Source organism: Phytophthora cinnamomi (assembly GCF_018691715.1).
Source record: "Phytophthora cinnamomi strain GKB4 chromosome Unknown Contig117, whole genome shotgun sequence".
Taxonomy (NCBI): domain Eukaryota; phylum Oomycota; class Peronosporomycetes; order Peronosporales; family Peronosporaceae; genus Phytophthora; species Phytophthora cinnamomi.
The window spans coordinates 590476-860309 of NW_027151050.1; the positions used below are offsets into that span (position 1 = coordinate 590476).

General features: G+C 55.0%; 75 protein-coding genes across 79 annotated transcripts; 43 read left to right on the forward strand and 32 right to left on the reverse strand.

The window, feature by feature from the left end:
• Positions 1-25680: 25680 nt before the first annotated feature.
• Positions 25681-26403, reverse strand: IUM83_10450 (uncharacterized protein; the record flags this gene model as incomplete). Its single annotated transcript, XM_067934958.1, has 1 exon — positions 25681-26403. The coding sequence occupies one exon, from the start codon at positions 26401-26403 to the stop codon at positions 25681-25683; it is 723 nt and encodes a 240-aa protein (XP_067781416.1).
• Positions 26404-28027: 1624 nt separating this feature from the next.
• On the forward strand, positions 28028-29146 carry IUM83_10451 (Membrane trafficking and cell signaling protein HRS; the record flags this gene model as incomplete). The annotated part of the gene is made up of 1 exon (XM_067934959.1): positions 28028-29146. The coding sequence occupies one exon, from the start codon at positions 28028-28030 to the stop codon at positions 29144-29146; it is 1119 nt and encodes a 372-aa protein (XP_067781447.1).
• A 442-nt stretch (positions 29147-29588) lies between these two features.
• Positions 29589-31951, forward strand: IUM83_10452 (SEC1 family transporter SLY1; the record flags this gene model as incomplete). The annotated part of the gene is made up of 7 exons (XM_067934960.1): positions 29589-29634; positions 29714-29786; positions 29856-30174; positions 30263-30526; positions 30602-30646; positions 30717-31673; positions 31745-31951. 7 exons carry the CDS (start codon positions 29589-29591, stop codon positions 31949-31951), a joined length of 1911 nt encoding a protein of 636 aa, XP_067781417.1.
• A 235-nt stretch (positions 31952-32186) lies between these two features.
• On the reverse strand, positions 32187-34200 carry IUM83_10453 (Phosphatidylinositol transfer protein SEC14; the record flags this gene model as incomplete). Its single annotated transcript, XM_067934961.1, has 2 exons — positions 32187-33352; positions 33447-34200. 2 exons carry the CDS (start codon positions 34198-34200, stop codon positions 32187-32189), a joined length of 1920 nt encoding a protein of 639 aa, XP_067781516.1.
• Positions 34201-34381: 181 nt separating this feature from the next.
• On the forward strand, positions 34382-37219 carry IUM83_10454 (PWWP domain; the record flags this gene model as incomplete). Of its 2 annotated transcripts, none has more annotated exons than XM_067934963.1 (9): positions 34382-34421; positions 34587-34909; positions 35038-35756; positions 35851-35962; positions 36057-36106; positions 36178-36308; positions 36394-36663; positions 36726-36830; positions 36900-37219. In XM_067934963.1, the coding sequence occupies 9 exons, from the start codon at positions 34382-34384 to the stop codon at positions 37217-37219; spliced, it is 2070 nt and encodes a 689-aa protein (XP_067781421.1). The 2 variants fall into 2 exon arrangements, with proteins under 2 accessions (XP_067781421.1, XP_067781420.1); XM_067934962.1 differs by having other exon boundaries at positions 34587-34902; positions 34977-35756.
• A 194-nt stretch (positions 37220-37413) lies between these two features.
• On the forward strand, positions 37414-38453 carry IUM83_10455 (uncharacterized protein; the record flags this gene model as incomplete). Its single annotated transcript, XM_067934964.1, has 3 exons — positions 37414-37655; positions 37766-38395; positions 38447-38453. The coding sequence occupies 3 exons, from the start codon at positions 37414-37416 to the stop codon at positions 38451-38453; spliced, it is 879 nt and encodes a 292-aa protein (XP_067781422.1).
• A 1089-nt stretch (positions 38454-39542) lies between these two features.
• IUM83_10456 (uncharacterized protein) lies at positions 39543-39938 on the reverse strand (the record flags this gene model as incomplete). The annotated part of the gene is made up of 1 exon (XM_067934965.1): positions 39543-39938. One exon carries the CDS (start codon positions 39936-39938, stop codon positions 39543-39545), a length of 396 nt encoding a protein of 131 aa, XP_067781423.1.
• Positions 39939-41160: 1222 nt separating this feature from the next.
• On the forward strand, positions 41161-42915 carry IUM83_10457 (uncharacterized protein; the record flags this gene model as incomplete). Its single annotated transcript, XM_067934966.1, has 1 exon — positions 41161-42915. One exon carries the CDS (start codon positions 41161-41163, stop codon positions 42913-42915), a length of 1755 nt encoding a protein of 584 aa, XP_067781448.1.
• A 3580-nt stretch (positions 42916-46495) lies between these two features.
• IUM83_10458 (papain-like cysteine protease C1) lies at positions 46496-49944 on the reverse strand (the record flags this gene model as incomplete). The annotated part of the gene is made up of 3 exons (XM_067934967.1): positions 46496-46700; positions 46763-47375; positions 48927-49944. 3 exons carry the CDS (start codon positions 49942-49944, stop codon positions 46496-46498), a joined length of 1836 nt encoding a protein of 611 aa, XP_067781419.1.
• A 2354-nt stretch (positions 49945-52298) lies between these two features.
• On the forward strand, positions 52299-53296 carry IUM83_10459 (Papain-like cysteine protease C1; the record flags this gene model as incomplete). The annotated part of the gene is made up of 2 exons (XM_067934968.1): positions 52299-53131; positions 53215-53296. The coding sequence occupies 2 exons, from the start codon at positions 52299-52301 to the stop codon at positions 53294-53296; spliced, it is 915 nt and encodes a 304-aa protein (XP_067781446.1).
• A 1367-nt stretch (positions 53297-54663) lies between these two features.
• IUM83_10460 (5-carboxymethyl-2-hydroxymuconate isomerase) lies at positions 54664-55690 on the forward strand (the record flags this gene model as incomplete). Its single annotated transcript, XM_067934969.1, has 2 exons — positions 54664-55485; positions 55574-55690. 2 exons carry the CDS (start codon positions 54664-54666, stop codon positions 55688-55690), a joined length of 939 nt encoding a protein of 312 aa, XP_067781497.1.
• A 1861-nt stretch (positions 55691-57551) lies between these two features.
• Positions 57552-61332, forward strand: IUM83_10461 (myotubularin-like protein; the record flags this gene model as incomplete). The annotated part of the gene is made up of 4 exons (XM_067934970.1): positions 57552-59673; positions 59744-59839; positions 59916-59975; positions 60047-61332. The coding sequence occupies 4 exons, from the start codon at positions 57552-57554 to the stop codon at positions 61330-61332; spliced, it is 3564 nt and encodes a 1187-aa protein (XP_067781463.1).
• Positions 61333-61803: 471 nt separating this feature from the next.
• On the forward strand, positions 61804-63259 carry IUM83_10462 (FtsJ-like RNA methyltransferase; the record flags this gene model as incomplete). Its single annotated transcript, XM_067934971.1, has 4 exons — positions 61804-62520; positions 62591-62761; positions 62823-63100; positions 63163-63259. 4 exons carry the CDS (start codon positions 61804-61806, stop codon positions 63257-63259), a joined length of 1263 nt encoding a protein of 420 aa, XP_067781464.1.
• Positions 63260-63290: 31 nt separating this feature from the next.
• IUM83_10463 (V-type proton ATPase subunit H) lies at positions 63291-64636 on the reverse strand (the record flags this gene model as incomplete). The annotated part of the gene is made up of 4 exons (XM_067934972.1): positions 63291-63411; positions 63480-63694; positions 63762-63827; positions 63896-64636. The coding sequence occupies 4 exons, from the start codon at positions 64634-64636 to the stop codon at positions 63291-63293; spliced, it is 1143 nt and encodes a 380-aa protein (XP_067781522.1).
• A 5834-nt stretch (positions 64637-70470) lies between these two features.
• On the reverse strand, positions 70471-73146 carry IUM83_10464 (uncharacterized protein; the record flags this gene model as incomplete). Its single annotated transcript, XM_067934973.1, has 7 exons — positions 70471-70878; positions 70955-71476; positions 71550-71706; positions 71768-72255; positions 72329-72670; positions 72777-72952; positions 73038-73146. 7 exons carry the CDS (start codon positions 73144-73146, stop codon positions 70471-70473), a joined length of 2202 nt encoding a protein of 733 aa, XP_067781519.1.
• A 1765-nt stretch (positions 73147-74911) lies between these two features.
• Positions 74912-76546, forward strand: IUM83_10465 (putative HSF-type DNA-binding; the record flags this gene model as incomplete). Its single annotated transcript, XM_067934974.1, has 1 exon — positions 74912-76546. One exon carries the CDS (start codon positions 74912-74914, stop codon positions 76544-76546), a length of 1635 nt encoding a protein of 544 aa, XP_067781518.1.
• Positions 76547-76605: 59 nt separating this feature from the next.
• Positions 76606-78264, reverse strand: IUM83_10466 (cell division control protein cdc6; the record flags this gene model as incomplete). The annotated part of the gene is made up of 1 exon (XM_067934975.1): positions 76606-78264. The coding sequence occupies one exon, from the start codon at positions 78262-78264 to the stop codon at positions 76606-76608; it is 1659 nt and encodes a 552-aa protein (XP_067781521.1).
• Positions 78265-78678: 414 nt separating this feature from the next.
• On the forward strand, positions 78679-78990 carry IUM83_10467 (histone H4; the record flags this gene model as incomplete). The annotated part of the gene is made up of 1 exon (XM_067934976.1): positions 78679-78990. One exon carries the CDS (start codon positions 78679-78681, stop codon positions 78988-78990), a length of 312 nt encoding a protein of 103 aa, XP_067781520.1.
• A 427-nt stretch (positions 78991-79417) lies between these two features.
• On the reverse strand, positions 79418-80320 carry IUM83_10468 (putative metalloprotease family M48X; the record flags this gene model as incomplete). Its single annotated transcript, XM_067934977.1, has 1 exon — positions 79418-80320. The coding sequence occupies one exon, from the start codon at positions 80318-80320 to the stop codon at positions 79418-79420; it is 903 nt and encodes a 300-aa protein (XP_067781496.1).
• A 505-nt stretch (positions 80321-80825) lies between these two features.
• On the reverse strand, positions 80826-81793 carry IUM83_10469 (Uncharacterized protein family UPF0176; the record flags this gene model as incomplete). Its single annotated transcript, XM_067934978.1, has 2 exons — positions 80826-81267; positions 81351-81793. 2 exons carry the CDS (start codon positions 81791-81793, stop codon positions 80826-80828), a joined length of 885 nt encoding a protein of 294 aa, XP_067781495.1.
• A 2260-nt stretch (positions 81794-84053) lies between these two features.
• On the forward strand, positions 84054-85226 carry IUM83_10470 (Alanine racemase; the record flags this gene model as incomplete). Its single annotated transcript, XM_067934979.1, has 1 exon — positions 84054-85226. One exon carries the CDS (start codon positions 84054-84056, stop codon positions 85224-85226), a length of 1173 nt encoding a protein of 390 aa, XP_067781404.1.
• A 55-nt stretch (positions 85227-85281) lies between these two features.
• Positions 85282-86433, reverse strand: IUM83_10471 (uncharacterized protein; the record flags this gene model as incomplete). The annotated part of the gene is made up of 1 exon (XM_067934980.1): positions 85282-86433. The coding sequence occupies one exon, from the start codon at positions 86431-86433 to the stop codon at positions 85282-85284; it is 1152 nt and encodes a 383-aa protein (XP_067781426.1).
• A 107-nt stretch (positions 86434-86540) lies between these two features.
• IUM83_10472 (Replication factor A, C-terminal) lies at positions 86541-87323 on the forward strand (the record flags this gene model as incomplete). Its single annotated transcript, XM_067934981.1, has 4 exons — positions 86541-86599; positions 86692-86839; positions 86920-87138; positions 87204-87323. The coding sequence occupies 4 exons, from the start codon at positions 86541-86543 to the stop codon at positions 87321-87323; spliced, it is 546 nt and encodes a 181-aa protein (XP_067781424.1).
• Positions 87324-87882: 559 nt separating this feature from the next.
• Positions 87883-91315, forward strand: IUM83_10473 (ras guanine nucleotide exchange factor; the record flags this gene model as incomplete). Its single annotated transcript, XM_067934982.1, has 4 exons — positions 87883-88692; positions 89080-89446; positions 90410-91136; positions 91213-91315. The coding sequence occupies 4 exons, from the start codon at positions 87883-87885 to the stop codon at positions 91313-91315; spliced, it is 2007 nt and encodes a 668-aa protein (XP_067781425.1).
• A 31-nt stretch (positions 91316-91346) lies between these two features.
• Positions 91347-92820, reverse strand: IUM83_10474 (leu phe-trna protein transferase; the record flags this gene model as incomplete). The annotated part of the gene is made up of 4 exons (XM_067934983.1): positions 91347-91365; positions 91445-91523; positions 91588-91600; positions 91741-92820. The coding sequence occupies 4 exons, from the start codon at positions 92818-92820 to the stop codon at positions 91347-91349; spliced, it is 1191 nt and encodes a 396-aa protein (XP_067781405.1).
• Positions 92821-93885: 1065 nt separating this feature from the next.
• IUM83_10475 (uncharacterized protein) lies at positions 93886-95538 on the forward strand (the record flags this gene model as incomplete). The annotated part of the gene is made up of 1 exon (XM_067934984.1): positions 93886-95538. The coding sequence occupies one exon, from the start codon at positions 93886-93888 to the stop codon at positions 95536-95538; it is 1653 nt and encodes a 550-aa protein (XP_067781429.1).
• A 971-nt stretch (positions 95539-96509) lies between these two features.
• Positions 96510-97068, reverse strand: IUM83_10476 (uncharacterized protein; the record flags this gene model as incomplete). The annotated part of the gene is made up of 3 exons (XM_067934985.1): positions 96510-96724; positions 96799-96922; positions 97000-97068. The coding sequence occupies 3 exons, from the start codon at positions 97066-97068 to the stop codon at positions 96510-96512; spliced, it is 408 nt and encodes a 135-aa protein (XP_067781427.1).
• A 525-nt stretch (positions 97069-97593) lies between these two features.
• Positions 97594-99197, forward strand: IUM83_10477 (WD repeat-containing protein 24; the record flags this gene model as incomplete). The annotated part of the gene is made up of 6 exons (XM_067934986.1): positions 97594-97708; positions 97782-97892; positions 97965-98051; positions 98127-98233; positions 98318-98895; positions 99086-99197. 6 exons carry the CDS (start codon positions 97594-97596, stop codon positions 99195-99197), a joined length of 1110 nt encoding a protein of 369 aa, XP_067781428.1.
• Positions 99198-103985: 4788 nt separating this feature from the next.
• On the reverse strand, positions 103986-104874 carry IUM83_10478 (Extracellular protein SEL-1; the record flags this gene model as incomplete). The annotated part of the gene is made up of 2 exons (XM_067934987.1): positions 103986-104009; positions 104077-104874. The coding sequence occupies 2 exons, from the start codon at positions 104872-104874 to the stop codon at positions 103986-103988; spliced, it is 822 nt and encodes a 273-aa protein (XP_067781484.1).
• A 115-nt stretch (positions 104875-104989) lies between these two features.
• IUM83_10479 (Trimethylguanosine synthase) lies at positions 104990-106300 on the forward strand (the record flags this gene model as incomplete). The annotated part of the gene is made up of 5 exons (XM_067934988.1): positions 104990-105046; positions 105136-105634; positions 105700-105794; positions 105861-106190; positions 106259-106300. 5 exons carry the CDS (start codon positions 104990-104992, stop codon positions 106298-106300), a joined length of 1023 nt encoding a protein of 340 aa, XP_067781430.1.
• Positions 106301-106476: 176 nt separating this feature from the next.
• On the reverse strand, positions 106477-108581 carry IUM83_10480 (uncharacterized protein; the record flags this gene model as incomplete). Its single annotated transcript, XM_067934989.1, has 6 exons — positions 106477-107454; positions 107523-107654; positions 107730-107841; positions 107911-107972; positions 108045-108399; positions 108535-108581. 6 exons carry the CDS (start codon positions 108579-108581, stop codon positions 106477-106479), a joined length of 1686 nt encoding a protein of 561 aa, XP_067781469.1.
• Positions 108582-109743: 1162 nt separating this feature from the next.
• On the forward strand, positions 109744-110154 carry IUM83_10481 (histone H3; the record flags this gene model as incomplete). The annotated part of the gene is made up of 1 exon (XM_067934990.1): positions 109744-110154. The coding sequence occupies one exon, from the start codon at positions 109744-109746 to the stop codon at positions 110152-110154; it is 411 nt and encodes a 136-aa protein (XP_067781345.1).
• Positions 110155-110660: 506 nt separating this feature from the next.
• Positions 110661-111290, reverse strand: IUM83_10482 (Intraflagellar Transport Protein 20; the record flags this gene model as incomplete). 2 transcript variants are annotated; one of them, XM_067934991.1, is made up of 4 exons in its annotated part: positions 110661-110745; positions 110817-110908; positions 110967-111082; positions 111164-111290. In XM_067934991.1, the coding sequence occupies 4 exons, from the start codon at positions 111288-111290 to the stop codon at positions 110661-110663; spliced, it is 420 nt and encodes a 139-aa protein (XP_067781333.1). The 2 variants fall into 2 exon arrangements, with proteins under 2 accessions (XP_067781333.1, XP_067781332.1); XM_067934992.1 differs by having other exon boundaries at positions 110967-111290.
• Positions 111291-111453: 163 nt separating this feature from the next.
• Positions 111454-112174, forward strand: IUM83_10483 (putative ubiquitin-conjugating enzyme E2; the record flags this gene model as incomplete). Its single annotated transcript, XM_067934993.1, has 4 exons — positions 111454-111702; positions 111800-111859; positions 111943-112012; positions 112074-112174. The coding sequence occupies 4 exons, from the start codon at positions 111454-111456 to the stop codon at positions 112172-112174; spliced, it is 480 nt and encodes a 159-aa protein (XP_067781331.1).
• A 1747-nt stretch (positions 112175-113921) lies between these two features.
• IUM83_10484 (Methionine synthase reductase) lies at positions 113922-116321 on the reverse strand (the record flags this gene model as incomplete). The annotated part of the gene is made up of 6 exons (XM_067934994.1): positions 113922-114728; positions 114795-115618; positions 115688-115752; positions 115838-116025; positions 116104-116172; positions 116256-116321. The coding sequence occupies 6 exons, from the start codon at positions 116319-116321 to the stop codon at positions 113922-113924; spliced, it is 2019 nt and encodes a 672-aa protein (XP_067781344.1).
• A 2393-nt stretch (positions 116322-118714) lies between these two features.
• On the reverse strand, positions 118715-119194 carry IUM83_10485 (scaffolding protein; the record flags this gene model as incomplete). The annotated part of the gene is made up of 1 exon (XM_067934995.1): positions 118715-119194. One exon carries the CDS (start codon positions 119192-119194, stop codon positions 118715-118717), a length of 480 nt encoding a protein of 159 aa, XP_067781343.1.
• Positions 119195-121748: 2554 nt separating this feature from the next.
• Positions 121749-125179, forward strand: IUM83_10486 (Cell 12A endoglucanase; the record flags this gene model as incomplete). Its single annotated transcript, XM_067934996.1, has 3 exons — positions 121749-122484; positions 125043-125098; positions 125174-125179. The coding sequence occupies 3 exons, from the start codon at positions 121749-121751 to the stop codon at positions 125177-125179; spliced, it is 798 nt and encodes a 265-aa protein (XP_067781342.1).
• Positions 125180-125205: 26 nt separating this feature from the next.
• Positions 125206-126447, forward strand: IUM83_10487 (cell 12A endoglucanase; the record flags this gene model as incomplete). The annotated part of the gene is made up of 1 exon (XM_067934997.1): positions 125206-126447. The coding sequence occupies one exon, from the start codon at positions 125206-125208 to the stop codon at positions 126445-126447; it is 1242 nt and encodes a 413-aa protein (XP_067781341.1).
• Positions 126448-128220: 1773 nt separating this feature from the next.
• IUM83_10488 (cyclin-Y-like protein) lies at positions 128221-130773 on the forward strand (the record flags this gene model as incomplete). The annotated part of the gene is made up of 1 exon (XM_067934998.1): positions 128221-130773. One exon carries the CDS (start codon positions 128221-128223, stop codon positions 130771-130773), a length of 2553 nt encoding a protein of 850 aa, XP_067781340.1.
• Positions 130774-131131: 358 nt separating this feature from the next.
• Positions 131132-133630, reverse strand: IUM83_10489 (NEK protein kinase; the record flags this gene model as incomplete). Its single annotated transcript, XM_067934999.1, has 3 exons — positions 131132-132067; positions 132128-132240; positions 132907-133630. The coding sequence occupies 3 exons, from the start codon at positions 133628-133630 to the stop codon at positions 131132-131134; spliced, it is 1773 nt and encodes a 590-aa protein (XP_067781339.1).
• Positions 133631-133874: 244 nt separating this feature from the next.
• On the forward strand, positions 133875-138716 carry IUM83_10490 (Leucine-rich repeat protein; the record flags this gene model as incomplete). Its single annotated transcript, XM_067935000.1, has 4 exons — positions 133875-135338; positions 135401-135561; positions 135641-138119; positions 138180-138716. 4 exons carry the CDS (start codon positions 133875-133877, stop codon positions 138714-138716), a joined length of 4641 nt encoding a protein of 1546 aa, XP_067781366.1.
• Positions 138717-138884: 168 nt separating this feature from the next.
• IUM83_10491 (RNA exonuclease 4) lies at positions 138885-140584 on the reverse strand (the record flags this gene model as incomplete). Its single annotated transcript, XM_067935001.1, has 5 exons — positions 138885-139164; positions 139322-139612; positions 139697-139819; positions 139891-139937; positions 140015-140584. The coding sequence occupies 5 exons, from the start codon at positions 140582-140584 to the stop codon at positions 138885-138887; spliced, it is 1311 nt and encodes a 436-aa protein (XP_067781367.1).
• A 1582-nt stretch (positions 140585-142166) lies between these two features.
• On the reverse strand, positions 142167-143542 carry IUM83_10492 (CCT domain; the record flags this gene model as incomplete). The annotated part of the gene is made up of 2 exons (XM_067935002.1): positions 142167-142999; positions 143143-143542. The coding sequence occupies 2 exons, from the start codon at positions 143540-143542 to the stop codon at positions 142167-142169; spliced, it is 1233 nt and encodes a 410-aa protein (XP_067781455.1).
• A 3495-nt stretch (positions 143543-147037) lies between these two features.
• Positions 147038-148025, forward strand: IUM83_10493 (Phosphatidylinositol-4-phosphate 5-kinase; the record flags this gene model as incomplete). 2 transcript variants are annotated; one of them, XM_067935004.1, is made up of 2 exons in its annotated part: positions 147038-147758; positions 147994-148025. In XM_067935004.1, 2 exons carry the CDS (start codon positions 147038-147040, stop codon positions 148023-148025), a joined length of 753 nt encoding a protein of 250 aa, XP_067781457.1. The 2 variants fall into 2 exon arrangements, with proteins under 2 accessions (XP_067781457.1, XP_067781456.1); XM_067935003.1 differs by lacking the exon at positions 147994-148025 and adding an exon at positions 147798-147843 and having other exon boundaries at positions 147038-147711.
• A 1440-nt stretch (positions 148026-149465) lies between these two features.
• Positions 149466-150660, reverse strand: IUM83_10494 (non ribosomal peptide synthase; the record flags this gene model as incomplete). The annotated part of the gene is made up of 6 exons (XM_067935005.1): positions 149466-149581; positions 149672-149762; positions 149847-150071; positions 150145-150200; positions 150297-150515; positions 150588-150660. The coding sequence occupies 6 exons, from the start codon at positions 150658-150660 to the stop codon at positions 149466-149468; spliced, it is 780 nt and encodes a 259-aa protein (XP_067781451.1).
• A 207-nt stretch (positions 150661-150867) lies between these two features.
• Positions 150868-151983, reverse strand: IUM83_10495 (putative oxidoreductase; the record flags this gene model as incomplete). The annotated part of the gene is made up of 6 exons (XM_067935006.1): positions 150868-150983; positions 151043-151133; positions 151218-151442; positions 151505-151560; positions 151621-151839; positions 151914-151983. 6 exons carry the CDS (start codon positions 151981-151983, stop codon positions 150868-150870), a joined length of 777 nt encoding a protein of 258 aa, XP_067781452.1.
• A 50-nt stretch (positions 151984-152033) lies between these two features.
• IUM83_10496 (uncharacterized protein) lies at positions 152034-153412 on the forward strand (the record flags this gene model as incomplete). Its single annotated transcript, XM_067935007.1, has 5 exons — positions 152034-152301; positions 152370-152688; positions 152754-152911; positions 152992-153117; positions 153189-153412. The coding sequence occupies 5 exons, from the start codon at positions 152034-152036 to the stop codon at positions 153410-153412; spliced, it is 1095 nt and encodes a 364-aa protein (XP_067781453.1).
• Positions 153413-162866: 9454 nt separating this feature from the next.
• IUM83_10497 (Pogo transposable element with KRAB) lies at positions 162867-163942 on the reverse strand (the record flags this gene model as incomplete). The annotated part of the gene is made up of 3 exons (XM_067935008.1): positions 162867-163024; positions 163103-163438; positions 163564-163942. 3 exons carry the CDS (start codon positions 163940-163942, stop codon positions 162867-162869), a joined length of 873 nt encoding a protein of 290 aa, XP_067781454.1.
• Positions 163943-164547: 605 nt separating this feature from the next.
• On the forward strand, positions 164548-165641 carry IUM83_10498 (Phospholipase D A; the record flags this gene model as incomplete). Its single annotated transcript, XM_067935009.1, has 4 exons — positions 164548-165074; positions 165130-165287; positions 165363-165488; positions 165571-165641. The coding sequence occupies 4 exons, from the start codon at positions 164548-164550 to the stop codon at positions 165639-165641; spliced, it is 882 nt and encodes a 293-aa protein (XP_067781449.1).
• Positions 165642-168015: 2374 nt separating this feature from the next.
• Positions 168016-168645, forward strand: IUM83_10499 (CCT domain; the record flags this gene model as incomplete). Its single annotated transcript, XM_067935010.1, has 1 exon — positions 168016-168645. One exon carries the CDS (start codon positions 168016-168018, stop codon positions 168643-168645), a length of 630 nt encoding a protein of 209 aa, XP_067781450.1.
• An 867-nt stretch (positions 168646-169512) lies between these two features.
• IUM83_10500 (uncharacterized protein) lies at positions 169513-170176 on the forward strand (the record flags this gene model as incomplete). Its single annotated transcript, XM_067935011.1, has 4 exons — positions 169513-169634; positions 169706-169810; positions 169897-169957; positions 170036-170176. 4 exons carry the CDS (start codon positions 169513-169515, stop codon positions 170174-170176), a joined length of 429 nt encoding a protein of 142 aa, XP_067781467.1.
• Positions 170177-170635: 459 nt separating this feature from the next.
• On the forward strand, positions 170636-171679 carry IUM83_10501 (voltage-gated potassium channel subunit beta; the record flags this gene model as incomplete). Its single annotated transcript, XM_067935012.1, has 1 exon — positions 170636-171679. One exon carries the CDS (start codon positions 170636-170638, stop codon positions 171677-171679), a length of 1044 nt encoding a protein of 347 aa, XP_067781361.1.
• Positions 171680-182275: 10596 nt separating this feature from the next.
• IUM83_10502 (Dihydrolipoyl dehydrogenase) lies at positions 182276-183052 on the forward strand (the record flags this gene model as incomplete). Its single annotated transcript, XM_067935013.1, has 1 exon — positions 182276-183052. The coding sequence occupies one exon, from the start codon at positions 182276-182278 to the stop codon at positions 183050-183052; it is 777 nt and encodes a 258-aa protein (XP_067781406.1).
• A 16467-nt stretch (positions 183053-199519) lies between these two features.
• On the forward strand, positions 199520-199909 carry IUM83_10503 (Transcription initiation factor IID, 18kDa subunit; the record flags this gene model as incomplete). The annotated part of the gene is made up of 2 exons (XM_067935014.1): positions 199520-199549; positions 199622-199909. 2 exons carry the CDS (start codon positions 199520-199522, stop codon positions 199907-199909), a joined length of 318 nt encoding a protein of 105 aa, XP_067781395.1.
• Positions 199910-227305: 27396 nt separating this feature from the next.
• Positions 227306-228352, forward strand: IUM83_10504 (voltage-gated potassium channel subunit beta; the record flags this gene model as incomplete). Its single annotated transcript, XM_067935015.1, has 1 exon — positions 227306-228352. One exon carries the CDS (start codon positions 227306-227308, stop codon positions 228350-228352), a length of 1047 nt encoding a protein of 348 aa, XP_067781360.1.
• Positions 228353-229688: 1336 nt separating this feature from the next.
• On the forward strand, positions 229689-230732 carry IUM83_10505 (voltage-gated potassium channel subunit beta; the record flags this gene model as incomplete). Its single annotated transcript, XM_067935016.1, has 1 exon — positions 229689-230732. One exon carries the CDS (start codon positions 229689-229691, stop codon positions 230730-230732), a length of 1044 nt encoding a protein of 347 aa, XP_067781351.1.
• Positions 230733-232033: 1301 nt separating this feature from the next.
• IUM83_10506 (putative GPI anchor protein) lies at positions 232034-233317 on the forward strand (the record flags this gene model as incomplete). Its single annotated transcript, XM_067935017.1, has 1 exon — positions 232034-233317. The coding sequence occupies one exon, from the start codon at positions 232034-232036 to the stop codon at positions 233315-233317; it is 1284 nt and encodes a 427-aa protein (XP_067781465.1).
• Positions 233318-233457: 140 nt separating this feature from the next.
• On the reverse strand, positions 233458-234909 carry IUM83_10507 (Deoxycytidylate deaminase; the record flags this gene model as incomplete). The annotated part of the gene is made up of 7 exons (XM_067935018.1): positions 233458-233566; positions 233640-233686; positions 233760-233810; positions 233896-233961; positions 234035-234161; positions 234257-234281; positions 234366-234909. The coding sequence occupies 7 exons, from the start codon at positions 234907-234909 to the stop codon at positions 233458-233460; spliced, it is 969 nt and encodes a 322-aa protein (XP_067781466.1).
• A 1904-nt stretch (positions 234910-236813) lies between these two features.
• IUM83_10508 (putative metalloprotease family M20D) lies at positions 236814-237310 on the reverse strand (the record flags this gene model as incomplete). The annotated part of the gene is made up of 2 exons (XM_067935019.1): positions 236814-236853; positions 236907-237310. The coding sequence occupies 2 exons, from the start codon at positions 237308-237310 to the stop codon at positions 236814-236816; spliced, it is 444 nt and encodes a 147-aa protein (XP_067781393.1).
• A 708-nt stretch (positions 237311-238018) lies between these two features.
• IUM83_10509 (aspartate carbamoyltransferase) lies at positions 238019-239188 on the forward strand (the record flags this gene model as incomplete). The annotated part of the gene is made up of 4 exons (XM_067935020.1): positions 238019-238113; positions 238174-238249; positions 238321-238887; positions 238958-239188. 4 exons carry the CDS (start codon positions 238019-238021, stop codon positions 239186-239188), a joined length of 969 nt encoding a protein of 322 aa, XP_067781394.1.
• A 146-nt stretch (positions 239189-239334) lies between these two features.
• IUM83_10510 (e3 ubiquitin-protein ligase topors-like) lies at positions 239335-240213 on the reverse strand (the record flags this gene model as incomplete). The annotated part of the gene is made up of 1 exon (XM_067935021.1): positions 239335-240213. The coding sequence occupies one exon, from the start codon at positions 240211-240213 to the stop codon at positions 239335-239337; it is 879 nt and encodes a 292-aa protein (XP_067781363.1).
• Positions 240214-240429: 216 nt separating this feature from the next.
• IUM83_10511 (putative DEAD/DEAH box RNA helicase) lies at positions 240430-243090 on the forward strand (the record flags this gene model as incomplete). The annotated part of the gene is made up of 1 exon (XM_067935022.1): positions 240430-243090. The coding sequence occupies one exon, from the start codon at positions 240430-240432 to the stop codon at positions 243088-243090; it is 2661 nt and encodes an 886-aa protein (XP_067781362.1).
• Positions 243091-243201: 111 nt separating this feature from the next.
• On the reverse strand, positions 243202-244509 carry IUM83_10512 (Short chain dehydrogenase; the record flags this gene model as incomplete). Its single annotated transcript, XM_067935023.1, has 1 exon — positions 243202-244509. The coding sequence occupies one exon, from the start codon at positions 244507-244509 to the stop codon at positions 243202-243204; it is 1308 nt and encodes a 435-aa protein (XP_067781364.1).
• Positions 244510-244682: 173 nt separating this feature from the next.
• On the forward strand, positions 244683-249201 carry IUM83_10513 (camk protein kinase; the record flags this gene model as incomplete). The annotated part of the gene is made up of 5 exons (XM_067935024.1): positions 244683-245719; positions 246791-248586; positions 248646-248761; positions 248819-249060; positions 249123-249201. 5 exons carry the CDS (start codon positions 244683-244685, stop codon positions 249199-249201), a joined length of 3270 nt encoding a protein of 1089 aa, XP_067781461.1.
• A 166-nt stretch (positions 249202-249367) lies between these two features.
• On the reverse strand, positions 249368-250066 carry IUM83_10514 (Short chain dehydrogenase; the record flags this gene model as incomplete). The annotated part of the gene is made up of 1 exon (XM_067935025.1): positions 249368-250066. The coding sequence occupies one exon, from the start codon at positions 250064-250066 to the stop codon at positions 249368-249370; it is 699 nt and encodes a 232-aa protein (XP_067781462.1).
• On the forward strand, positions 249642-249998 carry IUM83_10515 (uncharacterized protein; the record flags this gene model as incomplete). The annotated part of the gene is made up of 1 exon (XM_067935026.1): positions 249642-249998. The coding sequence occupies one exon, from the start codon at positions 249642-249644 to the stop codon at positions 249996-249998; it is 357 nt and encodes a 118-aa protein (XP_067781365.1).
• Positions 250067-250254: 188 nt separating the features above from the next.
• Positions 250255-251248, forward strand: IUM83_10516 (Stromal cell-derived factor 2 precursor; the record flags this gene model as incomplete). The annotated part of the gene is made up of 2 exons (XM_067935027.1): positions 250255-250546; positions 250635-251248. The coding sequence occupies 2 exons, from the start codon at positions 250255-250257 to the stop codon at positions 251246-251248; spliced, it is 906 nt and encodes a 301-aa protein (XP_067781517.1).
• A 180-nt stretch (positions 251249-251428) lies between these two features.
• On the reverse strand, positions 251429-254374 carry IUM83_10517 (Ubiquitin-associated/translation elongation factor EF1B, N-terminal, eukaryote; the record flags this gene model as incomplete). 2 transcript variants are annotated; one of them, XM_067935029.1, is made up of 7 exons in its annotated part: positions 251429-251578; positions 251714-251866; positions 251943-252322; positions 252402-252490; positions 253869-253915; positions 253990-254075; positions 254197-254374. In XM_067935029.1, the coding sequence occupies 7 exons, from the start codon at positions 254372-254374 to the stop codon at positions 251429-251431; spliced, it is 1083 nt and encodes a 360-aa protein (XP_067781377.1). The 2 variants fall into 2 exon arrangements, with proteins under 2 accessions (XP_067781377.1, XP_067781378.1); XM_067935028.1 differs by having other exon boundaries at positions 251429-251866.
• Positions 254375-254645: 271 nt separating this feature from the next.
• IUM83_10518 (putative 5'-3' exoribonuclease) lies at positions 254646-257693 on the forward strand (the record flags this gene model as incomplete). Its single annotated transcript, XM_067935030.1, has 1 exon — positions 254646-257693. The coding sequence occupies one exon, from the start codon at positions 254646-254648 to the stop codon at positions 257691-257693; it is 3048 nt and encodes a 1015-aa protein (XP_067781460.1).
• Positions 257694-258029: 336 nt separating this feature from the next.
• Positions 258030-258986, forward strand: IUM83_10519 (uncharacterized protein; the record flags this gene model as incomplete). The annotated part of the gene is made up of 1 exon (XM_067935031.1): positions 258030-258986. One exon carries the CDS (start codon positions 258030-258032, stop codon positions 258984-258986), a length of 957 nt encoding a protein of 318 aa, XP_067781376.1.
• A 74-nt stretch (positions 258987-259060) lies between these two features.
• Positions 259061-260205, reverse strand: IUM83_10520 (putative transmembrane protein; the record flags this gene model as incomplete). Its single annotated transcript, XM_067935032.1, has 5 exons — positions 259061-259327; positions 259396-259578; positions 259651-259743; positions 259808-259919; positions 259997-260205. 5 exons carry the CDS (start codon positions 260203-260205, stop codon positions 259061-259063), a joined length of 864 nt encoding a protein of 287 aa, XP_067781347.1.
• Positions 260206-260379: 174 nt separating this feature from the next.
• On the reverse strand, positions 260380-261465 carry IUM83_10521 (acyltransferase family; the record flags this gene model as incomplete). Its single annotated transcript, XM_067935033.1, has 1 exon — positions 260380-261465. One exon carries the CDS (start codon positions 261463-261465, stop codon positions 260380-260382), a length of 1086 nt encoding a protein of 361 aa, XP_067781348.1.
• Positions 261466-262158: 693 nt separating this feature from the next.
• Positions 262159-262902, reverse strand: IUM83_10522 (putative FHA domain-interacting nucleolar phosphoprotein; the record flags this gene model as incomplete). Its single annotated transcript, XM_067935034.1, has 1 exon — positions 262159-262902. One exon carries the CDS (start codon positions 262900-262902, stop codon positions 262159-262161), a length of 744 nt encoding a protein of 247 aa, XP_067781356.1.
• Positions 262903-263264: 362 nt separating this feature from the next.
• IUM83_10523 (Glucosidase 2 subunit beta) lies at positions 263265-264143 on the forward strand (the record flags this gene model as incomplete). The annotated part of the gene is made up of 4 exons (XM_067935035.1): positions 263265-263512; positions 263577-263702; positions 263766-263865; positions 263928-264143. 4 exons carry the CDS (start codon positions 263265-263267, stop codon positions 264141-264143), a joined length of 690 nt encoding a protein of 229 aa, XP_067781357.1.
• A 118-nt stretch (positions 264144-264261) lies between these two features.
• On the forward strand, positions 264262-266504 carry IUM83_10524 (Glucosidase 2 subunit beta; the record flags this gene model as incomplete). Its single annotated transcript, XM_067935036.1, has 7 exons — positions 264262-264543; positions 264630-265255; positions 265329-265441; positions 265517-265766; positions 265839-266028; positions 266096-266268; positions 266339-266504. 7 exons carry the CDS (start codon positions 264262-264264, stop codon positions 266502-266504), a joined length of 1800 nt encoding a protein of 599 aa, XP_067781353.1.
• Between the last annotated feature and the right edge of the window lie 3330 nt (positions 266505-269834).

The following is a 269834-nucleotide window of genomic DNA, read 5'->3' on the forward strand; positions in this document are numbered from 1 at the left end:
CTGATGACAGGAGATGAGGTCGAGCGCATCGACATCCGCATGTCTCTCCATCCCAAAGAAAAACTATGGCATTTGTATCAAGGTGTTGGCCCGGACGCTCCTTTTGTTCACATGTTGGTGGTCGAACTGGAATTGCTTTCTTCTTCTACGGGAACAGATTACACGTGGCCGAAGCCAATTCAACTTTCGGACACCACCGGGGAAGTGGAGTTGTGGTGCCTGTTCTTGGGTCTTGGGTACGGCTACTTTTCGGTGCAGATGAGCACAACAGACTCGCGGGAGTAGCTGAACAAGGAGATCGCCGCTACATGGCCAATAACTAACCCGAGAATGCCTTGAATCAGAAACTCTTCCTCGGCAAGAAGGAGGGTAGGTGGATATCCGACCGCGATCCTGAAGAGCAGGACCTGAAAATACTGCTGCCGGATGTGGACAAGGTGAAGGAAGTGTACGAACAACTGCTAGACCCAACACAGACAATCGGAAGCGTGTTGCGCGGAATCGATCCACGGGGGGTCCACATATTGGTGGTGGAGCCGGACTTGGTGGGGGCGCTTAGATTGCATCAAACGCATCAGATGTGGGGGCTTGAATTGCTCGTGGGCGAGGATAGTGTGGATTACAAGCACACGGTTCCATATCGTGAACTTGCCGACACGCTGAAACTTCCGACAACGTGAATCAACTGGTTGATGCAATTCATCGAGTAGAAGCCGTGGGCTACGGAAGCCCGTTCATCTCCCTGGAAGGATCGAGAGGAACAGGCAAGACTCAACTGGCGTTCAATTTGATGGCACGCGATTACTTGGACGTTGTCGCGTTTACCCGGGGCTTGATTCCAAAGAGGAAAGTTTATTAATGATTGAAATGCAAACAGGCAAACTGAGCCGAGCTAACTTCTCCTGTGTCTTCATCCAGGCCCAGCAGTCATGCAATCCTGGGCGTGTGCCAACGTCCACTTGGCGTCCGTGCAGTGTGCCCCTGATCCAATCCAGCGCCATGGCGGAAACCTCTCCTTCGCTGATAGGGATGGAGGCGCGTGCTTCGCCATCCCCAGCACCTGCATTGGTCGTGGGCTTAGACTCACCGTGTGCTGACGCGACTAAAGCTTGAAGCGGAGCCGTACGCTCGCCGACATAGCCTCCCAAAGCTTGGACGTGGAAGCCGAGTTGAGCTAGTCGCCTTGGTCACGAAGCTCGTCATCGGGGTCCGTGGTGGCGACAGACTCGTTAACCTTTGTCGGAGCGTCTTGAAATAGCGTAGCAAACTGTCCCCAGGAATCTCCAATCGCTTGGAGACCAACCCAGGAGACCAGTAGTTCCCAACGGCCTAGAGCTTGGTTGTAGCGGTGATCGCGAATCGCTTCAGCTCCTAGCATGATGCTCTGGCTGGAGACAAGCTCTAACAGTTCAGCGGATTGGTTGAGATTCTCATCGCAGTAGAACCGCAGTCTGGAAGCATGTACGTCATACTCTCGTCCAGTGATGAGGTGCTTGATCAGGAAGGAGTGTTGCTTCGCTTCAACCACCTTGAAGGGGCCGACCCACTGGCCCAGTAGCTTGTTGGTGGGGAGTCTTTGGTCAACACGAGACCACAAGACAAAATCACTGACATCAAAATTCGCAGGAGTGGCCTTGTGAGCGGCCATGTCCTGCAGTCGGCGACGTTCCTTGGACTCGACCACTTCCTTGTGCATCTCTTGGAGAGACCGACGCAGGGACTCCAGCTGTTCACCCACGCTATTCAAATCAACGACCACAAAATGATCAGCGTCATCGCGGCGTCCGACGATCGCATCCAGTGTTGACGCGGCTGGGAGTCCCATGAACAGCTCAACAGGCGAATGCTGTCCGAGCGTCTGTACCGGGTGTGATTTAAATTTGACTGCAGTACCGGAAGTAGATAGGGCCATTCATGCAGGTCCAGGTTGTACTCCAGAAGAAGCGCTCTCACCACTTGAAGGACGTCCTTGTCCAGCCGCTCCACGGTGCCATTCAGCCATGGGGAATACACTGGGGAAATTTCTTGTTGGATCTTCATCCTCGCACACAAATGCTTGATTGTTTCGTTGCGGAAGTGATTCCCTTGATCAGATACCAGCATTTCTGGCACTCTGTAGCGCGCGCACCAGAACGCTAGCGCTTCGGCAGCTACGAACGCGGTGGGCGTGGCACACGGGAACAACTCACAGAATTGAGTCAGTTGACCCTTCATGACCAGGAGATAAGACATGTCCCCGAAGCCACTTCCCACGTACAAAAAGACGTAGTGGAGAGCTTCATTCCGCTTGTTCACCATCAGTGCCGGCCGAGCAATGGTCCGAGGTCCCTTGATATGCTTGCAAAGCAAGCATTAGCGAATAAACTTTTCAGTTTTCTCTCCGACACGATCAATCCAAAAGCGTTCTTGCAGGATGGCCCGCATCGGTTCTTGGCCTCGGTTGCCATGAGATCCAGCATGTGCAACCACAAATAAGCGTACGAGGAGCTCCTTCGCTTCGTTAGGGATCCACGGGCGTGACCACTCCATCCACCTCCTCCAAAGCGACTCGTAGGTTAGACTGTTCCCAGCCGGCGCTCTGTTGCACTTGTCGAATGTCATCGAGAGTGGGGAACTGAAACGCATCGTCCGCAAGCGGGCTCAACTGCGAAATTTCCGTCATTGGCGGCGTGCGGCGGCTGCGAGTTTGCACCGCAGCGAGTTTGACCACTGCACGAGCGTGCCAGCGAGAAACAATATCTGCCCAGACATTGTTTTCGCCCGATATGTGCTCGATGACATAATGCAGCCCACACAGCCGCATCGCCCAGCGTTGAAGGCGATCGCGAACGTGCTTCTTCAGTTCGTCATGGGGCGCAAATATGTAGATTAAGTTGGCGTGGTCGCAGTAAAGGCGGAATCCATTGGGACGAAGCAGCAAGTACTCCAGTACGTGGCAGGCTTTGACAATCGGGTATGCCTCCGTTTCCACGATAATCCAGTTTAGCTCGTTGTGATTGAAAATACCGCCCTTGCAGATAATCAATTGATGCTGCTGCTGTGCAATCGGGACATTCGGCTTCCATTCAGATACTTGAGTCACAATAATCGAGTATCCCGTGAGGCTGGCGTCGGTGAAAACCAGGAGCTCTGCCTCGGGGTCCGGGGTAGCCATCAGGGCGGGGTCACGGACCAGGGCTAACATCGACTGGTACGCTGCTTCCTCAGACGCAGACCACGCGGTGGCCACATTGAGTACGTTCCGGCTGCGGCCACCAACGCATTTCTTCTGGGCAAGGAGTTTTTCTTGGAGAAACTCCATGCGCGATCATGCGGGAGTAGTCAGGCAGCGAGTCTTGTATCCACGTAGTAGCTCATACGAAATACAACAAGTCGGCAACTGTAGCCGGCAGGGGGAGCGTGGACAGCGCTTTCACGCGGTTGGGGTCATGCCGACTGCCTACTCCACTAATGAGTTGTCCACACCATAGCACCTCCAGAGAAAAAAGTGAGCATTTGCTCATGTTCAGCTTCAGATTGGCGGCAGCCACTAGCGAAAAAAAAAATCTTTGAGCACGCCAACAAATTCCTGTACCGTATGCGCGTACAGGATGACATCATCGACCCACACGAGCGCAGAGTGAGGGATGAGCGGCGCTAGTACTCGTTGCATCTCGCCTTGAAATTGGAGGGCGGAGTCCATGACTCCTTGAGGGACACGGTTCGGAGTGAAGTCGCCATCTTCGGTGATAAACGAGAAAATCTCACGACTTTCCTTGGCAAGAGGAAGTTGCCAGAACCCGTGCGTGAAATCCATGTTCCCAAACACCTTCTTGCCCTCCAATGCTTCGGCCATTGTCGCTGCTGATGGCATGGCCCCAGCAATTGGGAGGGTGACACGATTAACTGGTCGGTAATCTATCGTGATGCGAAACTTGTCTTGTGAGCCTGGCTTGTGCACTGGCACAACCGCGCAGGCCCATCGCGAGGTGTTATTTTTCTCTACCAGGTTGTTGTCCACGAGTGATTTAACATACTCACAAATAAATTGTGCCTGTAGCGGCGCGTATTTCCTCGGCGACGTGCGATGTGGGACCGCTCCGCTTTTCAGCGTCACTTGGAGGGGCTCCACACGGGCTGGCGGGTCCGAACTGACGGCATCACGCTAGATATCTGGGAACTGGGACAGCATGTCATTCACGACAGCACCGTGCTCATGAGGGATACCATTAGAGACGGCACGTTTAATTATTGGTCCAGTGTCATGATTGGCTCCTCCACTGCTTGGTCCGTCTCCAGTCCATCGCCTACCGGAAATTCATCATCTTCAACAGAGGGAGTTAGCGGGTTGGCAAGTTGTGCTAATTGGCGCTCAACATCAATACCGAGCTCTTTCAAAGCATCCCGCCCGAGCAGCAATTCATCGCCTCCACCTGCCAGTATTAGCCACGGCACAGATCGCATAGAGACGGATCCTGCAATGGTAGATAGCTCGAGATCCTGCAGCACTTCATGGACACACACCAAGCGGCGTCCGTCAGCCATTTCCAATTCCACATGGGGTTCAGCGGGGTCACTTGTAGCGTTGGCTGTACAGCGACGAGTGAGTCCACAATGCCTCGTTTAACCACACTTTTATCAGCGCCAGTATCAGGCAGGTATTTAGCCTCCAGCAGTCCATGCCTCGTTTAACCACACTTTTATCAGCTCCAGTATCAGGCAGGTATTTAATCTCCAGCAGTCCATTGACACGAACAGACCCAGCAGGGGCCTGGTACCGGGTAGCCTTAGAATTCGAGGTACTGGCGCGGTGCACCTTGTCTTCACGGAACTTCTTCAACGCTTCAGCCCGCTGCGCTTCCGTTGCCGTTGGGCAAATGCGATCCCTTGCGCACTAGACAACCATTACGAGGGGGAGCGCGGGGAGACCGCGTGGTCGACGCAACGGCCCCTGGAGCTCGTGGTGCCGGAGTTGCAGGGATAGGCACTGGCTTGGAGCCCGTGGTTCGAGGCGGCTTGCGGTCGGTCCTGGCCGCCTTGGCGTCAGTCTTTCCAGCGTGGCCCTGCGACATCCGATGGAAGCGCTGCTGGACTTTCGCATGTTCCAGTATCAAATCAAAGAGGGCAACATCATCTGACTTACAGTCACGCCTCTCTAACTCAATAAGTCGGTCGATCTGGGCCTTGAGGGTAGTAGGCTGCAAGTTTTCGACCAGAATGCGGCAGCGAGCCTTCATCCTGTTCTTGTAGTTGGCGTCTTCCTTGTCGTCTGCTCCCATCAGCCCTTGTAGACCGTTGTCCTCTACGATCCAATTGAAGTCCTCATAGCAGCGGAAAATCCGCGCGTCACAGTCATCGATCGTCAGGTCCATCCTTAAGTTCGCACGTAACAAGGACGAGACGTCGGGAACAAACTCATTCTTGAGGGTACGGCAGCGTGCCTCCACGACTTCCATGATGTCGGCATCGGTGACAGAGGCAACAGGCTTCTTGAGCACATACATGACCAGGTTCTTCAGCGACTGGCATCTCACTGAGCCTTTCACAGTGGCTACAACGTTTTCATAAGTCTCACCAGTTGTAGTGCAGCGGTGGCGCATCTTTTCAACGTAGCGTTCCCACTCACGGTGCCACTCAACCAGAGCGGCATGCTCCCAGCTGGTCAGCTCGGGTGCCTTGATGACCTCGAAGATCGGTTGGGGTATCGACATCTCCACATCTCCATCAGAGTCCACGGTGTAGCGTGTCCCCGACGTGTTGAAGTTATCCGAACTTAACACTTCAACCGCACTTAGGTCGTATTTAGTCAAAGCGCACTAAGTCGACGCGGGTCGTACTTAGGCGGGCTTCGACGTGATCCTTCAGTCGCGGCGCGCACCGAAGAAGAACAGCAGTCCGGACAGTCGGCGACGTCCGGGATCAACAATGTCAGCCTTAGCTGTAGGTCGTCAGTTTCGAAGTGAGGGGGACTGCAGTGGCGGCGCCACGCGTCCTCCTCCTCCTACATCCCTCGGCAGCTTGTTTGTAGTGCACACAAGTAGGTGACCTGTAATTTTCCTATTGGCTAATTTAATAATATATTTAGACCCAATTAGAGTGCATCATATATTCCCATCATAACGACATCATAACACGCCCACTAAAAGTTCTGGCACATCCGATCTCAGATCGCATCTTGTGTTCACCACACGGATTTCCATCCATTCTTAAGACGGCTGTTAGCCGATCCTTTGTTTACCTAAGATTACTTTATTTAATTGATTTCTTAGGTCACATGGCATTACAGCGTCCGCTTTTACACTTTTATTTACAGATTTCCCGAATTTATTAAGACGGCTGGGATCTGCATCGTAACTTACCCATTAGAAATAAATTTCCAATACTTTTCTCACAGAGCCAGAAAAACATACTTTCGGCTCATATGATCGTTCACTATATGACAATATTTCGGCATATCACAAGATGTGATTACAGCCAAAACATACTTCTATTCTGAAAATTATAATTCTGAAACCCCACTTTTCATATGACTTCCTGGATTTCTTATGACTTCTGCCTATTACTTAATTGCTTCTGGGGCTCGCATTGGCCTCCTTGTAGGCCTTTCAAGCCCTCCACTCTCCTCACTTTCAACTTTGCTTTAAAGTTTCGGTTCGACTTTGCGCCTATGGCCGCAATTAAACCTTCGGGGGGCTAGGTGCCTGTTTGAGTCCATAAATGCTCTTCTTTAGCTTACACACTGTTGAAGCGTTCCCATGCCGAAATCCGTGAGGTTGTTGCATATAAATATCCTCAAATAAGGTTCCATTGAGGAATACAGTGGACACATCCATTTGATGGACATACAAGTCCTGTATAGTTGCTATGGTTACGAACAATCTCAACGACTCATACCGAGCCACTGGAGAGAAGATCTCATCATAGTCAATCCCATATATTTATGTATTACCTCTGACGACAAGTCGTGCCTTAAAACGATCAATTGTACCGTCAGGGTTGTATTTTACATCAAAAACGCAATGACAGCCGAGTACCTTTTGGTCTTTAGGTAGCGGGACGAGCTCCCAAGTTCCATTTTTAACTAGTGCCCGGTACTCAACTAATAATGCCTCCTCCCACTGTTTGGCATGAGGTCCCTGCCTTGCCTCTTTGAGTGATCTCGGAATTGGTATTAGCTTAATGCTCTGCGTGACCGTGTTAATTGCCACCACGTAGTCTTTTAGCCGAGAATTAGCCGTCTGTTTTCGACGGGGCCGTGAAATTGGGGGTACGCCTTCATTAGCCCCCACATCTCCCACTGTCTCCGTACGCATTGAGGGCAATGGTGACTCCTCTGTTCGTATGTGCTTTGCAGGAGCGTGTGCAACCGCATCCCGTATCCTCCACACACCTCGTTTATTGTTTCTTGACTGACCTCAACGGTTCCCGATGGAAACGACCTGGCGATTAGGCCTTCAGTAGACGTGACGTCGAACCTGACGTCTCGGGCTATGAGGTATTTATTCTCTTTCACATCAAGAAGTCGGTATCCTTTGTAGTTGTCAGAGAGCCCGAGTAGTTTACACTTTACTGCTCTATCGCTAAGCTTTTGGTTAGCTCGTTTAGATTTTGGAATATGAGCGTAGCAGGTACTACCCCATATTCTCAAGCTTAACCCACTAGGCTTTTTCCCATATAGCGCTTCATACGGTGTTTTACCCTTTAATCTGGCTGTTGGTACTCGATTGACTACGGAGGTCATATACATCAACGCCTCTGGCCACCACTTTGCAGCCATACCAGATCCTACCAAGGCACACCTAACGTTACCCATAACGGTCTGATGTGCTCGCTCGGCTGAGACATTCTATTCTTGGGATTCAACATTTGACTGTTGGAATATCAGTCCCTTCTTAGTGCAGTACTTTTTCTCAACTGTATTGAGAAATTCTGCACCACCATCCGTCCTTATCCTTTTGACGGTATAAGAAAGTTGCTTTTCTAGTTGTGTGATGAGAGTTGCTAATTTTGCTCCCACCTCCTTTAATGATGTCATCACAAAATACAGTTAATAGGTAGTGGCGTCGTCCACAACGGCCAGGGCATACTTAAAACCTGCTGTGCCATATAAACCAAGGGGTCTAATCTTTCCTAATGAGTCCATATGAAGTGTATGCAGTGGTTCAGTTGCTTTTGCCGCTATCATGTTTCGGTATGACATCCGACGAGATTTAGCCAGTGCATATGTGCGACAAAAGAAGGCTATCTTTGCCATGTCCTTTCGTTCGAGACAGGGCGCACCGTCAATTACCGCACTGGACAAGATGCTCATCATCCGATCCTTTCCAACATGACCTAGGCGCAAGTGCCATTCTTTCATTGCGTTATGAATGAACTTGGGATTAATACTTTAGCCGATAGTACTTTAGTACTATCTCCCACTCTTTTACTGGGGAGGTAGTACACCTCGTCAATTGCTACTGCAGCAAATACGAACTGATTATTCTTATTCAGAAAATATAGGTACTCCCCGCTCTTATCCTGAATGTGCCAATATCCCTGCGTTGCAAGGTAATATGCACTTAACAAATTGCTACTACACTCCTTATCAAAGGCAACATTCTTTATTGAGATATCACTGTAATACCCTTTTGGTTTGAGTATACTAAATCTCACCGTGCCTTGCAGCATACTCAATGAGGTACCCCGGTTTCCGTACTCAAATGTGTGAGGTTGGCCTCGTCCAAGACTACTGAACCAGTGTCGGCTTGGGCTTACGGCGTGTCCTGTGCCAATATCGACAACCCACAGATCATCAGTTACCTCTAATTCCTTTAACATAGATAAGTACCTTCCATAATGCTTCCTTACCTCAGCATCGATGTCCATTGGGTTGAACACCTTGTCCTCGGTTTCTTCGCCTTCACTCACCGGAACATTCTCTTCAAACGCAAATTCGTCGGCGTCCTCAATCGCCTTTGCCAGTTGTTGGTCGTAGGCGTGGGCTTCCGCCATCGTCATCTCCGAGCCCTTTTCGCTGGCTGTGTTCTTCTTCGGAGTGGGACCCCTCTTCACCGCCATCAAACGTTTCTTCTTCGCACTCGGAGCAGCCCGGATGTTCGAGCGGAACAACGCTCCACCCGGTCTCTTCGGATCGCGATCTTTCGCCATAGTCAGGCAGTCCTTCTTGCGATGACCGTCCTCAAAGCAGTAGAAGCGGCTGCCAGGATCAGCACTCGTCGCTTCAACTTGGTTGCGCTTCTTCCCCGTGAATTTCTTCGCCACACTGACCATGACGGGACGCCTCTTTTCCGTGATCATGTTGATTTACTTTTTGGAGCGATCACCAAAGACGCGTCGCAAGCTTATTTCGACATTTTCGATGGAAAACCATTCCGCCGTCATGCTGATGGAGCTTCCCCAAAACTCGCTGGGCAGCTGAGCCAGCACCTCCATGCACAGCCAGTGTTCCGTCACAATCTCCTTGCCGACCAATCCTGTCATCTTCCGGTTCATGTCGCTGCGGAGCTGCTTCAACTGGGCGAATAGGGTCCCCAAGTCACTCCAGTTCGAGGCGATAATCCGATCCCACTTTCGGCGTAGCTCGATTACTCCTCCAGCGTCCCCAACCCCATACGTCTTCTCCAGCAGCTTCCAGATGTCGCAGGGCCTCATGCTGGACACCAGGTTTGGTAGTCCCGAGAGGAACAGGTTGGTCACCGATTGGTTGAGTAGGTTCAGCATGGCCGAGTTAGCCCTAGTCCAATGCTGGCGGCGCCAACGCAACTCCTTTGCCTCTTCCCTTGTGGTGGCTTCACCGACCGTAATGATCGGTTCTTCCGGATGTCCGTCCAGGAAGTCGATCATCAACACAGAGGCGGGGCTTTCGTCCTTTTCCAAAAGCCCGCGCTCGTAGATTTGGTCCTGTCCCTTAATGTAGGTAAGTAACTTGTCCTTCCACATGGTGTACTCTCCTTCCTTGTTGTTCCCCATGAACTCCTCCAGCCCAAGAGTTGGAGCGCCCCCATTGCGACCAGAGCTCATAGTGCGTGGAGATCTTGAGTACGTATCTGAAATGTCAGCCTTAGCTGTAGGCCGTCAGTTTCGAAGTGAGGGGGACTCCAGTGGCGGCGCCACGCGTCCTCCTACTCCTCTTACATCCCTCGGCAGGTTGTGTGTAGTGCACACAAGTAGATGACCTGTACATTTCCTATTGGCTAATTTAATAATATATTTAGACCCAATTAGAGTGCATCATATCTTACTATCGTAACGACATCATAACAAACAAATTCAAACTTCAAAGAGCGCAAAGCTAGCTTTGTCGCGTTTACCCGGGGCTTGATTCCAAAGAGGAAAGTTTATTAATGATTGAAATGCAAACAGGCAAACTGAGCCGAGCTAACCTCTCCTGTGTCTTCATGCAGGCCCAGCAGTCATGCAATCCTGGGCGTGTGTTAACGCCCACTTGGCGTCCGTGCAGTGTGCCGCTGACCCAATCCAGCGCCATGGCCTAAACCTCACCTTCGCTGATAGGGATGGAGGCGCGTGCTTCGCCATCCCCAGCGCCTGCATTGGTCGTGGGCTTAGACTCATCGTGTGCTGACGTGACCAAAGCTTGAAGCAGAGCCGTACGCTTGCCGACAGACGTGTTTTACCTCGTCTACGAGAAAACGGTCGAGTGGCATCAACCCGTGCATCGCGCCTTTATTGCTCGGTCTGCGGCATTTCGTTTGTGCGTGGAGGAAGATCTGTTATACGGGCAGAGGGTTGGAATTACCGATATCGCTACGACAAAACCCCTCGCCACCTATGGTTTCTTGTATTCGCTTGTGATCGGGAATAATGTGACGCGCGGACTTCGAACGCGTTACGATGTCTACTATGCAATCGCGGCGCGCCAGCAGAAATATAGACGTCCGTGGGTATTTTTCTGGATAAGGCCCCGTTCTTGGATGACGCCAAGACTGACCCATCGACGCCGTATATTATATTTATGCGGAATGTCCTCCATTCCTTCAACTTCACAGTCATTATGAGTTCTACACCTTTTCAACTTCAAAGTGGCAAACTCCAAGTTTAAAACGTCAAAATGTAAGTTCAAAACGGCACAAAATAAAAAAGAGCCGACGCCACACTTTATATTGCGTTACCTATTGGGCTACAGGCTCATGTCCTTCAGCTGTATAGCATATGGTTGGAACTTGATGGTATGCAGCGCGCACCTGTGGCAAAGACCCGGGGTAATAGCTTCTTCCAATAGCAGGTCCGCCGCCAGCAGCAAATACTGCTCCCGGTGCTCCTTGATGGTGCGATGCGGAGGGACTTCGAGGATAGCTTGGCGGTGGCGGGTCAAAAATCGCTTGACCATCGCCTTGAAGGTCGAGAAGCAATTCTCGATCGAGTTTAACATGGGCGAGTATGGCCCTAGGCGCAGCAGCTTGGCCTCCGAGAACGCCTCCTCCTTGAAGACGTCTTCGACGTTGGTGTGGCAGGGGGCGTTATCCGCAACAATAACGACGTCATTAAGCGGGGTCGTGAGGGAGATGTGACGAAGAAGGCGCCGCATGAACTCACTGCATTTATCGGAGGTGAATGAGCCAAAGCGCTTCTCTGAGTACGCGAGGCCGTTCTCAGAGATGCACCCAATCACATTAATGTTGGAGCCCTTATTTGCAGTGTTCTTGTCGACCGCACGCTTGCCTTTTAGGCTCCGGCCGCGGCGACGAGAACACCACCGGTTGAAGTTAGTCTCATCAACATAGAAAATAGTCTTACCTGCAGCCTTGTAGGCCAGGACGTTGACGACGTAGTCGCGCCGAAGGAGCTTGTTGCGCTCGAGGTTCCGGTAATTGTTGTCACGGTGGGTCTGCTTCACGGTGTACGTTCTGCCGTCGATGTGATGCTTAACCGTCTGGTGCGACACCTTCAACGAAAACCGCGCTTCAAGCGCGTCTGCCATCTCGTCGAGGGTCAGGTAGCAGTTCTCATCTAGGAGAGAGATCAAATAGTCGACGTGCGCGTCGTCGATCTTGGCGTTGCGCCTGCTACCGCGTGTCTTTCTTGGAGACGCGGCTCACTCATCGCTTTCCTGCGCAGCAGCGATCCAGCGGTACGCAGTGCGTCGGTTCACGTCGTTGTTGGCAGCAACGCCGAGCCAGTCTTGTCCGGCTCTGGCGGCGCGCAGCACGCGCTTGATGGCATGATCGTCGTACAGCATTGAGCTTGGAGACGGAGAGGCTTGAAGTGGTGAGGATATCGTGGTGAAAAATGGGAAATGAGCTGGAGGGACGCGAAGAAAGCGTTGGTGTTGCTGCTGTCCAGTAGTTTTGGCGGAAGTTCTTGCCGCTAAGAAAAACCTTATTAAATCATACCCCTTCATAATTGCTCACACAATATTATCAGCTTTATCTGTGTGTGTCGTTTTGAACTTACATTTTGACGTATTGAACTTTTAATTTGTCACTTTGAAGTTGAAAAGGTGTAGGCATGGGACGGTGAGAAATGTAGCTTCGAGACAAGTGGAGTCGCCGGAATGTGACGTGCCACTCAGGTACATCGTGTTTCCGCTGTTCCAACAATTCCAAGACCCATCCATCGACGTCCTGCCTCACCCGCTGAAAGTGTTGGTAAAGCACAGCAGACCCCTGTTTGCGAAGCAGCTGCTCGATTACTACCACGGCCGCCACTGGTCTAGCCGTACTAACCTTGTTCATTACATGGACTATATGGTGCTACGTTGGCGCGTGAATTTCCTGACCGGTTCGATCCTTGGTCTTTCAACATCGACCAGCTATGCCTCTTTCTCCCAGCGAAATATATCGAGGACGATAGAAGCTTTCTTGTCAACAATCATTTTGCGTGTTTGTGGGAAGAACCGCCGTTCGCTCTGCATTATGTGCGCCTCGAGACGCATAGTTCCAATTGCGATCCGAGTATCCGCGCCAAGGGCCCAAAATCGACCGATCAATTTCCCGTTGGACTGGTAAAAGATGATGCAGTGGTTTGGATTGGCGGCTCGGTATTCCCGAGGGTTGATAAGGACGTGCTTATCTATCTCTGTTTGATGGGGAGCAAGCTAGTTCATCCGTTTGGGGATATCTCGCGCCGACCGGTATCATTTCGTCAGTCCTTTCGACGTGGGATCAAGTACAGGAAGTCGGTATTCAGCTCTACGTTACATTCCAGCAGCGATAAGCAATTGGAGGCCACTGTTATTGGAGCGATCGTCTTGGTCAGTCACAGAAATGGATTCGCGGGGATTTCAGTTGAAGACTTTTTGCTGAGTTTGCTCTTTGAGCTTGGTGTTCTGGAGTCGCACACACCTCGCATCTACGAGCCATTTCCGCGTCCGAAGCTGCTAATCCCTTATCTCTCAATGATAGGCAGGGACTGGCCAGACTTTCTGCTTGAAATGCCACTAAACTTTGGTAATGTGGTAACGGACAGCCGTGATATGATGATGCTCAGCTCCAACGTATCATTTGAACTCAACAAGACGAACTCGCATTGAAAAGAATCGAACAGATTGTGAAAGGGATTCCTGCAAAAAGCTTCGTGCACCTGGTGATTTCGCGCTCCAGTTTGGGTCCTACCAAGGCTACAACGCGGAAAGCAATTAATCTGGCGTTGAAGTACCAGGTGCACTATTTTGCCATTGGGAAGGACCAGAGTAGGGGTTTGGTGGTGAATGAGCACCCGTATGCGCTAGCGAGTGAAAAAGGAGATAAGCGTGTGGAAAGGATGGCCGTCTTCCTGCAGGTGTAAGTAGCTACATTGTCGACAGAGCTCAAGCGCAAGAAAACACTGGCGACGAGGCACAGTTTATTTTCGAGAAGCACACTATGAAATGGTAGCATTAATCATAGGTGGGGTATGACTAGCGAGTGCGACGTAAGTAAACATTTCATGGATGAGATTGCGAGTGTATGCTGCTGCGCATCTGGCATAGTACCACGAACCTATCACATTCTTGTTCATTGCAATGTGTATTTCTTCAGTCTCTGTTTTCCCGGTCCCTTTCATAGTGACCAAGGGGGTTCCTTTATTCTACGTGCTGGCGTGTATTTCTTTCATGACTGCAGACTGAGGCCAAGCTATTCCGTATATAGAAACCCAAGTTTTGATGGCTGCCTATCCCTGCTACCAAGCATTGTCGTGGACACCAACATGAGATTTCTGCAATTTTGCTACTACCGCTCATCAACATGTTCATGAAATATCTGCGCTCGATAACCACGCCGCACATGGAAGACGTGATGTCTGAAGCAGTCATCTACTTTGTTTTACGTGTTCCCTCCGAGAACTAACTCTGTATTGCGTATCTCGGCCAAATTTGGCAAATTCTGTAGCCATTCGGTTCGTGAAATTTCAAATAGAACGCACAATTTTACTACCAGAGACCACAAGATATTTGTCCGACCCACAATTTTTGTCCGACGTGTAAAAAGTCAAATACTATAGATTTTCAAAGGTACAACTATAACTTTATGCTAAAACTTGCACGAAAAAGCTAATTTTTATTCCGTCTTGTTAATGGCAAATGCACCGGTGTCCGAGCGTGGGCCGACTGGAATGAGCCCAGCCTTGACGAAACCACGTCGAATCACATCGACCGGCACAGATTCCCACGCAGCAACCACGATGTCTGTGATAAGACTGCGTCGCTGCGTGGGATTGGTGCAAAAATCGTTATCTACATGGTACCTCACATACATTTCCCTAGTAAAGTGCTTGAACACACGCATTACCGCGACATCCATCGGCTGGGAAAGGCCTGTGATGCCAGGAGGGATGAACTCAGGTTCCGTACAGCAGGCTGCGAGCGATGCTCGCGTTGAAGCCATCTTGTGGACCTTCAAGCTGTCGAGCAGAAGCACTGATGGGCCACAGACCGATGGCCTCCACACCTATCATACAAATTGTAAGTCATACAGTAGGCACCGACACTGAAATAAAATCACGAACCTCTTGGATCCACTCCTCCATGACGTGCTGGTCGCAATACGCGTTCGCCTGCACCGTGAGCACTACCTTGTCCGAGCGGTGGGCAGGATGACGCTCGAGCTCGGCTTGGACGTGGTAGCCAGGTTCGCCCTTGAACACGACTAACGGGGGCAGCTTACGCCCCGTAGCCGACGCACACAGAAACACGGAGGCTCGGAACGAGTTCGCTGACATAGCTAATCAATACAAAAATTGATTTAAAGTAGTACACTGCGCATTTAAATGGTTAGAGACTTACATTGGACAACGTCAACATGACGTTCGCCCCGAAAAGAGATCGTGGTGCTCGGGTTCATGTCGATGTAAATCGACGTTTGGTCCATATTGTATACATAGTTGTACTTATCGTCACCAGCCGTGATGGACACGACACTGTTTATCTCAAACGCGTAGCGCATGGCGCACCCGAACGCGTCGGCCACCAACTGGTTCATACAAATATCAACATAAAATATCAGTACTGTAAATAAAATCGAGCACACGCTGGCACAGTACCTGTAGCTCCTCGCGCTGCTTGACGCCGCGGTGGTTGATGCGGCGAATGGACAGCTTGTTGCGGTCTCGAAACCGCCGCAAGTACTCGTAGGCAGCGCGCTGAGTGCGCTCACCTAACAGCCGCGGCTCAAACCACGCGCCCATGACTAGCAAACACTGGCTCGTCACGCATATCTTGCTCTATTTTTTCTCATTTGATGCACCCATTCTAGCAACCTACAATAAACAGATCAAAGGTCAGTTAACTCATAGCCGTACAGTAGGATGTGACGAACTTGCCTCCTCTCCATATCAGGATACAGTATCGACGGCCCTCGTCGTGCGGCGCTGCGAACGAATTTACGCGAGGGCGGAGCAGCCGCGATCGCAGACGCAGCTTTTCGCCAGCGCAACAGCGTGCGCGGCGACACCTTGTACTCAGCCGCCACGTCGGCGAGGCTGCTGTCGTTCGCAACGGCATCTTCGCTCGCGGCGATGGCCTGCATACAGTAGAGTAGATGATTAGACGTGGTGCATGCGTCTCGTTTCGCGGGTGAACTCACCTTCGCCTTAACGCTGTTCTTTTGGCGGGGGCCTCCTACCATCCTGCAAATAACTGAATGGTGGCCGCGTGGCCAACAACGAATTAGTGGCGACGATGCAGTGCTCCCGCGCGCTGAATGACAGTTTTTACCATACTTTTTACGTTGTAATTTATGTTTTTACGATCGGACAAATATTTCGTGGTCTCCGGTAAGTAAGCCTGGAATATCTGCAGTCACATGCATACTTGCACTAAATATGGGTTTGCTATTGAGAAATGCGCTGGTTGCCCCGAAGATTGAAAAACTGCTTTACATCAAGCACGTAGACGACCAAGAATTCTGTAGCGAAGACTAGCCAATGATTAATAACCAATAAAATCTAGGTTATATTGATTTAGAGGAAATTATAAATTACGTCTGTAATTTTGAACTAATTCCAGAATACTGTACAGAGCTGGCAAAACTATACGAACGGCGCCATTTCTAACGGTTTGACCAATATAATGCTCTAATCGTGTTGAAAATTGACCAGTCGGCGTATCTCGCCACGCTCGATCGAATGGTGGTGTCCATTTGAAAATTGGAGCATAATTGACGGAGCTGTCAAAAATTACGCCGCAGAGGGGTGGCAGCAAATATAAGAACGAAGGCGAAAATACATATAGAAAGGGCGTCATTCGTATAGTTTTGCCAGCACTATACAGTGCCTGCCAAATCATTAAGACCCCCGATTTGGCGGGACACTTTTTGCAATATCTAGGCTTCTAGGCCGAGTTAGGAGCTGCTAATTTGCTATGTTCTCTCTATTATGCGTACGGAGACGCCACTCGTTTTAACAACTTAGATTTCAATGTATCTGGCACGGCTGGTATACAAAATCAAGGTTTTGGCACCAGCGTCAAATTATTAAGACAACATCCTTTATATGATGAAAAAACACTTTTATGCACAGACCATACAAACTTCTATATTAAAAGTTAGTACTAGTCAGTCCACCTTTCTTCTTGATCACCGCTAGACAGCAGCGAGGCATGGACTCCACTGGCTTCAGCAGGTAGTCTAGCTGAATGGCGTCCCATGCAGCCATGATTGCAGCTTCAAGATCAGTAACGTTGTGGTACTGACGACCATGTGCGTACACCTTGGCCGCAATCGCCGACCAGACGTTCTCAATGGGGTTGCAATCTGGCGAGCGAGCTGGCCACACCATGGTGTTGCATCTCTTGCAAGAAATGTTTCGTTTCATGCGAGGCATGAATCGAAGCATTATTTTGCTGAAATACAAAGTCAACACCATAGTTAGCGTGAGCGACAGGTAGTAGATATTCAGATACCGTGTAAATATAGTCGCCAGAATTCTGACGCCCACGCAAAATGGCCAACTCACTCTTACCCGCTGCGCTAAAAGCACCACACACCATGACGCTCCCTCCGCCATTTTGGCGACGCAAATACGACTGTGCAGGCTGGTGCATGTCCCTCCAGTAATATTTGAATCCATCAGGGCCATCTAGATTAAACTTCTTTTCATCTGAAAAAATAGTATGGATCCACGTGTCTACATAAAAAGTATTGTTAGAGTAAGTAATTGCAGTAAAATAGTAACGTGACAAGCTTACCTGGCTTCCGTACGTACTCTTCCGCCCATTGCACGCGGGTAGCCTTGTGCGCCGCCGTGAGGGGGAGCGTGCGGTCCATCTTGGTGTAAACAAGATGGTCCACACACTGCAGAACCCGCTGGATCGTCCTCACGGACGCCTTGATGCCGATCTTGGTCTCGCCTGTTGCCGCTGCACGCACGTGCTGCCGCAGCTCTCTTTCCGTTAGAGCTGGCTACCGCCTGCCTTCCGCGCTCCACCGATGTCTTCCTGCGGCCCCCGCTCCGCCTTAACTGCGTTACGGACGGACGGACGGGACCGGCCTGTTTTCTTAGCGATCTCGTGCAGAGAGACGCCTCCGTCGTGGAGCCTGACGATAAACCAATGGTCTTGCTCGGAGAGGGCCTTGCCGTGGCCCATGTGAAAATGAAAGGCTCACAGCTCCAGCTAACCCTTCGTTTCCGCCAACCGTCTTCTTATTTTGATCAACACTCCTTTAATATAGAAGTTTGTATGGTCTGTGCATAAAAGTGTTTTTTCATCATATAAAGGATGTGGTCTTAATAATTTGACGCTGGCGCCAAAACCTTGATTTTGTATACCAGCCGTGCCAGATACATTGAAATCTAAGTTGTTAAAACGAGTGGCGTCTCCGCACGCATAATAGAGATAACATAGCAAAGTAGCAGCTCCTAACTCGGCCTAGAAGCCTAGATATTGCAAAAAGTGTCCAACCAAATCGGGGGTCTTAATAATGTATATGTACGTCCGTCAGGCGTATTTAACGGGAGATCGCGCTAATAAATATCGTAAAATTACCGTTCGCCGGTAGCCAGCCAGCCACGGAACACTTAGACCAGAGGAAAACTTAGAGTACATTCAAATGCATACCACTGCGATTGTGTTGACGTGCCGGTCCGTCACCTTGCTACGAGTACATTTTGCAGCGATACCATTGCGTGGTATTGTATACAAGGTACATTTTGCATACATACTACAAAAGGTGTAAACTAAAGGAGAGAGAACCTCTGTGAGATGGAGTAGTAGGGCGCTGAGCGAGCACCCTGCAACCGCAAACTCTCCTCTCCTACCATGATTACGTCTTCATCGTTGTCGCTGTCAACAGCGTCGACGTACCGTCGGCAAGCGCTTTGTCAGCTTCCTGACGTGTAGTTTTTAGAACGGTACCTTGATCTCACGAAGGCTGCGCGCCATCTTACCGAAGGCATTGTAGAAGAATTATAGCGGTGAGCATTCGATCTGTGTGCTTGTTATTCGAGTTTTACGTTTGGACCAAACGGTTTGGTGCCCGCAGCCTTCTACAGTGGTGATTACTGTTTTGGAATCGGTTCAAAATTACGAACGTTATTTGGAATTTCCCCATTAATTTAACCCAATATAAAACGAACAACCTAATTGCATTTTTAACCTTTACTACCCAGCTTGAAAGCCCACGCGTGGGATCGGCAAATATCCCACGGGTGGGCTATAGCGGATTAGTTAAATGCAAAAGAAAATGTATTAGAGAGAGTATTTAGAGGCTACTAGTTAGCCCAATGTAGTGTCTAAATGGAGCGAGTGGCAGTCCCGACCTGTCTTCAGGCCACAAACACCAAAGAAATTGTTCTGCAGTGGGTCCGAGCACCCAGAGCAGTAAAATGAGGCCTTCCGCCCGCAAATACTGCATTTGCGCTGAGCACGCAAGATTGTTCCGCTAAGACGCTCTATAGCATCTTAAATGACCCGCGAGCGGGCTCAGTGCCAAACCACTTCGTCATATAATTTTTCGGATACTCCCGAGATGCTGTTTTGACCATTCCCATGAAGTAAAGGCCGCAAAGATTTTCAAGTTGCACAAGGGTTTTAACCGAAGCAAACGCACTGTCTGCAACAACGGTACGCCCGCTACCTTTGTAAACTTCAGAAAGCAGAAGTACAATCGCTGTGCCCTCGCCAAACAACGCGTGGTATGGCTTCTGACGTTGGCGCTCAGCTCCCTCCATCAAATCTAGTCCCAATAGCACGCCCGAATCACCATCAGCTATAGCTTTGAGTTCAGCACCCACGCCTTCTGGCTTTCTTGGGATTTTTGTTTTGTGAGGTATGCCATCATGGCAGTATTTACCTTCTTTTCCCTGCATGGCGCTCATGCACTCGTCCACGCAAATAATCTCCCCGGGTGATACTACATCGCGACGGCGTGAATTAAATCCATCTATCAGCGGCCTAATAGATTTCAATGGGTCATCTGACGGTACATCATCGGAAAAAGAGAGCGCGGTCGAAATATTTTCAAAGGCATGTCGGGTAATGCAGTAGCGCTCGCCAAAGTTAGCGGCTGTGCCAACCATGCCCTCAGGGACTGTTTTTTCCCAGTAGGTCCGCAAGGGACCGCGTCGTGGCTCGACTGTCATCGCAAGACGAACTCCTAGAAAGCGAAACAAGTCGCCTTCAGCAATTGGGCGCTGCTTACGCTCCACCAACCTGGTATTCGTGTGCTGTAGAGTTGTTTGTATAGTTGACCACGGGTACATCAAGTAGAAATATTTGGCGAAGGTTTTTCCTCCTAACGCTAGCGTCGATGGCCAACGAAAAAAAGTTTTGCGCTTGCGTTGCAGCGTTGCAGGGTCGACAAGAAGGTCGGAGCAAAATTCCCAGATGCGGTTGTGGGCAAGTACTTTTCCGTCGTTTGAAATACCAGAGACCATCGTAGACGTAACATCTACGCTATCTTCTTCATCTTCCTCCTCCTCTGAAGACGATTCCGACTCAGAAGATGACCAGTCACCCGAGCCAAGCCCCGAATCAGCACCAGCTAACAGTAAAGCGGTCATCGACTCTAGAGACGCCGTAGGCTGATTCGCGTGGCTGCATCGCTATGGAGGGACTGTAGTAGCTGTATTGCACGCGCCGACACTGCCTGTACTGATCCATCGCCCCACTGAACGCTGTACCATGGCTGGCGTTTGCTGTTGTTGATCGACAGAACGACACACTCCTTGCCCAGTGTCCCTTTAGACTTTCCTTGAACACGATTTCCCACAACGAGTTTTACCATGAAGACAGCTTCGTTTGTGACCGAAAAAAAAAGCGCTGGATAGCTCAGACCTTCCTCTCTATTTTTAAACGAACTACGTACACTAGGTATTTGCAGTAGCTTCTAAACAAATATTTATAGGTGGGCCCACGCGTGGGCTGTGGAGCCCACGCGTGGGCTCTGTGGGGAGTAAAGGTTAAAAACCAACAAGTTTTACCAGAAAAATGTATAAACAAACTTTGGAAATATGCTTGCAGCTTGAATGTGTCGACTTTCTCCAGTGCAATCAATGTTAGTTCGTCGACCTCAGCTGTAACATCCTTATCCTCTAACGCTACCGGAGACCACGAAATATTTGTCCGATCGTAAAAACATAAATTACAACGTAAAAAGTATGGTAAAAACTGTCATTCAGCGCGCGGGAGCACTGCATCGTCGCCACTAATTCGTTGTTGGCCACGCGGCCACCATTCAGTTATTTGCAGGATGGTAGGAGGCCCCCGCCAAAAGAACAGCGTTAAGGCGAAGGTGAGTTCACCCGCGAAACGAGACGCATGCACCACGTCTAATCATCTACTCTACTGTATGCAGGCCATCGCCGCGAGCGAAGATGCCGTTGCGAACGACAGCAGCCTCGCCGACGTGGCGGCTGAGTACAAGGTGTCGCCGCGCACGCTGTTGCGCTGGCGAAAAGCTGCGTCTGCGATCGCGGCTGCTCCGCCCTCGCGTAAATTCGTTCGCAGCGCCGCACGACGAGGGCCGTCGATACTGTATCCTGATATGGAGAGGAGGCAAGTTCGTCACATCCTACTGTACGGCTATGAGTTAACTGACCTTTGATCTGTTTATTGTAGGTTGCTAGAATGGGTGCATCAAATGAGAAAAAATAGAGCAAGATGCGTGACGAGCCAGTGTTTGCTAGTCATGGGCGCGTGGTTTGAGCCGCGGCTGTTAGGTGAGCGCACTCAGCGCGCTGCCTACGAGTACTTGCGGCGGTTTCGAGACCGCAACAAGCTGTCCATTCGCCGCATCAACCACCGCGGCGTCAAGCAGCGCGAGGAGCTACAGGTACTGTGCCAGCGTGTGCTCGATTTTATTTACAGTACTGATATTTTATGTTGATATTTGTATGAACCAGTTGGTGGCCGACGCGTTCGGGTGCGCCATGCGCTACGCGTTTGAGATAAACAGTGTCGTGTCCATCACGGCTGGTGACGATAAGTACAACTATGTATACAATATGGACCAAACGTCGATTTACATCGACATGAACCCGAGCACCACGATCTCTTTTCGGGGCGAACGTCATGTTGACGTTGTCCAATGTAAGTCTCTAACCATTTAAATGCGCAGTGTACTACTTTAAATCAATTTTTGTATTGATTAGCTATGTCAGCGAACTCGTTCCGAGCCTCCGTGTTTCTGTGTGCGTCGGCTACGGGGCGTAAGCTGCCCCCGTTAGTCGTGTTCAAGGGCGAACCTGGCTACCACGTCCAAGCCGAGCTCGAGCGTCATCCTGCCCACCGCTCGGACAAGGTAGTGCTCACGGTGCAGGCGAACGCGTATTGCGACCAGCACGTCATGGAGGAGTGGATCCAAGAGGTTCGTGATTTTATTTCAGTGTCGGTGCCTACTGTATGACTTACAATTTGTATGATAGGTGTGGAGGCCATCGGTCTGTGGCCCATCAGTGCTTCTGCTCGACAGCTTGAAGGTCCACAAGATGGCTTCAACGCGAGCATCGCTCGCAGCCTGCTGTACGGAACCTGAGTTCATCCCTCCTGGCATCACAGGCCTTTCCCAGCCGATGGATGTCGCGGTAATGCGTGTGTTCAAGCACTTTACTAGGGAAATGTATGTGAGGTACCATGTAGATAACGATTTTTGCACCAATCCCACGCAGCGACGCAGTCTTATCACAGACATCGTGGTTGCTGCGTGGGAATCTGTGCCGGTCGATGTGATTCGACGTGGTTTCGTCAAGGCTGGGCTCATTCCAGTCGGCCCACGCTCGGACACCGGTGCATTTGTCATTAACAAGACGGAATAAAAATTAGCTTTTTCGTGCAAGTTTTAGCATAAAGTTACGGTTGTACCTTTGAAAATCTATAGTATTTGACTTTTTACACGTCGGACAAAAATTGTGGGTCGGACAAATATCTTGTGGTCTCCGGTACATTAACATGTTAGCTCAAAATATTAATACTCTAACTAACTAACTGTTATCTAACCCGTATAGATCTAACATGTTGTTCTTGCTAGAGCATTTACCGTATTCTTGGTACGTAATGACTCTACAATCACTAAACCACTGCCGTCGAAGGTGCATTGGAGGCTCTCACTGAAAGTGCCTTCGAAGGCAAGCTGCTGTCGAAGTTCGGCATCGCCAAGTCTTCACAAGGCCATTTGTTTTCCAGGCAAGCAAGTCTCGCTCACCAAAGCGCTCGTCCACAAACGACGCCTCGATCGTCACAATCAAGGCCGACATTATCAAGTCCTCGCTCGCCAAATTCAAGGTCGGCTGATTGTCGGATCCGATGGTGCTCCTTGCCAATACCCTTGCCGTCCAACGTCTCCCCCCTCCCGAGTTTGGACCATTCACGCTACCGGACGAGCCTAGGATCTACAATCTCGTCCTCGGCTGCTACGGCATGCTGCGTCAGGGGCTCCCGGTTAACTTCCGTCGCCGCAATTGGATCGTCGTCGCAATCGGCAAGGCCCGTTCAATGCTCAAGCGCTCCAATCGGCAGCACCACGCCGCTGAGCTGGGGGGGGGGGGTTGACGGGAGGCGAATCAGGTAATTTCCAGCCGATGATCATATTAGACACGTCGGTGATGAGTCATTCAAGAACCTGGAGAACTGGCTCCGGACTCAAGTTGCTGCTGCGCGCGAGTTTATGACGTTTTTATTCAAGTATTGGCCACGTAGACTTACTAAGGGGATAATTGTGTAGATAGCAAGCAGATCTCGATCTACTTCGAAGGAGCGCTCGAAAGGAGAACAGGAGAACACTGCTTACTCGAGGTGTCATGGCATCATAAAATCATCTTTTTTCTAACCACTCGAGGAGGGCAGCAATATGTAATTCCTCGAATTCTCTTTTCGCTCTACCTGTCCCAGTTAGACCTGGCAGTTGGATCACTTCGCGACATCTCCGACCTCCTCGTTACCTTGCACGATGGAAGCAACGACCGACATTGAAGTGGAGGGAGTTGCTCTATTTACCCCACCTCCTGCACCGACATATCGCTATGCCCTCACACTGAAGAATGAGCGTTTAAGTATTTGGATGGCAGAATCAGGGTCGAAGAAATAATGGTAGGATGTTACATGTAGCTGTCTTTGACTCGATTTGTGTTGGTAAGCTGATGCGAAGTTTCACAGGTATCTCGGTGACTTGGACCAAGACGACTTTGTGAAACCCCACAACAGTATTCCTGGGGCCAGTGCTGTTGATTACGTCAGGAAATGGACGAAAAAGTATGTTCGAAAAACTAACCGCTGCATGATTTTGTATTTTCCTTCCTAGTTGTTCTGTGAGCTACTGGGTGGTGAGCTCAATGGCCGAAAATTGACAGCATTGGCAAGTGGAGCTGTTCAATGGAACTGCGCTATCAGATCAACCCGCATTTCTCGTCGTGGGTGGCTGTGTACGAGTTCACTCTTGTTCCTGGATCTGTGGAGAGAGTCTACGATTTGGAGCAGAAGTTGCACGACAAAGAGATTGAGGTGAACCGGCTGCGCGAGGAAATGAACACCCAGACAACTGAGATTGGACGGCTGCGAGAGGATCTGAACTAGCTGCAGGGTAGCGATGTCGAACAATTGCATGCACTGATCCGTGAACAGCAAACCAAGCTAGGACAACTCGATGAAGAGTTAAGACAGCGGAGCATCGTTTTACTGGAGGCCATGCGGAAGGATAACAGCGGAAACATTTGCTGGAAGCAGGTCGACTCTGCTGATGTCGTAGTGACCGAAGGTAGCAATAGCGTGAGTATATCCCGAAGTGATGTATATGTGGTGTACGGCATTGTTCACGTTTCGCACGAGGATTTTCACCAAAATGTTTGGCTCCTCAAGAATGAGAGGAAGTACCGTTCAAGCTACGACGTCGGTATTTCTGTGGGTGGAGTTTCGTATACGTTGCTCGCAGCAATGATGCCACTGAGCCAAGGCGACGAGCTGAGTATCAGGAGCGGTAACGATATCCACGTTTTTCCATGCGCGTACATTTGGGGTATGAGCAACTCGAATACTCCCTGAAAGAAGCGTATTATTCACCATTATAATCGCAAGTGGTTGTGCAAGAACTCCGCGAAATCGAGCTCCGGGTGCCAATCGCTCGCCGCGTGGCGGAGATACCGGATACCGTGTGTACTGCACGTCCTGGCGCGCGTCAGCGGCGCGCTCGGCAAAAAGGCATCCCAAAAAATAAATAACCGATGTTCTTTAACAATAGTTTTGACGCGTCTCTGCTGAGGCTAAGTTCCAAAAGTCGATAATGTATTCCTACTCCAACCACGAGTGCGGGAGGTGATCCGTAGAATGGTGGTGTTTATCCTCTACTTGGCATGCAAACCAAGACGTATATCTTCATCCTGGAAGAAACAGATACAAGTATACTGTATATATGGATGTATGGCGCTCGGGCCCGAGAACAGCGCCAGGTCCCGAGAGGAAGAGGACGACGCGCACGCTTTGAGCGCCGAGTGCTGTTCGGAGAGAAAGGGCACCCACTCTATTTCGCTTGGGACTGCGAGTTTGTATGGGTGGCAAAAATAGCACCCTCTAAAAATTGAGCGTATCATCTGCTCCATGCAGACGAACGCAGGCGCCAAGATTGACGAGACCACAGGGGCAGCGATGCAAAGCAATAGGGGCCGGAGGTGACGAAGGATTAATGATAACACGCTTTATTTTATACTTTGGGGCTGGAAGCCGCAGCTGAGTCCTGACACCAACTATGAACACGACTCACATCGGACGCTGCAGCTGAGGCGTGGCTGCCGCCGCTCGTCTGACCCCGGGGCTGGCTGCCGCTGCGGACCTGATTTTCTTCAGCCGGAGCCAACGATCTGCGCGACGTGGTCGTATACCTTGCGGACGAACACTTCGTCCAGGATGCGGTACTCGACCACGAAGGCCAGCAGACGCTGCCAGCACGCGGCCAGCAGCTCGCCCACCTCCAGCACCACGAACGCGCGGTAGTAGCGCTGATACAGGAAGACGAACACGCGGATGAGGCCGTTGTAGAGTCCGCGCACGTTGCTGATCTGCGTCGCCAGGCCGCCGCCGCGCGAGGCGAGGCCGTTCGCTGCGCCCAATAAGTTATGCATGCGGCGCATGAGCTCGTCCACGGCGCGGCCCTCGGCGGTGGGCGTCTTGATGTCCGACAGCATGTCGTACATGATGGACACCTCGCTGTAGAAGTCCGCCGCCATCTCCTCCGCGAGGCTCACGGCCTCGGCGGGCGACACGGCCGACGGGTCCACGAAGAAGTCGGCGAACTGCATCAGCGTCGCGGGCGGCGACGCGCTCGTCGACGTCGGCGTGATCGGCGCCGGCTGGCAGGTCACAGTGATGCCAATGCTGCTGCTGGTGCTGCTGCTGTAGCTGATGTTGCTGCGCGGCTTGCTGAAGGACGCGGCGCTGCTGCGGCCGCGCAGGCGCTTGTGCGTGGCGGCATCGGGCTGGCGGCGCTGCGGGCGGCAGACGTCGATCCCGCGGCCGGCGTTCAGGCAGGGCAGGGAGGACACGCTCGGGGATCGCTCGCGCTTCATGCTGTGGGGTGGGCCCAGCAGTGCGCCAGCCAACGTCTTGGCGTTTGGCCAAGGTAACCTCAAGTGCGTACCGACGCGTTTTTCGCGAAAAGTAGCCAACTCCAGCAACGGAACGTTCTGCGCGCTGCGATTGGCTGCTTTAGTCGAAATGAGCGGCGATTAGGTCTCGAAATTTTTTCCACGAGCGCCAAAAATTTTGGATTTTGCCCGCGATTGGCTCGGCTCCGGCTCGCCGGTACCCGATACCTGGTACGCCGGGCACGCCAGCGGGCAGCCATCCCTTGGCCGGCCGATACAAGTGATGTGTCCGCGAGCTATTGGCAACATGCTGCCGCAGGATGAGCACGCTGTCTGGGCCCTAGAGCTCCTGTGGACTAAAGGCTTTAGTCTAAAACAACATGCCCACCACTGCGCTCGTCACTCGTGTTTGCTTGACCGATTCCGACTGCAACCGCTTTGCGGTCCTGCCACGAACACGATCTGGTCGACGTAACGGACCACCTTTCGTAGGATCGAGAGCTCAACGAAATGGTTCGGGCAGCAAAAACTAATCGTCGAAGCGAGGCATGTTGTGGTGGTGAAGTAAATCAACTGTGTGGCCTGGCCAACGACGCCTAGGGCTTGCGTTTTAGCAGGCGGCGAATGCAGAATGCAGTGGTTCGTGAGCATCATAAACCTTTATCTAACATTTCTTGCGCGAGGCGACTAAACCTCTTTCAGAGTAGCTGATTGAAAATTATCATTTGCTCAACGTAGGAGAAACATGCAAGGCCAGCACCAGAACTGAGCAGCAGTACACGACGACGACACCTCGTCGCTGCGAGCTCGAAAAAGGAAATGAAGGCTGCAAGAAGGTGCGAGCCATTTTTTGAGCCCAACGAGTGGCTGCCGGTGCCCGTCCCTGATTGGCTCGATCAGCCCGTAATTACGTGTCGTAAAAATGTGTCAAGCTGTAAGAACCTGAAGCTGAAGTGCTGAAACGGCAGTTGAAGTGCGGCGAATGGTATAATACTGGGGTCAGCTGGCTTATTCGCCGCCGACACTAAAATGTATTGAGCGCCGTCCAGCAGCAGCACTGTGCCTTTCTCAGTGCCACCCACCAACGCCGCTTGCTCGGCGCCCACGGCGCTTTCCTCAAACCTGAGCGGGGCCGCTATCGCGGTGATCCGCGCGTCGACGCTGGCGGCACGCTCTCAGCTGTCGCAGATCCCAGCGCCACGGCAGTCATCTTGGGCTGCGCCGGCCCGAATTGGCATGCCCTGCACCACGAACCCTGACGCCGCAGCGCGTCAGCGAGCCTTTCACATGGCGAAGGCAGTGCTGCCAACGCTCGCGACTGGCACGACGCAGTTCACAATGCGGGCAGGAGCAGGCGATGGCAGAGCTCCCCCAGAAAGTCTGATTACGACGTGTGCCGGAATATTGGCTTGCAAATTAGCGGAGTGGGACTAGATTTTGATCCGCCCTGATCCCCATACATGGCCCCAGTCGGCCGATTCTATCCGCGCAGTTCAGCTGGCAGTGCCCAGTATTCCTTCGAGCGCGGAGGCCAGACTGCATACAGAGTCGCACGGCAAGGCTGCAAGGCAGTACACGCAACAATGGACGCCAACGCGCACGCGTGCTGGAGCTCGCGGAGCAGGGCGACTGGGACGAGGTGCTGCGGCTCGTGGAGAGCAACGCCGCGCTCGCGCAGGCGCAGGACGACTTCGGCATGCTGCCGCTGCACTGGGCGTGCACGGAGCCCTCGGTGGGGCTGGACGTCATCGCGGCGCTGCTGCGTGCCTTCCCGGGCGCCTGCCAGCTCGAGAACCTGTCGGGCATGCTGCCGCTGCACGTGGCCATCAAGGCCAAGGCGCCCGGCGTGCTGCTCAGCGCGCTGCTGGACGTTTACCCGCAGGCGGCGCTGGCCAAGGACGGCGGCGGCCGCTACCCCGTGGACCTGGCCATCGCCAACGGCCTGCCGAGCTTCTCCATCGACGTCATCCGCAAGGCCGGCGCCCGCGCCGTGTCCAAACTGCACGCGCGGTCGGCGTCCACGGACGACCTGACCAGCGTCAGCAGCAGCGGCGGCGGCGGCGGCAACAACCAGAGCGAGGACGAGGAGGACGACGACATCCCCATGCTCGTGAAGACGAGGAAGCTGTCCACCGTGTCCTCGTCGATGGACCCCGTGGACTCGAGCACTATTTCCTTGCAGCTCAAGGAACTACTTTCCCAACTACACCAGCTGAGTGTAGACATCCGCGTGAACAGCACGTCGTCCTCCGGCTCGACGTACCGCAGCTCGTTCTCGAGCGCCTTCTCCTCCTCCGGCAGCGCCGAAGGCCTGACGTCAGTGCTGTGGAACCCGAGCGACCGGTTCGGCATCGTGCTGGAGCCGGCGGTGAAGGAGATGGGGGCCAGGATAAAAGGTTTCTCGTCCCGCAGCGACGTGCTGGGCGTCGAGGCGCTCGCGGTCGGCGACGTGCTCAAGAACATCAACGGCGCGTCCGTCGTGAACACGTCGTTCGCGTCCATCATGCGCTTCCTGAAGCACTCCAAGGGCACGTGCAAGCTGCGCTTCAAGAGCGCGGCCGACCCGACCACCGCGAGCAAGTGCAGCACCGGCAGCAACCCCGCCGCGGAGCAGGACAACGCCATGTACTCCAAGGTGGCCGAGATGCTGGAGGCGACGCTAAAGAAAGTCTCTGCAGTCGAGGAGACCGTGCGCCTCAGCTCGGCCATGTCCCTCTGCACATAAACGTCCCGGTCTCCTTCATGGACACCGGATCACGTGCGTGCCCGGAGTTTTGCCCTCGTGCTCGAGGATGGCGAGGCGCCAGAATATAATCGCGCCTAGGCAGAGCAGCCAGCTCGCATCCAACCTTAATGTTAACGTACACCTGCGTGGGAATATATATTTTGAAGTACGCACATGCTTACTGCCTCGCCTAGCTCGGTGCAGACCGCTCCAGCACGCAAGGCCAGGCTGGAAGGTGTCGTCACGGCATGCATGAAACCCATGATCGGCAGCTTCAATATGCGGCCTGAAATGATTGCCACATCGACACAATCATTTCAGTCCGTACCCAGGTTACCCTCCGCATCGTACTTAATCCATTCAAGGTTATATAATATGTACCTCCAGGGCAATCTTCGCATTTACTATCGCACATACGTGTCCACGCTCGACGTCGGCCAAGATGATGACCCCGGCGGCGACGCTGTCGCTCCAGGAGAAGCAGCGCGGTGCGTGTGCGCCCCTCCTCTGCTCCCCCTGCACTCCGCCTCCCTCTCTAACCCCGTATTGGCTCTCCTCCTCTCGCAGAGAACCTGCTGCGCATGCTGGACTTTAACTCGGAGAGCGCCGGCGGCTTCGCGGACGCCGCCCAGGACTCCGCGTACGTCCATGCAGCAGCACATACATAGTATCCACGACCCTGAGTCTGACGCTGTGTGTGCCTGCGCAGCGACCGCTGGGGCGACCAGTGGAAGGTGCTGGTGTACGACCGCTTCTGCCGCGACATCATCTCGCCCATCCTCAAGCTGCACGAGCTGCGCAAGAAGGGCGTGACGCTGCACATGCTGCTGGACACCGAGCGCGACGCCATCCCGGACGTCCCCGCCATCTACTTCGTGGAGCCCACGCGCGAGAACCTGGAGCGCGTCGTCTCGGACTGCGCCAAGGAGCTCTACAGCTCCGTGCACCTCAACTTCGCCTACCCGCTGAGCCGCGAGTCACTCGAGTACTTGGCCCGGGCGTCGGTGGAGGCTGGCTGCACCAGCATGGTACGTGGTGGCTGGCGTTGCAGGTTAGATACTGGAATTGTGGTTGTGACTTGTTGTATTTTTTTGTTTGTTTTTGCTTTTGTGTTAGATTGCGAAGGTGTACGACCAGTACACGAACTTTGTGTCGCTTGAGCCGAGTCTGTTCTCGCTCAACCTGCCGGAAAGCTACCGGGCGTACAACGACCCGCATGTGGCGGACACGCAGATTGAGCAGTCCATGGGCGCGATCGTTAAGGGGCTTTTCTCCGTGCTTGCCACTACCGGAAGCGTGCCGGTGATTCGCTGCCCGAATAACGATGGACCGTCGAGAATGGTGGCTGAGCAGCTTAGCTCCACGATTCGACAGCACCTGGTACGGATCGTGGAGATTTGTTTTCCTTCGTTTTATGATAGTCAGAGCTGCATCTAACTTTTTTATTGACTGAAGAATGCGAGGAATGGTGTCTTCACGGAGAACTCGTCCAACTTCCAGGTATGCCCGCTCCATACCGCGGACGTGCTAAACTTATAACTGAACAACTAATTTGTGTACGTGTGTGCAGCGTCCAGTACTTATCATCATGGACCGCAATGAAGATATTGCGTCAAGTTTGTATCACCCGTCGACATATCAGGCACTAGTCGATGATATTCTCACCATTCAGATGAACCGCGTCAAAGTGAGTGTGAAGACCTCAGGTGGCGAGGACGGTGGCGATGATGGTCGATCGGTAGAGCGCACGTACGACTTGGACGTAACAAGCGACAAGTTCTTTGAGACACATGCTGGTAGCTTGTTCCCGGACGCAATTGACGCCAATGAAGAGGAGATGAAGCAAGTTACGCGGAAGGAAGAGCAAATTCGAGCCCAGACGGGTGGCAGTGACGCACTGATGAATGGAACCAAAGATCTTGTTGCTGCTGTCGACACGCTGCCAGCACTTGTAGAGAAGAAGAAAATGTTGGAAGTCCACACGAACATTTTCCACGCAGCATTTGAGGGCGTTACGAAGCGCCACATTCCGTCGTACTCGATGCTCGAGCAAAAGCTCATCGATGGCTCGCATGTTGACAAGGCTGAGGTATTGCAGCTGCTGTCGAGCACGGAAATAGGTACACTGGCAGACAAGATGCGTCTGCTAATGATTTACTTCCTGTCGAGCGGTGCGAGTGGGGCGGAAATGGCGGAGTTCGAGAACGCCTACCAGCAATGTGCCACAGCGTCAGAGCAGCCAGAAGCGTATCTTCAAGCGTGGAAGTTCCTCAGAAAGCACTCGGCTTTCCAGCGACGTGCTAGCGTTGGAGCAAACCTGCAGTCCGAAAGTGGTGCAGGACCCGATGGTGGTGTGAACATGAGCAAATTCAAGGGTCTGGCTCAAGGTTTCCTGGCCCAGGCTGCTGCAAATTTCAAAAACTTCCTGCCGGAGAACAAGAAGCTGCATGTCACTCGCGTCACGGATGCGATTTGCGAGATGAAGCCGAACACAGAGGACGAAAGCTTTTTGTACTTGGACCCGAAGGTAATGTTACAGTGCAGCAATAATGCTTTTCATCTTTGTGTAACGCTGTGCTCTATGTTTTGCGCTCACAGATCAAGGCGAATGGCGACGTGCCCCGACAGCGATCGCCTTTCCGTGAGGTGATGGTATTTATGATCGGTGGCGGCAACTACAACGAGTATCAGAATCTGTTGGCATACGCCAAGGGACAGCAGCCACCACGATCGATCTGGTATGGCACCACGGAGCTACTTAATCCAGAGGCGTTTTTGCATCAGCTCGGCTCAATCGGTGCATAGGCCTTAAAACTAGATGCAGTCGTTATGGCCGCACGAAGTGGGCCGGAGAGAACACTAAAGTCAACGATACCGTAAGCCACTTGAACGTGTTACGGCTTATTTCGTATCTTCCGCAATGATGTTGCCTTTGTATTATCCGTGTCTTGCTCAGGATGCGGTGATTCGGCGATCTGCACTACATGTACATATGAAAAATACAAGCTTGTTCACGCTCTCTCTGCATGGTTCCTTCGCCTCAGACGCAGTCGTTCCCGCTGATATCGAGTGAGGAGAAGTCGTGCGTCGACTTCACGACCTTAGCCTTATACGCTATGGTTTTTCCGCGTGCCCATGAGAACGAGTTGTCCCACGACAGCACCACCGTGCCGTCTTCTGTTGCCGTGAAGGAGCTAGAGATGGGGGCTCCACTTGAAACACGTTCGGGTGCAACCTTTTCGCTTTCCTCAGCACCACCAATACCCTGTGTGCGGAACTTCACCGCGAAAGCGATATCTCGCTCTTTCACCACGTACTCCCAGCAAAGCGTGTCGTTGGCACTCATGCGGAACGGCAATTGCAATGTGCCACCTGCCTTGATATCCGCCTCAGTCGCTCCATCTTCACATAGCAGCAAAAATGAATTACGGCCAAGGAACCCGGTTTGGGGGATGGCATGCGTGGTGCTTCGCCCACCGAGTAGCTTCGGCAACTTGTCTCGGCTGCCTGCAAGATCCAACAATCGCTCGAGCGAGTTGCCTTCCATGTGCACCTTACGCAACTGAGTTTCCTGGAGCATTGACTTGACGCCAGTCCAGACCTTGTCGAATATCCAAGGTGCGTGCAGCACGAGCATCTTGTGCATTGATTCGGGGTAGCATTTCGTGGCGATTGAGACAAGTGGCTTCAAGCGCCCGAGCAGCTTCGGGTTGAAACGAGCGATGGAGAAGCCTGAGAGATCACGAACTTGAATAGTTTGCACCAGCCGTTCATTCTGACGACTGAGCTGGTCGAGCTTCAGTGCACGGTACTCCATCGAATAGAGGAAGAACGTTTGCCACTCGTCTTCAGTCACCTCGGTCAGCAGTTTGTGGAAGTCGGCGTAGCCCGTCATTTCAAAGTAAAACACGTGACCATCAGCAGCAGAGAAGATGTCGTACGTATCTAGGAACGGAAGATGCGGGATAATCTTCTGGAAATGAGGGAACTCATCGGGTTCCATGTTGTTGCTGACGATGTCGTCGCGAATGTCGTCGAGGTTGAGCTTCTGGCGCATAGCCAGCATCTCGCGGTACTTCGTGGCAGCCACCGAGACGTTCATCTTGTGGCCGCGCAGAAAGCGGAGCAGGCGGACGTCGCCGACCAGCTCCGCGTACTTGGCGTGTCGTTCCACCTTCAACTCCTCCTCCAAGCTTAAGCGAAGAGCTATCAACACACACAAGAACAGCAACAAAAAGCACAACCAATCCGTCAGCAGCTTGTTAACTAGCTTTACCCCCAAAGCCTGGCTAGCGCGTACCATGCAGCTGATTCTTCTCCTCCTGCGCGTCCTCGGACGCAATAAAGCAGCGCCACTCGGAGTTCTCGTCCACCGGGACCTTGGACGCGGACGCGTGCACGACCGGGATCTCGCTCAGGGCCGCGTCCTCTTCCTCCTCCCCCTCCACACTCTTGCACGAGTAGAACCGCTCCAGCCCCGGAGGTCCCTCGCCCGTCGCCCCCACCGCAGACGGCGCTCGCTCGCGGTGTTCCGGGAGGCTGAGGCGCCTCACCCGCTCCTTCTCCATGGCCTGAACCGCCAGCTCCTGCGCGAACACGCGCTCCTTGAGGTCCTGCACCTGCACCTCCTCGGCCTCGGAGATGCGGCGCGTGCGCTCCTGCTCCGCGGCTTCGATGGCCTCGGCCTGGCTGCGGCGGCGCGCCATCTCTTCCTGCACCTTGGCGATCTCGAGCTCGTGCACGCGGCGCTCGCGCTCCTGCTCCTCGGCCGAGATGGAGAGCTCCACGTTGATCTGGCGCACGACGGCCGTCTCGTCCTCGCGGTCCTTGTCCTCCTCCACGCGGCGGCGCTGCTCCTCGTCCGCCAGCGCGTCCGCCAGCTTCTTGTTGGCCGCGCGCTCCGCCTCCAGCGCCGCCAGGTCCTCGGGCGTCTCCTCGGCGGCGTCCGCCTCCTTCTTGAACAGGAACAGCCCGGCGCTGCCGTGGCGGCCCGCGCGTGAGTCCTCGTCGCCCACTGTCGTGGCCACGCCCACCTCCTCCCGCGTCGCGTCCATCGTCTCCGCCGAAAAAGATCTTCTGCGCTGCCCCGCATCTTGAAGAGCCGCATGCAGCCATTTCCTGCCGATATGGCTACATTCAACCTCTACACATTTTATACACGTAATCGTACTTAGTTCGACGATTTAAAAAAAAAACTGACCTGACCTGACCCCGTCAGGCTGCTGGAAGTGCGCGATGGCTGCGGCGCCGGAGCTCAAGGAGGGCGACTGGCTAGGTAAATGCACACGCGCAGTTGGTTGCACTTGCGTATTGTATACTCGCCTCAAGTGCTTCTCTCTCTCTGTTGATGCTGCGCTTGGCTTTTCGTTCGGTAAAGGATAACGACTGATTTTTCATCTCCTGATTGTATTTTACTTTAATGTATTTTGTGTTGTTGCAGACGTGGTGGACGGCGACGGCATCTGGAACGTGGCGCAGGTGCTGCGTCTGCCCTCGGCCGAGACGGTGGAGGTCACGTACGACTGCTGGGGCGACGAGTACAACGAGCTGCTGCCGCGCGACAGCCCGCGCATCGCGCCCTTCCACACGCACACGTGGGCCGTCAAGTGCTGGGCCAAGCTGGACACGTGGCCCTGGTGGCCGGCGCTGCTCACGGTGCGCGCGCCAGGCTCGGACGTCGCTCTTCAGAACCTGCGGCTCGAGGAGAGGCTGCTCGTGGACTTCCTGGACAACGCCGACTTCGCGGAGCGATGCCGGTCGGGCGTGCAGTTTTTTTTAATTGTTTTTTCGACTACTTAATTACTATATTTCTGTTTTTGTTTTGGTGCAGGTGCTGGGTGAAGAAAAGCAAAATCGTGCCGTTCCAGTCAGAGGAGGAGACGAGGAAGCAGCTGACCAAGCCCAAGAGGAGGAAGAAGAGCAAGGGCGAGACGCGGTCCAAGAATATGGCGCTTTCCACTGCGCGGTTGGCCCGGTGCGATGCGCGAGAGGACTTTCCAGAGTTCGTAGAGGGCACGCTGCCCGTGCAGTTTGAGCATGAATTTACGAGACCGACGGAGGAAGTGAGGAAGGAGATGGGCGAGGAGGTCTGGTTGCGCGGGTTCGCTGATAACAGAGTTAATCACGCGGCGGCGCATGCGTACACGCCGATATTCGCCGAGGTAAACAAATCTCGCGATGGGAATGGCGTGGTGTTATCAAAATCGGTGGAGGAAAAGAGTCCGAATAAAGACACAGCTCGCAATGACTCGCAGCTGGAAGATGAAAGTAGATCTACAACTGATGCCGGGAAAGATGACCAGGTTGTTGCCACGCAAGAGCCCCGAAGCTCCGACCCTGTTGTCGCTGAGCCCCAGAAAGAGAGAGTTGTGAATCCAAAGCCGAAGAATCTATCGAAAAGAGCGAGGCCAAACGATGAGGAGGAAAATTCTGACCTCACTGATAGCAGTCGAGCTGGGAAGGCTAAATCGCCGCGTTTCAAGACTGGAGAAAACAACTCAACACAGCATCGAAATGGTAACCCCATCGTTGGTAGCATCGAAGAAAATGACGCAAAAAGCGTATCGACGTCGATCTCTCCTGCAAATGTGCCTCATGTTGCAACCCGAAAGTACGGGAAAACACCGAAGGTACTAAAAACGCCGAGAAGGTCGACTTCGAATTTACCGCCTTACACTCCACCGTACGCCCGGGTTTTACTGAAGGTTAAGCCACGGAATGATTACCACGCCGCTCAGTCGTCTCAAGTTCATCATCGCACTTCTCGAGCCTCTCGCGCTCGTCATGCCACGCGCCCAGAGCCACGTGCCCCAAAAGGTAACAACGGGGGTATTGTATGTTGACTGATTGTTGTAGCTTCATCAAACGCTGTTAGATGCTAACACTTTTCTTGTCTAACTCTATGCTGCAGACCAAACGAAAACAGCTACTGTTCAACGTGTCAAACATACTCATGTTGCGGTAAGAAGGAGCGCGTCAAGCGATTCAAAGTCTGACGACGGACCTGCCAGCCCAATTAAAAGCCTCGCTAGATTGACCAAAGCCACATTGCGGGCTGACGAAAAGCTGCACAGCGTGGAGCATGCTCTGAAGGACAAACTCACCGAGCTTGCTCAGAAATCTGCCAAGGCTGAAGAGTTGCGCAGCAAATGCAATGCTTTGAGTAAGTCATTGGACTTGGTATCAGTCGATTTTGATTCATTTAAGTGACGCATCTGTTTTCTAACGTTGTCTTGATGATCTTTCAGACTCCCGTGTGCGCTTTCCTACGCTGGCTCCCCCAGAACAAACCTCCCCAGATGTAACTTCATCAAAAGATGTCCCTGCAAAGGAGTCTGCTCAAGTTAGCCGAAAGAATTCACGGCGCGAAAATAAGACAGCCAACAGATCTAATTCGTCTAGGGAACCAGCAACACTTGCTAGACGATCGGCACAGTCACAGTGTGGTATCCGGGGACTGGAACTCGCGTTGGATGACAGAATTTCAAAGCTTCAGGGTATCGATAGTGTTACCACACGTACGTGAGTTCCATGTACAATGCCTGTGCTATAGCATCTTTCTCACCGCTTATATTTGCAGGTGCTGAGTTCGATGCTATTAAGGCTGACCTGCTGAACTCGCCGGAGGTACAAGCCGCTATCACGCGACTTGAACATCCGAGTTATGGATGGTCAGCCCCCACCGGTGCGTATTGTGTTCATAGTTGTATAAACGAGATCACTTTGCTGATGGAGAATTTATTCATACGTGCAGGGACATCTTCTCGTTGGACATCAGCTTCATCAAGCGACAGTAGGCTCCGCGCGTTCGAGGCAGCGAAGTCTCGATATTCTGGATACTTGTCGGCGACAGGGTCTTCAGAGCGAAGACCGTCCCCGCGGTCACCAAGCCAACGTTTCTGCCGTTCGTGGGGGTATGAACCCGAGAACAGATCAAGTTCGGAGCGCTCGTCAAGTCCATCGTCATCGAACTCACCCCGCAGCAGCTTTGGCTTCAGTGTGAACGACAACTTCTCGATAAGCCAATGGTACCGAGACTTGTACCCGAAGGCTTTCAACTTTCAAGAACCATGATGAATTCTGGAACAGAGCACAGCGCTCTATCGTCGACGTTGATGAATTGTAGGGGAAAAAATGCTCATGCAATGTAGTGTCTGCGTGGTCGTTGAAGCCTTGTTTCTTCAGGAGTGTAGCCATGTCGAAACGTACAGAAACGAGTGCAGGGCTGGAAAAATCTCGACCACTCGTCCAAGTCGAAGCAGACCGAGATGACGGAGACCCGGACGCTGTTCGCCTGTGCGCTGGACGTGCTGACCACGGCTGACGCTTTTGCCAAGGCGGAGAAGACGACGGAGTACGTGGCGCAATGGAAGAGTGGCGAAATCAAGGTCGTGTGCAATGAGGACGACGACGTGAACAACGTGCCTGACCACCCGGCACGCCCCGACAACGTTGAGGTCGTTCCAGCTTACAAGGCTAAGCAGGGGTCCCGCAAGGCTTTTGTGCACAGGTGAGTGACAAATATCAAGAGTGTTGCTATGATTCTTGCAGCAGGCTGTCTTTGGAAGAGACCAACTAACCATCATGCACCGTGTTGCTTCCATTATACTTATTGAACAGTCTGGCGCACGCTGAGAGCTACGCGATCGATCTCATGTGGGATATGGTGTGTCGTTTTGTGCCGCACAACCTGCCGCGTGAATTCTACGATGACTGGGTCCGTATTGCTGGCGAGGAGGCAGAACACTTCAGCAGTTGGGCGCATCGTCTCACAGAGCTGGGTAGTTTCTACGGCGACATAGCTGGTCATGAAGGGCTTTGGGATGCAGCGTACGAGACCCGCGAGAGCATTCTGGCACGCTTGGCGGTGGTGCATCTTGTTCATGAAGCACGCGGACTCGATGTGTTCCCGAACGCTGTCCAGCGCTTTGAGAAGGCTAGCGACGAGGTGAGCTTGAAAATCATTCACAAGAACTACAACGAGGAGACGACGCACGTTGGGGCCGGAGTGCGCTGGTTCCGATACGTCTGTGAGCGGGACGGCGATGATCCAATTGCCAAGTTCCACGAAATTGTGCCGCAGTATTACAAGGGCACGTTGAAGCCCCCTTTCAATACAGAGGCACGGAACAAGGCCGGCATGCTGGAGGAATGGTACCTTCCGCTTAGCACGGAAAGTGTGACGAAGAAATCTGTTACCGATGCGACTGTTGATGAGACGGCTGTTGCGATTTCGACTATGAAGCTCGAGTCGTCCACGTCGTAGATGCAGCCAACAACGGGAGGAGGAGGGTGCACGAGAGTTTGACGCCATACTGATAGAGTACGTACTTTAATAGTCATTCAGAACTACGCATCAACTTAGGTTTGCAGTGATTTTACTCTTACCAAATATGTTCTTGTTCCAGTCATCAGAATTGACTTAGCATGCCATGGCGTCGCAACGGAAGCGGGTAGGAAGGCTGGAGGACAATTTGACCTCCAGCTGGAATAGGCCAAAATGGCGGTGACGACAGAGGGGCAGAACCTCCCATATGCTTCTTCACGGTTGCCTACTCAGCATAGGGCGCCAAGTGGGAGAGTGCCTTTACTCCAAAGGCGTGTAGGTGAAGACGGCGCGTCTGGAAGGCCCACTTCTAGTTCAACCGTACTGGATCAATTACCCCAGGTCGGCTAGACTACGTGGGTCGAGAATGATGTCCAGACTACTGTTGTTACTACATGTACTTGGATCCCTTTCAACGACCTCAGCAACATCGACGTACTCAATCACGTCGTACTACGCTGGAGCTGCGCACCACGGCACACCGTATTTCGTGAATGTGCGAGAGTCGTCGAGATGCGTGAGCGAACTTCCTTCCCTCGAAGGCAACAGAGTCGTGTCAATTGAGTGCACTAGCAACTATTTCGACTCGGTGCGAGACCGGTTCGGCAACTCGCCGTACGTTCTAGTGCTCCAATTCGGCAACACTCAGTGTACAAGTTTCTCTTCGGCCTTCGGAATACCAGCGTCTGACAAGTGTGTGGGCACCGGGAATCTGCCGCGTACGAACGCAAGTATCGGCAAACTAAACGCAGACGGATCCGCATCAATTCGGTGGTTTTCTGAAGGTTCGTGCTCGGAAGACTCGCAGACTAAAACAGAAGTTGCAGACCCAGAAGTGCTCAAGACCCACTTGTGCGTGAACTCGCGTAGATGGTACAGCGGTAAGGTTGCGCGCAGATTGGCTTCTAGCGACGGGAGTGGGAATTCACCCGATGCTGGCGACACTTCCACGACTGCCCCTGTGGGTAACGCAGGTACCAACAGCACTGGGGGCAACAACACAGGGAGTAGCAGCACCGACAGCAACAACTCGGGTGATTGCATCGACTGCAGTACCGGCAGCAGCACTGGTCACAGCACCTCTAGTCCTTCGACGACAGGGAATGGCGTAACAACTCCCGCTAGTACCACTAATTCACCTACGACATCGAGCACACGTACCAATTCCAGCAGCTCCACCACGCCTTCGACCACGTCGACCCCAACCAGCACCACTGCAAGCTCAACCAATACCAACAACAGCAAAAACCAAGTCACCAGCTCCCCTTCACACACATCAACAAGTTCCAGCAGTGGATCTACATCGCCCATCACGACTGCAACTCCAACAACAAACGTGACGAACAGCAGCGGCAGCACCGTAGGCAATGATTCGAGCTTGTCTCCCGCGTCAGACTCAAGCGGGGGAACAAACAACAACACCTCCACTTCCAGTGAATCTGGAAGTGGTGTCAGCATCGGCGTCATCGTCGGAATTGCCTGTGGCTGCATCGCTGTTGTCTTGGCAATCTGTGGCCTACTCTTCGTTGTTTATCAGCGACACAATCAAGGAAAACCCGCAGACGATTCCTACTTAAGACCAACAACTACGGCAGCCTCAGGCGACCTGACAATGACTCAGGGAATGGTGCGCGGACAGACCGGGTTGTGGAGCGACGACATCATCACCGCCAAGCGAATATCACGCAACAAGGTCCAGGTCCGAGACCTCATCAGCCAGGGCGGATACGGAGAAGTGTACGCCGGGGTCTTTCATGGTCGGTCGGTCGCCGTCAAAATGCTGCTCCCAGCTACACGCACCGACATCAAGCAAGTGAACAACTTCCTGGCGGAAGCCAAGATGGCGGCTACGATGGACCACCCGCGCATCGTTTCTTTGGTCGGAATCGCCTGGGACTCGCTGTCTGACCTTTGTGTCGTGTTTGAGTTCATGGAAGGCGGCGACCTCCGAAGCCTGTTAGACAAGTACCAGCAGAATCACCACCCGGTGGGTCTGGACCACCAGAAAGCCACCATCGCGATCCACGTCTGCCACGCGCTCACGTATCTGCACTCGCTGTTGCCGTCCATTATCCACCGTGATCTCAAGTCTCGCAACGTCCTGCTTAACCGTGAGCTGGAGGCCAAGCTGACGGACTTCGGCGTTTCAAGAGAACGCCTAGACGGCACCATGACGGCGGGCGTCGGCACGTCGCTGTGGATGGCGCCCGAGGTGATGATGGGGGAACGCTACGACGACAAGGCGGACATTTTCTCGCTTGGTGTGTTGCTGTCGGAGCTAGACATGCACTCGCTGCCGTACGCGCGCGAGAAGCAGACGATGTCGGACGCGATATTGTTGCACCGCATTGTGTCGGGGACAGTTCGGGTGTCGTTTTCACCGTACAGTCCTCGTGAGTTCCAGGACTTGGGCTATGCGTGTGTGTCTGTGAACCCTCGTGATCGGCCGACAGCGGCCGAAGCTCTCTACAGGATGCAGCTCATCCTGTCCAACAATACTTTGTACGACAACGGTCATAGTAATGGGAGGTCTCACTTGGAGTGCAGTGGTTCGTCAGACTCGGGCAGCTACACCATTTAGCGTGATCGTTTCAGCTTAGTCCATTGTTTTAACACGTTTTGTGCGAGTTTTTTTTTAACAAACTACGCTAAAGTCCGAAACAAATCCAGTTCCTCAAACTGCAACATCATGATGTCCAAGCGGCCAATCTCCAGCAATGTCTCCCCTGCCAACGACGCCAAACGCCGCCGATCCGGCACGCCACAAGACCAGCAACATGAGCCCGCACCAATTGCCTACCCGAGACTCGAAGCCGCGCGTTTCCCGCCTGCAATCCTAGCTCTACCGCACATCCTCAAGCAGATCGACGTCTGCCTCATGACCGACGAAGAAGCTCTGATGGAGGCGGCCAGGACGGGGCTCACAGATTGGCTCGACGACCTGCTACCCGACGTCGACGACGGCAGCGTGGCCAGCGCTGTGTTGGAGGCCTCTCGACACGGCCACGTTGACTGCGTGGAATTGTTGATTGACGAGTACAAGTACGCCGAGAGAGGACTTGGACCTTACACGTACTGGGAAAACTTACTGAAAGCAGTGGAGGCAGCGGCAATCAATGGCCACCTCGACGTCTTAAAGTTGCTGCTGGGCGAGGCCTCCCCTGTGCCGGGTGACTTGAGAAAGGGTGAACTGTGTGGCTCGGTGCATGGGGCGTTGCTTGTAGCAGCAGAGGGTGGTCACCTGGACGTGGTCAAGTTCATGGTGCAATATGCAAAAGAGCAGGACTTTTGTGCATATGATTTACTCTTCCATAGCTCCACCGCATTGGCACGCGCCATTTCTGGTGGCCAGACGGCGGTGGTGGAGTATCTGCTGGGCTTGGAAGAGTTCACGTGGGACCTACAAAAAGCGTTCGTGGCGGCGGTGGGTGTCAAAGACAACTCTCTGGCTGACAGAATGTACGAGCTATTCGTGCAGACGTCCAAAAAGGAAGAGTTATTTATTGAGCTGGCGTGTGGCGGATACCTTGATGCCGTGAAGTATCTGTACGAGACTGGACACAACGACTCTGATATGATCGGGGAGGCCTTTGTGGGAGCAACTCAGTGGAGAGGGAATGATGCACTGGAGTTTCTGCTCAGTACTGGTCGGGTTTCATCTGAGGCATTTGATAGGGGCTTCGAGAAGGCGGTTGTCTCTTCGTGGGACGGTGTGAACGTGGTTCCGTTTCTGTTGGAGAAGAAGAGAGCGTCAGCAAAGTCGATCAATCAGGCGTTTGTGGCTTCGTCAAGTAGTGACATTCTCGAAATTCTGCTTGAACGCGCGAACATCTTGGACGAGTCAATTCGTAACGTGTTTGAGAGAGCAATGGGGGGCTTATGTGAGTATTACTCCAAAAGAGAAAAGGAGGAGGTTCGAATTATCAAGCTGCTGTACGCGAAGGTCTGCATTCCGGCTGAGATGATCGGCAGAGCGTTAGTGGCCGCAGCTTCAAAGGGACATTCTGAGCTGGTAGCGTTATTGCGTGGTGATGACCGTATTTCTGCTGAAATGGTGGGCGAAGCTTTCGCTGGTGCAGCCACACGGAAGAACAGTGATTTGATGATGTCCTTGTACAATTCGGGTATCTCTCCTGACACGATTCTCGTTGCGTTCGCCGAAGCCGCTTGTCGAAAGCGAATTCGCAATGTGAAAGAACTGGTGAAACTACTTTCAAACCCAGATCTCGTACCTCCTGAATTCAAGCACAAGGCTTTCGTGATTGCAGCCCGACTTGACCATGACACCGTTCTCCAACTTTTGTGTGAAAGTGGCAATGACTTATGGCCACTGACGACACTCAAGGTAGCGCTTGCTGTTTCGAAACAAGATGAAGTCAAACATTTTATTCGCAAGGTGATTTGCGATCAGCTTTTCGACCCAAAATGCCCGTGGGCTCGTTGAGGCGTCGACGTTCGTGGAAAACTGGAACGATGACTCGACTATCAACACGTGGCTACGATAATGCAGAAGAATAATACGTATCTTATTGCACGCTGTATAACTACGAAAGCAAGGTATGCAAGGTATTATTCAGCGGTGGTATTGGTCACAACAGTGATTGAGGTGTTCGTGGTGCTGCTGGTGCAGAATTGGTGGTAGCCGTGGATGTTTTCGTCGGTGGGATTGAGGTGTTGTTGCCATTGGAGCTGGGAACACTCGATCATAAGCCTACTGCTGTACCATTTGCCAGTTGCCGTCGCAATAATGAGTCTCGCGAATTTACTGATCAACAGTGTCTGTACTCACCCATGAGTCGTTTGAGCACGCGCCAAGTGAGATAACCACTGAATTGAAGCTGATCCGTTTAGTTGATGATGCAAACAAGAGAGAAACGAAGAGTTTACCACGTACATGTAGTATCAAGACTGCAAAGAATAGTTACACAATTCGGTCACTAAGTTCCAACTACACATCGATTTAGATCACTACCAAGACGCGACAGAAATTCACCCCACCTATACATCCATCCCGACCTTGCTTACATCTGTGGAGTCACCATGTCCGAAGTCACGCCGCAGGTTCCATCACTAGAAGAGCTGCGGGCGAGACGGATGTAGCCGTTCTCACCCCAGTATGTACCCCACGAGTTGCGAATCTTAATCGACGAAGAATCGTAGCCCACCGCAACGACAGCGTGATCGAGCTCCCAAGTATCACATGAAGACACCACACCGCCCGTGTACTGCTTCCAGACGTTGTTTCCCGACGCAACCGCAACGATCACGGGGTGTTCGTTGATTGCACTCAGAAGTCCATCCTCGCCCGACACTTGCGAGTAGCCTGTGAGACCAGTTTCTTTCGCCTCGCAGCTGGAGCTGCACGAATCCGCGTAGCCGCTGTCCGCTGTGTACGGGTAGCTGTCTTCGGTGCAAAGCCCATTTTGCTGCACGTAGTCGAGGGCGTATTCCGGAGCACCTCCATTACAGCCCCAATCTTGCGAATCGCAGCTCACCAATTGTTGCTCCGAGTACTTGGTGAGTGACGTTTTCCCGTTCGCAATGCATTGCGCAGACTCGACTGCTGACACAGTAGCAAAGGCCCAGCAAGATCCACAAGAACCCTGACTTTGGATCGGAGCCACGCACTCAGTTGTCGTCCAGTCCACAGACCCAGAACTATCGGTGACCTTCTCCGTCACTGACGGGGACGAAATCACAGGCGTACTCGTCGTTGGGGTGGGTGTCGGTTTTGAGTGAGGGCGCCAATCCCAGATATTCGAGAACTGGTAGCTTGCCTGGCTTCCACCCGTGCCCTCAGCGAGTACATTAGTGGAACTACCAGCCGCTGGCTGAACGGTGCCCTCGCTAAGCCCACTGATTAGATTTCCGAGGAGAGACTCGATACTTTGCAACCACGAAGAAGTGTCGGAACTTCCGCTGATGAGATCGCTTGCCGAATCCGAGCCGGTCTCGCTGCGGAGTTGGCGTGTAGCCGCTCTGCTGCTGCTCCCCGTTGAGTTGCCACGAATGTACGAATTGAGCACGTACGTGTTGAACTCATCGTTAGTCATCGCCGAAAACGGTGACATGATGGAGAAGTTTGCTTGTGGGTTGGTGGCCTGTACGCTAGCAATGCTTTGCTTGGTCAAGAATATGCGTTGACGAAGGTCCTCTTCTTGATCATCAGCACTGCGGTCTTCCGACACTGGCATCCAACCATTCTTCTGGGCAACGTCGCCGAACATGTTTCTCCACTCGTCGAGATCGGCCTGGACCGTATCCTTCTCTTCAAGGTATCGCTGGTAGTTGATCCCAGCGTGCATCGGTCGGGCGACAACAGTGGTTTTCGCCACAATTGAAGCAGCGGCTATCGCGAAGCAAAGAGTTGAAGTGTACATCGCGATGACGGGGACGGGAGTGGGAACGTTGAGTTTCTCTGATGAGCGTCGATTGCAGTCGTTGCTGTTGAACTTGTTGGCTTGAGGGAGGATTCGTGAATGAGCTCTGGGAGCTGCCGCTTTTCACCGCAGGTCTTGCTAGTCAACGTAGATCAGATCAGGCGCGCTATACTTGCAGCATTCACGGACGGCTTGACGCCAACTTGTCCGCTGAAGCCACTTCTCGAGTTCCCCGCGAACAGAGAAAAGCAAGCTTCCACCCTGTTGTGGAGCCAAGTTCAGACGAAACTCGCGTCGGTGACCCGATCTGAACATCCCAGCTGGAAGATCGGACATTTCCCTGCCATGTTTGACCAGGTAACCCCTCGCATCCATCCACTCGCCTGCGCTCCAACCACCATAACAGCGAGTGCCCCCGGGACAGTTGTTAGCAAGGGGAGACTTCAGTACCCAAATTCTCCTGGTTGAGACCGGGATACTCCCGCCTTCCCTTTACTGGAAGTGACTTGTACACTCTTCTCTTACGATGAAGAAACCACCACAAAACTCGGCATCTCGTCATTGCCATGTGCCTATCGTTCGCTGGTGCTTCAAGTGGCGCAGAAATCAAGTACTTCTTGCTACTTGAACGATTTCTTTTTTGGTTTCGGGGTGCGGCTGCAGCTGTTTACACGTTGCTCTACAAAACTTAACAAAAAACGCGATCCATGAAGATACATAGCATTCGTCGTAGTCTTGGTAATTTAAAAGCTGAGTTGTGATTCGCTGGCATCAATATATGCAATTTCGTTACGTGTGCGGTCCGCAAGAAATTTGTGTGGTGATGAATCAACCAAACAAACGAGGCCGAGGAATACGTCATAGGCTATTATTTACAAGTAGTTGACTGATACTTTAACGCATGGACATCTAGGCAAAATTCAGAAGCACTCGAGGCTTCCAGGTTACATCTTCGGGCGCGACATATCGGTGAGCATGCCGCAGGTGCCCGTGTCAGACGAGCTCCGTGCGATTCGAACGTAGCCGGCCTCGCCCCAGTTTTCGCCCCAGGAGTTTCGGACTTTGAAACTGAGTGCGTCGTAGCCCACAACAAGAACGGCGTGGTCCAGTTCCGTCGTCTGGCAACTCGACATGACGCCACCCGTGTACTGCTTCCAAGCTGCGTTGCCTGAAGCCACTGCAGTAACAACGGGTTGCGACTTCAGAGCCTCAATGAGACCAGCTTCGTCGCCTTCTTTAAGGTGCTCGTACCCAGTGATGCCGGTTTTGCTCATCGAGCAGCTAGCACTGCATGACGGCGAGGCTCCGTCACTTGAAACGTAGGGGTATGCACTCTCCGAGCACAGACCGTTCTGCTGGATGTACTCGAACGCGTACACCGGAGCGCCGCCGCCGCAGCCCATGTTCTGCCTATCGCACCCGACCAGTTGTTGCTCCGAGTATTTGTTCACACCCGATCGACTGCCCTTAATACACTGCAACGACTCCACCGCCGCCACAGAGGCGAACGCCCAGCAGGAACCGCATTGGCCTTGGCTTTGGACGGGGGACATGCACGGAGATGCAGACCAATCGATCGAGTTATCCGTTCTGAGCGTTGCCTTCTCCGTGCGGACGGGAGTCGAAGGCTTTTTCGTGACAGGCTCAACAACGGGAGCACGAGTCTTCGGCTTGGGGGAAGGAGTCTTCGGAGCTGCAGTAACTGGAATCGGCGCCGGTGTCGGAGCTGGTGTAGGAGCTGGTGTCGGAGCTGGTGTCGGAGCTGGTGTAGGAGCTGGTGTCGGAGCTGGTGTCGGAGCTGGTGTCGGAGCTGGTGTCGGAGCTGGTGTCGGGGCTGGAGTTACTGGAGCTTGAGTTACAGGAATTGGTGCCGCAGTCGCGGGGCTCGGTGCGACGGTAGCAGGTTGGTACCATTGATTGTTGGCAGGCTGGACCCAATGGCTGTTGGCTGGCTGGTTGTTGGTCGAGGAGTCCGCGTCCTTGGCGACCGTGTCGGTGGCAGGCTTCACCGTGCCGATAGTCCACGAGCCGCCCATTTGCTGCTGCAGGCTTTGCATCAGGGCATTGATCATGTCTTGCATGTTCGTGAAAGTGTAAACCTCCTGCTGCTGAAGCGATCGAAGAGATCGCTTCGTGGTGGCGACCTTCGGGACTGTCGTAGCTGGCGCCGGGGTCCTGGTGTGGTTGCCGCGAACGTACGAGTTGAGGACCTTGGAGGCGAACTCCTCCTTGGTGAGCGCCGAGAACGGGGTCATAATAGAGAAGCTGGCGTTCGGGTTGGCAGCCTGCGCCTCGAGGACGTCCTGCTTGCTCATGAAAATGCGCTGGCGCAGATCCTCGTCGACGTCGACGGAGCTGCGCTCTTCGGAGAAGTCCGGCATCCAGTTGTTCTTGGTGGAGGTGGCGAGGAACTGCTCCTTCCAGCCTTTGAGATCGGCGTCGGCGTCGTCATATTCGGCCAGATACCGTTCGTAGTTGATGTTGGCATGCATCTGCCGCGCTTCAACGGCCGAAAGCGTTGAAGCTGCCAATACACACGTCACGATCCATGCAGCCGACTTCATTGTTGTAATTGAAGTCGAAGACGTGCACTTGCAGACGGAAAAATTAATAATGAGAATCGACCACCACGTCAAGTTGACGGTCAATTGGCATCCACCGAGACTGAAGCCACGGCGGGGAGCGGAGTCTACAGGATCCATCTGATCGCCATATTCACACGAACCATATGTCGACAAAGAGCCAATCCAACTGGAGCTGTTGGGCGGCTCGTTCGAGCAGCAAAAAATCTAAGAATCTGTTCGGAGACTTTGAGGCGAGCGCCGACTTCTACCAGATCAGGTGCTGTTCGCTGGCCACTTCTTCACGAAAGAACTCGGTCGCGACAGCGACCGTGCTCGTTCGTTTCGTGTGCCTTTCGCGTTCACTTGCATCAAGTTCACTTCTCACCAATGTCCGTTCGACGACTATCGAGCCGCGTCCGATTGAGTTAGGACTCGCAGGCAAGACGTCTTTCCTGTAAGTTAGTAAATTTGCGATGTCACGCGTTGCACAGGGCACCACGCGGTTTGCTGGAACCGTGCGCGGCATTGCTGGTCTGACCGTCCAGCCAGCATCGCATGGCTTGGGTCAACTCGGTGATGGCTGGAACGGGGACAACCCACTCAGCTGTGCTCTCTTGGGCCAGCATGCGCACGACTGCAGACTGACATACATACTACATGTAGTAGGATGCAGAGGCGCGGACCTGCCCGCGTGAGCGCCAAGTGGCGGACCTTGTGGAGATATCATGGCCGTGGGGGACATCTGGCTTATCGGGGGTCTGGTCAACGACCGAAGTTGAAGTCTCCGCTCTTCGGCACCGCACTCGAGGACAAAGCCTTGCTGTTCGTTTACTTGTTATTGACGCAGATTAACTCCTGTTGCATTCTTCACTACACTACACTCTCTCACTCACACCGATACATATAAAAAAACATACACATCCTGAGCGCCTAGAAGGTGGGGTACGACATGTCGCCGTACATGCCACAGGTGCCCGTGCTGTCACTCGTTCGCTCTAGTCGAATGTAGCCTTCCTCGCCCCAGGATTCGCCCCACGAGTTGCGGATTTTCCACTCGCTGTCCGTGTAGCCGACCACCACGACGGCGTGATCGAGCTCGCTGGTATCGCACGACGAGATCACGCCGCCCGTGTACTGCTTCCACGCATTGTTGCCCGACGCCACCGCGACAATGACGGGCTGCTGGGCGACTGCAGTGGCAAGCCCCGACGCGTCGTCTACTGTCTGGTAGCCGGTGATGCCCGTTTTGACTGCTGAGCAGCCCGAAATGCACGACGCAGACGTGCCGTCCGTCGACGTGTACGGGTAGTCGGCTTCCGTGCAGAGGCCATTCTGCTGGACGTACTCCATGGCGTAGACTGGGGCGCCTCCATTGCACCCGTAGTTCTGGGTATCACAGCTCGCGAGCTGCTGCTCCGAGTACTTGTTGAGCGACTTCTGGCCACCGTTGATGCATTGGCCCGACTCGATGGCCGCCGCGGTGGAGAACGCCCAGCAGTCACCGCACGAACCTTGGTTCTGAATGGGGGACATGCAGCTCGAGTCCGTCCAGTCCACCTCGTTCGAGCTGGACGTTGCAGACGTATCGGTAGCCTTCACCGTTGACGTGGACGCAGAAGACTTGGTCGACGAGGTCGTGCTGGGAGTTGCCGCTGTCGGGGTCGGGGTGGTTGCAGGAGCTTCCGTGGCTGGAGCGGCAGTAACGGGGATGGTTGGCGCCGGCGTCGTCGGAGTCGGTGTAGTCGAGCTGGAATCGGAACCGTCAGCAGGCTTGACGGTCTCCGGTTGGAAGTCATTCCGGCCCATTCCACCGAAGTTGAAGCCGGTGCCCCATTGCTGCCAGAGCGACGAGAAGCCCGAGCCGAAGCCAAAGTTCGACGCTGTGCTGGCCGCCGATCCGGACGAGGTGGTGACAGTCGTAGATTCCGTTCCTGGACCGGAAGAAGTAGTCGTCGTTGTCGTTGTGCTGCTCTTGCCGTCGGCACCGGTTGTCGTGACACTCTTGACGCTAGTCGTCGTGTAACTCGTGTCGCCCAGGACAGTCGTCTGCGCGTTGCTAGGGGTTCCGCTGCTAGTGGATGTGGTCACCGTCTTGGACGTGGCGTCACTGCTGGGTGAGCCGCTGCTGAACGTGGTTTTGGTGCTGCTGCTTCGGTGCCAGCTGCGGAGCCGGCGACTAGCGGAAGTGCTGCTACCTACAGACGAAGACCCGTTGTGTGCCCGGTAGGCCTTGCCCACGTAGGCGGAGAACTCGTCGTTCGTGAGCAGGGTGAACGGTGTGTTGGTGGAGAAGTTGGCGTTCGGGTTCAGCGCCTGGATGGCGGAGATGTTCTGCTTGGTCATGAAAAACCGCTGGAGGTGGTCCTCCTCCTCGTCGTCGATGCTGCGCTCTTCCGAGTTGCCGCTGGAAGGCGGCATCCAGCCGTTCTGCTTGGCCATATCGCCGAAGTTGGACTTCCAGTCGGCTAGCTCCTGCTTGGTCACGTCCCGCTCGGCCAGGTAGCGGTGGTAGTCGATTCCGGCGTGCATTTGTCGTCCGCTCACTCCGGACACTGCGGCTGCCGCGACCACCGCAACGCCGATGCAGCGGAGTGCACGGACACTGGTGGATCGGTCTCGCGACTGCATTGTGGTTTTCTATCACGCGCTACGTTCGACTCGAACTCGCTCCGAGCAAATAAATCAAAGAGTGAGCGTTGAAGCAAGACGCCCGCGCACGGGTGATGCAGAGGAGTGCCGGACATGCGCGGTGATCTAAAGGAGCACGTAGGACACCCGATAGTGCTGGCACAGCAGACCATTTGGCGGCACCTACCTAGCACGCCCTGGGTGACAGTACGCCAGCCCATTGTGGCGAGGTAGAAGCGGAGACTCCTACTCATCTGGTCACTTGCCACCCGCCTCACGGTTCCGCGGTGCCGGCTGCGGGTGATTCTGCACGGCCAGCTGGCGCGGAGCATGTCATGGCAACGCGATCCTTGGTGCTCGGAGCTCGGAGATGTCAGTCGATGTGGCAGCTGATGAAACGGAGGCGACTGGCAAAGTGGCTTCGCTCCCGCAGCCATGCGATGGCCAGCACCTGTACCGCTGGAAGCGTGCGCCCGGACAGCTAAATGCCCGCTGGATCAGAAGCCCGATCAGGGTATCCGGCAGTTGGGCGCTGCAGCCCGCTCCGCAGATTGGGCTGGTCGCGGCACCTTATCCAGGCACGCAGGCAGGCTTGGCATCCTTGTCACACGCAAGGCTGGCACCGAAATCGGTGGCCCAATCTCCCCGTGCCCAAGAGCGAAAGGAACATCCTCATGCCGACGAAGTTGGAGACGAAAGGCGGTCGGGCTTCAAGACCATGTGCCACGGAATCATTTGGTTCTCGATCCAAAGGAAACTGGTTTGGAGCCGTAAGTGGCCGGTCTCCGCTGCAGACAACCAACAAGGAGTGTGCTTGGCGCATTCGTTGGGAAGCATATCATTGCTGGATTCACGCAGCGCAGCCCTCGGCGTTTGAGTCAACGACGACGCGGCCCAACGAAATAGCGATCGCCGAGATGTCGGCCATCGCATCCGCGTCCTGGATTCTAGATCTTGGTATTGTGAGGCTGTCCCTCTTGCAACACGTACAGTACTGCAGCCACACTGATCCAAGAACACACAAGTATAGAGTGCCTCCAACGGCAACCTGAACGGGAGGCAGAGTATCACGACCCGAGTTCCTTTACTCCCGCACCTTGACCTGGCGTGATCGGTTTTTGACCGAGCTTTCGTTTGCGCTCCAAAGCGACCGTTCGGATTCGAGCGCTGTGCACTTGGATAGTGCAGCGTGAGCCTTGCATATTCGGCAGCAACATGACGTGCACTGCGAGATTCAGCTTCTTCAATGTGTGCTGGAGACCAACAAGCCGTGCCCGCGAGGGAAACCTGTAAAAGGCGAGAAGCGACCGCGTGTGGCTCCTGGTGAAACGGAGCCTCTAGCTGTTGCCATCCGATTCAAGTTTCGCGGCGGAATTCCACATGCGGTTCACACATGCGGTTCACACATGCGGTTCACACATGCGGCGCATGTCATGCTCACGAAAACTCCACCGAAAAGAGGCAGATTGGCATCCAGCAGATGCAACCAGTCGACTCGAACTGGCCGCTATTAGGTACACGTAGATCCTACAGCATACGACAAGGTGTCGAGTGAGCCGTCGAGTGCTTCGAACTGCGTTATATATCGGTCTCACCTTGGCGTTGGTTCGGCTGTGGAGGATCATTTCGCTGAACAACCACCAAAGCACCAACAAGCATCGCGACCGTAACGACTAGACATGTTATCAGTCCTCACAGGATCTCTGGTTATCGATCCCGCAGCGCTATGTCTTCTTTGCTATGCACATAGCGTCACTGCACCACCTGCTCGTCAAACTCGCAGATGCTAAACTATTTTGTAGCAACGTTTCTAACTTTACAGCTGGTTGCTGCTGGATCACGATGGGAGGAATCATGTTGAGTCCTGGTCTGCTGTGCCCGTTGGCTGTTCGAACACCAGCCACCTGATGCTCTTTAATCGCCCACACTGAAATGTCGACATCGAGTTGCAAGTAGGAAGATGCAACGTTGACGACCTACTGCGTTGCCGGCATGCCAGACTGGCATTGCCAGTGCGAAATGATGGAATAATGCCGCAATGCACTCAGAAGACAGGCAACAGGTGCAAATTGAATTCCCGACTCTATCCGGTGGCCCGATCCTGGGCTAACTTACAATCGCAAAGCAAGCTCCCACGTCGCTTCTACGCAGCTTGGGCATTTTCAAACTTGCTGCGTTGCGGGCACTCAGACCCCACGTCTGGCTAGTTTGGGACTCACGGAGGACATCGAGACAGGCAAAAGGTAGGACGCACCATGCAGCCTCGAGTGTCGACCGCTGCGGTCGCGTTGGCGATCGCCGTCATGGCGGCCGGTCTGCCCGACACCACCACAGTCGTCGACGCGCGACCGATGCACGCGGCCATCGTGTCGAAATACCATCGGTACTTGGAGGAAAAGGACAATGTTTCTGTCGGGCTGAAGGCATGGCTGAAGAAGTGGGGCCCGAACGGACACAAAAACGGATATATCCCAGTCACGGAATCGCGCAGCTTGGACGATGAGCTAGAAGACCAGCGGCAGCGGTTCTACCTGACTCAGGAACAGATTTCAGAGGCGCGGGAGGCCAACCCGATGGCGATATTCAGCACGGACGGACCCTTCACTCTCATGACGATGGAAGAGTTCAAGCAGTTTTTGTCGAATTCTCACGTCGATGAGGCAGGCAAGGTCAACGCCCCGTCAATTGAAAAGCCCAAATCGTTGTCAGACAACCAGAACAAACAGAATGACCAGAACAACACACCATCCAGCGCGGAATCCAAGAACAAAGCGTCTAAGCATGACGGGAGTATGCGTCGCCTTCGCACTTCAGGTAAAAGTCAGTACGCTTTCAATGGAGGCACAGATTACAGCGCAGATGCCGAGAAAGGCTACCAAAGCACTTCCGACTCCTACACCCAGACTTCCCAGCCGACGTACCAGGGTACTGTCAACAGCGGTAGCAACGGAGGAAACACGAACGCGAACACTAACACGAACGCGAACGGGGCATGGAACTTCGGAGATGTCTCCACAGGCGACAGTTCTCAAGTCGGTACTGTTTCGACAGGCAGCCCCACTGGGCCCAACAACCAGGCCTGGAACTGGTGGGGGAACAATGGCTGGGGATACAACGGCACTTGGTGGGGCAACAATAATTGGTGGAACCAGTGGGGAGGCTCAAATGCAGGAGACTCGCAGTGGACCCCGTCGCCCGGTACCCAATGGACGGCACCACCATCGGGGTGGACCCCGCCTTCCGGTTCAGGTAACTCGCAATGGACACCACCATCCGGGTCATCGAACTCGCAATGGGGCCCATCGGCGGATTCTTCAGGAAACCAGTGGTCTTCAGGATCGTCCAACAACAACAATAATCAGTGGACGGAACCTCCTAGCACCGACGAAACACCGGCAACACAGCCGCCAACAACTCCAGCGCCGACATCAGCTCCAACGGATCCTCCGACAGACCCGCCAGCGACAGACCCCCCTGTCACTGAGGCCCCGGCCACCGAGCCTCCAGCGACAGACCCACCTGCCACTAAGGCCCCGAAGACTGTGGCTCCTGCATCAGCTCCTGCTCCCGCTACTAAGAAAAAATCTACGACAACGGACCTCAAATCCTCTGATACGACGACTGCGAAGGACTCGGATTCGGACTCAGTAGACTGGACCAAATCGGGCTGTGTGAACCCGCCTGGTCTGCAAGGTCAGTGTGGCAGTTGCTGGGCATTCGCGAGCATTGGCGCCCTGGAAGCCGCTCAGTGCATTGCAAACGGTGGCAAGAAGGCGTCCAAATACTCGGAGCAACACCTTGTGAGCTGTGACACAAAGGACTACGGCTGCGGCGGTGGCGCCCCCGTGTACGCGATGGAGTACATTCGCGACAACGGAGTCTGCACGGAGAGCAGCTACCCGTACACTTCCGTGGAAGGCGGCACTGCAGCGGCGTGCTCGAATACATGCACCCCAACCAAGTCGGGTATCACGAAAATCGGCCAGCTCAAGGCCGGCGACGAGAGCGCGCTCCTCAGCACCGTAAAGCAGCAGCCTGTGATCGCCTCGGTCACGTCGAACAACATCGCGTGGAAGCAGTACACGGGCGGAGTGATCACGTCCTGCGACACCGCGACGGTGGACCACGCCGTTCTCGTCGTGGGCTACGACGCCACCTCCATCAAGATCAAGAACTCGTGGGGCACCGACTGGGGCGAGGACGGCTACGTGCGCATCAGCCGCAGCCCCAAGGACATGGGCACCTGCGCCGTGCTCACCGACATGTCGTACCCGCAAGTCTAGTCCGTCAGGCAGCTCAGCTCGCTCTTTTTAATCGTCAAGAAAATATATGTACGTCCAAATGTGCGTTGACCGTTCTCAAACTCGAAAAAAAAGGCAACTTCAACTTGGTATCTGTGTCCACCACACCATATCGTGTGCACACATCAATGCTTGTCAAAGCAACAGACTACCTGACACAACATTTTCCTCAGGGTATTGAATCTCAAAATTTCCAATCCAATAAAAATCCTTCGATACAACACCGGACACGCACATCAACTATGAAAGGTCAACCTCCCCCTTTTCCTCGCATCACCCTCCTTCATAGCCGAAGCTCTCCGCCGGATCCACTCGCCTTATGTCCACGCTGCAGCGTCTCGCGCATCTCCGCACCTGCACCCGCCCCCGCCACCTCGCCATGAGCCCCCAGCGCTTCTCCTCCTCCTCCTCCTCTGCGTCCACCGCCGGCGCCAGGGCCACCGCCCTCACGCGTTTCGTGGACGAGCACGGCGCCGTCCGCTGCGGCCAGCGCACGGACGACGGGTCCACGGCGCTGCTGGTGGAGGACGACGACCCGCTGGGCTCGCTGCTCTTCACGGGCAAAACCGCCACCATCGAGAAGGTGCTGGCGCCCGTGGTGCCGTCGCAGATCCTGGGCATCGGCCTCAACTACCGCAAACACGCCAAGGAGACCAATATGCCCGAGCCCAAGTTCCCCGTGCTCTTCACCAAGGGCGTCAACGCGCTGCAGCACCCGCACGACCCCGTGGTGATCCCCCGCGTGGCCTCGAGCCCGCCCGAGGTCGACTACGAGTGCGAGCTGGCCGTGGTGCTCAAGGAGGCCTGTCGCGACGTGACGGAGCACGAGGCGCTGAGCTTCGTGGGCGGCTACACGTGCGCCAACGACATCTCGGCGCGCCGCTGGCAGGGCAAGAAGGGCGGCGGCCAGTGGTGCCGCGCCAAGACCTTCGACACCTTCTGCCCGCTGGGCCCCGTGCTCATGACGCCCGAGGTCATCCCGGACCCGCAGACGCTCGAGATCGCCACCTACCTCAACGGGGAGCAGGTGCAGAAGTCCAACACGGGCGACATGATCTTCTCGGTCGCCAAGCTCATCAGCCAGCTCTCGCAGGACTGCACGCTGCCCAAGGGCACGCTCATCCTCACGGGCACCCCGGAGGTGAGAGCTGGTTTGCTGCGCTTGTAGAGTTGAGCAGGGTGGGGGCTAATTGTTGCTGTTTGTGTGTGATTGTTGTGTTCTCTCCCAGGGTGTTGGTGTCGCTCGCAACCCACCGCTCTTCCTCGCCCCCGGCGACATGGTGGAGATCGAGATCGAGCGTATCGGCAAGCTTGTGAACCCGGTCGTGGGCGCCTCGGCGCTCTAAATGCAGGGTAACAGTTGTCAGTGAAGTGCTGGCTGTCCGCTTCTAAGCCACCGGTCTCAGCCACGCGCGACTCGCGGAGAATAACTGCAGGGTTTCAGCGGAAGTAGCTTTGAGCTAGCCCCCATATCCCATATCCCAAAGAAACTCGTCCACGTGGCGTTTTGAACCAAGTCATCCTGGCCTCAGTGTGCGCGAGTCCCGTCTCCCAGTGCGGTTTGTCTCTAATACACCTGCAGCTCGCGGAGCCGAAGCGAGGCTCTTTTGCGCTCTTGCCAGCTTTTCGGTGCACGCCGCGAGCACTGAAACCACGGCGACGGCACGATGATAACGAGTGTGTTCCGTTTTAGTGTACACGCCTCAGTTTGCCCAAGGTAGGACCAAGCAGAGGTGTCTTGGCCTGCATTGCGCGCAGTGCTTGGGGGACCTTGACACAGCGTTCGATCGCGGGGTCTGCAACTACCGGTACATGTAGCTTCAAACACGCCGGTACCGTAGGGGTCAATCCTCAAGCAGCAGCAACACGCACGCGTGGAATCGACAATGAGCGGAGGCGGTCCGCTTTGAGGATAGCCGAACTGGCGGCAGGCAGGCACGTTGCAGCAGTCGCAGGCCCAGATATCATCGGTGTAGGGAGTAGATCCCTTCGAACCGGGCGGGAAGGGATCCGGTAAGCGCAGCATCGACGTGGTTCCTCTCGAAACACGGTAGCTGCTCGATGCCTCGACCGAATTTGATGCGCCGGCCGCCTGCATCGCCAGTGGTGGACGCCCGGACGCCGTTATTGACAGCTCCGCTCAGCGTGAGCAAAGCATTCAGTGCACGGTAACAAGTATCTTCAACGAACGGCACGGCGCGCTGGCGCTACTTCATATCGCTACTCCCCAATTCGCCCCATCTGCGAGGGGGTCCACACCGAAGTGCACAAGAAATTTACCTACGGTCTCGAGTTCGCGGAGAGATGAAAAGCTCCCTGGTTCGTGCACATATGTACATATAATACATGTAATTTGAGACAGTTCGCAAGCGGATTGCGAACTTCCTGTGCCGCAGTCGAGTCACAACGGCTCGAGCGGTCGGAAGACGAGAGTTAATAATTAACTCGTGGCGTCTGCAAACGTCCAGCGTCCGAAACTATGCGGTTTTTACCGCCACTTGCACGAAACCGAGTTTCGAAGAAAAAAAAAACATTCAATCGGTCGAGAGCAAGTTTGCTGCAACAAAGCAACACTGGCTGTTGCAGCGCTCCCCGATTATATAATAGTACACACAGCAAGCAGCTCGAGAGGCAAAAGCTGCTCGCCGCCCCAACCACCTCGACCACGCAAGCTTTCGGCCCGCAGCCCACAGCGCCCGCCCAGGCAGATCTCCGCTGGCGCCAGCACGCATTATTTTCTCGCCGCCTTCGCCGAAGCGGTCGGCTGCACGTGGGCAAGCGGAGGCCCGCGGCTGTGTCCACGGGGCAATCGCTACTTCACCCGCGCACGCCGCTGATTGGCCGCTTCCGCCACCTCGCGACCCGACGGCCGACGCGCTACTTCAGGCCGAAACCGGCACACTTCCCCCCGCGCACAATAGAGCGAGCAGCAGCGCGGAAGCAGCTCGGCCCACCCCGCCCGCCCCGCCCCGCAGCGCAGCGCGTAGCGAAGCGAAGCGAAGCAAAGCAGCAGCAGATCCCGCCCCGCGCAGGCCGCTCTAAGTCTCCGCTCAGAACAGCCAAGCCGCCCCGCCGCCCTCTCTTCCGTACCGGTATCGCCCGTACCGGTATCGCCCTCGCGAGTGTGATATATCGTCTCTGCCGCCGCCTCCCCCCTCGCGTGTTATCTGGGCGTGTCTCTCTTCCGCGGAACCCGCCAAAGCTTATATGCGCGCCTCGTTCATGCCGGCGTCGACTGCCACGGAGACTCTGGACGACCAGGACGAGGCGTACCTGGCCCAGCGCCAGTCCACGATGGACTCGGCCACGCTGGACAAGCTGCTCAAGGCCGAGAAGAACCTGGCGCAGGCCGGCCAGGCCACCACCAACGTCTGGAAGCTCATCGGCAAGCTGCCGAGCGACGAGCTGGACGCGCCGCCGCCGCAGCAGCAGCAACAGCAGCAGCAACAGCAGCGCCAACAGCACCAGCACCAGCAGCACCAGTCGCCCAGCCTCTCGGCCAGCATGTCGCTGCCCGCGCGGCAGAACTCGCGGTCCGCCGCCAGCTTCTCGGCCTCGCCCAGCAGCCCGCGCCGCACGCGCACGCCCACGAGGCGCAAAGTGTCCTCACAGGCGTCCGACGACGTCTCCAGCGGCAAATTCCTGTCCGCGGGGGCGCTCAGCCCGCTCAGCAACAGCAGCAGCAACAGGTGGGCCGCCACGGCCCCGTCCGGCGGCTCCAGGGACCTCGTGGTGGACACGTCGGACGCCGCCAGCGGCGAGGCGCGGGCCAGCCCGCGCTACAATATGGAGATCCCGCGGCCCGACTCCGTGGGCCGCAGCTCGCTCGGCAGCTACGCCAGCACCAGCCAGAGCAACAGCTTCTACGAGCGCCCCACGCACTTCAACGCGTCCGGCGGCGGACGCGCCGTGGACACGCTCAGTGACTCGTCCACCAACTTCTTGGTGGAGAACGGCCGCAGCAGGTCCACGCACACCAGCAGCAGCAACGTGTTCGGGTTCAACCGCAACGCGGCGCCGCTGTCCGAGGTGACGCTCTACACCTTCACGGTCAAGAAGAGCGACAGCGTGCTGGAGAAGCTCGGCAGCAAGCGCGCGAGCATTCAGCTGCAGGTGGACGTGGAGGAGCGCATGCTCTACTTCTTGTCGGCCCACGACCAGAGAGAGGAGTACAGCTGCGCGGCTGTGACGGCAAAGCCCCAGTCGAGACTGGGCATGCAGCTCAAGATCCAGACGGGCAACGCCAGTGTCAACAAGAAGATCACGTTTTACAGCACGGAGGACCGCGCCAACTTTGTGCAGGCGCTGGAGCAGGGCAAGGTCATGGTTTACAGCAAGAAGAACTCGACTGCGGCCACGCCGCCGCGAGCGTCCACGGAGATTATCGACGAAACAGTGTCGACCGTGTCCAGCACGTTCGAGCGCTCCAAGCTTCGCGACTCGATGGTGAGCGACCACTTCCAGCTGCTGCCCGGCGAATCGGTGCTGGAGCATGTCCAGCGCGTGACCAACCTGGTGGTGATGTCGCAGAGCGACCGCGCAGTGCAGGGTGTGCTGAAGATCACGTCGTACCGCATCACGTTCGTGCCGTACGACTCGTCATGGAAGTTCGGCTCGTTTGAGTTGCCTCTTGCTGCCATCGACCTGATCACGCGAGATGGTCTCATGCTTCTCATTACTTGCAAGGATCTGCGTACGTTGCGACTTGCGATGCACGACGCGTACTCGCGGAAAAAGGGCTACGACCAGCTGCCGTCGACGCCGGATTTCCGGTGGCTTAATTTGCTCACTTTGCGCATGAAGCCGCCTAACATGATCGGCGCGCTCTTTGCGTTCGACTACCACACCGAGAAATCGAAGCAGCGCGCAGCCCCGCTTCCTGAAAAGCACAATGGATGGTTCGTGTACTCTCCTTTTGCTGAGTACCAGCGTCTCGGTTTCTTGTCGGCTAAGAAACAACCCGAAGAGGAAGGCGTGATCTCGTGGCGACTTCTCAAGAACTCCAAGTTCCGTTTCAGCCCTACATACCCGCAGCTTATGGTGGTGCCGTCACTCATGTCAGAGGAGCAATTAGTGCAGTCGGCGCGCTTCCGGTCACGTGCCCGTCTCCCTGTTGTCGTGTGGCGACACCCTGTGAACAAAAGCGTGCTTTCTCGCTCCAGCCAGCCTAACTATGGTATGGCGGGCAACCGATCCGAACCTGACCGGATACTTCTTCGTGCGTACCGCGACTCTGCCAACAAGAACAGCTCGAACATGTCGCCGCCTCTTCACATTATCGACGCCCGCAAGCCCATTGCCACCAAGGGCAACCGGTTAAAAGGAAAAGGTAGGCTATGGCTGAAAATCATTGGTCAGATTTGTGAAGTGACCGCTAACCTCGTATTTCATGATTGTAGGTGTGGAAAACTCGCAGCATTACGACAATGCGACTATTGAGTTTATGGGCATCGCTAATATTCACAAGATGCGCGAGTCATTGGACGCTCTCAAGTGTAAGTTTGAATGCGCGTTTACTAATGTGTTATGAAGTCACGACTCACGTTTGAATCTGCTTGTCTGCTCTTGCAGCCTTGGTCAGTCCTAGCAGCGTAGAAGATGGTGACAAACATTACCATAATCGTCTCGAGAGTAAGCAATCGCTGCATATGCTTTGCTTCTAATTTGTGAAGATTAACACTATTATTTTTTTATTTTTGCAGACACTCGATGGCTTAAGCACGTGATGCGTGTGTTGTCTGGCGCTCGCAGAGTCGCAGAGGTGCTCCACGAAGACGGTGCTTCGGTGCTGGTGCACTGCAGTGATGGCTGGGATCGCACCCCTCAGCTCGTGGCTCTGGCGCAGCTCATCCTAGATCCGTTCTACCGTAGCATCCGCGGTTTCGCCAGTCTCGTAGAAAAGGAATGGTGTTCTTTCGGACACAAATTCGCGGATCGCATTGGCGTGGGCAAGGACATCACTGATCAGCCGAACGAGCGGTCGCCGGTGATGCTGCAGTTTTTGGATTGCGTGTGGCAGATGACCCGGCAGTTCCCGACTTGCTTCGAGTTCAACGAAAAGTTCTTGCTCCACATTTCGGACTCCCTCATCTCCGGCCTGTATGGTACATTCTTGTACAACTCGGAACGGGAGCGTGTGCTGGACAAGGTGTGGGAGCGTACTGAATCTGTTTGGACGCCTGTGCTGGAGAACCCGGGACCGTACAAGAACCCCTTGTACCGACCAACGAATCGTGTGTTGTATCCTCGGGCAAACCTGAAGCGTGTTGTGCTATGGGACGGCATGTTTTTCCGGTGGGACCCTGAAAGCCACCCGGATTACATGGAGTTCATGGACCCTGTTGAGAAGCCCGACGATGATGCTTCGGCCTACGACGAAGACGATAGTCCTCGCGGCCCCAGCGTTCTCAACTCCCCGTCTGTGATGCCTATTGGCGGCGATCTTGACGAGGACAAGGCTGAGTTAGATATTGACGTGATTCACGACTTTGACGAGTTCCGGGCAAAAACGCTGTCGGACTGCTCTGACATGAGTGACGATGAAGATTTCGAAATCTCGCCAAGTGTGACGGCTCGGTACGATGGTTCCTCGACGCTGACAGCAGACGAGCTAAATATGACAACTCCAGCGACCAGCGAAGTAGACTCCGAAAGCTCTGCGTCTGCTGAGAATCGCTTCCAGCTCGACGAAGGGATGCTGAATCGGTATCACAACGGAGCCGAGGAGCGCACACGCCAGCGTGCACAGGGACGCAACATACGTGAGGCATTGCTGTTGGCACCCGACCAGAGCCGGATCAAGTACTTAGAGCAGTTGCTGAGCGAGAGCATCGCGCGTGAGCTGCAGCTCGAGGCCGAATTGGACTCATTTCTTCACCGTGCTGTCCGGGGCACCACCGGACCCTCCAACAGCAACGGAACCACCTCCACCAGCACTAACGCGGCGGCTGGAGGTAGCAACAGCGAGAATGGGTCGACCCATTCTTAGGCACTTGACCCACAAGCAGTAGAGAGCGCGAGAGACGCTCTGGCTCGTGCCGGAGTTGTTCTTCTGCTCTCCTGCCTTCCTCGCTCGGCGCTGCTACTGGCAAGTTTTATTTTGCTTCTGCTTAGTGAGTTTGCTTGTTTCGGAGCGTTTAGTGGACGTGGCTGGAGCAGAGAAGCTGATGAGAAAGGCATGCAGGACACGCCACATAGATTCGTACTCAGTAAAATATAGTCGATGGCACTCTCCAATTTCCTTCACGTTCGTATTAGGTGATCTCGTCACGCGTGACTCGATCAATTCCTTGGCTTTCAGTTCCCTTTCGACGGGATCCGATACTGTACCAGTAAAATGAATGGTGACGAGGAAATGATGGCGGCCATGGGCTTTGCTTCGTTTGGAAGGCCGCATCGCGAACGGCGCCACGTGAAGCAAGTGCTACCAAGTACGAAAACCAATGCATTGCCACAACTGATGCCTGGCACGGAGCTCAAGGCGCAGCGAGCGGAGTTCTCTGCTGATAGCGTGGAGAACGGTCCGCATGGTGTGTTGTATCTTTTGTGCAAGGATAGTGGCACTGGAGAGCTGGATGCTGCACTGAGCGAGGGTAACCAGGAAGACGGCAAGAAGGAGATCGAAGTTCCGTACTGGGCACTGCTGGAGGAACTTGAGAGCGAAAAGCAGAAGTTTGATAAGCTGGAGACGTCGCAGTTCTTGAACGCTCGTGCTGCGACGAACCCGTACGAGAAGCTGGGAAGACATCGATTCTTGAATCGATCTGCTATGAAGTTGGTGACGTTGGACCATGTCTTCAAATGGACGAGTCGTCTGGGCCAAGGACAACAAGCGCTCAGCTTCGCCGATATCTGTGGAGGCCCGGGAGGGTTCTCTGAGTATCTACTGTGGCGAAGTGGAGAAGGCAGTGGAAGTCTGGAAGCCGAAGAGGATGTGCAGCGTATTCGTGGCTTCGGTATTACTTTGAAAGATGCAGCTAACAATTGCGACTGGCGGTTGCCCTCGGAGCTCTACGACGAGTTCGAAATTTGCTACGGCGAGGACGGAACAGGAAACATTTACTCCGTCCAGAACATTCATCACTTCCGTGGTGTGGTTCGAGCACGATATCCGAATGGCGTGGATTTGGTTGTCGCTGACGGAGGCTTTCTTGATGCTCGCTCGCAATCCAACCAGGTCTGTTGCTTGAAGTCACGCGTGTTGTTCACTTGGGCTAATATGTGACCTCTGCCGTGGAACCTCCCAGGAATTCATGATGACTAGGCTGATCTTGGCTGAGGTCGTTGCTACGCTCGCAGTGTTGCGAAGCGGTGGGGATTTCGTTTGCAAGACATTCGAGTTGGCGACACAAGCGATGGCGGAGCTTTGCTGGATACTACATCGGAGTTTCGATCGGTTTGCAGTCGTCAAGCCAATTGTACGTTGTATTATGCCTCCCTGTACGCAAAGGAGAAAAGGTTGACACTCTGTAATCACAGACAAGCCGCCCTGCGAGTTCGGAGCGGTACATTATCGCGCGAGGCCTACGATCACGTGACGCCATCAAGAAAGTTGTGGAAGCTCTCGAAGGACAGATCGCTCGCACCAGCGATGACACCAATGGCAGTTTTGAGCATCGTCTTCTCTCCAACAGAACACAGATGCTTGATGATGCAGACTTCCTACAGTATATGACGGCAGCCAACGAGGCTATTGCAAGGGTTCAAGTCGAGGCATGCAGGCGCATCAATGAACATGCCGCCAACAAAAAAAAGAGGTACATCGCTGGCTTATACGAAAATCACAGCACAAGCTAACACGAGTATCTTTGTGAAATAGGAAAATACGTGATGTTGCTGTCGTTGATCCGAAGCAGTACTACCAATGCTGGCAGATCGGTAAACTCAACACAGACCCGCGCCACGTTTTCGAGTAACAAGTCTTCTTCGCCGCTAAAATGGCTGTTCTCAGTTAGAACTATCCATTTGTTTGAGTATCTGCTGAAAAACCTCGTTCGCTCCTTCGACAGAATAGACACCTACACAGCTCACGCGCACCTTCTTCTGCAGTACTCGCCCCAGTTTCCGTCTGCAATGTATCCATTCAGTTAGATCGTTCACCATAGAGTACATATCAGCAAGTGTCGCAGTACGAACCGATTCATTGGAGAAACTAAAGGCACTTCCTGCTCCGCTGCGATTGCTACTAACTCTTCAAACTTTTCTGCCACTGCGTCGCATCCTTCTAGGTCAGATGCGATTACCAACAAACGAAGTTTCTTGTTGAGAAGGCCACGGCGCACTTCATGTAGCCCCAGAACTAAACGCCGAGACCGTTTGTCTTGCCTGGGATTCAGAGCATGCGCACGTTTCTATCGTATATATTGATCTTGGTTAGCACATTCAGCTACATTACGAAGTGCTGTGCCTTCAGTTTACCTGAAAAGCCACCAATCGCGTCAAAAAGGTGCCCACGAGATTTTGCAATCCCGGTGACTCTGTAGGCTGTGAGAAATAACAAGGATTATGTTAGACAAATTGGTCGGAATAGGCGAACTGATCACGGTTAGTACCTGAACGATGGGCTTTGTCTCCGCATCAGGCAGGCTTCTCGCGTTCTCGACACCGCCACTATCTTCTCCACCTCGATCTACCAAGGACGCTGCCACTACACGCCCACCATACCGTGAGTTATTCATCGCCATAACAGCTTTCTCGGCATCTTGTGAATCGCTGAAAGTCACAGTGACAACTCCCGTGGTCTCGTCCAATTCAATCCCGTTCACTGTTCCATGGCTGGTAAAAGTCTGCATCAACTCCTCTTTCACATCCTCCACCTCATCAGGATCTTCTAACTCTTCTGGCGTCAACATCCCCTGCACCAACATAACCGTACTCGCCACCTTCTCGTCACTCCAAGCGCAAGTCACAGCCTTCCCTCCGAACACTTTCCCATCGAACGCAGCGAACGCCTTCAGTGCGTCCCCCGCATCTCGAAACTCCACAACGACGTCCCCCGCCAATAGACCGCTTTCACCTCCCTCATCCTGAACTATGACTACTTCTCGCACCTCCCCAAACCGCTCAAAGTCCCCTCGAACCTCCTCCTGCACCTCGTCCGCTTCGTCTTCATCTTCCAGTTCTTCAATTGTCACGAGACCACGAACTCGAAATTTGCCCTTTGTCAGAGAAACTGTGCGGTGTTGCTCGATTGTACTCTTGAGCTTCGACTTGCGTTTGCGGCGCTTTGGCTTTGCTGGAATTGGTGGAGGCGGTGGAAGTACCGAGGACTTCACTTGGAGAGGTTCCGGCAAAGCGGTTAACTGCTGCTTTTTTCGTCTTCTCCTCGTTTTGTTTGCACTGGCATGGCCTACAACTGCATTTGCATCGATTGCAGCCTGAATGTACGAGTCGAGCGTTGCGGGTTTGCTCTTGGGAGCTGCTGCTAACGGTGCAGTCCCTGACATCTTGTGTAAGTCTCCGCTACAAACATAGGTAAATTTCTAACTGGTTTAAAACCAGTTGTTTCTAACTTGTCGTCTTGAGGTTTGTATCGTTTCTAAACGAAAATATTGTTTTTGGCATACACGTTTAGGGAATTTGCGGGAAATGGAAACGTAGTTGAAGTGTAACGGTTCTGTTGGCAGACATAAGAGCGTGCTGTTAACCGTGGCATGAGTCTCTCGGGGCGACAGCAAACGCTGTTGAGTATCTACGGAGCCGTCAATGACGGCAAAAAGAAGCCATTGAAGAAGCCGCAACGTCCGTCTTCCAGTTCTGCATTCGCGTGTCGAAAGAGTAGTGCTCCTCGACGGCCGGCACCTTATCTTCGAATTGACAGTGAGGAACGAAGGCATACTGCAACGGATGACAACAAAGGTACTTCTATAGTTGCAGAAGTTGCATCGGTACCAGTGCTGCCACTTGCGCTAGTCCAAGTTGTAGAGGAGAAGGTGGCGCCTGCGTTGCTCGAGCCAGCTACGCCCAGGTTTGACGACCTATTGTTGCTCTTCCTTGCATTTCACAAACGGTTGACAGCATGTGATGATGTATGTGCCACAGGACTGTAAATAATGAATCGCATGTAGCAAAACCCCGGAAAGATGACGCCACCGGGGCGAGTAGCAAGACTTCCGCTTCGACCAGCACGCCAACTAGTTGCGCTGATACGGTAATCTCGCTGTATGGAGATGGCTTTCTCGAAATTCCGTTATCTGATGTGTCAAAGGGGCCCGAGAGCGCAGAACCTGCTCGCTCGCTTGGGAATGGTGGGTTCTCGGTCTGCATGCTGCTATTCAAGGCAGCTGACACGGAAAAATACAAAGCAAGGGTGTAAGTGTCCCACGAATTATATGCGAATGAAAAGGGTAGCTCTGGTGTTTTACTGCTATTTTTCTTTTTCAGCAGCGAGGAAGATGGAGCGCGGCATAAATCACCAGAGCTCGATGATTCGGGGGAGTTTGTGCGCTGGCTGTGCTGTGGCAGTACGAACCGAAGTGTCTTCGGCTGCTCTGCCGACAAGGGCGAAGAAGCCACAGTGATGCGCAAACGAAGCGAATTCTCAAGCGCATTCGGAAGTAATCTTCAGCTTAACATTGAGAGCTTCGGAGGTTTGTATTAACACATTTTTTTACTTTTATTCTGCAGGGCGAAGTGAGTCCACACCGAAACTCCTATCCGCTAAACTTCGCGTCGAGAATTCTGAAGATGAGGAGACAACCTTTTCCATTTATGATCGAGGAGTTCTTCCAAACTATCGAGATAAAGGAGAAGATGGAGGGTGTCGCGTTCGTTGGCGAGAATGGGAGTGTTGGGCGAATAATTATGAGCTTCCATGTAATCGCTGGGTCAACCTGAAAGTTGTCTTCGACTGCCGATATCTCCAAATATTTTTCGACGACGAACTGGTAGACTGCGCGCGAATCCGTCCCAAAGACACCATCGGTCGATTGCATAGCAGCCCGTCGCATGCAAGACGTGTCGGTGGTAGCTCAGCGTGGGTTCAAGCTCCATCTACCTCAAACTCAGTTTACGTCGGTGGTCACCCCTCCTACGCGAGAAGCGTTCGTGACTGGCGATCCAGGATCGGATTCGTGGGGCTAATAGCTTCATTCAAGCTTTGGAAGATTTCAAATGGTCAATTCTGTGAAGGTCAACACCCTAACAGCAATCAAGGCGAATCACTTATTTCCCTGACGATCCCTGAGATTGGCTCTGTGCGAGATTGCTCAAGTTTTGAGAATGTCGTGAATGCCCATCGAAATGTTTTCTGGAGAATAAATGCTCCTCCAATGTGGATACCCATTCCACCAACAACGTCTGCCGTATGTGGCGTGACCCCCTCAGCCAAAGGATCAATCGTTCTATTATCAAACTTTTTCGACGATGCTCACTGCGATGTGGGCGTTGCAAGTACAAAATCTTTCGAGAATTTGCTGCTGACGGCTGTGCAGTCGGGGGATGTACGCGTGCTGGTTCAATATGCCGCAGAATTTAGCATCCAGCGGAGTCACGATTATGTCTGCCGATCACAGCTAGAATACGAGCAGAAAGCGAGTGCGCTTGCGTCTGGAATAGAGCAAATGAGCCCCTTGCTGACCGTCGTGGTGAACTCCGAAGAGGTTCGACCACCCACCGGCTCCTTCGAGATTACAATGGAACTAGCACGAAATGCAGGTAAAGGTTCTGTTAGTATTATTCTGCATTCAATGGTCGCAACTGGTTGCTTTCCGAACCTGGAGGACATCAAAAAGAAGATCGAGTCAATTGTGTTGTTTGAGGCAAAGCGGGCCCCTGGTGAAGAAATTTATATCCAAGCATTTCGACATTTGCTTGCATTAGCCGGGCAGACCCGGCACAACAGGGAGCGGGGGTTCATGGAATCGGTGATTAACCGGAAGCTAGTGCTGACAGAACGGAAGGTTCTGGCAGAATTCGAGCGAATTGGCTTCTTTTTTGCATCAACCGAGCTACAGGATGTCGTCAGCTACCTCAAACGCATTCAGGTAATGTGCTATCGGTCATTTCCTAGTTCTGGAGAGGTACTGATATCCATTACGTTGATTCGCTAGGATAATTATTCTCGAGCGCAAAATCACCGCATGGATGATTTACCAAGTTTGTCGATGCTGACTCCAACGTCAACGGGATTGTACAAACTTCCGTTCATGAATACCCTCCTGATTTCTTCAACCATGATGGGTGATAATGGTGGACCTCGATCTCCGTGGAGGTTTGTCTGTATTTTAGTAGATTACGATTTCCAACTCGTCGATTTCGTACATGAAGGCTGCCCAGTCACCAAGCGAGGCGGTATATCATATCGCCAAGGCCAGTCAATCTACAACGGAGTTGTAGATCGTGTTTACCTACGACTTACCGCTTTGTCAAACAAAATTTTCTGTGTACTTTTCTCGTTGCAAAAGGTGGGTGAGGACGAAGGAAATGATTCCCATATCGCGGAGACCAAGCAAATGCCAAACCAATTACCAGGTGCCCGTATTCAGCTTGAGAATGTGGAAGAACGCCATGTTCTAGGCATGTTTGATGCAAAACCTAATGGGAGCTGTCGGTGGTTTACTCTTGCCGCTGCTTACCGGTCTAAGAAAAATAATCAGTGGCAGCTTCAGGCAATTGGAGGATGCGGCAATGCCACATCGATTTACGATAGCATCGATGAAATCAATGTACTTCTCGCTGAGTTGCGAATCATCCAGACGTACGAAATTCGGGTACATTTCATTCAATCTGGAAGCGAAAGCGAGACCTCCACGACAGGGCATCGCGAGTGCGAAGAGTTCGCTCGACAGCTGGCAAAGAACATTCGCTTTGGACGAAATGGCCGCATCGTCCTAGTACCATTAGCTGAAGGCGATAGTAGCTCCAGCAAGTTTCGATTACGAATAGCACTGAAGCTGCAAGAAGTTGAGAACGAAATCGACGTATACACACACCGGAACTCAGCCAATCGAGCGCTGCCGACAATTCAGTCCATTTATCGCACCCTGCTACGGATTTTGGCTCAGAACGGAATCAAGGAATGCCTGCAGCAAAACCCCTTCGCCCCACAGAACAAGAGGGTTAAGCGGCATGTCGAATTTCGAGTTGTGAGTGCGCAGACAAATGACCCTGTGGAAAAAGTACATGTCTTCATCGAGAAGAACATCTCGTTTGATGCACTAAGCTCCAATTTAGCAAAGACCGTGCTTCCAACACTGATGATGGGCTCAAGACTCATGTCGATTCGACGTCGCCTGCAGAAGAAGCGTGCGATTGAAGTCATGCGTGAAGTGGCAGAAATGTTTGTGAATGAGTGCATCGCTAGAGCGTCCAAACGAGCAACGATAGCGGCCAACTTGAACGTAAAATTGATCTCCGTCGTTCGAGCACGAGCCATGCTGAGAAGAGTAATGCGTCAACGCTACGAGAAAATCAAAGTGAGCATTATCGAGAGAGCGCGGAAGAGTGAGCATGCTCGAGAGTACTCCCAAAGCTTCCCAATTCGACTGCAGCGGCTCTTTACGAACCGGCTGATCCTATCGGAATCTGAGCGTGAATTGCTGCAGCATTCAACAAGAGGAGAGCTCGCAGAGCTAGACCTCATGCTGCGAGGAGTTACTGTACCATTCAGAGAGAAAACAGTAATCGACGAGCGCGCTTTCCTCGAGGAATGGAGAAGCAAGCAGGCAAAATTCGCATCGGATGATCATTCAGGTGACCATTTAAAGAAAAGAGACGCAGGAGAACCGAATTCGTCGGACAATCAGACCATCTCGGAAGGCCAAGATCCTAAGCCGCCTGTAGATACTTCGGGGGGAACCATCAAAGATCGAAGGCAGTTGTTCGTGACAGACAGTGAAGGTAGAGCAAACTGTCGTCTCATTCCTGGTAGCTATTCGCTGTACGTGTTCCACCTCGACTACTTTGAATGGACGTCGCTTGTCGCCGTCTACCCTACAATTTCTGCCTCGGGACTGTACAGTGGTCCAACGACTGCGTCTTCCTCGCTTCAGGAAATAGTCATTCCTCTCGACGTCTACCGATGGACATACAGCTTGCAGTTGGTCGACTACTTCCACCCTCACGTCAACATCAAACTTGCTGGCATCCCACTGCAAATTACCAACAACTGCAGCTCGGAACGGCAAGTTGTTATGACCGACGCCACTGGCTGCGCGACGTGGGATGTATGCAAGGGTTTGTACGCTGTGGATGTGCTCAGAGAATGCAGTTGCGTTCTTTACTCGGCGTTAAAGCAGGTGGTTGTGGATGGAGGTCGCTATCGCACCTCGAGGACAATTACCATGCCTGTACTTTTCGGTGGTGTGAGGGTCACCGTGACTGTAGTCATTGCCAGCAAAGCCTCAAGCCATAAACCTTCCGAGCAGGCCAACATCCGATTCCATCCAGCCACCTCCTTTGGAAGCTTTGAAAGCGCTGCTGCTGGTGGAAGACGCAATGCCAAAATCCCTCTAGTCTGCGACTTATCCGTGAAAGATGAACACAGTGACGGCGATGTGGCAGTGGGTGGCTCAAGAGGATTCAAGCTGCGACTGGGAACATATTGCCTTGAGGTTACCACGCCCGAGTGTTTCCCCGTTCGCTTGCCAGTGAAAGTAACATGGGGAAGCAGCAGAACACAAGCGAAGGATGGCAATCGATACTTGGCCGTACTAAGTCCAGTGATCTCTGCTGAGAAGACGTTCCGTGTAGTTCTTTCGTACGTTGGTGGCCTGGAAAGCATGGACGTAATTCTCGAGGTGTGGAAGGACAAAGCAATGGTGGGGCATGCGTGGCGACAAAACTCGGAAGGTTGCGTCGGCCATGCTGAGCTGGAAACCATCAACAGTATTGAAGGTTGTGAGTACCAGTCGCTGCTGGTTCATTGTCAAGAAGGATTCAAGTACAGATGCATCGTGGCGTCGAATCTCTCTATGACACATTGCTTACGCCCTCAAATACAGATCTACTCGTCTGCAGGGCTTACATACCAGTGCTCGGAACCGCCTTCGATCGGCGAGTTGTACTGGCACGTGTGTTCGTGGGTGGGTGGGGCGCTTGTTCCCAGTAATTCACATGAGCTACCTCCTTCCTCTGGCGCAGCGAGCTCTTAGACACTTCGTGTGCGCATGGAGGCAGTTCGGATAGTCTACTGCTGAGAGCCCAGTGATGCGATAACTTGTTTGCAAACGGTAGAAATCACGTCCAGGCCTTCACTTGCCGCGTTCTCGGAGAGCTGCAAAATTGTTGCGTAGATCGCATCGACATCCACTGTAGCGCGAAGAGTATTTGCGCTCAGCAACGCCTCGAGCAGCTCCAGCGTGACGACGACGAGCTCGACATCCTCTTCGTAGAGAGGCCACCGAGCAAGAGGTTCGTGCAAAGTCTGTGTGACCATGTGCGGGTTCTCCATACAGAACGACACCACGTGAAGAAGCAGCTTGCGCTCTGCTCGGATCAATCCGCAGAGAATCATGAACGAGTGCACATTCTCCGAAGACACAACGGGATCCAGCAGAAAGCTAATGAAGTCGCTGATCCACGGATGATTTCCCACCTGCAGGACAATACACCGCGTTGTAATTAGCCCTCAGAAGAGCCTAGTGATCAATATTCCTGCAGCAACCACATACCTGGAAATTGTTGTTTTCAGCGCAACCAATAAGTACCGTCGCAACTGCTTCGGTGCGAAGGCGCAGAAATTTGCCCCACTGGGATCCGTCGAGCATTGCAGGCAACAAAGGGACCACTAGCTCATTGGCGAGTGGGTGGATATCGCAGCGACAGGCTGCTGCAACTCGAGTGAGACCCGATATGATGCGGTTGGCCGTTAACTTGGAGTACCGGGCGAGCTGATTGATGGCCTGGCAAATTGTCACGACGGCAAGCCGACGGCCAGTATCGTACTCGACATTGGCCCCAGGGACCGTAGATGCGCGTAGAACAGCGAGCACGTCACCGTAAACGCGCGGGTCGGCAAGAGTACCCGCTACGTTGTGCAAGAAGTCAACCTGGCACGTGAGCAACTTAGCTGCGTCGGGGTGGTGAAGCCAGGCGAGGAATGCCTCCACGAGCGTGTGTCGGATTGCTGAGCATGATCCCTTGGCACTGCGCCGTTCAGCCGAGTGCTTCTTAGAAAATAAAGAGAGGCCAGCCTGGAATTGTTTCGAGCAAGCATACATCAATACTTTGAACAAGCACACAGCATATCTGAACTTGGTTGCTTACCTCGAGTTGAGACATCACACCTCTCATGACCTTAAAAACGCCTTCAAGCGTAGGTGTAGCAAGCCTTTGCTGGAATAGGCAAATATCACGAACCGATTCCAGCAGTGCATTGATAAACTCGAAGTCAGGGAGAGCGGTCACTTTCGTTCCTCTCAACCTGGTAAACAGGGCAAAAAGAGTGAGAAAAAAATCACATGCCAACACTATAGTGTACGTACACTTTGGTCATCTCGTTGAGCGGGGTAGTAAGTGAGGTCGCACCGTTCGCCACGTCTTCTGTTGTGGTGCCACTCGCAATAACCCTGTACACAATAGCTAGCGCTTGTGCTGCCACCATTCGTCGGCTTTCCACCTCCAACCAGATGCAGAGCACCTTGCAGCAGTCCTCTTCCTGCTGCCTTGCAATCGCCATGGTAGAAGGTTTTTCCTCCTCTTCGTCAAGCGTCTCCAATCTGTCCGACTTGGCCTCCGCACTGGTGGTAAACATGGCATTGCTACTGGCAACCTTGGACTCATCCGCTTCCATCTCCTCGACAAACGAGGGCAGCGCCAATAACGCAAATGTATTGGGGGTTGTGTAAGGCGACTTCGCTTCCAAGAGCACGGCAACCGTCGTCGCCAGCTCCACCTTAACCGCTTCCGCCACAGCAGTCTCCTGTTTCTCTGCACCCTCCTTCGTCAACAGCGCCAATAGTTGTGGCAGCACCTGCACAACAAGAGACAAAACATTCCAATTAACCCCCTGCATCCCCCCAAACCAAGCAGAAAAAATACGTTACCTCCGTGAAGATAGCTTCTCTCGCGGCTGGGTGGGTCTGCAGTGCCACCGTCACATATTCGCACGCCGGACGCAGCAGCGTGTTCAGCCGCAGCGCGGACTGCTCCGCTGCAACACCCTTAAACAACGGGAACAGCCACCTGAGCTGCTTGAGCACGTCGCCCGCTGGAACCTGCTCGCCGAAGCTCTCGAGCACCCGCGTAGTGCCCATGAGCGCCACTGCCTTGAGTCCGTAGTAGCACTTGTGCGTCCACTCGGGGTACTGCAGCACCCTGTCGAACGCGTCTCGGTACCGCTGCAGCAGCGGTGTCATGGCTTGTCGCTCTGTCACGTAGCGAATAGTCTGCAACCAGCCAGCAAATTAGCAGCACTTTAGCTCCCTTTTGCCTGCATCAAGCTGCTGCTATTGCATTGCATTGCATTGCATTGAATTGAATTGAATTGCGTACCAGCGACGCAGCGGACAGCAGCGTGCCGAGTTCGACCTCGTGGCCATGGGGCAGCGGCTGCTGATTGGCTAGGAACTCGCCCATGGCGTCGTCCAGCTCCTCGACCACCTGCAGCAGGAAGACGAAGGTGGCGTCCACGCCGACGCTCGTGGAGTGGACGCACTCCTGCACGTAGGCTGGCGGGGAATGATACACGTCAAAACTGGGCCTAATTCCTCGATTCCGGCGGCGAAAACGCGCGGAAAAGCGTGAGCAACGCACCGGCGACACCTCCCGACTGCGGGTCCAACAGGGCGCGCGCCAGATCGCGCTGCATGCGGCGCGGCGCAGGCGTCTCGGAGCTCGACGGGGTGCTGCTGGGGGTAGCCATTTTGGTCAAATGACACGCCGGCAAACATGATTTGGACCGGTGGTTGGCTCGGAGGGCGCCGCATACAGATTCCAAGTGAGAAAATGACAAAAACGGGTGCACCGCTTCAACATGTCTCCGAAGCAATTGCACGCTGAAAAATGTCCGCGCTTGGCGCAGAGAAGGTGTGTGTACTATAATAAGATAGGGGAGGTGGTCTGGCTGCGATGGTTGATGGGGTTCCTCCTTAGTTATCATTGACACGAGCATTTTAGCTAGCCAGCGGCCAGACGGGCTGGAGTGACCTGCGTTTGAATACCGAGCCGCTCGTCTCCTCGAGGCGCTGGGCGAAGGCTGCCGATGCCGGTGCCGCCGGGGCGGTCGATCGATTGCGGGCCGCAATCGGCAGCACCAGCGGGGTCCACGCGCGCGGCCGACCAGGCCATCGCCGAATTGTGCCCGGTGTGGACCAGTGGTTTCGCTGCTCAACCGGACACGCAAAGCGGACGAGGCGCCGCCGTGAATCCGCCCGCCAGGCACGGGACTGGAGCCCCCGTCGGTCCTTCCCGCCACTGGCCACTGGCCCGTCTTGAGGCACGAAAGCGCAGAGCCCCAACATTCACTGCCGGTGGCCAGCGCTAACGCTGGAATGAGTTCATAAGACCGTGCTGCTGAGCTCATGGTCGCTTCCAGAGCCGAATGGTCCGCCGCGCGAAGAGAGCATCCTTGGCGAAGGAAAAAATCGAAGATGTGACGGTTGCAACGGAGAGGAACTAACCTATTCAAGTAGGTTAGACTCGATTTGTAACAACGGAAGTAGGTTTATGCTGCAACATACTTACTGCTCTTAGTACACATGAAATGACTCATGTAGTACTTGATCCAAGGCAATGTGCCGACGTTGCTTCAATTAAAGTCACGATGAAAGCGCAGCAAGCATACGTGTCAGTTGGAAAAGATGTCAGGAGTGATTCTTGAAGCATGCCCTCTGCAATCCAGCTCGCTCTCCTCTTTTAGGTCTGACTTTATCGGAAAAACCTTAACCACTTGGAGAAAAAGCACCCGAATTCGCTTCGTTATTCCTAAGATGCATCATCGTCTTTGAACATTTGACAGGCGCGGTTTGAAAGGGTACTAACCATGCAAACCATTTACGGTGTTGATATTTGCCGCCCGCATTTTCTCAGCCATACTTCCTGAAACACTTTCGCTCATGGACGGGAATGCTGCAAGAAGTTTAAATCGTAAAAACAAGTACTATATTATTATAATAAAAAATTGCTATCATTCGAACTGTAAGGTTCTGGTCTCAAAGTCTAGGTCGCAAAACTACTTACCAGCTGTTACACAACCTACTGCAACAAATCTCGACAAAATCTACCTGAATAAGTTAGTTCCTCGGGCCTTGAAGACGCCCGCAGAAGAGCCCACGTTCTCCGGCTCACTTTCCCTCGTTGCACTGAATGGCAAGCACTGCGCTGCTCCGCGGCCAAGACGCAGCACTGACAGCACTGCTCGCCTGCAGCAGCGAGATGCCGCACCGACCGACAAGAAGATGTATTATACGCACTGTTCACTCAGCACTTCGGGGGACGCCACGCCCGACTGTTGAGGCGGATCCGGCGCCGCTGATCCCCATCAAATCGCGCCGCTTGGGGGCCAATCCGAGACGCTTGTAGCCACTCCGGGCGCACAGAGCCGCGGCGGCGCTTCCATTTCGAGCGTGTCGCGTCGCCTAGGGGGGAACGAGGTCCTCACAACCGAATTCGAGCGACCAGCAGCAGCAATGGCCTCGGGCGTCCAGGTCGACGGGGACGCGCACGCGGAGCTGCGTCCGCTGCGCATCCGCGTGTCCACGCCCGTGTCCGACAGTGCAGACACACCTGACGGCGAAGGGTCCGCGCGCGGCGCCAAACGCCCGCGACGAGAGGAGGCCGCGCTGTTCCTGGAGAAGACGTACGAGCTGCTGGAGCGCTGCCCGCCCGAGCTGGCCAGCTGGACGGCGCGCGGCGACAGCTTCGTGGTGAAGCAGCCGATGGCCTTCGCGGAGCACGTGATCCCCACGTACTTCAAGCACCGCAAGTTCAGCTCCTTCGTGCGGCAGCTCAATCTCTACGGCTTCCGCAAGGTGCGCGCCACGTCCGCGGCGGCCGACGAGGCGGCGGAGACGGAGGACGCGGCCGAGGACGCCAGCCCCAAGGGCTGGTGGGAGTTCCGCCACGAGCGGTTCGTCCGCGGCCGGAGAGACCTGCTGTGCGAGATCAGACGCCGCTCGCCCAGCGACGCGCGGGCGTCCACGCCCCTGGGCGCCGCCACGCCCATCGAGCGCGTCGAGTTCGACGAGCTGCGTGCGGAGGTGGGCGGCCTGCGCGAGGAGATGCAGAAGATGCAGCGCAGCAACCAGCAGCTGGCCTCCCTGCTGCAGACGATGCTGCAGCGCTTCAACGGCCCGGAGAACGACGGCGGCAAAAGCTTGAACCGACAGGACTTCGCGGCCTTCGCCAGCTCTCCGTCGGTGGCGCCGGCCCCGCACCGGTCGCTGCCGTCGATTGCGTTACCCAGCCCGACGGCGAGCGCCACGGGACCTCAACTTGCACTGCTGCAGCTCCGACAGGGCCTCGGGACGCCGCGCGACATCAGGACGCCCAGGACCCCGGCGTCGGGCTCGTTCCACTTGAGACCCGTGCAGTCGCTCATGGCGAATCTCAGCCCCAGCAGCCGACCCACGCCGAGTCCGAGACCCAACCATAGCTACGTGACCACGCCAGGTGGTACCGGTAGCTTCGACCAGCAACAGCAGCAGCAGCAGGAACAGCTCAGCAGGAACCAGCAGCGATGGTACCAAACCACGCCACTTAGTCAACCATCCCCGACGACAAACCGTTCCCCACTTAAGCGCCTGCGCGTTGACTCAGCTACTTCCGTTTCCGAACCTCAGGGCACGTACGACGCCCGCTCTCCAGAGGACGTCGCGGTTCGTGAGCTGAGTCGCGTCGCGTCGGAGATCCGCGCAGACCTGCTGGCCTGCATCACAGCGCGTGTGACGGGCTTTTTGCGCGTGCACCGCGACCAGGCTGGACCGACACGCGAAGCCGACGCCGAGGCCGTGGCGGAAGCTGTGGGCTCGGACATCCGCCAGAAGCTCGCGCAGCTACAGGCGTCCACGTCAACGTCGGACCCAATGCTCCTAGATGCGGAGACAACTTGTATGTACCGCGTGGAGATTTTGAAGTTCATCTCCCGCGAACTACCGCGCGCCGTGCAGGATGCCGTGGACAAACGGCTCCCGGCGCCGGAGAAACTTAAACAGCGGCCAGCGAAAGACCGATCGCTGCTCGCGTTGCTGGTGCAGAAGGCTCAGAAGGCACTGGAACGCCAAATGCACTCTGAGACGGCTGCAGTAAGTACAGGGCGCCGATGAACGAAGTTGGAAGTCGCCAAATAATTTGATTATAGTTAAGCTTTACATGTCGTTGGTAGTTACAATAGCAGTTGGGAGAGCGAGCTGTCGTCTTGAATAGCGCGCGATACCTCGGCCATCGTGACGCAGGAGGAAAGCTTCGTCGTCCAGAACGCGCGGACCGACATGGCAGCAGCAGTCCGCGAAGACTTGTCGCGCTTGCCGCCACTCTTCACCAGTGCATAGCAGTCGAGCGACATCAAATGGGTCTGCAGCTCTTCACGCGACAAGCGAGGGACCCACGCAGTCTGCGGTTTGCCACGGAGACGCGCGAGCTCCTCGCTAACCTGGTTCATATCACACTTGCGCAGATTTCCGCGAGGACTGGAGCTGCTGTCGTTGTCGTTGTCGTTGCAGCCAGGGGCGAGAGCGGTTATCACGTACAGTAGCAGCTTCGCTTGTCTTGGCAACTGCTTGATCTGCTGAACCACCGGAGACGAGAGCATCGAGTTCACGCACTGGAAAACATCACGCATTGTTATCTTCGCGGGTGTCGGGGTCGGCGCAGTCTTGTCCGAGTGCGAAGGGCTCGAACCACCTGCACGCTGAAGCGCGTGGCGAGCAGACTGCTGCAGCAAGCTGATGGCCAGGCGCGCGTCGCCATCGCGGGAAGCCACTTTCCTCGCAATCAGCTCGACCGCCCGCGGCTCGATGAAGCTGGAAATGTCGGAAGCTTGCGAGCCTGCAGGGAGTGCATTCTGCAGGTAGCTCTGCATGATCAGCAACAGATCCTGGTGTGTGTACGAGCCGAAGACAACGCGCGGAACGTGCGAGTCGACGGCATTGTCGCCGGTAACGTGAACGCGCGAGATCTGCTCGTACATGTCGACGCCGTTCATGATACCCAGGAACTTGACGTCCCGCGGTGCGGCCGCAGCCCACCGCACGAAGAAGTGGAGCACCTCCTTGACCGTCGGCTGCATGCGCGCCGGAAGGCGCAGCAACTGGTCCACTTCATCCAGCACGACGACGACCGACTGTGCCTTGGTTCTCACTGCCCCTCGCTGCGACGCCACGAACAAGTCCATCTCGAAGGGGTCGAGTCGTTCCGGCAGTTTCCAGCTCGTCTCCTGCGTCACCATCTGCGCCACCGCCGCATACAACGCCGCGGGGTCCGTGAACGTGCTGCAGTTGAGCTTGACCGCGGTCTTGGCGCTCTTTCCGCTGCGCTTGCGCTTCAGCGAGGGCGCAACCGCCTCCACCGTCTCGAAGCCTTGTTCCGCCAGCAGCTCGCTCACCGAGGAGCTCTTGCCCGTTCCTGGGGGGCCGATGATGAAGAGACTGGCCTGCTGCTCGCCCTGCAGCACGCCGCGCACGACCTGGTGCTCCTCCGCGCGGCCGACAATGGGCGAACTGGCGTGCAGCATCTGACCCGAGCAGATGCGCTGCAGCACGGCCTGCGGGTCCTCCGCTGGGCCCGAGTACAGCAGCGTGCGGCACAGCGACACGCGCTTGGCGACGCTCGTCTTGGTCTCGGCCTTGGCCTGGGCCTTGGACGGCGTCTTGAGCACACTGAGCACCGGCGTGCGCGGCTTGGGGTGGTGCGGGGTGAGCAGCAGCGGCGACGCGGACACGTCGTCGGTCTTGCGCTTCTTGGGGGCCGGCGGGCTGAGCGGCGCGTTGGCGGCCGCCTCCAGCGCGCGCAGCCGCCGCTGCAGCTGCTGCGCCAGCTCGGGCATTAGCTCGCGCTTCTGTGCTCGTGTGCGCATTGCAGGAGTGAAGGGAGGGAGAGAGAGAGAGGAAGGGGAGGACGACACGACACGGACGCAACACACTCAAAGGACACAGAGGACGAGCTTGCTCTTTCAAAGGCGAATGCGGTTGTGAGCGTGGCGATGGATGGCGCGAAACGCAAATTGCGCGCGAAAACCGAGTTGACCAATAGGGAGGTTGCGTTTCGAGTTTGGACGAATCACAAGGCAGCGTTCAGAAGTGTACCAGATACGCGGTACGGTATCAGACGCCGCGTACCGGTTTGAAACCTCTCCCGCCCAAAATCGCCGCGGCCTCGTCGGAAGGTCTCATTCCTCAATTTCCAGCTCGGGCAGCAGCTCCTTCTCCTCTTCTCCAGCTTCTCCTCTCTCGACTCGACCATGTCTGGACGCGGCAAAGGCGGCAAGGGACTCGGCAAGGGCGGCGCCAAGCGTCACCGCAAGGTCCTCCGCGACAACATCCAGGGCATCACCAAGCCGGCCATCCGCCGCCTTGCTCGCCGTGGCGGCGTCAAGCGCATCTCCGGCCTCATCTACGAGGAGACGCGCGGCGTCCTCAAGGTCTTCCTGGAGAACGTCATCCGCGACTCCGTGACGTACACGGAGCACGCGCGCCGCAAGACCGTGACGGCCATGGACGTCGTGTACGCGCTCAAGCGCCAGGGACGCACCCTCTACGGCTTCGGCGGATAAGCGCGGTAAGCGTAGGCGTTTTGACTGCACTTTGCAATCAGGGCAAACCACTATTTTCTGCAGTATTGGCTGGCTAAAAGCTAGCCTTTGCTGTTTGGAGCGCTAGCTCCTTACTCTACTCCTGGTGTTTTTTAACACCACCCGTTTCAAAGGAAATCGTCTGAGGCTTCTATCAAAGACACCAACATTTTGGCAGATTTGCTCTAGATCAGTAGATCGCCATAAGATGAAACTGTGACTTGGAATCAACTGCACCAGATATGCCATTGACATCGATACCCTCGAAAAGTACATCTAAAATAAATGTAGCTCTGAGCTTGGAGGAGAATTGAAGCGGTGAACCCACAAAGCTTTGATATTCATAAGTTACAGCATGCTGCATCCAGCGAAGGTTGATGATCCGCTGTCAACAACTAGGGTAGGCTCTTCAGTACGCGACCGCTTCGTTGGTGGTAGTATCCGAGGGGACCACGAGCTTGACGGGCTCTGCGGTGGCCAAGAGCTTCAGGCGCTCAATACGCGAGGTCAGCAAAGGATGGGACGTGTCACCCAAGTAGTTGCCGCGCTCGTCAATCATCCACGTCTTGAGCACTGAACGCAATTCGCAGTTCCGGGACAACCTTCGCTGAAAGCAGTTGATCCCTCCACGAGCGTAGCCACTTTCAGCAGCCACCTGGTCGGCTTCGTGCTCCAAGCTCCATGACAGATACCAGTTGCCGCCGACGATACCGAGCACTCCGACAATGCCAGCGACCAACTTGTTCGGGATCTTGTGGATAGCAATAAAACTGCCCACCAGCGACGCCGGCAGGAAGGCACCCGTGTACATGGAGTGGTTCTTAGCGATGTGTGCGCTTTCATGCGCCAGTACAAAGTCGATTTCGTCGCGCTTGGGGATGTCGTACTTTTGGTGCAGGTGAGCCGGCGCGTGGAAGGCATCGTACAGCTCCATGGGCAGCACGATGCACGCACCGCGGCGACCGACGGTGAGGTTGGCTCCCATCGATGCTCCAGCAGTCTCCTCGGCAACGCGAATCGATATCCGTTCCGGGTTCTTCACGCCGACGCGGGCAGCGATTCTGCGCACATTGACAGCAAAGGGGTCCTTCTGGTCGAGCTCATGGGAGTCCAGTCCCTGCGCCAGTCGCAGCGAGTGCGTACTCGTGGGCTCCGCAATGGGATACGATGCGTATCCGTAGATCAGCAGCGCCGACGCGCCGATGAACCGCTTCGAGTACAGAGCTGTCGACATGAGCCTGATCGCCGCCCGGGTGGCCAATTTCCAAATGGGCTCCGCATCGCCGGGCACTTGTGGTGGTGTAACGCGCATGATGCTGCCTGCCTGACCTTGATACGGCTTTCCTGTTGCGGTGGTCCGCAGCGTGTGTCTTTGCTCCACCGCAAACGACGTTGGCTTTGTATGTTGCTTGCCTCTGCTGCCGATGCCCGCAGATTTGATTGAGCAACTGACACGCTGTCACGGCTTGAGCCTTCGAGGTGCTGGGATCTAGTCGACTCAGGCGTCTTGGGAGCAGGAGTCTTCGCTGCTGCTGATAGCGAGGAGGTGCTGAACTGGAATTCGGTTGTGCGCCATGTCCTGCGCAGCGCTCGATGACGCACGTCGCCCGATTGTAGCCACAGAAATGTCGTTGACCAGGAAAAACGGTCGGCTTGTTGATTGGCTGAAAATCGGATGTCCGCGCTCCGATTGGTGGAGGTGGAGGGAAATGTGTCGCACCGACCTGAAGTGTAGCCATCTCGGTGATTTAAATCTGTGCACTTGGTCTCCTCAGGGTCACTTTCATTGCTCGTACGTCCACGGGACATACGAAGGACTACGCGTGACGGAAGTCCTGCTTGCCGTTCTTGCAATACGGACAATACTTCTCGGCCTCGAAGTCTGGAGAGCGTCGGTCGTCCTCGGTCAGCGGACTACGGCACACGAAGCAGGAGGTGGTGGCCGCTTCTGTTAGATCCGGCTTGAGCGCCACGCGATCGTCGAAGATGTAGCAGTCGCCCTTGTAGTGCGCGCCGCCTACCCTTTCAAAGTACTTCAAGATGCCTCCGTCCAGCTGATAAACCTCCTTGTGACCCTCGTTCAGCAGCGCGTACGATGCTTTCTCGCAACGCACGCCGCCAGTGCAAAACATCACGATGGGCTTCTCCTTCGGCACCTGCTGCAGCTGCGTCTTTGCTTCGCTCGGAAACTCGCGGAAGCTCTTGATGTTCAGGTCCACAGCGTTTTCAAACGTGCCCAAGCGAACTTCGTAGTCGTTTCTGAATCACAGCCACACCACCAACCGATCCACCGTCAGTTCATGCCGCTCACGTTCTCTCCCTTCACTGCATTACGGATGCACCTAGTGTCCAGCACGACCATGTCTTTGCCGCTGTCCATCCACGTCTTGAACTCTTCAGCCGAGATGTGAGCAGCTAGTCCCTCCACCGCCGGGTTGACCTCTTCCATTCCCATCGAAATGACTTCCTTCTTGATCTTCACCAGCATCCTCGGCAGCGTCATTCGTTCAGAGTACGAGTCCTTGAACTCCAGTCCACGGATGTCCGAACGCAGCGCAACAATTGCGTCCTTCATGGCCTCCACTGCATCCGAAGTCCCAGACAGCCGAATGTTCACTCCTTCGGCGGACAACAGTATCGTCCCGCGCAGCTTCTCCTCGCCGAACCGCGCAGCAACTTCCAGCAACTGCTGCTTGAGCTCCGGCAATCGCTCTGCGCGGAACACGCAGAAGCCATAGGCCGACGTGTTCACGTACGCCACCTTCGCGGAGTCCGTGGTCGCCATCGCCGCTTTCTAGCCTCTCGTTTGACGCCGCCTTCTAATAGAGGCGTCTTCTAACGCATTGCGTTGTATTCATTACTTACTAGTAATTTATTACGGAGCACGTAATTTATCATTACACATGGTAATTTACGATACGTATTACGGGAGACGGGCTTCAAGGTGAAGTTTACGGCGATCCGTCAATTGCATTCAGCAATGAGTGGCCATGACGTGAGTAGATGGTCTAGAGAGAGTACGGGCTTTAAGTTACAATACCACGTATTAATATATATACCTATGTACAGTATCACTTTTTCATTTTTGCCCGTTACGAACCCAAGCTTCCACTACGTTACACATCTGTTCAAGCATCCCACGAGCTGAGCAGGAGAACTGGTCGCGGGAACGAGCACGAGCAGCAAAAATAGCCTGCGAGCGCGCTCTTGAGCGGGTCGTGCTAGAGCAACCGAAAATGCACTGAATAAAATGGGTTGCTACACCGAAAATCGTCTATGTTTTCGGTATTATATAAGGTTTAGGAGTTCAACGTTAGAACATCAATTATTACAGGGAGAGGGTGAAAACCAAACCAGCCAAAGCCAGCCAAATTGGCGGCTTCATATCTGTAGATGCGTTTGCTGCTCGCTCTTCCAGGACCACTGGATAGACCTACCCTCTCTCTGCAATTCTATGAGGGTAAACTCATCTTCGTACCTACCGTATTGCCTAAGCGGGCCACTTTCTTCCCCTTCGTAGCCGTCGTTTTGGGGATTTGACTCAAATCCCCAAATTTTGAGGGCCGTGACATCCATCCCCGAGAACCGGTTTCATTTTCGGTTGTTCTAGCCTTCTCCCTCTTGAGCGCACTCTCGGAATTCGATTCGACAGAGGGGCGACAACATAAACAGCATAATTTATTGAATAAAAATAAATTACTAGGCCCGCATTCGTTATTATAGAATAGAGCTAAAGGGGGCAAAGAGCGGTGCCCTCTGAAGTTGCATTTTTTTCAAAAGTACTATTCCACTGATATCAATATTTTAATATGTTTAAAAAGATGCTCAAAATGATGTAGTAGCTAGTAATCTGGGACGAGGTACCAATTAATACTACTGCAGTAGCTAGTAACTCAGATTGACCCCGTGTATTACTATCAACTACTGTCGCGCACTTGGAGAAATCCAGAGGCGTGTGGCAATCTCCGGCTTCCACAAAGCAGGAATTCTGGTACGGCCCCACCAAGATCATGTAAATCACTGCTTGCTTGGAGACGGATATGGCGACGTGTGGGGTCTCTGGGTCCGGGAAGCGTTTGCAAGAGCTCAATCGTCACACGAGCAAGCCGGTCGACGTGCTAATGACACCAGTCTTGCAGATCTAGACTTCTCAGCCCTCATTCTTCAAGTTTCCAACAACACCAGAATCGCCAGCAACGACCAAGAACAACACGCTCGACCTACCACCCTTCATCCTCATGAAGTTTGCTAAACCCGACTGTTCGTTCGTCGAGTTGACGACGACCGATCCGTGTGTCGTCTGCAAGAGTGGAGTTTATCACCTGTGCAGTATGCCGACAGCGCTCTGCAAAGGTGGCTTGAGTACTCGATCGACTGGACCGCTGTGGCACTGCAGCAATCAGCGAAGGAGGGGGTGAGCACGAACGACTTTACTCCGTTGCTGACGGTTCGTCGAAATGGAGTAGTTTGTTGGCTTGTGGATGCCCTCTGTGAGCATGTGGACATTCGACATTCTCCGTTGGTTTCGCGATGTCGGTCACGTGAAGTTTCCATCTGTCGCGGCGTTAGCACGCGCTTGGCTAGGACGCAGCCCTTCCAACGCGTTCCAAGAGCCTGTTCTCTACAGGGAGATTTGTGATGAGCAGCCTTCGGACGAGAACCGACAACGAACGCGCGGAGATGCAGGTCCTTCTCAGGCATAATCGAGCGGAAACCCGTCGTGTGGAGCTTGACAGCGATGGATACAAAGGTCTGACGATGTAGGAGGTCGACCACTGAAACTACTAGGAATTACTGGACATTACTACCGTAGTATTACTACTGTAAGTCGCTAACCACAGCTGCCCTATTAATATCGGGAAAAATCGTGTTACTGTGCTGCCAATCCATATTCTGTACCCCTAGTCAAGTGTTCGTCGAACGGATACCTTGATGAACTGCGTCACTGCATTGCTGCATCGCTCTCAGTCAGCGCCGCGCACTCATCACTTCCCAAGTAAGCTCAGACCCATCAAGTCTTAGTGATAATGTCTCTCCGCGAATGGATGCAGACGCCCAGCGTTGTGCTGGACGAGAAGCGGCTGCTGCTCAACATCGAGCGCATGCAGGCGCTGGCGGCGTCGAATCACGTGAATCTCCGTCCCCACGCTAAGACGCACAAGACCCGCGAGATCGCGGCGATGCAATTGAAGGCTGGAGCCTGCGGCCTCACCGTCTCCAAGCCGTCCGAGGCTCTGCAGTTCCTTCGGGGTGAAGTGCCCGGGCTGAAGAGTCTGGTGCTGGCGTACCCCGTAGTGCAGAGCAGCAAGGTGCAAGAGGTGCTCAAGGCTGCGAAGGAGGCTGGCGTGGAGTTCTTGCTGACGGTTGATAGCTCCGAAGGAGTGGACGCTGCTCAGAAGGCGGCAGACGCTTGTGGCGCCAAGTTGAACCTCCTGATCCATGTCGATGTGGGCTACCATCGAGTGGGCATCGAGGAGGACGACCCGCGACTGCTTCAGCTGGCGCAGCGGATCGACAAGACGAGCAGCCTCGAGTTCCGTGGACTGCTGTCTCACGCAGGCCACGCTTATCGCTGCAAGTCGGTGGCAGAGTGCTCTGAAGTGGCGGAGACGGAGAGGCAGATCATGGTCCGCATCAAGGAAACGCTGGTAGCGAATGGAATCGCGGTTCCAATCGTGTCTGTGGGGAGCACATTGACGGAGCCCGCTCGCAAAAGTTTTGAGGGGATCACGGAGATCCGCCCTGGCAACTACGTGTTCCTGGACCGCACGCCTGTGCGTATGGGGCTGTTTACAGTGCAAGACGTGGCCCTCACCGTTCTGGCGACGGTGGTGAGCGCGAACAAATACAACTTCATTGTCGACGCTGGATCGAAGGTGCTGAGCTCCGATGGAGCTCGATCGGCTGGCGAATTTGGCGCATCGTGCTATGGTCTTGCCTTCTACGAAAAGGATTTCGAGCGCGTCGTGAAGGAGCCAACGCAGAACAAGTCCGTGCTGGACGATGGCCAAGAGCTCATCTGCTTTGAAGTTACCAGTTTGTCGGAAGAGCATGGCTGGGTGAAGAAGATCGATGGCATTCCATCGCCTGCCATCGGTGAACGCCTGGTTATCGTACCCAACCACGCATGTGTGGTGTCAAACCTCACTAACCAATTCTACGTGCAGGGCAAGCAGCCCAAGAACTGGAAGCTGTTGTCGCGTGGATGTACGCAGTGAGGTAAGATCACGTTGAGTAATGCCACCAGCAAAATTTCATTCAAGCTTAGCTTTACTAAAACCAATGCAGCTGGACGTTTTCGACGAAGTCACGGTTCATCTTGTCTTGCATCCGTTGAATGAACTCCTCTTTCGTTCGCGGCAAGCTGCTGGTCGTGCCACCGTCTTTGGCTCGGAAGTTCCCGAGCATCCGCGTTGTAGCTGCCTCAATCACTTCAAGTTCGCGCCCATGCGTCGCCATGTAGTGTTCAAAAGCTTCGGTCTGCAAATGCGACTCGCGCAGTGACTGTGTCCATTCTTGTTCGTAGATGAGTTTCACGAGGTGCCTTCGAAATGGTGACCGCAAGATCTTGGCAACCATAGCTTCGAACTTCGCGTTCTCCGCATCCAAAGCCTGCCCTCCGTTGCTCGCGATACTCTGGTAAAAGGCAGCACTCTCGGCTTTTGCTGCAGCTGACGGCGAGTGATATATCCACGTCGTGAGAGCGTAACGCGGCTTGATGGCCGGCAGCACCCGATGCAGCATTTGTTGCGACGAGAAGAGCACCAGCTCACCAAAACGCGGCTGCACCACGACGCGAGACTTCGGGAACGGGTACAACACGATCTCGCCTCCGTCTTCTTGCTCCCAGACCTCATTCAAATACAGCACTGCTGTCACGCACTTGCCATCGTCGCCGTACGTGTCGAAATGCATCGGGAAGCAGGCTCCTCGTCCTGCGTTGTGCTGCACCTTGACCATGTGGCCCGCCAGGCCCAACCAGCTCGGCAGCGCGTTATTCAACGGACCAAACACCACTTGTCGCTCGAAGAAATCCCTCAGGCACGGCACGGACGCCTGGTCTCGAATCGCATCCAGCGCTAACTCCGTCTCGAGGATGTCGTGCTTCTCCAGTAGCAACGTCGCTTGATGCTCACCCTGTGAACCGCTGCTGCCATTTGCATCGTTGAGCAAAATGTGCGTCGAGTTGGGGTACAATTGGCCGCTGGTACGCAGCAACTCCATCTCATCGCGAAGCTGGCGGAGATAGTCGACAGGAAAGGCGTCCTTCACCACGTAGTAGCCATCGCGCAGCAACCCCTTCACCAATTCCGGATTGACTGATGAATCCCAATTGGCGCCGACCCTGGCATCGGCCGGGGCGAGCGACGAGAACGGGGAGCGATGGCGCAGACGCCGCAGCAGCGGAGACCGTGCGCGCAGCATTGCTGGGTATCCTTTAGTTCTGCATATCTCGTATGCGCTAGTGCAGTGTCATAGCTGGCGCCACACGTTGCGCTCGAACACCGAGCAGTTGAAGAAGCCGAAGCTCAATGGCGACCGAGTTCGTGCCGAGCGGAGTGATCGAGAAGGCGTCGCTGCACGACATGATGTACGGTCTTGCGTATGCGCAGAGTGGAGAGTTTAGAGAGGATGTAACGAGGAGGTATGTGGTGATGCCATCACTGATGGTGGCGGGCTCAGATACGCCGCGTGTCCTCGATGCTTCACCTCAATGAATTCCCACTTGACTACTGGCGGCGGCGCGGGCACGGAGTCGTTGCGTGTGCAATGCTCATCGTGCAGCGCCTTCTGTCGCCTGGACGAATTGCAGTTCAAGTACCGCCTGAAGGTGCGCAAACTGACCGTGTTCCACGAGCACGTTTGGGCACCAACAACTCGATGAATCTGTTCTGGCGTGTTGTGGGGCAGATACAAGTCGTGTATGGGTCGACAGTGGCCGACGCCATGCTGTTCGACGAGGTGGCGGAGTCGCTGCTCGGCGTTCCGGCTTCTCGCCTAAAGAGCGAGATGCTGCCCAAGCACCCTAGCCTGCCTCAAGTGCTGGAGGAGCTCTTGGTCGGACTACGCGTGTCCTTTTCTTTTCAACGTCCAGCCCCGAAGCGCACCGCCAAGCAGGTGCAGTTCACGGTAAGCTGTTACTCACGCCGTACTGCGGGCAAATGAGACTCACTCACGCGCGTTGTCGCGTCCAGAGAGACCTGAAGATCGTCAAACTGGCGCCGCTGCTCCCGCAGCTTTTGCCAGAGCCCGCCGCCATCTTCGCCGTGAACCTGTTGCAGCAGCGATCGAGCGGCGATCACTTCGCCACGTGAAGTCTAGGTGTAAGCGGACACAGTCACCTCTACGCTACATGCATTTAATACCATGGACGTCCACGCCGATCACCAGAGATGGTGGCACGTGCTGTGGTCGTTCGACTCGGCGACCGACCCGCTAAAGTGATCGCTCGTTGAACGTTGAAGTGGACACGCCGCACAGACAGCGCGGCGCCGCGGGGTAAAGCACCAAGCAGTCCGATCTCCCATCCCATTCCGCTCCGCCGTGCAAACACGTTCTCCTCCCCCCCCTCTCTCGTATTGTACACTATTACACGTAATACACGTTCAACAATGTATTCCCTCCGCCAAAACTACAGCACACCACGAAAAGCTCAACGAGTAGGCCACAAAGTTGCCTTATGCACGACGCCACGCTGCGCATGCGTCCGTCTCCCGCATTGGTGTAAATCCGACGTGCATTTCATCCAATCGCAGCGTCTCCGCGTCCCCTCATTGGCCGAAAACCCAGCCGCTCCACGTTTTTGCGCGCTTCCTCCGTCTCTCAGTCACACTCCGCCGACTGCAGAGCCCAAGTCTTCCACTCCTCCTCTCCATGGCGCATGACCGAGTGGCCGGCTCGGCGCGCGCGGGGCCGCCGCTGCTGGTGGCGCGCAACCTGCTGCCGTCGCAGGCCGCCAGCGCGCACAGCAGCAGCCACGCGAGCGTCAGCGCCAGCACCACGAGCGTCCTGAGCTCGTCCTCGTCCTCCTCGGCCGCCACCGTCGTGAGCGCGCGGCGAAGAGACCGCAAGGCCGTGGGGGACGACCGCGTGACGGCCACGTCCTCCTCCACGCTGTCCACCTCGTCGTCGGTGGACGCGGAGGCCGAGGCGCGTCGCGGCCGCCGCCACACGCACCACAGCCAGCCCGACCACGACCCCAAGGGCGCGCGGCGGCGCGGCGCGTCGTCCCCGCGTCGCCACCACACGCACAGCCACCACCGACGCGCGGCCAATGCCGAGCCTGACGTGGGTGCAGCGAGCACCGACATTGGGCCGGAGAAGTTCGCGTCCAAGGTGTTCGCCAAGACGCACAGCTCCAAGAAGGAGGCGGCGGCTGCGGTAGCGGCAGAGTCGCCGCCGTCGCCCGAGCAGGACTCGTCGTCCTCGTCCGGCGGACAGGGGAGCGACAAGGAGGAGACGGCGGCGCTCGCGACCGAGCCGCACAGACAGCAGCAAGCGCCCTTGAAGCCGTCGCGCATGGTCGTCAAGCGACGAGCCACGGCGCCGACGAGCAATAACAGCGCCAGGAGGACGGGGACGGGAGCCAACCCCGTGCCGTCGTCGCCTGCGAGACAGGGCTCCAGGAGTGTGGGGAAGCCGGCATCGACCAGCAGCCCCAAGGTCGGCTCGGGTAGTCCAAGGGTGGGGACCAGCACCAGTCCCGGCGGCATCACCAGCAGCTTGGAGAGGTGGCAGCTACGGCTGAAGAGATCGATTTCTGGCAATTCGAGCGGCACAGACGACGAACGGAATGGACGGGAGTCGAGCTCGTCGCGTAGGTTATACAGCAATCACCGGAGTCGTCAGCTTATGGAGAGCCCACCGCCGCCGGGCCAGGTTGCGGCCACTAGCCGACGACGCGGTAGTGACTCTCCGTTGACGGACCAGGAAAGATCACGAGCACGCAGCACGTCGCGTGGGTCAAGACAAACATCGTCACCTGGAGTCAGTGGAGGTTTACCACCTCCGCCACCGCCTCTGTCATTATCATCTGACACCCCAGGGGGTTCTACTACCCCCCGTACGCAGGCTCGCAAGGTAGTGCAGTCCGATGATGAAGCTACTGAAGAAACCGATGAAACTGTGCCCAAGCCTCGGCCTGTTCGCATTCGCTATGAGACCCCAGAACGCGGGATGGGTGGCAAAAGGGAGATTTCTCACGCGTCACTGGGTAAACTCATTGCTCGCCTTACGGATGCTCACCAGTACGACACAGAGTTCCGCGACGTGTTCCTGTTGACGTTTCGCTCGTTTTGCTCGCCTTACGACTTCATCAAGAAGCTGCTGAAACGATACACAGCCGTGCTTTCACTTTGTGGTGGTGTGGATGCCGAGACAATCGAAGAAACGCAGCGATTACTTGACCAAATCACTCTGGAGGAGGAGAGTGAACAGCGTTCGTCAAATATAACGTCAATCTCGACAGCAAGATCGGATATTAACACTGGGATGGAGGCCAACGTGTCGATTATGCGGCTACTTAGCGTACTCAAGTTCTGGATCAAGGAAAGTGGATTCATTGACCAGGATTTGGCCAATGACCGGAAAGCCCAGAAAAAGCTAATGAGTTTTCTCAGCGAGATTCAAAGCACATCGCCCATTCCTTCCATTAGACGACATGCTGAGAACTTGCTGCTCACGGTGGTACAGCTGTTGTCGACGCAGAAACAGCAAGCCCAGCAGGCTCAGCTAGCCCAAGCTCAAGCTCAAGCCCAAGCTCAAGCCCAAGCCCAAGCTCAGGCAAAAGCTCAGTCTCAAAGGGGTCCAGCGAAAGTGCCCCCACCTCCAGCGTTAGTGACCTCTTCTTCAGCTTCAGCTCTTCCAGACAGAACATTCTCCAAAGCTTACGAAGCGATTCAGCCTCCCCAGAGTGCGGCAGCGCTAGCTATGGCTCATCAGCTTAGCGACCGTGGGGCTTCGCACTCACGAATGCGTTCACAAGCTGCAACTAAGCTTGCTCTGAATCGATCTTCCTCAGATCCGAAGCGCGAGCGCTCAATGGTAAAGCTTCGCACTAAAAATTCCAGCGGCGATATTTTCCAGCTTCGGAGTCGTTCAATTCCGGCAGGGGCGGAGGACCAGGTGATTGCGGCTGCGGCTGCAAAAGATCGGTTGATGCGTAGTGGAGCTCAACAGCAGGGCATTATTCCCGTCGCCGCCGCTGTAGCTCCAAAGATTGCCCGCGGTATTACTACAGGCAGTGCAGAAGCTGCGATCAAAGCAAACGCTACGAGTAACAGTGTCGGTGGCTTTGACGAAATTATCCAGGATACGTTGCAACGCGCACGGCTTACGGCTGCGTCTCGCAAAAGTGCGCGGATTAGCTATGACAATGTGGAGCCTCTGTCGGGATTGTCAGCGCAGGAGCTAGCCGACCAACTCACTCTAATGGAGGCGGACCAGTATTTCTCGAAGCTAAATCCGCGCGAGCTGACGAACAAAGCTTGGACGCGTGAAAACAAGCATCGAGAAGCCCCGCATGTGATGGCTTTGATCGAACTTTTCGATGCCACAGCCGAGTGGGTTTCCAGCGAAATTCTGCACCCGCAATTGCAGGCGGTGGAACGCGCAAAGATGATCACACTTTTCATCGATGCTGCTGACAATTGCTACCAGATGAACAACTTCAACACGCTGTTCGAGATCACCACTGGATTGTCAGCACCTTGCATCCGGCAGCTAAACACGACGTGGAGTCTCGTGAGTGCGGCTGCCCAGGAAAAATACCAGTGCCTGCAACAGGTGTGCTCACCGGACGATAACTACCGCAGCTATCGACAAGCCTTCGCTTTAGCAGAAGGACAACCGCGACTTGCCTGTTGGTTTATCTTGGTCAAGGATCTATTCACTTACGAGGAAGCCATGAAGTCCATGGAAGACGGACTGGTGAACTGGCAAAAGTTCCGGAAGATCTACCGTGTCATCAGCGAGGCGCTAGAGCGACAGAATTTCAACTACGTGCCTCCAAGTACCAACGGCGCAAATGGTGCTAGTACCAACAACACGGGCGGTGTGTCGAGGAAAGGCCGCGGCATCTTGCGGCATGACAGAAAGACGCAGATCCACATCCGGCATCGGATTGACACGTACGTTTTGTCTGTGTGGGTTGCAATGTCTTAGCAGGCCAAGCTAACACCTTCTTTGATTTGTGCTGATATCCAGGATTCGGAAAGACAGCTCCGTGCTGTATCAGCTGGCGCGCAATGCCAACACGCAAGAAAGCATTCTGTTTGTGAACAGTCTGTCGGAGGCAGGCTTCCTGTAGCCAGGCCACCTTCGAACACATCGCAGTCATTTCACTGCGCATTGCCATCACTGGCAAATGGTAAAACGCGTGGTGCCGCAACAGCGAGAAAAAAGCGCGGGGGGATATCGCGAATTCGAGGATACTTACAATATCAGCCCTGCCATGGCAGCGGGCAACATTAGCCGATCCGATCCTGCCCCTGTAAGTGTACAAAACGTATTCAGAGCTGCAACGATTGAAGTCAGCCCTTGACCAGCTCAAACGGAATGAAGAAGAAAAAGCAAATAAACCGTAGTGAAATCCCTCGCCGTCTTACGCGGTCACCAGAGGCTGCGCCCTCCGCCAAGTTGACAGAAAATCATGTCGTATCGTACACAGATAAGCACCTGTACATGACCATCAGCCCAGCTCTAATCTGCAGAGGAGCTGCGGTCATCTGCCACCTCTTTTTCCTTGACTTGTTCGTCAGCTTCTGCTGGTGATCTTGAGTCCGCTTCCGACTTGCCCTTCTTCTCCTCGCCCTGTTGCTGCTCATCCGACGAGAGTTTCCGCTTGGCGCCAGCTTCTCTCTTCTCTTCCGGCGCCTCGTCTGTCTTCTCCTTGTCGTGTTCTTTGGCGTCTTTCTTCCTCGCGCTGTCGCCTCCATCTTTCTCTGCGTCGACCTTATCACCCGCCTTGTCGTCCTCACTGTTTTCAACGCTCCCCGCCGGAAGTCTCGTGTTGTCGAAGAGCTCCTTCACCACGACTCCTTGACGAACGTCTGCCTCCTCCTTGCTTTCATCCAGCTGCATCAGCGCCTCTTGCGGGCGGAACTTGTAGAGCTGCTCGAGGAAGTCGTCCCGCTCCAGGTCCTTGGCGCCCAGGCCCATCTTGTAGTCCATGGACATGCCCAGGTCCCACATCTTGAAGCCAGCCAGGTACAGCAGCTTGCTCAGCGCATGCAGCTGCACCGTTCCGGCCCCGTTGGCCTTACTGAAGCCCGTCAGGCTCGTGTAGACGCTGCCCACCGTGTACCCAAGCTCCCCGGCCACGAGCGCGTCTGTGGCGACGTCGTAGAGCTCCACGGTGAAGAACCTGACCCTGCGCCCGGGGAAGAGCTCGATGCCGTCGTCCCCGGCCTGGAACAGCGTCTTGAAGCTCTCGACGATGGGCGGGTAGAGCCACGGGATGCCGTGCTTCTCGTGGCAGCCGGCCACGACGCCGTCGAAGTCGCGGTTCAGCACGAGTTTGAACTTCTTGGCGCGCTTGCGCACGACCTTGGGCACGTGCTCGGGCCGCGTCGGGTCGAGCAGCAGCACGCAGCGCTGGCGGTGCAGCTTGGGCAGCAGGAAGCAGCGGTCCTGGAAGTCCGAGGCGATGGGCAGGAAACCCTCGTACATGAGGTGGCTCAGCAGCAGCGGCTCGAAGTGGCGCGACACGTAGAAGTCGTCCTGCGAGTGGAACACGAAGTGCCGCAGGTGCTCGGGCACGTAGTCGGCGTCGGCGCGCTTGGCGCGGCGCGCGGGGGCCGGCGGCGGCGTCATGGCGGGCTACGTACGTCTGCCTGCCTGCGGGGTGCAATGATATGCGCCGAGCAGGTGTTTGAAGCCATTTTGCGGCGTGGTGCACATAAAGTGAAGTGGGACACACATTTTGTGACCGCGGACCAAAAAGGGTGGACCAGATTTTATGCGCTGCGTCTGGCGAAACAGGACGTCATGAGCTCAGCTCGCAGAGCTCAAGGCGATGGAGGAACTGAGCCGAATAAGGCTCGGTTTGAACTAAGATCGGTGGGTGTCACAGGGCCGACGCGGGCTGAAACCGCGAGGCTCGGTGTCCCAGCAAACTTTTGCCGCGAAGCGGGCCGAGGGCGCTGGACTCCCAGCGCCGTCTGCGGCGAAATGAGCGAGTAACCGCCAAAGAGGCTGGAGGTGGCCGTGCCGGGCAGTGCTGCTGGTGGTGGCTGGCGCAGCGTGGCAGCAGAAGCAGAAGCAGCTAGAGGAATCGGAGCGGGCGAGGAATCCGAGCGCCGTAATCGAATAGACCTTCCCCTCCTCGAATATCGCAAGTTGAAACTGGGGCGCAGCCACCGCCCAAAGCCGCTCGTCGTGCACTCGGTGCTCTCTCTGCATTGTTGTCCGCTGGCAGCAGCGAGCGAGCGAGCAACCGAGCAGGCTGCTTGAGGAGCACCGATAGTCGAGCGCTGGCCATCGCCGCGAGTCGAGCGAGAGCCAAGTTCGAGCGAGACCTGCACGCAGAGCTCGATAGAGCGAGCCAACATAAGGCAGGCGCTGCAACCGATAACCTGTCAATACGAATGTGCACTTCCCACCACAGTCTCCTTTCTACCACAGTGACCAATCTTAACGCACGCAAAATTGACTCCACCAAATCCTCCAGCACTGCATACCCCTCTGTATCCGATCACGGCGTCGTGCTTTTGTCCACGCCAAGTCATTACTCACGACCCCGTCCACGTCGCCATTCTGTTTCCCACGACGCCGGACGCACAACAGGCGACGGCACGCCAGCGCTCGAGGCTCCGAGCAGGACAGTCGCGCGCTCCCAAGGCGTCGAGCCAGTGGCACTCACACTCCTCCGCACTAGCAATGGGCACGCGGCCCGTGAGCGAAGACGGCAGCGGCGGCGTGGGCGTGGCCGCCACCAAGGCCAGCGCGGCCTCGGCCTCCCTACCGACAGGCAGCTCCAGCGTCATCGGCAGCGCCACCGCCAGCGCCTCCAAGCCCGCGGCGGCGGCGGCTGCGACCAACGGCGCCGCCCCCGTGCACCTGCAGCGTCTCGGCAGCAACAACCAGCCCAGCAACAAGACGCAGACGCAGGCGGAGCTGGCGAACGACGACGACGCGCAGCGCCGAAGACCCGAGAGCGAGAGCAGCGGGCGCGTGGCCTCCGCGTCCTCGCGGCTGGGCGGCCGCCGCCGCGCCGAGACGGACAACCACATGCGCTCGTCGCTGCCCCCGACGCTGGACGCGAGCGACGTGGTGCTGGACCGGCGGCTGCTGCACAAGTACGAGCAGGTGAACCAGGAGATCGAGCGCATCGTGCGCGCGTCGCAGATGGAGCAGCAGTACTCGGCCGCGGGCGACGCCGTGAGCGCCAACCAGGTCAAGAGCGAGCTGCGCCAGGCCAAGAAGAGCTCGGCCCAGATGATCCACGCGCAGAAGGAGCTGCTGGACAAGATGGAGAAGCAGGAGCGCGGCGGCTTCCGCCGCGTCTTCACCATCAACAAGGCCGCCAAGATGGCCAAGCTGCGCACCAAGCTCTGCGAGAAGCTCAGCGAGTCCGTGCTCGTGGACGAGGAGCTCCAGAGACTGGAGCGCCAGAGCACGGCGCTGTCCTCCACGAATCTGGGCTCCATCACGCGGAACGGCACGGCTGTGGTCAACGTCAGCAATGTGCACGGCGGCGGTGCTAACGGCTACGCCAGTGCCAGCAACTTCAGCAGCAGCTTCGCCAACACCGGCAACAGCCTCTTCAGCATGAGCGTCACGGGGCTTAGCAGCCTGGACGAGACGCGCGACGTGAGCGGCAGCGAGAGCAGCGGACCGGTGCCGACGCTCAGAATGAGCTCGGGCTGGGAAGACGCCCAAGAGGAGCTGCTGATGCTCGAGAGGGAGAAGGAGGATATCCTCAACAACCTCTTCCAGACGGTGGACATGCCCCACGTGCTGGACCTGCACGCGCGCATCGCCAGTTTTTCCAGCGAGATCAAGGCGGTGGCGAGTGTAAAGAAGCAGGCGGACCGCGTCGAGGAGTTGTACCGCAAGGCGCTGCACCTACTGCGAGTGGCTCTGGCTGCAGTCGTGTCGCCGAACTACTCCGGCAGTATCCGCGAGTTTGCAGTCAGCTCGTATCCGCTGGCAGTGGAAGCTGGACACCTGATTGAGCAAGCGTGTCATGTGATTCAACCGGAGGCACGGCGCAAGTACGACGCGTTCGCTGCGGAGCTTACCCATGTACGGCCCCCCAAGTTCCCGCAGCCCGTGTCAGACTTTGCTCGGCGCTCGCGGACACACTACGACCCGCACAGCGCGCTCTCGATCGAAGGGATGCGCAACCTGCACGCGGCTGAAAACGTCCTCATTTTGATGCAGCGACTGGTGATCCAGAAGCTGGAGGGCATCGAGAAGTGGCAGGCCAAGCTTACCAAGGACCAGGAGGCAGCTGAAAGCGCCCACGCGCTGATGGAGACACGACTGCAGGAGCAGGTGGCTGTGCTCGCGCGCTCCGTGTCGGTCTGAGTGGCGGCGGTGACGTTTGTAGCCTATCTGTGGAGAAATGTTGCGTGTGCTTTTTGGCTTTTGATATACATAACGGATCGCGGTGGGCAGGCGGAGAACAAGAGGCGAGGAGCGAAGAGAAGAGGAGAAGGAAGGTCGGCCTTCCGAGGACATTTTCGATGGCAGAAAGTGGGGGACGAAGTGAAGGGAAGCAGGTGGAGATTGGCGTCGAAGTCACGAACTGAGCTCGTCTCGATTGACGGGCGGTGCGGAGGCCGAGTAGCGGCGCGTCAATATATTTATTGCCGCTGTTTCATGGAGTCTAGTTCGTTGGCAGTCGAGGTGCTTTGGGGGTGATGACAGGTGGCTGGCGGGCGGCTCGGAGCGAGATACCCCCGTTTCAGATGCCATGAGTCTTCAAACCAAAGCAAAGATCCCTTTGACCATCACGAAGGCGGCGTGGTGAGTGGAGAGGCTCTAGGCGAGTCGCCTAAGGCGACAAACGACGCTGTCGGCGTCAAGCCAACGGAATCGGCCGCAGATCTCCACCAAGCAAAAGCTGACCCCACCGAGCCCGCGTCGACGGCGTGGGATGTAACTTCAGAGTCTGCTGAAGTTCAGACACGTCCCTTCATCCGCAGGATCGGCATTTTTTGGAGAGGTGGCGTGCGCGATCACAGCGTTTCAAGGCTGGCTGCAACGGCGCTTGCAAGTTGCAACCGCGACGGCCGTCGCCAGTCATCTCGGTGGCACCACCACCAGCAGATTCGCCACGAATCTTGCCGTTGACCTACCGTATGCACCGAGTCGAGCATGGCATGCCATGGGAAATGGGAAGCAATGAGTTTTGCTGCGAGTGAATACACATCCGTGCAACTCGCGTTGCGTTTATTGAATTGAAGGCGCTAGAAAAGTACAAGCTAAGTAAGCGTAGTGAATACAGGTCCCGTGACGTTGTGTGGAGGTAGGTGTGCGAGCGCTGGGTGGTTCGGTCACGGACTCTCTGGTCTCTCGGGCTCGTCGTCAGTGAGCGATCCGTCCGTGGGCGAGTTGCTGTCTCTCTTGAGCACGAACGGATCTTTCCACCGCCTCTGCGGCGGCGAGGCCTCGGCCATCCCGCGGCACATGACGCAGTCGCACTGCTGGGTCTTGTCCTGCAGCACCACGTAGGGCGACACCTCGACGTACTTGAAGTAGTTCTGGAACTCTACAATGCGATACAGTCATCGAAAGTTAGCCCCGACCCCCAGTACTCCATGCAGTGACCAATATCCCCCGTACCTGCGTAGTCGAGCTTCCAGCGGATGGAGCAGCACCCATGCTCGCACATCCAGAGCTTGGTGTCGGCCTTGGGTCGGCAGTCTCCGCCGCTGTAGCCTCCAGGTCTGTACGGTCGACGAATTGGCTAGACAGAGCAGCAAGGAGGAAGTGTCAACGCCAACATCTACGGATACTCTGCAACTGCAACTGCAAGCAACGGACCTGGTGCCCCCACGCGTCGTAGTACTCGAGACTGCTGGTGTTGGCGCAGGAACTGCGGCAGATGCCCATGGCCGCTTGACTTGCTGGTCTTGACTTGACTTGGTTGATGTGCGTGCGAGCCGCCGAGTGGGAAAGTGGCGATCGAGTGCCCGCGTGCCGTTAGCGCTGGAGTTCGTCCGTTCTCGTTCGAAATTTCTTTCGTACACACAAGACGCAGCGATCCTAGATGCCCTAGACGCCCTTGAGAGCGCTCCTTCGCAGACGTCTCCCTTCTCCCACGAAAATGCATCGCCGATCGCCCGTAACGGCCGCGAGTGAACCGGGGTACGGATCCAGTCAACGCCAGCGTCCCGAGGGACTGAGAAGCAAGGCAGCAGAGGTGCGTGAATGCATTCTCGGCCCCAGCTGCTGCTGCTTGCAGCTGCCAGCTATTTGCCATCGAGTCGAGTGCCGGTGACATGCCAAGTTGAAGTTGCCCCTGGCATGGAATGGACATGGCTACACTTTTCGCGATGAACTCCTTTTCCGCCAATCCGCAGCCTTCGTCTCTGGGATTGGCTGAAAATACGGTCAGTATCACTTCCGCACTCCGGCATGATGGAGCAGCGCGCGGCGGCCAGCGTGCGCGCCTCGATGGACTTCAACGGGCCGCTCAACGCGCTGTCCACGTCCCCGAACAACCGCCTGATCGCCGTGGGCGGCCGAGACGGTCTGCCGCGTCGGCGGTGCGCGCTGATTGGCGCAAAAAGCGGCTGACGATGCGGTTGATTTCCTGTTGACAGTGCTCAAGGTGGTGGCGCTCGAGGCCGCGGGCTTCTCGGAGAAGCGCAACCTGCGCGTGGCCGGCAAGCCCGGGCTCAACTTCAGCACCAACGACATCCGCTGGCACCCGCGTACGTGGCGCAGACGACGTTTTGCAGTGGAATTGGTGCTTAGGATACTGTTTTTCGCGGTTTTGGGGCTAGAATCGGACTATTTATTGGCGACGGCGGCGACGAACGGCGCCGTGGTCATCTGGAACCTGGAGAGAGAAGGATACAAGCACGTGCAAGGTGGGAGGCTGCTTTGGTTGGGAGAAGTGATTTCATATTTTTTTACTTTTTTTTTATTAATTTTTGCGGACGTAGAGCGCGTGCTGAATGGACATCGGAGATCGGTGAACCGCATCTGCTGGCACACGACGGACTGGAACGTGCTGATTAGTGGATCTCAAGACGGAACTGTCAAGCTTTGGGTACCGGTTTTTGTTGTGAATTTTATTGTGATTTTTGAGGCTGATGCGATTGGTGATGTTTTTTTTTTTTTTTTTTTTTTGTAGGACAAGAGAGGCGGGAAGGTGGTGTCGACGTACCAGCCCAAGTCCGAGAGTGTGCGCGACGTGCGGGCGAGTCCGTTCCACCCCAACAAGTTCGCGGCTGCTTTTGAAAACGGCACCGTGCAGGTCTGGGATATGCGCAAGAACGCACAGCCAGAGCTCAAGTTCACGGCGCACAAGGGATTGGTGCTGAGTATTGACTGGCATCCGACTGATGCCAATGTACTAGCGTCCGGTGGACGCGACCGCTATGTGAAGATTTGGGAACTGGGCGACGTCCGACAGCCCAAGCAAACGATTCAGACGATTGCAAGCGTCGGACGTGTGGCTTGGCGACCGACGTGTGTCACCCACATTGCCACCAGTGCCTCGTTGATGGACAATAGCATTCACGTATGGGATACGAAGCGGCCGTTTATCCCGGTGGCGTCCATGAAAGGCCACTCAGACATCGCATCAGGAATTTCGTGGATGGATACGCCTGTATCTCCAAATTTTGGTCAGCCCGAAATTCCGGGCGACTGGGAAGGGCATGACTACTGGCAGCACATGCTTGCATGTTCTAAGGATGGTACTCTCAAGTTACACTCTCTTGCAGATTCATTCAAGCCGCATCAATCGCTACCGACCACAGCACTTGCGTTGAACTCCAAGGGACAAGTCGCCTTCTCTCACGACTACATTGGTGCGGATAGTATTTCCATGCATTGTTGTCGAGGAAATGTTTTTCTTCTAAATCATAGCTGATAACATGTTCTTCTGTGTTTGCAGATCGATCTTGTGCATCTCTGAAGATTCACCGCCATTTCAGCTTGGGCAGCTCACTTTTTACAGTTGCGGGGGTTTCCTCATCCTCCCCAACTCTTGGACCTACCAATGGTGATCGGAAACCTGGCAATGGATCGCTAACTATGTCGCTCAGCCCTTATCACGGCAGTTCTGATAGCCCTGAAGATGCTAGTGCAGGGATATCTCAGGAGCAACAACAAACTCGCACCACTGCTTGGTCGTTCAGTAGTGGATCCCAGCAACCTCCGCTAGCACCGAAGGGGCTAAACAGGTCTGGCAGTAGTACTGCAAACCTATCGAGTCTATCAAGCGTGGGGCCGTCTACAGGAGCGAGTTTTAAGTCCGCAGGGGGGAGTAGTAGTCTCAACGCAGCAAGTGGAGCCGGCTCTGGAGGGATTGCCAGAGGTGCAGGCCCTGCCTCTTCCTCCCAACCGAATATGCTATCTCTACAAGGTAGCAACGGCAATGGTACTGGCGGAAACATGATGGCAGATGGAAACTTCATGTCTGTGTCGAATGCTTCAGCTTCGCTGGTATCTGCATCGCCGTTAACTCCAATGATGTCTCGGTCGGCTGTACCTCGTGCGTTAGTTGCCATTGTAACGATGCAAAATGTGAACAAAGCGAGCCAGCTCGAAAAAATCTTTCTGGGCGATGAGAGTGAGTACATGCAAGCGGGGAGGCAGGTTGAAGCGATGCGTGCTCAATTCGAGCAAGGACAGTACTTGAAGGAGTCTTTTGGTTTTGATGAGCACACATTTCGATTCCTGGCCAAGCACTACTTGCTTTTTCCAGATGGGGCTTTCCCAAGCAAGAATGGTGCGACTGGTTCAAACACTCAAAATGCAACAGGAAACAGCACCGACCCTACTGCAGCGAAAGGTGGAATAAGCTTCGCTCAAATGTGTGCCCACAACGCTTTGGCTGCATTCGTGACTGGAAATTCCCACTTGTGTCAAATGTGGCGTATCCTTGAAGTTCTCTACACAAATGAAGAAGCAGATACAACAAAGACTAGCGAGAGGGGAGGAAGCAAACTCAAGGCCGATCGACGCTACACAGAAGATGGGTTCAGCCCCGAAGAAAGTCAGGTGGGAATGCCTATGGATGGGGAAGATGATGAAGACAACCACGAGCGATCACGAAGTGACAGCAATCATGATCATCGCATGGAAGATTTTATGCGAAGAGATGACGACCAAGGTCCTGATGAATTTGAGCATGATGGCCATAGTCATGCAACCCATAATCATAACAACGCGAGTGAGACTACTATGCTGCTCGAACAGCTTGACCACGTAAACCCGCAAGCTATGGAGGGTTTTGACCCATACCCGTACGATCCTAGAGGAAGACTTGCCAATGAAAACGGTCGCGAGGGTGGCGATCGCAATGGTGCGTCCGGGGTAACGAGCGTGCGGGGCAACTCGTCAACAATCATGAACGGCAGTGCCGTGATGGGTGATCTAGGCCATCTACGTGATGATGTGCTGAAAGAATTGCTCGAGTATTACACGGAAACTGGTGACTTGCAGTCGTGTGTTGCAATTACTGTTGTTGTGGGAAAAGTGACAAGCGTCGAAAAGATCATGGGCAAGGCGTGGCTGCAACACATCTACATGCACTATATCGACCTTCTTCACCAGTTGCAAATCTACACAACTGCAAACGAGCTGGTTGCGAATTGCTCTGACCAGTCAATCCGGCAAATGAACATGGTGCGCAGATGTCTAAACTGACTGGTGGGTGAGGTACTTTCATGATGCTGATATCTCTCCTGTTTTGACTCGATGCAGAAATCAACTAGCGTGTATTTCAATTGTGCAAGGTGCTCAAAGCCGCTCGAGTCGTCCGGACCTAGTGAACTTGGTGTCCCGGTTTCTCTGTGTGCAAGTTGCAGTAACGCTGCCACACTCTGCTCCATCTGGTAAGTGCCACATTAGGTATTGTGTTTGACCCACGCCCATTCTCAAGTGTCATTTGCTTGTATGATGCAGCCAATTACCAGTCCGAGGTCTCTACGTCTGGTGTCCTGTATGTGCTCACGGTGGTCATTTGGACCACCTCACAGAGTGGTTTGCCAACGAAACGGTGTGTCCAACGGGCTGCTCCCACCAGTGCTCGTTGAGTTTGGTGGACACAGGAATGGGGAACTAATCACTCGCGAATCAATGTAGCCGTTAATACCTCCTGCTGTGAAGATACCATACGCTGATCGAGACAACGAGGACCGCTGTTGTGGATATAATCGCATAGATTTTGATGTCAACAGAATTTGCTGCCGCCTCAAGCATAGATGTCGAGTTTGGTGCTGTTGTGTTTGTGTCCGTACTCGTGCCTAATGGACTCTTCAAACCAAGTAGCTCCTCAAAAGGAGATCCACGTAGCCATCGACGAAGAGCCAGCCTAGCCAATGCAAATCTTATAGCCAACAGAATCTCGGTCGAACCGGATGATAACTCCAATACTCGGCCATAGTATCTGCCTGCCCGGTCCAGGTTAACCTCAACGCCATCACCGAACTCGTACATGTGGCCAACATTGTATGCTCCCGCGTCGACACCTGCAGCGCTTGCACGACTGTACCATCGAATGGCAGTCTGCGGGTCCTTCCGCAAGCCAGCCAGTCCGTAATAATGGTAATCGCCGATGCGCACGAGAGTTTCTCTGTCTCCATTCACGTCGCTCGCTAATGACAAGTATTTTAAAGCTCTGCGCTCGCTTGCTAGGTCGCCTGAACGTAGCAGCCGCTGGTCGTAGAGGAACGCCAAATTGCTGGTTGCTACGGGGTACCCAAGCTCACGGGCTTCGTGATATGAAACCGCGGCACGCTCGAATTCTCCATTGGAGTACAAATCAAAGCCCTTCCTCACGGTTTGCCCCCATTGCCCCCCATCTGATGCTGCCTTTAAGTACTGCAACGCCTTGTTACTATCGCGTGGCAGTACGTCTCGGACCCCTTGCATTAACATCTTCCCCATTTCAAAGATGGCGTCGAAATGTCCGAAGTGTCTTGCAGCCACATCGTAGAACTCCATCGCACGACTGATGTTCACATTCGTGCCAAGACCCATCGCGTGGCAATACCCTGCGTTGAAAACACTATCACCGTCTTCTTGGTTTTCCGCAGCACGCTCGAAGTACTTTAGCGCAAGTGACTTGTTCTCCTTGACTCCACCACTACCATGAAAGTGGCTGAACCCCAATCCATTTAAAGCTCTGGTGTGATTCTTCGCAGCAGCTTTTTCATACCATTTGATAGCAGTAATATTGTCCTGAGCAGTTCCTTCACCTTTCAGCAGCATACCTGCGACTGCTGATTGTGAATTGACGTCACCAGCATGAGCTGCACGGTTAAAGTAGTTATATGCCTGAACATGGTCACGCGGAACACCACGCGCTCCCCAATAATACAAATCCCCCATAGCAGCCATCGCCCCAACGTCTCCTTCTTTGTCCGCACGCATCTTCTGGAACTGAATTAGTTCATCATCATCCCCACGCTCGCCAACAGTGACGTCTCTTTCGAAAGAGTCATACAGACGTGTCATCTCGTGCAGGGGTTGCTTTCCTAACTGATGGAATTCAGTTGCTGCTTGTACAGCAGCATGGTAATAGTGATATACTGCAATCTCCACACCATCATTACTGTGCGTGGCATCTTGTTGGTATCGGTGACCTAGCATAGCAAACGCGTCCTTGACACCGCCAGCAGCAGCAAAGTGGAGAAGACCAGTAGTGAACAGGTCAAGGCGAAATCCTTCGGAAAGGTTCCTCTCCTCGGCCACGTCTGCAAGAAGGGCTAGAGCCTTGCCAGCGCTGAACGCATTGCTGGCAAAGGCCATCTCGAGGTATGTTCTTGAAAGCGTAATGTTCTGTTGTAATGTCACCGGTGATGGACAACGCTCTTGAGCTAAATAGAATCCGTATAGATATGCCTCACCGACTTCCTGGCATGCGGTTGCATGGCCTAGATCAGCAGCTTCAACGATGAGATCCCAGGCATCTGAGTCACATGAGTCACGCGCACCGACAGCTTCTTCAAAAGCTTCTGCTTGGAGATCATCAAAACTACCGGGATCTTTCAGATCTTCAATATCGTCACTCAATGCGCTGGATTCGTTTCGTTTGATCTTTAGGCACTGAGACAAATAGGATATCTGGGCGGTTGACGCAGCTTGCACGTTTTCGATTTCACCGCGTTCGCAGCTAGCATGATTTTCGTAGTTATGAAGGTCCGCGAAATACAGTTTGCGCATCGCTTCAGAAGAAATAGGCGCCGAAAAAACTTTTAAGTTGCTCGAAAAGCCTTTCATCCCATCAGTCCACGGTCCTTTTCCAATGTGCAAGGGTCCGTCGTTTGCGACAACAGGGTCATGAATTCGAACCTCTGTGTCAAGCAGCCCGTTTACATAGAAGGCATACGAGTACAACCAGTTATCTCCACGAGACTGATTTCTAGCGCACGAACTTGGTAGCTGAGATTCTTCAACCAAGGCACTTTTACCAGAACAATTTAGAAATGTGAATCCCAAGTGGATCCATTGGTTAAGTGGAAGCTCTTCACCACTATCGAGACCAACGTCGGTGCTACTGTTTGTGCTTACGCGCAGAACTAACCGACGTTCATTGGGCATCCACCATGCAGAAGGTGTGCGTTGTTCGTGTCGACCATCCCCATTAAAGAAAAGGGTCCGAAAGCTACCCGTTGAATCTTCAGTCAAAAACACCCAAAAGCTCAAACTCCAGGATCCCGGCGTTTCCATCTGAATACTATCGTGCGGCAACACGAAACCTTCCTCACCACCATGCGTCAGCACTCCGTCAATCGCAAAGCTAGGGGACGTATCACGTATAACACCCCCTTTCTCATTTGCATCACCTAATTGATGGTGTGAAACTCGCCCTGGGTCCGCAACGATATACGATGCATCGCACGGTTCAACCGACACCTTGGGTGACCAAATTGCAACCTCTTCCGCAACCAGCACTCGTATCATGTACGTTCCAGGTGGTTCAATCCGCAAGCTCTGCACTCCTTCAAATACTCCCATTTCATCAACTGGAGAGTTACCCTCTTTCAGAAAAATCCCAGTTCGCAGCAGCCCTTGCATCAACTCCCCCACGGGCTTCACTTTCTCTTCATCGATCTGCACAATTCGAATCACCAGAACTTGTCCATCGTCCGTCCAGGCCCCCACCAACTTATCTCCAATATACTCTGTGAAAACCACGAACTGATCAATCTGCTGCTTGGAGCTCGCGTCCGGTCGATTCGTGGGCTGCTCAAACTCCAGCTCCATAGAGTGATCTTTTTTCAGCGAAGGCCCGTCTTCCTTCTCCGTGTTAATATCCGGAAGTCGGATGTTCACGAGCTTGGGGATGCAGAAATGCGGGTCGAACTCACACTTGATCCCGTCCTGCCCCAACTCCTGCCTAATTTCTTCCTCTTTTGGGTCTTGTGAGCCCAAAAAGGTCCCTTTTAGCGGTCCTGAGGCCACAATGGCCCCGTTCTCCCACCCTTCCACCTTCTTGGCGACTAATTGCCATCTGAAAGTGTCTTGTTCTTTGTATTGGACGCTCTTAGGAGCGACAAATTGGACGCCGAAGTGGAACGCGTCCAGCGCACACACCACCGGAGGCTCGACGGCGCTCCAGGCCACGCGATTGGGCGACGTGAACCACACGACGTCCTGCGCCAATGGCAGAGACTGGAGCCGGGCCAGCGCCGCAGCGGAGAAGCCCAAGGCGACGCTTAGCGCCCGCATCATGTGCGCGCAATGAAGCAGAATCTGAAGTGGCACTTCAACCACCTTCTGATTGGTGGATATTCCACCATTTTATTTAGCCAATAGGAACGCAGATGATGCGCAGAGTTTGATTGCCATGGCACTGGTGACGGAGGTGCGGCTGCGTAGCCGCAAGACGCAGGCGAACCACGAGGTAGACGCTTGATACGAGGGAGGTAGTGGCTGCAGGTGAATTGCTAGTGTTTACTGGTCATGGTGGTGTGCTTTTCGGTGTGATTGGAGGTCGGAAAGGGCAAGAAAGGCAAGAAAAACAAGCGTCGGCGGCTGGCGGACGGCGATGAAGCGGCTGGAGGAGAGGAAGACGCCTGTGCTGACATGTATGAAGCCGCCCAAGCTCAGCTGCACCAGGAGATGAAAGAGGCGGGTATGGAGGGCAGTCTGCCCTTGAGTTTCGGCGGTTCGAGGTTCAACGCGCCCAGGAAACGGAAGAGGCTGGAGGTTGAGGAGGAGGAGGAAGAAGAAGAGGCTCATGAAGAGGAGAAAGAGGATGGGACTATTGCAGTGGTGGAGGTAGAAGAGCAGGCTGTGAAGGAAGATGGCCCGAAGACGGAGACGGAGATTGTCGACAAGGTGCGCGTGGTTTACGATTCGGATGGAGAGGTGGCGGAGCGCGTTGTCGAGAAGGTCGAGGTGACTGCGGTCGTGCAGCCCGAGAAGAACGAGGGTGAGCACAAGAACTCGAGTGGGAAGACTAGCAAGAAGAAGAAGAACAAGTACCCAGGTATGTTGTTGCGGGGACTTTGGAAATGGTGCTGTTGCTGATGGCTGTGTACGTCTATGCTGCAGTTCCGAAGGATGTCGTGAAATTTTACCTGCAAAGACACATTCTTTTTGAGAAGTTCGAGGATGGTATCCAACTGGACCACGAAAGTTGGTATTCGGTGCGTGGTCTGCTGTGCGTGGTTTGAGGTATAGGGACCTGCTTATTGACAGGTATTTGAATGCAGGTTACACCTCAAGTTATCGCAGAGCATATCGCAAAGCGTTTGAGCTGCGACATCGTAGTCGATCCGTTTTCAGGTTGCGGTGGGAATGTGATTCAACTGGCAAAAACGTGCAAGCATGTTGTCGCAATCGATATCGACCCTGAGAAGATCCGGATGGCAAAACACAACGCTGCAATTTATGGCGTTGCGGACAAAATCGAGTGGATAGTCGGCAACTCCATCGACATTCTGCCGAAAGTCAAGGCTGATGCTGTTTTCTTGTCGCCTCCGTGGGGAGGAGTCAAGTACAGTCGGAAGCATTTCAGCTTGGAAGAGATGCTGGTGAAAGGCGTGACTGGGCTGGACCTCTTTACGATTGCTAGCAAAGTGTCTAAGAACATTGCGTATTATCTTCCCAGAGGGACACCCGACAGCGACTTAGAGGCACTTACACCAGATGAGCCTGTGGAGTGCGAGAAGATTTTCCCCCCCCCCCCCCCCCCCCCCCCCCCACCACCACCACCACCCCGTCCCCGTCCCCCCACAACACGTGCAGTATTATGAGTGCAATACAACCAACCGCAACTCGAGAGCCCAAGATTCAGATGTCTTCGAAGGGTGCACTTGTACTACGAAGTTATTCCTTTGTAAGTTTGACCTTGCCGTCTTCACTGATATCAGCGCGCACGTTAGCCTTTTCTAGCGCCGCATTAGAAGCTGCATCCATGCCCTGTGGCCGAAGAGCGTTGATGTAGGATTGGTTGGCCTCGTTACCCTCGCACAAATTGCGCAGGGCTACCAAAGACCACTCACGAATCAGCGGATTTGTCTCGTCGATATTACAGTGGTTGAGAAACAGAGGCAAGTAGCCCTGCTCACGTACGAGATCCTGGTGGTCTGTGTGACGGAAGCACAGGTTACCGATAACGCGAATCAACCCAGACCTGTACCCGAACGGCTCCCCACTACTCAGCGGCTGCGCACTTGTGCCAGCTGCTCGTGTGTTCCTCGTCGTTGGGTTCTGACGACCCAGCTCCCAAACTCGCTCAAGTTCTTTCAACAGTGAAAGTAGCAATTCCCGGGCCCCATCTTGGTCCAACCTAGTGTGACCAACGGTCAGCTCTCCTAGTACATCGAGTAGCATCAGCTTGGCCTCATTTTCCAACTCGACCCACACCTTCTTCCTGAATTCATCTGCTTCGTCCGGCCTATCTTCGTCATCAGCAGTGATGATGTATGTCCATGTGCTTTTCACGTACTCGAAAGTTCCTACAGGAAGTGGATGGTATTCGCCGAGTTTCACCTCTGTTGCGGTGGGGGCGGATGATTTTGGCGTCGACACTGCCCACATTGTGAACATGCGTAGCAAAATCAACTGTTCCGGAGTAACTCGAGACCACAGTTTGCTGAGCATGTGAGCTCCAACAGCATTGTACAGGTCTTTGGCTCGGCTGTCGCGGAACAGTACTCCGAACAAAGTGCAGATCCACTCAAACGCTGGGTCCTGGTCGTCAATGTGAGGGCTTCTTTGCAGCGACTCATCCGAATCCGATGACTGGGGCGGCTTTACCATGCAACGGTGAAGAATCGTGATCACTAGGTTACGAGCACAAACCTGTAAAAACAATGCGATGAGTTAGAGTATTGAACAAAAAACTTCGTCCTCGTTGATATGGTTCCTACCAGATCAACACGACGGGCGGCAACATTCTCGACATCCGAGGATTCCGTACTGCTTGAGTTGACACAATTGAGGATCAACGCCACGGCAAATGCTACAACCTTACGATACTCATGACATTCCACCAGTACTTTCTGCGGATCGCAATGTGAAGTCAGTCATGTCTGCCCTCAGATGAAATAGCAGCTAAGCCAGAGTGCACTACCCACCTGAAAATCGTCAGGGAAGAACAATTCCCAAGCTACTGTCTGGTTCTTGGTGTTGCTTGTCACACAATTCACACAGAATTGAAGAGCAACTTGGGCTAGAAGCACGATTTTCCTGCATTAAAAAAAGAATCTAGTGTGAACATTTGCGATGATGCGTGCATTCCGGTAATCCACAACGCACCCATTCAGCATCTCGTCCTCCACATCAGCCCAAAGGCAGCAGTACACCACCACGTCATGCGCCTACATACACAACGCACCAGACCAACAATCACTATGCCATATTCGAATTGCCAAAGTGCGTGGCAGTCTCACCATCTTGATCAACGCGGCCTCTTGACACGCGTCTTGGTTGTCACCGGACGCTGCACATGCGTTGCGCAGGAAGCGAAAGACCGACGTAGCATTCTCCACGCGCTCCACCGCGCGGTCCACATTACTCACAACAGGCTTGGGTGGCGAGAAGTCTTCTTGCAGCGACTCGGCCGTCGGGTTCATCCGGTCCACGCGGAACGTGTAGCCCAGGCCATCGTCGTTTTCTGTGTCCTGCTCGTCGCTTCCGTGGTTGCCCGTCACTCCTGGCGACAGGATCTCGCTCTGCAGCTGCTGGATACAGTCGTTGACAGCCACAGCGGCCTGCGTCCATACGGGCGACGCGCTGAGCGACGCTCTGGAGACGTAAATCGCCGTGCAGACAGACAAAGCGGGCGGTTAGGCGGGTGCCAATTGACAGAGAGGTGAATGGGTGCATGGCAGTGCTGAGGAGAGCAGTTGCATTGCCAGAGAATTGGTCGGAGTCACGTACCGGAAGGCGGCGCTGCGGCATTCCGCCGCCAGTGCTTCGAAGTCCATGGCGCTGTTCTGACACACCATGCGCACACGAGTATGGGCGTCATGTGGGCCACACGAAATAGCTTAGTTGAAGTTGGGGCTGAGTGTAGGTCGCTTGTTCGTCCACCGACTGTCCACCTTGTCGTGCATAGCTGCCGCGCGTGCAAAGCGACAAACCAAATGGCGCGCGAAGTCGCCCACCACAGGCACCAAGTGTCTTGAACCTCACCGGCTTCTGCTGTTCCTCGCCCAGCAGCGGCGGCCAAAGTTATTGGGCCAAAGCTCCTTATTGGTCGCTTGTCGCCTCGTGACGGCGTTGGACTCGACACTCAATTTTACCAAAGCATGGTCCAAACATTACATTTGAGTTCTAGAATGCATTGTGACCGAGAGCAGTCGACACCATCACTCAAACGCTGCCGCGCAGCAGCCAGTTCGCCCACTTGATCGACGTTTTCGGCTGTGCGGGGTAATGTGAATCCGCCGCTGCTGTTTGCTGCTGTATCGTGCTCACGGCAAATTGCTGCAGCCTAGCCCGGCCAATGAGACCTTGGCAAGGTCACCTTACCATACCTGCTTGCTGACTGGCTCCCGCGCGATCCAACGCCGGCGCAGGCAGCAATGTAGGCAGCCGAGTGGCAGTGCACTGCGCTGTGCAGTGCAGTGGCATGATGCCACGCTTTCGTTGGTGTGGCCTGTCTCGTGCACAGATCAGGGGAAGGTCTCCGGCTGTGATTGGGCTCGGAAAAGCGCCGCCGATTCGCCGTGGACCGAAGTATACAAAAGTCAAGATATTCCTCGCGTGTACGTTTGGATTTTTGAAAACACCCCTTTGGGGCCCTGGGATGGGGAGCCAGCGCGCCAGAGCGAGTGGTCCAGAGACACGAAGAGCGAGAGGGGGCGGCGACGTCGCCCCGCCGCGCCGAACCTCTCCCCCTGGCCGCGCCAGGCCAAATCCGAGCCAAACGTGGAGGGGGTTCGCCACGGCCGAAAGCGTCATCCCTCCTTGGTTGCACACCCCCTTTGCAAACCACTTGGGTTTTGTATACCCGACGCCCGAGCTGGCGACAAGCCCGCCTTCTTCCTTTTCCGCGCCCGCTTCGGTCGATTCATTTCCGCTTTTCCAAGCTCCGGCCCAAGAACCAGCAACAGCAGCAACACCCAAGCCACCAACCAGCTCAAGATGGCCCGCACCAAGCAGACGGCCCGCAAGTCCACCGGTGGCAAGGCCCCGCGCAAGCAGCTGGCCACCAAGGCCGCCCGCAAGTCCGCCCCCACCGCCGGCGGCGTCAAGAAGCCGCACCGCTACCGCCCCGGCACGGTGGCGCTGCGCGAGATCCGCAAGTACCAGAAGTCGACGGACCTGCTGATCCGCAAGCTGCCGTTCCAGCGCCTGGTGCGCGAGATCGCGCAGGACTACAAGACGGACCTGCGCTTCCAGAGCACGGCCATCCTGGCGCTGCAGGAGGCGTCCGAGGCCTACCTCGTGGGCCTCTTCGAGGACACGAACCTGTGCGCCATCCACGCCAAGCGCGTCACCATCATGCCCAAGGACATCCAGCTCGCACGGCGCATCCGCGGCGAGCGCACGTAAGCGGCCTTGGCCGGTTGGTGTCCTCCCGCTCTTTTCCTCCTTCATCGGCGCGCTGAGCCCGCTGGAGTTTTTTTTTTTCTTATCGCCAGTTAGCTTTCCCTTGGCTTGCTGTGTGTGATGGGGCGCAGTACTCAAGCACGCAACCCGTAGTATTTTAGCCTTATTATTTGCAGTAAGAAAACCTCTTCCAACACGAAACGTTCGCTGGTTTGCGTCGAGATTGTTGTGAGGTTCGGCGTGTTGCCGCATTTATCGCGTGTACCGGTAGGTGGAAAGGCCAGAAGTGTTGATGTTGGTGGGATTTCGAGAGGATTTGAGGGGATCTTGTTGTTGCTCTCCATGGCAGGGATACAGTACAGATTTTGCTGCAACTCTACAACTGGCTTCGAGGCGTTGTCGACGACACCTTGCTAACAAGATGTTGTAGTACCGTGCTATCCATTCATATAAGTTTGTTCTTCTCCAGGCTCTAGTAGCGGCTACAATATGACATGCACGACTCGACGCTACGCCTCGTTGTTGCTCAGCTTGTCCATGAGCAGTTGCTGCTCGTCGGCTATCTTGCTGAGCGACTGGAACTGGAGGTTGTAGCTGGCCCCAACGAACGCAATCAAACTGTTAGGAAGGCGACATGTCTTTCCACCGCCACGAATCGAGCGCACCGTTCCAGCTCCGTCTTCTTCTCCTTGATCAGCAGCTCCAGCATCTGCTTCTGCCGATTCCGATTCTCCACCTCGCTGTCCACGCGGTTGCGCTGGCCGATCGCCTGTCGTTTGTTTGACCCACAACGTGTGGTTAATATACCGGTATACATCTAGCTCCAGAGCACAGCGCCCACCAACCTTGAGCTTCTCGCGCTCGATGCGCTTCGCCTGGCCCTCCATCACCTCCAGCACGCCCTTGACGATCTCATGGAACTCCTCGAGCTCTGCACAACAGACACGCGGCACACCACGTGAGACTCGTACCCCAAAAGACCCTAACGAGAAAAAAAAGCTGCAGCACGTGCTCGTGGCGAACTGGTTGCTCTCCTGCTCCAGCTCCTGTGTGTGCGTGGTGTTGTCCTTGTCCAGTACGCGCACGTGGCAGTCGTCGTCGAAGCAGATGCTCGGCATTTGGTTGTCTCCACGGCTCATGGTTGAAGAGATCTATTGAAATATGGCTACACGTACACGGCCATGCATGTCGCGACGGTTCGTGCGCACAAAAATCGATGTACACAACACTAAATACATGTACACCACACTGCACTTTGAAAAGAAAATAAAAAAATGTACGCACACTGAGAATTTTTTTGCGATGAATACGAACGTGAAGCGCTTGCGCAAGGAGCTCCAGGAGCTCAAGAAGAACCCGGAGGAGGACATGGTGCTGTACCCGGAGGAGGACACCATCATGCGCTGGAAGGCCTTCATCCGCGGGCCCAAGGACACGCCGTTCGAGGACCGCTGCTTCGAATTGGCCATCCAGACGACGCCGCTCTACCCCATGGAGCCGCCCAAGATGAAGTTCGTCACCAAGATCTTCCACCCCAACGTGCACTTCAAGGTACGCAGGCAGTACGCAGTACTGGCGTGTCTTGCTGCAGAGTGAGGGGCTGCCGGTGCTGACGGAGCTGTCGTTGTTGTGCGTCAATCGCCTGCAGGACGGCAGCATCTGCCTGGACATCCTCAAGCGCGAGTGGTCCCCTGCGTGGACGTTGAGGGTGGGTGAAGAGTTATTGGTGCTGTGGGGGTGGTGGGATTTGTGGGCTTACTGGGTTTTGCTGTGGGTTGTGTGTGGTATCAGGCCGCGTGTCTGGCTGTGATCTCGCTCTTGTCGGACCCTGCGGCCGACTCGCCTCTCAACTGCGACGCCGGTGCGTGAGCTGTTGGGCTTGCGAGTACGGCGACTTTTTCTGATGTTGTCGTGCTGCCTAGGCAACATGATTCGTGCGGGTGACATGCTGGCGTACAACACGATGGCGGAGATGTACAAGAAGGAGTACGGCCTGCTCGAGTTGCCTAAGGACCCGTTCTAAAGCGTGTAATGTGAAGTATGCGTGGAGAGTCCAGAGACAAACGTATCTATTCGTTTTGCGCCACCTGCTTCTGTCACTTGCTTTTCTTTTGCAGGGTCACTACTTTTCAAAAGGAGTCGATGAACCAGAAATTTTTTCAGCGTCGTTGGTGGCGTTCGTTAACTTGAGCATTGGGGATCCTAAAGCTACTCATGCTTCACCCTAGTCCCACTTCCTGAAAGCGCTATCCTGATGCGTTCCGTTTCCAGTTGCAAGAGCGCTGTTTGTAGTCGAAGCGAAGCAAGTTTGTTTGCTGGGTCTAGCTGAACGCTTCTGCGGAGGTCAGTGATCGCTTCTGGAAGCTGCTCGAGCCCCAAAAGCGCATTTGCATGGCCCAGCAAAAGTACAGCAACGTGTTTGTGGTCTGCTGGATCAACAAGACCTAAACATATCTCGTATGCGCTGTCAGCCTCCTGAAATTGGTCCAGCCGTAAGAAATCATCGGCCTTCTGACGCTGAGCTAGTAGCCCCTTCAAACGACCACAGTGGGCTCTCAACGACTTCATAGCGATCGCATCTTCCTTGGATTCTACTACTTCTGTAGCAAACGCTTCAGCAATACGAAGCGATTGTCTGTAAAACCCCATGTAAACCAAAGCTCGGGAATGCACCAGTGTCAACTCGGCACTTGCTCCTGTTAAGGTGGATTGATCCAGAAATCGGATCACCAGAGCAAAGTTCCGTTGCTCCATAAGAGAATGTGCCAGAAGAATTGCTATTTCAATGGAAAGAGGTGCCTGGCGGAACAGTATCCAGAAATCCTTGGTAAGGGAGGCTAGGACGTGAGGTGGAGTTTCATGACGAGCAAAAAGTTCCTTGTGACGATTCAGCGAAAGTTGAAATGCCACACACTCGAGCAGGAGTTTCTTTGCAGTAACAGCAACATGACGAAGCTCTCGACTTGCGTCATCCTCACGAGGTGGAGCTCCTGCAAAGGGTGCCTTCAGGTGCTGTCGAACAACTTCAAAACATTTTCCAAGTGTTGAACGAGCTCGAACAATATCGCCGGTGACTTTCCAGCCACTTGCAAGACCCACAAGCTCTCGGCAATACTCGATATCGTTCGTGGTGATCAACTGCAAGTCGTCACTTCCGTAGATCGAGCTCAGTACGCTTTGCCACTGACCCAGAAAAGATGATAACCATTTCAACGGTGCTGGAGTGCCCAGGATCTTAGTCAGTGTTAGTGTGCGAAGTGTCTGCATTTCCATCATCGTTGCCGAGGCACCATGGGTGCTCAAACACTTTTGAAAACGATCAACCAACTGGGCTAAGTCGTGATCGGTAGTCTGGTTGCCCTCATCTATGAAGCTGGGCTTATCAGGTAGACGTCCCGGCGCTGAGAATTGAACTATCATCGACTCATGTGAGAGCGCTACAAATGACCGTTGGTCGTTGCTCCATTCGATTCTGATAGACCCTCGTTTTGCCTCGTCCATGCTGTGTCTTCCTGCATCTTCACTAGCCATGTCTCCTGCATAAATGTAACGACGTCGTGAGTATTCTTGTGAATCGACTGTACCCTGTTCGTCTGGCTAAAAACATGTAAATGGACAATAATTGTTTTGCTATCTCTTGCGTCTGTTAAAGCTGAAGCAGGTCGAGTCTGGTGCGTGAGCTGACTCGACAACCTCGCGTCTAAAACCTGTAAACTGACGGAGGAGAATGCGAAAACCTCGGCCTTCTATCAGATGGACTTCGTGCGCGATCACCAGATATCACGGACGTAGCGGTGCTGCGTTCCGATGTCACGCAGCTTCTGCTCTGCCTCTTCTTCAGACAGCCCAGCATTGGCCGTCAGGATACCCACGAGAGCGGCATGAACGTCTTTAGCCATCGCCATGCCATCACCGCAGACAAAGACGTAGCCCTCCGATCCGAGCAGGAGGTCGCACACGAGCTTCCCATTTTTGCGTAGGTCATGCTGGACGTAGTGCTTCTCGTTCTGGTCGCGCGAAAACGCAGTGAACAGTTGAGTGAGTGTGCCATTCGCGATGTACTCCTGCATTTGCTCCCGGAACAACCAGTCTTCGCTCTGGCGTCGGCACCCGAAGAACAGATATGAGTCACCGCGCGTGGAGTCGGCAGCCTTGGCTTCGTGGTGGCGATGCTGCAGGAATCCCATGAATGGTGCAACACCCGTACCCGGACCGATCAGCAGCATAGGCGATTGAACGTTCTCAGGGAGGTGGAAGTCCTGCGTGCCACGCAGGAAGATTGGAATCTTCACATCAGCAGCAGCGGCTGCACCCCCACTAATAACCGGCCGGCAAATGTCCGCCAACCAGTTCGTGCAGAGGCCACGTCGGCGGAGTCTGTGCTCACCAACAGCGTGGTCAACAACGGTAAACGCTACGGAGAGCTTTGTAGTGTCGGCCAGCGGCGAAGTCGCGATGGAGTAGTAGCGAGGCATCTGCTGCGGTAGGAGGGTCAGCAAGTGGTGGAGAGGAGGCTTGCAAGACGGGAAAAAGTGCAGAAGCTCGATAATGTTGAGGTGCTGCTCTGTAATGAAAGCCTGTTATACAAATTAAGCGGAGTCAGACACAAGCATCGAAGGATATTAGCTGATAGACACCCGTACCTTGTACTTGTCCGCTCCACTCTTGCTGCTCAGAAGAAGCATACGAGCTCGCTGTTCCTCGTCCGAACAATACGTCGCGAGAGCACGTACTGCAGCCTTCTTCGGTGAACTCAGGATATCCACGTGATGCAAGAAAATATCACGGACACTGCAAGGCGAAGGAAAGTGAATCGAAGTGTTCTTCTTCTTCGCCACACGCCCGTTTGACGCGGCGACCGGCTCCGCGGCGATAGCTTCATCCCCGTTGATCCCCAAGCACGCGAGCAGCGCGTCTACATCTTCCTTTCGGTTTGGACACTTGATGCCGATCGAGTCGCCGGGGACATATTTGATGCCAGAGCCGTTAATATTGATGTCCAAACGAAGAACCTTCCGTTCTGCGTGCAGGGCCGTGAGGTACTTAGCACCGACAACCGAAGCAATGAACGGATTCGTCGAGCTAATTTCTGACTCTTCGCCTGCTGTTGGTGGGGTAATTTGCTGACGCTCTTCGTCAGTCAGAAAACGCACGCTTAGAAGCGATGACTGCAGGCGCGGAAGGTCTTCAGGCACCTCCGTCGGTGTTTTCAGTGGACCGAACATCTTCTCAAACGAAATGAGATTCTCCAAAAGATACGACATGTCGATAGTGGCCGCTGTAGCTGGCGGAGACGCAGACTGCGTGGAATCTGCAGCGTCCACGCTGCTCTCTTCGGTCCTCGAGTCCGTTGCCACGGCGTCAGCAGTGTCACCAGAAGCACCCGACGCCTCATCGAATGCAGCCCAGAGGCCATTCAACCACGGCTCCACGCTGTCCTCCAGCCCCATGGCCTCATCGGCAGCTCCTACAGATCCGTAACCACATCCTCCCGTAAAAAATCGTAATGTAGCTGTAATTCCACGCCACAACGTACCGAACTCGTAGAAACTCTGAGCGCCAAGCTCCCGCATGCGCTTCTCAATGCTCTTCCCCATAAAGCTGCACAACAACAGCACAAAACAAAGAAAACGTTAAAAGGTTAACCTTTTCTACAACCGTTGCAGCCATAGCGACGGCAGCTCACCAGAACTTGTCGTAGTTGGTGTCTCCGAGTCCGAGCACCGTGTACCGCAGCTTGGCCAGCATGTCGCTGGGCTGCGTGCGGCGCTTCACATAGCGCCAGAACTTGCCGCAGTTGTCGGGCGGGTCGCCGTTGCCCGTCGTCGAGCACACAATCACCACGAAGTGGCCGTCGCGGGTCTCCACTTTGCTCTGCCAGCAGCCACACACCCAATTTCCCGTCACTTCAGTGTACAATTATGGGTAACTAATAGTGCAGTCGTTGCCTACCTTCTGGAACTCGTTGAGCGGGTGCAGCTCCGCGTCCAGTTGACGCTCCAGGGCCTCGTCGTAGATGCGCTGCGGAATGGGTCAGTAGCACCAATTTCGAGTCAAATAAGGGTGCAGTTGCAGGTGCTGTCGCCTGCAATTGGGTCTCGAACCTGGGCGATGGACTCGGCGCAACCGGTCTGCGAGCCGAAGAAGACGGAGACGGTGCGGGGGGCCATGGCGATGGCAGAACAGTAGCTGCTCGGCGTACGCACCACAGAAGTGTGTTAAACAAGTGAAGTAGCGCTGTGAAGTGGCGATACGGAAGTAATACGGGAGAGAGTATACAAAGTATACATGTATATAATACATATTATGTAGTGTCTTTTGACGCTAAGAAGGTGTTTGTATCGGGTAGATTGGATTTTCGGTACTGCTTGTGAGATTATTGTAAACAGGCAACCTAAAGGTGATTGAATACTGAGGTGGATTAACCAAGGTTTCCTGAGGTTGACATTCAATCGCGCTTAGTCCTTTTAGACTCTCTTGCGCTATCGGATACAGTATGGAAGTGCGACGGGTTTTCCTAGCTTCGGTACAGTAGTGCTTTGTTTCGGTAGTTTGGCGAATGGTGGGACATTGGTTCAGTCGATACATACGTATTACCAGTACAATACAGCATGGTATATGTATACGTATTTGGTTCTTACAAAGCCCATTTGTCTTTGAGGTTCTGCACCCACCTTGATCTGTGCTATCCAATAGGAGGTAAGGATACGCCCAAGTCCGCGCTGCCGCCTTCATTGCGACGACCTTTACTGTATTATATACCATGTATTAAATAATACATGTATTAATACCTGTTCGCTTTGTTGTCCTTTTCGTGGCGTTAGTTTATGCGATTACGGTACTGTACAGGATCAAATGGATGGAACGAGGCGTCAACGGCTGACACATCTTTCTTTGGCTCTTCGATGATCGCTCGAGAAGGTTGTTGTCCGGTTGAGTAAGGCTATCCCTTGGTCCATGGAAGCCGCCAAAGTTGGGCGGCTTCTTTTCTTTAGAACTAACCAATTTCAACTTGAATATCTGCTTGCCTTTCCACCACCTGACTCATATCCATGATGCTGTACCGGTTGTATACAAGTTGTTTGGGAAACTATCAGATCTATCGGATATGTATGTCACGGGGATTGTTCCCCTTTGAAAATTTCGTGAACGAGGCACTGTGCATGACTTTGAACGGTGCTCGCGAGGCTCTACGATCCCTTTGATTGATACCGATACGTTCATTTTACATTATGGTATCATTTTAATTTTAAAAAGACACAACGCAGCGATGTAACTTACATCGTTTACTTTGTATACATGTAGTAAGCCTGCTGCTCGAGGCTGACATTATTTTCCCAGCAACGCAAGTTAATTTGTAATTTGAGCTGGAAATAATGAATATTCGCCATTACAGCTCTGGCCGAGTATTTCATCGAGCACCAGAACGGATTGGTGAGAAATACATATTAATACATGTACACTCTGCGAAGCTACGTCCGTAGGCGAAGCATATGTGGCTGTCACACGGCAAGGTGTGGCCAGCACGCGGTTCATACACATAAGAGCCCTCTACACATCGGAGCAAAGCTCATCTCGCCATCTTCCCTCGGATTGGTGCGTACGATTGACATCGGGTTTTGGGGCGCTTTGCCAGAGAAGACACGCTGCCCTCGCCCAATAATGCTCACTGGTGCGTGCCCTTCATTTAGCGAACTGGGCTTGCGCGTGCGGTGGAAGCAACATTTTCACACAACTGCACAAAAACATCGTGCATCGAGATGCACTGTACGTAAACGCCCCTCTCAAGCGAACGGTGGAACGCGTTCATAAGATACGAAAACTATCAATTTAATAAACGATGGTGCAGCAGAAACTCGGAGTTTTTACTGTTGTAGTAGTTTTTAAACTACTTCTACTATTTAAAAAATGCAGCTTGTACACTCCATTTGCTTCGATACAAGTTGGTGCCAGTGCACTACACCAAGAGTTTCTACAGTACATGGTAGCTGTACTGAATGTCCGCAAATTCAACGACATTAGGTAACTTGGCGTTTTATTCTGGCCGTGAAGGTGGACAACGATGTTGTCCCTTTGTCGCAGCCTCCCGTACATGTACCTGTAAAGCAGCTTGGGCATTGTACCATTGTTTTACTGTATGCGTTCAACATCCCAGCTGATGCTAGAGAACCGCGAGTTGGGACACTGGACGAGATCTTGCTGCAGGATGAGCAGTCGTTGAGAGGCATCCGGCGCTGCGACGGCAACAGCATTTGCCATTCTACATTTTGCTTTCTGGCAATCACCCAGATCAACTTCACCAACAGAAATATGAAGGTTTTCATTGCTGCTGCTATTATCGCCGCTATTGCGGTTACTGCTTCGGCCGACTCGATGGGCAACATGCAGACCGACCTGACGAACCCGCCTACGGCCACTTACGCCGCCGGCACTGATGTTCTCGGTTCTTCGGACGGAACGACGGGCAGCAGCACGACCACTTCGTCGAGCTCCAGCCCGAACCAGTCGAACGGCTGGAGCGTTCCTTCGACGGGTGCTTCCAGCGAGACTTCCACTGGTGGCTCTACTGAAACGGGTGCTTCCGGTGAGACTTCTCCGGGTGGATCGAGCGAGACTTCTCCGGGTGGATCGAGCGAGACTTCTCCGGGTGGTTCGACTGAGACGGGTGCTTCCAGTCAGACTTCTCCGGGTGGATCGAGCGAGACTTCTCCGGGTGGATCGAGCGAGACTTCTCCGGGTGGATCGAACGAGACTTCTCCGGGTGGATCGAACGAGACTTCTCCGGGTGGTTCGACCGAGACGGGTGCTTCGAGCGAGACTTCGTCCACGGGATCCAACAGTTGGAGCACCCCATCGACCTCCTCGACGGGATCCAACAGCTGGAGCACTCCGTCGACTTCATCGACTGGTTCTTCCACGGGCACCACGCCTTCCACTTCGTCGACCGGATCCAACAGTTGGAGCACGCCTTCGACCCCTTCGAAGCCTTCCAGCTGCCGCCGCCGTCTCCGTGCTTAATTCCAGGTCTTGTCGTTTCCTCCATGGAATGAGGTCAAGCTTGCACAGCGCTAACAGTCCCGGCAGAGCGGCGTTCACCAGAACGCATAGGGGTCGCCTGTGCACACAGTTGGTATGTATTTGTTGCGGTTTGTATGTGTGCGCGCTTTATTGAGAGAGAAGGATAGGGCAAATGTCCACACTAATGATATACTCCTCAATACAAGTACATTTTGCAGTGTAGCCTACTAAACATTACATTCGTTGTGGGATTTACTTCGTTCTACCGAATACTACGTACAGTACAATACTTATCACTCTTCCAGTTGTAAACTCCCCAAAGCAGCGCCTTGGGTGAAAATATGAGCTTCCGTTTTGACGCAGTATATCCGATCTAGAGAAGTGTCGTCGACACTGTGGTGTAGATGCAACGAAATGAACCTTCCGCCGTGAAGTCGATTTACTAAACAACAATTTGATTTGATTTGATTTGATTGCGGTTTTGACGTGCCGAGCGCGGCCCGCCAACGGGTATTGTCAGGGGAAATGACAAATGCTATCCCAAAAATGTTTCCAAATTTTGCCCCAATTTTTTCTGGCAGTCAGAGCTGTAACAGCTTAGTCACGGTACTGCGCGCCAGCGGTAACAAAAGCAACTAATGCACAGCAGACAAGTCTGCAGCAGGATCACCAGGACCCCGCAGGACCATGCGCCTGCTTCGAAACAAGCACCAAGGGATCGCAGGGGTAGTGGTGAATATTGTGCCTGTTATGAAGGCGCGCGTGTAGGAAAAACTGGCGCCGCGGAGAAGGCCACCGTGGAGAGATTGGCCTCCGCCTCGTACCCTCTATGGCACTGCTCCAGCACGGCGCACGCTACTAGCAGCGGGTGCACGAGCTGTTTGTTCCTCTCCGCGTCCTCGCCGCTGAAAAGCTCCGCCAGCTAGACGAGCTTCGGCACGTGGCGCTCATACAGCGCGGCCAAGTGATGGAAACCCACCAACACCTCCGCGTACAGGCGCAGCGCGCGCCCGCACATGTTCTTGGGCAGCACCTTGGCGTACACGGCACGGCGTCAAGCAGCTGCGTGGACACGGCGAGCAGCGCGTCCCAGCGCATGGCGCGCTTCAGGCCCTGGAACGTCAGCTGCGTCAGGCGCACGAGCCCCGCGCAGTGCAGCTACGGGTGCACCAGCAGCACGTGCAGCAGGCTCAGCAACTTGTCGGCGGCCACGTTGGTGCTCGCCACAGCGGTGGCACACACTCCGCTGTGCTTTTGTTGCTTCTGTTGCTTTTGCTGCCGCCTGGCGCGCAGTACCGTGGCTTAGCTGTTACAGCTCTGAGTGCCAGAAACGTTTTGAGTGACAGCATTTGACATTTGGGGCAGAATTTGGAAACATTTCTGGGATAGTGCCAGCATTTGTCATTTCCCCACCATGTGAATTTGAATGCTGCTCTGCAACAACTACAAGCAGTCCGTACCGTTAACATAGTTACGGTATCCACCCAGGAACCGTCGATTGTACAATGGCTGGGTCCAAGATCTCGTGGAACAAACAGATCTATTCATCATGATCACTAGAAGTTAATCTTCAGTTCCTACGGGCACCACCTCAACAAAATCGCGTCGAGTCAACGTCAAACTGACTAAACAAATACGTCCACAACTATCGGTTACGAGAGAGCATCACACTTCGATTGCGATGTAAAGGTAGACCACGTTGTTGCAAACCATGACGACAGCCTTAAACAGTTACAGTATCAATTCATGCATAGCACGCATCAACTAAAGGTAACCCTACCGGTTTTGGCGCACCTAACCATTGTGTTGTCGTGCGAACTCAAAAAGACCAAGCAAGCTCTGTACGACTGCATGCAGTCTTGGTGATCTGCGCGAAATCTGTTTTGCGGGATCCTGCTGTTGGATCCACGCCACTGACACCCCCAGACCACGACTGACCTCTGCCGACTGCGTTCGCGCCTCCTTGCGCCGAACCCGTTCAAAAATACCTACCAGCTCGCCAGATGAACCACGCCAGTGCCTTGTGTCGCAACGATAGCTTGGGATAATAGAGCACTAGCCCCTGCCTGCCAAGCACCAGAGACCACGTCTTTGCCGGCAGCTTGACTGATCGCCGACCGCTTGCTGGCACGCACGAGGCCACGCTACTCTCAAAGCCTTCAATCCCATGGCCGCAGAATGTAAAGCCAACACAATTCGTAAAGCCCAAATGGCGATGCTTTTTGATCCTCCTGATGCCCTGGTCTGCAAGTCAACATGCTGAGACGGCGCGTGGCACTTCAACTACAGACCAAGATCAGCCAATCAGGACGCGCAAAAAGAGTTCAGAACCGATGCAGCTTTGCGGACTGCCAATTGAGACTTTGGTTTTGTATGGCAACATCCTTTACGTAGCGGGCCGTTTGACTGCAAACCGTATCCCAGCTGATGCCGTGGAAGAATGCTCCTACCGAAAGATAGATGCATGTAGCGGACGAGCGTCTGGGGCTGACCAACTTGTGATTCGAGTACTGCTCCATTCAGCAATTTGCTTCGCTTCAATCACCCCAACCTCCTCTGTTTTCAAGCTTCGTTCGGTCATGAAGGCGTTCTTTGTTGCTGCCATGACCGCTGCGGCGTTGGCGGCTGTCTATGCCGATGATTTCTGCGACCAGTGGGGCACCACGAAAACGAACGACTACATCATCTACAACAACTTGTGGGGTGAGAGCTCCGCCACGTCGGGCAGTCAGTGTACCGGCTTGGACAGCAGCAGCGGCTCCACTGTTGCTTGGCATACCAACTGGACGTGGGCGGGCGCCTCCTCTAGTGTCAAGTCGTATGCGAACGCAGCGCTCCAGTTCGACGCCGTGCAGCTCTCCAGCGTCTCGTCCATCCCGACGACCATGGAGTACTCCCTCGACTATAGCGGAACCATTGTCGCCGATGTGTCGTACGACCTGTTCACGGCCTCGACTGCCACCGGAGACAACAAATTCGAGATTATGATCTGGTTGGCTGCCCTTGGTGGGGCTGGCCCGATCTCGAGCACAGGTTCCGCCGTGGCCACGACGACCATCGCGAACACCAAGTTCAGTCTGTATACGGGACCCAACGGCGATACGACAGTGTACTCCTTTGTTGCTTCCGAGACAGTCAAGAGCTTTTCGGGCGATCTAATGGACTTCTTCACGTACCTCATTGACAACGAAGGGTTCTCCTCTAGTCAGTACCTGAAAACTGTCCAGGCTGGCACGGAGCCGTTCACCGGTACCGACGTGACGCTGACAGTCTCGTCGTACTCGGCTGCTGTCAAAACGGGAGCTTCTAGCGGAGGTACCACGACGAGTTCAGCTACGACTTCGACTGCGGGTTCGTCAACGGGGACCAAGACCTCGACGAAGGAGCCGATTGCAAGCAGCTCATCGACCGAGTCTGGCACGCAAACCACAGCACCAACCGCTACGACGGCCACTCCGTCCACGGGGTCGTCTTACACTCAGCAAGAGACGACCGCGCCATCGACGTCCACAGCGTATAGCACGAGTGCATCTGTTAGCGGTGAAGCTGCGACTTCAAGCACGAGCTCGACCTGGAACGAACAGGAATCGACGGCAGCGTCTGCGTCTGAGACTACGGCTCCGGCCACTAGTACTTCCAGTACGACTGACTCGTCAAACTCCGTCGGGACTACGACTTCGAGCGTTACCACAGCCCCCAGCACCTCGACAACGACGGGTAAGAAGTGCACTGGCCGTCGTGTCCGTCGTGGTTAGACTACCACTGGTGTCTTCGGGTTCTCAAGGGAACTGTTGTGCCCAGCATTTCCGAGAGCCACCCTGCGCTAGCTCGCAGTGTAGATGCAAATGTCTTTGTAGTGTATAAATGCCGTGAGTACGAATGAGTCTAGGTGGATAATAAATCTATTTGTTTAGGACTCTACATGTAGCTGCTGAGGTATTTGCTCTTGAGATCTCGTTTGTCCGACCATGACTTCTACATGTATCTATTACTGCGCATCAGTACCGTAGTTTCTTGACTTGAAGAGGAAGTAGGAAGGCAGTTTGCGCTGCGTCAGTGCGCGTCCGCTTGCAAACTTGCAGCCCAGGCGGCCAACCATCCAGATCTCTGCGGTATGGCGGGTGTCTCTTCAATAATTCCGATTAACCCCGGTACCATGAACGTGTGCATATACATGTCGTAAATGCGTCAGTGAAAGGTTTGCAATTATAGTGGTATGGCCTGTAGCGGCACGTACTTGTTGCCTCCTCGCTGAAGGAGACGCACTACGGTAGATATTCGATAGCTAATCGCACACGGCGGTGCGCTCTCATCCATGCGAGTGGGGTCATGCCCCTTGTCAACCTACCAGGTGGGATTACCTGTACTGTACCTGTATTATAGAGTCTGTAAGTGCTATTGCTGCTCAATAGCAGCGAAAACACCGACATGGATATGATACGGATTGAGTTGGGATACATGTAGGATAGTGCTGTGAGTCAACAAGTTTGAACGGACGCACGCAGAGCAACGGGGGCAGAAACCTGGGGTTCTCGACTGACTTGCATCCTGCGGCTGCTAGCAACAATCCGCCAGCTGCAAGATGTTACCAAACAAAGCGATTTGCTTTCAAACTGCACGTTACAGCCTCGGAGAAGTCCACCCCAAGTGGGGCACTTGGGGGTGAGCAACACGCCCGAACAGCATTGACTGGTGCAAGTGAAACAGCATCGCCCAACCAGCCCGTCCCGGTCCCTGAAGTAGATGGGTCATCACCTGGTCTTGGAGACGCTTCCACGATGACGATGTAGCGACGACATAACTTAGTACTACAGGTGTCCCCGCTGAATCTGCAAAGATGGGACAAAAAAAAACTGAGAGGTTACAATATCTGCACAGGTTGCGCATAGACGCTAATGTACTACTTTTATAGACGCTAGTGTACTGTTTTTAATGAAGAATGTTATAGCTGAGTTTGCGCTAGATACGATGTCAGAATTCATCCAGCAGTTCCTGATAGTGGCCGTAGTTACAGCATTCCAAGCCTGTGACGCCCAACTTAAGGCTGTGTAGATTGAGATGTTCTCCTGCGGCAACCCTACTATATACCGATCAATGCTATCCTCGACCTTAATGCGCGTGAAGAGACTCTTGACGCACGCAATGATGCCCTGATCTAAGATATGTTTATTGTGGCCTTCCGTGATCTAGCAGCTCGATGTTTCCAGCAGAGAGACATTTTCCCACGATGATATTACTAATTCAGTACATCTCACCAGACAGCTGTGGCAGATCTTGTTCACTGGCAGACTCCCGCACAGTGTGCGGTATACTCTGTGTTCGCGGTAGATAGCCGATGGCAGTTGCAGATTCAGCGGGGACATCTGTACAGTAGTACCTTAAGCTCCTCTCAATGTTTGAGACTGAAGATGGAAGGACCTTCGTGGAGTTCGCTCGGCAAGTTGGCATACGTGCGCAATAGCTATGGTGTCATGAAGCGAACGAGCGTTTTCCCACGGGCTCTGTCAGCTTGACAGTACTGTACATTATTCTTGAATAGTACAGTCGGTGCAGTCACTTTGTACACATGTAATGTACCATAATATATGTACATGGTACGTCGACCAAGGCTCGAGCGAACAAACACCACGAGGTCGAACAGAAAATTCCGGCTCGCCAATCGGGTCTCTCAAAAAGAGTTCAGTTCACGCGGCTCGGTTTGCAAAAAAAGTAAATACTACAGTTTGACTGGGGTTCTGTACGGCGATGCCTCACTCCTTTACATAGCGCGTCAAAAATGGTGAGCCGCTTACGCGCTTGGTTTCGCTGAGCGGATCCCATCTGCCTGGCAGGAATAAGTGTGCTAACAATACGGGATGCGCACGGGCTGGCAGGTTGGGATACGTCCGTTGTTCAGCCCCACGAACAGCACGCGGTGCAACAAAGGCAAGTGTTGTTGACCAGGGCACACAACACAATAGGTCAAAAGCCCCATTCACCGATTTGCCTCGTCCTCTCCAGCCAGGTTTAAACGATCGCAAAACCACTCGACATAACATGAAGGTTCTGTTCGCCGCCGCTCTGACTGCTGCCGCCGTGTCGGTCACGTCCGCTGCGGAATTCTGTGACCAGTGGGGCCAGGCCAAGTCGGGCAACTACATCATCTACAACAACCTGTGGGGATCCAGCGCTGCCAGTTCCGGCGGCAAGCAATGTACTGCCCTGGACAGCGCCTCCGGAGACAGCGTGGCCTGGCACACCACCTGGACGTGGCAGGGCGGCGACAAGAGCGTCAAGTCGTTCGCGAATGCCGCTCTTCAGTTCGACCCCGTGCCGCTCAGCCAAGTGAAGTCCATCCCGTCGACCATGGCGTACTCGGTCAAGTCCAGCGGAAAGGCAGTCACGGACGTCTCGTACGACCTGTTCACCAGTTCGTCGGCCACGGGCGAGAAGGAGTTCGAAATCATGATCTGGCTGGCTGCCCTCGGCGGTGCCGGCGCCATCTCGAGCACGGGCAAGCCGATTGCCTCGACCACCATCGCCGGCACCCAGTGGAGCGTCTACAAGGGACCCAACGGCAGCATGATGGTGTACTCGTTTGTTGCCTCCAAGCAGGTCGAGAACTTCGACGGTGACCTCAAGGAATTCCTCGACTACCTCGTCAAGGAGCAGAGCTTCAAGGACAGCCAGTACCTGATCAAGGTGGAGTGTGGCACGGAGCCTTTCGTCGGCACTGACGTGACCATGACGGTGTCCAAGTACTCGGCCTCTGTTATCACGGGCAGCGGTGGCTCGCCCACGCCGGCTCAGTCGGGCGACAGCAGCTCGGCTTATGAGCAGACCACGACCGCTCCTAGCACGGGATCGTCGGCGGAGCAGACTACCCCGGCGCCTGCCGACCCCAGCACCGGATCGTCGACCGAGCAGACGACTACTGCCCCCGCTGCTTCCGACGCCGGGTCGTCGAAGCAGAGCCCCAGCACGCCCAGCACTGGTTCGTCGACTGAGCAGACCACGGACGCTCCTGCTGCCTCGAACACTGGCTCGTCGGAGGAGACCCCCTCCACCGGCTCGAGCTACGAGACTCCTGCTACTTCGGACGCGGGCTCGAGTGCGGAGACCCCGTCTACCGGCTCGAGCTACGAGACCCCGTCTACCGGCGATTCGTCTACTAGCCAGCAGGAGCCCACTACGCCTGGCACGCCTAGCACGTCGTCTTCTAGCGAGGAAACCCCCTCTACGCCTAGCACTCCGGAGACCAACCCGAAGTGCGTCCTCCGTCGCGTTCGTCGCGATTAAATGTGGGTTTCATTTTAGATGAACTGCAGCGTCTTCATTCGTCTGTGAACATACATGGTCGGGGCCAGATATGTGGTCGGCCTCGGGTGGTGTTCAACTTGCAGTCGCCTTCGTGAACATAATGTTGATGTTGAGTTTTGATATACATGTAATGTTGTTTGATGCGTATTACCGTGCTGCATCTTGCGTTTTTTCAGTTGTCGAATACTGCAGCGTACACCGAGTCAATGATCAGTGATCCAGCAACCGCAGTGCTTCGAGTCCTACGTGTGCAAAACTCCACCGGACGAAGTACTACAAGTACTGCAGCACAGTACACCAGAATTCTGCATTGGCAATTCCACTGCAGCCCACGTCGCCCGCTGCAGCGCACGCCGTACCAAAAATGTAAGCCGGCATCACGCCGTGTCAACTTTGAGAGACGGCGACACTGGTCAAAGGTGTAGCACTGCTCCGTCTACTTCAGGTGCCGCTGGCTCTGCCGCAATACCTTACAGTGCACCTTCTCGGTGATCGAATGGTGGCCGACAACCACAGCGAATTGCTCAGTCATGAGTCTTCATGGCAAACACGCACAGAGAGAGATCAGGACGAGCGCTAACAAAGACAACTGCCGCGCAGTCTAACATCATGGCATGATCGGTCGCTCGTGCAGCAGTAACATCAGCCTACATGTACACGACGACCACCCATATGCCAGGGGACCAGATGGACACCTCGCGGAGACCCCGGCTTGACGTGAGTAGCGCGGCCGCTCGAGCGCCAAGCTGGCCAAGGAGAGCAGCAACGATCGATCGAACGGATCTCCGAAAAGCTGGAGTGGATTCCGCGGTCTCGGCCGACGCGATTCGAGGCCTGCCGGTCAGGCTGACTGAGGTGCGTGAGTGGCGTGGCGCCCGCGTCTCATGATCCACACAGTCCCGGACTCGCAATGCGCGGATGGCCGTGCCCGACCAGCGCAGGTCTTGGCTGAGCGTGGGTTACACACGCTGTGGCTGCAGCTCGCACCAATCGCCTGGCCGAGCCTGGATTCTCCGCGGCCCGCTGTTTTCCGCCGTGACTAGAATCTCGGCGATAAAGCCGACACTTGGCTGCGTCAAGACTCGGTTCGGGATGGGGGGACCAGGAGGCTCAAGGAAGGCTCGAATCGAAGCCGCGCGCTTTTACAGCTATGCAGGCACTGTGCTCCGCAGTACGTGAGAATTGGCCGCTAACCAGTAAATCCACGCAGGTAAAGGGCCGCGCGATCGGAACTTTGAAGACCGGCAGCACGGAGAGGCGGAGCCCGATACGTGCACACTCTGCAACAACACGGGCATCGTGTGCTTCCATCATCAAAAAGAGCTCGTGCCGAGTAATACACACAGTTTGGGCAAAGGGCCCATCTGGTTGTAAAAGTCGGTTAGGGACGTCGGTGCGACTGGGATTTGTCCGGCGGAAAGGCCGGGCTAGGGCCCCCATTTTCCCCGTGCCGCCACTCGATTGGGCCATTTGCCGCCCCAAAGCGGCTTCTTCTCCCGAGGCGCCAGCGACTGGGAGGAAGCGCAGCAGCAGCAGAACCAGCAGCAGCGCTCGGCCAGCGAGTGGCTACCCAGACAGACGCCCACCCGGCTCCAGCCAGCGGCCCCCCGGCGGCAGGCCAGAGACCAAGAAGTGCCCCCTCCACCTCGCGAACCCTTTTTCTTTAAATATTTTTTTTTCCGTCGGAGAAGTGGAAAAAGACCCTTTTTTAAGGTGAATACCTACATGAACAGCGTGGCGTCGCCCCTGCGGATGAACATGACGACGACCGCCCAGCAACAGCAGCAGCAGCAGCGGCGCCACCACGCGCACCGCACGCGTGGCCAGAGCGTGGCCGCCAGCGGCCAGGACGCGCCGCCCGACGCCGCGTTCGCGCGCATGCAGGCCATGCACAACGCGCACATGCAGATGCAGCTGATGCAACAGGGTTACGCGGGGTACGGCGGAGCGTACCCCCCGCAGCAGCAACAGGTTACGAGCAAGAATCAGGCTCCGCTGCGCCGCGCGCCGTCGTCTCGCCCCAGAGCAGTGGGAGAAGCGCCCAGGAGTAACCAGCCCAGGCTCCGCTCGGTCACAGACGAGATGCTGGGCGCGCAGGACGAGGAGCTGGCCGGACGCCCGGCCATGATCGCCATGAGCCAGGAAGACCTGCCCTTCGACGTGAACAGGGAGCGCCGCAGCCGCCACCGCCACGCGCGGCCGGAGGACCGAGGCAACAGCTACCAGGGCAATTGCAGGGGCAGCAACAACCAGAGTCGCAGCGCTGGCCGAGGCCGCTCGGCCACGGTGAACAATGCAGCGGCCGAGCCGCGCAACCCGGAGACACTAGCTCGCAGCAATAACCATGGGGTTACGCCGCGTAACCCGGACAATAATGCCGCTCGCGGCGCGGCGCCCTCGCGCGCGTCCGCGCCTGGCGTACGCAGCCATGTTACGGCGAGGACTGCGGCACCGGTTCGGTCGTCTGTGCCCGGCCCGACGCCGGAGCCGGAACCCGTGGCCTGGCGAGTGGCCATCGACCCTAAATCCAAGAAGCCGTACTACTACCACCCGATCACCAGGGAGACGACGTGGAAGAAGCCCGCCGAGCTGGTGGCCGCGGAGACGCGCGAGAAGCGCCAGTTCTTCTCGGTCATGGAGAACAACATTCGGCTCAAGCTGCGCGATGGATACTACACGCGCGACAGTGAAACGTCCAACTCGAGCCACAGCACGCCGGATGCCGTGCACAAGCCCCACGAGATGTCGCCGCACGCCTCGTGCCGCTCTTCGGCCAGTACGCTGAGCTGCAGCAGCGCGCGCAGCAGCTTCAACTCGTTCACGAGTGGATCTGCGCGGTCCTTGCCTGGATCGGCACGACAGCTTATCTTGAGCTCGACGCGCTCGCTGCCCACAACTCCAGAAGGTATGGGCGTGCCGGACCTGAACCCTGGAGAGAATCAACCCCAACAAGAGCCCGACACCATGGAGCGGGAATCGGAGGATGGCAAGAAACGCCCGTCGTTGTTTAGGACGTTGTCGTCGTACGAGACCCCAGTGGTGACTTCGTCCCGCAAAGGAAGCGACGGCATTGACGTGGATGAAGTTGGTCGCAACGCTCCTGCGTGTCTTGCAGTTCCGTCGCCAATCCAGGAGCGCGTGCGTTTGGCCGCTTTAGTGCCGCGTGCCTCTGACTTGGAGGCGTACGCCCGTGCCGTGAGAGCCGCCACTGGCAATGGAAGACCGTCATTGCAGGCCCCTTTAATTGGGATTACCGCTGGCAGAGGCAGCTCGGCTTCCGCCCTTATGAAGACGAAGACTCCAGAAAACAAGGCCCCTAGTGACAAGCCGCGTGCGCTGCGTCGTCGCTCCAACAGCACCAATTCCATTTATTTGCGTATGGGAACAATGAACGCGCCGGACCAAGATGCTACGATTCAGTGTGTGGCTACGGTGCTGCGCGCACACATGATGGAGGCACTGGAGGACCCAATCCGGTCGGACCCCCGCTTCGATGTTTTTGTGACGGCCCGCGACCGTCAACGCCTGACTTCAATTGCGGACGAGTTGGATGCCGAAGCCTCTTCCTTCGTTGAGGTGGACGACGATGATGTTATCCTGGATGTGGTCCCCACCCTGTCGGAGATTGGCAACTTTATCAAGCACGTTTTTTCCCGTGCTCAGATGGAGTCTGAGTGCATCATTATGAGCCTCGTGTATGTGGAGCGCCTGCTGAAAGCGACAAGCGGTATGCTGCAGTTGCGTGGGGAGAACTGGCGCCGCTTGGTATTCTGCTCGATGGTGATGGCCTCTAAGGTTTGGGACGACCTGAGCATGACAAACGCCGACTTTTCCAAGATTTGGCCCGAGCTATCGCTGAAGCAGATTAACGAGCTGGAGCTCGTGTACCTGAGTGCCGTGGAGTACAATGTCCGCGTGTCAGCGGTCTCTTACGCGAAGTACTACTTCCACCTGCGCTCCATGTGCGCCACGATGGGTTTGCTGGAAGCGTTTGATGAAAGCGCACCGCTTAATTTGGATGGCGCTCGCAAGATGCAAGTGTTGTCGGAGGAGTACCAAGAGCGCTCGAAGCTGATGCCCGTCCCGCGCCGTCGTAGCGTGACCATCACGAGCACGTCGGCTGCCGAAAGCATGCAGGCTGGTGCCAACGCAGGCCGATCTGCGGTTGGAGGAGGCAAGTCCAAGCCGACTAAGGCCTCGCCCGCGGCCAGCCTTGAGCAACTTGTGCACATGCAGGTGCGCGTCGCTGGCGGCAGCTCGCTTGGAATGCACCGCCTGTCGGCAAACAACACGGTGAAGCCCTGAACAAGGCGAGCGAACTGTCCAAGCCACCCGCATGCGATTGAAGAAAGTGGAACGAAGACGGTGGCAGGAGAGCAGAGGAAGTGATGGTGTGTCTTTTTATTTGATGAGTTAGTGTAGTGATTCGTGCAGTGCCTAGTAGCTGTTGAAGAACTTCTTGGAGGAGGCTTCGCATCGTGCGGCGTTGACATCTCGGCGTGAGCTGGCACGCGAGTGATGGAAGCAAAGCAAGCGACCTCAGACGGAGAGAAAGAGAAACATGTGAATGTGATGAGTGACAAAGTTGGATGCTACTGTAAGTACCAGGAAAAACAACCAAACGTTTGGAAGTGTCGTTCGAGTTGTGTGCTGTTGTGCTGCCTTACAAGAGCGAAGAAATGTAGTTGTGCATCCAGTTGAGTACAGCTTGCTGGTTTGCGTCCACAACCAAGTGATCGGCGCAGTCCACTTGGACTTGTCCAGTTGCGTTCGACTTGATTTTTACTTGAAGCCGCTTCTGAAGGGCCAAGCGGAACTCTGCGTCTTCCAGTACCGAAATGTCCAGCTTGTCTAGCGAAAAAGTAGCGGGCGGCGAGTACGGCGGAGGAGGTGCTTCAGGAACAAACTGCTCCCCGGTCTGTTCATCTTCGCCGTCGTCTTCGTCGTCGCTGGAAGTCATGTCCAACTCAACAGCACTTTTGAGCTGCAGCACCATGCGCTCAAACTCGAGATTTGCCATCGGCGGCAAGGACGTGAGCTCGTGATCCTCTTCCTCGATCTCGTTGTGGGCCGAATCGCTTGCAAGTTCCGCCTTTTTGTCTGCGAACTCTGGCAAAGAAGAAGTCAATGTCGCCGGAACTGGAGGAGGCTGCACTACAACCTGCTCGGCAGACTCTTGCGTTGGAGGTGTTTTGAAGTCGGGTAATTGCTGAACCAAGATGATCGGGTCGTCAAGTGGAGACGCCTTTGCTGGGCACGGTTTCCCGTCTGCGTTTGATATCTCGGTTTGCCGCTTCCGTTGAAATTCCAGCCGATGCTCGCGTAGCGAAGGTTGGCTGTCACGAACTGCAGGGCCTCGGGTTTTAGGCGCAGACCCGGGAGTTTTTTGCTTCGGCTGTTGACGACGAATACCAATCGGAGCAGGGGGAGGAGTTCGCTTGCTAGAGTTCGGTGCCTTCCCCTGAACGCCCAATACCACCGGCCTCGGGTATGCTCGTGCATTCGGCTTGGGCTTTTTGGAGACCTCAACATTCTTAGCGATTGCAGTCGGAGGAGGAGGTGGGAGATTTTTCACCAACTGCTCTTTCTGGGCAGCCCACTGCACGTCGAACGTGTTAGTATTTTATCAATATAATCGTATCGAGTATGCTCGACGCACCTTTGCATTGAATGCAGCTACCCGTTCTGCAATTCCACTTGGCGAGTTATCTTTTGCTCGACCTTTGTCATCGGTCTTCGATGCACTTGACGGTATTGGAGGGTCTGGAAGTGCTGCCACAGCAGCAGCAGCAGCATTTTCTTTAGCTTTCATTTGGGCTTTCAGCTTCGCCTTCACCTGTGCAGATGCCAACGATTCCAGACCTTTACTTCTCGCAGGCACGACACGCTTCTTGGGAGCATTCAAGTTGCTAACAGAAGAAATTCTGGCAGGAACTCGATCGGGTTGCACCCTCTTTTGAATCGGACGGCTTCGTCTTAACGCGCCATTAGGAAGTCCTCGAGCCTTGCGACTAGCACCTAGCACAGACCCCACCCTCGCCTTCCCGTTTCGAGCATGAGGGGATAATGGTTTCCTAATGTTTTGCTGCGCTTGGCGAGATGATGGTGTGATGGCAGCATTGAGTGCTGGTGTTCGTACAACAGGCTCCGCGCGACGTACGTGCTGAGCTGATGGAGCAATGAGCAAAGACTTGTCTTCCACTGAAGTTTTCTTGCGAAAGACGTTTTCTCCATGGAGCACGGTGTGGTTCAACTCGGAGGCTAGCGCTCGAGCCGACAAGAAGCTCTGTATTCGTGCCAGAACTAAAGGCCGTCGGATCAGTTGGTTCACGCTGGGGCGTGCACGTGGTTCCTTTCGCAACATCTCATCCACTAAAGCCTGAAGCTCCCGCTTGATGTTGTTTAGGCTTCCACACGATGAAAGCTGCGGGGTCGCACCTCGCACAATGTTATCAAATAACTGGCGCTGGCTTCGGCCTTCAAAAGCGTGCGCGAAGGAGGCCATCTCGAACAAAACACAACCGAGGCTCCAAATGTCTGCCTTTGCGTTGTAGCGCTTGCCGAGGCAAATTTCAGGCGCCGTGTAGTACGGCGTGCCAATCGACGTCTGGGCGCAGGCCAATGTGTGGCTTAACACTGTGGCGACGCCCAAATCTCCAAGCTTCACGACTCCAGACTTGGTGAGAAAAATGTTGGCAGGCTTTACATCACGGTGCAATATTTTACGATCGTGAAGATGCTTGAGTGCAAGACACACTTGAACGAAAAGACCCAAGAGCTCATCAGGCTCGAAGTATTCACGACGCCTGGTACGTCGCTCCAACTCGTGACTTAAGTCACCACCATCCGCAAACTCGGTCACAATACACAACACCGTCGGCCGTTGTTGGTATCGCCCCAAAAAAGCAGCATTAGGTGCTGGCGTCTTGAGCAAGAAGCTTTCTTTGCAAGCAATGATGTTTGGATGATCCAATGCTGCAAGCAGTCGAGCTTCTCGTTGCGCATTGGCCTGGTCGCGAGGGTCCAACACGATTTCCTTGATCACAAACTGCTGTTTGTTGAGCTGCTCATATGAATCCGATTCTGCTGTCTTGCGTGTAGCCAAGTACGCACATCCAAAGCTACCCTGGCCAATCTTACGGACCTTCACGTACTTCTCCATTGGTGCCCACCTTGAAAATGAACGACAGATTGGTGAAAGACATCGCCCATGAACAGCAAAAATAGAGGATAAAGTTGAATACAAAGATCTGCAGCATCGCATGCCGACGAGGGTTATCTCCATGAAACTCCGACTTGTGGTCTTCCGAAGCTGTTTGAAGTGAGGTGAGATGGATTCTTCACGAAGCTCACCAGCTTCAAAGTACAAATATGCAGCGGCACAAGTCATGGATCCACCGTCGCCGATGACAATGGCAGGCCGCTTCCCACGTTCACTAACCGCTGAAGACGACGGCAATGGCTTTCTCTTCAAGGGCAGCACCTCTCCTATCATTTCAAACCCAAAGCGCAGCGGCGCTCATGGATTTCAGCGCAAACCGCCCCACATCGATATGGCCCGCGAGTACGAAGCTTCTGGCAAGAGCTACAATGCAGCTCGAACCACCATCGCAGCGTTGAATGAGCGCCATCGTCAGCTACAGATCGTGCAGGAAGAAGCTTTTATCCGGGAACAAAAGGACCGAAAGTTCACAGCCAACTTCGCCGAAACGAGGCTTGCAACTTGTGGTGTACCGACGCTCAACACGATGAATGTGCGTATCGAGCGACAGCGCGAACAAGCGAAGGCCAAAGTCAATGACACGTCGCCGACCAAACAACAGCCAACCAACAAGAAACAACGAGAAGCTGTACATCGGCAACACCTCGAGACACAAATTCGTGCAGCTGTGCGTCGCTCGTACGGATCACTGGAGCTTGACCTAAAATCTCTTGAACTCGTGCACATTCCACGAGCAGTGTTCACAACGCTACTGTTGCAGCTTGCTCGCTCCATCCGAACAGTGAACGTATCGCGCAATGCTCTGCGCGAAATTCCCGAAAGCTTTATTCGTGCCTTTCCAGAAGTCGAGACGCTCGTTTGTAAGGAGAACGCGTTGGCAAGACTGCCACCTCGTGCACTAGGCGAACTGCGCTATCTTCAGGTGTTGAACGTGTCAGGAAACCAGCTCAATGCCCTTCCCGTCGACTTGCCTAGTACACTTGAAACTCTAGATGCCAGTCGCAACCGCTTGCATGACATTCAAAACCTGCACGCTCTAACTCGTCTAGTCACGCTAGACTTGAGCTACAACCACTTCCAGCTCTTGCCCTGCGGACTGGTAGCACTGAACAAACTGCAAACACTCACGTTGAGTGGCAATCGACTCGTGACACTCGCAACGAGGTCACCCCTTCTGCGAAAACGAGGAGTTGAAGATGATGACACGGCAGCCAATCCACAAGACGAAGACGACGCAGACACTGCCACTGAGCCCACAGAGGAAGAGAACGAAGCTGCTCGCAAGCAGTGGCGCGTTGAAGAAGACCCTGTCACGCACGACACAGTGTATTTCCACTTGCAAACGAAGCGTGTGACCCGAATCAAGCCCAAATGCTTTCAAATACGTATTCCAAAACTCCAATTCCCGGGCAATCAGGCACAGCACCCGAAGCCGGATAATCGCGCTTTGCTGGAGCGATACCCAGACGGCTGGGAGATCATCCTGCCAAGTCCATCAGACATCTTGACTGCATTACAGTTCGTGAATCACTGTACCGGCGAAATTTTCCCCACGCTTCCTCCTGCACTTGATCGCTGGGATGGAGTAGATCACTTGCACTCACTCTTTTTATCTGGTAATGAGCTTTTGGACCTACCGCCTTCATTCGTAAGTTAGTGCTGATCTGTTGATTGCAACTATCAAGAGACTTACACAGCGTGAGTTTTCAGGGAAAACTAAAGCGGTTAAAGCGACTTGAAGCGGAGAACAACAAACTTTTGGCTCTGCCCGATGTACTCCACGGATTAGAGGCACTTGAGACTGTCAAACTTGGCATGAACGGGCTGGCCACACTGCCTCCATCCTTTTCAAAGCTCCCGAACCTCACCGAGTACGTCATCCATGTATTCACATGTATTTACTTTCAATTTCCTGTTCTTAAACGCGTTCGTCTTCGTTTGTGATTTCAGTGTAGATGTCAAGCTCAATCGCCTACGAGAACTGCCTGAAGCCTTAGGAGATTTGAAACAGCTCCGCGTGCTAGATGCAAGTGCCAATGCATTGGAAAAGCTCCCTCGCTCCTTCCTAGCTTTGAAAAAAATCGTCACGTTACGGCTCGCAGGCAATACACCACTTCTCAGTGCGGGATTTGCTGCCGAAACGCTGCGCACGGGGAACCTTGCTGAGGTACGATGGCAACTGGAACACCAGATCGAGTGCGAAAAGCATGGCGGCTCGCGTCCACCAGAACCAAAAGCTCGGCTTATCGGAGTCGGTGCCGAGTGCTGGAGCACCGACTTACACATCAACCGAGAATTTGCTCGCGCTGTAGAAATCGCTCGCGAGACCCACACGCTCTCAATGCACTGGCGCGGCATCGAGGTACTTGAGCTGCCTCGCGTCTTCTTTACAGCAGTGCCGGACTTGCAAGAACTTCGACTCTCAGGCCAAAACTTCGAGGTGCTACCTGCAGGCTTCGGGACGTTCACGAAATTGCGCTTACTGCAGCTACGACAGAACAATATCCGTGCCATTGCACCTGAAGTGTTTGGCTCAATAGCTGATGATCAGGACGGCGTCGCCAAGAACGTTGGAATCGGTGGGAGCTTGGAGACTCTGGACTTGCGATACAATCGATTGGAGACTCTGCCTGATACATTCGCCAACTGTTCGAAGCTCCGAATGCTTCGTGCCAGTCACAACGTCATCGCATCACTACCAGAGTCCACGATAGGTTTGGTAAACAGCTTGGTGGACTTGCAGCTTGCTCACAACCAGCTAACAAAAGGCCCAGGGGCACTAGCTGCGCTCCGTACACTCGAGCGACTTGATCTGTCCTTCAACCGTATCGAGTCACTTGATGAGCTGGATTTCTCGCAGCTACCGCGACTTCAAGTCTTGCGGCTGAGTGGCAATCGACTCACAGAACTGCCGATGTCCCTGGGTGGGGTGGGAACATCGGACGGTGGAAAACCACCACCAATAAGTGAACTGTCGTTCGCAGGTAATATGCTCCGAGAATTTCCACCTGCAATTCTGCTGCTTGGCGCTACTTTGAAGCGTATCGAGATGCAAAGCAACCGCCTGGAGCGATTACCCATAAGCTTTGGAGTATCGCTACCCGCTTTGGAAATCGTAGAGAGCGATGGCAATCCGTTCCGATCCCCACCAGCCGAGATAATGCGCCTGGGAGCTAAAGCTATCCGCTTGTATCTACACAAGCGCGAGCAACGAGTGGAAGAGCTTTTAGCACTGCTTAGCGCTTTGGGGCTTGTCTTCGATCGTGATACTTTTGACAAGCCTATTATGCGCCATTTGCTGTCTCCGGACATGCCGCTGACGAGTCTGCCATTCCTGACGTCCAAGCATCTCGTAGCATTCGATCGCGCTGTTGATCGATATGTGAACGGCGCGTTTTATCTTCCACCCCCGCCTGCTGGGGCCGGACCTGAATTCCGCCGAGGCGCCGATATTTTCCACGAGCTGCTGCTGAGCACACACTTCGAGCTTGCACAACGACACCATCGTACAGTTCTGGAAGAGCTGCTCCAGTTGCTCACACTAATTCGCCAGAAGCGCTGGGCCGACAAGACAGACCTTCGATACGATATGCTGCGACCTTGGGGACGCCGTGGAGAGCAAATTGGCGTCTATATGGTGCGTGGCACTCTGCTCTTCCCCGAAGAGTATAAAGATGCCGACGATGTCGTTCGGCCTCCACCAAGTCCAGGTAAAGAGCCCCCGAGCATCTTACGAGTGATTGAGACCAGGACACAACGCGGATTCCCAGCAGAGCCTTTCATCGAAAACAAACGCACGTTGCGTGATGTCGAGCGAGCATTGGAGCAGTATGTTGGCGCCTATGGTCCCGTGGGTGTTGCTCATGCGAATGTCCCCATGCGATGTGCCTGTGAGGAACTACTCCGCTTCGGTAAAATGCACGAGCCGTGCGAGCAGCCTGGTTGGACGATGGTTCGCGTGCTCTACACCGACGAAGAAGTCGCAAGACGTGAACTTGACGAGCGAAGACTTCGTGAGGCACAAGACGCTCTGCTCCCCCAAATTCGCGCATTCCTCGAAACACCCGATGGCGAAAAACGATTCCAGCACGAGGTCAGAATCGCGAAAGACGCTTTACGCGCGCATCTTCGAGCCTTGAAGAAGCAGCTTAAGCGCCATCGTGCCAAGTTGAAACCTCTTGCGAAAGCCCACGCTCGAGAAGAAAAGCTGGAAAAGAAGCTTGAACGTGTTGCTGCGAAAGCTGCCAAGTCGAAGAAGCCCGGCGAAGACATCCCCGTGAAGAAAGTTGAAACCCTCGGCGAGCTGAAAGCGCGGATAGCTAAACGTGAGAAGCTGGAGTTCGCCGAGACTCGCGTTCGCGAAGACACGGAGGAGCTTGAGCGTGGGAAAGCACGCCTTGGTCAAGGCCACGCAGCCTTCAGAGAGGAGGTGGAGAAAGTCTTGCTTGAAAAAGTCGGCGCTACCGTGCGACAACATCTTGTGCGGCAGCAACGCGATAAAGCCATTGTCATGGGCTGGCGCCGTCCTTGGGATGGAATTGACGGGCGTACCTTCGAGCGCTACCACCGAGAAATTCTTCGACACAAGCAAGGCGGAGTGGATGAAGAGGGAGCTGCTGCTGCTCCTGACAGCGGCCCAAAGAGCGTACTGAAACACGACGAGAAAAATAAAAACGCGGAAGCCCCTAAAGCTGACGAGGCGGATGATGAAGACGACGACGCAGATGCCGATGATGCGGTGGCGAGTGACGATAACAGCGAAGTCAGCGATGTGTCCTTCGACGGCTACGATGACTTGGTCGCCAACATGGCGCGAGGTTCTCCAGGTGCTGGACAGGATGACGACGAAGATGATGAGGATGACGATGAAGAGAGTGCTGCGATCGCTGAAGCCGCACGAGCCGCTGCCATGGCGGCCTTGGAAGCAGAGGAAGCGGAGAGGGAAGCAGAAGACTTGGACGACATCAGCTTGGATGAAGAAGACGACGACGACAAACAACATGAATCCGAAGACAGCGACCTCTGATCTACAGCAAACACAGGGCACGAGGCACTCGAAGACAGTGAGGACTCAAGATCAATCACACAAAACAAGAGGCTGGAAACATCTATTCCGAATGTCAGCAAACCGAATCAACACAAGCAAGACCTTACGAACACCGAAGGAAGCGTGTAAATACACGAACACCCAGCTTCACGGCTGATTGCCGTTGTTCACCCCTCCCCCACCAACTACCTGGTTCACTCTCACCACGATACCTGCGCCGCGAAGCTGCGAGTTGAGTTTGACCACCATGCTTGGACTCGTCCGATGTACTGCCCAATCCATGCTATTCTCACAAATACAGCGGCTGCTGACCATGCTGCTGCTGCTGCTGCTGATAGTGCAGGTTGTAACCTCCCCCGTTGGTAGCTTGCTGCGCATGTTCGGCTGCAATTCGATTGGCGTTCCGGACTGACGGCGACGAGCTTCGCTTCCGCGGGGCACGCATAGACACACCGTCAATTACCGGGTACCGGTCAGCAAATGACGGTGTGCGAGGAGTTTTCAGTAGCGTCTGCAACACTGCGTCACGCCGGCCCGGATTTTCATGGAGATGGCGGAACTTTTTGAATACTTTCATGGCATACCGGGCGTCGATGACCGGGTCGTGATCCGCCTCCTGGATGTCCTGCCCCAGCAAGTACTTGGCCACGTGCCGCAGTGAAAAGTAGCGGTAGCGGACCACACCGTTCGTCAACTGCATGGGCAGGCGGAACAAGTCGGCAACGTCAAACTCCCCTTTGTAGTCCGTCGGTTTCTGCAGCGTGAGCCACTCCAGATCCTTCTTGATCGACTGGCCTACAATTACGCTTTCCACCGGCAGGATGGCCTTCAACCGAACCAGCGCCTCCTCTAGGTCTGGCGCACCTTCCAGATTACTACCACACAGCACCAAACACCCAGCCAATAAGCCAAAACGTAAAAAAATAAATAAATAAAAAATACCTCGATCGTCATCGTACCTCTCTGTGATTCCCGTGAGCTGTGTGAGATAGCTCACAATGGGCTTGGTGGGCTTGACGTATTGATCGAACACCACCTTCTCGTCCTCGTCCACCACCGCAATCCGCGCTACATCTCGATCACTGCACGTCACAACCAGCCAGCACCGTCAGCCACCCTCCACCTCCACCACTACATCCACCCAGCCACCTACTTGGTGCCGTTGCCCGTGGCGACACACTCGACGTCAATGGCGAAAAACTACCAAAAAAGCACCCGATCATCAGTCTCCCACCCAAAATCCCCAAAATCCCCAACAACCCCAACAACCCACGCACCGGCCCCTCAATGTCCCTCGTCAAGACCGGCAGGATCTCGCAGATGACCTCCTTCTTCTGCGGGTTGGCCTGGATCTGCAGCTTCCTCCGGCCATTGGGCGCCGTGGCAGTGGGGATTTCGTCCCCGGCGGCCTCCACGTCCGTCGGGGGCGCCAGCATCATGGGCGGTGGCAGCCCCGGGTGGTTGTAGAACACGGCGCCGCCGCTGGCCACGGCCACCGGGAAGTCCTGCGGCAGCGGGGGCGCCCGCAGCTCGTCGTAGGGCGAGAACTCGGCCGCCTCGGGCCCGGACGCGCCCGCGTCGTGCACGAACGGGCAGCTGCTGCCGTTGCGGCAGCCGCCCTCGGACTGGAAGAAGCGGCAGGCGCGTGGCGCCGCCGAGGGGATGCAGCCGTTGGCGTACGGGTTGGCGGCGCTCAGCGGCACGTCGTCCACGGCGGCGGAGGCGGCGGACGGCTCGCCGTCGTGGCGGAAGGTGCAGGAGGCGCCGCGGAAGCAGCCCTGCGGCGACTGGAAGAAGCGGCAGGCGCTCGCGCTCGAGCTCATGGGCGTGCTCGTGCTCGTGCTCATGGGCGGCGAGAGGGGCGGAGTGCCTCCGATAAGGCGGTGGATGGCGAAGAAACGCTATTGGGCAGCGCGCCGCGCATAGTGGAGGCAAGTGAAACGCGACCCCTCTCCCGGAACGATATTCATGTACCGTTATCGGGAGAGCAGGCAGATGGCGGAGGCTGCGTGGTGGTGACAAGGGGCTGGGCGGGGCTGGTGGCATTTTTGGGGTGGGTTGGTGGGACGCCGAGATTGGGATGGCTTGGGAATTGGTTTTGCCGATGTTGAAGCTCTCTCTGCTGGTGTATATGTATGTGAGTGGGTGTGCTGGCGATTGGTTTCGCTTGCGTGTTGTGCATGCTTTTGACGGAGGGTTGACAGCGGTTAGCAGGGAGTGCTGTACTGTAGTGCAGCGTGTACTCGTTCCGCTGTTTTAACGCAGTGCAACAGACTCCTGAGAGGTGTTGTGCACAGAAATCGCAACTGACGAGTGTTCTCGCTAGACTGCAGCTCTTTTGAGGATGAGAGCACTGTGGGGCTGAACTGCTCCCCTCTGCAAGCATTGTACACTTATTTAGCTGTGCTGACGGCGCATAACACTTGCGACGTCGGATTCGAAGCCAAGGCAAGGGTGGACCATACCAATTGGGGCATCTCTGCAGGTTCCGAGGCGAACAGTGGCAGAGGTGGCTTGATCGCGACCTGTAGTGCTGCCTCACAGCAGGACCAAACGGTATGGGCTAATGAAGTCCAGCGTGCAGTCGCTCACCGCTGTACTACACGCTTCTGAGTGTTGTGCAGCAGGTCGAGAAGATAGCAGCGCCACGTCACATGTTAGTGTGTGTTCCACCGAGTTTTTCACTTTTCTCGACGGAAAAAAAGCGCTTTTTTAGGATCCGGGGATGGGCGCGCAAATGATACGATGGAGAGGAGCACCGAACACAGAAAGAACATTCCTGCGCAACCTTCGGCCAACATCCTCCGCAGGTCGTCAATGTCCACCAATCTTTTGCTTTTTTCGCCGGGAAAGTTCTTTTTCCCGGCTGCGTGTCTATCACGAGTCGCGTCGCCGGAGTCACCCCGCTAGCTTCAACGATCCTCTACACCCACGGGCTCCGCTTCGAAGCGCAATGCTCGACTTGCATTTCCGGTGGTCCTCCGAGTCAGAGGCTGCGTGCCTGCAGGACATCTCACCCCAATCGAGGTTGCAGTAGACTCGCCGCTCTGTGCCAGCTTGTCTCGCCGCTGCTGCACCGAACCGCCGGCGTTTTCTGGTGGTCTCGCGCTTGTGCTCGACGGCTTTGCCAGCTTGTTCGCTGTAAAGCTGGCGTCTCGTCGAGCTTTGCGGCATTGCGCACCCGCTGCCGGCGCTGCTCGTGTTGCCGTGGTCGCGGCTGAACACGGCAGCGCGGCGCGTATGTTTCACCTCTGCGTTTGGTGTTATATTTCTTTCGCCAGCGATGTCTCCAGCTTTGGCCACATTGCGCCAAAACCAGCTTTGTCTACACTATCATATCATACTTGTCCTGCCTCCATTGCGAAGCTTGTCATACATCAGATCAGGTTCCCCGCGCGCTCGGCAACCCCATAAGTGCCGCGGGGCACGTCACACACTCGCGATCATACGCGCGAACGGTAGTGCTGCTGCACTTGTTGACACGACAACGGGTGTGGACTTGGTCACCGAAGCCGAGGGGGTCTGTTTGGCTGCTGCTGCAGCCAGCGTCGACGCGCACGATGCCACCACACGGGGCACCGCCGCCACTGGAGCCTTGGCTGGGGGTGCCATCGCAGGCGGAACCGCCGCGCCGGTGGGAGGCGACGGAGACGCGTACCCAGCGGACGCGGGGCTCGGCGGAGAGGCACTGCGAGGTGCTGCGTTGACAGGTTTCGCGTCGCTGGCGTTCTCCAGCACACGCACGAACCTGCCCTTGATACGCGGACGGTCGTCGGCCAGCTTCTTCCTGCAGTCGTACTTGATGCTCTTCTTCCAGGTGCGGTTTTTGCGCTTCTCGTGGAACTTCTGAAGGCGCAGCTTGCGCGCCGCCGGGCTGTACGAGCCGATCTTCTTCTCCGTCGAGCTCGACTTGGGCGATCCTACGTTCAGCACACTGAGTAGTGAGTCCGTCGGCGCGCTGATCGACAGCGACGACGTCGAAGCGCTCGCTGCGGACACGCGTGCTTGTTCCTTCCGCAGCTCCTCGGCAGCAGCCGAGTTGGCAGCCAGTTCGCTAGCAGAGCTAGAGGAACCAGTAGAAGCGGCCTTGTCGCCAACCTGTTTCGCGTCAGCATTCTTCTCCGAGAAGATGCTGCTGCGCTTCTTGCTAGAAGTGCTCGTGGGCGACGGGATCTTGAAGTTCATGGTGTCGAAGCTCATAAGGAGCTTCTCGGCGTCCTTGGCGTTGTTGCTCGACTCCATGCGGATGTAGGCCGGATCAACTACAGACGCAATGAACGCACCAAACGGCATAGGATGAGCACGCGTTCGTCTCAGCCACCAGGCACGCCATGACCGCGTGTCGATTTCGGTTTGCATTGCAAGCAGCAACATCAAACAGAAAGAGCAAACAGCAAGAACTAACCGAAGGTCGAAGCCATGTCCGCCGGGTCCTCGAAGGCCAGGCCGCCGCGCAGGAAGGACGGGCCGAAGCCAAAGTCGTTCACGTCGTCGCCCGTCGCGTGGTCCTGCGCCAGAGCGTCCATGCTCAGCGCGAGGTCCATCTCGTCGTGGGCCACCCAGTCGATGTCCTGGTTCAGGCGGTCGTCAAAATCCATTGCGCGCAGGTAGTCGTCGCTGATCCAGCCGTCAAGATCCAGCTCGAACTCGTTCTTGAACATGTCGTCCAGCCGGGCCTTCTTGGCGTCGCTGGTGCCGGCCAGCACGCCCGCGGCGTGCGAGCGCTTGCCGGCGCTCTTGAGCTTCTCCTGCGGCGACAGGCACATGGCCGGCTTGCTCTCCTCGATGGGGCTCAGCGGGTTCATGGTCAAGCAAGACCAGGAAGGAGTGCGCGATCTTTTCGAGCACGCTCGACGTGCGATCCAAAACAGGAGACGACGACTGGTCACCGACTCCAAGCAGAACTGCTAGCGACTGGCTGGCGATGGTCCAACACCAGGCCTGTCAGTCGGCTCGATAGCTCTAGTCGCGAAGCGTCGCTGAGCGAGGTCGAGTGCGTGGCGCGCACTTGACTGGGGTTGGGCACTGTGGCGGAGGTGGTGGTTGGCGTCTCGGTTGCAATTGCAGCGAGACACTGGCGACGCCCAAGACGCTGGAGAGAGTGGAAGTGAAGTGGTGGAAGATCGCTGGCCGGACTACGCTAGCCGCTCGCCCACTGCAAGTAGCTTGTCGCGCCCGAGGAGTTGGTTTTCCGCAGAGGATTTCAAAATGGCCTGAAGGCCAAAAGGCGGCTCGCGGAAAAAAGCACAACTTTGGAAGCGAAGGCAAAAGAACAGATATAAAAAGCATCGGGACTGGATCCGCCGCCTCATTGGCCGAAACGCGGGGAAAAGCGCTGATTGGCCGCGCCGGGAGTCACGCAACCGACGCGCGATCGGACGAAAATGGTTTCCGAGGATGATGGCAACCCGCTCGGGCCAATCGCGGCGCGCCGCGGGCTGAAGTTCAACAGGTGGCGCTCCGGCTAAGTGCGTTCGTTACGCTTCTCACCCATAAAAAGCAGTCCGTCACTTGGCGTTTGTATACGGGACGCGGAATCGCACCTAGACGGGAGCGTAGCCGCATTCAGAAAAAGTGAAACCTCCCGCAAGCAAGCAACTGGGCGCGTTGGTGGTCCGGTCCTACCAGATGCCTGACCACCCCTTGGCGAGATTGGGCGATAAGATAAGGCTGGTTTGTTTGCGAGGACGGATACCGCGGAGCTAGAGTGCCGGTGAAGCCGCCGAGCAAGCTCGCTGCCTCCGCTACCGGCACATGACTGCTTTCGTCGCTGGCAATGGCATCGCCATTGGCGCTGGTCTGAATTTCCGACGTTCGGGGATTGAGTCTGGCCGGCCGGGAAAGGCACCTGTCCGGCAGAAAGCGGCCAGGCTGCCCCTTATCGGCCCCGCGCCCCGGCTTTCGCGGGCCAACCTGGGGCTGCGAACCCGCTCGCTCCGCTGACAGCGGAGCGCTGGCCGACCTCGTTATCCAGCGACGCGGCAGCGGGTTCAGCAAAAAGAGAGCGCCACGCGGTGCCTAGTGCAGCTCGTTTTACAATGCGCTGGCTTCTTTCGCGCGCTGGGCCCTCGAGAGGACCTCCAAAACCACGATTAGCGGAGACCAACCGCGGTTCGAGTTGCATTGCGGAGACCTGCCTGGACTGAGGCCATTCTGATATCTCCTGCCAAAGCGAGTTTTGTATCAAGCTGCTTGTTGCAAAACTGAAGATTGGAACGAGTGGCGACCGGCGTGCAGGACAAGAAGCCTCGTCACGCAGGCCTCGTCGCGTGCCAACTTGCACTGCTCGGGCGGGCTGGGGTGCAACCAGCAAGGAGCAGGCGCAATCAGGCCGTTTGCGCGCACCGGAGCCCCGTCGCCAGTCAAAGCCGCAAGGCGTCTTGAAGCGCGAGAGGAAAAAGACGGGGAGGGTTTTACGAAAAAAGCAGCTTGTTTGAAAAAGCACCCCGCGGAAAAGCGGGGATGGACGTCGGCCATCATCAACGCGTTGCAATCTTCACCAACCTTGCATCGCACAAGCTTGCCAAGCCACTTGACTCGATTCCAGCCCGAAGTGGCGAAGCCGGCGGTGCCCCGGCTCGGCCCTGCCTTGCAGTGCGTGGGATGGGCGGTCCGGCTTTGGTAGGTGTGTCCGCCCCGATTCTGCCAGACAGCCTTGAAAAAAGCGCTTTTTTCGCAGATCGGCTGAACGAGTTCAATTGCGCAAAGTATCATCAGGCCCGCCGCCTGCGGACGAAGATCCCGAAGTCGTCGCCGCGGACTTGCTCTCCAACTCAGCCCTGCCAGCACACTGCTCTCGGAAGTGTGCAAGTCCACCCGCCTGCACCAGACCAAAGGCTTCCGATTTGGGTTAGGTCCGCCCTGAAAAATTCGCTCCGATGCGATGAGTCACCACCGGAACGGAGTGCGGCAGCGCATTGTGTTGTCATTTGAGTCCTTTCATGCCTCGCCTCGGTTCCGGAGGTTCGGCACTATATTGGCGAAGGAGCCAAAGCGACGAAGGGGTTCGTCGCAGCCCGCTGTGAGGCCGGATCAGTCTACATGCATGGCTCGGTTCTCGGCTCCTCGCCTCGAGGTCCGAGGCCTGGCAAATACACCGTCGGTGTACGCTGGCGCCAGAGGTCCCTCTGCTCGACGACAAGGCTAGACGAGGCTTCGGCGGGACCCGCACCTGCAGTGGCGAATTCAGAGGCATGAGCATGCGAGCGCGAAAACTCCGCGAGGTGGCGGTTAGCTGGCTCCTCGACACATCAGCGCCGCGTTTGGGCGTTTGCCGAGTCACCTAGCGAGCGGGTCCCATGGACCGCCAGAAAGTTGGCTAGAGAGAGCTGCAGACAGGTGCTGTCATCCTCCATTGCACTGGTCAGCAGGAGCCTCATGCAAATGCTTCAGCGTCGGGCTGGGCTGAGATGCTGCAGCGGAGAGACTAAGTCCGCAGGCTAAGACTAACACGGAACTTTGAAACGGCTTCAGTTTTCGGCCGTTATGCACAATTTCGAATGGCGCGATGCGAGTCACCCGTAACCAGCCATCTCTCGACTCGAGAGTCTCGAGCCGTCACGCACGAGCAGCATTGATCCAGCTCAACACTACAGGCAATTCAATCCCGTCAGCGTCGACTCCGGGGCGGGTAAGCTCTCTCGTAAGATTACCATGCAGCCAGCCACCGGGACCAGCTCGCGGGCATGAATCAACCTGCCCTCTTCGGGACGAACTAGCTGATCCTGTCGTGGGCTGGTCCGGCGAGCGGTCGCAAGTGTTTGTCTAACAGCAGCAGCCCTGCGATTGTGCAGGCTCGTGCTTGGACAGCAGCCGTCCAGTGTTGCCAGTGCAGCAACGAACACTCCGGGGCGTCTCTGCCATCTGCGTGTGAAGGTGCTGGGTCCGAGAACACAAGCGCTCGGTGACCTGAGCCCGCGACGTAGGGCTAGCCACCCATCTGGCGAGGGGAGAATTTCGCCTCGGGAGGGCGGTTCTCCTGCACATTATATTGTCCAGGGTCTCTGCCAGGCTCCGCGTTACTTTGTGGACCAGCCTGGTGTCGCAGTGGAGCAGTCACTGACTCTTCAGCGCACGGTTGACTAAAGCTCAGCTCTGCCAGCTGCAGGAGACCCGATCCATTTCGCCATCCCAACTGCATCGACAGGAGAGGCGACAGTTTTCCCAGCGCTGGTGAAGCGGAGTTCAATAGCGACAAGTTAGGAGCATCGAGGTGAGCTGGGGGCATTCATTTCCTGCGGTGAAGCAGCGGCATGGCCTCGTCCGTGCATTTATCGCGCGACCGCGCGCAGACTCGCCGGATGCACCACCGCGCGATGCGGCAGATCACGGACGTGCTGGGTGTGTGCCTCAATTCGACTCGAGCCAAGGAGCAGTGGACATGTCTGCGGCGTGACAAGCAGCAGGAGCTCTACGCCAAGCGCACCGATCAAGGTTTGACGAACGGTTCGTCGGCGTATTATCTAGCGGTGAACGAGGCTGCGTGTGGGTTCGACGAGGCGTTCGAGCTGCTGCACTTCGACTCCACGGCGCAGTTCCGCCTCATGATGAAGCTGCTGCACGGTCGCGACTTTAAGGACGGCGCGCTGCTGTCCATGCGCACGAAAGAGCACTCGGTCAGCGACTGGACCTTGGACACCCAGCACGCAGCAGTGTGGTTCGTTTATCAGGACCACCGCAAGTCGGTGCTGCTGCGGGAGCAGCACCTGACGTTTTTCCAGACGCTCAAGATTTTTATTCCTGACAACCAGCACCAGCAGGAAGACTACCACACCGGGATGACCTCGACGTCACAGACGTCGTCCATGGCCGGGCTGAACGCGCGTCCGTATGAAGGTGTGCACAAGCGCACCATCGCACTGAGCTGGCTGCCGTTCCCGCGATCGCATGAGGCGATGCTGGAAACGGCCCAACAGGTCGATCTGCAGTACACCTTGATCGTGGAGGAGATTTCGCCTAACCGACTGCGACTGTCGTGCGTGACTAGCTCCTTTCACGACGAAAACGATGGCCCCATGGCTGGCTCACCGTGGGCAGCACGGACCATTGCTCGGCGACTAGCTTTGCGCTCCGTCGGCAAACTGGAGTCGGCTGTGGCAGCCTCTAGGATTGGTGACTGTCAACTGGTCGCACCGCACCAGTGGGTGAAGAACGAGGACCGAGCAAGCTGTGTGATCTGCTGGAAGCGATTCAACGCCATATTTCGCCGACGTCACCACTGTCGCCTTTGCGGTGAGGTCATTTGTGGATCCTGCAGCTCGCTGCGCACCATCAACATCGTTAGCATGAAGACGAAGGAGGTTCAGAAGACGCGCATTTGCCACCTATGCAACCACAAGGCCCGCCTCAGGACCAACACGCGCGAGTATTCCAGCAACAACAGCGACCATCGCCGCCAGGTGCAGCGCCACCACCACCACAATCACCATAGCAACAACAGAATCCCGCTTTCTCACGATCGATGGGATCAGGTCCCTTTGCTCGAAGCGAAATCGGACGCTCCCCTCTCGTTACAAATGCTTCCGGCAAATTTGAAAGTGGTGGCTAGTCACGGCTCCCAAGACTATGTGTTGCCACCACCTTCAATGGATTTCATGCTTCCGCGTAGGGCTATGCCGCGAGGTGTTGAATCAAGCGATCTCAATAATGAGCTTGAAGGTCCTGACAGTGGCGGCTACATCGGTGCGCTGCCCGATCGATTGATGGCGACTGTCAACAGCAAGATCATCTCGATTAAATCCATTGCTCGCAGCACGAAGAATTTCTGGCAGACTGTGCCCTCGAATACGTCAAGCAAGAGGAGTGTTTGGTCACTTCAGGTGCTTGATTCGAACAGCGTTGAATCGAGTATGAACTCCCCTGATTGGGATCGGGGAGGCAACAACGTCAAGTTCGATGTCTCGCGGTCTGGGTTTAACGCCTCAAGGTCGTTCCTGCATCCGGCAGCTGTGGCCTCGAGATCACGAAGAGCAGCTCAACCGATCCGCATTGCCGCTGAGGCAAGCAGTTATAGCTCCGCTGATCGATCTTTCCTGTCCTCGTACAGTGTAGTCAACTCTAAGGAGCGGGAGGAGGAAGAGATGAGGAGGTTTGATCACCGACGAACCTCTTTGATGAGCTCGAACGTGGGCCTGCTTGACCAGGATTCGATTGGGGACGAAGGCTACTTCCTACCCAAGTTGGAGGGAAACCGCGAAGAAGACCGGCTCAAGCTTCTGGAAGTGATTGTATCTCCCGCGTGTACACTTATCGACCGCACAATGATGCATCGAAGCTGTGAAATCGCTGCTGCAGCGTTTGGAGTGACTGCAGCCTTTATTGCTCGGGTGGACGAGGAGTACGTGCTGATCGAGCATGCCATCGGTACTCGCGATCTAACACCCCAAGACGAAATCCTGCGCCGTGAATCGTTGTGTGATTTTGTGCTCGTCCAGCCTCCATACCAGCCACTGGTGGTGCTGGATTGTCTCGCTGACCCACGCACACGAGAGATCCCTATGGTTCAGCACCTGCGCATGCGCTTCTTCGTGGGAATTAATATTTGCGTCCGAGGTCTTCCCATCGCTTGCCTGTGTGCATTTGGACAAGACGATGACACTCACAGCGAGGAGAGCGAAGACGGTCATATATCCGCGTCTTACTACGATTCGAGTATCCTAGAAAACGAGGCACGTCAGATGGAGGACGAGTTGGAGAGTCTCGTCTACGGGTTGGAGCTGTACTAGACCCCTAAATGGGTTCGTCTCGCGGCTCCACCAAAATCTCGTTCACGGCCACGTACGGCGGCTGCGTGACAGCGTACAGCACCGCGCGGCCGATATCTTCAGGTTTGAGAACCTCGCACTCTGTAGAGTAATTAGCGGTGATTAAGCATACCATTAGAGACCGCGCCACAGTAAATTTACGCCCAGATTGCGACAGGAATGCCAACGTACCCGATGCCCCTCCGTACAGCTTCATTGCCTCTTCATCCACGCCACTGGAAGCGTTCGCGTGCTTCACCAGGTCCGTCGCAACATTTCCTGGCTATCAAACGTACCATAAGTTCAACCACGTTAATAAAACAAGACAACAACCTTCCACTGATGTCACTCTGCAGCAGTTGTTCACCTGGATCGAAGTCACGCGCAGACCGCTGCCAACGTTCTCAAGACGCAGAGCCTGCGAGATGCCTTCAACAAACATCTTGGACGCCGAGTACACGCCCAACCCGGGGAAGACCTTACGCCCCGCGTCCGAAGAGATGTTGACAATGTGTCCACTCTTACGCGCCAGCATCTTAGGCAGCACCGCCGCCACGCCATTGAGCGTGCCCTTGCAGTTGATGTCGATCGTCTACGCAGTCACAAATCCAATCTTCACGTCACAAACCCCCTCTTCCTCTCACCCTGCGAGCAGCTCAGCTCACCCGGTCCCAACTGTCCTGGTTGACATTCTTGAGCAGTTCGAACGGCATCACGCCCGCTGCACTCACCCCAACACGACACACAAAGCCGGTATCTCCAGCATCAGAGCTGATCTCCCTAACATTATATCTGCAGTCCCAGCCAGACAACGCACCGTTGTTCACGAGGATGTCCACCGACCCGAAGGTCTCCTCCGCCTTGGCCACAAGGTTCTGCACCTCTTGGCGCCGGGTGACATCCGTCTGGACGATGAGGATGTTGTCACCGCCGCCGATCTTGTGCCCGATGCTGGCCTTGACCGTCTCCAGCGCCTCGAGGCGGCGAGCCCCCAGCGCCACCTTGGCCCCCGCCGTCGCCAGCTCCAGCGCGATGGCTACGCACCACCGGAACAAGTGCAGATTTTAGCGGATGTAGAGCAGAATGTAGGGAGAAGAAGCACGCGCACCGGCTCCGATGCCCCCCGAGGCGCCCGTGACCACCGCCACCTTGCCACTCAACTGCGTGTTGCTGCTGCTCATCGTCGAAATGATCCGGTGTCGTGTCGTGTCGCACTTAGCGCGAAGTGCTGGCTGGAATGGTAGGATCCCCTACCAATCTGCACCTGTAGTTGAAGTGCGAAGGTAGGGCAATGACGAGCTATCTTATTCGCTACAGTACAAATTGGATGAAGGTTCATGCGTGCGTGCTGCATTGAACCATTGCACATTGGTGCTGGAACCGCCACTTTACACAGACCTATCGCGAGGTTGGACCAGGACTTCGTTCACGGCCACGTAGGGTGGCTGCGTGACGGCGTACAGCACGGCACGGCCCACGTCTTCGGGCTGGAGCTCCTCGCACTCTGCATTTCGTGAGCGTTAGACATCGCAGCTACATATTGACAATGGTAGGCAGCCTTACCTGGTTCCTCGTCGAACATTTTAGCGGCTTCTTCGTCCACGCCGCTGACGGCGTTGGCATGGTCGACCAAGAACGTCGTGACGTCTCCAGGCTGGCGATGGCGATAGCAGTACAACAGCATGAATATCTCCTCCCTTCGTTGCAACAACCGGAGCTGACATTTCGCCTATCATACCTGGATGGACGTGACGCGCAGACCGCTGCCAACATTCTCAAGACGCAGAGCCTGCGAGATGCCCTCAACAAACATCTTGGACGCCGAGTACACGCCCAGACCCGCGAACACCTTGCGGCCAGCGTCCGAGGAGATGTTGACAATGTGTCCACTCTTACGTGCCAGCATCTTGGGCAGCACCGCCGCCACACCGTTCAGCGTGCCCTTGCAGTTGATGTCGATCATCTGCATCGCCTTCAAAGTGAGCAAGAACCCAGCCACCTCACAAACCGCCAATGCAAGCTCACCCGGTCCCAACTGTCCTGGTCGACGTTCTTCATGAGCTGCACATGCATCACGCCCGCTGCACTCACCACCAGTCAGCCCACGACCTCCGTCCGATCCATCCAATGCTCAACCCCACCATTGTTCACGAGGATGTCCACCGGCCCGAACGCGTCCTCCGTCTTCTGCACGAGGCTCTGCACCTGCTCTCGCTTCGTCACGTCCGTCACTACCACGAGCACGCGTCCCCCATCGCCCACCTTCTCTTCAATGTCGCTCTTGACCGTCTCCAGCGCCTCGAGACGCCGAGCGCCGATCGCCACCTTGGCGCCTGCTTTGGCCAGCTCCAGCGCGATCGCTGCACGCCAATCCACGCCAACCCCATCAGCATGACATCCCAACTAACTGCGTCTTCACAGAGGACCAACGCACCGGCGCCGATGCCCCCCGAGGCGCCCGTGACCACCGCCACCTTGCCACTCAGCGGCGCGCTGCTCATCATATCCGCGTCCCGCACTTAACACAATCGCGCACTGACCGCGGATCGGGAGGATGAAGTCGGCTAGGCTCGCGCTGGCGGCGACGACCGCTGCAGCTCGCGGAGCTGCGGGCAGCGAGCGGCGTTCCGTGCTGAAGCCTCTCCAGTGGCGCTCGCTGTCCTCCGCAGCCAGCAAGCCGCCGCCCAACCCGTTCGAGATCGACCTCAAGGTGCTGCAGACGTCCGCTTCGACCAGCGAGAAGTTCACGCTGGACGACGCCAAGCGGGCGGCGGCCCAGCAGCAGGCGGACGCACAGCGGGAGATCAACCTGCTGCATGAAGGTGTGTTGTGGTGGGGTGGGTGGTGGTGGTGGTGGGGAATCTCATGAGTTGTTGCTGTCGTTGGGCAGAGATGTCGAGTTTGTTCGGGGAGGAGGTGGCGGAGTACGGCGGGGACTCGTCGTCGTCCAGTGTGGAGGAGGCGGCGGCTGCCTTTGACAAGGGACTTGGAGCTGCGGAGAACGTGGTGCCGCCAATGGAGACCAGCGAGCACCTTTCGGTGAGACCTGCTCGGGTTGTTGTCAGACCCAAGAAGAGCAGCGAACGGAAGGTTGAGACAGTTGTAAGCGGAGAAAGCAGCGTGGATGGAAGTGACCTGAGAGGTGGCGAGCCGGTGGATGTGCTGCTGCTGCAGGGGCCATGCAGCTTCGTGAGGGGTGTTTGGACGGGGTAAGTGCAGTGATTTACATTGTTGAAGTGGCATTTTTTTAAAGGCTGGTGTGTTTGTGGCACAGCGGAGATGTTGAGAGGGAGGAGCTTCAGCGCCAGATTCACGAATTGGCTGACGAGCTGAAGATCGCAATAAAGAGCCGAAACTACGACTCCGAAAAGATTATCCTGCAAATGCTGCTGGAGGCGCGTCCAGAGCAAGTGATCGTGCTGACCTGGAACGGTAAGTTTGAGGGATGAGATATGGGGTGTCCTTGCACGTTTGATATACTGATGAGGCTGTTCTGGAATTGTGTTTCGCAGTCAGCCTCACCAAGTCGCCATTCATCGTGCACGCGCTGGAACTCATCCGGTCTCGCGTCATCGTTGTGAGCCCAATTGGCGTGGACCATGGGCCTCTACCTGCGAATGTTGTGGGTGTATTGTCCGGTAGGTGGTGCTGGGATGGCTTAGCTGTATTGGCCAGGAGCACTAACACAAGTGAATACTTGTTCTTGCAGGCTTTTGGAACCAGTCTCTATCGCTGGCAATCAACGCAGCGGCCAACCTTATCGCATCCGATGAAACAAAGAAGATTTCAGCTGGGGTTCCTGCGAGTCAACTGAAGAAGCAGCAATCTTCGAGCGCAAAGGGGAAGAAGAAAAAGGTTTTCACCTGCAATTTGTGCGGTGAAGAGGGCCACATTCGGCGCAATTGCCCCAAGCTACCAAAAAGCAAGAAGTAGCTGGTACTTACCGCAAAGCGTATCAACTTTTAGCCGTGTGCTCAATTGGATCGGCTTGCGGTCACCCGCAGTTACGTCGTTCATGCATCCAGGAACCATGATGTAGCTCCGCGTAGAGCGAATAGTGCAATGAGAGAATGAACACATTTTTCGGAGGTAGCTTCTGCTTATTAATTGATACAACTTCAACGTTTGCGCGCGTTGCGACTGCGTTCAGCAGCCCGTCCATCCAACTTGCCGGTAGGTAGACTCTAACTAGCCTCACAAGGGGGCACCCTGGCGGCCAGGGTGCTTATAGGTGCCGCTGTTGATGCGGAGGTGCACTAGCGTTAACCATCATATCGATTACCGTTTACTGTGGTACGTGAAATACTCGTTTTGATTTTTACGTAAATTCAGGGAAATGGTAAAAAGGACTGCTCAGTTATTATGACGAGAGCACATACGTTGTGAAGTGACGAAGTAGAGTGCCGTATCGAGTTTCTCACATTCTTCACTCAAACTGGATGCTGGTAGTAGTACCAATATACCGTACTTCACTAAAAGAATGCTTGACAAAATAACTGCAGATTGGTGATTCTGGCGATGGAATTCCGACCATTTACCGAGCCAAGGATTAGACGATGGCCTTCTCCACTTCAAAACCCGCCTTACGCAGATTTACCACCACTGGACTACGCCAGCAGCAACACGACGTCCAAACATGGCAACCAGAGTATCAAATTACGCGAACTTTGAGCTGCAAGTACACACACTACAAGGAGTAAGGGTGAGATTCGACTCTCCAAAGCACACCGCAAAGCCATCAAAAACGGGAAGAATTTCATCTTTATCGAAGACGAGTACTTCGTCCTGGTACCAGAGTTGCTTGGTACATTGATGGGGGTGATGCCAAGGATCCAGCGCTTAATCGTGGAGACTATAGAGCATTCTCAAATGCAGGCTATATCGCGAATCTGTACCAAAACGCCAAGCCTATTCGATTGAAGTATCCGAGCAAGTTCAAGATCTACACGACCAAGGCTGAGTTAGACCTCTTCATTTCACACCAAGCTTGTCATCATCGACGACTTGTATCTGTCTATCGGGTCGGCGAACTGGAAACGCCATAGTATGACGACTGAGTCGCCATCCACGGCATCAGTGTTGAGCTCCGAGACATTTGAGTCCCCCGAAGGCTCGAGACTTTCGTATTGGCAAGTTCGTTGTAACGGGGTTACACGTACAAGTGGCTGCAAGCCACTTGTGAATTTAACAGATAACGTTATCTGTTAAACGTTTTGGATACTTCCTCACATTGGTGTAAGACACACCGATGGATACATTGAAGTGGACCACCACAGTGAGTGGTCCACACATACCCAAAAGATCCTATTGGTAGAAAGCAGCATCTTTCTACCAATCAGAGACATGCATATTAGCGGGGCTCTGACAGCCAGCCGCTGCCAACCCTTTCATAGATGATAAACAGTTTTTAGCAGATTTTAGAGGAAGATCAATTTACAAACAATACAGTTCTCATTTTACCTAATCTAAGTCACTTGGAATCCTTTCTTACTTAACTTATATTTGTGTATTCAAATATAATTAACCTAAGTAATTACTAAGTACTTACGCTTCCTCATACACGTTGCGCAACGTGTAAGCTAAAGTAGTGAGTCAAGTTAGACCCACTACACCTGGTAGCACTTTGTAGTCCGTCCAACGACCGACTGCTTGACGTTCGTACGCGGTGTACGAACGCGGAGCCGAGAACCACATGAGCACGGAGGTGCCCATGGAGAGCTCCAACACGCCTGCAACGCATGTTGCACGCGCTGACTGCCCCCACCTGTCTGACCCAGAGTGGGAGGCCCTCCAACGACTGTCAACAGTCATTGGAGAAGCGGCGATAGCTACAATGCTGCGTACGCTATCGCCGACGGAGCAACATGGTGTTGCTCTGGGATTCATCATGAAGGAGCAGCGTGACGCTGCTTCTCAGTGACGGCGTCGTCAGGGACGACACCGCGTGCTCAACCATTAAAGTTGAGCGTAAGCAATTACGTGGGAAGAGAGGGCGAGCCTCTCCTCCGATGGCTTGTCGAACTCGACACAGCCATAGCGGCTCGACGCATCGTCGACCCGCTGTCGAAGGTCGCGTTCGCCATGTCCTGCCTTGGCGGACGCGCAAGGAGTTGGGCGTATGGACGCCGACTCTCCGATCCTACGTGCTTCAGCACGTACGAAGTGTTAAAGAGGAGCTCAAACAAGCGTTTGAGCCCCCGCAAACGAGTTCCGGTCGAGGGCGGAGTTCCTCGACCTTCAGCAGGGTAAGCATGACGTCCATGCTTACGCGCAGCGCGCACGATATTTGGTATCAAATATCGTGACTAACCCGATTGACGAGGCGACCCAGGTCGTCACGTTCATGAAAGGGCTTAGAGATGGGCCTGTGAAGACCTATCTCTTCCGAGAGTACCCGAGTACTCTCGAAGCTGCGATCACTCTTGCCATGCAAGAAGAGTTTAGCCTGCGGCAGCCTAAACTGCATGTGAACGTACCGAGGCCGCAACCGCGCCCGGTAGCGAGGCCGGGAGGTCCAGAACCAATGGACCTCTCGAATGCAACAACTGCTGGTTACCAGCAGCAGGGAGGTAACGTGCGATGCTTCCGTTGCGGAAGGATCGGTCACTTAGCACGGGAGTGCACAGCTCCCATGCCCCCTGGAGGTGGCCGTCGTGGCGATGCTAGGCATCGCCGCGGACCAACAAAAAACGCGAACATCCAGTAGGCGCGGGGCGCCCTACTGGTAATGCAGTCGCGCGTGCCGACATCGGGCACGCGACACTGAGGACTGCAGCCCCCAGTGAGACCAGCCCTCACTGCAAGAAACAAGATGACAGGCCAAACCTAGTCATCTTGAAGGTTTACTCGAAGAGAGCGAGTGACTCTCTTCGAGCTTTGGTGGATTCAGGCGCGTCGAACAACTTTGTTCGACTACGAAGCCTGCCGAGACTTGACTTCGAGGAGGTAGATACACCTCGAAGTCTTCTGGAAGTACGACTGGCAACAGGTGCCATCGTAAAGACCGAGAAGCGCGTCGTGAACGTGCGCTTCTCGTACAAACAACGAGTGTTTGTCGAACACTTTATCGTCCTGGACCTGGACGATAAGTTCGACGTGGTAATGGGCATGCCGTGGCTTGCACGGCATGATCCGGTGATAGACTGGAAGAAGCGCACGCTCGTGCGCTTCGGACGCGACAGCGGAACAGAGAGCGATGGCCCTGTTACCGCGGCTCACCAGTCGAGACAGCGCTTTATGCTGCTGTCCCGGAGTGCCCAAGGAGTGCGCGAGGGCGCGCACAAGTGAGACCCACGTTGGCAATGCTGCCGACGTCGGAAGAAAAAGATGTGTTGGTTCCGGGAACCGACACCCACGTTCAAGCGTGTAAGGGACAGTCCCTGACCCGAAGCGGTCAGGTCGACAACGACGCGTCGGCTCCGGGAGCCGACGCACCCTCAGTCATGAGGGGCTCCGCCAATGAATGGCGTCGAGGTGACGAAGGCGTGTCAACTCCGGGAGTTGACGCTGCAAACAGTGCGGACGGTTGCAAACGTACCGCACTGACGCAATTTGCATGCTGTCGTGCAGCCGGGCTGCACGACGAAGCGCCATGCGATCAAGCCGGGCTTGATATCGCGCGCCCGCAGACAGGGTCTGCCGGCGAAGGGACACATTACCGTGCAGCCGGGCTGCACGAAGGAAAATGCGGTCAAGCCGGGCTTGATACTGCGCGCCCGCGGACAGGGTCCGCCGGCGAACGACTGTCCACGGCCGGGCCTGGACCAGAAGAACAACTGTGCGGAGCCGGGCTCCGCACAACAAGAAGACGGCGCAAGCGGAAAACGCTGCGCAAGTCTCGGTCCGGGACCGAGACGCAGCAAGAACAGTCTGCTGGGCAGACTGAGGCGGTGACGCCGGACGTCGAGACGCTAAGCGTCTTGACGCGCACCGATACTGGATTCCAGTATCGTGACATGGAACTCGCTAGTCCTCCGACGACGGCGTCGGAGTTGACTTCGCTTCCAGCCATGAGCTGGAAGCGCTTCACGCGACTTGCACGATGGACGCATCGAACAAGTCTGCGTTCTTTCGGACAGCGAAAGAACGGCGAGCGAGAGCGAAGAGCTGAGGCAGCTCTTCATGGGAAGTACCACTGAGAGTGAAGACACTCTCAGTGCGAAGACAAAGCGAGAGCGCTTCGAGGAACAAGGTTGGGACTCGCTGAAGTCGAGTCCCTATTACGAATTGTTGAGGGAGTACAAATACGTACTCCCGGAAGACATTCCTGCGGAGCTTCCGCAGGATAAGGGCATTCAGCACGAGATTGATCTCGTGGCGGGCACGAAGTACTGTGTCACGCGGCAGTGGCCACTGCCGCGAGAGCAAGTGAAAGCGATCGACGACTTCTTTGAAAGTCGTCGTAAAGCAGGACAAGTGCGGGAATCAAAGTCCCCGCACAGTGCTCCGACGTTCTGTGTCAAGAAGCCACAGGGCGGATGGCGCATCGTTCATGCCTACAACAAGCTGAACGATGCGACGGTACCGGCGCAGACGCCGATACCACGAAAAGATGTTATCATCGATTCGATGGCCGGGAGCACCGTTTACAGTGCTCTCGACTTGCGAGATGGATTTTATCAAATCCTAATGCGTGAGAGCGATATCCCTCTCACGGCAGTGAGCACGCCAAGCGGCATGCTCTGGGAATGGCTAGTAATGCCACAGGGGCTTAAGAACGCCCCTGCGACTTTCAACAGGTGCGTGACGCACTTGTTGCGCTCGGTGCGCGACTTCGCACCGAGCTACTTCGATGATGTATTCATCCACAGCCAAGCTGTGGACGGAAAGACCGACGTAGAGATGCACAGGGTGCATCTCCGGAAACTACTTGAGCTTATGAGAACACATAAGCTCTACGCGAACCTGAAGAAGTGTATCTTCGGGGCGAGCGAGATACCCGTCCTCGGGTGTCTCGTAGGGAAGAATGGTGTTCGCCCTGACCCGGAAAAGGTCAGAGTGATCAATGAATGGCCAACGCCTTCAAGTGTCAAGGAACAGAGGCAGTTCCTTGGCTTGGCCACGTACTTGTGCAAGTACGTGGAGGACTATGCAGGTAAGATCCGCCCGCTGTCACAGCTTCTTAAGATAGAAGCTGTGTGGAACTGGACACCCGATTGCCAAAAGGAATTCGATGCAGTCAAGCGGGGATTGACTGAGGCGCCGATCTTGGCAGTGGCTGACCAAGATCGCCCATTTCACGTAGTGTGTGACGCATCCGATTTCGCGATCGGATGCGCGTTAATGCAGCACGATCATGAGGGCCGTGATCGTGTCGTCTACTACCAATCGCGTCAGCTGAAGCCAGCTGAGCGCAACTATCCGGTGCATGACAAGGAACTCCTTGCCATGAAGTATGCACTCGCAAAGTTCCGAGTGTACTTGCTTGGGAGTAGACCATTTGTGGTCTACACCGACCATGCTTCACTGCGCACCGCAGTGAAGTCGCCACACATTTCACAAAGAATGGCGAGATGGCTCTCATTCTTTGCGGAGTATAACTTCCGGGTCGAATACAAACCCGGAAGATTGAACGTGGTGGCCGACGCGTTATCACGTCGGCCGGACTATGCAGAAGCTGTTGACGTCAATGCCATTGACGCCATGCGATCGAGCAAACACACATCATCTCTGTTGGATGATGTGAAGGCCGCGTACGCGCACGACGCGGACGCGAAGCTCTTGCTGGCCTATGGCACAGCGCCTTCTGACAAGTCCCGTCAGAAGCTGCCCAAGCACCTTCGAGCGCGTGCACACCGCTTTCGTGTGCACGAAGGACTGCTACTTTACAACGCAGTCGACGACAACGCGGATCGCGTTGTCGTGCCAAATGACCATGACCTGCGACTCAGGATCATGTACGAGTATCACGATGCCCCGACTGCGGGACATCTCGGACGTGAGAAGACTTACGTCCTTCTCACGCGCGACTTCTACTGGCACCACCAGTATAAGTGGGTGCGCAAGTACATCCGTGCTTGCGAGGTATACCAACGCGTAAAGCCTGCGCCATTCGCGCAGGCTCCACTGCAATCACTACCGACTCCGTCGGAGTGTTGGAAGTCCATGTCTTTGGACTTCATCTTTGGTCTTCCCCCGGACAGCGGAGGGAACACCGGTGTTGTGGTCTTTGTAGACCGTTTCAGCAAGATGGTACATCTTGCTGCGGTGCCAGCAGAGGTGACCGCGAAGCAGACGGCCCGTCTGCTCGTCGACATGGTGTTCAAACACCATCGCATGCCGTCCGACATCGTGTCGGACAGAGACCCGCGCTTCACAGCGCACCTGTGGCAAGAAGTGTTTACACTTCTTGGGAGCCAGCTTTCCATGTCGACTGCGGATCATCCGCAGACGGACGGTCAAACCGAGCGCGTGAATCGCGTGCTCGTCGATATGTTGAAGAGCTACGCTCACTCGTTCCACTACTGGAGCGAGTGCTTACCGATGGCAGAGTTTGCCATCAATAACTCAGTGCATGCCTCGACAGGGCATACACCGTTCTACGTGAATGCCATACGGTATTCACGTCTACCGAGTTTACCCGGAGTGATGGCTCCCACTTTAAGTGGGGGAGGATCTACGACTGCAATACAGCAGCCGCAGAAAACCGCTGACACTTGCACAGTGTCAGCTACAACAATGGACAAACCACATGAGTCTGCGCAGGGCGCAGACTCCCCCAACAACATGGCCAACGACCACGGGTCTGCGCAGGGCGCAGACACCGCAAAGAACCACGCAGAGGCCGGGCCTCTAGCGGAGAGCGAGCTGAACGACTTCAGCTCGGATGCAATCAGTTTCATCACCAAAAGACAAGCCGTGATTCGGTTTGTCCAAGACACAATAGCAGCTTCTGTTGATCAACAGAAGCTGAACGCAGACAATGCGGGCAGAGGCAACACAAATGAATTTAAAGTTGGTTCATTAGTTTTGTTAGCTACACAAAACCTGCCTAGACATGCAGTTTCGGATTTCGGAGCAAGCAAACTTGCTCCGCGCTTCATCGGGCCGTTCACTGTGTTGGCACGGCACGGCAACGCATACACGCTAGACATACCGTCTAGCGTGCGCCTCCATCCGACCTTTTACGTCGGACGGCTGAAGCCATACCGGCAGCACGAGCCATCTAGCTCGGCTGACCCGAAGCCTCGGCAGGAGCCGAGGCAGAAGCGGAGGACTTGGCCTCGGCGACGAGCAACCTCTCCTCCAGCGCGCGGACGCTGGAGCAACCTCATCTGGGTCCCCAGCTCGACCTGGATATTCGAGGCGGTCTGCGAGACCGCCGCGACTTGGGCCTTCTGGTTCGCCAGCTCCTGCTTCAGGGCGGCGAACTCAGCTCCCTGCAGACGCTCCACGACGGCCACCCGGTCGTGGAGAGGCGCATACTGATCAGCCCGGGGCTGATCATACCCGGGGCGTGTTCCCACCCCCGCCACCGCCGATCCGTGACGCCCGCGGCTCAACCCGCTGGATTGTTGAGCGGATTGTTGACCATAGTATCCCGAAAACGAACCCTCAAGGGGCTCGTTTTCGTATTCATGGAGAGGATTTCCTCCCCATCGAGATACATGGGAGCCGCGGAACGTCTTGCTGGAGGACGTTCCGGAAATGGTGAGGGCGTACGAAGAGCAGTACGCGCTGGCGCAGCGGAAGTAACACGAGCGCTGCGATCATCGCTAGCGCCCGAACCCTCACGTGCTAAGAACTTAGCACGGAGCTCTTGAGACTCTCGGGCACACGGAACGACGTGTACCCGTTCAGGTCGCGGTCGCTCAAGCGGACCGCGCCTGGAAAGCACTTCGTGCACTGAAAGCCCTCGGGCACAGCGCACGGCACATTTGCCTCCTCAGCAGCAACATGAAGTTGCTCCAGCTTTCCACGCTTCGAGTACGTCTCGAAGCGATCACGCTGCTTAATCCGATCACGGTAAGCACTCGGCCTCTTGTTGAAGTTCTCAACAAAGGCGTTCCAGCTTGACAAAGTGCCTGCCGTTCGGGCACTTTGCTGCGAGAAGAGGTCTTCTTGCTTTGAAACCATCGGAGCTCATGAAAGAGTCCGATGTAGTAATCGCGCCTTTGATGCGTTTCCGCATCAAAGTGCAGCTCGGCAGCCACAGCGTCATCTTTGATGGCGCTGCATACGTACAGCGGCACCTCATTCGGAGGTACCGAGTTCCCAAACCGGTCCGCAATCTCGGACGCGGACGGCATCCACGGATCGCGCGCTGCAGGCGCAGCGCGCTGAGAGCCCCAGTTGAAGCGAGTGGGGTATCACTCTCAGTACGCGAACGCTTCGAACTCGAAGCGTCCGATTCGTCCTCTTCAGGCGGGCGAACGTTCTTGGCGTGAGGGTCGAGCGATTCGCTCGACACTGAGTCCTTACGCTTTGAGGGCGAGTCCTCCTCGCCCTCCATGTCTTCATCGTCGTCGTCGAAGTCGACGACGTCGCCATACTTCGCCTTCTGGCGTTCGAAGTAGTCGTCGATGGAGAGATGACTCCCCATCGACTTTGCGGGCTTCTTCTGAGGCGCGCTCATCGTTGAATGAGCGCGGATTTCTTCTCCAAACGCGGAGAATTGACGAATGGTCAATTCCAAAGATTGACGTGCGGGGACCCCGCGCGTCTAACCTTAAGGGGGGATGGTGTAACGGGGTTACACGTACAAGTGGCTGCAAGCCACTTGTGAATTTAACAGATAGGTTATCTGTTAAACGTTTTGGATACTTCCTCACATTGGTGTAAGACACACCGATGGATACATTGAAGTGGACCACCACAGTGAGTGGTCCACACATACCCAAAAGATCCTATTGGTAGAAAGCAGCATCTTTCTACCAATCAGAGACATGCATATTAGCGGGGCTCTGACAGCCAGCCGCTGCCAACCCTTTCATAGATGATAAACAGTTTTTAGCAGATTTTAGAGGAAGATCAATTTACAAACAATACAGTTCTCATTTTACCTAATCTAAGTCACTTGGAATCCTTTCTTACTTAACTTATATTTGTGTATTCAAATATAATTAACCTAAGTAATTACTAAGTACTTACGCTTCCTCCTACACGTTGCGCAACGTGTAAGCTAAAGTAGTGAGTCAAGTTAGACCCACTACATTCGTGGAGACGGCAGGGCTAAGATACGACGGACTGGACAACATGACGTTTGTCGAAGCCGCCGACCAGCTCGCAAACGCTGTTACCAAGGAGTCGACAATCCTGGCCCCCTAATGTTGTTACCATGGTATAACGGAAATTACGGAATAATACCCCGGGCACTATTTAATAGTACCCCTCACAAAATTTCGAAAGGTTACTCTGTATTACCAAAAGGTTACATCGCTACCTTTGCTTACTCGTCGATCAGTGCAGCATCATCAAGAGCGTCGTGCAGCTCGTCCAGGTTAAAGTCGTCCATATCCTCGTGGTCCTCGTCAGCGGCTTCCCAGCTTGTACAGAATTGCTCACCATACACGTCGTGCTTCGCAACGTGCCAGTCCAGGTAGCTGTCTGCAAACCCAGCAGCAGAGACTGAGTTAATGACAGTGTTGCTGTCAGTGTCGCGCCATGCCTTCCTTACCCACTCACAAACCACAGCCACCGCCGGCATGCGCGGGTTGCCGAAGCGAGTGTACTCGACCTTGTCGCTCTCCTTCCAGGCGTTGATCTCCATGTAGAGTAGATCCTTGAACGTCTTGTAGATACCAATATCGCCTGCTTGTAGATAGGGCGTGAGGCCCCCAGGAACGACGCACATGTTGATCTTGCGAGTCGCGCATTTCGCTTTCACATCCTTGGAGATGTGAGCGCGCATCGAATCCCAAACCAGATGTTTTCCTTCGCGCATGTCGACCCAGATCAATCCAGCGCTTGAGCAACGTGCTGTCAACCCATGCGCGCGGCTGATGAGCCACGTACACCCCACTAATTTTAGCAAAAGTGGGTGAGGCTTTGCCTTTCCAAATCAAAAGAGGTGGAAGTTTTCTGCCCGTGGCCGATACAGCCAGCACCGCCGTAATGCGCATGGACGAAAACCCCGTGGAGCGTACCACAACGTGGCGACTGCCGGTTATGTCCAGTCTGGTTGCGCGCATCTTCGAAGTACACGGCCGTTTCATCCATCAGGATGGTGCGGTTCAAGTCCATGGCAGGGACAGCGCTGCGTAGGAACTTCATGTAGGAAACCGCGCGCTCCACGAGCGTCTCGTCCGTCAGGGTGGTGAGGTTCGTGCGTCGCCGCAAGGAGAGGCCGTAGCGGCGCATGAAGCCGGTGATCCAGTGTGGGGAGGCTGCAAAGCCACCGAACACAGCGTCGTCATCGTGGTGAGAGGCATATATCACCCTGGCCATGTGGCCAATCCAGGCGCGCGTAACCTTTTCCTTCCGTAGCCGCTTGGCGACGATCTCGTCGTACAGGGCGTCCTCCATGGCAGCCGAAAGGGGACGCCGACAACCACCTGGAAGCCGGCGCATGCTTGGGTCTGCTGCTAGCAGCTTCTCACGGTCGCGCCACCACCGTCGCACGCTGCCACCGTCCAGCTTCAAACCCTGCGCACGGAAGTGCCTGATGGCTCGGGTAGGAACTTGGCCGCCTTCGCTCTCGATCCAGCGGAGAACCTGCTGCTTGCGCCAATTGCTGATGGGGATTCTTGATGGCATTTTGCCGAATGAGGCGGTGTTGGGGTGCTGCGAACGTGTGCAGGCAGCGCTAGTGAATGGCTGGGGCTGCGTTCTATAGTGAAGTGAGGTGTAACAAGATGACTGGTCATCAGAGCAGGGTAGGGTACGTGAGTTACTGTAGGGTTACTACCGGGTTACTCTGAGAGGGTACTATTCGGGTAGAGGGTATTAATTGGGAATTTCCGTTACTATAGCTGTAGAGAAATTAGACAGCTATTGCAAAATTATCACTTCAACGCTTTTCAACTTTCAAATTGCCGTTTTGTTCCTGTATTTTAAGTTTGTGTACATAAGTTTACCACTCACTTGGTTTCAGTATGGCGTTGTTACACAGTGAACGTTAGTTTACAGCCATGGCCGCGATCGACGAGCACGTGGTACACGACGGCAAGGGCAAGACGCGCACGACCCGATGCCGCCACTGCAGCAAGGTGTTCACGTCCAGGAGCAAGGATCGCTGGCGCCAGCACATGCGCGGCTGCGACAACTTGCCGGCGGACTTCCGCCGCTTGTTCTCCAGCTACGAGCGTAAACCTTACGCTCGACTGTCGCTGGGTTTGTCCGAGGCAGCGCCCGAAGCTCAAGCGGAGCATCCAGTCAGCCCCGCGCCCAGTTATGAGCCGAATTCGGCGTCTAGCAGCCCTGTTACACCCACGCCATTTGTTACAAGGGTCGATGTTACCGATGTTACACCTGCCCCTGCAGTCGGAGGCTTGTCACCTCCAGTCGCAGAGAACAGTTTGCTTCGAGCTGAAGAAGACCCTGTAGCTGAGAGTGCCGCTGCCTCCTCTTCGGGCTTTTTGACTTGCAATTCCGAGAAAATGACGGAAATCCTGCTGATTCATGGCCCCTGCAGCTTCATGCGAAGTGCCTGGACGGGGTACGGTGCATTTACTGCTGGTGAGTGAGTACTGCAGTAGTTTGATGTGTAGTAGTGGGGATGTCACGAAGGCGGACTTGCTGCGCGAGGTGCAAAACTTGGCGGTGGAGCAGGAGATCTCCTTGGTGACGCACGAGTCGAACCACGAAGGGACCATTCTCGACTGGCTGTTAAATGCCAAGGAGAACGAGATTATTGTGCTTTGCTGGGTCGGTACGTGTCGAAACGCGCTACTGCGTTGAGCTGTCTGGTTCATTTACTCTTGAGGTAATTGCCCTTGGTTGACAGGCCGGTTGTCGGGTTCACCTACCATCCTCCGCGCTCTGGAGCTCGTTAAAAACCGTGTTATCATTGTCAGCCCCAGGGGAGTTGATCACGGTGCCCTGCCGTCCGCAGTTGTCGGTGTGCTGTCTGGTGAGTTTTGCCACCACAACCAGGATGCTCGTGTTGGTGGTTGCAAGAGCTCACCTACACATTTTCTTGTCGCTTCATGCAGGCTTCGGGCTGCTGTCCTTCAACTTGGCGCTCGCTGCGGCGAAAAGTCTCAATGCTCAACAGTGCAGTTAGAGGCCTTCTTTTGAATGGTATCATAGCTATCGGCAGAGCCAATCGCGTCACGCCCGCATGCGGCATGTGAAAGCAATTATGACCACGTTGCTGCAGCTCCCCACAGGCACGTGTTTCTCAGCACGAACCCCATTTCGGCAATAGCGCATTCTTCCCGAATGCCGCGACTGCAGCTGTGTACGAAGGTCGCACCGGAGCTGACGCCGATGAGTGCATGGTGGTAGATAGAGCTCGGGGAAGTACAACTTCAGCGCTTCAACTTGTCAATCCTGCGTATGCAACGCCGTACTGGCGAAATGTGATGGGCGACTGCCAACTCGCTCCTCGTGCAAACCACGCTTCCTCGGCCACGGCTCACCTGCAATTTCCGGAGCAAGGTCTATTTATTTAATACAGCGGCATCTTCTACAGTGCGAGGGGCTGCCAGCTTGGCGGTGCCCGCGCTATGCATGTCAAAAGCGGCCAGACAAGAAGCGATCCTGCGGCGATTGCTGTCGTGTCACTTCGCCCTTGACACGCGCGCTGGCCCCACGTCTACCGCCTCGCAGCATTGTGCCGACACTCGTGTTGACACGCAAGTACGTCACCTGGTGACGGTCACCGCCGACCAGTGAGTTTGGTACAATCTCGGCCACCGGGTGGCACCGGCGAGTCTTCAGCGACATCTGGGACTCGGCGGCTTCTATGCGGACCATGCGCGTCTATAGCGTTGCAGAGTCCTGCGTCATGTGTCCTCAAGCGTGCGGCGCGCCGCCAGCCAATTTTTGTAGGAGAATCTTTGCGCATGTGCGGCTGTGCGCGAGCGGATCAATGAGGCTGTTAATAAGATGTGCCGCCAGTGCTGCCGGCTCGGCTCAACTTGCTGATGCGAAATTCTGTCCAAGACGGCATGAAGCCATCACGCTGACGAGTCGTTCGTGTGCGGCAGTGGAGTGTCGACACCGGCTCGTGATGGACCTGCGCGAGTGTACGGCTCTCATGGCGTCCGGAGAGGACGTATCGCATCAAATCCCCGCGCCTCGACGACGGCGCGCGGCGTTTCTAGCGAACGAGCGAGTCCGCCGCTGCCACCACCTGGCGCTGCTGGGCGGCGGCGACTGCCGCGGGTCTTTGTCTAAATGAATGGATATTGCATTTCGCCGCCAGCCAGCGACCATCGGGGCGGACGGCTGGCTGGCCGGGCGCTTTAGCATCCAAGCAGGCTGTTGCATCTTGGCATCGCACGTGGGGCTACAGATGAAGATCGTGGCTTTGCGGACCCAAGCAGAACGAATGAAGTCCGTCGTGCAAAGCCGGTACTATCCGACATCTGTCGAACATAATCTGCGTTAAATGTCAACCCAATTTTAGCCTCTACATCGGGGTTCAAATGCCCCTAACTCGGCGTATTTAACCTTCTAAATCGGGGTTCAGTCGCCGATCTCGCTCATCGCACGCAACTTAAGCCTTCTTGCGGTGCTGCACGACCAGTCGCGCGGGAACCCGCAGCGGCAAGACGACATCGCGGAGGAGCAGCCCGTGAGCCCGTTCGCTCCGGAGAGATTGCACTGCAATTTGCAGAGGACGGCGAGTACCGGCATGTCATCCTGGTTGATGGCGTCGAGAATGGCATGCAGCTGACGCAGCCCCTGACTTCGGCGACGAAAGGTAGGCTAAGGTGAAGGCCGTCGAGGCAAGCGACAAGCTTGTGGCGGCACCCTGGTGGCGACGAGGTGATGCTGGCTGTGACCGAGATCGCGACGGACCGCGAGATCTTCTACTATTTGTTGGGCGTCTTCTGCACGAGGAGGCGAGCGAGGCCGCCGCGCCCGACATCCAGCAGACGGAGATCCCGACACCCGACGGAGGCATCGCCAAGTGCTGATCGTCGGCGACCCCGAGGACGGCAAGGAGACCATTGTGATCCCCGACGATCAGGGTGGCTACACCACGACGGAGGTCAAGTCCATCGAGACGAGACTCTGACTGGCGAGCAGAAGATCTTGATAACCACGGCTGAGGGCGACATCACCCCGGTGGTTGTGCCGGAGATGCCTGCCGACGTGATGTCCGAGTTGAGTGAGGACACTCAGGTCTTCTTGTTGTGCGTGTTTGACTTGCCCACCCTTTCAGCAATGACAAGTACACGCGTATTTTAATATGTATAAAAATACATTTTTTTGCATTTCTAGGAGCACCCCATCTTTTTTGTTGCCAAACCAGCATTCAAATCACAGTTGTCCTCGAGCACCGAGCGGGAGAAACACGCGCGCTGATTGGCCGTGCGCGAAAGGTCGCCTGCGAGCCAAAGCGCAGCGCCACACATTCGCTTTTCCAGAGAAACGCCCAAGTCTTCTTCTCTTCCTCCTCCGCCGAGATCGATCGACCCACAGCCATGACGACGAACGCGCTGCTGTCCCGCAAGCGCAGCCGCGAGGCCGAGCCCGCGCTGCCCTCGCTTCCCGTGCTGCGCCGCCCGAGCGGCTGGCTGCCCGCGGCGCTGCCCAAGATGGAGCCGCCGCAGCCGCTGTGCCGCGCGCGCCTGAGCTCGCAGGAGCTGTTCCTGAGCGTAGTCATGGAGTGGCAGCGCGCCGAGCCGCTGGGTCTGCTGGACGCCGCCGCGCAGACGGACTCGGCCTCGGACGGCTACACGACGCCCAGCTCGGAGGACTACTCGGACGTGGAGGCGTCGCCCAGCAAGCGCGCCGACGACGTGAGCCCCACGAGCGTACACGAGCCACCGCGCGACCCGACGCCGCTGCGGCTGGACTACCTGTCGCAGGAGCCTGTCAAGATGATCGGCGCCTACACGCCCGCGGCGCGCCGCGTGCTGCTGCAGAAGTACATGGCCAAGCGCGCGCGCAGGCTGTCGCAGCACAAGGTGCGCTACGGCGTGCGCAAGACGCTGGCCAACGCGCGCCCGCGCGTCAAAGGCCGCTTCGTCAAGACCGTGCAGCCGCTCACCGCCGCCGCCGTGGAGGCCCAGCAGGCGCAGCAACTGCAGCAGCGACAGCAAGCGCAGTGAGGACCCGTCCAATTAGTTTGCCGCTGCCTGCGCGCTCGCCGCCTGTACTCTAGCAGCCCTTAATTACTACGGTTATATTATTAAGACAGCGCATTTCCCTCCATGGCCTTCTCGCTGTTGTCAGCTTCCTCGGTGGCCCCCCTGCTGCATTGAACTTCGCGTCTCTAGTGTCGCCATACTGGATCTACCGGTGGAGTCCGAAACGGCGAGGAAAAGGCACCCACGAACGCAGCTATTCTTAGCGCGGGTTGCAAGAGAACCGTTGCGCCAGTTACTCGCTGTTTGCCACCTGGGGTGAATGAAGGTAGGCTATCGTAGCATTTACACTGTAGAGGTTTGTCCTCGCTGGCAATGCCGCCTGCCTGCATGAATCCGTGGACCCAAGGCTAGGAAGGGAAAGGCAGCGGGGGTAGCAGACCGCTCAAAGAGCGCCAGCGCACCGGACCAGCTTTTCCGCTGCTGGAATTTCGCTGCAAGTTCAACGTGCCCCATCGCCAAACGGCGCCGACAGACTTGGCTACAAAAATGTCATGCGTTGTCGGAACTCCGCATGGGTTGACAAAGATCGCCAGCATCTGTGTGTGGTCTGCATGTGGTCGCCGTGAGTCCTCCGCTCCAGACGCTGTCACGAGGATGGCCAGCATGCAAGGACGACTACCGGATAGGATACATCGGCGGAGATCGATGTCCTTAGATGGAACCTCTCTCTGCTTCGGTGCAATGTCATCGCTGTCGCCATCGCCATCGCCATCGCCGCCTCATTATCTTGGCTGCGGCGGCATTGCGACCTTGGAAGATCGAGCAGCTGTGCTCCAGTCAAACGCTGAGTCACTTGGCGTTTGTATACTTACCGACTGACGAGCGGCCATGGACATCGCGGACGCCTTCGACGCCATCTCCGGCTACGAGGAGACGCTCGTGGCGCAGGGCGAGGCCCTGGGCGTGGAGCGCGGGCGCGAGCTGGGCATCGAGGAAGGCCGCGAGCTCGGGTGGGTCCGCGCCAGCCTGTCACCCCCGCGAAGACGCGCACTGAGCTGACACTTGATTGACCTGCCTTCAGCGTCATGAAGGGCGCCGAGATCGGCAGCGAACTGGGCTTCTACCAGGGCTGCTACCTCGTATGGAACCACATGCTGCAGAGCGAGGAGCTCAAGAGCAAACTCCCGTAAAGTGACGTCGTTCAAAGCTGTCGGTGTGATGCGCAAAGCGTGAGTGTCATAACGGTCCTTTGTGCAATTGGTTGGTGCTCAGAGCTCGGGCCGCCAAGTCGGTGGCGTCGTTCGGTGCGCTGCTCGAGGCTTTCGAGCTGAAGGTGCGTTGCCCATGGAGGGGGTTGGAGTGACTCAGTGACGCTGTGTGCTGAGATGGAGCTGCGTTGCCGTGTGAACAGAACCTGGTGGATGAGGACATGGTGCAGGAGCTGCTGCGCATCCGAGCCAAGTTCAAGGTAATCACGGCCATCACGGGGTTGCGTGAGAGCTTGGTGTATAGCGAGGAGGACATCAAAGCACATAAGGACATGTCATTCTGAAGAGCTAGTGGTGAGTCGTCGAGGTAGCGGCCCGTAAGTGCCTTCGTGCTCACGGACACTTGATCAGCGTACTCCGGCTGGAAGTTCGATGAAGTGCGAACATATTGATGCTGCCACATCGTGGCTTGAGGATGGCAACGGCATGAAAAGTGAACGGAGAGAAGGAAGGCCTTGTAAGGTCATAATTTCTATTGACAATGCTTCAGAATGTGAATTATTGAATCACGACGACTTCCACATGCTGTAATTTTCATGCTCGGTTGCGCGACTGAATTGAAGCGTAGTTGATCTTGCTCGTGCTTGGACGTGCTGATATTGAAGAAGCCCATAATCCGTTGATGTGCATCAACAACAGCACTCATCACCGCCTTGCCCCGACGTGCTGCTGATCTGAAGGTTTCAGTTTGCAATTTGCATCCGATTCAAGACTGGTGTCACTCCTACACTACTGCCTGCAACATGGACTGCTCTGCCGCCAAGATGGCCTACCGTTTCCTCGGAAACTCGGGGCTTCTGGTCTCCAAGATCTCCCTTGGTGCCTGGATGAGGAAAGATGAACGCTGTACGGACGACACTTGGTACGACCTCATGACCCACGCCTTCAAGTGCGGGGTTAATTACTACGACAACGCAGAGATGTACATGTGCGGGGAGTCTGAGGAGATCGTCGGCCGTGCAATTCAGAAGGGCATCAAGGAAGGAGTGTGGTCACGTGACGACCTGGTCATTTCGACCAAAATCTGCATCGGCACGAAAGAAGGCCCCAACGATCAAGGACTCGGCCGCAAGCACATTGCTGAAGGGCTCAAAGCATCGCTCAAACGACTCCAACTCGACTATGTCGACGTTGTCTTCTGCCATCGTCCAGATGACTTTACTCCCATCGAAGAGACCGTCCGCGCCATGAACTATGTCATCGAGCAGGGATGGGCCTTCTACTGGGGAACCAGCCAGTGGATGCCCGCGGACATCCAGGAGGCGTGCGAGATCGCGGATCGCTTGGGTTTGATTCGCCCTGTGGTGGAGCAGCCGAAGTACAACATCTTCGACCGTCCTCGCGTGGAGTATGGTTTCCTGGATCTGTTCAAGAAGTACAAACTGGGTTTGACGACGTACTCGCCGCTGGGTTATGGTCTTTTGACCGGCAAATACATCAGCAGCACTCCCGAGGGCTCGCGCTTCTCATCTGCTCAGACCTACGACAAGATGGTCCCGGACTATCGTGATCGTGTTGAAAAGACGGTTGAGCTGTCGAAAGTTGCAGATGAGCTAGGCTGCTCGCTCGCGCAGATGTCCATCGCCTGGTGCGTGTCGAACCCCAATGTGTCGACGGTGATGCTTGGTGCACGGTCGAGAAACCAGCTCGATGAGAACCTGGGAGCGATCAACTTCGTGGACAAGATCACGCTGGAGATCAAGGCTCGCATTGACGCTGCAGTGGACTACAAGGTGCAGATACCGGAAAAGGAAGTTCTTGGTGCGATTCGTGGTCGCCACTTATAGGCTGGTGATTGGGGAGCTTGCCCTTGTTCGACTTAGAAAAAGTCATCCGTAAAAAAAGCTGCAATCAAATCAAATCAAAATGAACCAGATCATACAATGCATGCCAAATTCTTTTTCAAACTTATGGAGGTTGTTCACTTCGTTTTTGAATAACTCACTCTCATCGGAGAGCCCGACATATGAAAGGCCGTGAACACTTCAACGTGAAGTGCTGAAGCGCATAATCTTTATAGCGGAGGCGCGTTGTCTCATCAATAGTTTATGAAACCGCGTCAAACCAAAAGATGTTTACGAACCTAAGTACGAATCGCGATTTAACCGCATGAATTGAAAGCTGCGCTTCTTTTAAGCTATTGATCACTATAAAATGTTAAGGACTCGTTGCGTTACATCGACCGAAAAAAATATCTCCATTTCCAGACCCCCGAAATCCGCGATTTTATTTGGGGCGTGGGACCTCAATATTGATTTTCAATTTTAACCCTTTCGCGAGTCACAGGTGTAAACTATAGTATACAAACTGAAGTGAGTTCAAGCTTAAAGGGCGCACTATGCGCCTTTTAAGGGAGTAGTATGGACGAGGCACCGATACAAATCACAGATGATGTTACAGTCAAACCTGTTTATATGATCCTCTCTATTTGAGCCTTGCCATTTATTTGATGCAAGCTTTGTTGCTACCAAATATTTTACTTTGTTTTTGTATAACCTCTGTTTATATGTATACAAAGTATATGAGTCACATTTTGGAGGACCAAATTAGGTCTAACCTGTTTATTTGATTCACACTGTTCACGACCACACACTCTTCAAAGCCCCCACTGCTCAACGCCCAACGCCCAACGCAAGCCCCCTTCCCTCGCAATGTCTCCTCGCACCTGTCTGACGCTAGAACAAAAGCTCCAAGTGCACCTAAAGCTCAAGCAGAATCCTGGCATGAACAACCCCATGCTCGCTGAGTGGATTTGACAGCGATTTTATCGAAGTGGGAGGGCGCTGTGAGCGCTAGTGAGTATCTGGCAGTGGACGAGGACGTGCCTGCGCACGAGCCAGATGTGATAGTGGACGAAGCAGCAGGAAGTGATGCAGTTTCGCAGGACGAGCAGGAGGAGGAGGAGGAGGAGGACCAGGAACCCACAATTCAACCTGCCATCGCTCTGAGACACTGCATGGAGCTGTCTGCATTTCTGCTTCAATGCGGAGAGCAGACTGATAGAGACCATGACCGCTTTGGTTCGGGAGACTACGGTGAAGGCAAAGCGGCAGCGAATTAAGCGCGATTTCTTTACGTGCACCACATATATTTTTTTAACTGAGTCCATTTTATATGAGTCATTGTTGTAGATGGCCACCAACGGGGCCTCATATAAACAGGTTTGACTGTATTGCTGGTGGTCTGGAGCAAACAGAAGGGCGCACTTTGCGCCTTTTCATGTATGAAACGGATTGGCTAAAAAGAGTGTTGGAGGTTTGCCATTTCCCAGCGAGTGCCTGATTGGACATAATCGACAATCAGAACGGTAAGTTACATGGTAATAAAAATAATTCCCAATGCCCTACCACTCTAACCCACCCTATGAACGAGCATGACCAGCATGATGCGTCACACTCGCTATCAAGCGTGGGAGCCTCTCACCGCTCGCTGTTTAAGATGGATTTTTGCCACTACGAAACCATAATGCTATTTGCTGTGCTGAGCATTGTTGTTATGTAACGGGGTTACACGTACAAGTGGCTGCAAGCCACTTGTGAATTTAACAGATAGGTTATCTGTTAAACGTTTTGGATACTTCCTCACATTGGTGTAAGACACACCGATGGATACATTGAAGTGGACCACCACAGTGAGTGGTCCACACATACCCAAAGATCCTATTGGTAGAAAGCAGCATCTTTCTACCAATTAGATACGTGCATATTGGCGGGGCTCTGACAGCCAGCCGCTGTCAACCCTTTCATAGATGATAAACAGTTTTAGCAGTTTTAGGAGGAAGATCAGTTTACAAGCAATACAGTTCTCATTTTACCTTAAACTAGCTACTTGGAGTCTTGTCTAAGTTAACTTATATTTGTGTACTCAAATATAATTAATCTAAGTAATTACTAAGTACTTACGCTTCCTCATACACGTTGCGCAATGTGTAAGCTAAAGTAGTGAGTCAAGTTAGACCCACTACACCTGGTAGCACTTTGTAGTCCGTCCAACGACCGACTGCTTGACGTTCGTACGCGGTGTACGAACACGGAGCCGAGAACCACATGAGCACGGAGGTGCCCATGGAGAGCTCCAACACGCCTGCAACGCATGTTGCACGCGCTGACTGCCCCCACCTGTCTGACCCAGAGTGGGAGGCCCTCCAACGACTGTCAACAGTCATTGGAGAAGCGGCGATAGCTACAATGCTGCGTACGCTATCGCCGACGGAGCAACATGGTGTTGCTCTGGGGTTCATCATGAAGGAGCAGCGTGACGCTGCTTCCTCAGTGACGGCGTCGTCAGGGACGACTCCGCGCGCTCAATCATTGAATTGAGCGTAAGCAATTACGTGGGAAGAGAGGGCGAGCCTCTCCTCCGATGGCTTGTCGAACTCGACACAGCCATAGCGGCTCGACGCATCGTCGACCCGCTGTCGAAGGTCGCGTTCGCCATGTCCTGCCTTGGCGGACGCGCAAGGAGTTGGGCGTATGGACGCCGACTCTCCGATCCTACGTGCTTCAGCACGTACGAAGTGTTCAAAGAGGAGCTCAAACAAGCGTTTGAGCCCCCGCAAAACGAGTTCCGGTCGAGGGCGGAGTTCCTCGACCTTCAGCAGGGTAAGCATGACGTCCATGCTTACGCGCAGCGCGCACGATATTTGGTATCAAATATCGTGACTAACCCGATTGACGAGGCGACCAAGGTCGTCACGTTCATGAAAGGGCTTAGAGATGGGCCTGTGAAGACCTATCTCTTCCGAGAGTACCCGAGTACTCTCGAAGCTGGGATCATTCTTGCCATGCAAGAAGAGTTTAGCCTGCGGCAGGCTAAACTGCATGTGAACGTGCCGAGGCCGCAACCGCGCCCGGTAGCGAGGCCGGGACGTCCAGAACCAATGGACCTCTCGAATGCAACAACTGCTGGTTACCAGCAGCAGGGAGGTAACGTGCGATGCTTCCGTTGCGGAAGGATCGGTCACTTTGCACGGGAGTTCACAGCTCCCATGCCCCCTGGAGGTGGCCGTCGTGGCGATGCTAGGCATCGCCGCGGACCAACAAAAAACGCGAACATCCAGTAGGCGCGGGGCGCCCTACTGGTAATGCAGTCGCGCGTGCCGACATCGATGACGCGACACTGAGGACTGCAGCCCCCAGTGAGACCAGCTCTCACTGCAAGAAACAATATGACAGGCCGAACCTAGTCATCTTGAAGGTTTACTCGAAGAGAGCGAGTAACTCTCTTCGAGCTTTGGTAGACTCAGGCGCGTCGAACAACTTTGTTCGACTACGAAGCCTGTCGAGACTTGACTTCGAGGAGGTAGATACACCTCGAAGTCTTCTGGAGGTACGACTGGCAACAGGTGCCATCGTGAAGACCGAGAAGCGCGTCGTGAACGTGCGCTTCTCGTACAAACAACAAGTGTTTGTCGAACACTTTATCGTCCTGGACCTGGACGATAAGTTCGACGTAGTAATGGGCATGCCGTGCAAGCCACGGCATGATCCGGTGATAGACCGGAAGAAGCGCACGCTCGTGCGCTTCGGACGCGACAGCGGAACAGAGAGCGAAGGCCCTGTTACCGCAGCGCACGCACCAGCAGGTGCGCGCGGCTCACCAGTCGAGACAGCGCTTAATGCTGCTGTCCCGGAGTGCCCAAGAAGTGCGCGAGGGCGCGCACAAGTGAGACCAACGTCGGCTATGCTGCCGACGTCAGCAGGAAAAGATGTGTTGGTTCCAGGAATCAACACCCACGTTCAAGCGTGCAAGGGACAGTCCCTGACCCGAAGCGGTCAGGTCGACAACGACGCGTCGGCTCCCGGAGCCGACGCACCCTCGGTCATGAGGGGCTCCGCCAATGAATGGCGTCGAGGTGACGAAGGCGTGTCAACTCCGGGAGTTGACGCTGCAAACAGTGCGGACGGTTGCAAACGTACCGCACTGACGCAATTTGCATGCTGTCGTGCAGCCGGGCTGCACGACGAAGCGCCATGCGATCAAGCCGGGCTTGATATAGCGCGCCCGCAGACAGGGTCTGCCGGCGAAGGGACACATTACCGTTCAGCCGGGCTGCACGAAGGAACATGCGGTCAAGCCGGGCTTGATACCGCGCGCCCGCGGACAGGGTCCGCCGGCGAACGACTGTCCACGGCCGGGCCTGGACAAGAAGAACGACTGTGCGGAGCCAGGCTCCGCACAACAAGAAGACGGCGCAAGCGAAAAACGCTGCGCAAGTCTCGGTCCAGGACCGAGACGCAACAAGAGCAGTCTGCTGGGCAGACTGCGGCGGTGACACCGAATGTCAAGACGCTAAGCGTCTTGACGCGCACCGATACTGGATTCCAGTATCGCGAAATGGAACTCGCTAGTCCTCCGACGATGGCGTCGGAGTTGACTTCGCTTCCAGCCATGAGCTGGAAGCGCTTCACGCGCGACTTGCACGATGGACGCATCGAGCAAGTGTGCGTTCTTTCGGACAGCGAAAGAACGGAGAGCGAGAGCGAAGAGCTGAGGCAGCTCTTCATGGGAAGTACCACTGAGAGTGAAGACACTCTCAGTGCGAAGACGAAGCGAGAGCGCTTCGAGGAACAAGGTTGGGACTCGCTGAAGTCGAGTCCCTATTACGAATTGTTGAGGGAGTACAAAGACGTACTCCCGGAAGAGATTCCTGCGGAGCTTCCGCAGGATAAGGGTATTCAGCACGAGATTGATCTCGTGCCGGGCACGAAGTACTGTGTCACGCGGCAGTGGCCACTGCCGCGAGAGCAATAAAAACAATCGACGACTTCTTTGAAAGTCGTCGCAAAGCAGGACAAGTGCGGGAATCAAAGTTCCCGCACAGTGCTCCGACGTTCTGTGTCAAAAAGCCACAGGGCGGATGGCGCATCGTTCATGCCTACAACAAGCTGAACGATGCGACGGTACCGGCGCAGACGCCGATACCGCGAAAAGATGTTATCATCGATTCGATGGCCGGGAGCACCGTTTACAGTGCTCTCGACTTGCGAGATGGATTTTATCAAATCCTAATGCGTGAGAGCGATATCCCTCTCACGGCAGTGAGCACGCCAAGCGGCATGCTCTGGGAATGGCTAGTAATGCCACAGGGGCTTAAGAACGTCCCTGCGACTTTCAACAGGTGCGTGACGCACTTGTTGCGCTCGGTGCGCGACTTCGCACCGAGCTACTTCGATGATGTGTTCATCCACAGCCGAGCTGTGGACGGGAAGACCGACGTAGAGATGCACAGGGTGCATCTCCGGAAGCTACTTGAGCTTATGCGAAAGCATAAGCTCTACGCGAACCTGAAGAAGTGTATCTTCGGGGCGAGCGAGATACCCGTCCTCGGGTGTCTCGTAGGGAACAATGGTGTTCGCCCTGACCCGGAAAAGGTCAGAGCGATCAATGAATGGCCAACGCCTTCAAGTGTCAAGGAACTGAGGCAGTTCCTTGGCTTAGCCACGTACTTGTGCAAGTACGTGGAGGACTATGCGGGCAAGATCCGCCCGCTATCACAACTTCTTAAGAAAGAAGCTGTGTGGAATTGGACACCCGATTGCCAAAAGGCATTCGATACAGTCAAGCGGGGCTTGACTGAGGCACCGATCTTGGCAGTAGCCGACCAAGATCGTCCATTTCACGCCGTATGTGACGCATCCGACTTTGCAATCGGATGCGCGTTGATGCAGCACGATCACGAGGGCCGTGATCGTGTCGTCTACTACCAATCGCGTCAACTGAAGCCAGCTGAGCGCAACTATCCGGTGACAAGGGACTCCTTGCCATGAAGTATGCACTCGCAAAGTTCCGAGTGTACTTGCTTGGGAGTAGACCGTTTGTGGTCTTCACCGACCATGCATCACTGCGCACCGCAGTGAAGTCGCCACACATTTCACAAAGAATGGCGAGATGGCTCTCATTCTTTGCGGAGTATAACTTCCGGGTCGAATACAAACCCGGAAGATTGAACGTGGTGGCCGACGCGTTATCACGTCGGCCGGACTATGCAGAAGCTGTTGACGTCAATGCCATTGACGCCATGCGATCGAGCAAACCCACATCATCTCTGTTGGATGACGTGAAGGCCGCGTACGCGCACGACGCGGACGCGAAGCTCTTGCTGGCCTATGGCACAGCGCCTTCTGACAAGTCCCGTCAGAAGCTGCCCAAGCACCTTCGAGCGCGTGCACACCGCTTTCGTGTGCACGACGGACTGCTACTCTACAACGCAGTCGACGACAACGCGGATCGCGTTGTCGTGCCAAATGACCATGACCTGCGACTCAGGATCATGTACGAGTATCATGATGCCCCGACTGCGGGACATCTCGGACGAGAGAAGACTTACGTCCTTCTCACGCGCGACTTCTACTGGCACCACCAGTATAAGTGGGTGCGCAAGTACATCCGTGCTTGCGAGGTATGCCAACGCGTGAAGCCTGCACCATTCGCGCAGGCTCCACTGCAATCACTACCGACTCCGTCGGAGTGTTGGAAGTCCATGTCTTTGGACTTCATATTTGGTCTTCCCCCGGATAGCGGAGGGAACACCGGTGTTGTGGTCTTTGTAGACCGTTTCAGCAAGATGGTACATCTTGCTGCGGTGCCAGCAGAGGTGACCGCGAAGCAGACGGCCCGTCTGCTCGTCGACATGGTGTTCAAACACCATGGCATGCCGTCCGACATCGTGTCGGACAGAGACCCGCGCTTCACGGCGCACCTGTGACAAGAAGTGTTTACACTTCTTGGGAGCCAGCTTTCCATGTCGACTGCGGATCATCCGCAGACGGACGGTCAAACCGAGCGCGTGAATCGCGTGCTCGTCGATATGTTGAAGAGCTACGCTCACTCGTTCCAATACTGGAGCGAGTGCTTATCGATGGCAGAGTTTGCCATCAATAACTCAGTGCATGCCTCGACCGGGCATACACCGTTCTACGTGAATGCCATGCGGCATCCACGCCTACCGAGTTTACTCGGAGTGATGGCTCCCCACTTTAAGTGGGGAGGATCTACGACTGCAATACAGCAGCCGCAGAAAACCGCTGACACTTGCACAGTGTCAGCTGCAGCAATGGACAAACCACATGAGTCTGCGCAGGGCGCAGACTCCCCCAACAACAAGGCCAACGACCACGGGTCTGCGCAGGGCGCAGACACCGCAAGAAACCACGCAGAGGCCGGGCCTCTAGCGGAGAGCGAGCTGAATGACTTCAGCTCGGATGCAATCAGTTTCATCACCAAAAGACAAGCCGTGATTCGGTTTGTCCAAGACACAATAGCAGCTTCTGTTGACCAACAGAAGCTGAACGCAGACAATGTGGGCAGAGGCAACACAAATGAATTTAAAGTTGGTTCATTGGTTTTGTTAGCTACTCAAAACCTGCCTAAACATGCAATTTCGGACTTCGGAGCAAGCAAGCTTGCTCCGCGCTTCATCGGGCCGTTCACTGTGTTGGCACGGCAAGGCAACGCATACACGCTAGACATACCGTCTAGCATGCGCCTCCATCCGACCTTTTACGTCGGACGGCTGAAGCCATACCGGCAGCACGAGCCATCTAGCTCGGCTGACCCGAAGCCTCGGCAGGAGCCGAGGCAGAAGCGGAGGACTTGGCCTCGGCGACGAGCAACCTCTCCTCCAGCGCGCGGACGCGCTGGAGCCCCTTCATCTGGGTCCCCAGCTCGACCTGGATATTCGAGGCGGTCTGCGAGACCGCCGCGACTTGGGCCTTCTGGTTCGCCAGCTCCTGTTTCAGGGCGGCGAACTCAGCGCCCTGCAGACGCTCCACGACGGTCACCCGGTCGTGGAGAGGCGCATGCTGATCAGCCCGGGGCTGATCATACCCGGGGCGTGTTCCCACCCCCGCCACCGCCGATCCGTGACGCCCGCGGCTCAACCCGCTGGATTGTTGAGCGGATTGTTGACCATAGCATCCCGAAAACGAACCCTCAAGGGGCTCGTTTTCGTATTCGTTGGAGAGGATTTCCTCCCCATCGAGATACATGGGATCCGCGGAACGTCTTGCTGGAGGACGTTCCGGAAATGGTGAGGGTGTACGAGGAACAGTACGCGCGGGTGCAGCGGAAGTAACACGAGCGCTGCGATCATCGCTAGCACCCGAACCCTCACGTGCTAAGAACTTAGCACGGAGCTCTTTGAGACTCTCGGGCACACGGAACGACGTGTACCCGTTCAGGTCGCGGTCGCTCAAGCGGACCGCGCCTGGAAAGCACTTCATGCACTGAAAGCCCTCGGGCACAGCGCACGGCACATTTGCCTCCTCCGCAGCAACATGAAGTTGCTCCAGCTTTCCACGCTTCGAGTACGTCTCGAAGCGATCACGCGCTTGCTTAATCCGATCACGGTAAGCACTCGGCCTCTTGTTGAAGTTCTCAACAAAGGCGTTCCAGCTTTGACAAAGTGCCTGCCATTCGGGCACTTGGCTGCGAGAAGAGGTCTTCTTGCTTTGAAACCATCGGAGCTCATGAAAGAGTCCGATGTAGTAATCGCGCCTTTGATGCGTTTCCGCATCAAAGTGCAGCTCGGCAGCCACAGCGTCATCTTTGATGGCGCTGCATACGTACAGCGGCACCTCATTCGGAGGTACCGAGATCCCATACCGGTCCGAGATCTCAGACGCGGACGGCATCCACGGATCGCGCGCTGCGCCTGCAGCGCGCGGAGAGCCGTGAGCTTTGGAATCGCGCGCTGCAACTGCAGCGCGCGGAGTACTGAGAGCCCCAGCGGAAGCGAGTGGGGTATCACTCTCAGTACGCGAACGCTTCGAACTCGAAGCGTCCGATTCGTCCCCTTCATGCGGGCGAATGTTCTTAGCGTGAGGGTCGAGCGATTCTCTCGACACTGAGTCTTTACGCTTTGAGGGCGAGTCCTCCTCGCCCTCCATGTCTCCATCGTCGTCGTCGAAGTCGACGACGTCGCCATACTTCGCGTTCTGGCGTTCGAAGTAGTCGTCGATGGAGAGATGACTCCCCACCGACTTTGCGGACTTCTTCTGAGGCGCACTCATCGTTGAATGAGCGCGGGTTTCTTCTCCAAACGCGGAGAATTGACGAATGGTCAATTCCAAAAGATTGACGTGCGGGGACCCCGCGCGTCTAACCTTAAGGGGGGGATGGTGTAACGGGGTTACACGTACAAGTGGCTGCAAGCCACTTGTGAATTTAACAGATAGGTTATCTGTTAAACGTTTTGGATACTTCCTCACATTGGTGTAAGACACACCGATGGATACATTGAACTGGACCACCACAGTGAGTGGTCCACACCTACCCAAAGATCCTATTGGTAGAAAGCAGCATCTTTCTACCAATCAGAGACATGCATATTAGCGGGGCTCTGACAGCCAGCCGCTGCCAACCCTTTCATAGATGATAAACAGTTTTTAGCAGATTTTAGAGGAAGATCAATTTACAAGCAATACAGTTCTCATTTTACCTTAAACTAGCTACTTGGAGTCTTGTCTAAGTTAACTTATATTTGTGTACTCAAATATAATTAATCTAAGTAATTACTAAGTACTTACGCTTCCTCATACACGTTGCGCAACGTGTAAGCTAAAGTAGTGAGTCAAGTTAGACCCACTACATGTTACGCTTGAAATCGTCGTCACGCTTGCTGCCCAGCAAGCCCGCCACGGCCGCGGCACTCGAGTTGACGTGCGTGTCGCCGCGGGTTGAAGCCCACGTTGCAGCACACGCGGTGGTTATCGGCGTAGATGCACGAGTGGAAGATGCCGTTGTAGAACTCGCGCACGCTCGGGCCGCACGCGGACTCGCCGGGCGCCATGGCTGCAGGGGACAAGAGAGAGCTCCTACATATGGGCACGGGGCGGCTTGCTCTATGCGCACGGACCCTCGCCCTATTAAGAATCGTCAGGGTCTCGAGCGGAGCGGCGGTGCTGCCCTGTCCGGGACAGCATTAAACGCCGCAACCTCTCGACGCGCGTGGACTTGGCGTCCGTCGATGCGAACGCTTCCGGGCGGTTTTAGACAATGAGCGAATCGCTCTCGCGGCCTCTCCCGTACATGGGTACACTGTTCCTGTGTTCCTGGCTAGGACATGGCTACACTCGCTTGGCTGGCCAATCTGAAGAAGTGTATCTTCGGGGCAAGCGAGATACCCGTCCTCGGGTGTCTCGTAGGGAAAAATGGTGTTCACCCTGACCCGGAAAAGGTCAGAGTGATCAATGAATGGCCTACGCCTTCAAGTGTCAAGGAACTGACCGGGGGGGGGGGGGGGCACATCGGCTCTCGCGGGTTTCCCCTCTGGCCCGCGGCGCGTCTGCAACAGTGCATCTCCTGGCGCGGCCCGCTGCTCCACCTGCGCACGCAGAGCAGCTGTCGCAGCCCCGCGCAAGCTGATTCGCGCCCGCCCCTCCATGACGCCAAGGGCTTCGGCAAGATCCAAGATCTTGGTCCAGGGCGAGGTCTCAGTCGCGCTCAACGACAACAAGGGCAACGAGACGCTCAAGGCCGAGAACATCATCATCACCACGGGCTCCGAGGTCACGCCGCTGCCCCCCGTGCCCGTGGACAACGCCGCCGGAAAGATCATCGACTCCACGGGCGCCCTGGCGCTCAAGCGCGTGCCCGAGCACCTCGTGGTGGTGGGCGCCGGTGTCATTGGCCTTGAACTCGGCTCCATGTACAAGCGTCTGGGATCAAAGGTGACCGTGGTGGAATTCCAGGACGCCGCCTGTCCCGGCATGGACGAGAAGTCGGTCAAGGAGTTCACCAAGCTGCTCAAGAAGCAGGGCCTCGAATTCCGGTTCGGCACCAAGGTCACGGCGTCGGAGGTCAACGGCGACGTGGCGAAGCTCACGACGGAGCCGCCTAAGGGCGGCGACGCCTCCACGATCGATTGCAACACGGTGCTGGTGGCCACGGGCCTCACGGCCGGCCTGGGCCTGGAGCAGATGGGCATCCAGACCGACAAGCTCGGTCGCATCGAGGTGGACGACGCCTTCCGCACGCAGGTGCCCGGCATCTTCGCCATTGGTGACGTGATCAAGGGCGTCATGCTGGCCCACAAGGCCGAGGAGGAGGAGGAGGGCGTCACCTGCGTCGAGAACATCGCCGGCAAGCACGGCCACGTTAACTACGGCGCCATCCCCGGCGTCATCTACACCTTCCCGGGGTTCGCCTTGGTCGGCTAGACGGAGGAGGAGCTCAAGGCCGAGGGCATCGAGTACAACGTGGGCAAGTTCCCCATGATGGCCAACAGCCGTGCCCGCACGGTGGCCGAGGCCGAAGGCCTCGTCAAGGTGCTCGCCGACAAGAAGACGGACGCCGACGTCGGCGCCCCCCCCCTCTGAGTTCCAGGCACAGTACCCGGCCGACCGCATCCAGCTGCAGCTCTACGACAAGCTGCTGGACATGGACGCGCAGCACGAGGCGCGCCACGAGCAGCCGCTGATGATCCTGGAGCTCGGCTGCGGAGCCAGCGGGGGCCTGTGCCAGCTTCAGACGCTCTACCCCAAGTCCGACGTGGTGAGGCTGGATCTGTCCATCCAGGCGCTCGAGCGCAGCAAGGAGGTCTTGTAACGGGGTTACACGCACAAGTGGCTACAAGCCACTTGTGATTTTAACAGATAGGATATCTGTTAAAAGTTTTAGATACTTCCTCACATTGGTGTAAGACACACCGATGGATACATTGAAGTGGGCTACCACAATAAGTGGTCCACACATACCCAAAGATCCTATTGGTAGAAAGCAGCATCTTTCTACCAATTAGATACGTGCATATTGGCGGGGCTCTGACAGCCAGCCGCTGTCAACCCTTTCATAGATGATAAACAGTTTTAGCAGTTTTAGGAGGAAGATCAGTTTACAAACAAATACAGTTCTCATTTTACCTAATCTAAGTCACTTGGAGTCTTATCTGATTTAAATTATATTTGTGTGTTTAAATATAATTAATCTAAGTAATTACTAAGTACTTACGCTTCCTCATACACGTAGCGCAACGTGTAAGCAAAAGTAGTGAGTCAAGTTAGACCTACCACACCTGGTAGCACTTTGTAGTCCGTCCAACGACCGACTGCTTGACGTTCGCACGAGGTGTACGAACGCGGAGCCGAGAACCACATGAGCACGGAGGTGCCCATGGAGAGCTCCAACACGCCTGCAACGCATGTTGCACGCGCTGACTGCTCCCACCTGTCTGACCCAGAGTGGGAGGCCCTCCAACGACTGTCAACAGTCATTGGAGAAGCGGCGATAGCTACAATGCTGCGTACGCTATCGCCGACGGAGCAACATGGTGTTGCTCTGGGGTTCATCATGAAGGAGCAGCGTGACGCTGCTTCCTCAGTGACGGCGTCGTCAGGGACGACTCCGCGCGCTCAATCATTGAATTGAGCGTAAGCAATTACGTGGGAAGAGAGGGCGAGCCTCTCCTCCGATGGCTTGTCGAACTCGACACAGCCATAGCGGCTCGACGCATCGTCGACCCGCTGTCGAAGGTCGCGTTCGCCATGTCCTGCCTTGGCGGACGCGCAAGGAGTTGGGCGTATGGACGCCGACTCTCCGATCCTACGTGCTTCAGCACGTACGAAGTGTTCAAAGAGGAGCTCAAACAAGCGTTTGAGCCCCCGCAAAACGAGTTCCGGTCGAGGGCGGAGTTCCTCGACCTTCAGCAGGGTAAGCATGACGTCCATGCTTACGCGCAGCGCGCACGATATTTGGTATCAAATATCGTGACTAACCCGATTGACGAGGCGACCAAGGTCGTCACGTTCATGAAAGGGCTTAGAGATGGGCCTGTGAAGACCTATCTCTTCCGAGAGTACCCGAGTACTCTCGAAGCTGCGATTACTCTTGCCATGCAAGAAGAGTTTAGCCTGCGGCAGGCTAAACTGCATGTGAACGTGCCGAGGCCGCAACCGCGCCCGGTAGCGAGGCCGGGAGGTCCGGAACCAATGGACCTCTCGAATGCAACGGCTGCTGGTTACCAGTAGCAGGAAGTAACGTGCGATGCTTCCGTTGCGGAAGGATCGGTCACTTTGCACGGGAGTTCACAGCTCCCATGCCCCCTGGAGGTGGCCGTCGTGGCGATGCTAGGCATCGCCGCGGACCAACAAAAAACGCGAACATCCAGTAGGCGCGGGGCGCCCTACTGGTAATGCAGTCGCGCGTGCCGACATCGATGACGCGACACTGAGGACTGCAGCCCCCAGTGAGACCAGCTCTCACTGCAAGAAACAAGATGACAGACCGAACCTAGTCATCTTGAAGGTTTACTCGAAGAGAGCGAGTGACTCTCTTCGAGCTTTGGTAGATTCAGGCGCGTCGAACAACTTTGTTCGACTACGAAGCCTGTCGAGACTTGACTTCGAGGAGGTAGATACACCTCGAAGTCTTCTGGAGGTACGACTGGCAACAGGTGCCATCGTGAAGACCGAGAAGCGCGTCGTGAACGTGCGCTTCTCGTACAAACAACGAATGTTTGTCGAACGCTTTATCGTCCTGGACCTGGACGATAAATTCGACGTAGTAATGGGCATGCCGTGCAAGCCACGGCATGATCCGGTGATAGACCGGAAGAAGCGCACGCTCGTGCGCTTCGGACGCGACAGCGGAACAGAGAGCGAAGGCCCTGTTACCGCAGCGCACGCACCAGCAGGTGCGCGCGGCTCACCAGTCGAGACAGCGCTTAATGCTGCTGTCCCGGAGTGCCCAAGAAGTGCGCGAGGGCGCGCACAAGTGAGACCAACGTCGGCTATGCTGCCGACGTCAGCAGGAAAAGATGTGTTGGTTCCAGGAATCAACACCCACGTTCAAGCGTGCAAGGGACAGTCCCTGACCCGAAGCGGTCAGGTCGACAACGACGCGTCGGCTCCCGGAGCCGACGCACCGTCGGTCATGAGGGGCTCCGCCAATGAATGGCGTCGAGGTGACGAAGGCGTGTCAACTCCGGGAGTTGACGCTGCAAACAGTGCGGACGGTTGCAAACGTACCGCACTGACGCAATTTGCATGCTGTCGTGCAGCCGGGCTGCACGACGAAGCGCCATGCGATCAAGCCGGGCTTGATATAGCGCGCCCGCAGACAGGGTCTGCCGGCGAAGGGACACATTACCGTTCAGCCGGGCTGCACGAAGGAACATGCGGTCAAGCCGGGCTTGATACCGCGCGCCCGCGGACAGGGTCCGCCGGCGAACGACTGTCCACGGCCGGGCCTGGACAAGAAGAACGACTGTGCGGAGCCAGGCTCCGCACAACAAGAAGACGGCGCAAGCGAAAAACGCTGCGCAAGTCTCGGTCCGGGACCGAGACGCAACAAGAGCAGTCTGCTGGGCAGACTGCGGCGGTGACACCGAATGTCAAGACGCTAAGCGTCTTGGCGCGCACCGATACTGGATTCCAGTATCGCGAAATGGAACTCGCTAATCCTCCGACGACGGCGTCGGAGTTGACTTCGCTTCCAGCCATGAGCTGGAAGCGCTTCACGCGCGACTTGCACGATGGACGCATCGAGCAAGTGTGCGTTCTTTCGGACAGCGAAAGAACGGAGAGCGAGAGCGAAGAGCTGAGGCAGCTCTTCATGGGAAGTACCACTGAGAGTGAAGACACTCTCAGTGCGAAGACGAAGCGAGAGCGCTTCGCGGAACAAGGTTGGGACTCGCTGAAGTCGAGTCCCTATTACGAATTGTTGAGGGAGTACAAAGACGTACTCCCGGAAGAGATTCCTGCGGAGCTTCCGCAGGATAAGGGTATTCAGCACGAGATTGATCTCGTGCCGGGCACGAAGTACTGTGTCACGCGGCAGTGGCCACTGCCGCGAGAGCAAGTAAAAACAATCGACGACTTCTTTGAAAGTCGTCGCAAAGCAGGACAAGTGCGGGAATCAAAGTTCCCGCACAGTGCTCCGACGTTCTGTGTCAAAAAGCCACAGGGCGGATGGCGCATCGTTCATGCCTACAACAAGCTGAACGATGCGACGGTACCGGCGCAGACGCCGATACCGCGAAAAGATGTTATCATCGATTCAATGGCCGGGAGCACCGTTTACAGTGCTCTCGACTTGCGAGATGGATTTTACCAAATCCTAATGCGTGAGAGCGATATCCCTCTCACGGCAGTGAGCACGCCAAGCCGCATGCTCTGGGAATGGCTAGTAATGCCACAGGGGCTTAAGAACGTCCCTGCGACTTTCAACAGGTGCGTGACGCACTTGTTGCGCTCGGTGCGCGACTTCGCACCGAGCTACTTCGATGATGTGTTCATCCACAGCCGAGCTGTGGACGGGAAGACCGACGTAGAGATGCACAGGGTGCATCTCCGGAAGCTACTTGAGCTTATGCGAAAGCATAAGCTCTACGCGAACCTGAAGAAGTGTATCTTCGGGGCGAGCGAGATACCCGTCCTCGGGTGTCTCGTAGGGAACAATGGTGTTCGCCCTGACCCGGAAAAGGTCAGAACGATCAATGAATGGCCAACGCCTTCAAGTGTCAAGGAACTGAGGCAGTTCCTTGGCTTGGCCACGTACTTGTGCAAGTACGTGGAGGACTATGCGGACAAGATCCGCCCGCTATCACAACTTCTTAAGAAAGAAGCTGTGTGGAATTGGACACCCGATTGCCAAAAGGCATTCGATACAGTCAAGCGGGGCTTGACTGAGGCACCGATCTTGGCAGTAGCCGACCAAGATCGTCCATTTCACGTCGTATGTGACGCATCCGACTTTGCAATCGGATGCGCGTTGATGCAGCACGATCACGAGGGCCGTGATCGTGTCGTCTACTACCAATCGCGTCAGCTGAAGCCAGCTGAGCGCAACTATCCGGTGCATGACAAGGAACTCCTTGCCATGAAGTATGCACTCGCAAAGTTCCGAGTGTACTTGCTTGGGAGTAGACCATTTGTGGTCTACACCGACCATGCATCACTGCGCACCGCAGTGAAGTCGCCACACATTTCACAAAGAATGGCGAGATGGCTCTCATTCTTTGCGGAGTATAACTTCCGGGTCGAATACAAACCCGGAAGATTGAACGTGGTGGCCGACGCGTTATCACGTCGGCCGGACTATGCAGAAGCTGTTGACGTCAATGCCATTGACGCCATGCGATCGAGCAAACCCACATCATCTCTGTTGGATGATGTGAAGGCCGCGTACGCGCACGACGCGGACGCGAAGCTCTTGCTGGCCTATGGCACAGCGCCTTCTGACAAGTCCCGTCAGAAGCTGCCCAAGCACCTTCGAGCGCGTGCACACCGCTTTCGTGTGCACGACGGACTGCTACTCTACAACGCAGTCGACGACAACGCGGATCGCGTTGTCGTGCCAAATGACCATGACCTGCGACTCAGGATCATGTACGAGTATCATCGGAGTATCATGATGCCCCGACTGCGGGACATCTCGGACGTGAGAAGACTTACGTCCTTCTCACGCGCGACTTCTACTGGCACCACCAGTATAAGTGGGTGCGCAAGTACATCCGTGCTTGCGAGGTATGCCAACGCGTGAAGCCTGCACCATTCGCGCAGGCTCCACTGCAATCACTACCGACTCCGTCGGAGTGTTGGAAGTCCATGTCTTTGGACTTCATATTTGGTCTTCCCCCGGATAGCGGAGGGAACACCGGTGTTGTGGTCTTTGTAGACCGTTTCAGCAAGATGGTACATCTTGCTGCGGTGCCAGCAGGGGTGACCGCGAAGCAGACGGCCCGTCTGCTCGTCGACATGGTGTTCAAACACCATGGCATGCCGTCCGACATCGTGTCGGACAGAGACCCGCGCTTCACGGCGCACCTGTGGCAACAAGTGTTTACACTTCTTGGGAACCAGCTTTCCATGTCGACTGCGGATCATCCGCAGACGGACGGTCAAACCGAGCGCGTGAATCGCGTGCTCGTCGATATGTTGAAGAGCTACGCTCACTCGTTCCAATACTGGAGCGAGTGCTTATCGATGGCAGAGTTTGCCATCAACAACTCAGTGCATGCCTCGACCGGGCATACACCGTTCTACGTGAATGCCATGCGGCATCCACGCCTACCGAGTTTACTCGGAGTGATGGCTCCCACTTTAAGTGGAGGAGGATCTACGACTGCAATACAGCAGCCGCAGAAAACCGCTGACACTTGCACAGTGTCAGCTGCAGCAATGGACAAACCACATGAGTCTGCGCAGGGCGCAGACTCCCCCAACAACATGGCCAACGACCACGGGTCTGCGCAGGGCGCAGACACCGCAAAGAACCACGCAGAGGCCGAGCCTCTAGCGGAGAGCGAGCTGAATGACTTCAGCTCGGATGCAATCAGTTTCATCACCAAAAGACAAGCCGTGATTCGGTTTGTCCAAGACACAATAGCAGCTTCTGTTGACCAACAGAAGCTGAACGCAGACAATGTGGGCAGAGGCAACACAAATGAATTTAAAGTTGGTTCATTGGTTTTGTTAGCTACTCAAAACCTGCCTAAACATGCAGTTTCGGACTTCGGAGCAAGCAAGCTTGCTCCGCGCTTCATCGGGCCGTTCACTGTGTTGGCACGGCAAGGCAACGCTTACACACTAGACATACCGTCTAGCATGCGCCTCCATCCGACCTTTTACGTCGGACGGCTGAAGCCATACCGGCAGCACGAGCCATCTAGCTCGGCTGACCCGAAGCCTCGGCAGGAGCCGAGGCAGAAGCGGAGGACTTGGCCTCGGCGACGAGCAGCCTCTCCTCCAGCGCGCGGACGCGCTGGAGCAACCCCTTCATCTGGGTCCCCAACTCGACCTGGATATTCGAGGCGGTCTGCGAGACCGCCGCGACTTGGGCCTTCTGGTTCGCCAGCTCCTGTTTCAGGGCGGCGAACTCAGCGCCCTGCAGACGCTCCACGACGGTCACCCGGTCGTGGAGAGGCGCATGCTGATCAGCCCGGGGCTGATCATACCCGGGGCGTGTTCCCACCCCCGCCACCGCCGATCCGTGACGCCCGCGGCTCAACCCGCTGGATTGTTGAGCGGATTGTTGACCATAGTATCCCGAAAACGAACACTCAAGGGGCTCGTTTTCGTATTCGTTGGAGAGGATTTCCTCCCCATCGAGATACATGGGATCCGCGGAACGTCTTGCTGGAGGACGTTCCGGAAATGGTGAGGGTGTACGAGGAACAGTACGCGCGGGTGCAGCGGAAGTAACACGAGCGCTGCGATCATCGCTAGCGCCCGAACCCTCACGTGCTAAGAACTTAGCACGGAGCTCTTGAGACTCTCGGGCACACGGAACGACGTGTACCCGTTCAGGTCGCGGTCGCTCAAGCGGACCGCGCCTGGAAAGCACTTCATGCACTGAAAGCCCTCGGGCACAGCGCACGGCACATTTGCCTCCTCCGCAGCAACATGAAGTTGCTCCAGCTTTCCACGCTTCGAGTACGTCTCGAAGCGATCACGCGCTTGCTTAACCCGATCACGGTAAGCACTCGGCCTCTTGTTGAAGTTCTCAACAAAGGCGTTCCAGCTTTGACAAAGTGCCTGCCATTCGGGCACTTGGCTGCGAGAAGAGGTCTTCTTGCTTTGAAACCATCGGAGCTCATGAAAGAGTCCGATGTAGTAATCGCGCCTTTGATGCGTTTCCGCATCAAAGTGCAGCTCGGCAGCCACAGCGTCATCTTTGATGGCGCTGCATACGTACAGCGGCACCTCATTCGGAGGTACCGAGATCCCATACCGGTCCGAGATCTCAGACGCGGACGGCATCCACGGATCGCGCGCTGCGCCTGCAGCGCGCGGAGAGCCGTGAGCTTTGGAATCGCGCGCTGCAACTGCAGCGCGCGGAGTACTGAGAGCCCCAGCGGAAGCGAGTGGGGTATCACTCTCAGTACGCGAACGCTTCGAACTCGAAGCGTCTGATTCGTCCCCTTCACGCGGGCGAACGTTCTTGGCGTGAGGGTCGAGCGATTCGCTCGACACTGAGTCTTTACGCTTTGAGGGCGAGTCCTCCTCGCCCTCCATGTCTCCATCGTCGTCGTCGAAGTCGACGACGTCGCCATACTTCGCCTTCTGGCGTTCGAAGTAGTCGTCGATGGAGAGATGACTCCCCATCGACTTTGCGGACTTCTTCTGAGGCGCGCTCATCGTTGAATGAGTGCGGGTTTCTTCTCCAAACGCGGGGAATTGACGAATGGTCAATTCAGAAGATTGACGTGCGGAGACCCCGCGCGTCTAACCTTAAGGGGGGGGATGGTGTAACGGGGTTACACGCACAAGTGGCTGCAAGCCACTTGTGATTTTAACAGATAGGATATCTGTTAAAAGTTTTGAATACTTCCTCACCTTGGTGTAAGTCACACCAATGGATACATTGAAGTGGGCCACCACAATGAGTGATCCACACCTACCCAAAGATCCTATTGGTAGAAAGCAGCATCTTTCTACCAATCAGAGTCATGCATATTAGCGGGGCTCTGACAGCCAGCCGCTGTCAACCCTTTCATAGATGATAAACAGTTTTCAGCAGATTTTAGAGGAAGATCAATTTACAAGCAATACAGTTCTCATTTTACCTAATCTAAGTCACTTGGAATCCTATCTTATTTAACTTATATTTGTGTATTCAAATATAATTAACCTAAGTAATTACTAAGTACTTACGCTTCCTCATACACGTAACGCAACGTGTAAGCTAAAGTAGTGAGTCAAGTTAGACCTACTACAGGTCTGGAACCGTTTCACCGAGCAGGTGCCTGAGTTCCAGCAGCGCAAGCTGCGGCTCTACCACCACCCGTGCGAGCGCATGAAGGGCCTGCTCACCCACTCGGTGGATGTGGCCGTGGCCGTGCAATGTCTGCAGGAGGTGCAGAACCTCGGCAGGGCACGAACGGACGCGCGGAATCTAAATGAGCAAGTCATCGTCTTGCTCCGTGTATGTATGTTGCACCCACAAGCAGGTATTGTGTGTAGTATAGTACCCTTCTGCGCTCCCAATTCGTATCCCAAAACGCCTAGGTGCTGCTAATTCAGTCTACGTCTTGACACAGGGGGGTCAGACGGTTTATCCTGCCGCAGCGAAGCTTCCATCCGTGCTCGCCTGGCCTGCGCACACTGCTTTCGCTATTTCTTTTGGATCTCGACTCTGTCCTTCCGTCTAAACTGCCCGAATGGAATCCAAGATGGCAACCAGTCGACATTTCCAGTGAGCAGCCCACTGGCATCATAGCGCAAGTCACCAAGCGTACACTCGTACTCTCCAGCCGAAAGTTCAGCTCTGATTATTTCGTCGGGGGAGGTGTCACCGCAGCCGCTTTGCACGTCACTATCGCCTAGAAGCCCATCGTTATCACATAGAAAGGTGCCGGGGACATCATCAGCTTCTCTTGGTCCCTCACCCTCACCTAGAGAGGTGATAGAGTCGTCATCCTCACTTGACTCATTGTCATCGCTTGGTGAGGGGGTGGGGACATCACTTGGCTCATAATCGGCATCGCTCTCGTCGTCGGTGGTTCCCTCAACTGGTTCCTCGTCATCGGCAGCTTCCACCTGGTAGTCATCCTCGCTAAACAGAGCGTCTTCACCATCATAACCACACCTCGGATCCTCCTCCTCGTTGCCTGGTGAATCATCGCCACCGTTGTCATCGCTTGGCTCTTTGTTGCCTATAGAGGCAAAGACGTCATCAGTTCTTGGCTCCTCGTCGAGCGCAAAGAAATGCTCATCACTTTCCCTCAACTGTTCGTCGTCAATACAGGCTGGATACACTCGAACTGACTGCCCTAAAAGGCCATCGCCACGCGTGGTGGAATTTTGATGCTCTTGCGTAGAATCATCGCTGGTGCGATCTCGGTTTTGCGTTTCAGGGCCCCGTGCAGGATACGCCTGATGGCGGCTGGTCGCTCGGGGCTGCTGTTCAGGCTCCCGCACAGGCTGCTCTTGTGGTTCTTCGCCTTGCACTGGTCGGTCGCTACTGGTCTCTCGGGGCAATGGTTCCGGTACCGGGATATGATACTCTTGTCTTCTGCAGATTGGTCGCCGCTGGTCGGTCGGGGCTGCGGTTCAGGCTCCTGCACAGGCTGCACCTGTGCATCTTGCTTTCGCGTGGATTCTTTGCTTCTGGTTTCCCGGGTTTGTGGTTCCTGCTCTTGTTCCAGATGCTCGCGCTACACCTCTCGTGCGTTGAGTTCTTGCACTTCTTGAGTGGCCTCGCTGGGGACCAGCGACGCAAACGCTGCATCGATACTTTCGTCGCTTATGTCACCTTCGACCCGGTTGAAGAAAGCTTGCAGCTTCTCGGGCGTTTTCTGCTCAAACGCCCATGCTCCTGAAGTGCCACTGCACCCGTTCTTTCTGTTTCGAGTTGATGATAGTACCCGGTGGTTTCATTTCCGTGCACAGGTTTTTGAATGCGTTACGGTTCATGAATGCCTCCTTCATGATCTCTCTCAGTTACGTCTGCCTCAATGCACACTTTCGTTTGGGGCTTTTGCTTATGTGTGTCAACCACACCCTGCGAACTCTTATATTTGTTTGTTCAAAACGTATCCGTCCGGTCCCAGAAGAAGTAAATTTCACCGTCAGTCAGCGTCTCAGAGGCCGAGTCGGAGCACGCGGACGAGGACTTCGGCAACGAGCAGGTGACTTCCCCTGAACAGCGCGTGGACAACATGCTTTTACGCTGACAATCTCGCAATGATCACTCAAGTCACCGAAGGGCTGCGCCGCATGCATTATCCCTGCCAAGCTCCCAAGAAACGTTCAAGTCGTCGACAGCCGCTGCGCCGACATGAATTTACGCTGCCAGGGCTCCCGCGGTTTGTTCAAGTCAGTGTAGGCTGCTGCGTCGACATGCATTATCGCTATCAAGCTCCCAAGGATCGTTCAAGTCGCTGAGAGCCGCTACACCGACGCTGTCGGGCTCACTGTTTGTTCCATGCAATGTTATAACCTCTAAAATTGAATGGTCTAGTTTAGTAATATATTATTGGAGGCTCACACTTCCCCTTTGTATTATATTGTGAACGTTACTATGTACTTCGGGGTTTTATTTCACTATTATTGACATAAAGAGTCGAAGCCTTCTCAGCCCTCCACTTTATTTTAGAAAGTAAAAATGGAGAATGCGAATGAAGACGATGGCAAGCGGAAGCGTGAGGACTTTTGTTACAGGTACCAGGAAGCGCCGTCGCCTCACTCGTTACCCGGACAGCGACGTCAGGTCTGAAGAAACGGTGACAAGTTTGGGGAGTACTAGCGTGTTTCGCCAAACGTGGTCACAACTGAAATAGGACGGCTGGACTTCGAAGCTGCCTTCCAGTCGAAGTCTCGACGTGCGCCAAATCTACATTCGCCCTGGAGGCGATCCACGGGGTATAGAAGGTCGCGACTTCGTCCTGGGAGAATTAGCTCTCCTCCAGTTCGTTGCAGGTAGTTTTCAGAACGACGACACTGCTGCGGCAAGTATGACGGCGCTCACACGCTATGCTTGCGGGGCAGATCGCCTAACATTCCTTGTGCGTGGTGCTCGAGGAGTAGATAGCGGACCTGACACGTGTGGGGCGCGCATTGCCGGCGATAGCGACAATGACCATGCTGCGACCGGGTCTCATGCTCAAGACGGAGAAGAAGGTTGTCGTGGAGGTCATGGTGATGGTCGTGTGGCCAGTAATGCTTCTGGTAAAACAACGGCCCAAACTCTCTGGATAAGGAGATGGACTAATAGCTAGATGTGTGCGTGTTGTAGGTGGCGAGCTGGGCAAACATACCGATTGTGCGGCCAGTAGCGTCGGTGCTGTTGGCGGGGGGCATACCGCAGCCCGCGCTCGAGCCGCAGGCCAACGTGTTCGTGGAGGTCGTGGTGGTCGGGGTAAGCGTAGCGCAGGTCGTGCGGGAGGTACAAATGCTGCTGAAGGTATGTCATCGGCACGGGCGCCCTGCACAAGAAAGTAGACTAATAGCTGGGCGTGTGCGTGTGTTTGTGGTGGAGCAGGTGGCGAACACAATGATGGATCAGCGAGCGGCATTGGTGCTGGCGTTGCTGGGAATAGACCAGGAATTCATGTTGCCGGCGGTAACGACGCTGCAAATGCTGCTGCTGCTGCGCCTCCCGATGGAGGAGGCGGCCGAGAAAGTCGAGGCAATGGTAGACGTGCCAGCGCTGTTGGGGGTCGCCGGGGTAGCCAGCAGGAATGTAGAGATGATCGGGGAGGTATTGCAGAAACGGTATCGTTCATAGGTACCTTGCGACCCTCAATGACGGCGGAGCTTGAAGGACCCGAAACGTCGATGCGGACAGCTACGGTCTTGCTGGATAATGTTCTCGTCGACAAGCTGGTTGCATTTGCTCCAGACAAGGAACCATGGACGAAAGCCAAGGTTTATCGCCCCGTTGGAACGGCATACATCATTGGGAGAGTGTACCGATACGTCAGGACGGGCAAGAAGGCAAACCTTTTTCAAATCCGTCGGCTGGATAGTCAGTTTCAAAGTGCGGTGGAGCACATTAGTTTGGGTCTGGTTCAAAAGGGAATCAAAAATTTTGCGACTCTCACACGTGTGGCAAATCCTGACTGGAGCGTTTTAGTGCGGCCTGATCCTTCGGACGAGATTGACATCGACGTTGACACCTCAGAGCTTGAAGAAGCGGATTCGTAAGGCATTTGACAATACAGAAGTGCTTCCGACTAGTCTTGCTGAAGTGGAAGCTATTCGGAACATGTGCTTTGTCCCATTTGGTCAGCTCGACGAACCTACATACCTGTACGAGCATCCAGACGGTTCAACAAGCACATACTTGCGCCCGGAATACAAACACATATTCGAGCACTCGGCTTCATCTAGCTTTTTTGCGTATCTCCCGTTATACTTCTGGTGTCAAGTAGTTCACGAGACCAACAAGTACGCCGTGGCGATGAACATCCGCGCGGTACCGTTCACCCTCCATGAACTCATGACTTTCTTGGGGATCATGTTCTTCATGGCCATGAACGATAAGGGCGAGTATGCAAACTATTGGGGATCACAGCCGGAAGACCTCATTTTTGGCGGAACAACGACCTCTTTGGACGGCATCATGACACTTACTCGGTTCAAATTACTACGTCGATGCCTCAGCTTCAATACATGTCCTACAGCGTTGGAGAACGACGCGACAGCCTGGATCAGGCCACTGTTGAATTTACTCAAGATTACGGGTGGAAAGTACGTACATGTAGGGCGGGATGTCGCCTTAGATGAAGCCAGCGTCGCCTGCCGTTCTCGACAAGGCCGGCACATGATAGTGTACAATCCTATGAAACCGACGGGTAAATACCATTTTCGGTTGTATATGGTTTGCTGTTCTACGACGTGGATTGCACTCAACGACAAGCTTCACTGCAATAAGAGCGACATAGGGGATCGTCTAAGCGGTGTCATTGGACAAGAAGAAGTCCAACATCTTCGTGAGGAGTTTGAGGAGGTTTCGAAGATTAGACAACATGTTCTGGAGGCGACCCGTCCGTTGTTTGGATCGAACCGAATTGTCAACATGGACAATTATTATACATCCGTCCAGCTTCTTCAGGGGCTTCGGCTCAAGGGTCTATTTGGCCGCGGCACAATCCGCGCAAACAGTAAACATTACCCATCTCACACAATACTACACAAGGAGGACAGCACGCGTGGAGACTACCGCCAGGCTGTTGCGCACGACCACAGTATGTTAGCTGTGTCCTGGTGCGACGGCAACGTTGTCAATATGGTGACAAATGCGGATTCACCCGACACCACAACTGTGACTCGAATGGTTGGTGGTGAAAGCAAAGAGTTTCCAGCCCCCGTTTGCATTTCGAAATACAATGCCAATATGCAAGGTGTGGATAGGCTCGACCAAACTCGAGAACGTTTTTCAATTGCGGGTGGTCATTCCTATAATAGGTGGTACAAAAAGCGTGCCCTAGCACTGATCGACATCGCTAGGTCCAATGCTTATTTGACGCGGCGCTTGGCGAAACCAGAGCCAATCGATCGCGATCCGCATAGAAAAATTGTGATGGAGCTGGTTGGCGAGCTGATAAACGGGCAATGGTCCAATGCACCCAGCGATGGTCAAATGATGTATACGCGAAGTCAAGTGGAACCAACCATCCAAGAGGCATCGAGCCCTCAGATAGAGGGGCTAACCCAAGCAGGAAGATTGCCCGATACGCCGTGCCCCTCCGTCGCATCCCGACAACACTTTGCGGAGAAGAACAGAAAGCGACGTCGTTACATTGTCTGTCGATGGGAGGGGAGGTATCCGACAGAGGTTACAAGCTTCTGCATCACGCACGAAGTGTGTTTGTGCCGGGTAGTGCACGGCCAGCCTGCAAAGCCCTGGACCTGTCCTTCTTTCACGCTGACATGCTGGGAGAAATTTCACCAGTTTTACGTGCCAAATCAACTGTTTACAGATAAATGAAACGTGCGCCGCCATTCAAAACTCGCCAAGCTATACCGGGATTCAGCTGCTCAATCTACTAGTCTAGCTACATGACCTGATGAAGCTTGAAACTCGCCAGATCCAGAGACGTTTTACAACTAAGTATGCTGCGCAAGGAACTTGGTCATACCGCCAAACTCGGTGGCTCGGATACGATGCGGTAATCGCAGGCCCGGCGATGGTGCATGAAAACCTGGTTCTGTTTGGGGTAGCCCGAAGGCAGCTTATTCACCAAATGGAGGCAGAGTGAACGAGTGCCATGACGAGCATCGTAGATTCACGAGGAGTCAAATGTAATGCTAGAACGGGACGCTTCAACAATACGTGTGCGCCGGATAACAGTGCCGTCGGCGTGACAACCACGTTGGCTTCTCGCCGGGCAAGCCGTTAAGGACGTGGTCGCGCCGCTCGGAAAAAGCTCAACATCAGGCGATCTATAGAGCTAGAGGTGCCGCGGAGGGCTAGGATGGTACTACGTTCATGGTGGCTGTGAAGCCGAGCACTCAACTACGATGAGACCGAGTCTGGCGAGGAGGAGGCCGTGATTGTATGGTAACTAAGTGACCTGTCCAGGGGAATACTTCGAACAGCACATCGTTGAAACTGCAAACGTTTATTTCGATCTGGGTTACATCAAATACCGCTTGCAGCTAAACCGAAACTTACGAAAGTCGCTGCCGACGGGAAATACCAGAGTCTTCAAGGGTCTTGTGCAAGTCTTTGATGTCCTCCTTCATTTCCGCGACCAAGTCTTTCATACGGGTTTCTCGCTCCTCTAGTGCTCTCATGTCACGTTTCAGTTTGTGATTCATCTTGTAATTGCTGAAAACCTTGGTGTTCGTGTCGCGAAAATTCTGCTCTATGCATGCTTGATCTATTTGGGCGAGATACATCTCCGGCTCATCCCTGGTTTGTTTCTCGGCCAACGCTTCATCTCGTTTAGTCTGCAGATGCTCCATCCAGCGTTGCTCGAAGTTATCTACCATGTTATACAGAACTGTGCTTATACGCCCGTTTTTGCTTTGCGAGTTGGACCAGAAGCGCGAGGAGCGTCAGTATAGCACATAGGGCATTGATTCGCTCGACGTAGACAGCATCGAACTCCTTCCTCGATCGATTTCTGGTGAACCAACATTTTGGCACCATCAATACTATAGTTGTAGAAGTCTTGCTCCAGCTTGTTTATCTTCTTCACTGTATCCGCGCGGAATTGCCTCATTGCGACAACATAACTGTTCCATGATGCGGCAAGTGCATCCGGGCTTGACTTCTTGGAAGAATGATAGTTTGATCTCTTGCGGGACTCAAAGTAGCGTTTTCGAAGAAAAAGGCCGACGAAGTAGTCGTCGATGTCGACACCGGCTGGAACCGCTAAAACCCGTAGTTTTGTACAGTCGAATAGTGCGACATCAGCGTCGGCTGGCTTGTATCCGACAAGCCATGGGTTGAACTCACCCAACCAGGGATAGTAAGTGTGAGCCAGCACTTCCTGAACCTTTTCCCTCGCCGCAACTAGTTTTGCTTCTAGCCCAACTCCCATGCTTTTTTCTGCCCGAGGTGGTATTTAAAGCTGGAAAGCTATAGCTTGCTTCGTGCTCGTCCGGCGATTGATTCACTTCCTCTGCACACGTGAGGCACCCTGGGTATGGAAGCGGATACGACAGCGGCTGGGTTCGCGAAAAATCATTGTCTTCAAGCTTCTCGTCAGATATGGGTTGAAGGCGAGGTCGAGGGTGCGAGTATGGCAACTGCGTTTGTGACATTTCCTCGTCTTCAGGCTTCTCGTCCTTGCTAGGTAGAGGCTGGGATCGTGGGTGCGAGTACGGTGACTGTTTTGAGAAATCGCTCCGTCTTCAGGCGTCGCGTCAGCTCTGGGTCGAGGAGTGGATCGGTGGTGCAAGTATGGTGACTGAGTTTGTGAAATTTTCTCGTCTTCATGCCTCATGTTGCACGCTTCGAACTCTTGCAGCCGTTCGCTCTCTTTGTGTTCTTCGTCGTCTCGGGGCTTCATCAACTTTTCAGGACGCTCTGCACTTTGGAAGTGGGTGTTCAGGAGGATTGCTCAGGTCGCCTAAAGAAGAGTGTTATCTGTATGTTCGTATGCTGCCAAAATGGTAATTACGCGCTGTAAAAATAGGTGAAATGTGTCCCCGAGGAGGACGCACCAGGCGCCAAGAACGACTACGGACTGCAGGATCTGGCGCGGCTGCTAGAGCAGGTGCACCGGCCGTTCCATGCCATCCAGCGCCAATACCCCTACAAAGGTGGGTGTGTCTGCAGCGTTGGAAGTCCCTCCACCCTCCTCTCCTGTCTCTAACTCTCTTTTGAACGCGCAGACCAACGCGTGGAAGACGCTGCCGCTGGAGCAGAAGAAGAAAATACTCGAGTACATCCGCGACAAGCGCCAGCGCAAGGCCCAGAGCCAAGAACACGACGAAGAGGACGATGCCAAGAACGAAGACAAGCAGCCGCCGCAGGACCCCGCAGCGGCCGTCAGGACGGACCCGTACCTCAAAACGCTGCTGCAGAGAAGTCTCCGCTCGGCGGGCCCAGTGGCGGACGCGGCGGCGCTGCCCAAGCACCCGAACAGCGCGTACGTCGCTCCGGTCGATGTGCCCCACTAGCGTAAGTCAAGCCCAAGTTCAAGCCGCGCTGGCAAGTTGCGGAAGGAGAGTTCTTTGAGAAGGGCTGCGCGTGCGGAGTGAAGCATGACGCGGCGAAGAAGGGCAAGAATTCATCGCTGCTGCTGCACACGATCAGCTCCATGATGGTCACGTTCGGAGATAGCACCCAGTTTTGTGTCACGGCGGTGGAAGAAGTGCAGGCGTTGGGTAAGGTAGATGAGGCGCTGGTGGTGTGTAGGTGGCGGTGGCTTAACAGGTGGTTGGATGCATGGGTGTAGTCGGTGAGCACATGCGCAAGGTGTTGGGATCGGTGAATTCAGAAGTACTGAGTGTAGTGGGTCTAACTTGACTCACTACTTTAGCTTACACGTTGCGCAACGTGTATGAGGAAGCGTAAGTACTTAGTAATTACTTAGATTAATTATATTTGAGTACACAAATATAAGTTAACTTAGACAAGACTCCAAGTAGCTAGTTTAAGGTAAAATGAGAACTGTATTGTTTGTAAATTGATCTTCCTCTAAAATCTGCTAAAATCTGTTTATCATCTATGAAAGGGTTGGCAGCGGCTGGCTGTCAGAGCCCCGCTAATATGCATGTCTCTGATTGGTAGAAAGATGCTGCTTTCTACCAATAGGATCTTTGGGTAGGTGTGGACCACTCACTGTGGTGGTCCAGTTCAATGTATCCATCGGTGTGTCTTACACCAATGTGAGGAAGTATCCAAAACTTTTAACAGATATCCTATCTGTTAAAATCACAAGTGACTTGCAGCCACTTGTGCGTGTAACCCCGTTACACCATCCCCCCCCCTTAAGGTTAGACGCGCGGGGTCTCCGCACGTCAATCTTCTGAATTGACCATTCGTCAATTCCCCGCGTTTGGAGAAGAAACCCGCACTCATTCAACGATGAGCGCGCCCCAGAAGAAGACTCCGAAGGCGGTGGAGAGTCATATCTCCATCGACGACTACTTCGAACGCCAGAAGGCGAAGTATGGCGACGTCGTCGACTTCGACGACGACGATGAGGACATGGAGAGCGAGGAGGACTCGCCCTCAAAGCGTAAAGACTCAGTGTCGAGCGAATCGCTCGACCCTCACGCCAAGAACGTTCGCCCGCGTGAAGGGGACGAATCGGACGCTTCGAGTTCGAAGCGTTCGCGTACTGAGAGTGATACCCCACTCGCTTCCGCTGGGGCTCTCAGTTCTCCGCGCGCTGCAGTTGCAGCGCGCGATTCCAAAGCTCACGGCTCTCCGCGCGCTGCAGGCGCAGCGCGCGATCCGTGGATGCCGTCCGCGTCTGAGATCTCGGACCGGTATGGGATCTCGGTACCTCCGAATGAGGTGCCGCTGTACGTATGCAGCGCCATCAAAGATGACGCTGTGGCTGCCGAGCTGCACTTTGATGCGGAAACGCATCAAAGGCGCGATTACTACATCGGACTCTTTCATGAGCTCCGATGGTTTCAAAGCAAGAAGACCTCTTCTCGCAGCCAAGTGCCCGAATGGCAGGCACTTTGTCAAAGCTGGAACGCCTTTGTTGAGAACTTCAACAAGAGGCCGAGTGCTTACCGTGATCGGATTAAGCAAGCGCGTGATCGCTTCGAGACGTACTCGAAGCGTGGAAAGCTGGAGCAACTTCATGTTGCTGCGGAGGAGGCAAATGTGCCGTGCGCTGTGCCCGAGGGCTTTCAGTGCATGAAGTGCTTTCCAGGCGCGGTCCGCTTGAGCGACCGCGACCTGAACGGGTACACGTCGTTCCGTGTGCCCGAGAGTCTCAAAGAGCTCCGTGCTAAGTTCTTAGCACGTGAGGGTTCGGGCGCTAGCGATGATCGCAGCGCTCGTGTTACTTCCGCTGCACCCGCGCGTACTGTTCCTCGTACACCCTCACCATTTCCGGAACGTCCTCCAGCAAGACGTTCCGCGGATCCCATGTATCTCGATGGGGAGGAAATCCTCTCCAACGAATACGAAAACGAGCCCCTTGAGGGTTCGTTTTCGGGATACTATGGTCAACAATCCGCTCAACAATCCAGCGGGTTGAGCCGCGGGCGTCACGGATCGGCGGTGGCGGGGGTGGGAACACGCCCCGGGTATGATCAGCCCCGGGCTGATCAGCATGCGCCTCTCCACGACCGGGTGACCGTCGTGGAGCGTCTGCAGGGCGCTGAGTTCGCCGCCCTGAAACAGGAGCTGGCGAACCAGAAGGCCCAAGTCGCGGCAGTCTCGCAGACCGCCTCGAATATCCAGGTCGAGTTGGGGACCCAGATGAAGGGGTTGCTCCAGCGCGTCCGCGCGCTGGAGGAGAGGTTGCTCGTCGCCGAGGCCAAGTCCTCCGCTTCTGCCTCGGCTCCTGCCGAGGCTTCGGGTCAGCCGAGCTAGATGGCTCGTGCTGCCGGTATGGCTTCAGCCGTCCGACGTAAAAGGTCGGATGGAGGCGCATGCTAGACGGTATGTCTAGTGTGTAAGCGTTGCCTTGCCGTGCCAACACAGTGAACGGCCCGATGAAGCGCGGAGCAAGCTTGCTTGCTCCGAAGTCCGAAACTGCATGTTTAGGCAGGTTTTGAGTAGCTAACAAAACCAATGAACCAACTTTAAATTCATTTGTGTTGCCTCTGCCCACATTGTCTGCGTTCAGCTTCTGTTGGTCAACAGAAGCTGCTATTGTGTCTTGGACAAACCGAATCACGGCTTGTCTTTTGGTGATGAAACTGATTGCATCCGAGCTGAAGTCATTCAGCTCGCTCTCCGCTAGAGGCCCGGCCTCTGCGTGGTTCTTTGCGGTGTCTGCGCCCTGCGCAGACCCGTGGTCGTTGGCCTTGTTGTTGGGGGAGTCTGCGCCCTGCGCAGACTCATGTGGTTTGTCCATTGCTGCAGCTGACACTGTGCAAGTGTCAGCGGTTTTCTGCGGCTGCTGTATTGCAGTCGTAGATCCTCCCCCACTTAAAGTGGGAGCCATCACTCCGAGTAAACTCGGTAGGCGTGGATGCCGCATGGCATTCACGTAGAACGGTGTATGCCCGGTCGAGGCATGCACTGAGTTGTTGATGGCAAACTCTGCCATCGATAAGCACTCGCTCCAGTATTGGAACGAGTGAGCGTAGCTCTTCAACATATCGACGAGCACGCGATTCACGCGCTCGGTTTGACCGTCCGTCTGCGGATGATCCGCAGTCGACATGGAAAGCTGGCTCCCAAGAAGTGTAAACACTTCTTGTCACAGGTGCGCTGTGAAGCGCGGGTCTCTGTCCGACACGATGTCGGACGGCATGCCATGGTGTTTGAACACCATGTCGACGAGCAGACGGGCCGTCTGCTTCGCGGTCACCCCTGCTGGCACCGCAGCAAGATGTACCATCTTGCTGAAGCGGTCTACAAAGACCACAACACCGGTGTTCCCTCCGCTATCCGGGGGAAGACCAAAGATGAAGTCCAAAGACATGGACTTCCAACACTCCGACGGAGTCGGTAGTGATTGCAGTGGAGCCTGCGCGAATGGTGCAGGCTTCACGCGTTGGCATACCTCGCAAGCACGGATGTACTTGCGCACCCACTTATTCTGATGGTGCCAGTTGAAGTCACGCGTGAGAAGGACGTATGTCTTGTCACGTCCGAGATGTCCCGCAGTCGGGGCATCATGATATTCGTACATGATCCTGAGTCGCAGGTCATGGTCATTTGGCACGACAACGCGATCCGCGTTGTCGTCGACTGCATTGTAGAGTAGCAGTCCGTCGTGCACACGAAAGCGGTGTGCACGCGCTCGAAGGTGCTTGGGCAGCTTCTGACGGGACTTGTCAGAAGGCGCTGTGCCATAGGCCAGCAAGAGCTTCGCGTCCGCGTCGTGCGCGTACGCGGCCTTCACATCATCCAACAGAGATGATGTGGGTTTGCTCGATCGCATGGCGTCAATGGCATTGACGTCAACAGCTTCTGCATAGTCCGGCCGACGTGATAACGCGTCGGCCACCACGTTCAATCTTCCGGGTTTGTATTCGACCCGGAAGTTATACTCCGCAAAGAATGAGAGCCATCTCGCCATTCTTTGTGAAATGTGTGGCGACTTCACTGCGGTACGCAGTGAAGCATGGTCGGTGTAGACCACAAATGGTCTACTCCCAAGCAAATACACTCGGAACTTTGCGAGTGCATACTTCATGGCAAGGAGTTCCTTGTCATGCACCGGATAGTTGCGCTCAGCTGGCTTCAGCTGACGCGATTGGTAGTAGACGACACGATCACGGCCCTCGTGATCGTGCGGCATCAACGCACATCCGATCGTGAAGTCGGATGCGTCACATACGACGTGAAATGGACGATCTTGGTCGGCTACTGCCAAGATCGGTGCCTCAGTCAAGCCCCGCTTGACTGTATCGAATGACTTTTGGCAATCGGGTGTCCAATTCCACACAGCTTCTTTCTTAAGAAGTTGTGATAGCGGGCGGATCTTGTCCGCATAGTCCTCCACGTACTTGCACAAGTACGTGGCCAAGCCAAGGAACTGCCTCAGTTCCTTGACACTTGAAGGCGTTGGCCATTCATTGATCGTTCTGACCTTTTCCGGGTCAGGGCGAACACCATTGTTCCCTACGAGACACCCGAGGACGGGTATCTCGCTCGCCCCGAAGATACACTTCTTCAGGTTCGCGTAGAGCTTATGCTTTCGCATAAGCTCAAGTAGCTTCCGGAGATGCACCATGTGCATCTCTACGTCGGTCTTCCCGTCCACAGCTCGGCTGTGGATGAACACATCATCGAAGTAGCTCGGTGCGAAGTCGCGCACCGAGCGCAACAAGTGCGTCACGCACCTGTTGAAAGTCGCAGGGACGTTCTTAAGCCCCTGTGGCATTACTAGCCATTCCCAGAGCATGCCGCTTGGCGTGCTCACTGGCGTGAGAGGGATATCGCTCTCACGCATTAGGATTTGATAGAATCCATCTCGCAAGTCGAGAGCACTGTAAACGGTGCTCCCGGCCATTGAATCGATGATAACATCTTTTCGCGGTATCGGCGTCTGCGCCGGTACCGTCGCATCGTTCAGCTTGTTGTAGGCATGAACGATGCGCCATCCGCCCTGTGGCTTTTTGACACAGAACGTCGGAGCACTGTGCGGGAACTTTGATTCCCGCACTTGTCCTGCTTTGCGACGACTTTCAAAGAAGTCGTCGATTGTTTTTATTGCTCTCGCGGCAGTGGCCACTGCCGCGTGACACAGTACTTCGTGCCCGGCACGAGATCAATCTCGTGCTGAATACCCTTATCCTGCGGAAGCTCCGCAGGAATCTCTTCCGGGAGTACGTCTTTGTACTCCCTCAACAATTCGTAATAGGGACTCGACTTCAGCGAGTCCCAACCTTGTTCCTCGAAGCGCTCTCGCTTCGTCTTCGCACTGAGAGTGTCTTCACTCTCAGTGGTACTTCCCATGAAGAGCTGCCTCAGCTCTTCGCTCTCGCTCTCCGTTCTTTCGCTGTCCGAAAGAACGCACACTTGCTCGATGCGTCCATCGTGCAAGTCGCGCGTGAAGCGCTTCCAGCTCATGGCTGGAAGCGAAGTCAACTCCGACGCCATCGTCGGAGGACTAGCGAGTTCCATCTCACGATACTGGAATCCAGTATCGGTGCGCGTCAAGACGCTTAGCGTCTTGACATTCGGCGTCACCGCCGCAGTCTGCCCAGCAGACTGTTCTTGTTGCGTCTCGGTCCCGGACCGAGACTTGCGTAGCGTTTTCCGCTTGCGCCGTCTTCTTGTTGTGCGGAGCCCGGCTCCGCACAGTTGTTCTTCTGGTCCAGGCCCGGCCGTGGACAGTTGTTCGCCGGCGGACCCTGTCCGCGGGCGCGCGGTATCAAGCCCGGCTTGACCGCATGTTCCTTCGTGCAGCCCGGCTGCACGGTAAAGTGTCCCTTCGCCGGCAGACCCTGTCTGCGGGCGCGCGATATCAAGCCCGGCTTGATCGCATGGCGCTTCGTCGTGCAGCCCGGCTGCACGACAGCATGCAAATTGCGTCAGTGCGGTACGTTTGCAACCGTCCGCACTGTTTGCAGCGTCAACTCCCGGAGTTGACACGCCTTCGTCACCTCGACGCCATTCATTGGCGGAGCCCCTCATGACCGAGGGTGCGTCGGCTCCCGGAGCCGACGCGTCGTCGTCGACCTGACCGCTTCGGGTCAGGGACTGTCCCTTGCACGCTTGAACGTGGGTGTTGATTCCTGGAACCAACACACCTTTTCCTGCTGACGTCGGCAGCATAGCCGACGTTGGTCTCACTTGTGCGCGCCCTCGCGCACTTCTTGGGCACTCCGGGACAGCAGCATTAAGCGCTGTCTCGACTGGTGAGCCGCGCGCACCTGCTGGTGCGTGCGCTGCGATAACAGGGCCATCGCTCTCTGTTCCGCTGTCGCGTCCGAAGCGCACGAGCGTGCGCTTCTTCCGGTCTATCACCGGATCATGCCGTGGCTTGCACGGCATGCCCATTACCACGTCGAACATATCGTCCAGGTCCAGGACGATAAAGTGTTCGACAAACTCCCGTTGTTTGTACGAGAAGCGCACGTTCACGACGCGCTTCTCGGTCTTCACGATGGCACCTGTTGCCAGTCGTACCTCCAGAAGACTTCGAGGTGTATCTACCTCCTCGAAGTCAAGTCTCGACAGGCTTCGTAGTCGAACAAAGTTGTTCGACGCGCCTGAATCTACCAAAGCTCGAAGAGAGTCACTCGCTCTCTTCGAGTAAACCTTCAAGATGACTAGGTTCGGTCTGTCATCTTGTTTCTTGCAGTGAGAGCTGGTCTCACTGGGGGCTGCAGTCCTCAGTGTCGCGTCATCGATGTCGGCACGCGCGACTGCATTACCAGTAGGGCGCCCCGCGCCTACTGGATGTTCGCGTTTTTTGTTGGTCCGCGGCTATGCCTAGCATCGTCACGACGGCCACCTCCAGGGGGCATGGGAGCTGTACACTCCCGTGCAAAGTGACCGATCCTTCCGCAACGGAAGCATCGCACGTTACTTCCTGCTACTGGTAACCAGCAGCCGTTGCATTCGAGAGGTCCATTGGTTTCGGACCTCCCGGCCTCGGCACGTTCACATGCAGTTTAGCCTGCCGCAGGCTAAACTCTTCTTGCATGGCAAGAATGATCGCAGCTTCGAGAGTACTCGGGTACTCTCGGAAGAGATAGGTCTTCACAGGCCCATCTCTAAGCCCTTTCATGAACGTGACGACCTTGGTCGCCTCGTCAATCGGGTTAGTCACGATATTTGATACCAAATATCGTGCGCGCTGCGCGTAAGCATGGACGTCATGCTTACCCTGCTGAAGGTCGAGGAACTCCGCCCTCGACCGGAACTCGTTTGCGGGGCTCAAACGCTTGTTTGAGCTCCTCTTTGAACACTTCGTACGTGCTGAAGCACGTAGGATCGGAGAGTCGGCGTCCATACGCCCAACTCCTTGCGCGTCCGCCAAGGCAGGACATGGCGAATGCGACCTTCGACAGCGGGTCGACGATGCGTCGAGCCGCTATGGCTGTGTCGAGTTCGACAAGCCATCGGAGGAGAGGCTCGCCCTCTCTTCCCACGTAATTGCTTACGCTCAACCTTAATGGTTGAGCACGCGGTGTCGTCCCTGACGACGCCGTCACTGAGGAAGCAGCGTCACGCTGCTCCTTCATGATGAACCCCAGAGCAACACCATGTTGCTCCGTCGGCGATAGCGTACGCAGCATCGTAGCTATCGCCGCTTCTCCAATGACTGTTGACAGTCGTTGGAGGGCCTCCCACTCTGGGTCAGACAGGTGGGGGCAGTCAGCGCGTGCAACATGCGTTGCAGGCGTGTTGGAGCTCTCCATGGGCACCTCCGTGCTCATGGGGTTCTCGGCTCCGCGTTCGTACACCGCGTACGAACGTCAAGCAGTCGGTCGTTGGACGGACTACAAAGTGCTACCAGGTGTAGTGGGTCTAACTTGACTCACTACTTTAGCTTACACGTTGCGCAACGTGTATGAGGAAGCGTAAGTACTTAGTAATTACTTAGGTTAATTATATTTGAATACACAAATATAAGTTAAATAAGATAGGATTCCAAGTGACTTAGATTAGGTAAAATGAGAACTGTATTGTTTGTAAATTGATCTTCCTCCTAAATCTGCTAAAAACTGTTTATCATCTATGAAAGGGTTGGCAGCGGCTGGCTGTCAGAGCCCCGCTAATATGCATGTCTCTGATTGGTAGAAAGATGCTGCTTTCTACCAATAGGATCTTTGGGTAGGTGTGGACCACTCACTGTGGTGGTCCAGTTCAATGTATCCATCGGTGTGTCTTACACCAATGTGAGGAAGTATCCAAAACGTTTAACAGATAACCTATCTGTTAAATTCACAAGTGGCTTGCAGCCACTTGTACGTGTAACCCCGTTACACAAAGCGTCGTCGTGCCTGAGGGTAAGCTGGGTTGCATGGAAATTCGCAGACTGTGGTTTCTTTGTTGGTGTTATTTTGTTTGTTTATACTAGTAGTAGACATTGGTGGAGATATTCGAGGAGGAAGCGATTTATTACGGACGTTGGAGAGAGTTCCGCGGCGAAACGAAACACGAAGAGAATGAACTTGAAGACGTCGAGGAGGAGGAGCTGGCGGAAGAGTTGGACCTGTTTGCTGTGTCCGAGACTGAAGATGTATTCGGGTGGGCTGGAAGGAAGGTGAGAGCCACCGACCTGGTGGAATAGCATGAAAGCATATAAATAACGTGGAATCTACTTGAGGAAACGGAAGCCCCCAATATTACTTACTCGATGACGTCTTTGAGTAGAGGAGCCTCGAGTTGCTTGAGCTCCCCGCCTGTCCGGTTCTTGATCGCCAATTCTACTAACCGGCCGGTGCTGTTGTCATAGAGGAGATTATGATACGTTGAGTCATATTTCGCAATGATGATTTTAGAGAAAAGATGCGGTACGTTCTTGTGGTAAGCAGCAAAGTTGAGAAACTCTAGTGACGCCCGAGAGATTTTCCCAAGACCCAGCCATTGTCGAAACTGTTGCGCCTTGTTGTTCATAAAGTTTAAGTTTTCGCCCTCTTGCAAACACGTCGTAGATGAACCAGTCCATCGTCTTGGTGCGTTCATCAGCAAAACGTATCCGTTTCTAGGTGCATGCAAACAGGCGACTAGTTAGCAGACACATCGGGTCTGAGTTAGTTCCTGTTACCGGTTTCGCACCAGAAACGCCTCGTTCTTTCGCAAGGCAACCGTAGATAACGTGGTGGCGCAACGGATCCAAAGTACTATCAGAGATGTGCTTTCTGCATCAGCAGTGCAGAAGGTCAAGGAAATATTTTCAAATGTGATCACCATGGGATCGAAGGCAAAACTTCTATCAGCCACCAGTATTATGAGGTAAGATGTCACTTTGATAGATACGCGCTCTTCTTACGAAACCAAACATGACGTATAGTTGACACCCCTCAAGAACAGCTAAAATGGGTAATTGGACCGTTTATGGGATTTTTAGATACAACCACTATACCCATTTTGAAGTCATACAAATTCAAATGAGGATGGGGTGTCGACCATACATAAATGAATACTTTGTACGAAACATGAGCGGATGTCATGACAGCCATCGCAGGAGTTTTTACGGAGAGTAATTACGTCAGGTTTTTCTTATATTTTTACAGTTTTTACAGGGTAATTACGCCAGTTTATCCTATGTCGCCCCTCCTCCTTCCATACAAACATATAAACAACCTAAACAGTTCATTTGTTGTAGCCCGTTTGGCGACTCAACGTTATCGTATCATTTTCCAAACGAATCCGTCCTACACAAGCAGAAGATCGTGGCGAATCAAGATGAGGTTCCACCCGCGCTTTTCCTGAAAGAACGATTGATGCCGAAGCGATCGGTCGCCGCGTGTTTCCCCTCTCATCCCCCAATAGGGGGTTTCAGTCCTCGATTTTCTTGCCGAAAGATCAGCCCGCAAAATCAGACCAAAAATCGGTCATTCTTCTGATAGCTTGTCGGATTTCTCGCGAGAAGTCCAAGCGGCGCGCTGGTGCATCTACTTAGTGCGGGGATATCTACTCAGCGCCCCCCCCCCTCCTTCGAGGTCAGTAGCGCGCGTCGGTTGTTCATAAAAGTCCTACTAACAATGCTGCGCAGGTCGTGCTAAATGCCGCAGTCGGAGCGTGCACAGTTGCTTCGGTCGCTGTCCAGTGCGACCTTTTGCCAGGTCCTTCTCGCGGAGTTCGACGAACTCGACGAGAACGAGAACGACGACGAGCTTGATGAACTCCAGGACTTGTACTGTGGGGTGCGCGTGCATCGCTACCTCGGGGAGAGGTCGAACGTAGAGCGTTCCAATGCTCACCAAAGACTTGTGTTTGACCTCCGGGATGATGAATTCATGAAGTCCCTGCGTGTCACAAAGCATACGTTTGAGTTTTTCTGGCAGCTTATTCGGGGCGACGCGCGCTTTGAGCAGCGTGGCACGAAGCCGCAAGGAGATGTTAGCATCCAGCTTGCTGTTGCCCTCGAGTGGTTTGGGGCTTGTGGCAATGGAAATTCCAATTGGAGAATCGTGCGGCACTATGGCGTGGGGTCTGGCACGGTTACTACGTATGTGAGGCGCGTGCGACGGGCGCTGCTGCGCCACTACTGCGCCTTCGTCAGATGGCCGCCTTTGCACGAACGCGAGGTTTCCTCTGGTTTTCACCGCGAGCGGTACGGGCTACCTGGAGTGATTGGCATGGTGGACGGTACGCACATTTGCTTCGATCAAAAGCCACACATCGACGTCGCTCTTCACTTTAATCGAAAGTCTCGCTACTCGCTGAATGTGCAAGTTGTATGCAATGAGGACAAGCGCATTCTTATGATATACACGGGGTGGCCAGGATCATGCGCGGACTCGACAGTGTTTGCTAAGTCACCAGTCTTGCAACGCCCCGTCAGGTACTTTGTTAATGATCAATATCTACTTGGAGACTCGGGATACGCAGTTTCGCGTAATGTTATCACGCCGTACAAAAGCCCGCCGCTTTGGAGGCCGATAATAGAGCGTTTAACGAGTTCATTGCAGCGCTCGCGTAGTGGTGGAGAACACGATTGGGAGGTGGAAGAACCGTTGGATGTCTCTCAAAGCATCGAAAAAAAAAGGATTTCGATGTGGTAAATTGTAGTGGGCCTACTTTGGCTCACTACTTTAGCTTACACGTCGCGCTACGTGTATGAGGAAGCGTAGGAGTTTATTAATAATTTGAATTAATTATACTTGAGTCCACAAGTATAATATAAATCAAATAAAACACCAAATAGGTAGTTTAAGGTAAAATGAGAACTATATTGCTTGTAAATTGATCTTCCTCCTAAATCTGCTAAAAACTGTTTATCATCTATGAAAGGGTTGACAGCGGCTGGCTGTCAGAGCCCCGCTAATATGCATGACTCTGATTGGTAGAAAGATGCTGCTTTCTACCAATAGGATCTTTGGGTAGGTGTGGACCACTCACTGTGGTGGTCCAGTTCAATGTATCCATCGGTGTGTCTTACACCAATGTGAGGAAGTATCCAAAACGTTTAACAGATAACCTATCTGTTAAATTCACAAGTGGCTTGCAGCCACTTGTACGTGTAACCCCGTTACAATATTTGTGTATTCAAATATAATTAACCTAAGTAATTACTAAGTACTTACGCTTCCTCATACACGTTGCGCAACGTGTAAGCTAAAGTAGTGAGTCAAGTTAGACCTACTTCAGGTCTGGAACCGTTTCACCGAGCAGGTGCCCGAGTTCCAGCAGCGCAAGCTGCGGATCTTCCACCACCCGTGCGAGCGCATGAAGGGCCTGCTCACCCACTCGGTGGATGTGGCCTTGTCCGTGCAATGTCTGCAGGAGGTGCAGAACATCGGCAGGGCACGAACGGACGCGCGGAATCTAAATGAGCAAGTCATCGCCTTGCTCCGTGTATGTATGTTGCACCCACAAGCAGGTATTGTGTGTAGCATAGTACCCTTCTGCGGTCCCAATTCGTATCCCAAAACGCCTAGGTGCTGCTAATTCAGTCTACGTCTTGACACAGGGGGGGGGGTCAGACGGTGTATCCTGCCGCAACGAAGCTTCCATCCGTGCTCGCCTGGCCAGCGCACACTGCTTTCGCTGTTTCTTTTGGATCTCGACTCTGTCCTTCCGTCTAAACTGCCCGAATGGAATCCAAGATGGCAACCAGTCGACATTTCCAGTGAGCAGCCCACTGGCATCATAGCGCAAGTCACCAAGCGTACACTCGTACTCTCCAGCCGAAAGTTCAGCTCTGATTATTTCGTCGGGGGAGGTGTCACCGCAGCCGCTTTGCACGTCACTATCGCCTAGAAGCCCATCGTTATCACATAGAAAGGTGCCGGGGACGTCATCACCTTCTCTTGGTCCCTCACCCTCACCTAGAGAGGTGATCGAGTCGTCATCCTCACTTGACTCATTGTCATCGCTTGGTGAGGGGGTGGGGACATCACTTGGCTCATAATCGGCATCGCTCTCGTCGTCGTTGGTTCCCTCAACTGGTTCCTCGTCATCGGCAGCTTCCACCTGGTAGTCATCCTCGCTAAACAGAGCGTCTTCACCATCATAACCACACCTCGGATCCTCCTCCTCGTTGCCTGGTGAATCATCGTCACCGTTGTCATCGCTTGGCTCTTTGTTGCCTATAGAGGCAAAGACGTCATCAGTTCTTGGCTCCTCGTCGAGCGCAAAGAAATGCTCATCACTTTCCCTCAACTGTTCGTCGTCAATACAGGCTAGATACACTCGAACTGACTGCCATAAAAGGCCATCGCCACGCGTGGTGGAATTTTGATGCTCTTGCGTAGAATGATCGCTGGTGCGATCTCGGTTTTGCGTTTCAGGGCCCCGTGCAGGATACGCCTGATGGCGGCTGGTCGCTCGGGGCTGCTGTTCAGGCTCCCGCACAGGCTGCTCTTGTGGTTCTTCGCATTGCACTGGTCGGTCGCTACTGGTCTCTCGGGGCAGTGGTTCCGGTACCGGGATATGATACTCTTGTGGTTCTTCCTCTTCTGCAGATTGGTCGCCGCTGGTCGGTCGGGGCTGCGGTTCAGGCTCCTGCACAGGCTGCACCTGTGCATCTTGCTTTCGCGTGGATTCTTTGCTTCTGGTTTCCCGGGTTTGTGGTTCCTGCTCTTGTTCCAGATGCTCGCGCTACACCTCTCGTGCGTTGAGTTCTTGCACTTCTTGAGTGGCCTCGTTGGGGACCAGCGACGCAAACGCTGCATCGATACTTTCGTCGCTTATGTCACCTTCGACCCGATTGAAGAAAGCTTGCAGCTCTTCTCGGGCGTTTTCTGCTCGAACGCCCATGCTCCTGAAGTGCCACTGCACCCGTTCTTTCTGTTTCGAGTTGATGATAGTACCCGGTGGTTTCATTTCCGTACACAGGTTTTTGAATGCGTTACGGCTCATGAATGCCTCCTTCATGATCTCTCTCAGTTACGTCTGCCTCAACGCACACTTTCGTTTGGGCTTTTGCTTATGTGTGTCAACCACACCCTGCGAACTCTTATATTTGATTGTTCAAAACGTATCCGTCCGGTCCCAGAAGAAGTAAATTTCACCGTCAGACAGCGTCTCAGAGGCCGAGTCGGAGCACGCGGACGAGGACTTCGGCAACGAGCAGGTGACTTCCCCTGAACAGCGCGTGGACAACATGCTTTTACGCTGACAATCTCGCATTGATCGCTCAAGTCACCGAAGGGCTGCGCCGCATGCATTATCCCTGCCAAGCTCCCAAGAATCGTTCAAGTCGTCGACAGCCGCTGCGCCGACATGAATTTACGCTGCCAGGGCTCCCGCGGTTTGTTCATGTCAGTGTAGGCTGCTGCGTCGACATGCATTATCGCTATCAAGCTCCCAAGGATCGTTCAAGTCGCTGAGAGCCGCTACACCGACGCTGTCGGGCTCACTGTTTGTTCCATGCAATGTTATAACCTCTAAAATTGAATGGTTTAGTTTAATAATATATTATTGGAGGCTCACACTTCCCCTTTGTATTGTATTGTGAACGTTACTATGTACTTCGGCTTTTTATTTCACTATTATTGACATAAAGAGACGAAGCCTTCTCAGCCCTCCACTTTATTTTAGAAAGTAAGAATGGAGAATACGAATGAAGACGATGGCAAGCGGAAGCGTGAGGACTTTTGTTACAGGTACCAGGAAGCGCCGTCGCCTCACTCGTTACCCGGACAGCGACGTCAGGTCTGAAGAAACGGTGACAAGTTTGGGGAGTACTAGCGTGTTCCGCCAAACGTGGTCACAACTGAAAAAGGACGGCTGGACTTCGAAGCTGCCTTCCAGTCGAAGTCTCGACGTGCGCCAAATCTACATTCGCCCTGGAGGAGATCCACGGGGTATAGAAGGTCGCGACTTCGTCCTGGGAGAATTAGCTCTCCTCCAGTTCGTTGCAGGTAGTTTTCAGAACGACGACACTGCTGCGGCAAGTAAGACGGCGCTCACACGCTATGCTTGCGGGGCAGATCGCCTAACATTCCTTGTGCGTGGTGCTCGAGGAGTAGATAGCGGACCTGACACGTGTGGGCGCGCGTTGCCGGCGATAGCGACAATGACCATGCTGCGACCGGGTCTCATGCTCAAGACGGAGAAGAAGGTTGTCGTGGAGGTCATGGTGATGGTCGTGTGGCCAGTAATGCTTCTGGTAAAACAACGGCCCAAACTCTCTGGATAAGGAGATGGACTAATAGCTAGATGTGTGCGTGTTGTAGGTGGCGAGCTGGGCAAACATACCGATTGTGCGGCCAGTGGCGTCGGTGCTGTTGGCGGGGGGTATACCGCAGCCCGCGCTCGAGCCGCAGGCCAACGTGGTCGTGGAGGTCGTGGTGGTCGGGGTAAGCGTAGCGCAGGTCGTGCGGGAGGTACAAATGCTGCTGAAGGTATGTCATCGGCACGGGCGCCCTGCACAAGAAAGTAGACTAATAGCTGGGCGTGTGCGTGTGTTTGTGGTGGAGCAGGTGGCGAACACAATGATGGATCAGCGAGCGGCATTGGCGCTGGCGTTGCTGGGAATAGTCCAGGAAGTCGTGTTGCCGGCGGTAACGACGCTGAAAATGCTGCTGCTGGTGCGCCTCCCGATGGAGGAGACGGCCGAGAAAGTCGAGGCAATGGTAGACGTGCCAGCGCTGTTGGGGGTCGCCGGGGTAGCCAGCAGGAATGTAGAGATGATCGGGGAGGTATTGCAGAAACGGTATCGTTCATAGGTACCTTGCGACCCTCAATGACGGCGGAGCTTGAAGGACCCGAAACGTCGATGCGGACAGCTACGGTCTTGCTGGATAATGTTCTCGTCGACAAGCTGGTTGCGTTTGCTCCAGACAAGGAACCATGGATGAAAGCCAAGGTTTATCGCCCCGTTGGAACGGCATACATCATTGGGAGAGTGTACCGATACGTCAGGACGGGCAAGAAGGCAAACCTTTTTCAAATCCGTTGGCTGGATAGTCAGTTTCAAAGTGCGGTGGAGCACATTAGTTTGGGTCTGGTTCAAAAGGGAATCAAAAATTATGCGACTCTCACACGTGTGGCAAATCCTGACTGGAGCGTTTTAGTGCGGCCTGATCCTTCGGACGAGATTGACATCGACGTTGACACCTCAGAGCTTGAAGAAGCGGATTCGTACGAGGCATTTGACAATACAGAAGTGCTTCCGACTAGTCTTGCTGAAGTGGAAGCTATTCGGAACATGTGTTTTGTCCCATTTGGTCAGCTCGACGAACCTACATACCTGTACGAGCATCCAGACGGTTCAACAAGCACATACTTGCGCCCGGAATACAAACACATATTCGAGCACTCGGCTTCATCTAGCTTTTGTGCGTATCTCCCGTTATACTTCTGGTGTCAAGTAGTTCACGAGACCAACAAGTACGCCGTGGCGATGAACATCCGCGCGGTACCGTTCACCCTCCATGAACTCATGACTTTCTTGGGGATCATGTTCTTCATGGCCATGAGCGATAAGGGCGAGTATGCAAACTATTGGGGATCACAGCCGGAAGACCTCATTTTTGGCGGAACGACGACCTCTTTGGATGGCATCATGACACTTACTCGGTTCAAATTACTACGTCGATGCCTCAGCTTCAATACATGTCCTACAGCGTTGGAGAACGACGCGACAGCCCGGATCAGGCCACTGTTGAATTTCCTCAAGATTACGGGTGGAAAGTACGTACATGTAGGGCGGGATGTCGCCTTAGATGAAGCCAGCGTCGCCTGCCGTTCTCGACAAGGCCGGCACATGATCGTGTACAATCCTATGAAACCGACGGGTAAATACCATTTTCGGTTGTATATGGTTTGCTGTTCTACGACGTGGATTGCACTCAACGACAAGCTTCACTGCAATAAGAGCGACATAGTGGATCGTCTAAGCGGTGTCATTGGACAAGAAGAAGTCCAACATCTTCGTGAGGAGTTTGAGGAGGTTTCGAAGATTAGACAACATGTTCTGGAGGCGACCCGTCCGTTGTTTGGATCGAACCGAATTGTCGACATGGACAATTATTATACATCCGTCCAGCTTCTTCAAGAGCTTCGGCTCAAGGGTCTGTTTGGCCGCGGCACAATCCGCGCAAACAGTAAACATTACCCATCTCACACAATACTACACAAGGAGGACAGCACGCCTAGAGACTACCGCCAGGCTGTTGCGCACGACCACATTATGTTAGCTGTGTCCTGGTGCGACGGCAACGTTGTCAATATGGTGACAAATGCGGATTCATCCGACACCACAACTGTGACTCGAATGGTTGGTGGTGAAAGCAAAGAGTTTCCAGCCCCCGTTTGCATTTCGAAGTACAATGCCAATATGCAAGGTGTGGATAGGCTCGACCAAACTCGAGAACGTTTTTCAATTGCGGGTGGTCATTCCTATAATAGGTGGTACAAAAAGCGTGCCCTAGCACTGATCGACATCGCTAGGTTCAATGCTTATTTGACGCGGCGCTTGGCGAAACCAGAGCCAATCGATCGCGATCCGCATAGAAAAATTGTGATGGAGCTGGTTGGCGAGCTGATAAACGGGCAATGGTCCAATGCACCCAGCGATGGTCAAATGATGTATACGCGAAGTCAAGTGGAACCAACCATCCAAGAGGCACCGAGCCCTCAGTTAGAGGGGCTAACCCAAGCAGGAAGATTGCCCGATACGCCGTGCCCCTCCGTCGCATCCCGACAACACTTTGCGGAGAAGAACAGAAAGCGACGTCGTTGCATTGTCTGTCGATGGGAGGGGAGGTATCCGACAGAGGTTACAAGCTTCTGCATCACGCACGAAGTGTGTTTGTGCCGGGTAGTGCACGGCCAGCCTGCAAAGCCCTGGACCTGTCCTTCTTTCACGCTGACATGCTGGGAGAAATTTCACCAGTTTTACGTGCCAAATCAACTGTTTACAGATAAAGGAAACGTGCGCCGCCATTCAAAACTCGCCAAGTTACACCGGGATTCAGCTGCTCAATCTACTAGTCTAGCTACATGACCTGATGAAGCTTGAAACTCGCCAGATCCAGAGATGTTTTACAACTAAGTATGCTGCGCAAGGAACTTGGTCATACCGCCAAACTCGGTGGCTCGGATACGATGCGGTAATCGCAGGCCCGGCGATGGTGCATGAAAACCTGGTTCTGTTTGGGGTAGCCCGAAGGCAGCTTATTCACCAAACGGAGGCAGAGTGAACGAGTGCCATGACGAACATCGTAGATTCACGAGGAGTCAAATGTAAAGCTAGAACGGGACGCTTCAACAATACGTGTGCGCCGGATAACAGTGCCGTCGGCGTGACAACCACGTTGGCTTCTCGCCGGGCGAGCCGGTAAGGACGTGGTCGCGCCGCTCGGAAAAAGCTCAACATCAGGCGATCTATAGAGCTAGAGGTGCCGCGGAGGGCTAGGATGGTACTACGTTCATGATGGCTGTGAAGTCGAGCACTCTACTACGATGAGAACGAGTCTGGCGAGGAGGAGGCCGTGATTGTATGGTAACTAAGTGACCTGTCGAGGGGAATACTTCGAACAGCACATCGTTGAAACTGCAAACGTTTATTTCGATCTGGGTTACATCAAATACCGCTTGCAGTTAAACCGAAACATACGAAAGTCGCTGCCGACGGGAAATACCAGAGTCTTCAAGGGTCTTGTGCAAGTCTTTGATGTCCTCCTTCATCTTTCCGCGACCAAGTCTTTCATACGGGTTTCTCGCTCCTCTAGTGCTCTCATGTCACGTTTCAGTTTGTGATTCATCTTGTAATTGCTGAAAACCTTGGTGTTCGTGTCGCGAAAATTCTGCTCTATGCATGCTTGATCTATTTGGGCGAGATACATCTCCGGCTCATCCCTGGTTTGTTTCTCGGCCGACGCTTCATCTCGTTTAGTCTGCAGATACTCCATCCAGCGTTGCTCGAAGTTATCTACCATGTTATACAGAACTGTGCTTATACGCCCGTTTTTGCTTTGCGAGTTGGACCAGAAGCGCGAGGAGCGTCAGTATAGCACATAGGGCATTGATTCGCTCGACGTAGACAGCATCGAACTCCTTCCTCGATCGATTTCTGGTGAACCAACATTTTGGCATCATCAATACTATAGTTGTAGAAGTCTTGCTCCAGCTTGTTTATCTTCTTCACTGTATCCGCGCGGAATTGCCTCATTGCGACAACATAACTGTTCCATGATGCGGCAAGTGCATCCGGGCTTGACTTCTTGGAAGAATGATAGTTTGATCTCTTGCGGGACTCAAAGTAGCGCTTTCGAAGAAAAAGGCCGACGAAGTAGTCGTCGATGTCGACACCGGCTGGAACCGCTAAAACCCGTAGTTTTGTACAGTCGAATAGTGCGACATCAGCGTCGGCTGGCTTGTATCCGACAAGCCATGGGTTGAACTCACCCAACCAGGGATAGTAAGTGTGAGCCAGCACTTCCTGAACCTTTTCCCTCGCCGTAACTAGTTTTGCTTCTAGCCCAACTCCCATGCTTTTTCTGCCCGAGGTGGTATTTAAAGCTGGAAAGCTATAGCTTGCTTCGTGTTCGTCCGGCGATTGATTCACTTCCTCTGCACACGTGAGGCACCCTGGGTATGGAAGCGGATACGACAGCGGCTGGGTTCGCGAAAAATCCTTGTCTTCAAGCTTCTCGTCAGATATGGGTTGAAGGCGAGGTCGAGGGTGCGAGTATGGCGACTGCGTTTGTGACATTTCCTCGTCTTCAGGCTTCTCGTCCTTGCTAGGTAGAGGCTGGGATCGTGGGTGCGAGTACGGTGACTGTTTTTGAGAAATCGCTTCGTCTTCAGGCGTCGCGTCAGCTCTGGGTCGAGGAGTGGATCGGTGGTGCAAGTATGGTGACTGAGTTTGTGAAACTTTCTCGTCTTCATGCCTCATGTTGCACGCTTCGAACTCTTGAAGCCGTTCGCTCTCTTTGTGTTCTTCGTCGTCTCGGGGCTTAATCGACTTTTCAGGACGCTCTGCTCTTTGGAAGTGGGTGTTCAGGAGGATTGCTCAGGTCGCCTAAAGAAGAGTGTTATCTGTATGTTTGTATGCTGCCAAAATGGTAATTACGCGCTGTAAAAATAGGTGAAATGTGTCCCCGAGGAGGACGCACCAGGCGCCAAGGACGACTACGGACTGCAGGATCTGGCACGACTGCTAGAGCAGGTGCACCGGCCGTTCCATGCCATCCAGCGCCAATACCCCTACAAAGGTGGGTGTGTCTGCAGCGTTGGAAGTCCCTCCACCCTCCTCTCCTGTCTCTAACTCTCCTTTGAACGCGCAGACCAACGCGTGGAAGACGCTGCCGCTGGAGCAGAAGAAGAAAATACTCGAGTATATCCGCGACAAGCGCCAGCGCAAGGCCCAGAGTCACGCAGAGGCCAAGAACAAGACGAAGAGGACGATGCCAAGAGCGAAGACAAGCAGCCGCCGCAGGACCCCGCAGCGGCCGTCAGGACGGACCCGTACCTCAAAACGCTGGTGGTGTGTAGGTGGCGGTGGCTTAACAGGTGGTTGGATTCATGGGTGTAGTCGGTGAGCACATGCGCAAGGTGTTGGGATCGGTGAATTCAGAAGTACTGACAGCGTCGTCGTGCCTGAGGGTAAGCTGGGTTGCATGGAAATTCGCAGACTGTGGTTTCTTTGTTGGTGTTATTTTGTTTTTTTATACTAGTAGTAGACATTGGTGAAGATATTCGAGGAGGAAACGATTTATTACGGACGTTGGAGAGAGTTCCGCGGCGAAACGAAACACGAAGAGAATAAACTTGAAGACGTCGAGGAGGAGGAGCTGGCGGAAGAGTTGGACCTGTTTGCTGTGTCCGAGACTGAAGATGTATTCGGGTGGGCTGGAAGGAAGGTGAGAGCCACCGACCTGGTGGAATAGCATGAAAGCATATCAATAACGTGGAATCCACTTGAGGAAACGGAAGCCCCCAATATTACTTACTCGATGTCGTCTTTGAGTAGAGGAGCCTCGACTTGCTTGAGCTCCCCACCTGTCCGGTTCTTGATCGCCAATTCTACTAACCGGCCGGTGGTGTTGTCATAGAGGAGATTATGATACGTTGAGTCATATTTCCCAATGATGATTTTAGAGAAAAGATGCGGTACGTTCCTGTGGTAAGCAACAAAGTTGAGAAACTCTAGTGACGCCCGAGAGATTTTCCCAAGACCCAGCCATTGCCGAAACTGTTGCGCCTTGTTGTTCATAAAGTTTAAGTTTTCGCCCTCTTGCAAACACGTCGTAGATGGACCAGTCCATCGTCTTGGTGCGCTCATCAGCAAAACGTATCCGTTTCTAGGTGCATGCAAACAGGCGACTAGTTAGCAGACACATCAGGTCTGAGTTAGTTCCCTGTTACCGGTTTCGCACCAGAAACGCCTCGTTCTTACGCAAGGCAACCGTAGATAACGTGGTGGCGCAACAGATCCAAAGTACTCTCAGAGATGTGCTTTCTGCATCAGCAGTGCAGAAGGTCAAGGAAATATTTTCAAATGTGATCACCATGGGATCGAAGGCAAAACTTCTATCAGCCACCAGTATTATGAGGTAAGATGTCACTTTGATAGATACGCGCTCTTCATACAAAACCAAACATGATGTATAGTTGACACCCCTCAAGAACAGCTAAAATGGGTAATTGGACCGTTTATGGAATTTTTAGATACAACCACTATACCCATTTTGAAGTCATACAAATTCAAATGAGGATGGGGTGTCGACCATACATAAATGAATACTTTGTACGAAACATGAGCGGATGTCATGACAGCCATCGCAGGAGTTTTTACGGAGAGTAATTACATCAGGTTTTTCTTATATGTTTACAGTTTTTACAGGGTAATTACGCCAGTTTCTCCTATGTCGCCCCTCCTCCTTCCATACAAACATATAAACAACCTAAACAGTTCATTTGTTGTAGCCCGTTTGGCGACTCAACGTTATCGTTTCATTTTCCAAACGAAGCCGTCCTACACAAGCAAATGATCGTGGCGAATCAAGATGAGGTTCCACCCGCGCTTTCCTGAAAGAACGATTGATGCCGAAGCGATCGGTCGCCGCGTGTTTCCCCTCTCATTCCCCAATAGGGGGTTTCAGTCCTCGATTTTCTTGCCGAAAGATCAGCCCGCAAAATCAGACCAAAACTCGGTCACTCTTCTGATAGCTTGTCGGATTTATCGCGAGAAGTCCAAGCGGCGCGCTGGTGCATCTACTTAGTGCGGGGATATCTACTCAGCGCCCCCCCCCCCCTCCTTCGAGGTCAGTAGCGCGCGTCGGTTGCTCATAAAAGTCCTACTAACAATGCTGCGCAGGTCGTGCTAAACGCCGCAGTCGGAGCGTGCACAGCTGCTTCGGTCGCTGTCCAGTGCGACCTTTTGCCAGGTCCTTCTCGCGGAGTTCGACGAACTCGACGAGAATGAAGACGAGCTTGATGAACTCCAGGACTTGTGCTGTTGGGTGCGCGTGCATCGCTACCTCGGGGAGAGGTCGAACGTAGATCGTTCCAATGCTCACCAAAGACTTGTGTTTGACCTCCGGGATGATGAATTCATGAAGTCCCTGCGCGTCACAAAGCATACGTTTGGGTTTTTCTGGTAGCTTATTCGGGGCGACGCGCGCTTTGAGCAGCGTGGCACGAAGCCGCAAGGAGTTGTTAGCATCCAGCTTGCTGTTGCCCTCGAGTGGTTTGGGGCTTGTGGCAATGGAAATTCCAATTGGAGAATCGTGCGGCACTGTGGCGTGGGGTCTGACACGGTTACTACGTATGTGAGGCGCGTGCGACGGGCGCTGCTGCGCCACTACTTCGCCTTCGGCAGATGGCCGCCTTTGCACGAACTCGAGGTTTCCTCTGCTTTTCACCGCGAGCGGTACGGGCTACCTGGAGTGATTGGCATGGTGGACGGTACGCATATTTGCTTCGATCAAAAGCCACACATCGACGTCGCTCTTCACTTTAATCGAAAGGCTCGCTACTCGCTGAATGTGCAAGTTGTATGCAATGAGGACAAGCGCATTCTTATGATATACACGGGGTGGCCAGGATCATGCGTGGACTCGACAGTGTTTGCTAAGTCACCAGTCTTGCAACGCCCCGCCAGGTACTTTGTTAATGATCAATATCTACTTGGAGACTCGGGATACGCAGTTTCGCGTAGTGTTATCACGCCGTACAAAAAGCCCGCCGCTTTCGAGGCCGATAATAAAGCGTTTAACGAGTTCATTGCAGCGCTCGCGTAGTGGTGGAGAACACGATTGGGAGGTGGAAGAACCGTTGGATGTCTCTCAAAGGGATACGAACACAGCTTCGGAAGAAAAAGGATTTCGATGTGGTAAATAATCATGTGCTAGCATGCGCGATGCTTCATAACATTGTGTTGGAGCTAGACGATGTTTGGACAGACGAGAGTAATTCCGACGACGAAGACAATGCAAACATCACACTCGAGGAGAGCGCTAGTCGTCGGTCTGGGTTTAACAAACGCGAGCAACTCAAACATGCACTGCTACGTAGTCAGACCTAGCTACGACGTATACTAGGCTGTGCTAATCAGGAAAAAAGGTCTTGAGGATCTCATTGACTTCAGCGAGTGGCTTCCCGCTCAGAAGAAGTTGCAGTGCCATCTTGGTTTTTTCTTAGGCTCGTTTGTCGGCGGAGCGCTGGAGACGGTCGCGCTCTCTCTCTGCTCGATCTCCTGGCGACGAAATCGATCGTCTTGCTCCAGTTTCTTTTCTTTGAAAGCTAGGTCTTGCCGCATGCGCTTCTCACTGAACTCGAGGCGTTTCTCGGAGGCCTCCGTGTATATACTTGCGAAGTCACGGCGCTTTGCGTTCTCTGCCTTTTCCACACCGCGAGCATCACCGCTTCGAGGGCTGACGGGGTTGTCGCCAGAAGCAAGAGAAGGGAGCGATGGTCGTGAGGAAGCATTGCGTCTTGGAGCGGCGGCTTCGGCACTTGTCGATGAGGCCGCGGTGGCTTGGGTACTTGGTGTGGCGGGGGACTCGGCGGCCTGAACCGTTGCCGTCGCGGAGGACGCGTCGATGATAGCTGCGGCAAGATCCATCTCTGGCAAACCATCGGGGACGCTGAATTCAGACGAGGGAGGTGTGACGTTGCTCTTAGCTGGCGTGGCTTCTTCGTCCGTGCTCGCTGAAACCTCTTCATTACCAGGGAGACTTGCATCCACACCAAAGTCCCAGGCATCTGCGTCGTCGTTATCATCTCCACTTTCTTCGCTGGCGGGCGCCGTGGTGTGTGGGTTAGGCTCGACCTTCGACCGATCACCAAAAATGTTGTTCAGACGATAGTAATGAGGGCACGCCTTCTCAACAGCATCACGAAGGGTGTAGCCAAGGGCATAAATTTCATCAGTGATGCCAAAGCCGGTCTGCAAAAGGAGCTTGTCGCGTGTGTTCCTGTAGCGGCTAAAGTAAGACTTCCAGCGACTTTGGCAGACTTGAGCAGTCCACGGCTCTGCCAGGGTGGCGTCGTAAACCCCGGCCTTTTTCATCGAGCTGATAGTCGCACGATTCACTGCGGCTGCCATTCGCTTGAAGCCTTCGATCTTCGTAACGCCGACGCCGTGAGAAACACCCTTGCCTGAAGTGGATTCCCCCACAATTATCTTGTAGTTGCTGGACACCTCGAGCCACTCAACCATAGCGAGGGATTGCTGCTCCGTTGTGTGCACATACTTAGCCGTCTTCTTCGGCATCTTCGTCGCTGCTGCCATCTGTTGCTGCGGCCTAGGCGATGCCGCCGCATTCGCACTGGACTTGCGCGCCATGACCTTGATGCTGGGCGCGCGCAAAATTTGAATGAGGCTTGCTGCGCGGGAAAGTGACCTTTCGACATGAAGAGATATCTTTCGAACCGTCCGCCTCAGAGGACGGTCGGTTTGGCTGATCTCTCGCGGTCGATTTTTGGCGCCGTTCGCGCGAGAAATCGGACCTAAAGACGGCGGCAAATCGGAGAACTGAAACCCCCTAATACGAACCAATGGTGTATGACAATCCCCCCCCACACACACACACACACCACCTCCAAGATGAGCATTCAGCTACAGGTGGTCGCGATGCTGCTGGTGTTACTGCCGGGGGCAAGCTATCTGGCGATGTCGGGTAACCATACTACTGGTGTTACTGTCAGTGGTAATGGTTATCCAAGGCGACTGGCTTGAGCATCACCTGTGCTGCTTGCTCAGTCTGCAAGTGACAACAAAGAGGTATTGAAATTTCTGTCTGTAGTTCTAGTTTGGTTCTGACGAATTTGTTGTTTCGCTTCTTCGCAGGTCACATCAGCCATCACTTGGTGTTCAAGTCCAAGATCGCAACAAAGGTGCCCTCAGTCTATTTCTAGGGTGCTGCGAGCGGTTTTTCATAAACAAAATGGACACGCGATTATTCATGTAACCCTATTTTACTTAAACTAATGAATACGTGGTTTTACTAGTACTACCTCTGTTCGGAAAATAATGAGCATTTCTAAAAAAAAAATTCTGCAGCGCTCCGCCTCGAACTTATGCAACACCCGACATGTGAAGCAGTTCGGCTCCGATGCCACCATCTTTGCCGCCAACGCTGCTCTCGGATCGCTGCTACTACCTCCGTTCGGAAATACTTGTAGATGACCGTTTCCAATCATATTTCAGCCTACTCAACATAATTCCCCTTCTAAACCGATCGGATTTGAATTCTGAATCTCCCGCGCTTTCCCCCGCTCACTGGCCACCGCACACTGCCCCCCGCACACTGGCTTTGGGTTCAATTCGAAAGTTGGTGGATGAGGGAGATTACGGATAGTGAACGCCAGGCCGTCTGGAAAACCCTACTGCTTCGCAGCGTAGGAGGCGTGCTTACACGTGGGGAGATCGTCCGGGTTGCAATATACTTCCACGTGGGCCGCCAAGTTGTCGAGCGCTTTGGAAGCGTAGAATCAACTCGATGGGAGATCGAGTAGCAGCTGTGGTCAAGTCAAGAAAGAGTGCAAGATGGACCGCCGCCCCGCTTCCCCTGCCAACCGCCCGGACGACTCTCGTCCCCCACCTCGCCGACGCCACGCGCTGACGCTGCTGCGCCGAGGCCTGGAACGCCTGATTCGACGGATTCGACGGAGACGATGGAGCTGAACCTGAGGCTGCCGCTGGAGTTCTCCTGGATGGACGAGGAGCGCCCGCCTTTCGTGCCCGGACCGATTCCCCCCGTGTTTCGCTTGTACATGCGCTACGTGGCCCACGCTCGACTTGGCGCGCGTCGTGTACTGGAAGCGATGCGGGATCCGACGACGATGGAGGGCTCGGTTGCTGACGATGAGCGTGAGGCGAAGGCTGAGAGCGACGCTTGAACGGAGGACTCGCGCTTCCCGCTGCCAGCGCCCATGGAGCATATCATGAAGTCTAATGGTGGAAATGATTACCGGCTCGGACATTTGCATAAGGATAAACTGATGCGAATGGACAGTCTTCCAACGTCATTGCCATGCGATGCAACATCTCTCGCCAATGAGAGCGCCTCCCTGCTATCCATCGCAGCAAGTGGGATTCTCGTAGCACCCGAAGCCAAATCAAGTGCCCCTCAAGTATGTAGTGAGACCTTAGATGCATTTTTGTGTATGTAGTGCGGCGGAACAAGAACTCCTGCACCTCTCTGGACTGTGCCTTGCTTAGTGTCAACTCTTGATCTCCAGCCCTCCCACAATTTTATAATCAGGAAAATGAACGAGGCGGAGCGCTGCGCGAAAAAAAAAACAAATGGGCATCTATTTCCGAACGGAGGTAGTAGCAACTTCGATAGAAATCCTTAACTGCAGCTACCATTAGCGCTTAGACCGTGCTAGCTGTCCTATCAGGAAATCACGATTGCGTACTGCCTGTGCCCGATCGCTTTGCTGCAGTTCGCTGCCAGTCCGCGCCTAGGAACGTCGTGTACATGCAACTTTCGCTCTTCTTGACAACATTTCCGTCACGATACACGAGGTCAAAGCCCCCGACGTGGTCACGAACGACACCGTCAGGTTTTCTAGAGCAATGATGTCAAAAACTCTGCAATTTTCTGCATGATCGAAGTACTCAATCACGTACTTATTCTCAAGATCGATGATGTCGAGCATATCGTTCAGCATGCCACACTTTAATTGATAGTCTGATGAATGAAAGGGTGCAGCATGTGTCGCAGGCTGAGCCATCGTATCTGCCGTAGACGAGGCCGGAACGTCGAAGTTACTTCGGTTGACAAGAATGACACGGCTGCCTTGTTTTCCGCGGTGGTCTATTTGCTGATTATGCCTTAAACAGAATATATGACCGAAACTCGTTCTAAAATTACACCTAGCCCTCCACATACTAAACTGTGACTGGCAGTAACAAAACTAGGTAGGTGAACTGCTTAAAGGACGCAGCATGCGCCCTTTAATGCAGTGCTTTTTCACCGCAATTTAAAAAAGGTGTTAAAGGGCGAGATATGCGCCTTTCCACCGCGAAAGGGTTCACATATTGTATATTGTCGGAACGCTAATGTAAAAAGCAATAAAATAAAGTTGTGCTCGCTTTCTGCGAGTGTTTTATCTTTTAATTTTTTGCTGTCCAGTTAGGTACGAATTGTGACTGGTCAACTTTTTTTTGTTTGACGCGGTCTCATATTATGAGACCGCGTCAATATTATTGCATGTCACGGCAAAACTGGCCTTCATAATCTCGACAACTGCATAATATTGTGGCGCATCAACTGCCATGTACACGCTCCACTACATCAACAGATTCAAGCTTCAACGACGGCTTCGAAGCGGGTGTACCTGGATAGCACTTCACTTTCCAATATCCCTCCCGAGTAACAAGACTGCGAATACCAACCATGAGTCCCGCCGCCCCTGCCAAGATGACATACCGCTTCCTCGGAAACTCTGGTCTTTTGGTTTCCAAGATCTCCCTTGGTGCCTGGATGAGGAAAGATGAACGCTGTACGGACGACACTTGGTACGACCTCATGACCCACGCCTTCAAGTGCGGGGTTAATTACTACGACAACGCAGAGATGTACATGTGCGGGGAGTCTGAGGAGATCGTCGGCCGTGCAATTCAGAAGGGCATCAAGGAAGGAGTGTGGTCACGTGAAGACCTGGTCATTTCGACCAAAATCTGCATCGGCACGAAAGAAGGCCCCAACGATCAAGGACTCGGCCGCAAGCACATTGTTGAAGGGCTCAAAGCATCGCTCAAACGACTCCAACTCGACTATGTCGACGTTGTCTTCTGCCATCGTCCAGATGACTTTACTCCCATCGAAGAGACCGTCCGCGCCATGAACTATGTCATCGAGCAGGGATGGGCCTTCTACTGGGGAACCAGCCAGTGGATGCCCGCGGACATCCAGGAGGCGTGCGAGATCGCGGATCGCTTGGGTTTGATTCGCCCTGTGGTGGAGCAGCCGAAGTACAACATCTTCGACCGTCCTCGCGTGGAGTATGGTTTCCTGGATCTTTTCAAGAAGTACAAACTGGGTTTGACGACGTACTCGCCGCTGGGTTATGGTCTTTTGACCGGCAAATACATCAGCAGCACTCCCGAGGGCTCGCGCTTCTCATCTGCTCAGACCTACGACAAGATGGTCCCGGACTATCGTGATCGTGTTGTAAAGACGGTTGAGCTGTCGAAAGTTGCAGATGAGCTAGGCTGCTCGCTCGCGCAGATGTCCATCGCCTGGTGCGTGTCGAACCCCAATGTGTCGACGGTGATGCTTGGTGCACGGTCGAGAAACCAGCTCGATGAGAACCTGGGAGCGATCAACTTCGTGGACAAGATCACGCTGGAGATCAAGGCTCGCATTGACGCTGCAGTGGACTACAAGGTGCAGATACCGGAAAAGGAAGCTCTTGGTGCGATTCGTGGTCGCCACTTATAGGCTGATGATTGGGGAGCTTGCCCTTGTCCGACTTAGAAAAAGTCATCCGTAAAAAAAGCTGCAATCAAATCAAATCAAAATGAACCAGATCATACAATGCATGCCAAATTTTTTTTCAAACTTATGGAGGTTGTTCACTTCGTTTTTGAATAACTCACTCTCATCGGAGAGCCCGACATATGAAAGGCCGTGAACACTTCAACGTGAAGTGCTGAAGCGCATAATCTTTATAGCGGAGGCACGTTGTCTCATCAATAGTTTATGAAACCGCGTCAAACCAAAAGATGTTTACGAACCTAAGTACGAATCGCGATTTAACCGCATGAAATGAAAGCTGCGCTTCTTTTAAGCTATTGATCACTATAAAATGTTAAGGACTCGTTGCGTTACATCGACCGAAAAAAATATCTCCATTTCCAGACCCCCGAAATCCGCGATTTTATTTGGGACGTGGGACCTCAATATTGATTTTCAATTTTAACATATTGTATATTGTCGGAACGCTAATGTAAAAAGCAATAAAATAAAGTTGTGTTCGCTTTCTGCGAGTGTTTTATCTTTTAATTTTTTGCTGTCCAGTTAGGTACGAATTGTGACTGGTCAACTTTTTATTAGGGGCGGGTCGCACCTCTTCTCTTTTTGGCTTTTTTATAGCTAATAAAGTGGAGGTTGGGTCACAGCACATTTTCGCATTTCCCTTAAGAAATTCACATGCGAGTCAGTGTAACTTTTGCTCACAGTTAAGCATGGCCAGCCGCGCAGAAGAAGCCTACGAGTGCAGCGTATATGCCGTCAGAACCAGCCCACGGAGAAGACTTGTTGGGACCGAATCATATCCCAGTCAGCTCGCGGCACGGTATACTGGTGTTGCGGAGGCTCGGGCCACGTGCGTTTGTCGGAGACGGCGGCGGCAAGCACACATATCGAGGTCGCTGCGCATGTCAGAGTCGTGTCGTCTGGATTCGTGACGGGAGAGAATGACAAACGTTACGATAGATATGTCAATGCGTGTCTATAACAGAAAAAGAGCTCCACTACCTCTTGTTGGGAGTGAACATGCAAAAAGAGGTGAGGGGTCGTTTGATTGGCGGGTTCTCTTTCTGCGACCTCTTTTTTTTGACTGCGACCCGCACCGCGTCAATATTATTGCATGTCACGGCAAAACTGGCCTTCATAATCCCGACAACTGCATAATATTGTGGCGCATCAACTGCCATGTACACGCTCCACTACATCAACAGATTCAAGCTTCAACGACGGCTTCGAAGCGGGTGTACCTGGATAGCACTTCATTTTCCAATATCCCTCCCGAGTAACAAGACTGCGAATACCAACCATGAGTCCCGCCGCCCCTGCCAAGATGACATACCGCTTCCTCGGAAACTCTGGTCTTTTGGTTTCCAAGATCTCCCTTGGTGCCTGGATGACCTGGGACGACCGATGCTCCGACGCTGCCTGGTACGACATCATGACTCACGCTTTCAAGCAGGGCGTCAACTACTACGACAACGCCGAGTGTTACATTGGAGGCAAGTCCGAGGAGATCGTGGGCCGAGCCATCCAAAAAGGCATCAAGGAAGAAGTCTGGTCGCGTGAGGACCTCGTCATCTCTACGAAGATCCACGTTGGCACCAAGACTGGTCCGAACGATCAGGGATTGAGTCGCAAGCATATCGTTGAAGGGCTGAAGGCATCGCTCAAGCGGCTTCAGCTCGAGTACGTGGATGTCGTTTTTTGCCACCGCGCCGATGACTTTACTCCCATTGAGGAGACCGTCCGTGCCATGAACTATGTCATCGAGCAGGGATGGGCCTTCTACTGGGGAACCAGCCAGTGGATGCCTGCGGACATCCAGGAGGCGTGCGAGATCGCGGATCGCTTGGGTTTGATTCGCCCTGTGGTGGAGCAGCCGAAGTACAACATCTTCGACCGTCCTCGCGTGGAGTATGGTTTCCTGGATCTTTTCAAGAAGTACAAACTGGGTTTGACGACGTACTCGCCGCTGGGTTATGGTGTTCTGTCCGGCAAGTACACCACTGGCACGCCCGAAGGCTCGCGTTTCTCGACGGAGTTCTACAACAAGATGGTGCCGGACTTCCGTGACCGCGTCATCAAGACATTTGAGTTGCAGAAGATCGCGGACGAGCTGGGCTGCTCGCTCGCGCAGATGTCCATTGCCTGGTGCGTGTCGAACCCCAACGCGTCCACCGTGATGCTGGGAGCGCGCAGTAGAAACCAACTGGACGAAAACCTGGAAGCTATCAACTTCGTGGACAAGATCACGCCCGAGATCAAGGCTCGCATTGACGCTGCAGTGGACTACAAGGTGCAGATTCCGGAGAAGGAGGCGCTGGCGAGCGTTCGTGCTCGTCACCTGTAGACGCTGATGGTTTATCCATACGTAGAGTTCTTATCTCTACGAGTATGATGCAAATGCGATACCATTTAGCTTCTGGTGCACATGTATCATACATGATGTCTGGTCTTCGACGACTCATCGGTAAATCTTTCATGTTCGCTTTGCGCGTCACTTCAACTTGACGTCTAGCAAAACCGCGTCCGATTCGCGGTATCGCGTCGCGAGGCCGCTCGAATTGTCCGCGTTGCAGAGGAGGAGCCTTTTCAGCACGTCGTGCACACGTCGTACAGCATTGACGACTTGCGAAAAGCTCCGCGTACGATCGCGCTTCGGCACCGCAGCCAGCACCCACGGAGCCACCGCCGCCCTTGGAGGAGGAGACTTGGCAGAGGGGGGCGTGACTAATGACTTGCAATCCGCGACTGTTATACACATATAGCAGGCTGTATCTCTCGGTGTGAGAGGTCAGCTCAACATACACCCGAGATCCAGGGCTCCGGTGGCTCAAACCTCGCGGGGATGCTGGCAAATCAGTGCGTTGGCGTGCTCGAATCGCCAGAATGTCCCAAGCTGGCGCTGCGCCTCGCGCCAGCGCTCCCATTCCTGACGCAGCTCTCTCCGATGCAGTCAGCCAGCAAACTCAAGGATCACAACCTTGTCATACGGTTTACGGTTGCCCCCGGGGATAGCCTCCGTCTGAGATTCGAGCACCCGTCCGTCGTGACGATGCCCTCGCCGTTGATTCTGACCATGCAGCATAGAACCCTGCCGAGAGCGGACTGCACACTGCAACGCACCGCCGCAGCCGTCCCCTCGCGCGGGCGGAAAATGTAGCCATGCAGCCTCGGTGTCCACACGCGCGGAGAGAGACGGATCCGGTAGCCGGTTTTCTGTCTTCCGAGAGGACAAATCCCTTTCAGTGTCCGCGGTTGTCTAGTCGCGCCCCATACTGTACATGTATGTAGTACACAAAGGACCAGATGCATGCCCGCCTTTGCACGCGGCCAGCACATGGTCTCGGACAGCGCAAGTGCATGTTACATGTACCTTTGTTCCCCCCCCTCACTTGGCTGCTCTATCGACTGGCGGCACGGACTGCACGTCTTGCTTGTCTGTTCGTGCTCACCTCTGCACATTCGCCCAAGCCCTATGCCTGGGTTCCTCAGCCCGCCTTCTTCTGGTTCTTATCCAGTCTTTTGATACGCTTGAGGGGCAAGTTGCGGAGCCCAGCCTTTCCCGCTGTCTCACTCGACAATTTGCTTCGCGTGCCGCAAGCAGATACAGTACTGTGCCGCCCTGCCCCACCCTGCTAACTGAGCACCATGAAGGTGTATGGCATGTTCTTGATGGCCGCGGCCATGGCAAGCGCCGTGTCGGCTGGCGCCGGCAAGCTCTGCGATATGGACCCTGCCCCCGCCGTCACCCCAGCCCCCCTGCCGGCGACGGAGGCTCCCGCCTCTCCGGCGACGGAGGCTCCCGCCTCTCCGGCGACTGAGGCCCCTGCAACTGAGGCCCCTGTGGCCCAGACCACCGAAGCTCCGTCCACGGAGACGGAGGCGCCCGTGACGCAGGATGACACTACTCAGCAGCAGCAGCAGCAGAGCAGCACCTCCGCTGCCGGCTCGGACGCCACGCAGCAGTCGACCACGCAGCAGTCGACCATCGCCGGCGGCGAGCAGACCACGGCTGGCACGGTCTCCAGCGCGTACTCGTACACGGGCGCCAACTGCGGCGGCCCCGGATCGTACGACCAGGTGACCAACATCGCGTCGTGCTCCAAGTCGACGGTGACCACGTCGAGCCCCGTGTCGCCCTTCGACACGGGCGTCACGGTCGCGTTCCGCGGCCCGATGACCATCCACAACATCGCCGTGTTCGACGGCACCAACGGCACGTGGTGCAAGGTCTCGGACTACGAGAACGGCGGCGCCGCCACCAACATGGTGTTCCTCAACAACGAGAACGTGGACTACACGGGCGCCGGCTCGCCCGAGGGCTTCTGCAAGGCCGACGGCACGGGCGTCGCCAAGCAGTCCACGCCCTTCGGCGGCACCCTGGCGTCGGCCTCGAACCCGGGCAAGTCGATCCTGGCCTCGGAAAACACGGGCGCGGAGGTGCACATCATGACTGACAAGCAGTGTGGAGTCGACGCCCAGTGCGAGGGCGCGTATGACACGGATGGTACGGCCTTCCAGGGCTGGACCGGCGGCAAGAAGATCTTCCTGACCAAGGTGACCATGGCCGAGGGCGGAACTCCCAACGTGCCCGCCGTGTGGATGCTACCCGACCAGGTGACCCACTCGGGCCAGTACGGCTGCAACTGCCGTGGCACGGGCCCCGCCGGAGGCTGCGGTGAGCTCGACATTGCCGAAGTGCTGGAGAAGGACACGAGCTACGTGGCTACGCACTACTACTTCTACGACGGCAAGTACAACCCTGGCAACGACCAGTTCGCCAAGCGCCCCACGGACGGCCCCGCCACGTACGTGACCATCATCGACCAGGACTACGGTGTCAAGGTCCTTGCCCTTGGCGCGGACGACTTCGACTTCAGCTGCGGCACCATCTCCAGCGACGTTGTGTCGCAGTGGGAGGCCGCTGAGTAAGCTGATGGAGGGCAATGCTTTGTATATAGCCAACCCCGTTCTAGTTCCCCGACTGTAGGGTGGATGGCAATATATTTTTGACGTCGAACTCTTTAGCTCCCTTTTCCTGCATTGTTTCCCGTCGGTTGAGAGCTGATCCTCTATTGAACGGAGGTGAAGTCGATGACAACCTTCGAGAGCTGGAGCTTGTGCTGCGTGTATTCCACACCGGCCATGTCCAAGAGCCGGCGTGATGCCACGAACTTCCAACTGGCAGGTGAGTCAGCAAACACGGTTAGAGATCGTACTTTATCTCCGACTTCATCACTTCAAGTTCACGTACTCGTGATTGTACTTGTCGGAGCAGTAAACGACGCGCGAGATGCCGCTCTGAATACACACAACGATTCCAAGCACAGTTAGACATCCAGAGGTGACAATCTACACAGACCAGTGCGTTTACCTGGATAATAAGCTTGGCGCATTCATTGCAAGGGAAAAGCGCCACGTAAATCTGTACAGTACGCACGAGTCGAGGAATGTTAGATAGGGGATGAACGAATGAGCACGCACCGAGCCAAATTTGCAAGTGCTTGTACCGTGCATCCTTTCACGTCGGTGGAGTTCTTATTCAGGATTGCGTTCATTTCTGCGTGACAGACATACTACAACACACCCACCTCCAAACATTATCATCCGACCAAACCAGAAGACAACACCAGTCACAAGCAGCCTTACCGGGTACTTCGTGTCAAGCGGCGAGTTGGTCTTGCTCTCGCGGGCCCAGGGTAAGTCATCGTCGCCACATCCATTCGGGAACCCGTTGTATCCGATACCGACGATCTTGCGTTCGGGGCTCACAATGCTATGGCAAACAAACAACCCACCAGATAGCCATCAGCATCAACGTCAGTCCCGAGTCGCGACTCTGACAGCAAGCAGCAGCACAGTCATATCTACCAAGCTCCAACTTGAGTCGACGGGTCTGCCGTGAATAAAAAACAAAACAAAAACTAATGTCAGCTCACCCTTCCACTTCAACTCAAAGCCACCAAATACCCCATCCAACCTTTTGAGCGCATTGCACTGAGGAAGGCCACGCTCATGAAGTAGTCGTCCCAGGACAAATAGTCCGACCGTTTCTGCACCGCCGACTTCAGCTTGGTTGCGTCTTCAGCAGTCACCGTAGCCGACGTATTCTTCTCTTCCTCCCCACTCGACTCCGAAATGGCTTCGTTGCTATCCAGAGCTGCTCCATTGGCCTCTCCATCACTGTCGCCCATCTTCGTATCCACTGATACTGCCACCTCCGCCTTCACCTCGCCGTTTTTCTTGGCCATCGTAGACTTGACACTGTTGGCCACTGCAGGAACGGGGCTCGGATGCGCCTCGCGCGTGGCGGCCACCACCCAATCCGAGTGCTTGACCAGCACATGCTGCACCAGGTTGGTGTAGCCGTGCTTGAGCCTCTGGGTGCGCGTCTTGCCGCACTTGCAGCGGAACAAGGTGGGCGGGTCCGCGTCCTCCTCGATGCCCCCAGTGGACGGCGCGCGGTCCACCTCCGTGTAGAACAGCTCCATCATCTGCCGTCCGCTGAGCTTCCGGTCCGCCATGGTGCTCTTTTGTTTGCTCGACGCCAGCAATATATTGTGCGGTCACCCATTATTGTCGGATTTCAGCCAATCGTGGAAAGGGAGGGGGCTTCAGGGATAAAAAGGGTCCATTTAAAGTGTCCACCAGCGTCCACATGTGGACTTACAAGGTTACGTTGATCAGGATGCGCTCCATGGCCACCTGGAACGCCTGCAGCTCCTCGGCGTTATACAGTTCGCAGTTGAAGCGGGATTGCAGGATGCCTAGGAACAGGCGGATGCCGACAGGGATGGCCTTGTCGTTGAAGTCGAAGTGATTCGAGTGCAGCGCGCGCGTCTTCTCGGCGTCGCCAGGCTCCTTCGTGCCCAGGAAAAAGTAACAGCCCTTGCGCTCCTGCAGGAAGTACGAGAAGTCCTCGGCAGCCATGAGCGGCAAACCCTCCTCGCTCACGAACAGACCCATGTCCATGGCGACCTGCTGCACGTTGCGAGTCTCTACCGGAGGGTTGATCACAGGGGCATAGCCGTCCAGGAAGTGCACGCTGGCCGTGGCGCCGTAAGCTGCGCATGTTGAGTGAACCAGTGTGGCCACACGGCTCTTGATCTTTTCAGCAATTTGAAGATCGAAGTCGCGAATGGTTCCGGCGAGATACGCGCTGGACGGAATCACGTTGTTGGCATCGCCACCGCGGAACTGCGTGACAGACACAACAGCCGTGTCCATCGGTGACAGTGAGCGACTGACAACGGATTGCAGAGCCTGCACCACGGCCGAGCCAGCTAGAATCGGGTCCACACACTGCTGTGGAGCGGAGCCGTGGCCTCCAATACCGTGAATGTCGATGGAGAATTCCACTTCGTGCGCCATGACAGCTCCAGGACGAACGTGAATGCTATTCAGTGGGAAAGGAGCATTGTGCAACCCGTAAATCTCGTCGACATCCGTGAGGGCACCGTCCTCAATCATCTTCATAGCTCCACCGGGGCCCTCCTCAGCAGGCTGGAACACGAAACGCACGAAAGTATCCTCGGGCAGCAAGTGTGCATTACGCACCACCATAGCACAGAGTCCCAGTACCATGGCCATGTGACCATCATGGCCGCACATGTGCGCTGCAGCAGTAGAGATCTGGAATTCACTGTCATCGTCATCGCCTGCGGCACCGGGAACAGGTGGGGCACCAACCGTCGTTGTGGTAATAGTCGACGGGGGAGGAAGTATGGTGGCCGGGGTGCCCATGTTTTCAAAGGGGGCCACATTACAGGTCGACACAGCGCCATTGTTGTCAGATGGAGCCTGTGGCTCCTCCTCTTCACCCTCCTTAGCCTTCTGCGGCGAGGAAGTCTGGTGAGTCGAGGTTTTCCGCTTCTTGCGCTTGCGGAGCTCCTTCCGCCCCTTCTTCTGCGTGGAGCAGTAGGGCAAGTGCTCGTTCAGCTCTTCAATCGGTAGCGCATCCATATCCGCCCGGAAAGCGATCACAGGCAGCTTGCGCTTGTCCGATGGAGCAATGGTAGCGTTTTCGTAGCAGACGTCCACGACAAGCCCCGTGAGCGCCATCTCGCGGATGTTCTTCCCCGGGATATGCAGCGCCTGCTCGCAGAACCGCCTGATAAACGTCTGCGTGCGCACTTCCTGGTACCCTGTCTCCGGGTACCTGTGAAACGCGCGCCGGACATCGCGCAGCATGCGCGAAAAGCCGATCCAGTCCACCTCATCCGCAGCATTGGCGGCTTCAGCAGCGACCGCCGCGGCGTCCTCCGCGCTAATCGACCCCTCCACAGCCGCCTGGTCAGCCGCCGCGACTGACGCGGCCAATGCCGCATCCAGCGCATTGGCGGAGTCGTGCAGCCCTTTGCCCTGCGTGAACCGCCTGAGGAAGGGCGTGAGCTTGCCGAGCATGGAGTTCAGCCCGTGCTTCCACGGGTCATCGGGCGGGTACAGGCTCCTGTAGCTGTTGAACACGGCTGCCGCAGCAGCCCCAGGCGCGCCACCGGCCGCCGCCATCTTGCTGTTGTACGCGGCCGCCGCCTTGGCCGTCGCGTCGTCCAGGCGCGCGCTCTTGCCGCGCAGCCGCAGGTCGCGGAACTCGGCGGGCGTGTCGTAGTAGCGCTTGAGCACCTCGTCCTTCTTCAGCAGCAGCTTACGGATGGCTGCCTCGCTCACGCCGAACTTCTCGGCCAGCTGGCGCTTGGAGATCTTGCTGTTCTCGGCCATGTGGATGATCTCCACGCGCTGCTTGTCGTTCAGGCGCTTGCCAGAGCCCTGCTTGGTGCGCTTGGGCGTCGAGTCCGGGTCGTCATGCTCGTGCTCGTGCTCGTGGTCCACATCGTGCTCGTGCTCCTGCCCGAGGTGCTGGTCATGCTCGTGCTCCTGCCCGAGGTGCTGGTCATGCTCGTGCTCGTGCTGGTCGTGGTCGCTCATGGCGGTCGGCGGAGCTTGAAGCGGCAGGGGCGGGAGCTAAAGTGCGCTGCGTGGTGTCCACTAGAGTGGCGTACTTAGGAGGAGAGATACGGCAGTTCATGCGTTGCGGGGCGAGGATTGGCGGAAATGGGACGCGCATAGGTTCGCAGGGAAAAAACGAGTAATTGGCTATTCTCAGAAATGAAATTCAAAGACTATGTAACTTTTGATATCGTAATTGTCATCTAATGGTACTGAAACGAAAGACCAAAGCTAGGTTCCCTCCCTTGCGAAACAGTGCTGACAAAGGCCCACGTTGCGAGGCAATGCTCTCACACCGCGAGTCTCACAGGGTTGGTGGGTACTTGGCAAGATCTCGAGACGGCAGGTATATATATGGCAGCTACCTTCTCGACATCACGGCACGAAAGTCCGATGCGTCAAGCGCTGCCATCGCGTGCTTCGACGTAAGAAGCTGCCGGCAAGCGAACCGACAGACCTTTACTAAGATAGGCAAGATGCCACGCAAGCACCCGCCGCCTTCCTCCTGAAAATCTCGCTTCACACGAAAAAAACAATTCGCTGGACACCATATAGTACCAACCTTTGTCCAGAATGTCAAAGATCGGGTACCAAAAAAAAAGCGGCGCGCGACGCGCGACTCGTCTACTCGTGACTGGGATCAGTGGCGAAGCGGCGTCGGCGAGCAGAGACTTCGATACGGCAGCGATGGCGGCGCGCAAGTTGGACGGCAAGACGGTGGTGGGCTCCTGGCAGGGCGAGAACATCCTGTCCATCGCGCAGTTCGACAAGGAGAGCGCGCAGTAAGTCTGTACCCTCCCAGTCGTCAGTCAATGGCGGCTCACCCACCCTCTGTGCCGCAGACGCGTGCTCAACGTGGCCGACGAGATGAGAGCCATGGTCAAGACGCAGGGCGCGAGCGACCTGCTCAAGGGCAAGGTAAACACTGCACTGCCGCTCTGGTGGCTGCTCTGGTGGCTCTTCTGACCTGCTGCTGCTCTTGCTGCTAGCTGCTGGCCAACGTGTTCATGGAGCCGTCCACGCGCACGAGCAGCTCGTTCCAGGCGGCCATGAAGCGGCTCGGCGGCCTCGTGGTGTGCGTCAACGAGACGTCATCCAGCAGCCAGAAGGGCGAGACGCTCCACGACACCATCCGCTGCCTCGAGTGCTACGCCGACGTGGTGGTGCTTCGCCACCCCATCAAGGGCAGCGCGCTGGTGGCTGCTGAGGCGACCAAGAAGCCCGTGCTGAACGCCGGCGACGGCGTCGGCGAGCACCCGACCCAGGCCATGCTGGACCTCTACACGATCCACAGCGAGCTCGGCGACCTCGAGAACCTTAAGGGCAAGGTCGTCACCATGGTCGGCGACCTCAAGTACGGCCGCACGGTGCACTCGCTGTCCAGGCTGCTGGCAATGTACGGCACCACCTTCAACTACGTGTCGCCCGAGAGCTTGAAGATGCCGCGCTACGTGTTCGACGAGCTGGCCGCCCAGGGCATTGAGCAGAACGAGACGACGGACCTCGAGTCGGTGATTAACCAGACGGACGTGCTCTACGTCACCCGCGTGCAAAAGGTGAGTCCTCGAATGTATGTGGCGGTTGTGGAGTTGGGCATGAAGCTGACGCTTCGTCGATGCTTTATAGGAGCGCTTTGAGTCGGAGGCGGACTACAACGCCGTCAAGGACAGCTTCCGCATCACGCTGGACACCATCAAGGACGCCAAGTCGAAGATGATCATCATGCACCCACTCCCGCGCGTTGGCGAAATTGCTGAAGAGGTTGACAACGACCCGCGCGCTGCCTACTTCCGCCAGATGGAGAACGGCATGTACGTACGCATGGCCCTGCTCGCTCTCGTCCTGGGCAAGGCATAAAACCTCTCAAGGTGAAGACCGACAGAAGCAGGCCAACAATATGTACGCCGCCTGTAGATCATTCTCCCTTTCAATTGGATGTACATGGAACTCAATGACCCGATCGCATCCTTTTTACACTTATCTTGACTGGGGTGGCCCAGAAATTATCCACCGCAGCACAGCGCATTTGTACACTCCGCAGCATTTTCACAGCGGTACTCCACTGCGGCATCATAGGCCTGCACGTTCAACCGCGAGCCCAAAAAGTATGCCAGTTCCCTCACAAAATGCTCCGCGTCTTCATACAGAAACGGCGCGAGCGCTTGCTGCAGCTCGTCGTAGCATTTCCTGGCCCCACGCTGTGCGATCTTGTTGAGGCAGCACTGGATGATAGCCAGCAGCACGGTAAGGTCGATCTCCCGTCCGATACAAGCCCGCAGCTCTCTCTCGAGCCACGCCTCGTACTCGCCCTTCACCTTGTGCATCTTTGGGAACGAATGCGACGCCTTCACCTCGGCCCCAGCTACCCGGACGAGTCTCATGTGGCGCCGATACACCAGCGAGCGGCGTCGGAGTCGCTGCCTGTCGCTGTCGCTCCTGCTCCTGCTCTGCTGGTCCTGTATCTGCCGCCCCTGGAAGCGGAACACCTCGAAGTCCGTCTCGCTGCGCACATTGGCGTACACCTCGTGGAACGGGGTCTTGCACAGCGGACAGGTGGGCGGATCCACGCCGTGCAGCGCCAAGCTGTGCACCCACGTGCTGAGGCACTCGAAGCAGTACACGTGGTAGCAGCCCGTGAGCATCACGGGCTCCGCCAGCGTCTGCAGGCAGATCGGGCAGGCGTCGCCCAGCACGGCCAGGTCGGCGGCGCGCGTGTGGTCGTCCTCCTGTGCGTCGTCCACCTGGCCGCTGGAGGACGCAGGCGGCGCCACTGCGTCTTGCGCGTCTGGAGAAGTCAGCACCGCGGCGTCGTCGCCTCTGGCGGCCCAGTCGCCCTCGTCCTGAGCCGCCGCCTCCGGATCCGCGCGGTTCCCGAGCGACATGATCGCTATTCGACGAGAAACTTGAACTGAGTATGGCTCAGCTCAAGCTGAAATGGTGTGGCGTACGTAAATTTAGTTTGGGAAAACGAGCCAATGGGTGTGCGAGATGGAGATGCATTTTAGACCAATGACAAGCCGCTGTGGCTGGTGGCTGCCTTCCAATGCTTTTGAAGGTCAAGGGACACTTGACGTCCAGCAGTGGAGCGCATTGCAGCGATGGCGGGCGACGACCTGCTCAAGAAGGGCAAGAAGAAGGGTGCGGCGGGCGGCGCCGATGGCGGCACGACCCACGGCAAGAGCAGCGGCAAGGGCGCGGGCGTGGGCGGCTTCCAGCACTTGGGGTTGAGTCCGCAGGTGTTCCGCGGCGTCATGGCCATGGGCTACAAGGTGCCCACGCCCATCCAGCGCAAGTCGCTGCCCATCGTGCTGTCGGGCAAGGACTGCGTGGCCATGGCGCGCACGGGATCCGGCAAGACGGCCGCCTTCCTCATCCCCATGGTGGAGAAGCTCAAGGAGCACTCGACCAAGATCGGCGTGCGCGCCGTGGTGCTGTCCCCCACGCGCGAGCTGGCGGTGCAGACGCTGCGCTTCGCCAAGCAGCTGTCCAAGTTCACGTCGCTCAAGATGGCGCTGATCGTCGGCGGAGAAGGCATGGACCAGCAGTTCGAGGCCATCGCCGCCAACCCGGACGTGCTGGTGGCCACGCCCGGCCGCCTCATGCACCACCTGCAGGAGATCCCGGACTTCAACCTCAAGGCCGTGGAGTACGTGGTGTTCGATGAGGCCGACCGCATCTTCGAGATGGGGTTCGCCGAGCAACTGCAGGAGATTCTGAAGAACATGCCCACCAGTCGACAGACGCTGCTGTTCTCGGCCACGCTGCCCAAGGCGCTGGTGCAGTTCGCACGCGCCGGGCTGAGCGACCCGGAGCTCATCCGTCTCGACGTGGAGAACAAGATCTCGGAGAACCTCAAGATGGCGTTCTTCACGGTCAGGTCGCTGGACAAGCCAGCGCTGTTCCTGTACATGGTGCGCGAGTTCCTGCCCAAGGGCGACCAAACCATTGTGTTTGCGGCGACGCGTCACCACGTGGAGTTTTTGCATGCGCTGCTGGCGGCGAACCACATTGAGGCCTCGTGCGCCTACGGTGACATGGACCAAGCCTCGCGTAAGATCAACCTGGGCAAGTTCCGTGCCAAGAAGACCAACCTGCTAATTGTGACGGATGTGGCTGCTCGTGGTATTGATATCCCGCTGCTTAACAACGTGCTGAACTACTCGTTCCCGCCGACGGCTAAGCTGTTCGTGCATCGCGTCGGTCGTGCAGCCCGTGCTGGCCGCAGCGGTACGGCCTTCAGCTTCGTGGACCCGGATGAAACACCTTTCATGGTGGACTTGCACCTGTACATTGGACGCCGTCTCGAGGACTCGTCGCCAGAGGAAAGCTCGGGCACGAAGCCGTACTCTCTGAGCGAAATGCGCGTGGAGGACGTTCACTACGGCTGCTTCCCGAATGAATTGATTGATCAAGAGAACGAGGCTATCCAGGAGATGGTGCGCAGCCACCCGCAGGTTTCACCGCTGGTGAAGGTCTGTGATAACGCTTACAAGGCGTACGCACGCACTCGCGCTGATCCCTCCAAGCTGTCCATTCGTCGTGGTAAGGAACTTGCCGTGAAGAAGGTGCACCCGCTTTTCCAGAAGGAGTATGTTCTGGACAAGTCGAAGGCCGACAAGGCTGCATACATTGATTCGCTCCAGACATTCCGCCCTCCGCAGACGATTTTTGAGATTGCTGCGGGCGCTCACTCTTCGGCGAAGCGTTCGTCGCCAGGTGTACAGATGATGGTCAAGAAGCGCAAGTTGCACGAAAAAATTATCGCGACTGAGACGACGAAGGCAGCGGACAAGGCCAAGGCCAAGCAGGAGGCAGCTGCGCTTAACGCCGCGGCAGATAAAGAGGAAGCTGCTGATGCTGCTGATGAGGGTTTGACGGGTACCAAGAAGCAGAAGGTGGACGCTGGCGATGACAAGGAGGTTGCGGACGAAGAGGCTGCCCCTGCCCCGAAGAAAAAGACGTTCTTCCTGTCGAAGCATGAGCGCAAGCAGCTCAAGAAACGTGTTGCTGCCGGCGAGAAGGAGGAAGATGTCATGAAGGAGTTGGCAGCGGCCAAGGAGCAGGAAGAGAGCAGCACTAGTGGCAAGGATCAGGAAGACGGCGAAGGCGCTTCAACGTTCAAGGATGATGAAAACTACATCGGCTACATGAAGGACGGTGACTACACCACTGAGGGTTTCCTGGCCAAGAACGCAGACGGTGGTAAGGTGAACGCGTTCGCCGAGGCACGACTGGAGGAGGCCATCCTGGATGTGAACCCGGATGAGGCCATCGAAATGAACAAGAAGCGACGCATTTTGCACTGGGACGTCCGCAAGAAGAAATTCGTCAAGACTACTGCTGGCGAGCTCACGAGCCAGGGTACGCTCAAGCGACGCAATGAGAGCGGTGTCAGCGTCCGCAAGAAACAACAAGTAGGTGAGGTGTACCGCAAGTGGCAGCAGAAGCAGCACAAGCGTGTGGCAGGCGGCGGTGTTGAGATGGACGACGACGACGACGCTGGCGGCCGCAAGCTGGACTACCGCAATGGCAGGAAGCCGCGCGGTGGTGCTGTCATGGCTAAGCGCAGTAGCGTGAACAAGTTCGCCAAGGACGAGTTGATGAGCGAGGGCAAGATCCGCAAGGAGGAGAAGCGCAAGGCTCGCTCGCGTGGTGTGAAGGTTACCTCGGGCGTGAAGTCAAAGCGTGGCAAGGGTAACATCAAGGGCAAGAGCCACGGTGCTCCTACCAGAAGCAAAGCCATCATTAAGAAGCGGTAAGCTTACGATAATCGTGGCTTTTGTTGATCTGTGCCAACTCCATTCAACGGGTTCGTACGTGGCGGCGCCAAGTAATAATATAGACGACTTGCTTTCACTTAGACGAGCAGCCTACCAGACGATTCCGTCTCCGTTTCCAAAGTGGCGCAGCTGCAGAGGTTCGCCCAGTCTCGAGCGCGCAATGACCTGCGCCATGCCGGCCACGCTTTCCTCAGGCTGAACGTCAGCTGAAGCGTGCGGTACCTCCGGCTTGTCATCGATGCCCGAGTGGATCAACAAGCACCCTATCTTGTGCGGCAGCAAATCTGCCACCAGTGACTTGGTGAACATGTTCAGGGCGCTCATCGAGGCGCGAAATCCGTACGAGCCTCCCGTCACATTTTCCGAGATGCTCCCCACACGCGACGAAATGTTCGCCACGAAGGCCATGCCGCGATCACGTACAGCGAGCCGCAAGTTTTGCAGCAGCGCGCGCGACACAATGAACGGTCCCAGGGCGTTCACCTCGTACATCTTGACGCAGTCCTCGGGGGTCGTGGAGTGCATGTAGCCCTTCTTGAAGAGCCTGGCGTTGTTGACCACCAGGTCAATGGGCACGTCCTTCAGCTGCAGCGCGGTGTTGTCCACCGACAGCTTGCTGCCCGGGTCCATCTCCACGAGCTTCCAGGGCGCCGCCTCCTTGAGCTCCGCGCACGCGTTCAGATTCGGACACGCCGCGATGACGTCCCAGCCCTCCCTAATGTAGTGGTTCACGAAAGCCACGCCGGTGCTGCTGTCCGCCCCGGTGATCAGCACGGTCCTCTTGGGGCCAGTATACACCGGCACGGGGCCCTGCTGCGACTGCGTGGGCGCCGTCACAAGCCCCAGTTGCGTCGGGGTGCGGGCACGTCGCTGCGAGTTCGAGGGCTTCCGCGCACGCGGAGCCGCGGGCGCCTGCACCCGCGTGGCCACCAGGGGCCCCACCTGGATCTCTGCGTCGCCGCCCTCCCCGTCGGTTTGCATGGAGCGCGGCCGCAGCCCCATGTTGTGGCGCCGCATGAAGCTCGTGAGCCATCCGTCCGACAGCGTGAGCGTCGGCGCGTTGGGGATCTCCAGGAGGATCTCGCGCGCCCTGTCCACCAGCAGGCGGCGCGTGAGCTGCACCTGGCTCTGCACGCACTGGTCGACGTAGGCCTTGAGTGCCACGTCCAGCTCGGGGCAGGACACGCCGTGGCCCTTGCGCGTGACGCCGTGGCGCTGCTTGTCCTCGATGTCGTCGGCCGCCTTGAGCACGCGCGAGACCGTGGCGGCCGTGGGGCCCGTGGGCAGGTTGAAGGCCTCATGCGCCCACAGCGCCAGCTTGCGCGTCGACAGCGACGGGTTCTGCCGGTGCTTCTGGATCAGCTCGAACTTCTGCGCCACGGTCATCCACTGCACCATATTCGCGGGGGGAACGGTACTCGCTCGACGCGCGAAAAATTAGAAATGAGCGGCTTAAAATAGTGACGGTAGTCACTATTGTGACATTTTTGAAAAAAATGAGATCGGAAGAGATGATTGGCTGCAAGTGTAGCCATGTCCTGCGAAGCGTCACGCAAAAGCTCCATTCGGCCATGTTGAAGCGAGGTTCCTCGCGCTCTTCGCGTCGCGGTCGCCCAGCCGACAGCCTCTCGGAGCGGGATTCAGGCTCGAGGTCTCGCTCGCCGTCGCCTGCAGCGCCGCGGAGGAAGACGAGGAAGAGCAGGTCCCGGGACAGCAGTGATGATGACAAGAAGGAGAGGCTGAAGAAAGCTGGCAGGATGAAGCGAGCCCCGCTGCTGGACTATTCCATCGTGGAAGCAGTCTACAGCGCGATGGTAGGCCAGGCCCAACGACGCGCCAGCCGCCATTGGCTCCAGCAGTTCGCCAAGTACGAGGAGGCGAAGCGACCCGGCGTGATCAAAGCGGACAAGTTCACGCGGTGTCTGAGCCGAATGGGCATCGAGTTGGACAAGAGAGAACACTACGAAGCGCTGGCGGATTGCTTTAAGAGTAGTGGAGGCAGTGGCGGAGATAGCGACGGTAGTGGCAACAACAAGAGGAAGAGCACCACGCAGCTGGTCGACTACATTGCGTTCGTCGACTTCGCGTGCAATGTGCGCGACTCGGAGAAATTAAGTGAAATTGCCGATTCACTGCGCGATAGTATCTCCAAGTACGACGGGAAGAAGCAGTCGTCGACGTCGTACAACCTCGCAGCAGGTCTGGAAAAAATGGACCGACATAAGCGCGGATGGATCACCTCGACCCAATTCGAGCGAGCCTTGCTACGTGAAGATCAGGGCCCTTCGTTTCGTCTTTCTGCTTCACAAGTAAGCACCCTTGTGGACCGCTTTGAGTACGAATACGAGAAACAACAGCTCGGTATCGACTACATGCAGTTTGCGCAGTGGTTGCAACCGCTTCTTCATCTTGACGTGGAAATGGTTCATGAGCGCGTGAAATCTCTGATTAAAGACGCTGGGGAAAAGGAAGGTTGGGAGCTGGAAGAGATCTTCAGAGCTATGGACGACGATAAAAACGGCGAGATTGATGCGGTGGAGCTAAAAGAGGCTCTCTTGGAGATGGGATTACCCTTGACTGACGCACAGATTCGTTGTTTGGCTGACGAGTACGACGTCGATGGTGACGGGAAGATTCAGTACAGTGAGTTTGCCTCTTTATTTGCTCGAACCACCAAGAAACGAACGCAGATCAAGAAGAAAAAATCAGGCTTGAGCAATGGCCGCAGTGGCGACAAGAGCGATACCGGGAGCACTACGGATATGGTTGCAAAGAAGAAAAATAGGCCAAAAAGAAATGTCAGGAATTCCTTCAGTTGGGGGATCACGAAGGCGTTCGCGCGAAAGCAGGCCGCGAAAAGTGGAAGCCGTAAGGCTTCTGTAGTAAAACGTACTGGAAAGGATGTGTCTTCTCTGGAGGGAGACAGTAGTGAAGCACCGGGCAGGAAACAATCCACAAGGCATGGCAGTGGTCACGTTTCAACCTCAAGTGATGAAGAGATTGCTGTCAGACGAAAACCAAAGCGTGGGCGCAAATCCCGGAGTCAACTATCGGATTCTTCTGGTGTAGACAAACAAGCGAGTAGCTCTGCCTCAGACAACCAAGTTTCCAATGCGACGTCAAGACGCATGACGACTGCCAGGAAACGCGGAAAGTCATCCTCCACTGAGAGCGAGAAGGATGGCGAACAGAGTAAGACCGCGGCTAAACGCAAAAGTAGTGAGAAAGCCGCGGCTACGAGAAGTGAAGATGAAGGTAAGACCCGGGAAACCAGTGAATCTGAGGCTCTCAAACGCTCGACGAAGGACCGACCTGACAAATCCCGCCGGGAGAAGGTCTCTCGAGAAAAGTCCACAACGCGGGACCGGAGATTAGACTCTGGCGCTGTTCCCCGATCCCGAAGCCGCCAAAAGCTATCGCAACGAAAGTCACCGCGTCGGCGGCACCGTTCAAGGTCATATCACGGACGAAGAAACGCTAGTTCGCAACGAAAGCGTCATCCCAGCAGGTCACGATCAGTGCGGTTGCATCGAGTTGCACGTAATAACGCTGCATCCAGTAGCGATGATGGAGATAACTCTAACGCTTCAGATAACAATGGCTCGTCGTCTGGTTTGGATGTTGAGCAACTTCGCCGACGTCAACGTACCAAAGTTCATAAGGTAATACGCCGCGGCAGCTATGCTAGGAGTGCGTACGATGATAATACTGACGAGGAGCACAACGGAGGCGTCGCAAACGAATTATCAAACAATGACGACTGTGAGGGTGGAGAAGAATGGAGCCGATCTGACGACGAGTATCACAAGCACCTGAAGCGCTCTCTCAAACGTGCTTTCGATTTCTTCGACCTGGACCAGACATCCACTATTGACAAACGCGAGCTTAGCCACGTGCTGCGAGCATTGGGCCATGAGTTTACCTCAAAAGAACTGGAAGCTGAGATGGCAAATGCTGACCTGGATCGAAACGGTCAGTTAGACTTTTACGAGTTCGTGGCGTTTGTAAAGAAACAACTAGCTGAGAAGACGTATTTACTATCACAACAGCGAGAAATGGAGATCCGCCAGTCGTTTCAGTCACTCGACACTGATAAAAACGGAGCCTTAGACGAGCAAGAGTTTGAATATCTGATCTATAAAGTGCTTCAGGTGGAGCTCTCAGTCGAAGAACAGGATGCGCTGCTTGACTTTGTCGATAAGGATGCCGATGGCTTGATTAGCGAGGATGAGTTTATTGTCTTCATGAAAAAATTGGAGACGTTGCATCGGAAGTACAGCGGAAAGGGTGGGTGGAGAAAGCAAAAACAGTTCTTGGACTCGCTTGATACCACATCACAGCTGGCCTACTCGGCAATGAAGAAACTTGTTCGTGGTGCACCAATGGACCTTGATCGAAATTTGCTAATGTTTTTTGGGATCCCGTCGAATTTTCGCCCGGCGATATCATCCGCTGCTACGTGTCGTACTCTTCATGGTAATACGATGGAGCATGTGCTATCGTTTCCATCACCACAAACCATTGAGGCGCTGGCGTTGGATACCAGATTAAGTGATAAGAAGGATTCGTCGTGGTTCGCTTTGAGTCGGCTTGACACTAACAGCGACGAGTATCGGATGCTACAACAAGCAGAGGGTGTTGAAGCACAAGCGATTGTATCGCTGAAGCGGGCTGCTGGTGTACCGAAACCATTCGATACGAGAGAAGACGACGTAGTGAAGCGCTGTGTTCATGTGTGTTTGTTCCAAGAACAACAAGAAGTTTCTGGATCCAAAGGTGCTGTAGCTCGACGTCGACGAACAGCGGCTGCCAAGAACCCGAAGATTGCAAGAGCTGGTTCTGTGGTTGGGAACGTCCACGAAATCCCGGTGTACTGGCACCAAGGTGAAGAAGACGTTTGGGAGTTCTCAAAGAAATCTACGAAGCAGGACAAGTACAAGTTCCTTGTTCGTACAAATGCGGTGAACGACCACTTGTATTTGCTAGTGGAGTTCATTGTCCACCTAAAGCTAACTCCCGAAGAGGATCAATCCAACAAGCGTTCAAAACGCAGAACGGCAAGAAAGGAACAAAATGACAGCGGCGATGAGTTGGGTGCCGACGGAGGAACGAGGGAAATGGTGTGCTGCTGGTGCAAAATCCCCGTCCGTCAGCTGCTGGCCAAACGCTCGGACATTTTGCGACGAAAGGAGAAACTGTGGGGAGGCACAGCGAATGCCCCTGTCGACATCGAACAAGACGAGCTTTTGCGTCGACGAACGGGGTGGCGTGCTTTCACGAATATGTTCACAAAGCCGTCTCCTCCATTGATGGGTATTAAGAGCGTACCGGTTGATTCTCTGGCTGAAGATCTCCAACTATTCGTGCGCAAAATGCCACCAATTGTCATCGCACCGTTCGTATCACTTCCGATCTTAGCCGAGTACATGGCGCTTGTGAGAAAAACCCTCGCCCACGTCACTAGCTCATCTTCAGGTCAGGTTCATCAAGGCCAAGCCATTACCTTCACGCGTCGCTAACTTTTTGCTGCGTAGTTATGACTTGTGAGCCAGTGCTCAAGTTACTTCCGAAAATCGTGGACGACCACGTGGCGCTCTCGATCTTCCGGAAAGCATTTGATAGCGAAGTCGCAGGCATGAAGCCCGGCGAGGTACGCTTGCATTTCGTCGATGTCATTGTGTCATGTCTTACCGAATTGGTCTACCAGGAACGACAAATGAAGTTCCAGCAGCTCGTGCTGAGAATGTGGCCGTCATTTGTGCACTGGCAAGAGCATCTCCCTCCTTCACTCTTGCCTCAGGTCAAACTACCTGGTGCTGTGCAGACCTCGAAAGCGCCAGCAGGGGTCCCTCCTAAAGGCGTCACGACTACTTCCAACACCGCTGCAATCGTGAATGACCAGGTTGCCGCCCAAATGCGCCTCAACCTGCTCCAAACTACAGCTTCCGGGTACGTCGATTCTCAAATGGGCATGCACACAAATTCCTTAATATCTCCGTGATTCTTTGCAGCAAGCTGCGTCTGCAAGATGTCCGCGTGACGTCCACACCGTTTCACGTCCGCGAGGTCGCGTTTCGCCGCCTGTTGTAGCTGTATTTGCCAAACCTTCCTTCCATCAAGAGAAACCAAGACCCAACCTTAGCAGAAGTACAACGGAGGCCTTGACAGCACAGGTAGATTAGGTAACTGGAATTAATCTTGTGTGAGCCAATTCACAGAGCATGAACATCCTGCATGCCTATGACCAGCTGCAGGTCTACCACGGGAGCGCGTCGCCCTTTTCAAAGTGGAACATCTGCAATTTGTCATCCACATTAGCGCGCTCGACGATGCGCACCATGCCGGCGACGCTGTCCTCGGGCGACACGACGCCCGTGAAGTTTACGATGGCCGTGTTGACGAAGCCAGGATGCAACAACAGGCAGCCGATCTTTTCCGCCTTGAGGTCCAGCGCCAGGCTCTGCGTGACCATGTTGAGCGCGGTCTTGGACGCCCGGTAGCCGTAAGAACCCCCGGAGCCGTTGTCGGCGATGCTGCCCATGCGGGACGTGACCTGCGCCACGAACGCCTCGCCACGGGCGGCCACCGCGAGGCGCAGGTTGGGTAGGAAGGCGCGCGTCACGAGGAACGGGCCCACGGTGTTGACCTCGAACTGGCGCATCATGTCCTCCTTGGTAGTGACGTCCAGGCCGCCGCCGATGGCGATGCCGCTGTTGTTGATGAGCAGGTCCAGCGCCACGCCCTCTAGCGCCTTTGCGGCCGCCAGGATGGACTGCTCGTCGCCCGTGTCCAGCGTGACGATCTTCCAGGGCTGGAGGCACCGCAGCTCCTCGGCCGCGTCCACGTTGCGCGCGGTGGCCACGACGTTCCAGCCCTGCTTGACATAGTGCTGCGCGAAGGCCAGGCCGATGCCGCGGTTGCTGCCCGTGATGAGCACAGTCTGCTTGGTCGCCATAGTCTCAAAAGATTTTCGGTGGTCGAATGTCCACCTGCGAGCTTCTTGACCAATTCTGAAGTGACAGTGACGCGCATGCGTCCACCTAAATACAATGTGGGTCACACAACATTTACGTATCACACACCAGTAATACCTCTTCACGGATACGCTTCCACGCAAGCACAAAACTCAATTTACCTTGGAGTATGCGGACCGCCGGCCTGTTGCTGCTGATGCCGGCGCTGCTGGGCGCCGCGCTGCCCGCGAGCAAGGCCGAGTCGGCCACGTACTGCGTCAAGTGGCGCGCGACCTCCAGCTGCGACCCGCACGGCCAGCGCGAGCCGCACAACGACGCCGCGTGCTCCAAGACCATCGCCTCGGGCCTCTCGGGCTTCTGCGAGTGCGAGGGCCGCCGCCGCGTGCGCGAGGTCGGCTGCGAGCACCACGAGTTCACGTGCGAGGAAGCCTGTGCGCAGGACTCGTCCGCCGACCTCAGCTGTAAGGAGGAATTGGCGCTGCGACGCTACGGACGGGAGAATGTATCATAGCTGATGAACTGATGGATCTGACATGACGTTTGCTGCAGACCCGCAGGGCTTCGAGCACGTGACGTGCGGCAGCTCCATCAAGCTGGTGCACGAGACCAGTCGCTTCCGCCTGCACTCGCACGAGATCGCGTACGGAGGCGGCAGCAAGCAGCAGTCGGTCACGACGCACATGGCGCGCAACGACGTCAACAGCTACTGGCTGGTCAAGGAGGGGAACGGCGAGGCCGTGTGTGAGGTGGGCAAGCCCATCGAGTGTGGCGCCACCGTTCGGCTGGAGCACATGCAAACGCGGCGCAACCTGCACTCGCACATGTTCAAAGCGCCGCTGTCGTCGCAGAACCTGGAGGTCAGCGCCTTTGGCGTGGCGGGGGAGGGCGACAGGCTGGACACGTGGGTCGTCGAGTGCCAGGAGAACCAGCAGTGCTCCGCCGAGGGCCAGTGCGAGGACGATGGCCTCTGGAAGCGGGGAGAGCTCGTGCGCTTCCGCCACAGATCCACCAACCACCTGCTGTCCACCAGCTCCAAGTCGAGGTTCGACGACAGCAACTGCCCGAACTGCCCCATCAACGGCCAGCAGGAAGTGAGCGCTACCTCCTTCCGCAACGATGACACACTCTGGTTCGCTGGAGAGGGAATCTACGTGACGGAGTAAGCGAAAGGTGAATGTCAGATAAAAACAAACAAACAAACCATCGTGGGTGAGAGTAGACGGACTGTCGAGCTTCTGACAACACAGCCCTTTTAACATTAAAACGCGACGCCCCAATCCGTACTTGACGCACATTAGTTGTACTTGGTAAATAGGCCGTTATACCGTTCGGCCGCGCTTCATTTACGTGTTCGGTTCGACCACTTCAAAGCCGTCGTCGTCGAGATCAAATTTTGTCGTCTCGTCACACTCGAGGAATACCTGGGGTACACCCCCCTGGTTGGTAGGCATCTCAAACAATGCCTTGGTCAGTGCCTTCTCTTCTTCCAGTATCTTCCGCATGAAATTGCACGATATATCGGATGGGTCAGCATTCAATGACGAAATGCGCGCGCAGCACGTCATGACATCGTGGGTTCCCAACGCAGCATCCAGGCGTCCGCTTAACTCCAACATATACGACCTCACCGCTTGCTTGTACCATCGGATAGACTTACCCTCAAGTGTCAACAGTTTGGTGAGGATCTTACGAATGTAGGTCTCTCCATCGACTTGGTCAATCGTCGAGTGAAGAAACCTTTTCAAGTTCGATGCAGAAGACTCAGGACACGCTATGTAAGACTGCAACAACAATAACACCAATGTAAGTTTGTGATACCTCGAATCTGTGGAACGTCACGCCAGATGCGGTGCTTACCGATGGGAACAACGACATGAACTTCTCAGCATGTACAAGCGTTTCCATCTCAATCTTCTTGACTCGCTTTTCCTCGTCGCGCTTTGACTGCTCCGACTGAATGGAGGCTTCATTCAGGTCCCTGGTAAATTGTCTCTCTTCGATCTTCGATATGATCCAAATCATGCAAGCATCGGGATCATCACCGATTTCTCTCACGCTAGCTTCCGCATCTTCCTTCGTAAATCCCATGCCGACAAGCCGGTCAACAGTAAGACTATGCCGAGTGCGGTCAGTAGCCCCGCGACGTCGACCTTTTGCCGCACGACGAGCTGTTTTCTTGGATGGCGATTCGTCCGAGTCTGAGTCCGAGGAAAGTGCATACATGTCGAGCACTTCGTCTACAACACCAAAATAATAAAAGAACGTTCAACGATAAAAGCACTAGCAAAGAGAGCAATACAAATGCCTTGCACGTACCGTCATCCAAAATGGTATCTGCATCATCATTCGCCTGTTGCTTGTGCGCCTTCTTTGATCTTGCCTTAGCCTTCCCCTTTCCTTTGTTGCTAGTGGTCCCATTTGTTGCTTCCGGATTCCTTCGTGGCCTGCCACGTTTCTTACCTGACTTTGGCTTGGCGGCAGTAGGTGTTGAAGCTGCTGTAGGCGTTGCTGGAGCAGGTGCAGATCGCGCAATTGTAGTTGTTCTTACTTGATCTCGTGCCGGCGTTGAAGTTGTACTTCTCGCTGGCTCGGGTTGGGGCCTAGGTCCAGCTACTATCGGCGGTGGGGGCCCGCTTCTCGTTGGCACAGCTGGTTGGCTTGGCGGAACAACTGTCGGCGCTGGAGTTGTAGTCCTTCCTGGCTCGGGCAGGGGCCTTGGTGCAGTTACTGTCGGCACACTGCTGGCTGATGCCACTGGTTTCAGCATTGTTGGGACTGGAGTAACCGAGGCGATTGTCGCTGGAGAGGAGATCGAATTGACAGTTGTTGAGTTCGACGAAGATACTTGTGTGTTTGCAGCTGCTTTTCCTAGACCCCCCTCAACAGCTGCAGCTCCGTTTCGAGAAGCTGCAGTAGATGCTGCGGTCGATGAAGACGGGGTTGGTCGCAACGCTGTATTTTCCAAAGGCTTTCCCGCAGCAGATTTCATCTCAGCGGAAGTCTTTAATGGAACTGGTGAAGCCATCTTCGCAGTTACGAGAGGAGCTTGCGGTCCTGAGTTTGGCGCCGTCGCCGTAGCTGCAGGTGCAGGTGTTACCAGTGCCGGAGAATCGTTTGTCGTTACTGCTCCCGAAGACGAAGCAGTTCATCAGTCAGTCAAAAGTCTACATTCGTCAACGGTTGCTGATCAACTCACCTCGAATCGATTTACTAGCAGCAGTCCTCGGTGCCCTGATCGCTTGAACAGGACTTAGCGGTATTCTACTGCTTTCAAGGTTCCTTTTCGCTTCGGGAGCATTAATCGGAACACTCTTTGCTGCTGGTTTGGGTTCAACCTGCTTAGATGCCACAAGTGCCACCTTCTGAGCTGCTTCTTCAGGCACTGGTTTTGGTTTGGGCCCCAGGCGAAGCACTGGGGCGACTGCTTTGCTCTTCAGATGCGTATTACTTTCACCGTTAGCTACTTTCGCGTCTGCCCTCGCCACCACTTTCGTAGCCACACGCCCAGCAGCCACCGCAACTCCAGCTTCCGGATGCGATGCAGCCAACGTTTTCGCCGCAGGCTTGGCACTAAGCCTCAACACGGGTTGCACCGGCTGCTTCGGTGATGCCACCCTCGAGACAGCAAGCGCTGTCCCCGGAGCAGCAATCGCTCTGCCCGACGAAGCAGCAGAAAAACCCGTCACTGGTGTCACTGGTCGCTGTGCACTGCCACCACCACCAATGGCGCTAGGAATCGCTGCTTTGAATCCTCCGAAGGTTGCGGCTGTCGTAAACGCTGACGTCCGCGGAGACGGCGAGTTCTCAACAACCTCGAGCGTGATCTTAGCCTGAGACGGCACCAGGAATCAACACCATCAGCTTTTAGAGCAATAACCCATTACATCGAGCGGCCACTAATTACCTGCGACGCGTTGCGGAAGTGGTTGGCGACCTGCGCGACCGTGAGTCCGTTCATGGGTCGGTCGTTGATGCAGCGCACCACGTATCCTGCCACCGACAAAGCAACAACAACCGCATCCCATCTATTAGTTTACCACACCGCCACAGAGCTTGCAGCTGCCAGTCTGCACCGCGACGCGCACGAATCGAGGGCTGCAACGCCAAAAACCTTTGCGGACGCCCGCGCGGTCGGCCGGCGAGTTGGCGAAGACGCTGGAGACGACCGTGTACTTGGGCCCGAGCGCCGGACTCTTCTGCGCCAGCGACATGCCGAACGATCGCTCGCCGTCCAGCAGCGTCAACAGCACCTGGATCTGCCGACTCGCGGCTGCCATGCTGCTCGTCATGGCTAACAGCAGACCTCTTTCCAATTCATAGCGCTCCAGGTGGCGCACACCAATCCCCTCTCCTCCATCATATCCCATTCTCCACAACAGGTCACATATTGTACATTGATCACACACTAATATACGTTCACAACCTTAACATACGTCCACCACATGCATATTACGTCCACCACACCACGCTCTTCCGCCGGACCAATCGATTCGTTCCATCTTCTCCCTCGACTGCTAGCAGAGTAAGTCCGGTAGAGTAGCGTAGCCAGGGACAGGAGCCATGGGCGTGCCGGCCTTCTACCGCTGGGTGCAGGACAAGTACCCGAAATGCGTCGTGGACTGCGTGGAGAGCCGCGCCGTGGTGCTGGAGGGCGAGCGCCACTTCGAGCTCACGGACACCACGGGCCCGAGCCCGAACGGCTTCGAGGTGGACAACCTGTACGTGGACATGAACGGCCTCATCCACCCGTGCGCGCACCCGGAGAACGGCGAGGCGCCCAAGACGGAGGAGGAGATGTATCGCCGCGTCATGGCCTACGTGGACCGCCTCGTGGCCGCCGTGCGCCCGCGCCGCGTGCTGTACCTGGCCATCGACGGCGTGGCCCCGCGCGCCAAGATGAACCAGCAGCGCGCACGCCGCTTCCGCGCAGCGCAGGAGGCCGAGCAGCGCATGGAGGTGGAGAAGGAGGCGCTCGAGTACATGAGCGCGCTGGGCCACAAGGTCCCCAGCAAGCAGGAGAAGCCCTGGGACTCGAACGTCATCACGCCCGGCACCAAGTTCATGGCCAAGCTGGCCAAGTACCTGCGCTTCTACATCCGCGACCGCGTCAACAACAACGCCGCGTGGAAGAGCATCAAGATCATCCTCTCGGACGCGGGCGTGCCCGGCGAGGGCGAGCACAAGCTCATGCAGTACATTCGCGTGCAGCGCTCGCAGCCCGGCTACGACCCGAACCAGCACCACGTGCTGCACGGACTGGACGCCGACCTCATCATGCTGGGGCTCGCCACGCACGAGGTCAAGTTCTCTATCCTGAGAGAAGAAGTGCTCTTCGGCAAGCAGAAGTTCGAGCGCGAACGGCAGAAGGAGCAGCAGACCGTGCTGGACGCCAATGGCACGACGCTGAACAAGCGCAAGCGCGGAGAGTTTGGCGAACACGACGCGGACCTTGTGGCCTCGGACCTGAAGCCGCTGCAGTACCTGCACATCGCGACGCTGCGCGAGTACCTGCAGGTGGAGTTCGAGCCGCTGTCGCGCGTGCTGCCGTTCGAGTACGACTTCGAGCGCGTGATCGACGACTTTGTGTTCCTGTGTTTCTTCGTCGGAAACGATTTCCTGCCGCACCTGCCGTCGCTAGACATCCGTGATGGCGCCCTGGACTTCCTGATCTTGATCTACGCCAAACTGCTGCCGGCTATGGGCGGATACATTACGGATGGGGGCGATGTGAACCTCTCGCGGGTTGATGTAATTCTCGCCGAGGTTGGACAGGTGGAAGATGTGATCTTCCAGCGACGTGCGCTGAAGCAGGCTGAGAACGAGAGGAGACGGAAGTCACGCCTATCTAATGAAAAGAAGGACCAGATTGCTGCTGCGGCGGCGAAGGACTCGGCTGTTGAGATTTTGAAGAAGCGCCGCATCGATAAGGATATTATCGCTGCTGACAAGAAATACGGTGGCATGACGGCTGAGGAGGCCGTGAAGGCGCGTGTGAAGGAGAGCGTGGAGAAGAAGTTGGAGCAGTACCGCGAGGAAGTTCAAGATGTGGTACGGTTGGGCGAGCCTGGCTGGAAGACCAGATACTACAGCGACAAGCTGAAGGCTGATGATATTGAGGTTGGTGGCGGTCGTGAGCGCGTTTTCCACGCCTACATTGAAGGACTGTGCTGGGTGATGCGATACTACTACACTGGTTGCGCGTCGTGGCAATGGTTCTACCCGTTCCACTACGCCCCCTTTGCATCGGACTTGCGTAACATTGACCGCTTCGAGATCAAGTTTGAAGAGGGAGTTCCGTTCCACCCGTTTGAGCAACTGATGGGTGTGTTCCCTGCTGGAAGTGGCCATGCTATCCCGAAGCCGTACCGGTGGCTGATGTCCGACCCCGAATCGCCTATCATTGACTTTTACCCGAAGGAAATCCCAGTGGACCCGAATGGCAAGGCAATGCCGTGGTTGTGGGTGGTGCTACTTCCGTTCATTGATGAGGCTAGGTTGCTGGAAGCCATGAAGGAGCCGAACCAGAAGCTTACTGAAGCAGAAACGAAGCGCAATGCGCGCTTCGGCAAGGAGGTAGTCTTCTTCCACTCTAAATGCCCTGTGACGAAGAACCCGCCAACTACCGAACTCGCTGAAGCGCTGGCTGACCCGCGTATTTCTCAGTCCTTCAACGGTACGCTTATCTACATCGACGCCCTCTACTTCCCCATCGGTGGAATTGTACCGAGCCCTGAGAAGTCCCAGAGGCACCTGGCAGACATCCCCAACAACCAGTGCTACAGCTTCCAGTACCGCTTGCCGCCTACGCTTCCGCACCTTTCGAAGATCATGGACGGCGCCCAGTCCCCCAGTCCGGTGCTGATCACAGAAAACGACAAACGTATCACGATCCCGTTTTTCGGCAAGGCCAATATCAACATCGTGGATTTGGCCGGCGACGCGTCAAACCACACGAATGTGCGCCAAAACTACATGTCACGCCACAACGGTGGCGGTGGCCGCGGTGGATTCGGTGGTCGTGGTGGTGGCCGTGGCTACGGTGGCCAACAGGGTTACCAGCAAGGAAACCAGCGGTTTATGAACACCAACCTGAACGTGGATCGCTACGGTGGGCCTCCTCAGCAGCAGCAGTACAACCAGTATATGACCAACGGGTACGGCAACTGGGGCTCTCAAGAGCCGCGGAATAAGCGCGGCCAGTACAGCGAATCGTACGGTCAACACAACGGTGGCCAGTCCTCGTACGGCCGGCCAAGCTCAGACTACCGTGGCGGCAATGGTGGCTATAATGGCGGCTATAACGGCGGTGGCGGCTACGGTGGTGGTCATGGCGGTAACGGCGGCCGTGGATACCAGGGTGGCTTTGGTGGTCGCGGATACCAGGGCGGCTTCGGTGGCCGAGGAGGAAGTCGCGGCGCCCCCATCCAGTCCGCGTTCGGAGGCAGTCTGGAGCCAGCTCAGGCCTACCCTTCCACCCACATGAACTCGTCTGCTCCAGCGCCGCGAGGGCTGGAGGCGCTGAAGGCTGGCCTTCGTAGCATGCACCAACAGCGCCAGAACAATTCGAACGGCCCACCCGGAGGCAACACAACCCGCTACGACCGGTAAGCCCTCTGCGGTCGAGGGGATCGTTCGCAAGCAACGGCCCAGTCTGCAGCCTAATAGTGTAGAGTTCCGTGACGGACGCTAGGAAGAACAACAAGAACGCGCAAAGCACCCGACGACAACGACATACTATGGTTTCATTTCTTGAATTTTGCTTTTGCTTTCACTTTCACTTTATCAATATTCCTGTTTTGTATTAGTGTTTTCAAAATTTATTGTGCCAATATGAATGAATTACTTGAACAATTATTGTATCAATTATTATGTATTTCTCTTCCTAGCAATTGGTTTTGTTTCGTTCGAAAAAAATTGTAAAATTTTTTTCAAAGCAGCCCAGGAATGGCGGGGTGGCTCGATGACGAGAAGCTGGAGCCGATGCCGCCGCCTCCGGCCCCGCAGGCTCATCCGAACCCGTACACCACACGCTCCAGCCAATGGACAAGAACCTACCGCGATTTCAGCGGCACGGACGAGCAACTGACGCCGCAGTCGCCTCCCATCCCGCACACACACCCGCTGGTGGCGTTGAGCGACGAGAGCGCGCGTAACGTGAAGCTGCAGCGCGAATGCGGCGGCATGGCCATCCGTAGCACCGAGCAGATCCTCCGACGCCACCCCGTCGTTACGGGCAAGCGGCTGGACCCGACGTTCCTCAGCCGCGCGCGCATCAAAGCGTTCACGGAGCGGGAGAGTCCCGAACCGGAGGAGGAGATCGACAACCCGCTTGCAGTCGAGACGGAGCATTACAGTCGTGCCATTGCGCTGCAATTGCAGCGGCAACTGGAGGAGATGGAGAAGGCCCCGCCGTTGGAGCCTCTGGGTGAGCAGGAGCGGACTTTGGCGGCTACGGAGGCCAGTGCCCGACGCCGCGAGCTGCTGCAGGCTGCGCGTCGAGTGGCGAGTGAGAGCAGGTGGAATGACGGAGATGGAGAGAATGATGCAGGGCTGCTGAATGGAGAGGGTGACAGCGCGTTAAAGCGGGCTACTGAGAGGAAAGTGAGGAAGCAGCTGAACGCCAAGTGGGTGCAGTCTCGTCAGGACCCCGCGAACCGCCCCAAGGGGCCCCTTGACCGACCAGAGGAGCGAGATTTGAGGGAGACACTGTTTCGCACTACGGCGAGGGATTTGTTGCGCTCTGGAGTCCTGTACGACGAGACAGATGCAGCACGAAATTCTACGTTTGGACCGATGAGTAGGCCGCGGCTGCCTGTGGTGTCAAATGGGATTGTTGGACTGCCGGGGTGTTGTTTTGAGTGCTATGAGGAATGTGTCGAAGAGAATAGAGACGGTATTTGAGTTTTTTGCGGCAAGTAATCTCATGCGCCGCATTCTTTTATTCGCGTGAGCTCTTGATTTTGGTTAGCATCAATTCAATAGGATGGCAAAAACGTTGCCAACTCGCGGATGTATTCCTTCTTCTCCTTGGTAATCAAAGCAGCGTTGAACACAAGGATCGCAAGCACCAGGAACGAATGGGCGACCTGCAACGAAGACGACCACGCCACAAACTCGGCCAGCATCACCGCTGCCTCGATCGCTGCAAGCACCCCAACAGTGTACAACGCTTTGCCCGCCAGGTCTCCAACACTCAAGATCATCACCGCGACGAGCAGTAGCAAATCCGTCACTAGCACAAACTGCACCCCAACAAAATTAATTAGAAACATCATGACAGCGAAAGTCACAAACGTAGTCGTCAATGCACCTTCTTCACTGAGTTGCCAGACACGGGCTGGGAGACGCCCTCTCCAGCCCCACGGAGCTGAGCTGAGGGGGCGCCATATGAGTAGTCATCCTCATCTCCGGCGGTCGTGTAGCTCCACGCGCTCAAGCAGCACAACGCCAGCACGAGGGGCACATTCATCCACACCACAACCCGCACTTTGTGCTATTATATCCCAGCAAGCATCGTCAGCATGCCACATCACCTTCGATGCACCGAATCAATCCAGCCTCTCACCTGCCGCAATTCTAGCCTGAACACTTCCCGCTCCGCCTCCCGCAGCCGGATCTGCAGTGCATTGGTCGGATCATGAACATGTCGAGCATGGATCTGCGTTCATGCACACGTCAACTTAGCGTCAATGACCCACTTACAACCCTTGACAGTCGCTCACCACTCGTCGGAGCTTCTCCTTGGTCGGGAGTTCGCTGTCGAACCGCGTCTCCAGGTGCGGCAGCAGCAGCCTCGTCACATGCTGGTTCGCCACGCGATCATACTGACTCTGCCTGTTGCATTGAACACCCAATAAGCTCTTTAGTTCTCTATCTTATTTATTTGAATTACTTGAGCTTCGGAGACGCACCAGACGCGGTCGTTGTCCAGCATCCGCTGCAGTCGGCGGCAGCTGGACCCCAGCGACACGACGTCCCGCAACGACAGGAAGCCGGCGATGCGCGGCCAGACCTGGCGCAACCGCTTAGAGTGCAGCTTCACACGCTTGCCCAGGTTGCGCAGCCGCGCCTCCTCCACCGTCGAGGTGCGCGACAGCAGCGGCAGGCGCTCGCCGTCCATGGACCTCGCTGGATGGATTGGTCGATTACCAAGTTCAACTGCGGCTAATACATGACGTAGGGGAGGCTTGCTGCAAACCGTACGACCGTGGGGAGTCAGTGGACGTCGAGACGATGCGACAGCGGGATATGACGTTGGATAGGTAGTACATTCACTTCAACTAGGGTAGATCGCTTAGTGTTGATTCCGGTTGAGGCTCGAGAACTTGGGCACTGCACCTGGCCCTTGCTTCTCCTTCTCTGCGAGGATGCGCGAGATACGCTGCGCCAGCAATTGCGACGGGTACTCGATCAGGTAGTACGTCGCCGTCGAAAGTGCCAGGATGAGGAGCAACCTCGAGAAGAACCGGTCGAAGTAGTTCCCCTGGGCGGAGATCTTCGGGTTCTCGATGATGAACGTGTGCATGAGGTAGACCGAGAAGCTGATCTTGCCCCAGAAGCGCAGCACGTTCCACTCCAACGACGTCGACACCCACGACGGCCGGAGCATCTCGATCACGAAAATGATCGCCAGGAACGCGCTCGTGTACGGGAAGCCGTCCGGCGGGAGTGCAGGGTTCGGATGCACCCAGGTGAAGAGCAGACCGCGGAAGCACACGCTCAGCAGCATGCTGATCGACAGCCATTCGGCTACTCGGAGCAGCACCGTGTGCCACAAGCGGAAGGTGAACTTGGTCTTCTTCATCCACAAATCCAGTTTCACGAAAACCACGGCGGCGAGCGAGCCCGTCAGGAACGTCCCGATATGAGGCCGCATCGGCATGTGGCTCTGGCGGGACACAGTCATGCCCTCGTACACGATCCATCCAAACAGCGGGAGTGCCGGTACCCACCAAAAGCGACGCAGGCCGATCACGCCTAAAACGAACACGGGGATCACGAAGTAGTACGAGATTTCCAGCGGCAGCGTCCAGAAGACGTGGTAGCGATACTCGAAGCTGAACGTGAGCGTCTTGTACCAATCAAAGTCAGGGCGGCCTCCGATGAAGTAGTGCTTCTGGTCTTCTTTCGACATGAGTGACAGCACAAACACCGTCACCACGAACAACGGATACACGCGGAAAAAGCGCTTCTGGAAGTAGTCGGCCAACACGAACATCCACGTACGGAGGTCTGCACCCTGGACCAGCAGCTTCTTGCTCTTCTTCATAAAGATCCACGTGAGCAGAAATGACGAGAGGACGAAGAAGACGTCAACGCCAACGGATCCAAAGTGAAGTTGAGGCATGAACTCCTGGGAGTGCTGCACCACCACAAGCATAGCTGCGAGACCGCGGGCGCCATCGAGGAACAACACCTTGGTTTGAGGCGCTGAAGACGGCTTGGCTTTATCGACCGAACTGGCATCATCCTGCTTGACGAGTATCTGGTCGTCTTCCTTGGGAGTTGAAGACGTCTCATGATGATCCGATAGTTCGACAACGTCCAGCTGAATGCCTACTTCCGCATTTGGGGCTTGACCTCTTGGTGTTCCTGTTCCTGCCATGGTTTGAGGCCCTTGCGCGCTTCTTGGGTTGTGACGTAGGGCTCTATGCTGGCTGAGAGGTGGCTGCAAATGGACGGCAGCATATGGGGACCGGCGAAACTTGTTTTAGGATGAATAACCGAGATGTGCCAAACCTATGGATACGGCGACTCAAGCCAGCAACCCACGAACATGGTCACTAATTATTCTGTGAATAGCATTCGCGCACATGTAGGAGATTAACAGGATTCGAAAAAGAGCTGCATTGCTTTGTGTACATAATGGCACCGGCGGCAATCGCCTTCCTGTACGGATCTTAGGCGGCATCGAGCATTTTCCACAGGAAGTACAATCTATTAACCGTAGCTAGAAAAGGCAAAGCAATGAAAGTTCAAAAGTCGGCACACCGACACCAGGAGGCGGCTCCGTCGTTGCTGCTGGCTGGGGTCTGACGCCTGCATCTCCGTCTGCGAATCAACGCCGGCGGCCTTATGTGAAGGAAATGTGCTGCTTCTTAGCGGGCATCTGCGCCTCGTAGCCGGGGAACTCGTAGTCGATGCCCAGCGCCTTGAGCACCTTGCGCTTCTGCCGCTCCTTGGCCACCAGGCGCTTGTTGTTGACCACGGTCTGCTCGTACGTCTTCTCGGCGTTGTGGCGGTTGCGGTTGATGGCCTGGCGGGGCAGCGGCTTGAACTCCTTGTTGGCGCCCACGAACATGCGCTCGTGCACGGCGTGCGAGGGCACGACGTGGCACGAGAGCGTGTGGTCGAACAGTCGGTACTGGTTCATGGTGTTGGCCACGATCTGCGCCACCTCGGGCTCGTCGAACTGGATGAAGGCGTAGTGCTTCGAGTTGCCCGTGCGCTTGTTGCGCGAGAGCCGCACGCGGCGCACCACGCCGAACTGCTTGAAGAAGCCCAGCATTTGCTTCTCGTAGAAGCCGTGCGGGATGCGGCCGAGATAAATAACGTTGGACGGCTGGTTCTTGGCCTTGTCAGCCTTCTGCTGCTGCGCCAGGGCGGCGGCCTCCTTCTTGCGCTGCATCTTGCTCTTGCGCTTCTTGCCGTTGGCCTTGGCGCTGCTGGCGATGGCCTCCGCGGCCGTGGGCAGCTTCACGAGGTCATTGCTGGCGTCGAAGGAGGACGAGGCGGCGGCGGGCGTCTCGCTGTCGCTGTCCGAGTCCCACTCGTCGCCCTGCAGCTTCTCCAGCTGCGCCGCGATCTTCTTGTTCATGGTGAGGAGGCGGGGGGTTCCTGTAGGCGAGAGACGGCGGACTGCCTCGAGGTGTCGGAGCGCTTTACCAGCCAGTCGGCAATTGGACTGGGAACGACTGGAGCGCAGCAGGACTGGATGCGGTTCTGGAGGTGATTGGTGTGGGACACATTAACGATAAGGTATGGCAGGTGACTGGGGGGGGTACATTGCTACACAGATGGCTACATTGACGCTGAAGTTGGATGCTATTCTTGCTTTGCTTGGGCTGCATTTAGCTGCGGGGAGGTGAGGGGATGACAGCGTCGCTGTTTCTTGATCGAGTCTTGCCGGTCATTTAGGAAAGTAGTAGGGCGTTGTGTGTGTGGAAAGACTGCGCCACGATGGCGAAGGAGTACCACCCGCAGAGCCTCCGCCGCACGATGATCAAGAGCACGGTGGGCAGTGTGCGACGCACTACGTACGACTTGCCCGACGCGAAGAACCCCAATCACGTCTACGGCTACGAGGTCCAACGCGACCCGGAGAACGCGGGCCAAGTTATCGGCAAGTGGGTGCAGGCGGTGCCGTCGCCCGCGGCCAAGTCCGGGCGCAGCTTCATCGAGACCAATCGCCAGGCCATCATGAATGGGTCCGTACTATAGAACACCTTCTTGTCTTGAGAGATATCTTAACCGCCTTGGTCCATTCTGCAGGTATCTGAGCGCAGGCGAGGCGCGCAGGTTTGCCAACGAACACCCGGACATCGTGGTAAAGCCCGCTGAGAAGTGCAAAGGCGGCTTCGTCCCCACGAACGACATGACCTACGGTATCAAGTCAAAGTAAGAAGCACCGATACAAACAACCTCAACTATCTTGCTCACACCACTGTGACTCTTTGACAGGGTGTCTGAAGATATCTGGGGTCTGGTACAGGCTCGACACACCTCGTTCAGCAACGACAACGCTGACTACCCGGACCTGAGCACCATGAAAATCAAAGGGGTGAGTTCACATCTCCTCTTGCTAGTAACGCTACGATCCAAACTAACCTCACTGTACTGTAGAAATTACCGCTGCCTCGAGACACGCAGTGCTCTCTGGGCAAGGACGTCCGCAACCACCCTAAGGTACAGGAGCGGGAGCTGTTCAAGATGTCCAAGTTCAAAGCGGTGGGCGCAACTTTGTGCACGCAGCCTGGCGCCATCTCCGCCCGCAGACGCGAAGAGGAGGAAGATCGGCGCCGATACGCAGCAGGCGAATACGAGGAGGAGGACGCTTGACTGTCCACCTCGTCCTCGCCCTCGTCTTCAACTTGACAACCTCCTCTAATTGGTGCAAAATAAATTCCCTCATTATCAGCCAATCCGCCCTCATTTCGCAATTCGTGACGCGGCCGCCATGACGCGCTTCCTGCCGCTGCTGCTGCTGAGCGCGCTCCCCTCCGCGTGGGCCTCCTCGGCCGTGCAGATCCGCGGCGTGGCCCCGGCCGACCAGGCCAAGTACCTGGCCGCCCAGTTCTCGTGCCTCGTGGGCGGCAAACCCTCCAGTCTACCAGCCAGTCGACTGAACGACGACTTCTGCGACTGCGACAACGGCCAGGACGAACCAGGCACCGCCGCGTGCTCGCACCTGCTCTCCAGCAACTTCCACTGTGAAAACGGCGGCTTCTTCCCTGGAAAAGTGAGGAACAATGAAAAATACCAGTAAAATATTGTAGTTAGATAGTTTTTTGTTATATTATTTTACTGATGATTTCTGTGTGTTAGATCCATACGTCGCGGATTCATGACGGAATCTGCGATTGCTGCGACGGATCGGATGAGGAGGTTGGAGTTTGTCTTAACACGTGTGCGGCCGCTGCCGAGAAGTTCCGCAAGGAGGCGGAGCGGCGCCTGGAGGTGGTGAAAATTGGGTTTGAGAAGCGCCAGGCGGCGATCAATGGAGAGGTTGCGAGCTTCTTTGCAGGTGAGAAGGAGTTCGAGACGACAACCGAGAAGACGCTCGCAAAGCTGAAGCTGCTGAAGGAGAGGGTCACGGTGCACAAAGACCGGGAAGAGCTCAAGGAGAAGAAGTACCGACTGGAGCTGGCGAGGCAGAAGCAGGCGGAAGGGCAAGGTGCGTCTGGTGCGCAGGGCGAGGAGACCAGCAGACAGCAGTTTTCAGACGCGACGGAAAAAGAAGCGGTGGAAGCGCTGGAGTTTGAAGGCCTCGATGCGATTCGGGTGGCGGAGGACGACGCCCCTGTCAATTCGGTGGAGGATGTTAAGGCGTCGGAAGTTTTGGATGCAAGAGGACAGGCTGTTAAAAGTCTCATTGAGTTGCCGGATGGCTCGAAGATTTCTCTGGCGGATTATCTGCGGATGGATCACAACAAGCCAGCCTATGCCAAGAAGTTGTTCGCGCTTGATTGTTTTCGCGGTAGTTCGGGATATCCTAACGTACTGACTGGTGTTTGACTTCAACAGGAGAGCTCCTCGCACCGCAGAACAGATGCGGCGAGAAGATTTTCTTGGTCCACTGTTCAACGGTGGCGCCGAAGGACGGAAAAAGATCGGACTGTATGCTCTACGTACAATTGGTAAGGTACCGTTGGCGCGTGTGGACAGCAAATACAGCCGCGCTAACCAATGCAATGTGCTTGCTGGTGCTGCAGGAATCTTTATTTCTCCTGTCCGTGCTGTGGTAGAAGCGCTGCTATTCTCCCCGAGGACTTTGTGGGACGTGCTGTCAACTCCAGAGGTCGCAGGCTCAGCTATCGCAAAATTACCTGACTTTCCATCTCCGTCACGTTCGATTTGGTTCCGTCAACTTGGTGGAGGTAGCGTATACGATGGCTACAGTTTGGTGATGTGGGGGGCACGGGTCATTTGGGATGCACCGATCTATGCTTACCAGTATTTGTTGTAAGTGTTCCTTTTCTCTTCCTGGACTTACCTCCGACCCTCTTGCTGACAATTGGCGTTGCCCGTGTAAAGCCCCAAGCTCGACGAAGAAGTAAAATTGCCTGTCGCTGAATCGCTTCGGAAGGTGGTACGTGAAATCGAGACCGACATTGCCAGTCTGGAGAAAGAGCGAAATGAGAAGCGCGAAACGGCAAAAATGGATTATGGCCCAGATCGAGCATATTTCGCGCTGAAAAATAAGTGCATCGAGAAGCGCATCGAGGTTTGTTGTGTTCATTCTAACCTTTATTCTAGTAACTTGCTCACCTGATACCTAACATGTTGTGCAGAAGTATGAGTACAAACTGTGTGCATTTGACGAAGTCAAGCAAGATCGAACAAAGCTTGGCACGTGGGACGGCTGGGCAGTCGGAGAGGCTTCGTCGAACGGTGACAATGGCAAAGCGGACCACACGAAAATGCGATACTCTAAGGGCCAGAGGTGCTGGAAGGGCCCAGAGAGGTAAATATTGCCATTGATTTAAGTGCCAACAAGAAGTCGCGCGTAAAAGCTAACCTTGTTGTTCGTCCAGGTCTGCCTTGGTGCACCTTGACTGTGGTGAGGACAACGAGATCCTGAGCGTGGACGAACCATCCACCTGCGTGTACGAGATGACCGTCAGCTCCCCATTTGCCTGCACCGCTCAAGCGCTCGCCAAGGCCCAGGAAGATGTGGCGTTCTGGTCGCGAGCGCGCTAGCGGCGGGCAACGATAAACCTCGAAATCAACTTGCTCATACGTGGAGTTGATTACCATGACACAACGAGCGCCCTGCTCAGCGGTCCCGCGATAGCAACACGGTTGGTGTTTTCTTGTTCAAGACGTCTTCCAGCTGCCATTGCTTAGCCCATCAGAGCAACCCACAAATTCAGCACCACACCTGCCCACATGGAAAAAAAATGCGGCTGGAGGGCAATCACATCCCAACTGGTATCGTGCACATAATTATGCACTCTGGGTTATTCTTGGTTTTTGTGAAGTACACGACTTAAAACGGACAGAATCATGTTTTTAATATAATTCTGTACCCTTTTAAATGATTTAAAAAAACCAAAAATCTGTATTTTGTTTTGTTGCCTATCGCCTTTAAGGCTGCCAACGGGACCATTAAAATTGAGGTTTCGGAGCAGCGAGTCAGCCTGACTGCGAGCCTGAGGGTTCAACCTGCGACTCGCTTTGTCGGCTTCTTTCGAGATTGGTGGAGAGCTAATTTCGGCACCGAAGAACCTGAAAATAAGGTCTGGAATACGTGTAGAACCCGAAAATAAAGTCTGGAACGCTTATTTTCCGATCTTGAGACTTGATAGTCGGTGAAACCGCATCGGGCACCCAAAATTAGCCCTATAGAAACCCTTACCTGCAAAACCGCATACCCAGTCTTCCTAACAGGCGGACACAAGAAGGCCGCCTTCTGGACCCGGGAGAAACTGTTTTGCATACTTCCGCCGATATATAAGTTTGTGCGCAGTGCGGAAAGTTTTGTCGGATGATATTCGTTTGTAAAGGTAGGTTCCGAATTGAATGTACCCGGTATCTACAGATACCGGGTATGATGAAATATGTAGTAAGGGTGCTTCATTTTTAAGTGGCATTGCGGATTTGTACTGCATTTGTTTCTAATTCTGTCCTTGTCGTACTTTTGTAGGGTGCTATTCTGTCGCGCTAAATTGCGATTGTCTAAATCAATTTTGTGGCAGGCACGCGCTTCCCGCCCGATTATGCACACGCATGTCAAAGGGTGTACCGGTAGTGCAACAAAAAAATTATTGTCACAAAACAGAGAGCCGGTTTTGAATACTCTTTTTCTAGAAATATTCTGGTACATTCCAACAAGGCTTGGGCAAAGCACGCCTGCGTTCGGTACCAAAACAAACGTTGACACCCAAAGGTGTGGCTTCAAATTCCTCCCGTGCGCCTTGGAAGCGAGGCCCCGGTGATGCTGTCGAAGACGCCATATGCGTTTGACGACGCATGGATGCATCCTCAAGTGCGACGTTCGTCCCTGTGGGATCGCGCGCAGCAACGCGAGTTGTCACTATATAGAAATCTAACAAGTAATAATACCACTAACCGGTTCAGAATCGGCTCTCAGGTTTGTAACAGTAGCGTAGCATTTATTCCAGTCCTAAATCTCGATAATATAATTTGCCCCCCCCCCCCCTAGTTTTTTTATTGGCCTGGTTAGCCCTTTTCTGGTTCATTACAGTCCAAATTTGGGATTTGGTCCGATTTGATCTGTCCAAAACGCTGGAGGAATCGCTCCAGTCTCTCTGTCCACGTCATACAGTAGGCGGGTCGTGACTGAGGGCCTCAATACGACGGCACAGTCGTATTTTCCACCATAAGGATTTCATAAGGATTACGTTACCAACGCAGGCGTGGTGCGAGAGCGTAAGCTTTCTCCCTGAGTTCAGACCCCACTCTGCTTCGTAGGCGCGATGTGGTACAGCAGCAGAAGGACGACGGCAATCCTAGTCTTGGCCTACCTAGCAGCGTTCGCTCCTTCACGTTCGTCAGCTTTCTCGTTTTTATCTTGGTTTGGCGGCAGCGACGACTCCGCATCACAGAAGGGCAACACAGCTGATGGTGACAAACCGAATGTGCGTGCACGACAGCCTCTCCTCGAAGCGACCGACTGGTTCCTCACCGAGCAGGAAATCACGGACTCGCGCGGCGGTTCACCTCGAACCGACATGGCAACGTACACAACAGGGAACGCCGTCACATCGTTCACTGCGTCAAAAGAGTATTTCGACTCAGCTTACGAAGAACTGAGCTCTGCAAAGGAAGGCGATCGCGTCCTACTGGCTGCTTGGGCTGTTACTCTGGTTCCGATAAAACCCGACATCGACCCTACTGGCGCCAAAACACGCTTCGACAAGGTGGTGGCTGGTGTTGTGGAGCGAGGTGGACAAGTCAACATATTGGGCTGGGCCAGCATTCAGCATCGAACTAGAATGATCGATATCCGCAAGACCATCAATGACATTCCAGCGTCTCCAGTCAATGGAGCCAAAGCGATGATGATCTTGGACGATCGCCTTCCGAAAGCGTTGTCTTCCCACCACCAGAAAACGTTGATCATCGCGGCGAACAGTTCTTCGGGTAAAGACGATCAACCTGTCGCATACGTGGGCGGTCTTGACTTCACCACCGGTCGATGGGACACCATGTATCACAACGAATCAGCAGCTCGCGACGCAGCTAACGTCGGAAACGGCTATAAAGGATGGGATGACAGCCATCTTCGTATTCATGGGCCTGCAGCGAAGGACGTGGCAACCAACTTCCTGGCACGGTGGAACTCGGACCATTTACCGTGTCAGGGCCTCAGTGACGACTTGCTGGATTATGAAAATCCGCCTTACGAACACCTACCGCTGCTTGACTACGCCAGCAGCAAAACTTCGGGTAGTCTCGGTAACCAAAGCGTCCAGATCGTGCGAACGTTCAGCTGTGACTACAAGCACTACGAATTCGCTCCCCACGGCGAAAACTCGATCTTCAAGGCGCACCTCAAAGCCATCAAAAATGCAAAGAACTTCATCTACATCGAGGATCAGTACTTCATCCTCGTCCCGGAGTTACTCAACGCACTCATGAAAGTACTGCCGTCTATCCAGCGATTGATTGTGGTCACCAACCCGGAAACAAAGCTATTTAGCACCGGAGGATACATCAAATACAGCTACGAGATGGTCACGCCGCTTTTGAAGGCCTTCCCCAACAAGTTTAATCTCTACACTACAAAGACGGATCGAAATATCTTCGTCCACAGCAAGCTTCTGATCGTCGACGACGTGTATCTCTCCGTCGGGTCAGCAAATTGGAATCGCCGGAGTATGACGTCGGATTCGGAGATTGCTGCGAATGTCATTGACGGGGACACAGTAAAGTCGCCGGATGGTATTACGGTAAAGAAGCTTGCTCGCGACTTTCGTATTCGCAAATTTCAGGAAATGACGGGGCTCAGTTACGACAAGTTGAACGCGATGACATTCGTCGAAGCTGCTAATCAGTTCGAAGTTG